The sequence below is a fragment of the Pseudopipra pipra genome, chromosome 3 (genome assembly GCF_036250125.1).
Source record: "Pseudopipra pipra isolate bDixPip1 chromosome 3, bDixPip1.hap1, whole genome shotgun sequence".
Classification (NCBI taxonomy): Eukaryota; Metazoa; Chordata; class Aves; order Passeriformes; family Pipridae; genus Pseudopipra; species Pseudopipra pipra.
This window is the reverse complement of record NC_087551.1, coordinates 60,566,147-60,838,529: the sequence shown is the minus strand read 5'-3', so window position 1 is coordinate 60,838,529 and position 272,383 is coordinate 60,566,147. Positions and strand designations below refer to the sequence as shown.

Below are 272,383 nucleotides of genomic sequence, written 5' to 3'. Positions count from 1 at the left end.
GCATTTACCTACTCTGACTAAATGGGCAGTCAGTGCAACCCAACAGGAATAGATCTGTGCTTGCTGTCAAGGTCTCATTGTCCATCCTGATTGCATTTTAGAGAGTTTACCTGATTAGCTCACACGTGGGCTGGTTGGCCACTGGAATATGTTATGGGCTCCTGGAGGACATCTCCTCATTTATTTTCCTGTTAAAGGAGTCCAGTGTGTACTGTGAGATTGCTCTTTGGTATGAACTGAAGTGTGGTACGTGAGGCCAACTTGAAGATTTGTTTCAAAGGAACACTGCTGACCTGGAAAAGATATGTTGTTTAGCCACACCCTTAGTCACTTCTGAGAATTGCATCAGCACAAGTGTACATTTTTCTTAAATCTGACAGTAAATGCCATTTGGTGAGATTATTTCGCGTCAGATCCTTTAAAAACTCCACTAATGACCCACCTGAAGGCTTGTACATTCCCTACCAGCCCAACTTGCATATTTTTCCTCTGAATTCTGTTCTCCAGCTTAGGGAATGATTTCAAATGTGCTACTATATGAAATACTTTACTGAAATCAGAGCAGATGAAATCTACTGCATATTTTGTCCCAAAAATCATTATTTCAAAAATAGATATCCGTTTAGTGTGGTATTATCTATCTTTGGCACATCTACTCAGAATCTTACCCTATTTCCCACTTTCATTCTTATCCTTTGTTCCCACGCTCACTGTTCCATTACATACGTTTCCCCACTGTGTTTCCTTGGTTATGGTTTTTTTTATAATATCATTTTGGTGACACTGCCATTAATCCAGCTGTGTCTGGAATTACCTCCAAAGGTTTCCCACATTCAAGGTATACGTTTGTGTGCTGTTGGTTTAAAAAAAAAGTCTGCCTTACCTGAGAGCCAAAACACCAGTCTGGCTGATTTCAATAACTACTTTTCTTCTGAATTTGTCAAAATTTGTTCAAAACCAATCAACACTTTACTTGAAGTCCCATTGTAATTTACTCTTTTTGTATAAAGTTAACTGGATCAGCTTATGAGCACTTGAGTTTCTAGGAGCATTGTGTCTATGGCACATGCCATGTTTAATAAAAGCCAGCTGGTATTTGCTACAGCAATTGTTTGTGGTAGATTTCTGTTGGCTCTTGTAACTAGGGATATCTCTACTCAGTTGTCACAACCACCGTTTGCTCAGTCTTTTTTTTCTGGGAAATTAATTTTTATAGAAAGCAAAGGTAAAAATTCAAGGTAAAGACAATATTTAACTTGGCTAACAATGATCAGTATACTTCTGCTTTTTAACTCAGTTATCACAGGGAAAAATATTCCTATGTCTTCTACCTACTTGTCTTGATTGTCTGGAGGTCTTAAATGTTTGCCCAATATAATTCTGAAAACAGTGAGCTAAAACTGTGCATCCAAGATGAGAGTATAACACTGTTGTGTGAACTTAATGGAATATACTACTTTCAGTAATAACCTCTACAGTTTCCACAGTATAGTATTTTCACTGACCTGCCTTCACGGAGAAGTGGATTGCTTTTCTGTGTAAGTGCAGTTTTGAAATGATCAGCATACAGAAGTACTTCACCTAACTCTTTACAGAGTGCATTTCTTAGCATTTTTGTGAAATAGTTATAAATTTAAGCATGTTCTATTCCACCCTGAAGGAATGTTGCTCCAATTTGTTGTGATTACTGTCTTTACTGTAGTCACTAGTTTTTCAAGGGTCTTGATTGATTCAAATAAAAATATATGAATGAAAAATAGGAAGATCACCTACTATCACACAGAGAGTACAATATAGTTAAACTCATCTGGCACCTGTAGAGAATTCATTATCATTTTAACAGATGGGAAGCACTCTGATATATGATGTGAGCATATTGTATTATCTCCAGCAAACAAGTGTTCTTTATTATTTCTTTATTGAGACTAGGAAGAGGATTAGATTTATAACTTAATTAAATATCAGTACTCTTTGATTCTTGGGTAGAGGAGTCAGGTGATTACAATATATTAGGGGGGTTAGGAATTAATGAAATGGACATTAGATTCTCATTATACTCTCTAAATCTATATGCCTTATAATTAACACTGTAGTGAAGGGCTCTTGCTTACTGTCCTAGAAAACAGTTCTGGTCATTCTGCTAAGGAAGAAAATACACCTGTTTCTTGCCCACTGAATTTTTGAATGAATGCTTTTATTCTTATGACATTGTTATTGTTATAAGAATATTGACCTATCTCACTGTTATATAGACTGACAGTTTTGCAAGGTTTTCATGCCTTATCTTAATACTTCATTTTATGCTTCACTTTCCTTTTGCAGGTAGAACAGGTTAGGGTATTTCTGGAGGTCATTAAGAACTCTCTGATATTTACAGTTGCACCTATATCCCTTTACAGCAATGCTTTAGTCTCTGGTCTCATAATCAGTGTAAGATGACTAAATCTTGCCTACCAACATAAGGGACAGATTCCCTTTCCCTTCTTTCTTCCCACCCTTACTTCCACAGTCCTACTCCCTAAGCAGTGGAAAAAAACCCATCAACAGAACCAGCTACAGCAGCAAACACTTGTAGCAAACAACCAACAGTAGCACAAAACAGGTACTGAATCAGAGACCTGGTCTGCTTCAAGGCTTACCTGTGTAAGGGCAGAGGCAGAGCTAGACTGCCATGGGGACAGATTGATTTCAGCTGACTGTGAACCCCACTATCTCTTCATAATATCACTCTGACTCAGATGAATTGTAGTTTCTGACAGCACTGATAGTCTAATGGGTTTTAGAGAAACATAGTGAACAGGCTGTGACTTCTACCCGTTCTGTCATATCTGCTCTGATAATGAAACCCTGGGAATCTATGGAATACCCGTCTATGATTTTCTGTCTGCATTTACTCTTGTAAATTTCTTTCAAACATCCAGTTTCTTGGTGATTATCTATGAATGAGCGCAACATTTGCAGAAAACCCTTTCCTGAAAGGAGAAGCAAGAAGAAAATTTACTTGATTATTGTAAGTCATTTATTCAGCTTCTGTTGTGTTGCTAAAGGTAGGCCTGGGTGCTTCTTAATGACTGTGTGTTCATAATAGTCAGTTACTTTCTCCTCTGAGATCTGCACATCTTAATTAGTTGATGTTATAAGCAGTTTTCTAGTCCTAAAGCAGATGGAAAAAAATGTACCCCTGAGCCCTTCTGTGTCTTACTGTCTTCCAGAGCACAATGAAAGGTTTATTTTTGAAAATTAAATTATTTAATTTGAATCATGTGCTAGATCATATATCCATATGAATTTACAGACATAGTCATATACATATATACACACAACATTTGTTACTGGATCTGGAAGCTGATCTACTTCAGAGCATTCTGCTTTTGTTGCTCAGCAAAGATAAACAGCATGGTGCAAAGTGAGTGGGGAGAGGAAGATGCCTGTGTCCAAAATGATGGACTGCCTTTATTCGCTCCTGCCTCAGTGGAAGTAAGCACAATATAAATCATTAAAGCAAACACTTAGAAAAGCGTGAAAATTATTGAGATTAAAGGGCCATAAAAAGGACACTAGCATCCCAAGTCTGAGTCTGGGAGGATGAAGCATAATATATCACCAAATCAAGTCTTGAAGAATTCAGGCTATTCAGTATTATCCAATTCTCTGACTTTTAAAAACAAGGTGATATCTCTGATTTTATCATTGTTGGAGAACCCCAGAAAAAATAAAAGGTTAGTGCATTGAATCAGGAAGAGATTTGTTGCTGGCAGTGGACTTGGACGGACCATTACAAACACGTTTCCACTCTTACCACATACTGTCACAGGTGGAATGACACTCTTTCCTCATGAGGGAAATAAGGGGAATATGTAAGTAGAATATGTAGTAGCAATATGTTTATTGATATAAAAAGTGATTTAACAAAGCTTGATAGTGAATGTGACCACGGTCTAACAAAATTCAATGGCAAGGTACACTGGATTATTTACTGCACAGAGGACAGGGTAAGGCAAAACTGTTGAGTCATGAGATTCAGGAAGGACCCTCTTGTGTTCCAGACTCTTTCTCAGAGGGGAGTTTAGGTATAGTTGGATCCAGAATTGGTCAACAATTTATGTCTAAAGGGTTACATGTGCACAACCAATCCTTTATGTCACTTAGCTAATATTTCAAAGAAGTTTAGCATCACTTACCAAGAATCTATTGCGGCACGGAGTCTCTCAACCTCGAGAAGTGAGAGTTATCCCCGCTTACAGGGAGATCCTGGCACACAGCCATGCAGGAAAGCTCAGCAAGCCCTGGGCTGTCCCCTATTTACAGTGTAAGATGATTGACTTACAGTCATATTTGCATACCAGCAAGATGTCTGGGTCACCATTCCAGACAGCCCTTGTCTGCCATCCCCCAAAGTCCAGAGTAAGCTGGATGCAGCCATCACAGCCCCCACTGGTGGTTATGGCATAAGCAGGGGAGGAACGTAGCGCCACAAACACTATTAAGAAAAAGCAAAAAAAAAACTTTAAAAGATGTGAATTGCTTAATATGTGGTATAAATCATTATTAAGATACATGTTTCTGATTTTCCCATCGGAAAAGTAATCATTACTCTTTCCTTTTGACATCCTGGAACTGACACCTCTGTGTTGGCTGGAAAGAGATATGAGCCACTGGACTTCCCAACACACATTTGCAGCCTCCTTGAGTCAAGCTCTGAGAAGATACAGGGCTGAGACTCCTTGCAGAGTGATTATTTATCAACATAAACAGTAAATTCTGTGCAAGTTTATCTTCGTCCCTTCCCTGACATCAGGAATGTGTATCACAGTAAAGAATCTGTATACGTGCAGATATGTTGGTACCAGTCTTTGCCGGTATATTTAGTTGCTGGCAGCTTGAAAGGCATCTAAATGCATCTGTATTGTAATAGAACAGTGATTTGCAACATAAAAATTGGAATTTATATAAAAGTTAGCCATGTAGGCCTCAGGCATAGTCCTTGCTTTTCAAATGCAGATGGAATGTATCTGGTAGGGAAAAAGTATCAGCTTCAGCTGACGCAGGCCAGGTATGTGGCTTGCAAAACTCTATGACACACAATATACTAGTCTGGATCATGGTTATAAACTTGGTTTATGAAAAAAAAGACTGTGCTTTTCACTGAACTCAACAAATAATTAATTAATCCTAGCTAACCTTATTTGCAAGGATATTATTCATATTTGCTTTTGATAATATCAACACTTAAAATTACTTTCACCAGAGGTGCCAGGATAAGCAACGTGATACTCGTGCCAAAAACATACACAGATCATGACCATAGTCCAGCCGACCTTAATTTTCAAATTAGTATCTACAGAAAAGAAAAAATGCCCTTCATTCAATTTAGATTTCTTCATGTTATCTAAGAAAAGCTTTTGTATTTAATAAAATATAGCTTCAGAATAAACAAACACATGCAATGGGAGACAAAAAGGATTTGTGTTATTTAAAATCTGAGCACAGCAAGATGTGAAGAGGATGCTGACTTTCTTGAAAGGGAAAATTCAATTTGCTGGAGTTGACAGATTCTCTGTAGCTACTTAAGATCACCCAGGCTGAGTGCTATGACAAGGATTATGGTTCATTCCTAGGTGTTCAGAAAGCTCAGCTATAACCTGCAAAAATATTTACCTAAGTGTCCTCCTAAGCAGGCCAGGGCCTGGTTTAGTGAAGTGCTTGGCTTTCATTGCCTGTAGATTGCTAGCTTCCTGAATGAGTGTCTGCAAATATAAAAATTTAAGTCAGTTTAAAGCTGCAGATGTTTGGAGGACAAACATGGTCATGTTTTCATTGCCTTTCCTCACTTCTCCCCTTAAGATAGTGTAGCCTTCTGTCTTACACTTTCAAGGGTGTAGAAGCAAATGATGCTCAGAGGAATAAAAATTAACTTTTAAAACCAGCTTCTCTGTGATGAAGCCCTGTCACAGAATTTGTAGATATTGAATAAAAATTGTTTTGGAAGACTCATGCCTCTTGTCAAAAACCACATTCCTTGAATGAATTCTGAACAGGTTGGCTATAGTGGAAAGACATAAATATCACTAGCTGACAGAATTAGACACATGCCATTTTAGAGAGTGGACAAATTATATGGACAAGTTTGAAATAAGGATTTTTCTTCTTTTTCTATTTGTAGAACAGAAGCTTCTGGGAAAATGTGTCCTGGCCCCCTCTTTGCTGCATACAACTGCTTGGAATATATTTATTTTTAAATTTCTGGAGTTAGAGTTAGAATGGCAGTATTATTTTCATAAAAGTGTAGGCTTCTCCATATCTGTTCCTCAATAAGCATCTGCTCTATTTAAAAGAAAGTATCCTCAAAATACAAATCCAACTGTCCTATTTTTTTGATGCCTTTCTAAGGCATCAAGTAAGGAGCAACTTAATAACTAAAGTTAGTGATAACATGAGTATGATAAGAAACAGTCTAAAACAGACTGAAGACCCCTTAATTATTTCATATATGCTGCTAAACTATAAGGGCTAGTAGTGTTTTATTATCTTAGGAACATTAGGTACATTGTGAACTTTAAAAAAGTGAAAGAAGCTTCTATTCAACACCTGTGTTTTGTATAATAAGGTTTACATCATTATTGAGTACAGGTCTTCATATAGTCAGCCATGTCTCCTGCAAATCCAGTAGCTGATACTACAACTGATTCATCTATCTTAAAATGACATTTAGTTTCCAGTAGAATTGTCTAGAATTGTCTAGAAGATGTCAGTTTCTGGACTTTTAGCTAATAACATGGAAAAAGCTGAATGGTGTCAGAAAAGGCAATACCAACAGGACTATCCACACTTTGAAATTATTAGGTTCCACCTTAAGCTTGTCTCTCTCTCTGAATCAGCACAACTCAATTTACATTAAATTCCTTAAGGTTTCTTTTGTTACTCAAGCCTGTGGGCATCATCCTTAAGCTTAGAATGTAGTACATGCCTTTTTCAGTATGAAGGAACCATCTGGTTTTTCTCCTACTCAAGTAATACTGACAAAGAACATATATAACTGCAGCAATGTTATCTAAAAGGAAAACAACATTTGCTTTCTCCAAGGAATATAAATAACAGATTGAAAAGTATATGACCATCCACAGCATGCATGTGGTTGGATATAGCAGAAATGTAACTGGTTACAGTAATAAAATTTCAATGTTCTATTGGTAGGAATTGAGGCTTTATATTTCCTTTTCTCTTAGTCCTGTCACCTTTCTGTGTTTCCTGCCACAGTAAATGTTGACTTTAACAAATAAGAAAATGAGAGGGAATAATTTTATACCACAGACTGTCTAAATCCTTCCTATTTCGGACACTTGCCATTCCAATTTCTACCCTTAAATTAACTTTCTTTTCCTCCTGACTTTGACTGTCCTTCTTAAGCTATGTTTTCAGTAGGAACAGCAGCATCCCTAGTTGCTCATGAGGGAGAAAGGATTTAATAGGTACTTAAGGAAATGCAGCAATGTCAGTGGCATGGCATAAAACTCAGTCAGAGCAGTGTGCCTGGTGCACTCCTTCTTGCAGTGAAGCCTTTCCATTGCAAGAATGGCTAAGTTAATTTTTTCTATGTCATTCTGCCCCTCTTACAGAATTATCCTTCATAGCCTGCATCTTACAACAGTGAGATCACAAGCTTCAGGCTACAGATATCCTTACCACAATGGTGCCACCAAAGACAATGCATGCGGGAAAACACGTTAGAAACTGTTATAGATCTCTTTGTAGAATCTGAAATATAAGTTCGTTTTGCTCTTAAAAGAATGAGCAAAGGAAGAAATCTGGCTTTGTAGCACCTCTAGACGGTTAAACCAAATGGTTTGTGTGGAGTTCACAGAACTGTATTACTATGAGCACTCATAAACCCAAGAACTGATGCTGTTGGCAGTATTTCTAAAACAGCCACAACAAAACCCCAAAACACCTTATACACAAACAACAGGGCATTGCTCACATTTCATATTTAAAAAGGTAGAAGTCCATTCAGTTAATTTTCTCTTGTTTTACTTTAGCTTGTTGTGTGTGGTTTGCTTAGTGTTTAGGTCCTTTGCAGATACTTACCTGGCATTGCCTGATTTCCTGAAAGAAAAACCTTACCCAAAACTCAGTAATAGTCATGAGGGAGGTGGCCACAGAATAGCCTTCTCTTCTCCATGGAGAGTCCTTGCAGTGCAGGACAGGGTCTGCAATCTGACTTCAATTTCATCATCAGGATTGTTTGGAGTCTGATCACAGCTCTGGATATACTGGCATAGGGACACAGAAGGAGGCTGGTCCCTTTAATAGGATGTTTGGTGGAATCGTCCTTGCTCCCCCCACATGCAGTATGTTTATTTTCCTTCACTCCTTTTATGAAAATAAGACAATAGTAAAATATAAAATACTGATTAAGAGTGAAAGTAAGGGAAATAAATGATAAAATATCAAAATGGAGTAACTGAAAAGTAGAAGTTTCTATGAAAATGTTTATTTTGAAAGACAAAAGAATGGAGATGAATGTTTGGGTTTTTTGGTTCCACACAAAACTGTTGAATAAAGGAATACTTAGCATTTTTATTTGTTAGTTTTTCTTTCTATTTTTGAAGAGGCACGGGAGCTTCACTCCTCTGGTCTCTCACATCCTCTTCACGTCAGTCAATTTCAATACACATTTTTCTATAAATGCCACAGCGGGTTACAAATGGAACTGGACATGAAGTTCTGCAGCAGCCACCCAAGGAGTGAGAAGCTTGTTGTATAGGGAGAGTGAAGATGAAGGGAAAATTGCCAGAAAAGATCAGAAGTATATGGAAAAATGAACAGACCAACCAATTGTAGAAAATGTACATTTTTTTTTTCTTAAAAGTAGGTGGCATCCCTCAAGAGGGAATATAGGCAACTGAGACAAAAAAGAAGGTAAGATAGTTCTCCTCCCGGACCTTGTATCCCTGGAGCTCGGTGACAAACATCATTGGGAACTACATCTATGCAGAACTATGTCTCCCCCACCCAGGCAGTAAGCCTGGAGAATCAGCAGAGGTACAACAGATTATTGCAGAAGCTTAGCCTCACAAAAATCAGCACCAGCAGATGATTTCAAACCTAGAGATAGCAGAAGTGCCTGAGGTGTCTGTTGCCCTAGATTATTACCTACACCGGGTAGGAGTCTGGTGACAATAAACTGGACAGCTTGCTGAGCAAGCAAGAAAGCTGTCAGAGGAGGGACTCTCTGTGGAAGGGGTACAAGCTGGCCCAGAACAGACCTAACAGGGCTCTATGAAAGACAGTGACCTAGTAGAGAGTTGGAAGTTATGTACTTTGGGAAGTGGGGGGGTTGAGGGTTGCTGGAAAGAGTCTTGGTAAGCAGTAGGAGCCAAAGAACTGTCTGCTGTAACTGATCTTACCATACTGCCAATTGTCATGGTTTGATTGTAAATCTTGCAATATTTGGAGACTAATTTTCTTGCCCTTTGTGGGAATATATGTTCTTGCTGGAGGGGAAAACAAACCCTTGGAGAATCCCTTTGTTCTTTACCCTTTGTCCTACCAAAACTCCTGGAAATGTTTCTTGAGCATAATCTCTGTACTCACAAGTCAGAAAATGATGAGGGAAAGCTTAAATTTGTAAATTTAAAAGTTATTTGTAAAATATTTGAAATTTTTTAAAGAGAGGCTCTTGATTTTTTTGAACTTCATTTTGATGACCTGGATTTGCAGACAATTGGGGCAAGAGGTAAGAAGAGCTCAGCTTCAGGAGCTTAGCTTCTTGTGGAAACAGGGAACTCCTTGTAGAGCCCGTGCACCCAAAGAAAACATTCATGTTCATCTGATGTGGAAAAGGTAATAGGTGTCCCAGCAGTGAGTCTGAATCTGTCTTGTGGCTGCACATGGAGATGACAAGTGGGATTTGTAATGTCTAGCTGGGTGGATAAGTTTATACCACCTGAATTAACCATGTGACTGTAGGTGTATGTCGAGAGATTCCTACTAAAATACCTTTTTCACCAGTTCTTGCTTTTATTTCTTTAGTGTTCTTACAAGACAACATGGAAGGGAGAGCAGAAAAGAAGAGAAATATAATTTCAAAATGTAGTTCCTGTGCTTTTGTGTAGAGATAGGAAAAGCAGTGATGTTTCTCGTGGCACAATATTTATTTCAGGATTGGATTTCACATCAATCACTTCCTTACTCAGAAGTGACTGATGACAGGATTTGGCAGGAATGAAGACTTGTACTAAGAACCATTTAATTCAGTGGCTGTCAGATCAAAACACAGAGTGGCTGAACACAATCGGGTGAAAGCAGAAATTTCCTAGATGTATAAGGTTTTTTCATTCTTTTTCTCTGTCTTCTTGATCTCTTATTTGTTGAACCTCTTTTTGCAACAAAGCAATGTCAAAAGGGGACATTTGACTAGTGAGATAGGAAAAGGGAAGAGCATTTGCCTCCCGGATGTAGGTTTGCCTGTATAACTCCAGTGATCAGCAGAAACATTTAAGTAGCTACAAACTCTTGACTCACCAGGTTTTCAAACAAGGCATCTCAGTATTTGGTTTAACACTGCCAGGTATGCAGGAACCTGTAGGGACCCTATGGACTCCCATGCCTGTAACATTTTGTGGGGTATTTTCTGCCTGGGTCCAGATGTGTGACCCTCGGAGGCTGCCCTAACACATTCTTGATGCACACACCAGATGTACACAAGCATGCCAGCCTGCAAAGGGGCCCCATCCTGGGAAATAAGGGGCTCTGTTCTGCTTCTCTCCTAGCTCACAAGTTGAACGCCTGCTTTAGCTCGTGCTGGTGGCTGAGGGCTGATATGAATGGAGTAAGCACTCAAATAGATGCATTCACTGCCATTTCTGTCTACACTGCCCTGAAATCTGACCCGCCTTTGCACTTGACGGACAGGGAGGCTCCTAAGCCACTACTGCTTGGTGGCTAAATATACATGTCTACCCACAGAGAGTGCCGTCCTGCCTTGCAGGCTTCATCAGAGCCTTCAGCCTCCCAGTGGACAGAGAAAACAACACCACACAGAAACATCACATAGATTATATAAATAGTTGAGAGACCCTGGGGCAGAGAGGATTATGTATTTGCTGGGTCTTGGGGCAACCATCTTTGGAAAGGATGGTTCTTATGTAAGAGGCATAACTTAGAGTAGAAGTACATTTGTATCTTGATTTCCCCTGCAAATACAGAATGCAAGAAAGCATCTTGTACAGAAGGAGTCTACTGTCACAATATGGGGAGTGTAACAGCAAACACAACCCAAAGTGAGGCACAGAGTGGAGTCTGCTTTCCTGTGTGGTAGGCTTCTGCAGGGCTCATAGGCTCTTGCAGGACCCAGAGAAAACACCCCCACCTCAGGGTGGTACAGTCACCTACTTGAGGCTGATTCTCCTGCAGATTACAGAAGAAAAGTCATTAAAAAGATAGCAAAGCCTAATTATTATTTGTAAGTGAATGGAAGATTAAAAGATGAAGAGGAATAATGCTATAACCAACCAAAAAGGACAGTTGTTTTCTGTTAAACATATGCATACCTTTGACATCTTGTTCTCATGACTAAAGCAAGTGAGAAATTCTGGTGAGATCCTAAATACCTCAAGGGAGAAACGAGCTTCAGCCTGTCAGTCAAGGCAGAAATCTGTTTAAAAGGTCATATTAGAGACTTCGGTAGAGAACAATACAAACACCTGACTTGACAGCATATTGATCAGCCATTCTCATGGTGAATTGCCTTTCTGTCTTTTGGGAATGGAGCCACTGGGTTCCTTTCTTAAAGACTCCCTCTCAGTGCTGTTCTTCAGTGTTTGCATGTGCTTCTCGAACAGTCACCTTATAGCTTAAGTGAATGTACAGCCGATCTGCTGTCTAACTGCTGATCCTGTTTGCCAATTTTCCTAACTTTAGCTAGGCAGCATCCATAGCACTCTAACTGCTAATCTGAAGCAACAAGAAAAAAAGTGTTATTCCTCTCTTTCTCTGTGTTTTCTCAAAAAAATGAATATTCTGTACCCCTTCTGCTATCTCTTTGAACATGAGATTTTAAATGACTCAGACACTAAGATTTATGCTGGTAAGAAAAGACTTGGGGCTATACTTTTGTTATTCACAGCAGAGGCCAGAGATCTGTTCTTAGCCCATGGAGGGATGTTTGATGTGCAAGTGCTACAGCACAACTGCAATGGAATCTTTTCTATTTTATCAGCATTTTTTATTGAGCCCTTTGTACATTACTGAGCCTCTGGGAACACAGCTGGAATTTACAGACATACCACTGGAAATTTGCCTACAGATCTGATGTCATATAAGCACAGGAAGCAAAATTGCCTGTATATGGGTGAAGCTAAATTTACATGGTACACTGTAGTTTTTTAAGGCAGCAGTGAGAGACAGGCACCTACATACCTTAAAGAATTTAGGTCTTGGTCGAATTTTACTGTTTAAACTGTGCTCCAGAATTTGAGCATAAGCTCTGCAAGAGCAGGTGGGAAGATTTCCTCTGATTCTTTAGCAGGGATGCCTGTGCATACTAAAGACAGGATTAATGACGCTTCTGCTCTTGTGCAACAATTTGTTCAATCTATTCCTGACCAATATTACAGACTGGTGTAGTCACCTAGGCAAGAATATGGTCTTATGTCTTTATGCTCACATCAGTGGTAGCATGACCTCGATGCAGCTCACATACATCCAAACATCGTGCACAAAGAGCATAAAGTTATCACACCCCTTTACTAGTTGCTACAGTCTATTGTGCTGGGAAGATGTATTTCTTTCCTGGCCAACTCTATGAAATTTCTTAAAGGCAGAAAGATATTTTTTGCTGAGAAAAGTTTGCTTTTCTCTTCATCTTTTATATGTATGAATTAAAAAATTCTTTTATGTCTGACTAAAGAAACAGAAAAAGTGGAGGAAACCTTGGTTATGATGCTGTATGCCAATACATTTCTGTTCTGTGGGGTACGTTGTTTCTTCAGGTAATCAGAGGAGGCAAAAGCAATGCAGAGAAGAATGCACCATGAGACACCTCCCTTGCTTCCCCTCCTGCCCATACAGCACAATTTATTCCTTTTTTGGGCATCCTAGCCTTGTGTTCTGGGTATTTGTTTAATTTTGTTCCTTTCCTCTTTCTTTCTTCTGGGTGAAAGATTTTACATTGGTGAGTAACACTATATAGTATTTAACTGTGAACAGTATCAGCTGCCAGTGTCATCTCAGACTATAAGATCCACAAATAGTAACAAAGTGATACAGAACTGAGAGAGTTAGTTGCATTGGTCATGTACTTGAGGGCTCGGTGTAGGGGCCAGTCCTTTTTAATGTCTTTATTGACAACCTGGATGAGAGAACTGAGTGCACCCTCAGTTAGTTCTCAGATGCCACCAAGTTGGGTGTGAGTGTTTATCTGCTGGAGAGCAGGAAGGCTGTGCAGAGGGACCTGGACAGGCTGGATTCAGGGGCTGAGGCCAATTGTATGAGGTTCGAAAAAGGCCAAATGTCACATGCTGCACTTGGGTCACAAAATACCCATACAACAGCACAGGCTTGAGGAAGAGTGGCTGGAAAGCTGCTTCGTGGGAAAGGGCCTTGGGGCATCCTGGCAGGTGTCAGCAATAGTGTGGCAAGCAGGACCATGGAAGTGATCATGCCCCTGTGCTCGGCACTGGTGAGGCTGCATCTCAAGTCCTGTGCTCAGTTTTGGGCCTCTCACTACATGAGGTGCTGGAGCATGTCCAGAGAAGAACAGTGATGCTGATGAAAGGTCTAGAGCACAAATCTTATGAGTAGTGGCTGAAGGATCTGGAGTTGTCTAGCCTAGAGAAAAGGAGGCTCAGAGAAGACCTTATTGCTCCAGCTTCCAGCCAGTTGGGACCTCTCCGGATTCCCAAGACCTCTCAAAAAATCATTGAAAGAGGTTTTGCAATGACATCAGTATACTCTTTGAGGATTCTTGGATGAATCCCACCAGACCCCATAGATTTGTAGGGATCCAGCTGGAGAACAATTTCAATTATTCTCACAATTGTGAGACCTCCTTGGTTCATCATCCATGATCAAGACAGAGGCAAAGAAAGCATTAAACATCATCCTATAATGGGCCAATGATGTTTCTATATTGCCTATTGCCATTAATATATTTGAAAAAAGTCTTTTTATTGTCCCCCACATTTCTGGTCAGCGTCAGCTCCAGCTGAGCTTAGGCCACACGAATTTTCTCACTCCAGAGGCAAGTAGCATCTCTAAATTCTTTCCATGTCACTTGAACTTGCTTTCGCTGGGCATACATCTTCCTTTTTGCCTTATCTCCAAGAGAAGATCCCTGTTCAGCCAAGCTGGCCTTCTGCCTTTTGAGAACAAGCTGAGCCAGATGCACCTGTGTTCAGCTGATTAGAACCAAATGGGAGTCTTTCAGCCTTGGAGCTGAGAAAGAATGGTGGGAATTCTACTTAACTGAATGGCAACACCAGGTGCTGTTTACCTGAAGAGGTTAATAAAAGGGGAACACGGAGAGAGATCTGTGGAGAATCCCAAAAATGGGGTGGGGTCCCATTCCTTCATGTTGATGTGCCTCATCTGCTTGACTTTTGACATCTGGGAGTTGTCTGTTTCTGTGCCCTTACAGGGTAATGTTTAAAAAGTGACCAGCACTGATAGACCCCAGCACCTGCAAAAACATTTTTCCAGGGGACCTTACTTACTAATTCTCTGAGCAGCCTGAAGTGTGCTCTCCTCATTTCCAGAGTTGAAATTTTGCTGGCACTTCTCCTTTCAGCAGAGATTTTAAATTCAATCACATTGCTGTGGCCAAAATGGCCACCAATCTCCAATTCACTCACAAGATCCACTCTGTTGACCAGCAGCAGATCAAGGAGGACATCTTTCCAAGTTGGCTCCCTTAGGACCTGTTCCATTCAGTTGTCATCGAGGTGTTTTAGGAATCCTCTGGCTCAAGTTGTACCAGCTGTGTGATGCTCCCAGTTATTTTCTGGTGAGTTGAAATTCCTCATAAGGACAAGGACAGTTGGCTTGGGAGCATCCCTTAGTTCCACAAAGATTAATTTGTTGGTGTCATAGGAGGTCTATAGTAGACTCCCACAATGACATCCACATTATTCGTTTGCCCCTTGATTCTTACCGAGAATCTCTCAACTGTGTCATTGCCAGCTGTGAGCTCCATACATTCTAACCCTTCTATTACATACAGTGCCACCCCTTTGCCTTTTCCGTCCTGCCTATCCCTCCTGAAGAGCCTGTAACTGTCCAACAGGGTGCTCCAGTCACAGGTCTCATCCCACTAGGTTCACTTATGCCAATGATGTCAAATCTTTGGGACTGGGCCAAAGTTTTTTACTCCTTGTTTTTTCCTCATGCGGTGTGCATTGGTTTAGAAACATTTCAGGTGTGGTACATTGTAGCCAATAGCTCTGGAAGTAGATTGAGGGATGCCATTAGTGCTGTTTCTTCAAGTGTTGGCACATCATCCCATCTCTCATCACTGGTGAGCCTAGCTTGGTCCCTTTTCCCCTTTGAAGCTCTATCAAGCCCCACTAGCTCCTGTGCTAGAACTCTTTTTCACCTCTGAGACAGGTGCATCCTGTCAGGTGTGAGTAGGCCAGGTGTTAAGTGGATGGTCCCATGGCCAAATTTTTTTTTCAATTACACCAACCTCAGGGCTGCTCGTTGACCTCATGGATCTGCCTCTCCCTATCAATATTATTCCTTGTTACTGGAAGGATCGAGGAAATCACTACCTATCCTACTGATCTATCTACCAATTGTCCCAGGGCCCTGAAGTCTTTTTTGATTGCCCTCAGACTTCTTGTTATTTTGTTGTTGTCAGTATGAACAACCAATAACAGACAGTAATCAGAGTGCCTCATTAGTCTGGATTGGATATTAAGAAAAATTTCCTCACTGAGAGGCTTATCAAGAATTGGAACAGGCTGCCCAGGGAACTGGTGGAGCCAGTCCAATCCTACAGGTATTTAAAAGACATGTAGATGTGGCCCTTGGGGACATGGTTTAGTGATGGACTTGGCAGTGCTGGATTATGGTTTGATTTGATGATCCTAGAGGCTTTTTCCAACTTATATGATTTTATGAGTCTATGTGACAGTATAAAGAACACCAGAATTCAATGGCTTGTAGCTGAGTTTCCCTATTGCTTCTGATATTAGTTTATTGTTGATAATATACTCATCAAAAAATGAAAAGCACCATGCTGAGGCAGAATTTTAAAGAAAGCTGGAAGGATCATAAAGTGCTGGATGGATTTTGCCACTCAATTTACATGTGGGTAATAGTCAGCAGTGGGTAGTATGCACCAATTGACTTTTTACATAAATGAATACTGTAGCAGAATGTTGATTGGTGGGAGCACTACTCCCATTAAGCAGTAGGAATTGTTTCTTGCTGCTTTGGGAAAAAAAGATTTTAAATAATTAGAGTTCTAATTAGAAATGCCAGATGTAATGTTCTGTTGCCTCCTTTGATTTGAGGGCTACAGGAAAATATGCACTTCTGACAGAAGTTTGCACCCACTAGTTACTTGTGAAAAGATTTGTATAGAAAGTAGAGCCTCAATCTTTCAATAAAAGGAAAAGCAATTAAAAGAAAAAGCAAGCCATTATGTTATTCATTTCTCTGGGTGATCTGTGCCATTACTGTATTGTTATTGCTCTGAAAAATTCCCTTATTAATAGCATTCAGCCTGACTTTTATTTATTCTATCGTCCCTGAACATAGCTCTGTCATAAGAATGCTGAAATGAGGGAATAAGTTATATTAAAATGAAAATAAGACTTGGATCCCAACAGACAAATAATTCTGTCCATCTTTTTGTAAATGATCCACAGGGGCTGGAAGAGATAGAATTGAGGATTCCTTTTCTTAACAAACATTCACAAGTTCATCATTTCCTCTTGTATCAATAGCTTCTAGTGACAGCTAAAGAAGTCAGTTAATAAACAGTGTCATACAAAACTACTGTGACTTAGTATTTGTCAGTGGAGGTTTCTTTCCCTTCCACATAAACATACACACATATATTAGCTATACTTCAAACAAACTTGAAAATGAGGTTATGTTAGAAGTCAGAGCATATGTGATAATCTAAACATTGAGGATGACACTGGGGCAAGAGTTCTGTCCACCTAACACATTGGTTTTATCCACCTGTAAGTGTAGTGACACACTGTATATGGGTCATAGCACTGCATTTTTAACTAGCATTTAGAGTGACCTACACTGTTACAGTGACAGTGGAAACACATTTCTTCAGCTGTGACCTGACGTCATCCATTGTTACATCTGGTTACACCTGTACTGAAAAAATGTACAAAATTAATTAGTTATATATGACTGATTATTAGGATACAGCCTAAAGCTATAAGCTTAATATAAGCTTAATATACATAAGGCAAATATGGGCCTTAAACCTACACACTAAATTCAGTAATGAAATTAATTTTGATAATTTTAGTTGACCAATTCTTTGAGTTCTTTTTTCCAATAGCAGCATACTACTGTTCTAAAAATTAGTCTTGGAAGGTAAGCCTGGCACAAGACTTTCCACAAGAAATGTTGCCCAGCTCTCTTCTCCTTCCAAAAGGTAAGGATGTGGGAGATCGATACAACCTCATGTGTTGCCTAAGTTCAAATAAATCTTTAAACTTGCTGATGTTAAAACATGATCTGTTAACTTGCAGAAGTACTTCACAGGTGGCAATCTTCTGCAAATTCATATTGTTACAGAGGGTGCGAGGCGTCGAGGAGGTTGCATGAAGAGCTGGGGTTCTGTTAGGCACGTCCTAGGGTGAGCAGGTGGTTGAATTCGTTAGACTGTCTTCAGTTTAATTTTTCTCCTTGATGCAATTGACAGTCATTGTAATATAATGCTGGTCTTTGCTGAGAACAGTAAGTGATTCCTATGGAGGAAAGAAATCAAAACAAAATACTGATATCTGAGTGTCTTACTGCACATGCAGACTTTGATGTTTTTATTTTTATTAACAGCATGGTTGCTTAATGATGAATTTAATTTTCCATTTGGTGCTTTTTTGGGACAGTTCCACTTATGGAAGTGAAATGACATCCATCTATCTTTTCAGATCTTGGGTGGTAAAAGTACAATATAAAAGGCAAATCTTATGTTAGTTTTCTGTCATGGACAGCTATGCTAAATCATAACTCCTCCTTCTCCATCCAAAAGCTCCATACTCAAACAAATACTACAGACTTCCTGACAGTTTTTAGGTAATGTTCTGCCTTCTTTTCCCAGTTTTTCACCTTTACTTTTAAGATCTGTTTACTGAAATGAGATATATTATCTGTTTCATAAAATATGATTTTATTATACAACATTGATTTTGAAAAGAAATACACCAAGAAATACTCAAACTTACAGTAGGCAGGTGTTCACCTGGTTAGCCACTACTAATCAAAAAGTAGGCTAATACTAATTAAATTCTGTTTGTACCTTTGTGTTTAGCCATGGAGTGGTTTTTGAAACCTGACTTTCTTTACATCGCTGGTTGTTGTACAATAACTTAGACATTTGAATGCTTGTCCAAGCTGGCATTCTTAATAGAGTTCATGAGAGTTTGCAAACCACCATGTCAGTCGAACAGTCAGCTGCTGAGATGCCTTTAGAAACCCTACAATTCATAATTCCTTTGTTGTCTGCCTAGGTGACAGAAGCTTTTTAAACAGAAGAGCAATAAAAAGCAAATATTGAATAATCTTATTTATACGTGAGCTTTTCTGTATGTGGAGATACTGGCATTTATGAAGAAGAGTAACTCCCAAACATTTATACATTTATGCATCCATGCATCAATAACCTCATTTTTACAAATATTTGCCTGGTATTACTGCATTAGCCATTAGAACAGATTTCAAATGTCTATACTAAATTTCATAGTTATCATGCAATCCTAGTTTGTCTATTGATGTGATACTGGAAGCTGATGTGTCCATTTTGTGAGCTGCAGAAAGGCAAGTTGACTACCTCTGTAGATGGCAGGCACACTGCCAGACCCTTGTGCGGGAGTTTGGCCATACCTATGAATTTGGTAGACAGCTCTGAAGACCCTTTCACCTGATACATTTCACATGTACTGAATTCATTATGAAAGGATTAAGCAGCTTAATCCTTTCACAGCTGATCGCAGCTACTTCTTTCCCTGAAGAAGTTCCAGGAAAAGGTTATTTTTCATGAGGGTACTTTGCGTGAGTGATGTGCAGTGAGTGGTCACACTCTGTGGACAACACTAATTTTAAAACAATTGTAACATAGGATCACCTTTCTTCTGTAAGTCCCTCTAAACTAGTGGAACTGGTGTTCCTGTAAGGAACAAGAGCTAATTTCAGTCTCATTGTTATTCATGTAATATAGTCTTTTATTTTTCATGAGGGAGGATAACCTCTTAAATGAGTTTTGAAACTCGGTGAGTATTTTACTGAACACATGCATAAAATATGGTAGGCTGAGCAGAGAATAACCCAAATTCCTAGTTCATATGGTGTGGCATCCGCCGAGAGAAACTTGAAAATGAGTTTGTTTTTCTTTTTAACATTTGCTTTGATTTGTGGCATGCTCAGTGTTACTAAGGATCACTCGGAGAGTGGCTGCGTGATACTTAGTTGCTGTCTGGGATTAAACAACGGCAGATCTTAATTAATTTTCCTTTGATCATATCTACATGTCTGACTCACATACTGCATCTAAATTTAAAGTATCTGTGACCAGGCTGATGTAGAGAATACATTGGTATAAACCTTTGGCATTTCTTTGGTATATGTAATTATGTGCTGAGCTGTTGGTAGCACAAAGTTCTGTGAATTGTGACTATGAGGATGCCTCGCCTTTTCAAATTAAGAATTTTAAAAGTTCTAATTTATTACATCTAAGTGAGGTGCAGTATCTCGTAACATTAGGTAAGCTATTGGACTAGGTCAGGAACCTTGGATTAGGTGTCTGCCTGCGGGGCTATTGGTTTTTTTTTTTTGTCTTTGGAAAGCTCCTTCTTCAAGGAACAAGGCAAATTAAATCAAACTTGTTTTGATTAAGTCTACTTTAATAGAAAAGAAAAAAAGGAAGATGACAATTGTGACTGTTTCACAATATAAAATAATCTTCCTGATAAATATTTCATGAGAGTAAAGAACAAACTCCATAATATGTGGCACACATAGTTGGAGAAGTGTAAATTACGTACTCCATAACATTGTCTACTCCGTGGTTTTGATGATAATTTCAGTTCTCTGTGATATGTAAAGGAACAATATTCTCAGAACTCTGTGATTATTTATTGGCTTTTATAAATTATGTAAAATTTTCTTGGCAAATATTTTTTGTCAATTATTTAACCAGCCATTTCCCTTGTGCCTCTGAAAAAGTAAATTATTCTGTTTTTTTCTGTGATGCTACAAAGCTGATGTAAACATTTGCAGTGATTCTAAATAAATGTCACTTCACATATTTCAACATTAAAATATTCAGAAAGGTGTGGCAGAATAGAGACTTTTTTTTGCTAAATTTGCAATATCAAATGCTTTGTTAAGAAACTGAAAAGTTCATTCTCAATGAAAAATTATCATTTTTATTTCTGCAGAATAATGATAAAAGTATTTTTAAGTTTACACAAGAATATTTTTATAGTTTCCTTTTAGGGTCTCATTTTTGAATGAAATTCTTTGTCTTCATTTTTATTGAATAAATCCATCTTCATTATGTTACTATAAAGTTTCTACATTGTTGTATTCATAGTGCAATAGTCATACTTTGAAGAGTTTCTAGTATAATGAAAGTCATCCACACTAACACCGTATTTCTTGGATTCCTATGGGTAGGGTTTTTTTCAGGTGATACAGGTCGTTTAGGTTAATTAACCTGCTAGTACAGGTTTTCCAATGTTCAGACTTCAAAATTTTCTTTCAGTTGGCTTGAAACACTGGGCTGAGTCTTGCTTAGAATTGTCACACCTTGTGTTCAGACAACATTTTGGAAGACAGCATTGTTTTAAATGGAGATACAAATTCCTCAGCACAAATGCTGCCAGTGAACTTGTTTGGCTAAAACAAAACATCAGCAACAGAGTTCAGATGAAAATTTCCACTCTGTCTAGAAGTGCCCTCATTTAGAGCATCCCAGACTCTTCCTCCTAGCTTGTCTTTCCCAGCTTCTGTATGTCATCCTTTTATTTCTTTTGGCATCCTGTTAGAGGTCTGGACTACTCTCCAGTATTGTCACTAAGGCCCCAGTTCCTGCAAAAAGTCTTCTTAGTGAGTCCCCTGAGCTTCTGTTCTTGGATCAGATCAAATGAAATGCTAGAGCAAGGTTTAGATGTGAATGTTGAAATAGGCCCTTTAAAGGGAAAAAAAAAGAAATTGGAATAAAAAGGGAAGGGGTATGGTGGCTGCAACTTCTTCAGAATAAGCATGTCTTTGTAGGAAAAAAAAGTGTATCGACACAAGTTACTCTGATATCTCTTTACCTTGCCATGACAATAAAGGTGTCTTTGAGAGCTTATATTGCTTCACAGTGAAATGAGATCAAATTTTCTGTATGAGTCAAGTGGAACTGACTTTATAAGGTCTGTCCACTTCCCTCCTGTCAAAACAAAAAAGGAAGCAAAGCATGGCATCTACACAGAGGAACAATATCCACTGAAGCAGGAAAATATTTCTAAAAGTCATAGGAAAAAAACAAATGGCAAGGAGTTTACACATTTTTTGAAATAAGAGCCTAGCAAGTGAAAAAAAATGATGCTTTTTTTGCTTGACAAAATTGAAAGGGTTTAAAGGGGTTGGTTACAAAAGGGCAGGTTTAGCATAGGCAACCTTTCCCATCTGAACATAGAGTAGGATTTATTAATTAGTAATTATTTCTATAAAGGACAGATTCATACTGACAGCAGTAATGAAAAATTCATGATGGAGACTTAACATTCTAATCTGCTGGATTACTATAAGGAGGCTGCCAAACTTGGGAGACCAGCCAGTGCTAGGAACACAAACAAATATCATAGTTCCCATAGTAACTGTGATCACCTTGGAGATGATTAATACCAGTCTGACTTAAAATGGGTGTTCCAGAGATATCACTCTCTGCTGATTTAATTATGACCCAGTATAATATAGCTTAGCATCTCTGAAGAAAAATATCTCTATATTTCTCAAATTCTTCCTCCTACCCCTTGATGGAAGCCTAAGAAGGATATTATTTTATTTTGGTTCTTTATTATTAAGAGAAAACAGAGAACCATATACTACACATCCCAGAGTCATGCACGTCACATTGGAACGTAAATAGATATACTGAAGACTATTTAGGAATATTTAGAAGTTCCATTAATTTTTTGGGCTTTGTTTGTAGTCTTGTAAAAGCATATATTGCTCATATCTGTGGTACTCTGAGCAATACAAACTATAAATAGTTTTCATACTTAATCAGAGTACATCAGCTGGTGCTAAGAAAATATTTACAATCCATTACAAAAATGGAGCTTTGTGAATAGAATACTATTTCAAGGCTTTACAGTTTTAACCAGAAATAAAATGTTAATTTCACAGGAGTCTGTGGAAAAAAAATCATAAAAAAAGTAGATCTTTTTAGCACTGCCACTAGAGAATTTAGGTATGCTATGAATAAAATACTCTTTGTGCTTCATTCACCACATCTAACACTTGTGGTATCATTCAATTTCTCAGTTTCTTAATGAATAAGAAGTGAATATCAAATCTTGTACATTAACATGTTTTTCCAAAAGACATAAGTTGCCTAAAAGTGCTAGATCTGTACAAAGAACTTCTACCATAAACTAGCAAAAAATTCAGTTTTCCTTTTATGTGTTCTTAAGGATCAATTTTTCATGCACTTTCCTGATGCATGAAAAGTTTAAAATTTAACAGTGACTTGTGAGAGATATGACACATTTACCAAAATGAGCTCTTATATTTACATACAGCATTGTTATTGACACCAGTACTCAATTTGGTTTGAGATACTATAAACGTTTCTTCACTGCTGATGCTTCAATAGTTTTAGGCAAATATTCAGAATTCATTTTATTCTTTTTTAATGTTGAAAATGTTTCTATGCTTATCTGGTTTTAGAAAGTTTAAAAGAATGAAAATATGTGTCCCCATTTGTGAGTACAATTACAGAATATTTCCACATCCAGAGTCAGAAGTAAAATAGCCTTGGTTTTCCTCCACCACTGGAAGTGATCTTATATGTGTCCAGTGAAAAGAGGATGGCGAAGTATTAAAATATCAGAATAACTATGATGACTTTTAGCTTGTATTCTTCATGAGTGAAGCTGGATAGACTAGATTCAGGGAAACTGATTGTTCCAGAAATAGTAACACCAGAAATGTGAACGCTAATTGTCCCAATGAGAGGAGCAATGGAAAAAAACAACAACTGTGGGTCATGGGTAAGCTTGTGAAAGAAGGGAAAAGTCTAGATGTGGTAATCTTTAAAAAAGGAGGAAAATAAGACCCAGAGTTTTGGCTCTGGTCAACTAAATTACTATGTCCTGAAAATTCAGGAATAAATAAGCAGAGCATTCATGAGAACTAGCAGATAACGAGGAAAAAAGATTTTTTGAGAACAAATCACATCAGACTGTTAGGACAAGCAAATACGCTTTGTGAGTGGGAGAAAAGTAGTAGATGTCTTGTATGTTTTGAAATTGTTTTATTACATGCTCAAACAATGCATCCAAGAAAATTTATGCTCACTGAAATTAACATGCAGCTATACAAAAAAACAAGAGCAAGTGCATACTGCCTGTCTATGGTTCAAGAAACATGAAGACCAATTAAAATGAACCCAGCAGTGAGAATGCTCATCAGGAAAGACCAAAAGCATGAATTGAGTAAAAAGCAATAGCTTTAAACTGAAGCAAGTACGATTTGTAATACAATTAAGAGGAAAAGAATGGCTAGAAATTTACATAGAAAATAGATATCCAAAACCAGTGCTCCTTCAAGTTTATGGAGATTTAAGTTCTCTCTGGATCATTTGCTCCCATGTGATGCCTTGCATTGAAAATGTTCATTCCGTCCTGGGAAGAATTACCACATGCCTCTGTTAATGTTAGTTATCAGCTCCCTTCTTCCCATGAGCAGTCACAACCAATGCTCACAACCCATTTTCACTTCTAGGTGAAAAAATGCTGCTGCTCATTTCTTTGGGGTCTTCTTGATGCCTTTTCAAGAATTTCCCACTTTCCTCTCTGCCACTTTATCCAGGGGACACTGCTTGAAAGTTTTCAGCAGATGATCATTTTAAGAAAGAATTACTTAATTTTTGTCATGAATGATATTGGTACGTCTGTTTGTATTACAGAGCAGGGAGATAGATGACACTGACAATGACAATCCATTCCACCTCCACTCACCATGTGAACAAGATGAACTGGAGGATATGATTCTTCATTAAATTGGAAAGCTCACCAATGAATAAATAAACACTTCTCTTAGGAAGGGCTGTAGGTTAAATTTGTCTCTTTCTTCTGCCCATCAATTTTTAAATTTAATTTTACCCAAAATGCTCAAGAATAAGACTGGCTTCTTCCTGTACTAAAAAATTTTCTAAGTTCTTAAATTTAGGCTTTATCACAGGTACGTATGCTTTTGCCAAGATTTTCAACAGTAAAATATGTTATGGCAAGAATTAAGATCAGATTTTTTCAAGAGAATAAATATCTGTCCTGAATTTTTTGGTAAATGTCTTCATGTTATTATGAATCCTAACAGTTTGCATTGACCTAAATGTTTTCCACTAATACAACCGCTGATCTAATTTTGCAGTTGGGCATGGGAGAAGGGATGGTAGATCACTTCTGATTGCCTTCTTATATGCACTGATCTTTTTCATTTATTTCAGTGGAGTTGCTCCAATGGAAGCTAGAATGATATGCCATCTGTGTGTTCCATATCTGGAGCTATATTTAGATTTGATTTTGCTAATTTAAGGTCTCTAAGCATACCTTAAGGCTTGCAATTTATTCCTCAGGTGCCTCACATTTTCTTATCTATGTAATAGATAGGATCCCACACTGAAGCATGCATGCACTGCAGTGGTTTGTTGTAGTCAGAGGACAAGAAATTCTGCACAAGAGCCTGTTCTTCTTTCAGCTTCCACTAGGACAAGATACTCTAGCTTTATGAATGTCAACATATCTTCTCCTCCCCACCAAAATCAAGGAAAGTCTACTGCCAGCACAGAAAATTCTTTAGAAATTCTCCTTCTCTTTCATATGATGGAAAAAACCCTTTCCTTTCCCCACTGTGCTTTTGAAAATCATGTCATTTATCTTCATAACAGCCTTGCTAAATATTTTCCTTGAGGACATACAGAGAACACAAAGGATGTACTCAATGTTGCAAAAACTTTTTTTGAGCTGAAATTCAGAAATGTAATTCCAAAACTATTTCTGACTAGAGAGCATCATACCTTTTGAAACCTGTGTCCTAGTCATCCCAACCCCTCTTCAGTTCTTGTCTGAATCTCACTGCAGTCTGTTACCACTTACATTTTTGTGCATGTTTAGCTTTGCTGATGAGAATAGCTTCACTGACCTCAGCAAGACTACTTGTGGCAGAAAATTAGGCACATACATAAACATTTCTACAAATTACGCTCTTCTCAATAGTGCCTGTACAGCACATTGGCTTGGTTAAGAGTTTAATGGTGGCATGATACACTTTGCTAAAGCAAGAAATAACAAAGTTTCTGTCATACTTTGCATGCTGAGAGTTGAAACACAAATAATTTTAGAGTTTAATCAACAGAGATTAAACCAGGTCAAAACTGAAGATCTCCAAACCTTATATCAACAAAATTCTTATCATGACCCTCTGCCATTGATCTCAGAATAATCAATTTTGGGATGTTGGTGCATGTATATATAGTGTCAATTCTTCAAAAGCTTGTGTTCATAGATCTGCAATTTAATGTATTACATTTTCTTTTTTCTCCCTGCCTCAACTGCCATGAATCTATTTGCTTGTCTTCTGTAGTATTTTTGTGAATAATTATGCTAAATACTGGAAATGCCATAGAAAAATTCAACAATCTGCTCATATGTTCCTGATAGCTCCCTTGCTGAGTAATGGGATGATACTATATTGATGGTAATTCAAATTATATAACAAATGGATACATAGCATATTAAAAATAAATCAAGGCTTTGTGCAATGTTCTGTGTTTCCTAAGGCCATCCTAGAACTTAGATCAATAACAAATATATAACAAGAAGCAATTTGTTGGATTATGTGCATTATTTTGAAAAATAGAAGGAAAGCTGCTTAAAAAAATACAACCATATGTCAACATAAGAATGTATTCTAAAAGCAGATAAACTTTTTCCATGTATGTATGATTTATCAACTGAAAGTTGAATGAAACTTCTCAGTTCCAAGAATACCACCAGCAGATGCTTTCAGTGCTCCAAAGAGCAGACCTCAGCTGCTTTCAAGGGGGTTAAAATGGATTTTCTGCTCCACTCATGAGAAGCCTCACTGACTTTAATAAAGATAAGCTATATTGAGGTAGATGTCAGTGGTCAAACCATGATTTCTACACGATGATGTTTTATTGACAGATCACTTGGATGCAAAAAGAATTTGTTTGTATTTTTCTTGATGAGAATTATTTTCTCACAGTACTTTCCATTCGTTTGTGTCTTGATACTGTCTATAGCAAAGATTGTTTATTCACTCATAGAGCTGATAAGGACTAGGATTAATTAGTTGAGTGTGTGGATTCAACTGATTGAAATTTAAACACTATTTTATTTGCCTAGGGTAACTTTTATCCATGCAAGCACTGAACCTAAAATGTAAATTTAACAAATCTTCATGAAACCACATCTAAGTAAAAAAATACTACCATGCCTATAATACCTACTTGGGTGTAGAATAATAAGCATATGTATGAGGTGTTAAAGACCTTCTTTGCAGAAGAAATGGCTGCATGTGGTTCCAGGCATAGCTGATGGCATTCCACTGTGAATCAGTGCCACAGCAGAAAGCAGAACTCAGTATTCCTCTCTCTGGTTTCCTGATTTGTTCATATTTGACTTCTAGTCTAGGACAGTAAATAAAAATATGTTGGGTATCTTATTGATCCATTTTTATGTACATACAATCTACCTTCAGGCCAGGGTTTTGATCACTCATTCCTTCTTCTGGAAGTACATAGTGGCAACCAACTTTTGGCTTTGCTGCTTAAAACCCAGCAGCACATTCCCAGAACTAGATTTGCAATAATCATCATATGGACTGACAAATAAATACATGAGTGAAAGCACATTTAGAAGGGAGAACATGAAGAATAATGGCCATTTTTTGCAATTACAGAGCAGTTAAGATAGGCATTCTCTTAAGCTGGCAGGACATTCTTTTCCCTCTGTATGTATAGACTTCACTTGCACAAATTTGAGTGATTATTAGTTTTAGCAGGGAAGTGTGTATTTCACATTGCATTGTTACTTTCATCACCCATAAAATCTCATGGAAACTCTTGCTGATAATAAGAAGCACCATTATAGGAGGGCTAATAAGATTTTGGAGATGTTAAAGCTATATGCATTATTCATACACTATGAATGGAAAGCACTGAAGCCCTCAGCTGACTGTGGAAGCTTTGGAGGCTCTAATAGATAGCATGGTTAAATATTTTACACAGCAGTCATAGGGTTAGGAATGTCAAGTGAAATGAATATATTTTCACAAAATTTTGACACCGATGTTATAAGAAAGGCGTATTACGGGAGGTTTCTTAACAATGACTACTTTAGTAGTTAGATTCCTATTCCCTGTACCTGGTTCCCCAGATCAGCAGTGGCAGTTCTGCATGTATTTGTCTTTCCCTTATGCCATCCCCTGCTCCTCATTGACCTTAATGGCCTTTAGAGGGGAAAGTGTCCTGAATTTCTCTGCTGGAAGAAATGATTGATGACTGTGAAAACTAGCAGTGCTCACTACTTCACAGGAGACTCTTAAAGAATTTGAACCTTTAAGGACTGTTTAAGAAAAATACCTAATGAGAATTGGGTTGACTTTACATTTGAAATATTTTCTAGGCAAAAGTTACTTGACACACCTTCACCTAAGGGATTACCTATAGTGTAAAACACATTGGTAATCTAGGTCTAGGTTCACATTCACCATATAGTCCCACCTCAGAACTGCAATGGGTAAAGTGAAAATTCATCTCAACTCACTCCATTGCAACCATTGTTTTTATTTCCAGGGCTTTGACTAAGGAGTGGTTACTCAAGGAGTAAAGAGGCCACTACATTTTTGCTAAAGGAAGGGTGCTGGAATTTGTCGCACTCTTTCCTGAGAGAAATAATGCACATCCCACAACAAATGTGCTTTTTGCTATGATAATAATCCTGGGAGTAGTAATACAATACACTGCCCCATAGGTTAATCTATTCTGCTTCCATACTATGTAAGAGACTTCCAGAACACATTTTAATTCTCTTTTCCTACTCTTTTAAATCAACATATACTCTGATCCTGATTCTGATACAAAGGCACATTTTAAATATCCAAATATAACTTTGAGGATCAATTTAAAATATTTGATAATGATCAATCAGCTGTGTTTTTTGTAGCTAGTGGCATAAGACTTTTGGCTGATAACTAAGCTAGAATGTCTTCAGGGGGTGGAATATTATTTGATGCACTGGGACTAGTTTAGGCTACCATTGCAGGGGGTATCTGGGGCTTTAAACAGACTTATTTCAAGATACTTAGACCATGAAAGCTAGAAGCTGATGGAATTGAGACACCCAACTTCAAATCAGGTCTCTTTGACCTCATAGGCATCAGGAGGATCACTGGGGTGAACCTGCTATATAAGGCAGTGAGTGAGAGATTCAGTCACTGCATTCCTCACTGGAGAGAGTGCAAACTTCAGAAAAATGTGAAGGAGAACAAAATTTAGGAAGTCATTAAGTCCTTCTCACCTCTTACCAGACTGGCAAAAATGAGGTTGTTTAGTGACCAGGTCAGGTGGTCAGGAAGTGGTGGGATGATTCCTGACTGCTATTGCCATGTCTGTCTGACTCCAGTCAGGGAGAGGGGCAGGATGGGGGGCAGCTGGGGGCAGCTTCAGTCACGGCCATTTTTATGACTGGTTTTCTTCTATGTTTGTGACACTTCTATTACTACTATATTTGTGTCACTTCTTTTACATCCTCCTTTTCTCTCTCTCTCTCTTGCTACATGGGATCTTGTAGCTTTCCTCAAAGAGAAAGTTGATAGAATACTTGTCCTTCCCCTTGTATAATCCTTTTGTTGACTTCCCCTCCTACAACTCTCTTCTCTCATTTTCTGACATACGCAGGGATGTAGATTTCTAGGCTGCTTTCCTCTGCTTGGCTTTTCTTCACTTGAACAAGTAATTTTCAGCTTCCCTTTCTTATTCATGATTATTTCTTTTCATGGTTTTTGCTCACGAGTCAAACCTAACCTAAAATTGACCAGTAAGTCTGCTTCTCCCTTCAGACCCTTCTGCCCTTCTCCCATTCGTGTATCAGCTTGTTGGCTGTCCTGTGCACTGCTGTCCTTGTCCTCACACCTCTCCATTTGGCTTCCATGTCCTGGTACTTTCAGTAAATTTATAAAAATCCTCTTGAACAGAGTGAGACAACACAGTTTTCATTCAGTACTCTGGTGGTTACACCAGGGGTTTGACTTATGGTGTATGAAACCACTTTCTTCTGTGGTAAATAATATTTTCTCATATGTTTTATATACTCCTCCATACTTGAAGCCTGTTGTGGTTGTCATGGGTCAAGGATGGTAAATTTTATACATTTTCAAAGAGCAGCCTGTGCTCAGAGTAAGTGATCCATGTTATTGCTTTATGTAACATGGCCTGAGGAGGCAGATTCTGTCCTTGGGATTTCCTCTTACGGTTGTGGGGAGTTACTGCTGCAATGTTTTCCAAAATCTGGATCTGAAGGTAAGCTAATATTTTTATTATTGAAATCCTCAAACCACCATTAACTATGCTACATCCTCAGTAGTCATAGCTGCTTTCTTTCAACTCCTCCAGATTAAACCAAACCTAACTTAAAAACGAGAAACCTTTCAGGTTGTTTGCTCATTAGTGTAGAATAAATTCCCTTTGAAATATTGACAATGAGAATTTAAAGTAACTAAATACTGCTGTGATTTCTGAAACACTGTTTGCACTTGTATTGATCATACAATAGAACAAAGTGTGTCTAAGCCCTTAGTTCCTTATGAAAGTCTATGAAACATTGAAATGTACTACTCCCATGTTGGCTGATTAGTTCATACGTAAAATTTCAGCTTTAACTTCTATCTTCTTAGACACCTAAGCTTGCCTTACCACTACCATACTAAGTGGATTTTATAATGCTTGACTACAAACAGAGCATTTCCTTATTTATGCTTCTGTCTTTAAACAGTTGCCCAGCACTAATTACCACAGTATGATTTTACTTGTACTTTTTTTCTAGAACTTTAGCCAATTCCAGGCCATTTTTGAAGCCATTTGCTTTTTCAGCTGAATGTACTGAAAGCACACAAAGAAAAGAGAAGCAGGGTTCCAGTGAGAACTGTTTCTAAATGGTTTACAAATCTTTGAAGGCAGCTGTCTCCTGTGACCTCCTGTCTGAAGGGCATCTGAGAGGGTGACAGATATATACAGCCTTCCTGTTTCATTTCTGACTCTACCTCTTCTCTAGGTTCCTCCTCCTGTTTATTTACCTTACTGGTTCCATGAAACTCAGAAAACAGTTCTGGCAGACCTAAGTGCTTGCAGCCTCCTGCCAGCTGTAGCAGTTATTTCAACAGGCATGCCAAAATAATTCAGCTACCTGCAGGCTACTTTCTGCGGCATTTGCATTTTCCACACACTATGCCTGATTACTCACATTTCATAATTATTGACCTTGCAGACATTTCATTTTAGAAGTGAAAGGCTTTAATCTGAGCTTTCTAATTACGCTGAGGGTTAGTCAGCAGTGGATGTCAGGATCGAATCTGCTCCATCATCTCATGGCCATCTGGGAAAAGAAACTGTTGTTTTGACAGCAACATCTTTAGGCACGTAGGTATTCCAGCTGCAAGTACCAGCTTCTCCATGCCTGCACTTGCCACTGTGGGTGAGTGAGAACATTCATGCTTGTTGGAACAGAATGGAAAGAAGTATACATTTTTCTTTCTGGTTTAAAGGAATATAAAACTTAGCTGACTCAGGTTCTCTGTTCGTTTTAGGAACAAGCCACAACATTTACTTTCCCAGTGACACTGATGCTTTGGTCTTGCTTTTAAACAAACTTACTAAATAAAACTGTAATGTTCTAACATTTAAGTGGCTATTACTATAGACAGAGTGAAACCAGGGAAAGAATAATGAAAGCTAATTATGGAGTTTGGCTAATAACTCAGCTAATGAAACAACTAAGAAATGTAGTTAGTAAAAATGTTAAGTATAAGCCACTGTAAAGCAATTTCTGGTATTAATCCAGTCTGAAGTAAAGACTCTCATTAGTGGGCTTTATGGTGTGATATAACTGGTCTTGAATAGATATTCACCAGCATTAACATGAGGAAGATTATTACTGACGCATCTTCAGGGGTTCAGCTCTGACCTCCTAAAAAGCAAATGGTTTCTGTCTTGAAGCTGACGTATAGGAAAGTCTGTCTTTCAGTGAGGGGCCACCATCACTGTGTGCATGTTTGTAACATTTGATGTAAGAAAGTCCTGAATAAGAACCTGCAAACACTCAATTGATATAAATATTAACAATAGTTCTATTAATAACAAAACCCATGGTCATCTTTGGAAATTAGCTCTAATTCTGTCATATCAGTACATGTGTAATTTAGAGATTAAAACATGAACTCTTTGCAGTTCAAATGATCCATTGCATTACTTGTGGCAAACCATGTTGTGCCTCATGGGATAATATGACTTAGTGATTTGTTCCCTTTCCTGCTTGATGGCATGATATATATAATGAGTGTAAGGTCTTGCAATATAGTCCTGTCCTACTTTGATTTTTTTTTTTTTTTTTAATCAGGTGAAACCTTTCAGAATTTATGTCACTTTCAGGGAAGAAACTATGCAATTCTTGGTCAAATGTGTTCTTCATGAAGTTAAGTTAGTAAACCAAGACTTGCCAACCAGAGTCATACTAAAAACAATTTCTGATCAGAATCCTTCAGAATTTTACCCAGAATATTTTGCTTCTGCAAAGTGATATGTGTACATTTTATTTACATTAATTGTAATTAGAAAGTGTTATTTTTCATAACTAGTAAAGTTCCACTGGCACTGAGCTAGAAGTTATGCATATTGCATTGTGCCATAAAACCTGTCTTTCTTAATTTACACTGGGTAGTCCGATCTGTTTTGTCCAAAGTTTTGTCTTTGATGAGAGTTTGCAACTTAATTTTCACTATATTTTTCCTCACTACTATAAACTATCCACAAATACATAGCTAATTTCCCAAAGGCCTCTCCCAAGTAGCCAAGTGACATGAAAAAATTATCTTTTACTCCCACAGACAATAGGTGCAACGCACATAAAATTTAAAAGGTGCATATACAATCGCCTAGTAAAACCTGAAACCTTATGGAGCAAGGCTGAGATTTAAGCTGCTTGCTGCAAGTGTCGCTGTTTCATTTCAGGCCTTATTTATTCTGGGCTAATATTTAATTTTATATTTTAGGCATTATTATCATAAGAAGCTACAGGTATGTGTTTTCAGGATGGGGATGGATGCAAGAAGCTTACAATTTTATTTTTTTTCGTTCCCGAATAAGACTGTCAGGACCAGGGAAGTGATTCTTCCCCTGCACTGGTGAGGCTGCACCTTGAATTTTGTGTCCAGTTCTATGCCCTTCAGTTCAGGAAGGATATTGAGGTGCAGGAGAGCATCCAAAGAAGGGCAACGAGGCTGTTGAAGGGCCTGGAGCGCAAGTTCTATAAGGAGTGGCTGAGGGAGCTGGAGCTGTTTAGCCTGGTGAGGAGGAGACTCAGAGGAGACCTCATCACTCTCTGCAATTACCTGAAAGGAGGTTGTAGCCAGGTGAGGGTTGGTCTCTTTTCCCAGGCAACCAGCAGTAGGACAAGAGGACACAGTCTTAAGCTGAGCCAAGGGAGGTTTAGGTTGGACATTAGGAAGAAGTTCTTCACAGACTGATTGGGTATTGGAATGGGCTGCCCAGGGAGGTGGTGGAGTCACTGTCCCTGGAGGTATTTAAGGAAAGACTGGATGTGACACTTAGTGCCACAGTCTAGATGACAAGGTGGTGTTAGGTCATAGCTTGGACTCGATGATCTCAGAAGCTTTTTCCAACCTAATTGATTCTCTGACTGTGATTTTCAGCTTCTCTGGGTTCAGGCTGTTACACACCATAGATACAAGTAAATGTAGAGTATTCATAGAAGTAACAAACACGAAATACCTCAGGAAGAATAAATAAATGGACACCTTCCTAGCCTTTGACACTGTGGAGCCCAGTGTCTAGTAAGTGTCAACAGCTTTCATTCCCACTTACTTATTCAGTTACATGCAAAACCCACTTTAGCTCCCTACAAACCCAGATAGGCTAGGTAAACTGTAGAATCTAGAAGGGCAATTCAGGACACCTCAAAAAGCTTCTCTGTGTACTGATCAGTACAGGGATACTAGGCCTAAACGTAGCGTGGATGCAAGTTCATAGCTTTTTCCTGACATCCTGAACTTGACTCCATCCCATCAAAATCCACAGCAGAGAACAAATAGCATCTCTGGATGCTTATGCTTATTCAAAGAGAGAGATCCCTAGGCCTGAAGATCAGTGAAGTGATCTGGTGGCGACAAGAGCATAAATAACCAGATGAAGTCACTCTAAGATGAGATGGGAAGAAATCTCTTCCTGTTTAGGACTAATAGCTTGAGCATGTCTCTGTGAACATCTAATGTCAGCAGAAGTCCAGGACTGCTGATATGTGACAGAATTTTCCCGCTTTGATGAATGTACCTGGAAGAAAGTAAGATGACCAAAATCTACTTGGTAGTTTGATCCAAAGAGGTTGGTACAATAGAGGAAAAGGACTGAACATATATTTCTCTGCCCAAAAGACCAAATTTATGTTTTGCTCAGGCAAAGACTGAACTGGTTCTTTAATAAGAACTGGTTCTTTGCTAAGAACTGGCCATCCTGGTAGAGCAGAAGTTTGTATGCAATGAATGAAAAAAGAACTTCCAATTTCTAAGCTAATAGTGCATAAATCCAATTACTTGACCCGTTGTTTTAATGGATATGTGGAAATGTCAGTTTTCTTTTCCTCTGGTAGATTTTAGATTTTCTAAAGCAAAGCAAATAATCTAACTTTTTTTCAGAACAGCCTGTGAGGAAAAATAAAACAGATCATTAAACCAACAGAAAGATGCTGAATGAAAATGTTTTAAAAGCAGAAAATATCTGGTATTCCTCAATGCTTAAAAAAAAAGATAATTACAGGTGTCTTTGGATCATCCTTCCACAGTACAGCTATTCCAGAACAAATGTATGCTCTTCTTTCCCTTTCAGCTGCTACTATTTTGACTAGTTGCATAGACAATCTGAATGATCACCCAAGTCAGATTTAGTTCAAATATAGAGGGAGTATGTGGTGTGAATATGAGAAGGCACAATTTCATTAAACTATGTTGTTTCCAGAGCAATTCCTGTTTCAAAAAGTTAATACAGGGACAAAAAGAAATTTTGCATTTCTCCCTCTGCGTTGACATAGCTCCCACCTTCCTCCTGCCGTGACTGGTGTTCCTACTGGTTCAATAAACAGGACATCCTGTTTTCAAGCTGAAGTAGGAAATAGGGAGGCCTTTTGCCTCTGACCTAAACATCCAGGTGATGCCTACTCATACATATCATGTTTGTTACAACTAGGATGATATTAGCATTTTACAAGAACAATTTTGCTATGAGGCTCCTGGATTAAGGGGGCAGGGGAGTTCCAGGGATGAAAAAATTTTTTTGAAGAATGAGCTTTTAAGAAATTTGTACTCTCATAGCTTGTCCAGACATGCCTATCTCGTATTGGCCTTTTTAGCCACCAACGTGCTTGCAACAAACGTGGGTAGAGCCCTTCCCAAATCTTTGTTTGCGAAGCCTAGCCATGAATGACTCTGATAGCTGAGCCTCTTTGATGACTTTCTCAGAACCTCTGGCCAGATGTTGATTAATAATGTGCTGATGATGATTTTGCTGTAATAAAACAACAACAACAACAACAAATCCCTCCTCGTCTGCCAGGAACACCACCTCCCAGTCCACACTTAGAGGTCTGAAACTTCAAGAAGAAGCATCAAAACCACTGAAATTGGTAGCAGCAGCAAACTTACCTCTGTGTGCTCTGACCTGGTCTGTCTCACACGCTGGGGACTGCTGACAGGCCATCCAGGCTTTCTCTGATCTCTGTCTCCACTGCTGCCACTCCTGCTTTCCTGGATGCTCACATTAGCATGCATGTATGCAGGAGTTTTCTTCCAGTCTTTTTCTCTGTTTTTCTTCTATTCAATTTGTATGAGTAAGAATTTGCTAATGATGCCAAGCTGAAAGCTTCTAAACCTTTAAATGTCCTCTGAAGATTCCCAGTCTTCTCTCATTGTTACACTTTCCAATATGCATAATGAATCTTGATGGAGACAAAATTACATTGACCTCAAGTCATTCTGTCTCTATTGAAATGCTCATCATTTACATGCCTTAATTTCAGAAGTAACCCAAGTAATACTGCTCAAAGCCTCTGAAATGCAAAGAGTTCTTTCAACAATATCTTTGGAGAATTGATTTATTTTAATAATAACAGATACTGATATGCACTAAGAGTCAGTTATGGCTGGTCCAAATGATTTTAGAAAATATACAAATAATTTAAGTAATACTTTGTGATAGGAGTGGCTTTGTGTAAAATTATCTCATATTTGCAGCCTGTCACTAATATTAACTGCTCTCTATCACTGATCTCCTCTGTTTTCTGAAAAGTAATTGCTACCGCTATCTTAAAAAACAGAATATATTTTGGTATTGTTGTTTATCACTGTTTTTCTCATAATACGTTTTTTATAATCTCGCTATCTGAAGGATTTTAATAAAATGAAGACATATAACTTAAACTGCATTCAGAGATGCTATTCTTGAAACTCCTAGATTTGCTTTTTCTACTGAGGAATCCTTCTTTCAAAGCTGCAGTGGGACCTCACTCCATTTCCTGGAGGAAAAGCATACACATGGTCAAAAACATCACCACAATTGGCACTAATTGGGAGCCCTTGTGGAAGTTTGAGCAGAGACCATGGTTTTAATAAGCAAGGAGTATGAAACACACACTCAATACCTTGTACTGGGCTTCTCCATGGCAATGTTAGACACATTGTCATGGCAATTGAGATAGTTTGCACTGTGGTGCTTTAGATAATTAGAAGACTTGTTTCCCTGGAATTGCTATTCTGCAACCTTACACTAAACTCTTAGTTTTTCTTAACTCTGTTTCTAAGAGGTAAGAAAGAAAGGCAATGTTCTTTTGTCAGAAATAACTACAATAAAAAATTCAGCAGCTGCAGTTTGAGACCACTAATTAAATAATCTATATCACCACTCAGTATTAATTAGTGAGTTTCAACATCTATAGACTAATGAGACTAATCAAACTTTCAGTCAATTCCTGCTGTGACTCTCTTATGTCCTGAAAATTGTTCAGTGTTTTCCTGCCTATGAATTCTTTACTTTTCAATTACTTCCCAGTAAAAGATTTTAAACGTCAAAGTGCAGCAGATGTTTCAGAAGCATAGTAGACTCCACAAGATGCTCTTTGGCACAAAGCACTCTAAAGGATACAGCCACAGAGGGCTCTACTGCATTGGGTGTGAGAGTGGATTTATACAGGAAACTATTTTACCTGAAACTTTCTTTTCCCCTTCCCTCGGGACTGAGCCTGGCTTCATGTTGCATGAAAGAGGAATGCTGTTGCTCCTGGAGAGAGATCAACTCAGTGACAAGACGGAGCATGGCATTTCTTATATTGCCCGAATAGAGCCAAAAGCAGAGTGCAAGGGCAAGAAACCGCCACCAGCAGCCTGCCACTGTGGTAAGGGAGGGTTGACTGGGGAGAGTAGGGGAGTATTTAGAGTGTATTTTACAAAAAATAGTGAGTGCAACTGACTGGCTGGGAATATTGTTGGCTTTGTTGCCTGTATAAATATGTTTTTTAAGCAGCAATTCAAGCCCAAGCTTTTTAAAAGCATGTGTAACTATTCTTGGTTTGTTTGTGCATGTTCCTATCTTGGCAGATAGGAAAGGAAACAGGAGAGCCACATGAGATAAGTCCTAGAGTTCCCAGCCACCACACAACCTGCTGTTTTCATTTCAGGGATGTGGTAGCTGTAGTCTCACTTTCTGGACAAGGCAAGGGCTTGTTTCTTTTGAACAACAGTGTCTCCAAGCTCCCAGTTTTTCCCCACATCCTATTACACTGCCATTTGCCCACAGATAGCCTGGCTCTTAGTTATTTGTGTACTCACATAGCACAGATACAGGCCTAGCCTCCAAAAGAATCTAATCCAAAAATGCTTCTAGTAATGCTTCCTAGACTGTAAACACAGTCTAGGACAGAAGTTACCAAATCGGTAACAAAACCTGGTCATATAAGTAGAGTTTTGGTTAGGATATTTTTTAAGGTGTTAATAAATTAGGCATTTTTGATTACAGTGATTCTGTCATTTTACCCTCTCTAACCACTGTTTTCATTCTTCCAGCGGTGTGTCTTTGTACTTTAATGAATGTGTTCTAACAAAATACACAATAGAACTTTTCCCCCCTTAACAATATGAAGAACAATATATGGAATAATATCTGATCCTTTTTCTCCCTCCCCTACATTCATACCTCCTACAGAAGTTGGCTAAAGTGGGTGCAGGAGTCTCGGCTATCTTCAGGTACATTAAACTTAGTTAGGACTCTTGCACTGTGCTCAGAGTGAGCCACACTCATTCACTGGTACTACACATCAGCTGGTACTTGCCTTGCCCAGGCTGATCTGTGAGGGATATATGGGGAGGGAAGCATAGGCACAGGCTTTGTATGAAAGAACTGTTTATTCTTGCCATTTCTTTCCAGGGCTTTTGTTTTTTCTCCTTCATCCTATGGCACTGGTGCTGGATCTTAATACAGAGGCAAGAAAACACCAGCACTTTGCATCAAATCCAATCAGTTATGCTTGAGTTCATGACAAAAGTCATGTAGATCAGCAGGAAAGTTGGGGCAGGTATAGAGAAAGTGATTCAAGAGGGAAGAGAGTGGGTTCAGACTAGATATAAGGAAGAAATCTTTTACAATGAGGCACTGGAATAGGTTGTCCAGAGAAGCTGGGCACATCCCTGGAATTGTTCAAGGTCAGGTTGTATGAGGCCCATAGCAACCTGGTCTAGTTGAAGATGTCCTTGCTCATTGCAGTGGGGTTGGACTAGGTCTCTTTAAAGTTCCCTTCTAACCTCAAATATTCTGTGATTCTATGATTTTCATTTTTGCAGTTATTTCTAGTTTCCCTTAGTTACCTGTAATAAGAGTAAGTCTTTTAGCTCTGCTTTGTCTTTAACAACAGTAACCATACATAAAATGCTGTGGTCCTTTTACAGCAATGTAACAAACAAACCAATGAAGTGTAAAATCAACATTATAAAGTCAGATACTGTTCCAAATGAAGTTAATTGCAGAAGTGTTTTCTGCTGATTAAATAAAATGTTATTAGCTCTTGGGCCCTAGACATACACAAATAAAGATAATCTTGGCACAGTACCACTAACAAAGCTTAAGAAGTTAACTTCAAAAATAATTTTTCTATTCCCAAACAGATCCTTGACTTGGTGTCATGAAATCTGATGGAGAAAAACTAGAATTTTTTTAAATCATGCCCTCCTCTTGTTACAGAGATCAGCTAAGAGGCAGAAAGCTGCATCAGGTGGAATTCATCTCTATGGCTGCAGCAGCATGGTCCTACTGAGCCCAAACTTATGTCTCCCATGTGTTGCTGTGTTGCAATTGCCAGGCAACTAGCATAAATGGGAGTGGGTCTGATGCTGTCCTAAGCATATGCCAAAAATATCTATATCTTTTCAGATCATTCTCAAGATCTTCAGGACTATACATATGCCCTATGACCATTTTTGTCCTGCTCAGCTTCTCCAGCTGTAATCTGTTTATTGTCAGGCCCTGCAGCAATTCAGTGGTTAGGAATTGTTTTAGTGCTGTTTCTCCTGGCCAGCTAACTTCAATGGCATGAGCATTTTCAGCTTCTTAGTACCACAATATCCAGTGGGGAAGCCCTGTCCCACTGGAGTTCTCCAGGCTGCCTTCTCTCCTGGCTGTACATATACTGCTGCTCCTAAACAGTTCCACTCTGGGTCTTCTTTTTCTGAAAGCAAGCTATCCCATTGAAGTACAAAAAAAAAAAAAAAAAAAGAGAAGCCTAAACAGAAGAGATTTAATTAAACAGACACCATGCAAACTTTTAGGAAACACAGTGGAACAGATGCTTTTAAGTGAGAGGAAATCAATCCAAAATTCATTGTACTGTGACCACTATTTATAGACGTGTGCCCTAGCCCAGGTACTGAAGATAATGATACATCTAAATTTTGGAAATCAGGCAAACAGCAGGAATACAGTACAATACGATTTGATCTGTACAATATGGAAAGCAGGAAACTTGGATTGTTCTGTAGCCCTATGTTCATCATAACAAAAGGAACTGGATATTATGATTTCACTAATGATGTTTTAAATAACAAAATAACCAAATAACTAAAAAGAAATATATAGTACTGATAGTTATCAATTCATGCTACTCAGGCAGTATATGGTAATAGCTGGAGCACCTGCTGTTCTGGCCATCTCCTGCTCTGTGCTCATGGTTGATGCAAACTCCATTCTCCTTCCTTGTCCTGTGGGATGACTGTTGCAGTTCCCCAACAGATATTTACAAACCCGAATGAAATTGCAAAACCAGAACTGGTGTCATGAGCATGACAATAGGACAGCAGATAAGAAGTGGGTTGTTTCCTGCATATGCAGTTTCTTACCCATATATTAGATACAAGATGAGAAATTCAGGCAGCAGGTAACAGCTGAGTAACTGTGGCCTTCAAAACAGTGGTGTGTGAAATGGATTAATGAAATGTCTGCTTGGCAGACATAACACTTCAAGTGGTTGTTCCTTTCAGGAAAAATCATATTTCTCTGCAGCACTGGAAAAACTGGTAACTTCAAATTATGTTCTTGACCCAGCAAAAGTGGTAGAGAGGGCTTGTGACAGTGCTCGCTGCTGAGCTGCAGTAAAAATGATAACAAACCATGTATGGTCTGTTGATAACAAACTATGTCTGGTCTGAGATGTTTGGGAGTGCTTCGGATTTAGTTGTTCTAAGCAAGAACAACCTGATCTGGCTCTAACTTTCTGTGCTGCCAGGAGTGGTGGTTGTTAGCAGTTCTGTTTTATCATTAAATGCTTATTAAGGTTATGGTCACTTGGTAACTCTTTTCCTCTCCCAGTTATCTTTTCTTATGTCCCTCCAGGAGCAGAGCTAAAATACAAAAAATAACAAGTATGAAGGAACAGTCTCGTAAGAACAAAACTAAACTAATTTATTGAGACTGGATCTGTGAAATTGCTTTCCAAAACGGGTTAGGAGTCTTGAAAATTCCCAGAGATGCAATGACTGACTTAAATTGAAACTGAAAGGCACATCCTATGAGGCACATTCAGCATTAGGATTCATTTCCCTCTGGTTCTTCCCCCAAGAATATCTGTTAAATTTTCCAAGAATAAACACATTGTGTTTCTTGTCTTTTGAAGCAGTAAGTGAAGGAAGGGTTTGAGGATTTAGGATTATGATTTGTTCATCTATTAAAAACTTATTTATTCTTTAAAAAGAAAGCAGAACGTTCCCAAGTCAAATCAGATATTCTTTTATCCTGGAAAATATTCTGCTACTGATGTAATGAGTACTTGAAGATAGCTGGGAAATACACAGTTATTGAAGGTGTTATAAGGACGTAAATTAAACTCCAATCTGCCTTGTGACAAACTTTGTGCTTGGTTTTGCAGTCATGTTTGACTGTGGAAATTTCAGGATAACTGGGACAGATGACTTTTTGTAGTTCTCCACTGAGTACAAAATATAAGAAATATAAACATAAAACAGTAAATCAAATGTTGAAAAAATAAATAAATACAGAACAGATGGGCAAAAGATGTGTCCAGCTGGCTTCTGAACTAATTTTTTCTCATTTGAGCAGTAGCCACGTGCACATTGGGTTGCGTATTGTGCTGAAACCATATTTTCCAGTGTCACACTGCATCCACTTTCTCCCCCAGGCTTTTTAGATAAATCAGAGGATAAGTTTCTCTGATAAGATTTTATGCAAGTAGTCAAATAGGTAGGATCATGTCATCATCAGCATAATTTTTGGGCTGTACAATTCTCTGACCCATATCATGAGCCTATTGACAGTTCATGTGATGTGTTTTCTAAATCTCCATGATCATGTGCACACCCTCAGCTTTCACTATCACATTCACATGGACCTGCCTGATGCAGTAGCAGGCAAACACACTAAGCAGGTGATCACCGGGGCATCTCTTTGACAACAAGTCTCCTTCTGTCTCCTCTACAACTGTTGGTGGTGTGTGCATTTTGAGGGCTAGAGACTTCTGTGTGCAAAGTCTGCGGAAGAACACCATGGGTTTGATGAAGCCTTGAACTAAAACTACAATTTCAAATTCCGAAGTACAAATACCGTGAATCAAAGTATTTACACTTCTTCTGTGGCTGATTTCACAGCACTATGTAGGAGGGCAAAGAACTACTTTAGCAAGACCAGATGTTTCTTGTTTGTGGTTCTGTATAGAACTCTTCATTTTTTCAGCCAATTTTGAAAAAATAAAGTGGTATGAAAGCTAGTTTCTTGTTCCACATGCAGTCAAGGACATATGGTGCAACTGATACAAATGTTGGGCCTAGTAGTGCCAGGAACAAATGGGATGGTCCCAGTAATCATGTAATGTGCTTTATTGACCTCAAGTACAATCTCTAAGAAACAGTTTTTTCTGATGAAAGATTTTGCTGTGTGTAGAGAAAGGGAAACCAAACACTCCAATTATACTCATGACATTTGAAAATATCACTATATTTTTTTTACTCAAGGAGGATACAATATGATATACCTGCAATGAACATTTCCAGCCTAAATTATTCTCTGATATCATGATCTGTACATTCACAAAGATCCTGGGGAATGAATTTAGAAAAACATAAGGACGACAGCAAAGGCACTGAAAATACAGACATAAACAGAGCTCAGGGATGTGTCCAGCTTGGCTTGAAGCCACCACCTACACTAGTGAGGAATCACTGCTAAAATCACTTCCCCCTTGCCATCTCCACCAAGCAGGTGACTCATGGAAAAAACACAGATGCTTTTGACTTCATAAATAGCCATTTTGGCCTCTTTCTTTTAAGTTGAAACTGATCTAGACTTCAGTGGCCTGTGGTGAAATCAAACCAACACTCCAAAATGAGGAACACTCAGCCCACAGTCTATGATTCAAATCCAGCCCTTGAGAAAATTAATCACCAGGCCCATTGACCCTCTTTCCAACTGCCTGCTTAGACATTCAGCTTCAGGCAGCATGAATGAATCTGACAGATGTAGCATCTTGCTCCCAAGTGCCATTTTTCCTCAGCAGCTTTTCCTGTATCTCACTGGGGTGTGTACATGGGGCAGAGTCTACACAGCATGTGCATCCCTCTGCAAAATTCCCAGAGATTCCCCATCTGATCTGTTCCTGCATCTCAACATTTTACTGGGAGGTCTGTCAATACCAGTCATGAGCTGACCAGCTAACAAAGCTATCTTAGTCTGTGCTGAGCTTTCAGCCTTTCTTCAAACATTTGGTGGCATTTAGAGAACAAAAATAGGTAGAGACAATGCTCTAACCCTCTGATGAGAATATACGTAGGGGAGAAAAAAAAACCAACACAAAAACACCAAGATGATGTACAAATTTACAAAGTCAAAATGAGTCATTACCTTTTTTTTCTGATGAAAGTGCTTTTAAGATTTGTGATTGCACATAGAAAGGGATTTCATGCTTATGGGGTTCTGCTTGCTACCTAATACATACTTATTAATAAATCCACAGCTTCAGATACTCCACAAAAGAAGTAGGAAAAAGCAGTGAAGCTTGAAAAACCTATTTCCTGACAATTTCTGGTTCAAAAGAATATGTAAAATTACTTTTCTATTATATTTATGCGCAAAATCATGGAGTTGTATATTCACTTCTAAACTTACAATTCTGCTTCATGGAGTGAAGATTAACTTCCTGATTAGGGAAAAAACCCCTTCTGTTTTGCCTTGAAACATTTGCATCTGTTTGTTTCATTTTTTCTCAATCTGTTTCCACTACATTTTTCAAAACTTCTCTTGCCGAAATATCTGGAAATAGCTTCTTACATTGACATAATCTTCTTTCTCTTCATAGTCTCATCCTTATCAGATATTGGCAAGACAAGTCAAATGATCCAACTGATCCTCTGGAGACCTACTTTTCCTCATGACAGGGTAAGCTCACCTGTGCCTGCAGTTATGCAGCACAGGTTCTGCTATCTCTCTTAGCTATGGCAATGGGGAAGACCACATTCTTCCAGGTTCACTGAGTTGGTTGTTTTTTACCATATGTTCTGTATCAGAAATTTGTGTTATATAGTCTCATATTCCCCAGTGGCATTTCGTTGGCAAAGATTGATGACTCCTGAAGGAGTGCTCCCTGTGAGGGGCTTGTCAGGCAGCTGGGATCCATACAGGAAAGAGCTACAGGCTTTCCTGATATTCTAGGTGAGGAACTTCCTGGTTAATCTGTTCATAGACTCATCAAAAGGAAATGGTGTAACCTTGTTGAGAACAGTAATATCAGTGTAAGCATGGTAATCCAGAGCAGTTTTAGGCACAGAGACAGGTCAGTCTTCTGAAAAACAGCAGATGATGAAGAGAGAGAAAAGAGTGTGAAGAGCAGGACAGCTTTCCTGTGTAGGTGGTCATTTATATCCATTGGCTCCAGTAAATCCACAGGGAAATAAACATTAAACAGGTATCTAATCTGAGATTGAGTTATTGAGTTTCATGGATAGCCTTTTCTATGGATTTCCCAGTCCTTTGAATGATAAGATGCTAGCAGTGCTGCAAGTATGTCCTTTGTATCCCCACATGAAAGTCCCCTGGCTGCAAGGATGTCCAGTTTTTGCATGGATCAAGCAGGGCTCAGCAACAAAAGCTCTTAGATTGTGTTTTGCTGGATTCAGTCCCATTGCCATACCCCAGAACTTGGGAGTACTTGGGGGTGAAAAATGTTACCATCTGAACAGCCACTTGTACTGCTCACTTGTGGAACAGCTGCAATGCAGTGTTTCCTCTTGGTAAGTTTCTTAAGACACAGTCTGCTTTTGGTGAGGTTAGCTTGTCTGATGATAAAAATCACTGATCACTTGCTAGGAACTCTCTTTCCTGCAGAAGAGCCCACCTAGCAGGATGTTCATGCAGTAAAACATCGTGGCACCAGGCTTCAAAAGAGAATTACAGCAATAACATTACATACAATGCTCAAAATGCTTTAGTGTCATGTGATAACAGCATGGAATGGTCAAATAGTTTGATGCTGTAATTCCAGTCATTTTATGAATTGAATGATTTTTGTAATCCATGGACAAATATACAGTACAAGCACATTGCAAACACAATCATTTAATGAAATTGATGTTCCACTCCCTCAGTTCAGGCAAGCCTGATCATTCCCATGGGCTGCAAGCAGACAAATCCTACTGCTGTTCCTGCAGATACTATCCGTGCTGACACTGAGCAAAATGTGGGCCCTCCATAAGAGTCCAGGCTAACTACTGCTTGTTCCAGTTCCAGTAATTTAAAATCAAGGTCTTTTACCAAAGTCTTCATGGGGCCAGTAATCACCAATACTGAGTCACCATCCTTCCTCTTAAAACCACAAAGAAAATATATGTATGCCTACATGCTGTATAGGAAGCAGAGGTTTTTGTGATCAAAACAAGCTGCAGGCACCTGGTCTTTTCGTTGGCCACAGACAGCACTGTCTGTGCACTATATTGTATCAGAACTGCCTATGGAACAGAACTGTTCAATGACTCTACTGGTAGCAGAGTGTGTCAGTAGTGGTGACTCTTAGCTTGAAGATTTCAGGTCATCTGCTCTTTCCAGATGTTAGGAAGAAATTCTTTACTGTGTGGGTGGTGAGGCACTGGAACAGAATGCCTGGAGAAGTTGCGGATGCCCCGTAACTGGATGTGTTCAAAACTAGGTTGGATGGGGCCCTGAGCAACATATTCTAGTTTGTGGCATCCCTGCCCCTGGCAGAGGGGTTGGAACTAGATGATCTTTAAGGTCCCTTTCTACCCAAACCATTACATGATTCTATGATTTTACTGTGGTCAGCTGCAAAAAAATTTAAACAGGGCACAATATAATAAGGTACATGCTGAGTTATTACTTTCTTCCTCATTTTGAGAAATAGATGATAAAAAAACTCAATCTGTCCCAATCGGAACTACTCTAACTGCATTTCCATGGAATGATCAATACAGGAAGAATTCCTCAAAATTGCATCTGTAGTGGTAGTCATCAACAGGACAGTCATTTAGAAGAATTTGGGAACCTAACTGAAGATTTCTAAAGTCTAACTGACATTAGGACCAAGGTAATAGAGAAACTATTATACTGGTGACATATGTTTTCTACCTATGGTGCCATTCCTACAATGTTTAAAGGCAGAAAAAAAGAATGCTTGAAGAATAAAACATTCACTAGTATAACAAACTTAAAGATTTTTTCCCCCAGATTTAAGCAGATCTCATTCTGTGCATAAAGGAAATTTTTCTATACACTAAGCAGTTAATGTATGCCTATACTGGAAAAACCATAACTTGGAACAGTGCCAGCAGATTTAATGTAGTAAAACATTATTTTACAATTGTAAAATGAAGAAGATACAAAAATCCACGTTGCTATTGTACTTTTGAAAAGGTTTTACAGCTCTTCAAAATAAGAAGTACTGAGAGAAAATTATGTTATTTATATTAACCATGATATAAAGCAGTACAAAAACTGTAACATGGATAAACAGTGATTTGTTCACTGTATTAAACACCAACCAGTATGTTTTAAATCACAAGGTAATTCATAATTTTGAGTATTTAAATAAATCAGATCAGATTAAATACACAAAACCCAAGAAATCAAATTTAATGACTGAAAAGTAATCAGCAACTCATTTCCCCATGTTCAAATATTAGAGAGATGCAGCCTAAGAAACTGAATCATGCACTATAGTGTATTTCATATTGCAGAATTGAGCCTGACATACTATTACCATAGACTTTAAATAATTGAACATTTAAAGAATACACAGATGCCTTCTAAAGAATTGTCTGTTGTGACTATGCCTTCAACTAGATGGTGTGCATTAGATGTATACAATTTCCTTCACCTGATAGAAAACTTGACCCCTACAGATTTGCTATTCTACTAAGTACATAAAAAGGCAAAGCCTCCCTGGAAGTCATTCATCTCCTGTGCAGCTCAGTCTTTTCACAATGTATTTGAAGGGAAAATACATTTTCAATTTCTTTAGTTGCAGAATTGTCTCATGCAGCGCCAAGTTTATGCTGCTGTTATGTTTAAGAGAAAGAGGCTATAAGACAAGGTGGTGAAGAAGTGACTAGGCACTGGAGCCCTGGAGACTGTGCCAGACCATGCGGGCGCTGTGGGACCGACAGTGTGTGCATTTCAGAACTTGTACTAGATTGCAGTTTGATGCCTTTTGAATTTACATTTTTTACCCTTTTCAGCTACTTCCTCACCTCAGTCAGAGTATTTCTGACTATGTAAGCAACTGTGGGTCATACTGAGCAGACTCTTGTGTGACATCTTGCCAGCCCTCCTTATTCCTTCCTCTGGAACAAACTTTGCAGCATAAAAACTAAGTCATGAGGACATAGACAGATAAATCTGGCCAAATCTTCTGGTCCACTCTCTATTGTTCTTGTTGCTGATAGATTGTTGTGTATTTATCTAAAGCTTTTCTATTCCACCTCATACTTAACACTTTCACACTTCATACCATGATGCACTCAAACACTTGCTTTCTTCTGCTGAATTACAAATCCTGGAAGCAATCACAAGGGTGGAATCACAGTGTTGGTAAAACCAAGTTGATGAAAGAGCCTGGTGTGTTGAAAGGTTCGAAAGCAAATGTTTGTAGTCAAAGATTAAACTATTGCCTGTTTGAAATTTCAGTCACATCAAAAAAGGAAGAATATTTACACAAAATATTTAAGCCATCTCAAAATAAAATATTTAAGAACACAGAAAGAGATTGCAGGAGTGAAGAAAGAACCAATATGAAAATTAAAACACTGGGCCAAAGGCTGGATGAATAAGGGGAATGGAAATGACCTAGTCTGAGGTGGAAACAAGACTGATTTTAAGTCAGGGAAAAGTTTGCAGCCTACTGGGTCATGAAAGTATATATCCAGTTGCAAATGCTTTTACTTTGTTAGACTAAGAAAGTCTGAGGCTTTAGCCCAAGAACCATTTTGGGAGATTCTCTTAATACACAAAATATCTAAGTGCATCTAGATTTAAGATGGCACATAAACAGTTGTTAAAACTGTATGATGTGATTGTCTGAGACTGCAGACAAAGCAGAGGACTGGCTTTGACGAATCAGGAGAACTGTTCCATATTTGTATTCCCATAGGAAATCTACTCTGAAATAAATCTAAAGTTTTGAAATTATGCATTTAGAGAAAGGTACAAGGTTGAAATCCTCCCTGTAAAAGGAGCACTTTCTGTGGTTCTTTTGGGATGACAAAAGGAGCAGCAGAGCCAACTCTGCAAAGCAGAATTATCTACACCTTGAGGTGCATACATAGGTTCCCATTTATCTCTGGGTTTCACCAGTCTGGTGGTAGAATATGAGTATCCTGTCTTTTTAAAAACAGAGATCCTGGCAATTTATCTTAGCGGTCATGTAACAAGCATAGTCTCAATCCCTCACTGCAAATTCTAGTCTCTGGCAAGTCTGTGATATGTGAAAATAAAAATTCCATCTTACTTTCCCTTATTCTTTTTGAATAAGCTGAGAAAAGAAGATTGATGCAATTATGCTGATGAACACTGGTAAAGAATAATAATTAGGGACCCAACAGAGATCTTGTTGCTAGCATAGGTGAAATGGCTTAAAAGAAAGCCTGAATTTTTTTTTCAGTTTCTCCCCAAGAAGCTGTTCAGATAGAAGTGGCATTCTAGAGTCACTGTACTTTTACAGGTATTTGCACAGATTAGTAGAAAAATAAAATAAATTTTAAAATCTTGTCAGGATGAAAACAGAGATTTGAAAGAGGTAAGCTAGACAAATCAGAAGACAAATATGATTAGTGTCTGTTTGAATAAACAGCAAAATTACGTTTACAATTTTTTGCCTGTGAATTAAGATATAGACTTTGATTCATGGGAAAATGCCAGTGGTTGGATTTCTATATATGAAAATTTAAATCTCTTTGCACAAATATCTATAGTTATGTTTTGCCATCATTCTTCATTTCCATTCTGCCTGTCCTGGAACCTGGAATGCAGAGGATGGAACCTCAAGGTGTCAGAGCCTGTTATATAAAGGTTTAGTACATACACACATGTAGGCACACACAAACCTACTCAAACACATACACTCACATATGCTGCTGTTTACATGGGATTCATAATGCTCATGAAAGCAGTACTGAATTTTCCCTCTATTATTTCACAGACAAAAAAATGTACAGACCTAGGGAAAACACTAAAAGTAAAAAAAAGAGATGAGTTAATGTAATGCACTAACACAGGACCTTTCTCTGTATTATATAAAATGCATAAAAGGTTTTATAGGTTTCTATTAAAAAATAGAAAGAAAGAAAGAAAGAAAGAAAGAAAGAAAGAAAGAAAGAAAGAAAGAAAGAAAGAAAGAAAGAAAGAAAGAGAGAGAAAGAAAGAAAGAAAGAAAGAAAGAAAGAAAGAAAGAAAAAGAAAGAAAAAAGAAAGAAAAAGAAAGAAAGAAAGAAGGAAAGAAAGAAAGAAAAAGAAAGAAAGAAAGAAAGAAAAAATGAAAGAAAGAACGAAAACGAAAGAAAGAAAGAAAGAAAATAAATGTCTGTGAGATTAAACTTGTCAAAGTTCAACTGATTATTCATCTGCTTTAGCTGTAACTGAAGTGCCTCTGGGACTACAGTATATTATCCAAACTGTAAATCATATGGATTAGTATAACAAATTTCAAGAGGAAAGCCTTTCAACTGGCATTTTCACAGTCTCCCCTTTTATATCAGCTGAATCATGCATGGTACTCTAGAAAAAGGAATAAGACCATGTATGATTTTGATTTTTTGTATGGGTCAAGCTGTGGTCTTCCAACCAAGGAAGAACAAAGAAAATAATTACAGTTTTGTTCAGTAAATGGGGACATTCAAGTCAGTTTTTGTGGAGGTCAATAAAGCTAAGACGATCCCAGGGAGGCAAGAAACTGGAATGGTTTATTAGAATTACAAGTTCATATTTAAAGGGTTTAGGGTCTACATATTCAACAGGGGGTTGTAACTATTACAATTTATTACAAACAGGGGGTTTCAGGGGATGACATAAGGGAAAAACCCAGATTAACAAATCTGGGGTCTTAACAATTACCTCATGAGGAAAAACCCACTTTATTTTAGGGGATTTTAGAGGGGGGAACAGGTATTTGGGTCTACAGAATGCAAGAATTCAGGGAACACAAAGGGAGAGATAAGGTACAATAGGCCTTCTACACAGGTTTCATGGGATCAGGGTGCAGACTCTCTGGCTCTGCAGGGCATGTGATAACATCATGCAAAGAGTCTCTTCACATTCTGCTGGAGAAGGCAGGGAGAATCCACAGGGATGAGGTCAATGCAGAGGGTTTTTCCCAGCTTCTGTAGCCCATGGCTCTTTGCAAAGACCACTCAAATCTCTTTCTGCAGATATTGTATTTTGGGATCCAACAAGTTTTATCTCACATTTTTATGCTTCCTTACCATCACTGGTCACTATCACAATTCTGTATTCATTAATTCATTACATTCTGCAAAGGATTCTGTATTATATTTTCCATTTTCTCCCTCTTCAAATCCTAGTGGTTGCTCAGTCACTACCTGTCCCTAGCTAGGTTAAGCATTAAGTAGTGTGAAAAAACTTGCACTGGAAGACTTCGTTTAGTGAAAAAGGGAGCAAAACCAAAAAACAGAAATAGAGGTCTAGTTTTTTGGGTGCATTTGCTGGACATAGGAAGCAGCAGTGACTGTCATGGCTTTTGGCTGGATCTTCTCTTCATCAAGTTCACAGCTTGCTCGCAACACCACCTTGACATTTAGCTTTGGAAGCTGCTACTGAGCTGCATCTGATTGTTCAAATGAAATTCATGACTGGGACTTTTATTCTAAGTTTTCTGAGATAGCAGAAGCCTTCTTGGAATTGTGAACCAGTTTTATGTAGGCCATTCTAAAAAATCAAATGAGGACCAAATGGACCACTGATGTTACAAGATCTATGTGAAAGGGTCTTCAAGACTGTGAAAAATTATCATAACCTGAAAGATTCTAGAAATAGGAGAAGTCCTCTGGCTGAAATCACCAGAGTGTATTTGAAAGTTAATTTTAACCAGATCAACTGTTACTGTTGAATGTCATTTATCTTATGGTCACAGAATAGTAGTAGGGAAGGCTGGAAGGAGCACAGTAAAGTTCTTCCTCATATTCAGGTGGAACTTCCTGTGCATCAGTTTCTGCCCATTGCTTCTTGTCCTATTGCTTGCAACTGTCCAATGTCCTTGTAAATCCTCCCACAGAATATTTCACATGGTTCAAATAAAAGGGAAAAGAGAAAATTATTAATATGGCAAAAATCTGTATCTAAATGTTTCATCAATGTTTTCTCCCATCTCATTCTTCTTATTCTTTCCCTCTTATCCTCAGTGATAATGGTTGTTATAATGGAAGTTGCCCTTTAATGTTGGTGTGTAATGCTGATCATGTTTTAATGGTGCAAGTATTAAAAGACCCTTTTTCCTTATTTTCTTCTGAACATGGATACAGAATATCCTATTCCTTGCCAAACTATGTATTAGAACCACATTTGATCACTGAGGATTCCAGTTTCTAAACTCTCATTACAGGTTCTCAGCTGTGCCACAGCCAGTGGATGGGACGAACATCTATTACTACAATTACTGGTGTAAAAATTAAAAAAAAAACCAACAAACTGAGTATAACCAAACACTGTCATATCATTTCATACACATTGTAGACATTTAAAAAAATAAAGAGGCTATTAAATATGAAAAGAAATCCTTGCACTGCTTGACAGTGAACAAATATTACTGATTTTAATCATGTAAGAAAGATTGAGGAAGTCAAATGAACAGATGATGGGTTTCAGCATGAATTTACATTTAATAGGTTTATCTTAAAAAGAAGATCGACATAATCATAGTTATCTCATGGCATCAAAAGGGATGACTTTGTGAAACTTCAGATGATATTTTTGAACATGTGTCAGAACCCAAATACCAGCCTTTCAAAATTTGCTAAGGGTCAACAAGCTGGAAGAAATAATTTAACAACTACATTCTAGAATAATTCTCCATGACATTTGCAAAACCATATTTACTCTTCTACTTAAAAAAAGTTAATTCAGAGGGTTATATTTTTCAACAACTGGAGCCAAATATTTTCCTCTGACTATTGCTGATGAAAGAAAAGCATTTTTTTACCTGTACTTTCTCCTTTTGCATCCAGTCCTGACTTTTAAAATGAATGTTGAGAGGAAAGAAGAGTGTTTTTTGACAGTCTGGGTACCAGCAGAGAAACCGTCAGTTCACTAAAATTTAGAAACAAGGTTTAGACTGCTGTAGCTGTGCTAGAAACCTTCCCAGCCTTCTATGACAAAAAAGCTGGAAAAAAATGATAGAAAGAGAGCAAGGCATTGGTGGAATGTATTCCCCATTACAGAATTACATACAAATCCCTAAATGAATATAGAAAATTCTTTTATTTGAAGAGAAACTTAAAATTGAGAGATCTAAAAACATTGTTATTGTAGACTAAAGAGTTATTATAGATAAAAATTCTTTCTAGAAATATATTGGATTATGTGGAATTGAGGGTTGAAATAGCTATGAGGAATTGACCAAAAAAGTTTTTTATATCCCTACCCATTTGATCAGTTTCTGCTGTAATAGAGACAGGTCCTGTATGTCTTTAAAAGCTCATATTAAAGAGTTCTTTATAAACAGAAGACCCAGATAAATAATGTAGAACAAGGTAGAGGGAAAGACAATTCACCTCAACAGAAAATTACTGTGTGTCTTGTACAAAACCTTTTCAACTCAAGTGAAAATGTTCTCCTTCAAATGACAGTGCACTGTAATCATCAATGGAGAATTGAAAATGCTACAGTAAAAAGAGACAAAGTACAATTTAGCACAATAGCAGCAGACAGGAAATTGCAGATTTTCACAAGTTGGCTAAGAAGCAGTATTATTTAACTAACAGGCAAGGAATTCCATTGCGATAATGAATTACAGAGAATAACTGTGAGATATATGGGAGTACAGAAGTATCAAAAACTTCCTAACACCGTAAAACTTCTTTTTTCCACAAAGGAAAGACAGAGACATTTAATATTCTATCAGCCATATTTGTATTCTGAATCAAGAGAGTTAATTTATAGATTTAATTTGATCTTGGCAATGCTCTACAGTGAGGTTTTTTCTCTCATCCCAGCCTATATTCACCGCAATGCTGTTTTTTAAGTTCAATATGCAAATTATCCTTTTATACTTGACTCATGAGCATTGAAGAAAGCCTCAGTCAACAAGAGTAGCTTGCTGAGTGAGAAATGTAGGATCAAATCTTTTCCATTCTTCAAGAAGTGGTATTCAGATACCACATGAAGTGGTGTATAAAATATGTCTGATGTATCATTCTTTAAACCTCAAAAAACTTTTCTTTTTATTTTTTAATTTTTAACTTGATTAGACTGGCTTCCTCTGATTTCTTTCGTGACACCATCTTTCTCTCCTAATGGTTTACTGCAAAGGTTGGACTGTGCTTCCCTAGGTGCTTGAAATTACTGCTGATGCTGAAGCGGGGCTGTGTTCATGCCATTTATCAAGAAAATGTCTTTTTGTTATATAATCTGAGAGACAGATGCAAGCCTGAGTTCCATTCTTCTCCCCCCAAACACAATCTGCTTTTAAACTGCAAATCAATCCAACATGCCTCAGATGTCTATCTCCAGCTGACTTCTCCCTTTAAACATAAACAGTGCAGATTCCCTAGGCCTGTTACTCTGACAACCCTATAATGCCATCCTTTTGACTGTCCAAACTCTGCAAATCTTCATTCCATCACAGCTTGAAACAGACCAGTCTATTTTGGCTGCTCAATATATGGAAAGCTATAAAACCAGCTTCCATGGTAAATTCATCAGATTATAGAATTGTTTCAGTACAATCTAAGCACCTATCAATGATGCAGAGAAGTTGCAGCTTTTAACATCTTATTTTATTTGCAATACGATTACCCAGTGCTGTTTCATATTGACAACTGGGGAGGAAAACCCCATTAATTTCTCTAGTGACTCAGGCTGAAAACTGCTGGTCCAGTACAAGCACAGAAAAGTACATGCACTCATATGTGACACATCAGGTATTTGACAGATGGCCTTTTAGTATCTTTAAGTATCTAGCGATATTAAGAGAAAGCACTTTCAAAGTGCAGTGGTGCAAATCACCAAATTCCAACATATGGAAAAGCATGCAGGGGAGTACAGGCTTATTGAAGCCGACCAGTTACCATTTTTAACAGGATAATATTTGTTTTTAGCCACAATTCCAAAATTTTCAATGCCTTGCCTTAAACTGTAAGATATCCACTGTTCATAGTAATGGTTACCGACAAAAAGGCCACTGCTACTCTCAATAATTAGCAGCTACAGGCTATACATCCAATGTCTTTTTTTTCAGTTATTATTTAGAGGGGAAGAAGAAGCACTAATAATTTTGTGTGTTGGAACGATAGTGCTTTTTTCGGTCTTAAAAACAATGTAAAGAGAACACAGTTATTTTAAAAGGGGCTAAACTCATGTCTTGCAAGCAGCAAACACAATGTGCTGTTTCCATAGAAACAGAGGTTGGTATTATTAAAGAAGTGAGACATTCTGTGGCTGGTTCTCCTGAGGGACCCTCATTTACAACTAATATTGGGTAAACTGCGTAAGTGAGTTTTACCACCTGTTGTTAAAGATCTTTAGATACGCCTCTTTAAAGCTTTATTAACTCTCCACTAATTCATGATGAAAGTGTAAGGAAAAACATTACCCCTACCCACAGGTTCTTCTGGGGTATTTTTTCCATTAAAAATCAAACCCAAAGCCATAGCCTCCTTTAGCTGAGTTGGTCTTGAAGGATACTACTTGCTACCATCCTGAAAGAACAGAGCTATCATTTTGTCTCTGTCTCACAACCAAAAATATTTTCCTGCTGTTGAAGACTTCAAAGACTATATGCCCGAATAAAGAGAGCTAGAGGAAACTTATGAAATTGGAATAATCCAGTAGAAACAAAATGACAAGACACTATTTCAGAAAGCTACTGAAGACTTAAAGTTATGCATCTGGCTATCTATTGACTCATATCTCCTGTGGTTAATTGGTTTTTTTTTTATGCCATGAGATACTTTTAGATGTGATAACATTGAAGTCTATTTTTGTCAGTGCTCACTGATTTCTGTACACCAATGTTGTTAAAGTCATTGCTGCTCTTGGCCTTCTCAGGTTTCAGGACTAACAAAGTAAATGGCACGTAAATGGAAAGGTATGAAAAAGAGTTCTTCATCTCCATGCTCTGAACACAGTATGTTAGGCTCTAAAAAGCCAGCTGATCATGTCATTGCATCCTGTTGTACTACATAAAAAGTATAAGCCTGGTTTACTAAGAGGGGGCTGGAGCTGTACATTTTTTCTTATCATTTTTCTTTCAATTTTGAAGCATAATTTATTTGTATCTTTTGCAAATCCAAAACTGAGCTGTCCGTGTTTTCCAGTTCCACCTGAGACTGTAGGAAACAGTGAGCTTGGTAAACTAGACATTTTTACTAACTATGGACTTTTCCACACAAGGAAGATGAGCTACTTTTGCCAAATGCAGGAACCACACAGTCATCATGCTCTGGCTACTGTTTCAGGACTTGTACATAATCCAGATACAAATGATTTGAAAGGCTTGATGTAAAACACGGGTCTGGACTTAGTGATATAAAAAAATCTTAAAGCCAGTGTGGGACACTTCACAAGCTACAATTCTCCTTTGATCCCCTTTTTTTTTTGGTCCAGCTTAAGCAATGCTTTTTTATTAATTCCTCTGAGACAGAGGAGGTTGGCATCACTCTGTCAGCACACTGATTGTGGTGCACAGACTTCATATCTTGATGTTGCTTCTGGAAGCTTTTTTTCAGTGTGTTTCAAGCAAAAAAAAAAAAAAGAGCTGCTTTGAAGTATCTGATACAGAAACCAGATTGTTTTCTGTTTGCTGTCATAGCTTGAAAATGAAATTCATAGAAAGACAAGTTAATTACATGTTTCCAAGCTTCTGCTCTTCATGGCAAACAAAAAGTCAATGTACGCACTGGAAGGACGTTTAAAATAATTTGTCTCTTCTTCTTCTTTTTCTCTCATAGAGCTTCTCTTTTCAATCAGTTTGCCAGGGCAGTTAGCCAGCACTGTTCCTAAAGCTGCCTTTTGCAGCAGGAGTCATCTGTTAAGTCCTCCTACATCAGCATGACAACCTCAAAGAGAACCACACTAAGCTCTTCAAAATTTTAATTAAAGTTGACGAAGGCCAAAGCCTGGGTATGCTGACGCAAAATGGCAAAGCTTTCACTGCAAAAGAATTTGAGTAGACAGTGTAACGATGGAAAGAAACTGAGACCTGTGCTTGCCCTGCATTATGAAGTCTGCCCAGACTGGAGTAAGTTGGTGAGTTTTGCATGGCATCTCTCTGTACCTGATGGTTTCTGCTCTGAGATCGCCAGTTACCGGTCAGAGGGATGACCAACAGAAATGAGGGTCCTTCAGGGAGCAAGAGAGCTAGTTACTAGAAAACACCTACTTGCTTGCTGTAAGGTATGCAAGCTGAGGTCAAAACTATGTTCAGACAAATGCCATCCTGAAAAAACAATATAATATGTTGACAAAAGAGAAAAAGAAAGCGAGCAAACAGAAGTAACTTAGGAAGAGAAAAGCATGTATATATATATGTATGTGTATATATGTATAAATACCTGGTATATATGTAGTGTCTTCAGCAGAAATGGAGAGTAAACTGGGACTTAGCTGTGTGTGCTTGAGACAGCTGGATACTCATCTAAGCTCCAAGAAAGGTAGGCAGGATGCAGATGAGCAGATGTGTGTGTTTAACACTTTTCTGCCTGCTCAGTGCCTGTGGGCAACTGAGCAACACCTCCACCCAGCAAAAGCTTCTCTGATCTGCTTCAACCAACTGCTGGTTGCAGACACACAGAATGCACCCACTAAAGACAGCTGAGCTCTGAACATTCCTGTGTGGAGAGCAATGGAGAAGCCAGCCCACAGGAATAAGTGGGTGTGCCCAGACTACTGGGTGCACATCAGACAATTCATGGACAGGTGTCGGGTAGGGGGCACAGTAGCCTGGTGAAGCAGGTGAGCATAGTGTGAACCACAGAACTCCAGTAGGTACCTGCCTATGCAGGTCTGCCCTGTAGAAAAGTGGCACACAAAGAGAGAAAGAGAATGTAATAAATTACCCCACCCCTTCAACAGGACACCCTTCAGGTTTAATTTTACATAAGAAAGTTTTCTTAGGGCAAGGTGAGGAAAAGCTCACTAGAGAAATACATGACTTCATTTTCAAAGAAAAACACTGCATACAGCAGAACAAAATTTAGAATTTAGAAAAGCAAACATTTGACATTTAGAGGAAGCCTGTACAACTTTAATTATTTCAGTGTGCCTACAAACTATGACACACTTTTATGATGTCCTTTTTTTTAAACTTTCATGCAGCTAGCAACTATTTAATATTTGCTTTCTTGTTGTTTTTCAGCATGTAGCTCACCAAATGTCATTTACTGCACTATATAACCTCTTCTGAAGTTGGAATTGAAGCCCTATAGGCTGCATTTCCCCCCACTATGGTATCTGAGTGCCTCTTAGACCTGAATATATTTCTTCAACATCCATGCAAGGTGGGAGGGAGTAGTATCTTCAAAACTGAGAACCAGGACATGGGAATTAGTTTCCTGGAGGATTTAGGATGTAATTTGTAGCATCTGCTTTTTAAATACCCTGCCATTTAGTTCTTGGCCCATCACAAACAGAGCAAAGAACATCACTAGCTAACCAAGGAAAAGCATTGGCAAAAGGTGAACAGAGTCAGCACTGTTTTTTCAAGAGTGGGAGATTTCCATTCTACTCAAGATTCACTGCCAGGGACCTACCTCAGGGAATAAATGAGAGAGCACCAGGTAATGGAGTCAGCTCCATTCTTCCTGTGCTCTGTAGTCTGCAAGAAATAGTTTTTATCTACACTAGAGAAAATAAATTTAAATCCTTCTTCTGCATAACTAGATTTAATTTCAATCAAACCTAATTGGATATGACACTACTGAAATTGAAAACAAATCTATCATGTCATAACACCACCAGGTATTGCAGTACTTGTAGATTTATGTGAGACATGGTTTTAGAGGGTGTTTTTTACTCCTCACTCCCCAACTGCTCTCCCACTGCTCTCCCACTGCTCCATTCTTGCCATGGAGCTGGGATTTGAATTTGTGGATTTTTTGCTAGGAAACTCTGCCCTTCTCCCCTCAAAGGCAAAGGATTTTCAGACTGAATAGAAATGCTTTCTGGACTCCCCACACTATGGATGCAGAAGGAAAGCCTGTATGGCAGCACTGCCATCAATTACATTGCAAAAAACCAGAGGGTTGAAGCCAGGAGCCAGCAGGTTTGGGCAGCGCAGGACTGGGCTGGGCCCCCAGCACAGGGGATCCAACTGGCATTGCTGACAGTTCAGCATCACAGCAGAATACAATATATTTATTATCAGCAGACATTTCTTCTTATAGTATTGGTATACTGTCTGAGATTAATTTGAACTGTCAGTCTTTCCCTACGACGCCCACTTTATATAACTACTACTTCACCAGATCAGGAACTACAACCTACCTATCCTGTCTCCCTGATGATAACCTCATTGTCCAGAACCTCTTCCTTTTTATTAGAAATTCTGAATCAGAGTTGAGCCTGTTTTGTGAACCCAGCTGAGGCTAACCTGTGGATTTATGCAAATCAGAACTTTCAAGATATAAGTGGTTGTCTGCATAGCAAAAACCAGAAGTTCTATCTATGTACATCATCTGGATGCTAATCTCTGAATGTCTTCCTGAACATTCCCCTTAGGATGTAAGGCAGATATTTTAAGGTCAAGAGCACTTAGTAACCTTGAATGGCCACACTAATACCTATGATCTGATTTTTCAGCATGTTTATCTTTATACATTGAAGGTCATCTCCTATTGAATTTACTTGAGCCTGATGTGTAAACCTGGAGTAATATGGCTAAATAAGCAGAGCTATAGGCAGAGCTGAAAAGAAGAACAAGCAATTGTGAGTCTCATTTCAATTCTTACAAATTATTCCATCTGATGACTTTGGAGACAAAAATAGATGCGTGAAAAATTGCCTTTAATGTAAACTGAAGCTTTGAACTCCACAGAAGTACTTGGTGCAGAGCAAAGATCTTGTTTGGGCATATTCTGAATTTTAGAACTTGCAATGTAAAGACTCTTGAACAAGATACTTGAAAAGGAATGAAGTAATATTAAATGGAAGATAGTAAAGTATGACTATAAGTCTGACACCAGGGATATGACATCGTAATGTACGTCAAGAAAGGAAGAAAATTACCCTGGTTTTCAAAGACAGTAGTTAAAAAGACTTTTTGCAGACTATTAAATTACACTGAGACAGGCTCAACTCTGCAACAGACCTTCCGTAGTGCTGGGGGCTGAAGGTAGAAATCAGGCATTGTAAGAAAAGTCTAAGTGAGAAAAATGCTGCCTACCCTGTGTATTTCCAATTGCCCTATTTTGTCAGTGCTTTTGGAAGGGAACAAAAATGGTTTCACTAGTAGAAACATACTAGAACAAGGGGAGGCAGCCTCAAAGAAAAAAGAAGTGGAAAAACACTGCGTTTGGAAAGTGATGATGTTTTCATGCCAGTTTTATACTGCAAAGAGTGAGATGGAACTAAAGACTCTGTTCCATGGAAAGGCTGAGTAAAAACCCTGATCATAAATAATAGCGTCTTGTTAAAGTGCAAATATAGGGTATATCTGCATCTGAAAACAGCATCTTCTTCCTCACCCAAATTGTTGTATATGCAGTTTCTTCTGATTTCAGTGACATTTTAGAAAGTTTTTGGTCTGTTTCTTTTTTTCAGAGCGTACCAACAGTATGAGCACAAAATGCTCTCTCCCAGCGATAATCAGGCACTGATGCAGACAGGTGAATACTCTATCATTGCCAAGGGGGGCGTTTTTCTATCACCCCTTGGTGCTACACCTGGCTAATCCCAACCACAGGAATTATGGTCTCCTCAGACCTGAGTTTCATGTGAAACTGCACAAACAGGAGTCAGATTAGTAGAGCCTACTCTATAAAATGTTAAAGTAAATTTGTTTTGATTGAAACAAAGTAAGGCACAGTTTACACAAGAGACAGTTCACACAGCAAGAAGAAAACAAGCAGTTCAGCCACCAAGTGTGATGGGCAGTAATTTCCCATAGAGGAACAGTGTGGAGATAGGTGGCCCTTCTGCTTTTCGCACCACCACAGCTGGATTCAGATCACCCACTGTCTCCTACAGAAGAACCTGTGCTTTAAGATGCTGAGTTAGGGGTTTAAATCTACCAATTAGGCAATTTGGGAGAATTATTTTTTTTATGCCGTGATTACACTTGAGTCACTGAATAACAGAAAATCCATATCTTCCTGTGTCATTTTTGTGCCACAAATCTGTGTTTTGCTACCATTAGAAATGTTCAGAGAGCTAATGTAGTGTGACAGCAGTCCAGATGAAATTAATCTGCAAACTGAGATTCTAGCTTGAGGTTGACAAGAATTTCTTCCCAGCTGGAAACCACTTAGGGAGAGCTTCACAGATCACTTGGTCAGCTATATGCCCCATTAAGCATCACTGACTGATATCAGTGAAGGCTTATCAATCACTAGAGTCTCAGAGACTGTGAAGAGATTAGGAACTGTATAGTTTAGTAGGGAAAATAAAATCTTTGGTGGGTTTTCTACATACTCCAGTCTGCTTTGGTTTTAGTGAAATTTTAATAGGAGTTGAAGAAAAAAAGATGGAGAAAGTGTGAGGGTGCATTTCTGCCTTTTCTCACCTAATTCCTTCTCTAGTTATGTAGGAAATTGCTGGTGCAACCAGATTATCAGAGTAACTTTTCCGTAATTGCAACTTGTCATGTAGTAAAGACATTTTACTTGAGTATGACACATATGCTTTCATTACCACAGACAGATGTGGCTGCAACTTCACCCTGATTTCACAAGGTAAGGCAGGAAATGTTGCTGTGATGCTCTAGCTATTTCCCTTGGTCATAATGACTAAAATGAATGTAAACCCCTGCTATCGAATGGTTGAAAATTATGAAGCTTCTCTTTCCTATGTTCTCGTAGATAACTGTCAATTACTTTGATTTATGGGTCAACAACAAGTTAAGACCATTTTATTTCCAAAAGAAGAAGCTTTCATGCTTAAGCACACACTCTAATATTGATCACCTTACTGTTTGCAAAGTATAATTCAGACGGAAAACTAAAATGAAATCAAAACCTGAATGTTTCACAACTAAAAACCAAAATTCCTCCTTTCACTTTTTTAATGTTTGGAGTTCTACTTTCATGTTTCTCAGACATTCGCCTGGAAGTCAAAACTCCCTAAAAAGCTCTATTAAGAGATTCTAAATGTGCAGCAATGAAACACTAATTGCATGTTTAGAAGAGGTCAGAAGTCCTAAAACTCCCTAAGCTATCTAACAGTTTTCTGCTAGGAAAGGAGTTTGAACCTGGGCCTCTCTATTTGCATCACTGCAACACTAATTTCAGAAGATGAATAGAAACATAAATTCCTAAGGTGCAGATGTCAGGTGAATGCCATTCTGTGTCAGTGACAACAGCTTCTTCGGGAAAATACAGCTGTGCTCCATGTCAGCAAGCAGAATGACCACTGACACATTGTCAAGCTAGTTTATATTGTGGACTAAAGCTAGCCAGGATTACTAGCAAGAATCACATTTAATAACAGAGAAAACATGCTGAGTTAAAGGGAGTGAATTCTGATGCCAGTAACTGATTCTGCATATCATAAATATCTCTCCAATGACTGCTTAGGCAACATTTTCTTAACTGCAAAGCGTCTGCTCTGTATACAGGCACAGCTGCACATCTTTCAAGCTCAACAACACATCATTTTATCATTCCAAAACCAAAAAAAGTAGGAATTACTAAAAAACCAAACTTCCATAAATCAAGTCTGATCAAAATGGATAGACCTGAAGTGGTATAATTTTTGTATAGAGATTAAATTTCTAATGCCGTTCCTAGTTTCAGTTTGAACTTTATGCTTTAGAATATTTTCATCAATATCAATGTACTCAAAATTGAAATGACTTCCAGTTTAAGACAGTGGAAGGGAAGAAGTCTTAACGAATGTCAGATCTCTCCAGGGGAAGATGAAGCGTGTTTTAAAGATCAGTCTAGGAAACTTGGATAAATAAGTACCCTGAAGCACCTACCTTTGACTTTACCTTTGCTTCTAAATGTACCTTCTTTCCCTGAAGGAGGTGAACTGTGTGAGCATTAGTGCAAATAGCATAAGAAGATATTTCTTTATCCATATCAAATGTGGAAGTCCATCCGTTTCAAGAACTGACACACAGTCTCACCACTTTTAGCATGTTAATTCTATGCTTGATATCACACAGTGACAGCACCTGACCCAATGGTTTTGATTATAAGGCAAAGACATTTCTCTCTCTCATAGCACACGGAGAATGGAAAAGGAACTGAACCAACTGCCCTCAAGTTTTCACAGCAATAATCACTTCAGAAAGTTTTGACCAGATTTTTTGAAGCAATTTGATGTGATTATACTTCTAACCTCAACTCCAAATGAGCTCACCTCAGAAAACTGTGAATAAGTGAACAATAGAAGTTAAAATTCATGTGACTGCCTGATAAAGTAATGTGTGATGGCCATAAAGAAAGCAGTCAGTGTGAGCATTTATTTGATGTAATTTAGATATACTGTAAAAGTCTCTTTTAAAGGCTCCTTTTTCCCCCCAAAATGTATAACTGAGAAAGACTGAAGCATGTAGCTTCAAGCATTACATTAATTTTGCTCCAGCTATACTTACTACATTCTAAAGGTTCTTGAAATTTCTAAAATGGGCACATACACCTATTGGTATGGAGTGAAGAAGCATGCTTGATATTGAAAAAGTCCCTCCATACAGATAAACTTTGATAAAATACATCTTTAAAGGATAATTAAATTTAAAATATTCTTAGGAGATATTTCCCCATTTTTCAAATTCATCTCCTTAGGCAGTAGAATGTCATTTAACTCTTCATAAAAAATAAAGGCAATATAGCTTTTCTGTGTATAACAGTGCTTTGCAGTTTTTCAGGACTAAATCTTCTGTCATACTGAAGGGATTATTCATCATCATTGAAACACAGTCAAAATCTCACCTGTATTTTGCTTATGATTGATTTAGGAAAAAATAATTGGGCAGCTGAAGGATAACTTCATTAGAAAAATGTAGCAAGCACCTAATTAAAGGATGACTATCTAGAAAGAGGCCTGGAATCAGCAGTCTTTGGTGCCTAGTCAGCTTTAGGTGCACGTAAGAAACAGTAGTGGTGATACTGCATAATTACACCTGGAAAAAGACAAGCATATGTATTCACAAATGGGAAACAGCTGAGCGAACTGACAGCATGCTTGTGCCCACTGGGAACACCCCGAGCCAGACAAGCATGTCTGGAGTGCTCTGCTCAGGTCTCTCGTACAGAGCAAGAGGATTGGTGCATGACTTTTGGCTCTTCCCTGTCAAAACAGTGTAGAAATGCAGTATTTCTACATTCACATATAGGGATCTAAAAATTTTGCCTTCATATAATAAAAATCCCTGTAGAGATGTACTATTCATCTTTGCCTACCATTCCCTGAGTCCCTCTTTAAAACTGTCTGAGCAGAGAGAAAAAGACCAAGAGACTATGCCTTTTGCTTCAAGATGACAATCGAAATTACTGGAAGCATTTGAATTGCAGTCACTTTGGCATTAATCTGGAAAAACTTCTCTGACTTACGGAATTACAGTGGATCTATATCAGCATAATTGAGTGGAATCTAGTCTTGTGCATTATAATGTGGGCTAATTATTTTTTTCCCAAGTTGTAAATTAGAGCTTATCCAATTACACTTTAACAGTATTTTCCTCTTTCTAAAAGGAATTAATGGCAGGTAAACTTGCATACCCTTCAAATAAGTAACAGTTTGTTAAAATTCGCAACCAGAAAGTCATTCAGTATCTCTTCAGCAAATATTTGGAGCCACTTACTAACTCTAATATCAGATGATACATGCTCAAGTACAGTCTGGGTGACAATATTGGGCTATACTGAACAGAATTATTAGACCATCCATCATTAAGCCCACAGATGGGTTTATTACATTTTGCATATGCTGGCTATGTAGCATTTATCTGGAAACTTTCTGTGGCAGTGCTGAGAAGGGGCTTCATATTGCAATAACCACTTAACCCTCACAGTACTATACAGAAGTGAGACAAGGGCAGAGGAGGAGGAAGAGAAAGAACTGGAATTATTGCTGCATGAAGGAATGCCAAATGTTAAAACTATAATTGTTTGAACTTCACCTATTCTATTTCAAGGATATTAAATACTCTGACTGAATCCTTTGCTGTCTTGTATGTCTAAATTATTGAGTGAACTTTAATTATTAAAGATCAACAGCTATGAAGTGCTTAAGATAGTGCACATGAGGCACATATACTAGGAAACATCAGGAATATACAGGCACACAGAAACAATTACTTTCATTGACATTTATGTTGTACAAAAGTACTGGTATATTATTGCGCATGTTCAAATAATTTTGTTAAAAGACTTCTCTGCATCTTTCAGGATAACCACAAATAAAAAGATGTGTTTCAGCTCAGGCTTTGGATTTTCTCTGAAGTTTTTTTATTAAAATGTTAATGATATCTAACTGAAATCATCAATAAGTTATAAAAATTTAATCATTCAGTGGAGTGTGGCCTGAACAGACTGTTATTCACACAGTTGAATAAAACCTTAAGTATGTGCAAATGCAGAGGATCAGAGGTTTAAAGTTATTATTCTGATTAATTCCTTAAAATCAATTTTAAAGATAGGATGTAACAAGGTTCATGAACTATTTCAAGGTTCATGTGCACTGATTTCAAACGAGGGGACAAATCACACCTTGCTGAAAATGAGTCAAGGCATTAGCCAGTCTGCTGCCCAAGAAGACTCTGGAGTTTAGTTGGAAAACAAACCATTAACATGAAAACTCATACTGAGAAGTGTTAACCTTTAAATAATTTTCATCTTCTGGGTTTTTTTCAACACAAAGTTAAAATATGATGCAGAAAGTCCTCTTGTTTTCCATCAGTTCCAGTTAACAGCATGAATAATAGAACTAGTTTTGATTTAACCTGTGCCAAAACATCAGATGATTCCCAAGAGCACAGGAGCAGAAGAGGCAGCATTATGTACCTTGATATAGAGAAAATTCCATGGTTTGCATACTTAACTATACATTTCTTTACGAACAATATAGTATACTTTACCTGCAATGATACTTCTGTAGCCCTCTGCACTGAACTTACAGAAGTATTGTACAGTGCAAACTATAGGCTGAATTAATAGCACTGAACATTTGAATGTGCAACCAGTCACCTGTCGAACTCCAGTCACAAACTACTTAAGCCCTCCCAGAAGGAAACCCTAAATCAGGGTTATTCACACTACCCACAGGCACTGACATCAAAGGCATGGGTATAACCATGCCATGGGTATAACCATATCATCCAGAGACTGCGAGGAAGTCACCTAGGTCAGGAGCAGGTTTGATTGTATGTTGCAGTTCCTGGGAGCCCACACAAAACCTTAAAATTGCAGAACTTGCACCATGTAGCAACTGATGATACTCTTTACTTATTCATAGTAAGACCTTATCTTCTTCCATCTCAGCATGAAAAATCAAATAAAAAGAGGGGAAAAAAAAGACAATGCGTTTTAAAAAGTGTTATGAGACCCCTGTCAAACAAAGTAGATTCCAAGCAAGTGAACCTCCCTCAAGGAACTCCACCTTCAGCCTCTTCTTACAGAAGTACATTGAAAGCCTCTGACTCTGAAACCAGTAAGGTAAAGGTGTGATCAGAGGGTCCTTCCACACATTCATGCACACAATGCACACAGAGTGATTGTTTCAAAACATCATACAGATGGCAGAACATAAATCATTCTATGACAGTTGGAGCTGCATTGAGGATTCTAGTCTGAAAGACAGACAGGAGGAAACTATTTCTCAAAAAATTCTTGACATACATGTTTATCAAAAAACTAACTTCCTAACAATCATTTCTTACACACCAGTGCAATGACCTGTAGTGTTTTATATGTAATTAGTAGAAGAATATCTTCTACTAATATATTTTGACACTTAGGAGTACATTAAAAGACTATTTCCATTTTAGTTGATGATATAACATTTCTGATGTAACTGCTGGAGCTCATGTGTCTCTCCTAGGCTCTTCACTAGTGCTTATTTCTGCAGCTAGCATCACAACTTCATCTATTGTGAATTGAAGTGAATTAATTTTTGAAAATATTGCTCTCTATAACTGGATACTGATGATCCTCTCTGATGATCCTGTTTAATTAGTATCCAAATGTTACAGACACAAAAGAAATTCTAGGAGCTATTCTAAACGTTATGATTCAATGAGGAATTTCACTCCTGAGCAGGAGCTATATCAGCAGGCTGCTAGTAGCTTTGTTAATCTTCTATATCCTCATACGGCTCAGGAATCATCTTGGATTAAGTAAAAGCAAACCAACTGGTTTTGCCTGTGCAACCTCCCCAAGACTAATCTATCTGCTCACCTGCTTTTCTTTAGTCCTTTTTTGCCTTTTCCAGGTTCTTCCCCTGGGTATATCCAGCTTAGCCAGCTGGATGTAGCCAGCACATGGTCTATGAAAGCTATTCCCAACAGCCCGCAAAAGCCTGTATACTTTTTTCCTCAATTTATCAGATTCATAGTAATCCCAAGTGAAATTATATATCAAAGGTCACTTGAAAATTTGAACTATTTGAGCTATAAATTATATTGATTCAGGTAATGGAGATAGAGTGTGGGTAAATCAATAGGAAATAACACAAATTTTCTTATTCTGTATTGCATCAAATTAAATGAAAATGTCTGTCTCTCTAGTTTTGGTGTTTCCTTCTTTCTTATCATTTTACTCTTCTCTTCTTTTTTCTCTTTCCTCCCTCCCTGCTTTTCACTATAACCACTATAGTCTTCTTCATCTTCTTTTCCAATAACTCATTACAGTGCAGTCCTGCTACTTCTTTCCTTACTTCTGTAAAACACTTATTTACACTTTACACATCGCCCCTATTACCCCACTATTAGCTCTTGTCAGACAGTGATTTTACCACTATTGAACACAAAATTTCACTTCCACAAACAAACTGTGGCTCTGCTGAAGGCTGACGGAGACATTTTTGACCCTATATTTACTTTTCTGAGTGTCTGGAATGTGATGTCCACCTTTACTTTGACTGAACAAGACTCCAGCCAGGACTGGAGTGAGTTAAAAGCATTTAGTACAGAAATCTGCTTTCAGAGACCATAGTTTTCATTACTTGCTTCATTCACATAGATAGAACTGTTGTCTTGCTTAGCTGCAAGAATCTCATGATGCTCAAGACCAGCAATGGTGTAGTTTTTCTCCATTCCCTTAGCGGCAGAGTGCAGGTCACAGTTTGCTTTCACCTGGAGGGGCGTTCAGTACACCTGGAATCACTGTCCCAGGAGTGGAAGCACAGTCCAACCATTTGCCATGGACTGATCCCATTAAACAGTTCTGATAACAAATCCATTTATAATGTGAGGTATTTGCCTTTGTCTTGAACTTCATCTGATTAGGCAACATAAATGTTTGAACTACCATAGCGATGAATCACCAAGCAATATAGCTGTGTTCATTCAAAAATTATCTCTAAATGCATATGCTGCTGACTCACCTTCTGGACAGTATTTCATAGCTACACTATAACTGCAAGCCAATTTTGAAAATATTTCTGGGAGCTACAGGAAATATTTAACAGATAAATTTCACTACACAATAGCTATTAAATGGTTTCGAAGCCTGGTATTAACGCTCTGAGAGATTCCCAGGACACATCAGGTCTGACCTCAGGCAATTAAATGAATCAGAAATTGCAGCTGCCTATAATATGGCAAAATAAGCAGCTCATCTTGCATGGTCCTGGCTGTCTGTTCTAGATTTGACCTGATCAGGTCATCAGAACAGAGATCCCTGAGGTGCTTAAAATGCTATTTCTTAGGTCCTGGTCAGCTTCAAACCAGGTTCTTGCGAGATATAATTTTGATGTAAACAGTTTGTGTGAAATTGCAGCTAATATATGCCCACTTCATAACAATTCCAATCCAGCCAATGCCACGGAAAGGTACAGCTATTGTAATTTGTTTAAGAAGAGATGCTATAAGACAAAAGAACCCCTACTGTAATTGACAAGACTTCCATTCATTAATTTCTATTTGGCTGTAATTTTTACTGTTCCTACTGCAAATGGAAATTTGTTTATTAACCAGACCTGCAGTAAAAATCACCATACTTTATTTAATGCCCTCTCTTTCCTGCAAAAGGACCTTTATAACTACTTAGTTTTCCAAGAACTTAATGAGAAACAATTGGGGTTTTTTAATATAAATTAATTTCTTGTACAGTAATTTGAAGTCTTAGATTGGAGCAATACATACAGATTTTTCATGTGGACAAAGATTTCTTTTTCACAGAATCACAGAATCAACTAGTTTGGAAAAGACCTTTGAGATCATCGAGTCCAACCTATGACCTAACACCACTTTGTGTATTAGACCATGGCACTAAGTACCATATGCAGTCTCTTCTTAAATACCTCCAGAAATGGTGACTCCACCATCTCCCTGGGCAACCCATTCCATTGCCCAATCATTTGCTCTGTAAAGAACTTCTTCCTAATTTCTAACCTAAACCTCCCTGGCACAGCTTAAGACTGTACCCTCTTGTTTTTCAAGATTACCAGCAAGGATACACTTTCTTAACTTTATCCATTAGTCCAATTACATAACAGGAGCTGATCTTGCATAAAAGTGAATCCCTGAATATTTTCTTTTTTATTATTCCATTTCTGGTTCCACAGAAAAATCAAAGCCCTTGAATTAGTTTCATCTGTGGCCATCAATAAAAGTACAGGCATATTATGAACCTGGGTCTTTAGACTATTTTTGGCTGCATGTGTATAGCCTATCAGCCATTTTGGAGACTAAGAACATCTAAAAAAGATTGAACAAAGTTGTTGGGTTTTGAGTGATTTTTTTTTTTACTTTGAATTTCTTCCAGATTTACATCAGACGGTGTGCAGAGAAAATTGAAATCAGGCATAAAAATCTATATTTCTACCTAAATAAATTTTAGACAAGTCAAAGAGAATATGTTACTTAAAGAGTCAAGCTTTCTGCCACTCTCAAAATAATAGAATAATTACACTGATCTAAGTGTCAAGAAAGGAAACATTAGCACAAATTTCAGCAGCCACTTTCCTACCTCCTCATTGGAATTGTTAGCTTTCACTTTCTATAGTCCATGCACTTCAGTACTAATGTGTAGTACTTAGTAGGGTGAATTCTATTACCATGAATTCTGTTATCATTCTACTATCTCGTATTGGCCTCATAAGCCACCAGCGTGCCTGTAACAAACGTGGATAGAGCCTTCCTAAATCTCCGTTCGCGAAACCTAGCCATGATGATCTTTCTTCCTGAGGCCAGTGGGGGGATTGAGGGGACCCTGAGCAAGAAATAAGCAAGGAGTTGAATTGGTTTGAAAATTTCTCTTTGCTCTAGAAAGCTGTGGTGTCTAAAGAAATATATGTTTGAGACAATATGTGAGAACAACTATTTTTTGTCTTTCCCTCAGAGCTGTTTCCTTGCTAAGCTAGATAAAACAAGCAACCCTTATCTGAGAAGGTGAAAAAACTCATTCCTTTCTCACAAACAGGGGAGGGAAGAGCTCAGAGGGCAGCACTGTGCATGCCTAGGCTTTTTGATATGTTTTGGCCAAGAAGCCCTATGGTGTGACCTGTCTCTGCCACCCAGCTGTGAGTTCTTGCAACTGTGTAATGTTCCTGAAATAAACCTCCTTATTGCTTGAAAGTCCATGGCTTAGCTCTCTGGTTATCTGTGTGCACATTTTGAAGCTTGCAGCCAAGTCATGGAGCTAACATTAGAGGTGGCTTTAACAAAGATATCTAATATAGCAAAATATCTGCTGACTTAAGTGTAGTGGTCATCACTATGAGTGGCCAATAATCTTTTTCTGAGGAAAAAGGGAACAGAAATTTCTGGTACTGTACAAAGTTGAAAACAAACAATCTGGTACACACTGATGGTGCTGAGAGAACTTCAAGATACCATAAAAGGCTTGTTCGTTTCCTTCTCTTCTTGGACTAGCATGAGATAGAGTAGCCAAAAGAACAGCCTCACAAAAGAAGTTTGATTTCAAGAGCAACACAAACACTGCAGTCACCTTAGCAACAAAAGACTTGGACTTATACTTGAGAGCATCATTCAGAGAACATCTCTGAAAAATGTGAATGGTTTCTGACACTCTGAAATTCTTCACAGATTATAAAATTTAGTTTTCATAATCCCAGACAAGTGTCACAAACACACTTTTTCTTCCAGTATCCCTCTCAGACAGCTACTTTCATCTTCATTAGCTCTTAGTAGGAACTAACTGTGGCAGTGGACTTGACAGACTAGGCAGATGAAGGGGCTTTCTATGCAAATATTCTGCCTCTACAGAGGCACATCCTTTTCTGTCTACTTGAGATGTTGAAGGTTTTGTCTCTTTGCAGCCTCTGCTACTCAATTCTTTGGCCATAAAAATGTTGAATAACCGAAAGCAGCCTGGAAAAACCAAGGGGTCCTAGCCAGAAATAATATCGATATTCAAAGATGGAACAGTATACGAGAAGAAAATTCTGACAAGAATTAGAAAAGTGGTAATAATTATTATTTGCAAATAACAAAAGTTTCAACACATATTACCAACCTAAGAGTAACAGAATTAGCTATCTCAAAAGATTTCTTAGTGCAGGCCTTACAAATAAGTCGTGACATTAATTCCAAGTATTAGTCTTTACAGGAGCATGATCTGAAATAATTCCCACTTTCCTAAACCTGATGCTGCTTACATTTTACCTATCTACAGATTTTTTCCTATTAGTGTGTTTTTGTATCCATGATTAATTGTTAATGTATAGGTCAAGAATTTTTGCATTAACTGCAAACCATCTGACCAAAAATTACACCCAGCATTCTGTTATTATATTGATGATTCCGTTATGTAAATGTTTTTCCTATGGGTCCATAATTTCTTTTTAATTGTTTTCTCTGCAATGTCACTGTCTAATTTGTCATTCTAACAACAAAAGTTACATCCATTAATCAGAACTTAGATTCATCCCACAGTTGTAGTGTTTGTGCATATTCAGTCATTCCAAATATTCTGAGGAAGAATATTCCCTTTGACCACAATGTTTTTAGCACGAATTAAACTCAGTTCATGACATGTTTATGAACTCTAGAAAAAAATTCTAGGAGTGATATAGGTCTAGCCTTGTTTTGAAACAATTGCCTAATAGATTGTAGTTTCATAAAGCAATGCACACCTCAAGTATTTATATAGCAGTACTACAAAGGGGTATGCTCATATTACTCAGTGAGTGGTGTGCCAGTAAGAAATAGCCTACAGGTCCCTTGAAAAGCATAAGTTACAGAGGCATGGAAGAAGAAAAAACCAGCAAAACAGGACTAGTACTGAACATACTGAGAGAGGTAAACATGAGAGCTTTAAAGTACACTGTATAACGCGTACTCAGAAATGTTTTCACAGTGAAGAGGAAAGGCAAGAAATTACTGTGTCTGTTTAGGTGGAATGAAAGGAGGTGTATTAAATCCAAGGAAAAATGAGATAGGAAGAAATTTTGAGAGGTTCAAAGAGGAATTTGGCACTTTTCTCCTATTGTCTTCCAGTAGGAGATAGCTGACTTTTTTTAATGCTCTCTTTTTTGTCATACTGAGCATCATCACCTTGTCAACAGTTTTTGGATAAGTAGCATAAATACATCTGGGTTTCTGCATATGTTCTCTTTCTCACCCCAGAAATCACAGAATGGGTCAAACTGGAAGGGACCACAGTGGGTGATATAGTCCAACCTCCCTGTTTAAGCAGGGTCATCATACAGCACAGTGCACAGAGTTGCATCCAGATGATTTTTTAATATCTCCGGTGATGCACGATCACTTGTTTAGTTCCATCCTATCAGCACTCTGAAAGTTTTGATAAAGTGGTTAATCATACTCGAGACTTTAGGAATTGGTAATTTGGGCTTGATTTTCAGGGTGGTTTCTAAGAGGTGCTACCGGACTGAAAAATTAGGGGTAAAGAGTGGGGAACTCTCCACTTTCCTCATATCCTTCAAAAGAAAGATATGAGCATACAATGCTGTCCACAGAAAAAGTGGGCTTTGGCCACTTGTCTGGAATTTCCAGATGTCCAGTGTGATGAAGTAGCAGCTTTGGCCAGGCTCCAGACATCTGGAAATCCCAAATGGACAGACATCGCATATGCAGAAATGAATAACACAAATGTTTTGGAGTTCAGTGTGTCCTGGATGCACTGACCTCACTGTACGATGTTATCTAGCACTTGCCTGTTCATTTATGTTTAAGACATACAAAGACATATGAAAGGACTATTTATGTATTGATGAAGTAGAGATTTTATGGAGGTAATTTTGGGAGTATATAAGAATTTCAGGGAATATGTGGTCCACTACTAAGTAAGAAAAAGCATATACAGATCTGTCAATGATGTAATTCGCTCCTAGTTATTTCTAAAGCATGGATGAGAAATGAGAGCCTGCTTTTATTAAAGTCAGGGGACTAGATGCAGCCTAAGTACCTCATTGGTATTCATAATAAAGTAAAAAGAAAAGATATTTTTTTCTGTAAGTGCTGGACTGGTTTTCAGTGACAAAGAAGGATGGTAGGTGAGCTGAGGAAGACCATACCTTCACTCATGATTGCCTCAAGCATCTGTATTCACCAATATTAGCACACAGAAACTGCAGCATTTTCAGCCATAAAGTAAAATGTTTTAAAGGTGTTGACTTATTTGGTTGGGGTGAAGAATTAGGAGGACAGAGAAGGTGAGGGCACAAAGAGGGCAATCATCTATCTGCACTTGGCATCTGCAAACCAGGAAGAATATACCTCAAGGAGAGGAAACATGAAGAATCAAATGGTAAGGTCTATCCCCAGGAAACAGATAAAATGAGCAGAGAACAGGTTATTTGCTGATGGCAGAAGAAAGTTGTAGGAAAGCGAAGAAATCACTCAGTGGATAAGACACTCAGCCAAGCAGGGGAGTGGATGTTCTCAAGGCTCCAAAATGTTCTTGGCAAGCCCAGAACAAGCCACCTGTTTCCTTTTTTCTTGCTTGCTCTCTCTTTTTTATTTTTTTTCCTTGTCTTCCTACCTAACGTTCTTGGGTTAGGTCAGCATAGGGACTTATCCACACCATTTAATCTCAGTATACAATTTGCAGAACACGTCATTCCTGACCAGTTCCCTGCAGAAACAGCTACACATACATATGTATATTTTTATTGTAGCCCAGTTTGCTTTTTAAAATACCTGACTTGCTAACCTATGACTAGATATAGGGGAAACCTGAAACTTGTTTTTCAGAATGCAGCTTACCTACCAGGAAAGCTAACTGGACTTTCGTCTTAAGACTGTTTCATGTCAGGGGTAGTCAGGACATGGTGCAGCGGTAAATACAGGCAGAAGATTCCTCATGTGACATTAGATAATTAGAAATGCAAGTGTAATTTTGTTGCTTGGCTCCTTGGAGAAATGTTCAATAAAACCTGATGCAGAAATTCAGGGAAGTTTTAGAAGATTCAATATCCTATGTGAGAATTGCAACAGAGAATAAACTCAAAAATGACAACAAAAGTCAAACTAAAAAAAATATTACTTGATCTTAGAATCATAGAATCATAGAATAGATTGGGTTGGAAAAGACCTCCAAGATCATCAAGTCCAACCCTTGATTCAACTCCAATTACTATATCATGGCACTAAGGGCCACGTCCAATCTCTTTTTAAAAACCTCCAGGGATGGTGAATCCACCACCTCTCTGGGTAGGCCGTTCCAATGCCTGATAACCCTCTCTGTAAAGAATTTCTTCCTAACATCTAACTTAAACCTCCCCTGGCAGAGTTTGAGCCCATGTCCCCTTGTCCTATTGTTGGTTGCCCGGGAGAAGAGACCAACCCCCGCCTGGCTATAACCTCCCTTCAGGTAGTTGAAGAGAGTGATGAGGTCGCCTCTAAGCCTTCTCTTCTCCAGACTAAACAACCCCAGCTCCCTCAGCCTCTCCTCATAGGACTTGTGCTCAAGTCCCTTCACCATAACCTTTTATTTCCTCCAAAGACTTATTTCTTATGTGTATTTTTCTGCACCAGTTCACAACAGGATAGATGATGTCTTTCCAGTTGTCATGCTTTTCATTTAATAAATATGGGGTCCAAGACATGCCTTACAAGCAGAAGGACAAATGAATAGAAAAACAATATGTTTGAGATCGTACCTCATGTCACAAAAAGGCAGAATTGCTACATAAACAGTCGTGTGACCTTGACCAGCAAGAGACCCTGAGTTCAAAACTAATTTTACCTGCTCTGTGGTCTAGGACATTTCCCTGAATCCTTTAATTTGCTCTGGCCTCAGTTGTGGCTTATAAACTATTGTAAGAACTTGGGAGCTCCAGTCTGTGAAGTGTCTATTTAATCACCTGTTATGGGTTGTTTGTGTTCTGACCCAAAGCACAGGCTCCAGACAAGAAAATGTTCATTGCCTTACCAAGAAGACAGGGCAGAACAAGAGGGAAAAACATGAAGAAGCCAGGCCCTGAAAGCCCTGTATGTGGGAAGCTGGAAACCATCTGCCTGGAGAGACACGGCCCTCTGCAGTACCTGATGCTGCCTGCTAGCCCCAGGGGTACCCTAAGAAGTGGGAAATGGTCAGCAGTGCAGCAAGGAGGGAGCAAGGCAGCCTCCCGCTGGGAAGGGGTCTGCCACCTCCCACCCTGGGGATGGCTGTGCCCAAACTCCTTGCCATGTACAGTGGAAGCACAATCCTGACCTTTTCTGCATGCAGATCCAGGAGGAGGCAAACTTCTGCATACAACCCTGCTTGCTGGCCGGGCTCCTGCCTGCTGCAGATGTTTTAATTCTAAGGGAGATATGTACCCATTTCTATCCTCCAGTATATTCAGTCCCTGCATATATTTAAGAACATATTCAATCTTTGCTTTAAACAGTACAATAAATCAGCACAGCTGTTTGATAGAAAACAATCTGTTTACTTGCCCAATGTGACTGTGTAAAGATTATAGGAAATTAAAACATAAAAGTAGAAGGTGTGTCAGAGAAGAAAACAGTTTAAATGTGCCACATGAGCCAGCGCTGTCCATTTACATCACCACCAAACACATAGGGCTGTTCCTGCGTCCATCTTGCTACACTCACTGCTCAGGGGAGGACTTGGTATCAAAATCCAGTGTATCTCCTTTCCTCTCTTTTGGTGAGAGCAACAGAAATAACCCAGCGGTCCTGCCAATCCATGCCTTCCATGCTGTGCCCCTCTATCCCCAGAGCCATTCTGTTTGAAGGCAAAGGGCATGTGTCACCCTACAGACACCTGCTGTGCTTTGGGCTCTCACAGGAAGATTAGCTGAGGCCTGAAGAGTCCTATGATTGCAGGATATTGCAACTCTTCAAGAAACCAAGATTTTGTGAATTCTCGGCAAATCAATACCTTTCCATAATTTTGCATGGTTGGCAAAAGTTGTGCTGGTATGAGCTGGTGCTTGTGGGCCTCGCCTCAGTGAGAGGCGCACGTCTTGATAGACATTCAGGTACTTGGTGCTTCCAGGTTAGATTCAGTGTCTTTAATCCAGAGAGAAACATCTGCAGGGCCCCAGCAGGTGTGGAGAGACTGCTGGGGGACAAATCTTCCAGCATAAAGTACGGAAGATGCAAGACACTCCTACTGTAGCTGGGAGCCAGAAGTTTGGCATGGATGGGGCACCTCTACTGAGAGGACTTCAAACAGTGCTGCTGACCTTAGACAACTAGTGAATATTAGACCATGCTTAATTTCTCAGGCATTATGTAGATCATGTCAACTATTCATGGAGTATCCCCAGATTGGAAGGGTATGAAGGTATTTTAAAGGCTGCTGTAGCTCTTGGGTGGGATCTCAGTTTCATCTCTAGTCGTAGGTTTCTCCTTTCACGTTTAACAAGCCAGGCAGGTGATCTCTGAATTCCATTTTCTTGCTGACTGTAACGTTTTTCTGTGTGAAGTCTGATTCGAAAACATTCATATTTTGGAATGTGAGTGGACTGGAAACAGGAAAAAACATCTTGTAGAAAATATTTTGTAAGCAGTATACTTGGATGCTTTCTTCACCATAAATACCCAGCATATCCACCACCATCCTGAAAAGTAACAAATCCCCAGCATTGCCTTTCACATCCCCAGTTCAGTTCTGATGTACCCTATATAAGTACTTGTAAGAATAATCTGAGAAATCTTTGCAAGGAGAAGCTTGCACCGTTATCACTGCAAGACTAGCAAAACCAGAACGCATTTTTTGATCCATTGATGGAGAGAGACAAAGATGTCAAAAGGGTGATATTTTAGACATTGATTTCATAGATGTATGATCTGCACTGGAATGGTAATTATCTCATCCACTTGAAAGCATCCCAGAAAATAAACAAACTAAGATGTAGGCCTTAGATATAACAAAATCTAGATGAGTAGCATATTGTTTCTTCATTTGCCCTCTTCCCCCTTGACTAAAGTTGAACTACACTGAAATCTGTTTTCTAAATTGCCTTTTTTTCTTCATTTTGTCTTCACCAAGATGTCCTCAAACTGCTTTCTTCTGTTCTCTGCCTTATGGTTTATTTAACCATTCCACTGCTTTGGGAAGTTACCTTAGTACCCCCCTCTGCACAGGCCAGTTGTAATCTTGCAGCCAAGGAAAGGATTTTCAGTTTTAAAATGGGTGGAATCATTGTGAAATTTAGACTGGTGCTTTTCTTATTATAATATCTAATTTTCTACTAAATGTCTAAGATACATGTGACACTATTTAAAGATCCATTGCTTTTATTGGAATTGCATAAACTTCTAATAATACTGCTAAGATAGTACTGAGATGTGGACTGTATAAGATGGACACTGATTTACAAACTAGTAAAATGAGGTATGAGGTGCAGATGAGCAAACTGAGGAGTTAAGTGATATCATAATCCTATAAGACATCATTCTAATAATCTATAAAGAGCCCCAATGCTGTATTACAGTCTTGTGTAATTTAAGCTTTTGCTTCAATAGAACTATTCACATTCTTTTGGTAAGCAACAGGTACAAGAGTACTCAGGCCAAGGACTACAGTGGTGGGCGTGTGAAATGGGCATCCTAATTAACGTAGAACAAAGATAACTTCAGCAAAAAAGAGCAGTCTTTTTTAACTGCATGATACAAGTCACTTTGTATGGAGGACAAATTGAACCTCAGGTAATTTTCATTCAATTAAATAGTGGAAGGATAGTAGCAAAGTCATGTAAATACATGATATAATCAACTATGCTAAACTAGGCTAAGCACAGGGGTAGCACACTGTGCTATGAATATCAGACCCTGCCCTAAGGAAAATATAGGTCACTCCTCATTAACACTTAGGAAAAAAACTGGGTCAGTGGCAATCAGAGTAAGGGCAAGAGGTGGATAAGGACGACTTCTTCTCTGTCTGAGACAGCAGTCCTCCCCCACTGATATCTGAAAGAGATGAATCTATACTGCAGAAGGAAGCAGCAGTGGCAAACCTCAGCAGTGGTATCAGGGGACAACTTCGGCAGCTGACCCAATTTGCATTCAAAGCTAAAGCATCTGAGCTCCTTCATGCAGAAATTGCACTGCCAGAAACAGCAGCACATGGCTCCCTATGAATTCCTGGTCTCTGTTTTTCCACATCTAGGGCAGTGATGTCAACTCTTACCTGTACATCCAAGTGGACCACAAGACTCATGAGGAAAGGGACAAAGGTGCTAATGCAGCACAGGACCATGAAAAAATACTTCACGCACACATTGTCTTTCAGGGTTAAAACTGCACTATTCTAGTTCCGAAAGAATGTTAGAAAGTGATGAGAAAAAACCCAACATTTCTTAAGGTAACCATGTTTAAGTGAACTTCACTTTGGAGTCCTGAAGTTTTTTACAAATACTGATGAATTCATGTCTTACATAGTAGTTCTGTCAAGTCAGTACTATTCTTATTTTATGTATGTGAGAACAGAGATAGAGAGACTTTGGGAATGTAATTTTTTGCCATTCTTAGGGCCATCTTTAATATTTTCAGTTTTTGCTATAAACACAAATGCACCAGCAGTCACCGAATTCCGGCACTTGGAACTTATTTTTAATAAAGCAGGTAACTAAATCAATGAAGGCATATGGAGGACTATTTTTGTTGAAAAGAACATTTTAGTATGAATGTAATTTGCATGTGGTTCCTTATAAATGAAGGTGAAATTTGTTTCGGAAGGGAAATTTTAGAAGATAAAATGTGTTGTTCCTTGTGTTTCCATAACTAGTAATTCCTGCCCCAGACTCTTTAAAACACATATAGAAGACAAGGGTCTGATGGAAACATACATAAAAGCTGGGGAAAAAAATCAAGAAATAATAAAGTAGTGCTGGTCAGCATGTCCAACAGTGACCTGAGCACACTTTTCACCCAAATATTGAATCCCTGACTCTTGTGAACCGTGCACTTGACTTGGTACTCTGTACATAAGAAAGCATGGAAGTGTGGTTGGAAGCACAGGATACTTCTTTTCTCATTTAAAAGAATTAGCAAGTCTATCTTGTCAGTAGAGAATCCAAACAGCAATCATCCCTTGAAAGCTTCAAATGCTAATCTTGTTTTCACTAACAGTACTTCAGTGATATGAGCATTCAACCAAAATTACTGTGATGCTTTCATGTTAATAGGTATTTAAGTGAAAGGTAAGGCATTAATCAAAGATTAGAGAAATGTATGCTAAATTATTGTGATATATGCATGATTTAAAAGATGTGTTAAAAGGGAAAGAGATTTCTTCCTTGGAAGAACAAAAATTAACACCTAGAACAAGACAGAGTCAAGGTAAAATATTTTTTAAGGTGTGCTATAGGACTGCTTTTCTTTTCTTTCTTTGTGTTTTTCTTCTCCCCGTGGGAAATAAGCAATTTGTCTGGAACAAATATTTGGAATTTTTAATTTGATGCTATAAATGGAAGATCCAAAGGAAAGTAAGTCATTCAGGGTAGTCTTGGTAGCTGCTAGGACAATAATTATCATCCAGGTTAGAACTAATTTTAAGTCCTTTATAATAAGGCCCCAAACTTGCAAATATAGCTGTGAGGGACAGTAACATTGAAACCTAACTCGAAGTTCAGTTTATATAAAAGTGGGGTTTTTTAGGAGCTGTGAATAAAGAAATCAGCTGATGGAACATGAAAAAGTAATTTTGGACATGATCTGTAGTGCCTTCGGCTGTTTCTGTACCGGGAGAGATCTGAGTTAAATTATTATTCAGTGGAGTCAAGTTCTTTTGTAGGAAAGGGGATGAGTGACAGCCATGGCTCTGTGTCTCATTAATCCTTGTGGAGCAGTGTGGGCTACTGAGGGCTGCAAAAGAACCCCAAAGCAAAACAGAACAGCTTGAAATTTGTTCTCTCTTGTGTAAGACAAAGATCGCCTTTGGATCACAGAGCTTTAAAAATAGTTTCAACCCACTTTGTTAGCTCTCTGGTTTTATGACACAGGCTGTTGGGGCCAGGGTTAAGACATTCCACAGTGAAAGGACTCTTGCCTGAAAATCTACTGTAGGCTGGAAAGTGCTGGGGCCCAAGGAGGGGGGACGAGCTTGATGGACATGAAGCAAAAGCCCTTTTCTTGCAGCCAGCCCTCATCTCAAAGTACCAGCACTTAGAGAAACAGCCCTTTTCCAAACTGATGTTTTCCATGAAAACCCATGATCCATCCCCAGTTTTCTGTCACATCTCTTTCCTAACAAAGCTGTTACCTCAGCAGAAACCATGTGGAAGCCGTCTGGTTATTTGCTTGTCCCCACGTGGAAATCAGCTGATTCTGAAGCCATTTTAGCAAGCTCATGGCAGGCGGAAAATTAAGGCCCTACTTTCACCTTCAGGAAATACGTCAAAAACCCAAAGATTCAGTGCCACTGCTGAATGCATGGGGCATTTTTCAAGGCTTTCTAAATTCCATTGCTAAATTCATTAATCCACTTCAAGGAAATTAATGGTTTCTATTTTGTTTACCAGGCTTGGGAGGACTGAGAGCCTGCAGTGGCACACTGGGTTATGTTGAACTCATTAGCATTTCATTAGTCCTCTGCTTCTTCTCATGAAAATCTCAACCTCATGTAATTTCTCTTCCTCTCTCCACAGATAAGAAGGAAGGCTTAGACGCAGAGAGTTAACGAAGTCAGTCTTTTCCCCTGTTTCCAAGGTATGCTTGCTACAAGCACTTGCTGAGCCCTGTCTAGCTGATATTTTTTAATAATACAGTATGTTCTTATTAGGCCTCATGCCTGTGAATCATATTGAACTGAAAGAAATTTCCAGCAGTTGTAGGCTCCATGCACAGCTTGGTATAACTTCCCTAGCAACGGGGATCTGATGTGACATGACTGTGCAAAATGTATGCTTCTAGATTCTTCACTGGCCTTTTGAAACTTTTGTGTCTTGTGGGCTGACAATTTTAAGGCTATGACGGCTCTTGAGGGTCCCATCCTGCTCATGCATGTCAAGAGGAGGTCTGCTCTCCAATCCAGCTGGCAGGGAGGTCAGGCATTGCCTACTAGAGGATGAGAGCTGTTCTGAATTCTGGAAGGATATGAGAATCCCCCACTCTCTTGAGGTCCTCCACAACCCATGAGCAAGACATTAATATGTGTAATATCAGTCTCAGAGAGGCAGTACAATTCATCTGTTGTCTGTTGCAAAGTGAGAAATAACTATAGTCCCCCTTAAAAATAGACAAATAAAGAAAAGAATAATATTTCACCAGAGAGAGAAGACGCACCATGAGGAAAGCAATATTTTTGTATTCTGTATGCTGTGTCTGAACATCTGGAAGTTCCACCCAAAATTTGCAAAAGCAAGAATAATGTAGATTCCTTTTGGAGCAATGCACAATGTCTATTAAGACTAGATTTGGGGGGAAAAATTAAAAGGACTTTACTGGGCCTGGTTAGGATATAATTGATTTTCTTCATAGCAGCTCATACTGCACTGCACTTTAGATTTTTGACCAAGGCAGTAGTGATAATGTGTTAATGTTATACCTTTGCTGAACAGTGTTTGCACAGCATCAAAGCCCCCTCTGTTTCTCACTCTACCCCCATGTGAATAGATTGCTGGTGTGCAATAGGTCAGGAGGGGACCCAACCAGGCAGGTGACCCAAACTAATGGGAGATGAAGTAACCAAAGAGATATTCCATACCATATGATGTTGTGCTCAGCAGCAACAGAGAGGAAAAAAGAGGTTTTAGCAGTGTTACTCACCTTTTACTTGGGAACTGGCTGAGCATCCACCTTCCCACAGGAGGTGGTGATTGATTGCCTCTGCATCACTTGTTTTGTTTTTTTCTCTCTTCTTCCACTTATCCTTCACCTGTTGAAGCTCTCAGAGATATATGCTTTTTAACCTTTAAGAAACCAGTTAAAAATGACCAGTGAATGCCTGACTACAGGTTCTTTTTCTTATGTCTTGTTTTGATGACCACATGATTGCAACCTCCGTGGTGGGTATTTCAAGTGGAAATTATGGGAATAGAAACTATTTATGTGTAGCAAGGACAGATTTGTGGTACAAAAAGATACTGATCTCTAATAGGGCTTTAAAGTGCTTCCAGAATAACATTAACAACAACAACAACAACAACAACAAAAGGAAGAAAGCTTCCACAATTATGATTGTAAATAACCATAAAAAGGTAGTTATTTACATTACTCAGTAGGGAGCCATATCATAAACACATACAAGTTTAAAAGATAGGAAGTTGCAAGAGAATAATGACAACATCAAACGATTAAACGTCTATCTCCACTTCTGTTTGTTTTCTTTGTCCTGAAACAAATGAGTTGGAGATCAATGAAAAATACAGAAACATCAGCATTGGTTCAAGATGTTATCATTTAGAAAATGGTAAGTGTAATTTCTCTAAGTTTCTGGTTCTTGTTCCATCAATCTTTATAAGAAGGTCATTTTCCCCCAAGTGAGTAATAATTTAATTCACAAACTGCCACTGATTTCGTATTTCTGTATAAATAAAAGGTACTTTACATTAAAAGGCAGAGATGAAAATACCCACATGGACAGCATCTGACAAAGGAGTATGAAAAAATGCCATAAACATTACAAAATTCTATTGCCGATTGTGGTAATTGAAGGGTAGCTGGAATTTTTTAATATAAATATTTCAATATATGTATATGTACATATATACATTTAAAATATGAGCTCTTTGTGGACTCCTAATTTTACAAAAGCAGTCCTGTCACCTCGTGTTCAACAGTATAGACATTGATAAACTGATATTCTCCGCAGCTAATCATACTGCCATTTCTTTTGTTAAAAATAGTTTATCAAATTAATGTCAGCTGATTTTTAATTACATAACACTTACAACATAAATAATCATTATGGCTCTATTTGTTGCGTGAGACACTCAATTCCATATCTAACAACATGGTAGTCCCTTACATGGAGTTCTCTGATTTGCTGCAATCAATTTATCTCACTGCCTAGTCCCAAACCCACTGAAGCAATTGAAAAGAATTCTTTTAACTTCAGTGGGAATAAAAACAAACCTCGAGCAAGTAATCTTCCACAAATGATTCATCATCTGACCCATAAAATTTGTTAAATATTCAGTTTAATGAAGTATTTAATTAACGAAACACCATTAAGGTGCAAAATAAAGAATATATATTGTTAACTGACTGTATTTCATCTGAAAAAAAATGCAAAATCAAGATTTCAAAAACATTGTCTCTTCTGGTTGATAACTAAGCTTAAAGGTAATTTTCTTCCCAGATTTATGCCAAAAATGTGGTAAGCCTCATCAGACAACCCAGAAATACTCATCAACATAAATCTTTTAATGCAGTATAATTTTCGTGAGAGTCTTTAACGATCTATTATGGTGCATTGCCTAAACATCTTCCATGCTAGAAGAGAAATGAAATATGATATTTGAACATCTTCCATTTTGCTTTGCAAGGTTTATAAATTAGAATTCCTCTCTGTAGCGAGCTCAAGTGCTGTCCCAGGGAGATCCCTTTGGTTTGAGCAAGGCAATAGAGACATAACAGATATATCCCATGCCAACTGGCCAGGATCAACCATCCCTATCAGTATGTCTGAGCAGCCCTGCTATTATCCAAAGAACAACAGAAGCAAGTTGTATCAATGTGGCCATAGACAGAGTTGGAGTTTGCCACCCCAGCAGGGCAGGTAAGGTGAGCTGGTGACACTGGCTCTGCTGCCTCTCCTCAGTTTGCTCTGTGTGGGGGGCACATTAGCCTGTGTGTCCCAGTTCCCTGTGCTTCTAAATGCATTCCAGGCCAGAAGCAGCCGCCATCTGCTTTCTTCTAGACAAAAGTCTGTGATAAATTAAGCGTTTGGTGGAGATATCCTTCTTGTTGGCTTAAAATGTGGGAAATTCTGTGTCCAAAGGCCCTTCTGGGCAGCACTGAACTCTCGAACACTTGCAGGGCTTAGAGGGAGAACCATGAGTTATGGGCACTGTACGCCTATATGTTGGTCTACAGACTCTGCCTACATCCCACTTGTAGCAGTAATACCCAAATCAGTCCCTATAATTGAAGAACGACTCTCAGTTTCAAAGAACAGGGATTTTCTATATTTGATGCTATTTTTTCTCTCTGTGTGCTCTGTTTGATAAATATAATAGTTCTTTAGCGAAGCTGCTACAGATCACAAAAGGCAGAAAGCTGTGTCTAAGCCTGACCATTCATTGATTTCTGCTGGTGCACAGTGTTCCTGAAAGCAATTAATTTTTATGAACAGTACAAAGGATTTTGTTCTTTAATTTTATTCTGTTGTTTTATGGAAGGTTAATGTGATAGAATAGATGAGACTAGTGGTAGCTCAAGGAAGAATGTTTCCATTTCTGAGTATTTTAGGTCATCACTGCAGACATAATACAGGTTTAAATAAATGGAAGAAGCTAGCGTCCATTTAAAATGCTTTGTCTCTTCCTGCATCTGAAATAGTTGCTCAGTTTAGAACTAGATGGTTGTTTCTGCTATGATATAGGATTTAATAATACTCACCAAGGCTCATGTTCCAGGCATATTGAACATGAAAGCTTGTTCATTTAACTGGAGCTTGCATACTGTACTGGGACAGTTCCTAGGACTTGGTTTCTGTTTAATGACAGCAACGTGACAGTGATAAAGGCTTAATTAAGATGTAACATAGATTCCACTTAGAGTATATATTCAGATGACATTAACACCATGACTGATGCTTCAGCGGGTGTGAATGCTAAGCTTCAGTCCATGCTACCAAATGAAGTTTTAGATTTGGCCAGAATAAGGAGTTCGCTAAGCAAAGGCCAATTTAATTAACTTTTTTTCCCCCTGCTTTTTTATTTTTTTAATCCTCCTTTTTTACACATTAAGACTTTTCAGGTTTTGTTTAAACAATCTCCTTCTTAGGAGATTTGGTGCTATAGCAGGTGTTAGGACAGTCAGCCTCTGACTAAGATGAAAACAACACGAAGTGTATATTATTGTAGTAAACTGAGGCACTTAAGTTCATTGTTACGGGCAGGACAGAGAGCTCTAGCTGTAATTCAGGGGGAAAAAAGAGATTTTATGACCTTCAAAACAAGGAGTAGGCAATTCAGAAGGAGTGCAAGGATGAAATGAAGTTATGTAGAAAGAAAATGAAAAGGGTCTAAGCCCAAGTAGAACTTAATCTGGCCTCTGCTGTGTAGATGAGGTGCTTAGGGACATGGTTCAGTGGTGGACTTGGCAGTTCTGGGTTAATGGTTGGAACTCAATGATCCTAAAGGGATCCAACCTAAACAATTCTATGATTCTATGATTTCACTGTGATTGAGGATGAAGGAAACTCACTTGTATGAGATTTGTTTTATTTTGTCGAAGTTCTACGCACCAACGTCTTAATAAACTACAGCAAATACTGCTGTAAGGCATTACACACTTCCACTGCACAGGGAACCCCTCTCAGGTCTGACTATTCCAGCATGCAGGCACAAACAAACATGTTCCCAAATCTGCAGCTTACCTCTTCATTCTTGCTATCAGTATAAGAAGGGATTGTATGAAAAAAATTTGCGCCTGGCACGATGCTTGTTACCACTGCAGAAAATTATTTCTAATTTGATCCTAATTGCTGTGTAGTACTCCCTCCAACCATGCACTGACAGATGTCTCCTTGAAGTGGGAAGGTTTTTTCTGCCACTTTGTTTGGAGATGGACACACAGTCCCTGTAGGCTCTGGGGACTAGATGGAAGCGTTTTTTCCATCCGCTCAGCCAGCAGCTTTGTGCCATCATTGATGGCATGGGATTCTTCCTCCTGCGGGTCCTGCTCCATACTGTACAAGTCCATCTGCTCCCATGGGAGCAGAGCCTGCATGAAAGACACCTCATCAAAAGCAACACCTCTCTAGAAATCTCCTTGGGCTTGAAAAAGAGAGATGAAATAATTTCCCTGTGTCTATTCCCCATGGAGCTCTCCAGCATGATCCCAGGCCAACAGATTTCAGAAAGGCATTGCATCAATTGCAGCTGCCTTCTACTTTCACTCAACAATCATAAATCCCAGGCTGCAAACTCATCTGGACTGCTTTCAGTGCAATAGGTATTTTACTTGGAGAATTCACGTAGACAATTCTTCTTTTCTTCAAGTGTTTCACAATAGACTATAATAATTCCTTAGAAAATTTAAATTTTTTTTCTTTCTTTTGGCATTACTTCAGAGATTTGGAATTTCATAAGCTTCATTTCATTGAGCAATTTTTCAGGTTAGATGTGCAAAAGAGTGGAAAGCAAAGAAAAGGAGAGCTATGCTGACTTATAATGTGTCCACTAGATAACTTCAAATAGAATTTAGAAGGTAACACTGTATCTTCAGTTTTCTGACCAATAAAATGAGAGAACTAACAAGAGAGGCATAGAATAAGTAATAAAAGTCAAAGAGAAAGAGAAGGTGTAATGCTCAAAGAAGGGGACATAAAAATAATGAAAGAAAGAAGAAACAGAACATTGCCCTAACAAAAACTGAGAAAACAAGGGAGGCAAGTCAGGTTTTTCAGGAAAGAATAACCATGGTATCCACAATGAATAAGAAAGGCAATCAGTGAAGGAAAATGGCAGGTTTGTAAAACAGATATGCTAGTGGTTTTCAAAAGTTTTTCTTACTACTAGTGGAATACAAATTTTTCAGAAAATAACATAAAAATTGAGAAACTAAAAAAAAATTACAAAAATAGTACCAGATGTTTATATATAAAATCTGTATATTTTTACTATTGTTAAAGAAGGCAATGGAGTCAAGGCAAAAAGAGATTTAATGGCTTCTCAGGAAATACATTGCAGAATCACAAACGCCTCAACTCCCAATGCTATGTATCTGCTAAAAGTTGTTTATTCTAAAATTTCTTCTTATTTAATCTATTCACATTTACCCATGAGCTTCAACATGAGAAGATGAGACCCTAGGAAGAACATGTGAAAACATAGAGTATATCCCACAAACATATATTTCATCAGGTTAAAGACTCAGGTTAATTGCTATTCAATGGCAGTAAAAACCTATTGGCAATAGGGGATTGCAGTGATATTTTCAAGCACTCTGTGTATCTTTTACCTCCTGTTTCCCTCAGGAGAATTATAGGATTCACATGCCAAGCACTCAAGAGTCCTCTAATTCTCAGTGGGAGGTTACCATTTCAAAAATCAAATCACTAGCATCACATATTCTGAAAGAAACTGTCATCAGTATCTCTACTCAAAATGAACCACTTCAAGACATTTGAGTCCACATTTGGGATTAACTTTGGATTCTAGTGCTTATCAGTGATGAAATAAGTAGTAATTTGAAAATGAAAACAGGAGAGAAGCCTTGGCAGAGGAAAGGGAGTTACAGCACTACATGTACACAGCTCAGACACAGAAGGCAGCATCAGTGTCAGGGGCAGTATGAAGACGGTAGACAGAAGAGATGTAAAACCAGATATGAAGAACTTTACACAGTTTGTTAAAACTTGGATGATAAAAACTTTTGCTTAGTTTCATATGTGTTTGGAAAAAGGGTTATTAGGTATGGGAAATAGTTAGTGAAGCAACTCTAGTTAGAGAGAGAGGGAATCCCTCCTGTCATTCTGCTCAGCCCCAGTGCTTCCCGGGGCCCCAAGGTTTAGCTGTGGGGGCCAGGTCTCCTCTGGTCTCCATGGGATATTTTACCTATATTTTTGCTACTGAGTTTTAACAGTAAATATCATTGGGTAATTATTTTTTTCAGTGACAGCACAATCACACCTTTTGTTGAGCCCTCAGAAAAAATGAGAAATAAAATTTCCGATAACACAGCCACAGTTATTATCTGGTGTTTGCGTCCTTCTTAATTTATAGTGGTTACCATTAAGGGCTTTTTAATAGCCATCATTATCTTTATGTATACAGTTTATTAGTTACAGAGAATCACTTTGCAGGATTAAAAAAAAAGTAATGAATAAATGATGATGTTTTTACAATGATCATTGTATTGTTTTAGAGATTATGAAGTGTGGGTCCTCACAGAATTTTGTTCTAAAATATTTTCATATCTTTTTACCTTTTTCATTCCTGTAAACCGTTCTGTCTGTGTAAGGTTATGTAGGAGCCAGAAGCATCCTGTTAAATACATTGTTTTCCTTACTGAGGAAAAAACCAGGCTTTCTCCTCTTTTGATTTGGTTGTTTGTTTTTTTTTAATGTGTATGTGAGATAAATTGAGAAGAGTTCACATCTGAGCCAGAAGGTGAGGTAAACATATTCAAGAAGGGTAGGCAGCTGCATGATTCCCCCAAAAGTGCCTTCAAGCTACTCCTATAATCTTCTATGGACAGAACTCCCACTCACCTCAAAAGTCAAGGTGACTTAGAAAGCCATGATTGTCACATGTTATGTGGGTCAGAATGTCTAGTATGTAAAACATGTTCCCTGAGCCAAAAAAGCTACTAACTTTTTAATTTTTTAAAGGATTATCACCATATCAGAATTGATGTAGCTGTATTCAATAGTTTTATAAACCATCTGTTAAAAGAAAAAGCACAAAATCCTCACCACTATAATGCGTCTATGACATAATTTTCATCCTGTTATCCGACATAGGGTTTGTATAAAGACAGCTTAGTGCTCTTCTGCTCTGCCAGAGCTCTATGTCATGTTCTCCATGTCAAAGGGAAAAACGGGGAGACAATTCTCCACCTCCCCCTGACACGTGTACACACTCACCAGTGTGATGGTGCAAGCCTGTGGTAAGGAAGTATCGAAGAGGAGCCCAGTAATGACGCCAGTGGCACACGGTGGCATCCTAAAGTAAATATGTGATTTCACATTAGGGCTTTTTCTCCTTATTTTCCTTTGTTGAAACTTATATATAAATTAGACCAAGACATTAACTAAAAAATGAGTGAAATAATAACTCATTTTGTGTAATAAATGCTGGGATTAAACTGAAGTCACGCCTCTAAAGAGTTTAGCATGAGTCTGCAACACCAGCAGTGACACAAGTCACTTGGAAGCAAAGAGAATTACTAAAATGAGTCACTTGGGATAGTCAAGGAAATAGGCTGAGTATACGTTTCACCCTCCTCCTACTCCTTGGCTCAGTCTTCGTTAGAATAGCTGATGCTTGGTTTGGAGAGGCTTGACTAAGTATGATGAAGAATGAAAAATCAATACCAGAATAGCAGACACTATTTATTTCCCAGGGAGCAGTGAACATAAGACTCTTGAAGAACATTACCATTCTGCTGCTCATTGCTCAAACATACTTTTAATTTTATTCTGTAACATTTGCAAGCTTAAAAAAAATGTTTGATATCTTTGTCTCCTGGCATAGATATGAGAAACAGATCACCTACCTGAATGAAGTCAGTTCATTTTTCCAATTAAATATGCAAAATATAGATGAATTATGGATATAGACCAGACAGAACAGCTATATATCAGTATGAACTCACTAATATAAAGAACAGTGCCATCACATCAACTGATAAATATTACCTTAACTCAGCAGATGCCACTCCTTGGTCTGGGGAATGCTCTGCTGATTGTTCTGAGCTCGGGAACATAGACCTACACGCAGGCCAGCACACTGTGTATATTACCTCACACATCTGCTTGATTAAATGGATTACTTAAATAGCTACAATCGCAGACTCTTTGCACTTGTTTAGACTAGACAAGCTTCTTTGCCTTTGCCTCCACACACCGGAGGCCTACAGGAATATCACATGCTTGGCCAGAGGAGCTGTACTGAAATGTAGCTCAAAGAGGCATCCGGTCTCCCTCCCTGGAGTTCTGGTGCCTGTGTATTGCTCCCACGGAGGCTTGCCAAGCTGGTGACCCAGTTTTACCAGAGCCATAAGAAAGAGACTGGACCAGGCACAGTAGGAATCCAGATAAAGGTGGAATAAGACTGTCGAGGACAGTATAGCCTATAAACAAATATTCAGATGGAAAATAGTATTCTGTGTTGTGTGATCCTACTATAGAAGAGGACCAAGATGTGGCAATGACTGTAGTGGGTTAAGGAAACACAATTAGATGTTATGTAGAGTGTGTTGCCATAGGAACCTGGGCTTCAACTCCTGACATCATACTTATGAGGCTAAATGTAGTGATCTGAATTTGATGCCATAATCCTGGTTAAAACTTCACCACAGAAGCTTGTGGTCATCTAGAGCAGTTTAAATACTGAGATTGCTTCAAGGTAAATTTTCTAACTCTAGAGTTCTTGATGTCTCTAGAGTGGCACCTGACAAGGTTGACACCAACAGTGGTGGGAACCACAGTGTTCTCTGTCCTTGGTGATCATTGACACCATGTCTATTACAGATTAGTGTTCTCTGGTAAGTAACATGGCACAGTAACATGCATGCATATAGCTGCGGATATATTTGAAGGAAATCATGATCTTCACTGATATTCCAGTAGCAGACAAGGAGAAAAAATTTTGCAAATTATTTGTCCTGCTCTACTCTGCACTGGTGTGGCCTCACCTTGAATATTTGTGCAGTTTTGGGCACCGCGAAGAAGATGGTGAAGGGCCTTGAGAGAAAGACATATGAGGAAGGACTGAGGTCACTTGGTCTGTTCAGCCTGGAGAAGAGGGGACTGAGGGGAGACCTCATCACAGTCTACAACTTCCTTGTGAGGGGAAGAGGAGGGGCAGACACTGATTTCTTCTCTGTGGTGACCAGTGACAGGACCCAAGGGAATGGCCTGAAGTTGTGTCAGGGGAAGTTTAGGTTGGATATTAGAAAAAGGTTCTTCACCCAGAGGGTGGTTGGGTACTTAAACAGGCTCCCCAGGGAAGTGGTCACAGCTCCAAGCCTGACAGAGTTCAAGAATCATTTGGACTATTCTCTCAGGTACATGGTGTGACTTTTGGGGATGGTTCTGTGAAGGACTAAGGGTTGGTCGATAATCCTTGTGGGTCCCTTCCAACTCAGCATATTCTGTGATTCTGTGATTTGTCCAGCTCTATTGTACAGCGATGAAAACAGCAATGAAATTTTTGCTGACCTAAAACTCTTCTACTTTGTCTCAGCAATTCTCATAGTATTATTAAAGACAAGTAGCTGTTTCCTTTATATCAGGTATATTATATGGGGGTCATATTTTCATTTTTAAGTGCCTCTTTAGACAAACATTTGTGTTATCCCATAAGAAAAATTCTTGATTAGGTGGCCCATAAACTCCACCTACTCTAGCATTTTTCGCAGCATTTTAGCTATGCACCTCTCCTTCTGGGTTAACAGCATGTGTTATCAGCTAAATTGAAAGCTGTGCCAATGTGCTCACTTAAGTCATGAAGACCAGTCCTCTACAGAAAAGGATGTGCAATTCAAAAAGAGTACAAAGTATAGGCAACCTGAAATTACTTCTTCTAAAACATTTTTAAGTATATATAATATATATACTTCTTCTAAAACATTTTTGACATTTTGCAATGTCAAAATCAGAAGCCAGGGCTATGAAAGAAACATACACTCTAAAGTGCTATCATTTTGATGTTGCTCTCAAAAAAATTGCAGACCAAAATAGCTTCTTATAGGTATGCTCATTTTGTGCTCTATTACACTTTCCCTTTCACTCTGATTTGTTTTAATAATTATGCTTTGTTTTGACATTTTGAATCATTTCCATGACATTCAGCATATTATCTGATCTGCGTTACAAGCTGTCACTGAAAATGTGCTGTGCAGTAAAGTTAGATCTGAGGTGACAAGCAAGTGAGCTTTTTTTTTTTTTACCTATAAACTTCAGTTTCATGAAAACCTCATTTCTCACTGCATAAAGCTCTTGACAACAGATTGCTGCAGTGAATGTATGGCAAATTTCCCCAGAGCTTGCAATGATTACATAAAAATGTGTTAGTCAGACCCCGCTTTTACTTTCCACTAAATATCCAAGATCACCACTGGTTTTTCCTAGCAGTTTTCAATTTGGAAATGTAAAGTGCAGAAGTGTTTGCCTATCCTTTGGTATGTAAGGAACACTTAGATGCCTTCCTTGGGTTTTAGCACTAGTAGTGTACACACTTCTTCTCTTGAGACTCAAGGCTAGATAGAAAGCTTGTTCAAATGAATGGAAAGACTCACTTCTTCCAGAGGACTTTAGATTAGACTGTGGGATAGCACTTGGATAGCTGTGAGGCAGCTATCAGTCTTCGATCATGAATCTGTCAATTAAGGTTTTTCTTTCATACTTGGCCATCAGGTGCCTTTTCTCTAAATAGCATACATAATTGCTACAAGATAGTGTATTCACTTTTATTTCTCTTTTTGCATTTCTTGGAGAGATCTACTGTCCATACTGCATTGTGTGGATGTTGTACAGATAGAAATCCTGCAAGCCACCAGTGCATGGGCTTTGTTTCACACCCCTCACCACTTTTATCTCAGGTACTTTCTTGAAAGATCAGTTTAAATTTGCAACAGTGAGGCTTAATACGAAAAGAGTGTGAATGGATAGGAGTTTTCACAGCTGTAAATGCTGCATTTGCAGTTTGTCAATTTGATGATTATCTCTTTTTCATAACTCTCATTGGTTCTGTTAACAATATCCCTCTCTGGAAGTTTTTCATCTTGTTTGCAATATCCCTTTTCAGTTAAAAAAAAAAATTAACCAAAGGTTTCTTTGAATCATTTCAGGAAGTTTATTCATTTGCCTTTATTGTCTATCAAACAAACTGGTTTTCATTTTCTATATATTTCCTCTCAATTTTCCTATCTCTGTTCTAAGGTGAGCCTTTCCCAGTACATCTATCTTTCCTTCAGACTAAGACATTTGATTATCCAATTTTTTTATCACACTTGTCATTCTCCTGTCAACTTGTCAACTTGTCATCCTTCAATCTACCTGTCACTTAAAAAAAGCAGACACTCAGTTTCGGGCAGCTCATAATGAAAGACCTGATTAAAAAGTACTATTACATCAGACAGGAAACTCTTTTTCTGAGGTTTTCAAGATTAAAGCAAAAGAAAAACCTGCTGCAAGGCCAAATAAAATCCAAAGAAGCTGTTTGATATTCAGTGGACTTTGTAGGCATGTAAGGGACCATGTTGATGCATGTCTGTCTCAGATAAAGAGAAGACATTCTTAGGTAATTTCCTGAAATGCAGACCACCAGCCTTCTGTCAGGATTTTACTGATTTTGCAAATAAAATAATCAGATACATTTTTGCAAAATATCATGATCCTTTAGTATTAAAATATGAACAAAACCAACAGATCTAGAATGTCTATAATGCTAATTTTCAGGTTATTTCTATGAAATACCTACAGATCTAATTCTAATAAGGATTATTAAAAGAAAAGAAATGATAACTTGCAATGAAATTCCCTTTTGTAGAGATGTCTTCCAAAATACAACCTTTGCCCTAATTTCTCAACTTGCAAGAGATTTAAGATACTAGAAAAAGAGTCAGCATGCCCTGTTTTGTTGCAGTGCTCCAAACAAGATGTTTAGACTAAAAAACTCAAAGTACCGTTTGGGTACTTTTGGGCTGCTAGAGCTCAACAGCTGGCAGCAGCTGGCGTGAGGGAGCTGGAAAGTTGCAGAGAGGACAGTCCTCCCTCCTCCTTTCCCCCATTTCTGCTGTGAGCAGCATGTGGCAGAAGAACAGATTCAGGGGCTGCTGCTACCGAGGTTTTGACTGCCATAGGGGTGAACACATACCCCTAGATCCGGCTAAAGTTGATGCTGAGCCAGTTGTACCTTAGGCTTTTGTGTGCAGGTTTCTGCAATGAGGTGACTGTCATTTATAGCTCCTGATGAGATTTTTCTTTTCAACATCCAGATCCCTGCATCTGATTAATTTTGATTTGTTCTTTGTTGGATAAGGTGACTTCTTAGTAGAAGTATTTGCAGTCCAAATTGTCCTCCTACTGAAGGCACACAATCTCACAGTGATTTGATGAAAAAAGCTTACTTTAACAGAAGTCTATTGACTGAGTCTTTTATTTAATGACAGTTAAATTACAAATCCAAAGAATAAGTGGGGCAGGGTCACAAAAAGACAGGGAAAAAATATGAGAGAGCCTTATGAAGAGGCTGTGGAGTATAACTGCACTGCCCTGCAGAGCTAACTCATGAAACACAAACAGCGTATTTATCCAAGCTATGGCATAATTCTGGTCTTTCCTAAATGGCAAAAAAGTTTGCCTTTTGTTCATCAGGCACTCTCCAGAAATAAATAAGAGACAGGTATCTCACAAGCAATGTCTACTTGAAATGGAGCAGATGAGTGGTAAAGGAGACCACATCCATCACTCATAGGACAGCTGGAAGTTGAGATGGTTCCTATGTTCTTTTAAATCCCCATTGTCCTCAGTTTTCCTCTCTTCCATGTTGGTTGCTGCCACTCATGACCTTTGACTCCAAGTGTAAGAATATGTGCAAATATAATATGGAACACCTATCATAAAAAGACTTTTTTGAAAAACAGCAAAGCCAGTCTGGCCTGATACTTGGATAAATGTGGTACATGAATGTCACAACTGTGAAATTAATTGGTGCATAAAAAGGAAAAAATAAACTAGTAATTATGCATAAAATATATACTCAAAAGATTATCATGGAAACTGAGCTTATTTTAAGAACCTTGCATTAAATACTTGTGATCTTCCTGAGTTATTATTAGTTCTAGCCACAGAGAGAAAATGCGGTTCATAAGTGGTGTAATTGGGTACATATGAGTAGTTACACAGTCAATAGCTGCAAACCTAAGTCACTTTTCTTAGTAAGTCAAAGTAATTAGGGCAATTAAGTATGAAATTTATTTAGGAAAATGAAATCCAAGATGACTGTTCCTAGCAGATATTGAAGGAGAGGTTGTAAATGAGAAGGAAAAATATCATGTTAGATTAATTCCTAATTGTAATGCAGTATGTTAATTTTTTATTTTTATTTAATTTCTTTTATCTGAGAAAGGATACTTCTGGGAAGAATGACAGAGGTAATGTTTTCTGTAATCAAGAGAAATGTGATGATTCTAAATAATGTATCAATCATTCAGAAGAAATCACAAAATCTGGTGCTATTCTTTCATATGATCTATGTTATATCCTCCAGATTATGTCAAGGCTCGACAAAAAGTGTGCACTGGAAAATTTTCAGTAAGGAAGCTTGGTATTCAATTAGTACAACATATGACACAGCTCTTCCTGGTGCAGAGTACTGACTCATCACAATTTTTCTTCTTTTTTTCCCTTGGATGAAGAGCTTTAATTTTAGTTCAATAACCTCTTTCATTATTGGTGAGATCAGAATTTTTCCTCAATGCATCTGGTTGCCCCACACAAAGAGAACAAACATGATTATGAGAGCAAGCTTGCAAGTAAAAAATATTCGTACGAGCACTGGAGGACAAAGTAAAAATAAATTGAGAATTCCTCTTCTAACACATTGTTGGGATTAGATTACATTGATTAGATTTTGAGAAGTCCAGATATATGTGGTAGACGTGTCAGCCTCTGGGGTTCTTACAGAATCCTTCATTCTAGAATGTAAAATTTATTAAATAATAGGAAATCTAAACAGCATTTGTCTTATTTGTCTTTAGCAATATTATGTAACTTCAGCAATATTCATAGTGGCTGATGGAGAAGTATCAATTATCCCTGGTCAATGGGAATAATTTTTACTGCTGGTGAAACACCCCCTGGTTAATCATTGTTCAGCCTCCCACCTTCCAGGGTTTCCCTGAGCTTTTTGTAGTTTGTCTCTTTGCTCACCAGCAATATAGTCTCTCTGAGAAGGCCTGTAACTTTCTTGATCACATATCCATTGACAGGGCTGCAATCTGTTGAATGAAAAGGAGTGTATTTTTTTGGTTTTGAATCTGCTTCTGGTTTTGAATCTTCTCCATGGCACTCATAATTTAACCTCTGTGACGTCATCCTCAAATTTGTACTCCTTTTCTTCCCAAACAATTTAAACATTTCCACATGGAAATGTTTAGTGCCTGTGGAAAATGTTTAGTGCCTGTGGCCTTTCTCCGAAACTTATCTCATTCTTCTGCCTCTTTTCAGAGAAGAGGTGACCAGAGCTAACAACTTTACCCGTGAAGGAAGAGAACCACTGATTTCTGCAATGACAGAATGACGTTTTCTTTTTTGTTCTCTATTTTCTTTTTTTTTATCGGCTTTAAATACACAACTTTTATTCTCATTCTACTTTTGTCTGCAATTTAAGAAAATGCCAAAAGAGCTAAGGAAATAATTTCTCTTGTATTACTCAGCCATCAGGACATGAGGACCTAACCTCCTTACAAAATGCCGATTTTCCCTCGAAGATACACAAGTTACATTCTCATGAATACATCCTGGAGCAGAATTACCTGAAAGCATCTATATTGCCAGCTGTAGAAAGTGAAGGTACCGCTATACTTGGCAACAAATTTTAGTTTTATCCTGCAAGCTGCTTTAAGGCATTCCTATGTCTTCTCTCTAAAGAAATTTCGTAGTATTTAATGCAAGTAAAAAGTCTATTCCTCATTTGTAATCATTAATAAATATATTGAAACTGATTCAGAGATGGTATTTCTACTTCATAGGTTCTGTAAATTTCCCTTGTAGCACTTCATGTGAACAGTTCCCTTTCAGAAAGATGCAATGATCATTTTTATTCCCTAAAGAATAAACCCCTTCAACTTAAAACATCTATTTTATACTAAAGTAATGTCCTGTCATGCTTCTCAGAACAAGAACAGTAGAATCATCACTAATCTATGTGGATGGTGTTTTCTAAACAGAATGCAATAGCAGTATTTGCAAATTATGCAATGCTAAGGATCTTTAACTCTAATCTTCACTTTTCAAGTAAACTAGTTGATAAACCAAAGGAAGATACACAATATTTCCAAGATCAGCTGTGGCTACTTCAGAATGTCGACCTTCAGCTGAAACATGAAGCAGACTCTGTACTCTACTTGTTTTTGTTTCTGTGATGAGTTCTCCCATTCAAAACAAGTATTACCTGCTGCATCTCTTCATGCCAACAAATTACAGCTATTGGTAAAAAAAAAAGTCAAGCTCTAAGGAGCTTTAGACATCAACAGAAATGCCCTGAAATTGAATTCCTCCTTTCCAATGAAACTCAATGCATTGTTTTGGGCAAACTGGGTTATTTAGTACCAAAGCTCTCACTTCACCTAATCCTTTTAGCCTGTTTGAAGCCTTGTGAGGAGATGAACTGCCAGATTACCAGTTTTGATATTTTCACTGCCAGTGGAGCCCTACAGCTTCATTGCATCAAATATAAAGAGCATGATCTTTCAGATTACTCAAAATTTAGCAATGATTCATGCAAAGGAACAGTACATCGAAGTTAGACTTTAAAAGGGAAAAATAGGAGAAATTCTGATAAGAAGAAAAACGTGCAACAATTTGCCTCTTTCATTATATCCCTTGCTATCAAAATTGTCTGCCTACATGGAAAAACAAGTTTTGAAATTATCAAAATTTATAGCTTAGACCAATTTCTACAAGTTATATAATTAAAAATTTAAAGGAAAATCTCACTGACGTTATTAAAACTTTTGGATTTAGCCTTTTCAGAAACAAACAACTGGTTATCTCAGTTATCTAATTATCTTTGCAAGATAAAAGAAACAAACCAAATTTCTCAACAAGGCATATTAATTTTCAGCAGCGAGATGCTGACATACTACTAGAAGTAGCTAAACAACAGCATGTAGATTTTCACAGCATCTGAGAAAACAGAAGAAACCATTGTGTCATCTACTCTGGCCACCTCAGCATCAAATCTCATTACATTTCACTCTGTCATCATTTTTGCAAACACTCATAATCAGTGTTTGTCTTATCCTCTACCCAAGAGGCACTGAAATGCCATTACAACTTCAGCTTCAGTCAGATACGTGGCTCTTATTAAGCTTCTCAGCACTAAATAATATAAACCTCTGGCACCCACAATACTCTCACGAGAGTAGGCACTACTTTACTTGAATTAGGGGAGTTCTGTGTATTTTACAATTCAGTTCTTTTTCTCAAGGTAGCCTTGCATGCCATTGCAGGATCTTGTGGCATGTTTGCTAGCTGTGTATTGGCAAGTTGTCCTTAAATCTCCTGTCCTATAGCTCATAAAAAGCCAAAAGCTAAAAATACGTACTGCAGGATTAGTAAACCAGTTTATCCTGATTCTTTTCCCGTGCATTATATAACTTTGCCATCTCAGCCAGCAGAAGCTGGGGGACTGATGCATGTGGGTGCTTATCCTGCATCCATAGAGTCAATGGAGCCACTGGTGAAGCTCAGTGAAAGAAATCCCACAGTGTTTTACACAGAAACTTGTAAACCACACAAAGTCATGTTTTCCCATTGCAGTCAACTTGTTATAAAACAGAATGGCAACTTTTCTTTGCAGTGAGGCTCCCTATCTGCCCATGTCACAGACAATGTCACCTTCTAGCAAGATACCTGTCTCCAACAATAAGATTCAGGAAAAAAACAGCTTTCAAGCACATTTCAGAATTAATGTAAGGCAAAAATGTCTCCTACATGAGTTTTCAGAGTGATATGTTGATTAGCTCAGCATGGTTTTCTTTTAAGTGAGAAGCCTGATGTTTCCCTCATTCCCAGAATTTGCATTAAATAGATGTATCCAACAGGAGATTAAAAAAGGGAGAAACAGTCACCTTAAGACATTTTCAAATTATGAAACGCAGATCCATTTGAAGGAAGGAATGGACAAAGAATAGCAACTTTACAGATAAATTTCTTTATGTGTTTTATTTCTGAAACAGTATAGAAGGAAATATTATCATCTGTAATTTATATCATTTCACTATGAAATATTTCTGGGTGCATAATAAGTGTCTGCCATGCCTAAATATCCTCAGGGTGTCACTCCACAGTCCTCCCACACATATCATTTTAATTCAAGGCAAAATTCCTATCAGTTCCATTCGGAAAGTAGCTTGAATAAGAGTACAGGACTGGACTATGTTGTAGAAACCCAAATAGTCTCTTTCATATTCCTGGACACTGAAAGTAGTCCGTAAGGACAATTCCCATTATTTGCACCAAGCCCATTACAAAAGTGAAAAAAATAAATGCTAGACATTATTTTATGCCATGGTTTTTGGTTTTTTTCTTTAGACACAACAAATTTTGGTACAAGAATCAAGATTTGAAGTCCTTCCTCTCTTTTGCAAAAGGGCCTCATATTTTGATGGGATACAGGATTTTTATTTTTGGTCTCCTTCTGTCAACGCATACTGCAGGGATAGGCCTACACACAAATTATTGCATAGAAAATGCACTCCTTAAGCAGCACTGGAGATTGTAAAGGAAAGAGGATGATGGAAAATAGGAGACGGGGAAATGTAAAAATGAGGCTGGTTTATTCTAAAGTGGAGTTGAAAGAAAGTCAATAGAATGACCATGAGATTTTTTTTCCCTTGTTTCTTCATCTTCAAAGACTGGGGAGATCATAGAATCATAGAATCATTAAAGTTGGAAGAGACTGTTGAGATGATCAAGTTCAGCCATCAATCCAGCACCACCCAATGTTCACCATTAAACCATGTCCTCAGGTGCCATATCCACACGTTATTTGAAACTTTTTAAGATGGTGTCCCCACCACTTCCATGGGTAGTCTGTTCCAAAACCTTACAACCCCTTCTGTGAAAAAAAAAGAATTCCTAATGTCTAATCTAAACCTCCCCTGGCACAACTTGAAGCCATTTTCTCTCAGCCTGTCACCTCTTACTTGGGAGAAAAGACCAACCCCCACATGGCTACAACCTTCTTTCAGGTAGCTGTAGAGAGCAATAAGGTCCCCTTGAACCTCCTTTTCTCCTGGCCAAACAGCCCTAGCTCCCTCAGTCACGCCTCGTGAGACTTGTGCTCCAGACCCTTCACTAGCTTTATTGTCCTTCTCTCGACTCGCTCTAGCACCTCAGTGTCTCTCCGGTAGTCAGGGGCCCAAAACTGAACACAGAAATCAAGGTGCAGCCTCACCACTGCTGAGTACAGTGGGACGATCCCTGCCCTGGTCCTGCTGGCCACACTATTTCTGTCACAAGCCAGGATACCTTTGGCCTTCTTGGCCACTTGGGTACACTGCTGGCTCATGTCCAGCTGGCTGTCAATCAGCACCTCCCGGTCCTTTCCTGACAAGCAGCTTTTCAGTCCCTCCTTCCAAAGCCTGTAGCACTGCACTGGGTTGTTTTGACCCAAGTGTCGATTTGGCCTTGTTGAATCCCACACAATTGGCCTCGGCCCATGGATCCAGCCTGTCCAGATTCCTCTGCAGAACCTTCCTACACTCCAGCAGATCAACACTCTCGCCCAAACTGGTGTCATCTGTGAACTGACTGAGGGTGCCCTCGATCCCCTTGTCCAGGTTGTCCATGCAGATATTAAACAGGACTGGCTCCAATACTGAGGCCTGGGGAGCCCCACCTGTGACTGGCCACCAGCTGAATGTAACTAATTCACCACCATTCTCTGGGCTCAGCCATCCACTCAGTTTTTTACTCAGCAAATAGCGCACCAGTCCACATCATAAGCAGCCAGTTTCTCTGGGAGAATGCTCCTGGAAATGGTTGCAAAGGCTTTACTAAAGTCTAGCTAGATAGATGGAGCTCATTTGCCTTTTATCTGAAGACAAAAAATGTGCAGTTAAGTATGGCAGGGAAACTTCTAACATTCAGATAAAAGAAGAAAAAGGAGAATACAGGCTTCAAATCCATTTGCTTAGTTTTGCATAATTTCCCATTATTTGGATTTAATAATTTAATCTGTTTGGCCACGAGGTAAATTGAAAATAACCAGAAGGTCAGCACTCCTTGCACCTGCTGGTTTGGTTTTTGTTCCTACCCAACACAGACAGCTGAAGACTAAAAGTCAAAGAGCTTAATTATTGTTTTTGGCAATGCCCAGAAATAAAGGTTCACATGTCAGCCGTAATGATTCAGCGATATGATACACACATACACACAGATAAGTGTGTCTTATGCTAATAATCACACCCTAACAAGGGATTTAGCATAATGAAAGGTACAAATAAATAGTTGGATTTAAATAGTCTGGAATATAACATACAAATCATGCAGTGTGAACGTTATCTATGTTTAGAGAGAAAACCCTTCCATAAATGGGAAGAAAATACTAAAGTATCCAGTTATCTAAAAACACATGTTCCTACAAGCATTTTAGTCTCAATGCTGAAATCTACAGTGCCCTGTATCTTCAGTGACAAATACACTAGTTACATTATGAGCTACAAAAAGTGGCAAAGAATAAAAATTTGAACAGGTTTAGTCTCTTCCTAAAGCGTATAACTGTCAACTGAAATCTCAAGGTTTTAACAACAAAAAATATTGAAAACCACAGTACTGGAAATGGCAGATACCTAAGGAGTAAAGCAGTAACTATAGAACAGTGTAATTCCCTTTCCTGAAATCCTTGGTGTGTGGTATCCTATTTAACACAGCTTGCGATTACAGGAGATACAAACAAATACAGGTTTCAGTTCTCTCTGGAAAGGTTGTTTCTCTTACCAGCTAGATGCATAAAATTATTTAGAACAACCCAACAAAACAAAAAAACCGCCAACAAACCCACCAAGAAGCACGAACACAAAGTTTGATATCAGCTACTCACCCTGCAGTGAGTGGAAATGACCACAGGGGTCAGGACTCTTGTCTTTTCTCTGTTTTGCAAAAAAAATGGGTATGTTCTTGGCTAAAATATTGATTCGAGGCCCTGTCAGAGTCCACACTGTTTCAGCTAAAGGTTTACCTACAGGCTACTCTCAAAGGGATATTGTCAAAGGATATTAAGGGAAGCAGTCTATGATTAGAGATGACAAGAAAAGGCTGCCTACATAATGTATCCACCACTTCTAGCCCCTTGCTAGCCCCTGTTCAGAGGCTTCTAGAGCTGGAGCATGTATCATGGTTATTAACAGCCTTTGACAAACTTCCTTCCATCAATTTGACTAATGACTTTTCTGAGTCTATTTAACCTCTTGATGTCCAAATCTTCCTGTGCCAATGAAGTAGTTCAACAATTGACTAACAACATATGAAACTATTTTCTTCTCTTTCTTTTAAATTTGCTTCCAAACTATTTCATTTAGTGTCTTTCTTTGAGTTATGACCACATTCTTCATATTAATCTCATTTTAATAAATCTCTGCTCTATTCCCTCTCAGAGAGAATCTGTCTTAGATGAAGAGGTTAAATCTTGGGATCCACAGAAGAAATTCCTTACCTCTAATCACCATTATATTCTTCTCTATGCTTTTTCTCCATCTCCTCAGAAATGCAGGCAACTAGAACTGTATACAACACTGAAGATGTGAAAAATACTTGAGATTTCTATACTGGCATTGAGGTATTTTCTCTTTCTGCCTCTCTTCCTAAAAATCAATCGGACACTGTTTGTCCTTTTGGCTACTGCTAAGTGATGATCTGATGCTTTCAGAAGCTTCTAGAATGATGACAAGATCTCTTTCCTGACTGGTAATAGATAATGAAGTCTGTCATCACAAATGCATCATTTCCTCCTCCATCTGTATCACTTTATGTTTCAGTTAGCTTTTTTTTTTTAATCCATTCATTCAATATTGAGTGACTTTTCTGAGGCAGTTTCAATTAATTCTAGCCTGGGTTACTCTGATTTTTCCATAGTAAAAAGTATCATCATGTTTCTATTTGCTCCCTCTTCAAGAACATTTGGAACACAGGTTGCAGCATATTTCCACAGTGAACTCCTGAAGTTATTATATTTCGATGCCATTGCAAAAATCTAACCTTTCTATTATTATGCTTTGTTCTAGCTTTGCTAGTATGGAAGTCAGACTCAGTGATCTCTGCTTTGAAACAGTGGCTGTTTAAAAGTTTTGTCATACTTTCCACCCTCCATTCCTTTCACATTAAAGCTTCTGGTACCTTGGAACCAGTGACAATGTGATATAGCTTTAGGTATGGGCAGGATCAGGATGTTAAGCTCTTAATTTTTCATTTGTTAATTGGATGTTCTGTACAGAACGATGTGAGGTATAATTAACGTTTGCAAGTTCACAGCAATTACCTATAGCATTTGCTGAGAGTTGATTTTAGCATTAACCTTTACATGGTTGTCAATTAGCTTGAAAAAATGTATCTTATCTTAATGTGTTTCCTATAGTAATTCTGTCTGGAGACCACTCCATCATTTCTGGTGGCCATTATAAAAATGGGCTGCTCCTGTTCCCACTGCTGTTTCAAACAACTGCAATTAAGCAAGAGTGAACATCCTTAGTTTCTGATGATGATACGGTGGTGCTGATACTTGTTGAGGCTAATGATGGATCTGGGTTACAGCAGAGTGAATGTAATCTTGCAGTCTTTTAATTCTTTTAGTTTTTAGGAGGTAGTTTCCATCACCATTAACAAAAAGGAGGAAGGGAGTTTGTAAAGCAAGCATCTTTTTCTAGTGGTCTACTTGCTATTTTAGTATGATCACACAGTGATGTGAACCCTTCCAACATGTAAAACTGTCTGCTTTGAAGTTCACAGAAAGGCAGTTCACACATTTGATTTCCCATGTAAATGAGATGTAAATCGAATGTAAACAAGAAGCAAGTCACTGGAGAAAGTCACAGCCCAAGTATGCCAGATGAAATTTCATGCTCAGTGAACATCAAATGTTAGAAAGTTTTATAATTTTTTTTCTTAAAGATACTGCCAAACAACTATTACTTTGAATAGCTGGCTGCTTTAAAGAGGAATGTGTCATTTTAATGAGAGCCCTCCTGCTGTTTCACTGCTTTTGACTATTAAAGACAGTTTGTGGTATTAATGAGTTGCTTGGCAAAGTGATTGCCTCAGCTTTTGTTTATGACCAAGTAAACCTACTACTGCATCAGTGTTGTATAGGAATACCTTTCAGCAATTTTGGTTTTGCTGAGTGAATAATCCTAATGGACATTTTTGTCTGGCCTTTGTTTTTAAAGTGTGATTTTTACAATATGTTGGTTACTTTTCATAGTGTCAGCAGTACACAGTCAACTTAACCTCTGAAAAGCCTTTTTTTTTAAAGGTCATTTCTTTCTTAGCTGATGTTTGCTGCTGACAGAGATACAGCTCATTGTTGTAAAACTGAAAAACTGAGGTTCTGATAATATTTAGGAGCCAGATATTGACACACCAGGAATGCACTCAGGAGTCATGACTTCATATCCACATTTCGGTGATATGATTGTCTTTCTGACATGACATTTGTAATCAGTATTATCAGTTATGGTGGGCTACGTAAAAGCCACAGATGAATAAATTAATGAAGTGATTAACTACACTACATCTCACCAAACCCGAGGAGCTCTTGCAAGAATGTCTTTAACTCAGTTATTACTTCTTAGAAGAATAACATGGGTCTGATATGACTGTTTTTATTTAGCCTCAAACACTCTTTATGGTAGAAACTATAAGTTGCTGTGGGCAAGGTCCAGGTGAGGTACAAACCCAATGATAACAGCTGTGCCTGCAGAGATTCATTTGGGCTTCTACTCTGAGAGTTTCAATTACTTTTGGATCATTCCTATTTTGAGCTTAAGCAGTTCTGTGCAGATACAGCTTTTCCTGGCCATGCATTTATCTGTCAGGGTAGAAAGCTTTCAAGCTCAGGATGGCAAAAAAACAGATTTCTCTGGTTTAACTTCCCATCCAGCTTCTCAGCCTCTCCTTAACTCTTTCCACCCATCACCACAGCATCTGTTCCTGCCCTTCCTTGAGTCTGTCAACTCTACAGTCTTATCTCTGGCTCTTCCAATTTCCAAATAGTTATCCAGGACATTCTAACCACAAAAATCTGCTTCCTAGCACTGACTGGGTCACTGCCAGCAACGCTTGATATACATTACATGAACACCATTCTCCTGGACTGATTATATTAACCCAGCAAGATACTCAGATGCTGGTAATAACTTCCAGTTATCCATGTTTAAATCACTGATGAAGAATATTTTTTTCTGTAATATACTCGCAGGCCAGCCTATTTCATTACCCTCACTAACATATTGTGATAGCATCCATTTACAATTCCATTACATCACCTACAGCCTGAGAGTTTGGCTCTTGTATCAGAAGACAGAAGCAGTTTTGTTCATCTTGGGAGGCCGCATCTGTAGTAAATGTCCCAAGGATTTTCACTTGCTAGCCTTTGGTTAACACTGGGAGGGCAGGAAGTGGACTCTGCCCAAAACAAAGCTACCTGAGAGGTGTGGTCCTTCCACAGGGCAGTCCCAAGCCTGAGCTCATACCCTCTGAAAGGTACATGGACTGCACATCAAGTTCTCAGCACCAGTTCCTCTGCTCTATAAAAGTAATCCTATTTGATAATACTATTTAATAGTATAGACACAGCTTTAATTCTAGAAATACAGGGAAATTAAATAACAACACTGCTTTTCAGATGTCTATTTCCTTTTTTATCCCTAGAGTCTCTTCACTCTGAAAACCTCTCCCTGTTGAAAAGGCTAAGAATAATTATTATAATTTGGTTTTCTTTAATAGGAGCTTTAATGGGATTCTATTGTCGTTTAACCCCCAGTCACTAACTAAGCACCACACTCACTCACTTCCTATCAGTTGAATGAGCGAGAGAATTGGAAAAGTGAGAAAACTTGTGGGTTGAGATAAAGACAGTTTAATAGGTAAAGCAGAAGCTGTGCACAAAAGCGAAGCAAAATACAGAATTCATTCACCACTGCCCTTGTACAGGCAGGTGTTCAGCCATCCCCAGGAAAGCAGGGCTCCATCATGCGTAACAGTGATTTGGGAAGACAAATGCCATTACTCTGAATTTCCCCCCTTCCTTCCTCCAGCTCTATGTGCTGAGCATGACATCATACAGTGTGGAATATTCTTGTGGTCAGTTGGGGTCAGCTGTCCTGACCCTGTACCCTTCCAACTTCTTGTGCACCCCCAGCCTGCTCACTGGAAGGGTGAGGTGAGAAGCAGAAAAGGCCCTGGCTCTGCATAAGCAGTGCTCAGCAAGAGCTCTGAACTACAGCCCCATACCACCTATTATGAAAAAAATGGACTCTACTTCAGCCAAAACTAGCATGCACTCAAAGACACATACAAGGAACATCTGACAGAAGAAAAAATATCAAACAGAAAAAACAGCTCAGAATTCATAGAATCATAGAATTGTGGAATGAGTTGGGTTGGAAGTGACCTTAAAGATCATCCAGTTCTAACTCCCTCACCATGGGCAGGGACATCTTTCACTATATCAGGTTGCTCAAAGCCCCATCCAACCTGGCCTTGAACTCTTCCAGGAATGGGGCACCCACAACTTCTTTGGGCAACATTTTCCTGTGTCTCACCACCCCCAGAGTAAGGAATTTCTTTCTAGTATCTAATCTAAACCTATCCTCTTTTAGTTTAAAGCCATTCCCTCCTTGTCCCATCCCTGCATGCCCTTGTAAAAAGTTCTGAATAAATAATCCCAGCAAGAAAATCTTTGTGCAGAGGGAAAGAGAAAAACAAATTTTCAGTTCACATCTGAAAGAAAAGCTACACCAGGGAGATGGAATGTAACCACAAATGAAATCAGTTCCTAGAGCACTTGACCTTTACTGGGTATTATCCACCAAGATGAGAAAGAACCTGTCCAGTTCTTTTGTTTTCTCTACTAGTAGTGGTTTTAAGTCATAGTCAAATCATACACACACATATACACACACTCTGGAGTAAGTTTATTCCTTACATGGCTTTGCTGTGTCTCTTCTAATGAAGCAGGCAATAATATTTACATTGGGGGGTTCCCCAGAGAGAATCATGCAAATCTCCTGGTCCAAGAAAAATTCTCTGGCAATGCCTGAACTAAGGCACTGGATACTAAGGCTTTACAAATTCTTCCTCCTCAACTTCCAGCAAAAGCCCCCCTACGTAAGTATAGCTGATTCTTAAGTAACAAATGTACAAGGAGTACAGAACACCTCCCAGCAGGGCCAACAGCAAGGGAATGGACTTGCTGTTCATGCCCAAGTACAGAAGGAGCATCCCAGCAGGAATGCTCTATGCTAAAAACGTACTAACAACTACAACAAGCAAAACGGCTTCGGGATTTCTTCTCGCTTGGTGTCTTCCTTTCTGAGGGCCACTGTGCTCGGTTATCACCTGGCACTTGGCCATGTTTTACAGCATCGCTTCCGAGAACAGTTGTGTTATTTCTTAGTGCCACCAAGTGGCAAAATTGAATAGTACCACTTATGATAGTCACTTCTGACCAAACGAAAACCAGAATAGGCATCTCCAGTGCCAGCGGGAGAGCAAAAAAGCCCTCCAACAGGCTAAGGCACTAAGATCTTGCAAATTAAAATAATAATAAGTGTTATCTGTTTGAAATGTTAAATGATCCAAGTAGGGGACAAGTTCACAACAGAGCAAGAATTTAAATGTATATAAATCTGTAAGGCTCTATTCAGTGTAACATCAAATGCACACTAGAAACACAAAGGAGAAAGATGGCTTAAGAACATATTTTATTTTATGACCATCTACCTGCAATATCTTGCTCAACAGGTGTGACTTGCTGAGCTGGAACCAATGATAACAGTAATTAACTCAGAGAATCAATGGGTGGAAGGTGAAATTTCCAATAGGCTGATGTTACTTTCCAGTATAATTTAATGGGAGCAGAAATATTCATTTCTTCCCAGTACAATGTAATCATGAAATGTTGCAAGTCTTAAATCATATTAAACCATGGCTGCAGTTTCATAAAGCACTCAGTTCTTTTTGTAAGCCTATGAACTTTACCAGATCCAAGGAGGTCACCATGGTTGATTCTGAAAAGCAACAGTATGATGGAACCAAGTGAAACAAGTATTTTCCAAACTTTTTCAGATGTCTTTTGAATTTACCTGTAAATAAAGGGAAAGCATATAGATCCCAATGCTACATCAAATATTTTCTGGGCTGATTTTCCTTATGGTTTCCTTTAGATCTATGGAGAAATAAACATAGATACATTTCTAGAATATTAATTTATATTTCGAATATTCTCCAGATAGAACTACATTGAGTATAAAAATAGCTGTTTTCATTATTTTTTAACAATAAAATTGCTAGTGTGTTAGTGCAAATGCACTGCATCCATCAAGCTGACTGAAAATCTTGTTAGTATCAGAGAAGGAATCTCCTAATATGAATATTGTAGTGAAGTTTTTCTCCATTGGAAGTGCCTAAGCAACCTTTGGTAACAGGAGGGCTTCCATACCATCTATTTTGAGAAAGAGCAATGCAGCTAGGTGATCTGTAGCTGCAGTAAGAACTGGGAATGTGGATGCAAACGGGTAGCCTGTTCTTAGTGGAAGAACGCTATTGCTCATTTCAGAAGAATCTGGGTAACACAGTTTTCTCTCAAAGCTATTATCTATATAAAAGCATTGGAAAACTGCACACTCAGTCCACTTGTTTATTCGGAGAGCCTGGGGGCAGCTCACTTGTTATAAAGAGTGGTATAAAATGAGAGCTAAAAATAGGTTAACTATTTTCCTGTTTACAAACATAACAATAAAAAGTATCACCATATAAACCAGCACTTAAGTACCATGTAAGGAGGGGTCACTGTGCTGAGAGCAGCTTGAGGATTTGCCTGTAGCTTCTGATGCTAGTCAGTATTTCACGCTCCGAGTGGGATGCCTCTGGCTAATGGGTCACCCTGTCCACTTCAAAGGTCAGCAGCAAGTACTTCTTCTGGCTCCCCTTGCCTCTCTAAGCCATTTTTCTTCTCCCATTCCTGAAACACTATGAGAATTTGTTCCCAGTGGATACCGCAGTTGCATTGGCTAGCTAGGGCACTATAGAAGCATCAGCAAAAATAGATTCTTGTGCCAGATACAGCCTGTAAACAGCTGATCGTATTGGAGACCGGTGAGCAGCTGAGACCTCTCAAACTGAAGGTCTGCATCAATGCCACCATTTTTATAAGGCTAGGCTTGAACAGTGTTTAGATATCCACTATTAAAAGAGTAAACTATATGGTTATTATGATAACATGCTAAAGACATGTTTGGGAGGAAAAAAAGAGTTTGAGTTTAATTTAAATAAGGACATATTAGCATTAGAAATAGTTCATTATCTTCTCTAGGAATTTCATTTAGAGTTGCAAGACTAGTCTTGTGTTTATATACTCAGTCTAACACTAGATATTTTGTCAGTAAGTTGATGGTAGAAACAAGCTTCCCCAGCTGTGCAGCCATAGCAGTGAGACGTAACAGATGGAGAATGTATCTGCTTTTGCCTGTTACTTCAGTGGTGACACAAGAAACCAACCAACTCCTCTGTCTAAAGCACAGAGGAGTCGAAATAAGATGAAAAGAAACTATGAAAACCTCAAAAACCTACAAGGAACTCATCTATTTAGTATTTTATTCATTCTAGATTAAAAGACACACTGTAGTTAAATAGCAGCCTTACGCATTTCCCAAACAGGTATCTACCTACTCTCTTCTTCATGCATCCATATGCCTTCATAAATGGTGCAAGCTTATCCTGAGGAAAATTTTTGACTGAAGTGCAAGCTTTCCAGCTAAATCTCTGTTAACCTGACAGCTTCTTCCAATTAGTCCTTCCTATTTAAGCACATGCCCTGTCTGCTACTGCAGACACATTCAATTAAGATGAATAAAAAAGTGCAGTAGACAAGCTTGACATTAATATAAATAAATGAGTGTCTTTTCTTCATGCACAAAGAGATCACAGTTCAGCCTTCAATCGAGCTTTCAGCTCAAGGGGATTTAAACACAGGCAATCTTGCATTGCTACAGTCTCTGTTTGCAATACGCAGAAGAAAAGTGACATTAACAAAAAAAGCAAAAGTGTCTTCAAATATCATATACTTTTACCTGGATCTCTGGATAATAAAATTAAGAGTGATTTCAGTGTCTTCTAATGACAACAATTTTTTTTATACTGACAACACTGTAAAAAGTGACAGCCAATTTGATAACAAGGATGGATTACATTCTTGCTTAGAGAAACACAAATCTATAGTTAGCTTCACCTTCTGCAAGATTAGAGAGGTGTAGCCTGTTATCCTTCCTGCCTGGAAAGCACTATGCACCATATTCTGTGTAAAACAATAAAAACAGTTTCATACATAAAATTCTATTAGGATACATTCTTCTCAGCCATCTACCATAGCCATCTGCTATTTATTTCTCTCTGTGCCAGTCTCTAACTCTGTTCTGCAGTAACAACTAGCTTCTCTCTCAGGTGGTCCAAGAGTCAATATACTCAAGCTGAACCTGCAGCAATATGTCCTTAAATAGTATTTAAGCAACTACCACCTCCATTTCTGATCTGGAAATGGACTTCTCTCACCAGCAACTTTTCTAGTCTTTTGTTTGATGAAATGATGGGATAAAAAATTTGAATTTTCTCTCACAAACTTCAGCTGTGATGACTAAAATATGAGAAACTATTAGAGTAGATTACCTCTGTAAATATTACAGTGATCTGTCTTTTTAAAAGCATGGATTGCCTCAGCTAAAGTAGTGCTTCCCAGTGTGAAGCATTTGCTTCATGTCAAAACCCTTGGTTGAATAGCACAGAGTTCAGCTGAGAGGTCAATCCCTTCAGCAATAGTAATTATAATGATTTTCAAGAAGGCTAATCATGGTCCCTGTTAATTAGGATCTAGTCAGTGAAACATGCTCATAGGTGTTCCTCATGGATAAGACACATAACATGAAATACTCTAATGACTGTAACAAAAATCTACTATATTGTTAGAAGGGTGGTTTTTCAGACCTCAGCTGAGAAAACTATTTTTATCTGAACATTCAGAATATTGAAAGCTGGCCGCATACTTCCATGCTTCACCATATGTGAACAGGAAAATATTTGCTTTACACAAGCAAGAAAGAACCTCCAACTTTCTTTCCATATTACTGTATCATAAACTAATGTACCAAAACCTGGAAAAAATTGAAGGCACATGTAAGAAGCATTACGGGACCTGTAAATACAGAAGCCAAAGTCAAAGTGTCCAAAAAATTCATTTTAATAGTTTCGGAGCACATTGTGTGTGTTCTGATTTAAATCAAGCATTGGCCCACTTTTCATAAACACATCAGTTATGCTTTTTGCCATATGCTTACTTAGCTAATTAGATCAAAATCTACTTCTGCATGTATAAGAAAATGGACTGTGGACTGTTGAATGTCACGATAACACAAAAAGCAAGCATTAAATCCTCTTCTGTTTACCCACACAAACAACAGAAAACATATTGAAAATGGCAAAGCCAGAATAAAATTTAATAGGAGCAAGAAAAAGTCCAGAAAACCAAGGGCACAGAAAGGCTCACAAGCTATCCAAGACTTGAAATACACTAACAAGGAGTTTGGAAGAATTTCCATCACTCTAAAAAGGCAAAAAATATATGAGAATCAACTGCTTGGGTGTTTGGGAGCAGAAATGGAAGAACTGCATTCATGGCTGCAATTCGTGTTTTAAGTCATTTGCCCTGATCTTGGCAAAAATGGGAATTCAGCCAAGGACGTTTGTTTGATCTCATTGCTAAGCATGCGGATAATCTGATTATCACCAGGGTTGTGTCTTAAAAGGTCTCAAGCACACGCTGAGTGTTGATAGTGTCTGCCTGAAACCCTGCTCCCTGTATGAACAGCAGTGGACCCTGCAACAATCAAGCCAGAAGATGGATAGCTAGAGCAAAGAATACTTCCCTGCTTTATCAAACTTTCATTTTCTGGTGCCTTTCTTCTCTATGAGATGTCTCTGGATTTCAGAGATAAACCTGACCAGTTTGAAAGCTGCCTGAAAAACACAAAGTTTCATTCCACCACCACCAACCACCACCTCTTGACATCTCAGTATCTAGTAATCTGGTATTGTTCAGAAGTTAAGTACAGACCAACTATATTTGGACTTCTTAAAAGTAGAGGTCATGTTGAAACCAAGATGTGGCAATGGATTTGCCATATGTAGGATGGAAGAAGTCCTGTCAGAGATGGACTAGTGAAGAAAAAGAAGAAAACCGCTCAAATGTTATAGAAACAGAAGTTTTTAATGTGGTTTAAACATGTTTCAAAATGGTTTTTTGTATTTTCTGCAAGGTCATTGCTTCTTCTTCCCGACACCCCCTGTGAGGGACTTGTCTCTCATACAGGAATGTCCTGGGAAGGTGTTCTGAGGTGTTTCTCATTGGTCCTTGTTAACCCCTTCCTATTGGCTGTTGACCCCTTACCTGACTGGTTTTTTCTGTGTGCCCCTGAACTTGTAATTGGTTCCCTTTTGACCCTCCTAAAAGCCTTATAAACCCCTTCCCCACAATAAACTTCCTCTTTCGTCCTTCTCTCCCTGGTGGTCTGTGAGCTCCTTACGGGGTTGCGGGCCACGTGCCGGGGGGCAGGGGGGAAGGGCATTCACCTCCAGGTGATGGGCTGGCACCCAAGAGCCTGGAGGTCTTCCCAGTCCCACTAATCTGTCGTACCAAGATATTTTGCTAGATTGTCATCACAACATTTTTGCTTTGCTGGCTTGATAAACATAGACTGAAGTGCACTAAGGGAAGTGTGATTTAAAAATAGAATCAATACATTAACACTTTGAATATTTTTCTTGGGAGAAAACTGTTGAGCATCAATTGGTTTGTGCAAAGTTTGCTTTAAAACTTAAGGCTTATTCAAAACTGACACACTGTGCATATAATTTACTTCTTGACAGTAAAGCCACTGCCTTGGATGATTTCAGCTAACCCATTTCATGGCTGAGACATGCACAGTCTGATATCACAGCTCAACTGATATTGAGGAGGCAATTTTAACTCAGACATTTATGACCCTGGAAAGCATTTGCCTCCCACGCTGGCTTAGACACACTGACATCTGGAAAGATGGACTGAAGCACAGTCTGTGGTGCCCAGTCAGAGTAGTGCTGCAGGTCACTTGGGAGCAGAAGGCTACAAATCACTGCAGATCTAATTCAAAGCATAATGCAAATCTGTGTAAAGGAAAATAAGGAGGTTGTCTTCTTGGGAAGCTGCATGATTTCTAGCTGAATTACAGCCTGCACAATTTAACTACCACAAATATCTCCTTGAGGATTTGAGCTTAGGAGGGTTTGGTCTGGGGACATTTACAACCTGGAGTTGTTTTCACGAGTGGATCAGAGCTGAAATGGAGGAAACATGGCAGATTGCCTCACCCCTCATGCAGGATTTTAACTAGGGAAACAATTGGAGGAATCAAACTTTTTTGGGGGGTTCTGCCTGCTTGAACTACCTTCCCACTGTGGCCACCATGTTCATCTGCATATGGACCCAGAACCTGAAGTTGTGCTGTGAGCATTTTAAGAAGTTTTAAAAAAGCTTGGAAAATACAAGCTCTCTTGTTTGTGGTTTTCTTTGGCTGAGCTCCTGTCCAGGCACCTGCACGCACAGAGGTGGCTTAAATTGCATTTTTCCTCAAGTCATTTAAATAATCTAGAAACTCTGAGCAGAGGGAGTGAATATTAAGTATTTTAAAGATCTTTCAAGGGTTGCTGAGAAAGAATTAAAGGATACTGCTTGCAATCAGAGTGGAGGTGGTGCCTTCCTTTCTCAAAACTTGGAGGAGATAGTGCTTGAGGACAAATGCCCCAGTAACAAAATATTTAAAATAACTGCAATCTTTGCTGAAAATATATTTCCTCTTTCCCATAAGCACAAAAAGAAAGAGCATGTTTCTTGGTCTTGTATATTAAAATGTTTTTCTGTACTTCTTCATCTATACCATTCACATATAAGACGTTCCATGCCGTAGAGGTTTCTATAGCAACCGAATAATATCTTCAACAATAGTAGCTGTTCCTTTCCCAGGTAGACTTATCAGCTGGTCATAGTTTAGCCTTTGAAATTCCTGTCTTCATGGAGCTGCACATCTAGAATGAGCAACTATTTTCCACTTAGCTTACATGAGTGAACAGCGATGCCTTAACTACAATTAACTAATGGAGAAATGAACACAGGAATTTTAGCAGCAGAGAACACATTACTGTGTTTGAGTGCTTCAGAAGCTTTGAAGCATGTATCCACATTTCCCTTTCCTATCCTCAGGAATTTATTACCTTCATGTCACAAGAGGCATGGAGAAGGCAGAAGCATGTAGAGAAAGAGAGTGTTTCCAGAATCATACAAAAGTTCTGTGCAGAGCAGACTGTGAGATGAAGGTTTACAACTGCCAGGCTTTTGCCCTGTCTGGCATACCATCTTGTGAAACACCAAGGAGATGAAAAAAATGATTGTTTCTGTTCAGTTTAATTTCCCATCCAAACTATGCTAAAGCTAAAATGAACTTTGTTTCCTTCTTCATTTGTTGGCTTCTTGGCATTTTTTCTGAATGCAAACTTTTCCTTACCACCATTGTAAAGAATGAGTGTAATCCCATCTCCACCTCTGCTTTCACTTTGTACTTCCTCACACTCACTTATTCACCCAGCACACTGCAGGAAGGACAGTACTGACCTTGCTAAGTGTGCTCAGTCTCCATCTTCCAAAGTCTTTTTAAGCAGCTACTTTGGCCTAAGATTTCACTCATCAATAATTTTTTTTTTATCTTTTATCTCAAACTGTTGTTTTGTCATATAGCATCTTTTGAGTATATAGAGCATTTCACATTGTATTTCTTAATTTCAGTGTATATCTATGTTACTGGAACAGTACAAAAGCATAAAGGATAGAGATATCATTCTTGTATGAATGATATCATATCATTTGTATGAATGCAAAAAGACAGAAATCTCACAAGTAAAAAAATAAAAGTGCCCATTATTTGCCCTTCATCAACTTATTCTGAATTCAACCTATTATTTAAACTAAGACTTTTAATCACAGAAGAAGCAATCTTTCTGTTGAATCAGGCCTCAGGAGGCTAGAGGCACAACTCCTGCTTGTTGTATGATGTTTTTTCAGGGCCTGGAAGGCTGAGTACGGACAAACTCCACAATCAGGCATGCAGCAAGCAGAGCTAGTCCAGCAGGAGGGAGATCTTCCTCTCTCCAGAAAGCTGTGGTACTATGGTTCTCTGGTATTCTAAAGAAGGCACACCTCTGCTAGGACCTATCCAGCTTGGCCCAGATAATTTAAATCAACATTTTGTTCCATTTCTAACTGCCTTCTCTGTTTTAAAGTACCCTTTCCAGAGCCGCTGATGTAACACTCAGTGGAGGTGGTTTCAGAGCAACCCACTCTGTAGCATGCAACATATTTGCTCTCTGACCTGTCCAGGTTAAAGCTTCCCAGCCTCAGTCCGGCAGCTGAGTTGCAGTGCACCTTCACTTTCTGGAAAACCACAGCAATATCAACCACAGACCCAGGAGAGACATGATGAATCTGAAAGCATATTGATTTTATTTTATGGGCTATCACACCAGATACTTTCAAGGTAACGTTTTCACCACAAATATTCATTCTAATTTAACTCAGTTGCTTGTCAGTAATTCAACAGATGATCAGTCTGCAGGACAAGACACCAAAGCGGCAAGTAAATAAGACAGGTTCTGCTGCTGCCGTGGTACCTCTGTTCAGTCATGCTGCATGTGTCACCAGGGAGCAAGGATTACTTTAATTACCTACTGCTTTAATGCTGAATAGTTATTATGGATAATTGTGGCTCATGTTCATTTATTTTGGCAGCATGACAATGGGATCACTTTTAGTCCTTGGTGGTGGCTTCGGGAGGCTGATGGAGACAGATGCAAGAATGGAAAGAAGGCACTTCCACAAATTTCAGTTTCAGAAGGGCTATTGTCATTCAACAGAGAATATGCAATGGCTTTCAAACTGCTGTTAAGATGGAAAAATGGTCTGGGTCCCCCCACTTAGTTCTATCAGAATTTCTACACTGATAAAGAGCTGTCCAAAGATGTTCATTATCTTCCATTTCAGCTGCTTATAATTGATGCAGCTGGCATGAAAAGCTTATTCCTTTGACTTCTGCTTTTCCAAACACCACTGTACACTCAAAAATCTCTGATGGGTTAACACAGAAAGCATATGCTGTCCTAGCCCAGGCACATGGGAATACCATGGAGAGGTATAACTAGACATGTTTAGTGATTAAAGTGTTTTTAAAACTTCTGAGTTTGATACTCCTTGTGGATGAGATATTGAGCCTGGATGAGTTTAAAAAGAGGGACTCAATACTGTGGCACTATGTTGCATTGTTTGCCTCCCTTCCCCTTCACCCCAATGTCTCTCTTTAAAGGTCAGGGGAAGGTCTAAATTCAGGCCGTTTTATGTACCTTTGCTTTGGCTGCAAAACTTCCTGCTCCTCTCTGCTCCTTGCTGTCAAAGCTAAACACTAATTGTTCCATTGACTTATTTCTTGGTTTGTTTTGTAGGATTTTTTTGAACTCAGATGATCTCAGCAATCCAATTCCCAGTTCAGTCTCGCAGAAAGCTGAATCAGCTCAAGTGAGGAAACTGTGAATAAATGATTGAGAACAAAAATTTCTTAGCTGTGCTTCTATAACATACAGAGAGTTGTACAATACCCTATAAATTGCAAATTAGTATCTCTTGAGATTACAGAGAATTCAGTGCCTTTTGTGATTGGTACAAGTAGAGCTTTTCCAGACAAAAAAAAAATCTTGAACAAGATACATTGTTAATAAGGACTTTTCTTATCTTTGGACCTTAAAGAAATAAAGTAAGTCCAAATTTCGCCCTCTTTAACTCCTCTGAGTTAATGGTTATTATCAGCTAATTCAAACATACACTGAAACTGCTCGAGACTGGGGTAAAATCAGACACTAGATGCTCTCTCTCTTTTTTTTTTTTATTCCTGACTGGAAATGGGAATACATGAGTGCACATGCTAATAGCTGTTCCAGGACACTGTTGCCACGATAAGACCAGAATACAGACTGTCAGGTCCTTTTTGCCTGAAGCAGCAGAAACACCTTCCCGTTCATTCAGGCAGCGTTCAGAGGTCCAGGCCCACTTGTGCTTAGTGTGCTCCTGAAAAGGAGGTGCAGTGCCTGTGTGCAGCTGCTAGTCAGATCCACAGACCTAGTCCCTGCCAGCTGGCCCTATTTTAGTGTGGGACCTGCTGTGGTTTTACAGCATATTTCAAACTCATCCATATCTCTTGAAGGCCTTCAAAATCTGTCATTTCTTAAGACCTACTATGACAATTACTTCAACTCCACAGTCTCAAACACAGTTTACTGGTTGGCTGGTTTCTTTCTTTCTTAAACTGCCACTGTAAGGGTAATGAACATGTTTGTTTTCTGTAGGTTTTTTGGTTTTGCAAAGAAGAAATAAAAAAAAGATCAAAAGTATTTCAGAAACGATAACAAAATGCATTTCAGAAAACACATTTACATTTTAAGTCACCACTTTGCAGAGAAAATGTTCCCCTGAGATTTCAAAACCAGAGGCAATGTAAATTTGATAATAACAAACGACACAAGTGCAAGCCACAAGTATGCTTAATGTTTTCTGTGTCGTTTCTGAGACAGCTTTAAAGGTTAGCTATTCTTTGATTTGAATTCCTCAAAATAGCTTCAGGCAGCTATAAATGTAAATTGAACCCTGACTTCCAAGAAAACCAGTTGGAATCAGTAACCTAGAATATTGTTCGCTTCAAGAAAGGGTGGATTAAAAGGAAATGTTGTGCCACATACGCAGTCTTCTTTCTCTGCATCTATTGTCTTCTGAAGATTTTTCAAGATTATATTAACCAGCAGTACATTCCTGGAAAGCATTTATCTTTTAGTCAGCACCGCAATATCTGTGCTACATTCATTTTCCCTTTTTTTTTTTTCAGTCCCAAGTATCCAGATGCTTTTGTATATAGAAATAACTTAATTTCAAGAATGCCTTTTTTATGGTCTGACTGCCAGATACCATAGGGGAAACGGGATTGCAAACAGACTAAGCAGCTGTGTGTACTTAATCCAATAGCAGCTTTTTTTTAGCTCTGAGATTTATGCAAATTTAATAATTTATTTTTAAAACTTGTTTAGGAGGTTGACATCTTAGGTTTGTCGAGTAGCTATGGTTGCACTGTGGTATCTTGAAAATAAGTCTTGGAAAGAAGAGAAGCAATTTGAGACACAGAGTTGTACCCTGACTATGCCTGACATTGTTCCACTAAGGATAGGGTAAAGGTGCTGGACTGGCTTAGTGGAGCAGACCTCTTAGACTCTTTAATGGCAACAGGAGCTTCTCTGCCCCTGCATGGGAATATGCCTCAACCCAATCTTTGGGACCACCATTAGGGAATGTATGTTCAAACCATGCATTCAGTCTTTCTTGTTGAAGGCTACAAACATGTCTGGTTCACAATAGCTTTTTTTAATAAAGAGCCTAGCCAGAAAGGCCCTCTCTGGAAAAGCTCTCTTCCAGGTATCAGTGCTATCATTCCCCTAATCCAAAAACAGGTTTTGTATTACTTTGAGACTTCATTTGATCATACACACATGGTAAATTGCCCAAAACACCTCAAAACTAAGATGCAAATGTGCTAATGCTGCTCTGACAATTTATTTCAAGCATAAGAGCAGTTATTACAGCTTTCTAAATTGCTTTTTTGCCCAGAATTACTAAAAGAAAATTTGTAATGTGATTATTGCAAGGAAGCTATAATAGTATGTAATCCTTTTAGTGTTTCCTATACTCCATAATGATGACAAATGACATATTCCCTTGAAGTCACCATACCCAGCAGTATGCTTGAAAGACATACCATGTGCACTTTTACCCACGGCAAAACTTGGCAAGTCAGAGCAAAAATACTGGAAACTCACAGCAGCTCTTTAGAGACAGGGCCCTACATTCTCTATGGAAAAAGTTATTCTCACCAGTTCAAGCATTCATTGCTATTTTTGGCACTCAGTAGTGACAGTAGCAGAATAAATTCCCCTTCCTCAATTTTCAGACCACAGCATGAGACTCATCTCTTCACTAAGACAATATCCTGGTGGATTTATAAGGTCACCCAAACCCCTCTTAGGGTCTGATCCTTCTGAGCAAGAGTTTCTGAAAGAAAGAAGAGAGTTACTGCTTACATATTGCCACACACACACACACACTGTGTCACACAGCATCTCTGGTTCATAGAGACCACAGAGATCGCAGAGATGAGCTGTCCCATTTTTTGTGATAGTAAATATGTCAAGATCTCCTATCCCCACTGTCCGCTGTACAGAAACGTATCTCAAAATTTGAGAAAAACTGGATAAACTAAAGTGAAATATATGGGTAAGTTAAGAGTAGCTTTTCCTCCAGACGATTAAGATAACAAAAGGAGGAGAGCAAAGGAAGGGGGCTCAAGGGAATCTCCAGGACTGCCGCTGCCACTGAAGTGGTGAGGGTTCATTTGTACGGAGCTGTGTTGGATATGTTGACTTTGCTTTCAGTTTTCAGCTTGAACCTAGAAACAGCCAAGGAAAGCACTGTCTCAGAGATTTCCCTGTGAGATGAATAGGTACAAAGTTAGGGCAGGGTGAGAGGAAAATTTTACCATAAGAGCCGTGGATTCAGAGCAGGGTCAAGCACGGGTGGTGGAGGACCAGAGCTCTCTTTGCATGCAGCTTCCAGGTACTGCCTTCTCAGGCTGAAAATATTTCCTGCAGCAGCTCTCAAGGGCTGATTTCCCATACCCTTTGCCATTTTTTCTCTGTACATTGTCATATTGAGATGCAGGCTGGGTGGGCATGGTCACAAAGAGAGTACACAAAGCAAGCAAGTAAGTGGGCAATGCTGAGTAAGGTGACATTAACAGCAAGAATTCATATTTCCTGTGCAACAAAACCTCCTAGCTTCAGTGCTGTATTTCTCAGTACATTTAGCAGGCTAAGTAAGAACGTTCAATGCCACTTTGACTTTTGATAGATACTTGAAACATATTCAGAGAATAACGTGAAAATACTTCACTACTGTGGTCTAAATAGGAAATTTTGTGCTGCATTCCTAGCTTATAAATTGTTAAGGAACCATGATAGTATTTCAATGGTTTGTTAAGATGGAATTGCCTAGATGGAATTATCTAGCCTTCTTGTCAGCGTACCTTCCTATTACTGATGCAAATCTCACAAAAAATAAATAAAGCTGGAGCAATATTTAATAAGAAAATGTTGTTACTGATACAGATATAGTAAACTAAGAGCAATGAATATAATTTGAATATAGTTTCATAGTTCATACAGTCTTGACAAGACTGTAATTTCAAAGACCAACTTTGCAAGTCGTTCAACTGACAACTGTTAGATCAGAGGCCACAGGAAGGAGCTTTCCTCTTGGATAGGACAACACATAGTTGTGGGCAGAGCTCCTCTTAGGAAGCTGATACTCTAGTTGCAGAGCTTTTAGTAGAGCAGATCTCTGCAGGTCTACTATTTATCTATGGCTGATGAGCTTCAGCTTTCACTTCAGTCATGAAAAAATAAAAGGTTCAGAAAACTTCTGCCTAATAGCAACTTATTAAGCAAAAAAAATATTTTATAAGACAAATTCTAGTCCTTGACTACTAAATTGTCTATGAATAATCCTGCTTGCTTGTCAGGACATATGTCAGAAGAATAAGATAGGCTAATAGTGTAATGGCTAACACCTGCCTGAGGCAAAGTATACTATTTAAGCACTGAAAATATTTTTTCTTTACATGTAAAAAATGGAAAGTCGATAGAGGTGAGAAAGGTTCTGCAGCAGTTACATCATTGCTAAAGAGGGTTGTATTTCCCTCTAAGCATTCACCTATAAACAATATTTATACAATGTCAGTAGCATGAATTTATGGTTTTATTAATTTAAAGGTACTTGTATTGCAATAACCATGGGGCCTGGACCATAGACAAAGAGCATTTAACATCCCATAAGTCTGTACCCAAAAATATGACTGTCAAGTAAATAAGATATTTCAGAGATATTCAAAGGAGATCTTGGCATTCAAAGGACAGAAAAGGTAAGGAAGTTGTACAAAGGCATTTTAAGGTTATTTTTAAGGCCAATGCTCAGCAATGATAGTAAAGACAAAGCAATTATTACAGCACATCTCAATTCAAGATCCTCTAAGGAAGGCTGTTCTGCACATACAAAAAAAATACTTGACCAAGGCACTTTCCCCAAGATGGTTTTGCAGACGAAAAATCTCTCAGAGTCCCATCCCTACCCAGGAAAACACACAGCCTTCCACTAGCTATCATATAATATGATGCAAAAGGCAGTTGAAGAGGAAGAGATCTATAAAAACTGTACAGCTGGACTGGGCTAATGTTACCCAAAAATCAGAGTGATATGCAGTCCTATCCTGTAGTTTGGCTGGGAGAGAAGAAATGCAATGCAGTCATGCTACATCCCTTAGGGAGGTCCTTCCAGGAGCAGTTCAAGTGAAAAGGAACAACAGGAATGGCAAATGAATGGCTCATACTGGGCAGTAGCTTTTCTCAGCAAATGTTGCTTTCAAACACACCAACTCATCTCTACATGTGTCACCGTCATAATTGACTTTTTGTCTTGTCCCTTCAGAAAAGTAGTCTGCCTTGGAATTATGAGAACTTGTTATGGCATTTCTGATGTCTAACAAGAGGGGTGAGGGTGTTTTGAGACAAGGTAGGAAAGCTGAGTTGAAACCTGCCAATGAGCAGGATATGAGCTTTTGCTTTGTGCTGGAACAGCACAAAACAGGGTCAGCAAATCATGATCTGTGATTGCCACATCCTGCAGCAGGATCTGATCCATAGGTCACACTGGCTTTGAACTGAGCCTTTATTGAGGTGAAATAACCCCTCCTCCCTCAGACCATCAGGACATCTTAGACAACAGCAGTCAGTACTTCACAATACAAGGAGGGCAACAGCTCACCAAAGAGGTTCTGGGGCAGGGGAAGGGTTCAAGGTTTTGGATGGATGCCATCTCCTTTAGGGAAAAGTATTGGATGAAAGAGTCACACAGAGCACCATTTGACCATACTTAAGGACTGAAAGGTTTCAAGAGGCAGAGCAGAGTCTCAATTTCTCTGATCAGAGTCCTTTTATCTCAGCTTTCTCACTGCTTTGTGGGTACTTGTTACCATAACTCCAGTCCTTGCAGACTAAGGCTCAGAAAGGGGGGAATTGATAGCACAGAAATGCAGAGATGTCTAACATTTTAGTCCTTTCAAAAAATCTCAAAAATATTAAAAAAACTTTAAAAGTACAACATAGAGCAGATTTTCTGCAGAGCTTCCACAAATTTTTCCCCCACTTTTCACAAGGTCTCTGATGTTGCTTTATGACACTGGATTCTTAAATCTAAGTTGTGAACAAATGTTTGTCACCATTTAGAAATCAGCAATCACTAACCACATGGAAGCATCCAAGACTCCCCAGCAACAGCTATTCCTTACAGTATGTAAAGATATGAAAAATATTTAATGCCATTTGACAAATAAGGTTAAGGCCTTTTTTATAGAGGTACATTGATCAATTTATGACCTTAGATAAGTATAAAGGTAATTTTCCTTAAATTTTTAGTCAAGTTTGTAAGTGCAAAGAAATTGCACTTACAGATTTCCAACAAGAGATTGGAAATACTAATAGAAATAGGATCAAACCAACATATATTTAAGTTGCATCACACTAGATGCCAGTACCCAATAGCAGTCCATACACACAAAATATAGTCACATACCTGAGGGAGGTCATCAAAACTGAAGAGAGAAACCAAACAGCTGATATTATTTTATCTGCATTAATTTTCTATGGCAAGAGAAACACTTAAACTCTACTTTATTGCAGGAAATAGAGGGTATGACAGTAAAATATTCTGCAAAAATTAAAAAAAACTCCAAGCAAACAAAAAAAACTCCAGTTGCAAAAACTTTTCTATCAGTAAAAATACTGCTTAAAATCCTGCCATTATCCTCAGCTGAACTAGCAAGGTGCATTTAAATACCGGATTCATTACAGGGAAAAAATTTTGAAACATGTTTAAACAGAGTAAAACTGTTATTCTTAATGTGGAAACAATGCTTGAACTGATTCAGGGTAATAGAAAGATGTCAGAAGCTTTGAAAGCACCTTAAAAGCCTGGCTAATTTAAGTCCATTTGATTCAGAAATTAGATCAGTCTCTTATATGGTCTAATTTACCAGTCAATAACATTTTTTCTCACATTTTATTATTTTTCAATTATTTATTATTTTTAAAATTTTTTAATTATTATTTTCTTTTTTTTCCATGACTTTAAAAAAAGATGCAGATGTGTTTACCTTGGCTGTGATGCAATTAGCATTAAGATGTTATATGCATTAGCTTGGCACATGAACTTACGTTTAAAAACTAATATTGTTTTTGTTTTGAAGTTCTTGACTAGTTTTAAAATATGAACTGAATTGTGGAGCTGCAACCTATCTTCCAAGTGGGCATCACTCTTTCTGCTTCTATAACTAATGGGGGGTCTAATAAGACCAGATGTTAAGCTGATCAGAGGGATACTAAGCCAGGTCATGGCTCAAATAGCTGCGTACTGGGAATCTCAGGTTTCATTGCAGCTGTGGGAGAGGACAGGCAGGTGGACAGAGGTTCTTCCATTTGTTCTTCAGAAGTCCAACTCTTGCTGCTGCCTGATCCTCTCCAGATCTCTTGAAAATTCCTACTCCACTTGAGGCCTAAATCACTGCATGTTCTTTTTCTACCTGAAAGGACACTGTAGCAAGGTGGGGGGTCGGTCTCTTTGCCCAGGCAACTAGTGACAGGATAAGACAAAATGACCTCAAGCTGCACCTGGGGAGCTTGAGGTTCAGCTTAGACATCAGGAAGAAGGCTGGTCAAGCATTAGAGTGGGCTGCCTAGGGAAGTGGTGGAGTCACCATTCCTGGAAGTGTTCAAGAAACATCTGGATGTGGCACTTAGTGCCATGGTCGAGATGTCAAAGTAGTGTTCAGTCAAAGGTTGGGCTTGATGATCTTGGAGGTCTTTTCCAACTTAAACAATTTTTTGATTCAGTGATTCTATTTCTGTGAAGTTTAAGCAAGTGAAAATAGTCTGTGTAATGGGAAGTTCTCAGTGACATTAGCTTTGAATAGCACCACCAGCCTGTTACGACTTATCATGGGGACAGATTGCAAATACCTGCACTGAACCTCTAAGCATATCCAGTATAAAATAAATCTTCCCAGAAGCCACAGCTAAATCAGATTGATAAAACCTCTGTGCTGCTAATGATAGTGCTGCGTCTTTTCTGCTGCCAAACCCAACCTCACTACTAATGAAACATTACACATTATTTACTATTTGTATTACCATAAAAATACCACTTAAAATGTTTTTATAACAAATTTATAAACAAGCAGTTTGGTTGCTTCAGAAATTATGAGGACTGGAGCTCTTTGCCAGCAGTCTTTTAGGCACACAGTCTATGCAAAACATCTCCTTTCTAATTTTTTCAGTTCTAGTGAATGTGGAAGTAAATGAGTTTTTTTTCCAATGCATGGGAGGGAGTAAAAAAGAGGAACCAGAATGACTTTCACGACAATCATACAGACCAAATCATATCGGGATTTGCAAGCCAGTTTATTCACTTCACATTTTCTTTAACTTTCATCCCTGTTAGCACTCACTTCCAACTGGCTTTTAAAATACAGAAACGTATTTTTAAAAAGTTCTTGCAAGACATGCACTTTGCAGGCTCAGAGGAGTCAGAGAGTTTGAGTCAGGCCAAGATAAGCACTCAGAGGAATGAATGCTTATCTGAACCAAACTTTCTGAGGTTTTTTGTGTTACAAACAAGCGTCTTAGCTGCAATCAGGGATGTAAGAGAGTAGGGCTGGTCTAGGGACTAAGTGCTCCAGCCATCATGCTTCTATTTCTGACTGTAACTAAAGTCCATCCATCTGACCTTTGGCCAGTCATTTAGCCTCTCTCCACCAGACCACTGCATGTAAAAAGTAGATAGCAGTACTCCCTTTTCCTTCAAATATTGGTCTCTGCCTTCTGTCCTTAACGCAGCCAGAATGGGGACAGCTGTTAAGTGTTTAATATAGAGAATTCCCCAACTCTGTTGGACCCCAAGACATTGTTGTAACATTAAAACCATAGTTAGTTAATAGTATGGTATATTGCAAATCCTTCCCCTTCCTTGGGAATTTCCTTCATTTCCTTCCCAAGTTTATTTACAAAATGTTTTTAAGTGACAAACTATACTTAATAAAGTCATTCAATAGATACTTCAGAAAGATGTATATAATTAGAAAGAAATCCTTGACAATTTTAAGCATTGGTGTGTTTTAAAGGAAAACATCAAATATGCTAGGAAAAGTGGTACTGGACTGTATAGTACCTTTTGAATTCATCTAATCACTTCCTATATGCAAGTTCATGTCAAAGTGGTGGTTGCCAGAAATTTAGAAAAGTCCAAAGACTGACTTGAATGCCTGACCTGCGAGATCGTCAATTAGAAGAGATGTGTGCTGAATTTCCTTCTCTCATTGAATTTCTACCAAGTTTTACTGAAAATTTCATTGTTCGAAACATTTCTAGTTCTTTGGAAGCCAATGCAAAGTAACTAGCAGTTGAAGCTAAACTGAATTTAACAGCAAGGTTTCATACTGTCTCTTGATTTGACAGATGTTTCATTAGAGGACAGACTGATGCTAAGTTCTTTAAGACTGATATGACAATGATGGGACTAGTTGCTGTTCCAGTACACATGATCAAGATTTTGGCATACGGATACCATGAAGTAAAGTTAACTTTCAGCTTCTAAGATCTGTTTTATACTGTATCCAGGTCAATAATCTGAGACAGGATATTTATCCATTCAAAAATGCATAGCTGAAAATATTAAGTCAATGCAGATCTTCAGACAGGTGTTTATTTTAAAGCCAAGACCACAAAACAGTAAAATAATAATTTAAAAAAAAAGGTTGTTTTTTACCAGTTGTATGCATCAATATGAAATTCTGGATAAACTGTGGTGCATTTTTGACTTAGAGGTAATAAAGTAGGTTGATGTCACTAGGATAAAGAAAAAAAGCAAATTGTCAGAGATCTATAATTTACAGCCAAATTCTTTGCATGGCAATGGAAAGCGCTGTTTGTGGTTGAAATTAATATGCAAATCATGTGGGAGCTAAGAAAATTACTCAAACAAAAACATGAAAATAAGAATTTAAATAGAAGTTCTACTTAACATCAATTTTTCTTTAATTCTGAGGTTTTCGTTTCCAAAGCATTTTGTTTTCACAGACTGGGCAGCTTCAATGAGCAGGCAGAGAGGGAGGGCTCTGTTCCCTCCTGCTGTATTTGCTGCTGTAAGCATGGCAGTAGGTGAATTTTTATGGGACTAGTGCAAGGTGAAATTATTCCTCTCATTCCAGGGGAGCCCAAAACTCATCTTGTCACTAGAACTTCATCCAGATAAATTTCTATCTTCTGGGTAAAACCAAGTCTGTAACACAGAAACCTAGCATAAACTTTGCAATTTTCTTCATAAAACAATGCCAATATTGCACATAATTTAAATTTTTCAAGAGATATTTTCTTTGTGAATCCCTTAAGAGTAAAGTTGAAAATATTCCACTACGAAATCTCAACTTGTTTATGATTTAACACTAAAATGTGAATCTAACATTGTGAGCTCATCTTGCCCTTAATTTTCTCTCCAGTGACAGTGGTTTAATCTGTGAAAGATTACTGCAACAGCTGAAGCTTTAAGCCATGAAAATCTTACAAGGCATCTGTGAGCGTGTGTATAATGACAGTCTTTCATCTGTTTCTGCAACTTCCTCCTCCTGGCAGAACCATGCCCTCTCCCTCATCTGCTTGTCTCCATTCAGAGCACACCTGCAAAGAGTGCTTTCTAGAGCATCAGTCTGGAATCTCATCTTGCAATTTATCCATGCTGCTTCTTTCATATGCTATAGAGCATCTAGTCTTGGCTACTTCTTCACTCTTCCAAGATATCCCGGTTTTTTTCCCACCTATTTGACCTATTTTTCTGAGCAATACCAAGAGATTGATAGGCTCACAGTGTCAGTTTGTATCACATCCCCATGGAGTTTCAAGTTACTACATTTTAATGTAAGGAAGGTGACCCAGAAGATAGCACCTTAAAATTGCCTCCGTAACTGCATTCAGATTAGTTCTTAAAACTTTCCTTGCTGTGACAACTACCAAAAGCCAGGGTCCCTGTGCTAGAGATTGACTACTGTGGTCTACTGGGGTTTTTTTTTCCTCTTGCCCTGTACCTGGGTTATGCAGGCCCTGAGGCCGCTTTTTTTATTTAGCTCTATTTAAAGCTTCCTGAACACGTAGTCCATGATAGGCAGTAGATTAATGCAACACAACAAAATGTTTTCAACCAACACTGCATGCTGTGTTGTTGGTGTTCATGTAAAAACCAGCATGACCCACTCATGAAGTTTTTAAAAAGTAAAGCTTTGCTATTTTTTTGGTAAAAATACTTCTCTTTGCAATACTAGAGAGCAAAACTAAAACCCTTTATCTCCCGCAGCAGGTATTTCAAAAAGAGAAGAAAATAAGAATTGAGAAGTGGATCACTATGAAAGTACAAATTGAGAAGGGAATCACTCCATGCACAGAAAACAATTCAATAATGAAAATAAAACAATAAAAAATTACTACATTACTGCTCACAGTTTTACCAGATATTGGATACCATGACCATGTTTCAGCTCACAACTGTCCCATACCTGGTTTTAGAAGAAGGTGACCATCTGTCTATATGAAATACCTAGTTAATTATTTTTTTTAATTTGCAAGGGAGGGCAGGTTTCCATTCCAAGATTCAAATTCATTGCACTTTGCAAGCCACACCACATAGTTCCATTATTTCACTTTCAGGTTCCGTTTGTTTGTTTGTTTGTTTGTTTTATGCCTAGTGTATTAGGAAAAAAGCCTTCTAGTTTTCTGATGAAGGGATGAATAAAGGGAGCTGTGGGGGATAAGTGTAGGCCTAGAAACTAGAGCACACTCTATACACATTTATGAATATGTACATTTAATTAAAGAGCATCATATGCCATCAAAAGTATTGTTGGCAATGTCCCTCCTAACAGATGTGATTACAGACAAAGGGTAAGTATTGTCCAGGAAGACATAATAGTAGAGCAGCAGAAAGGAGAAAGGAGAAACCTAGTTATACAAAAGCTACTTCTAGGAGCAGTGTGCTATTCAGCAAGAATATAGGCTTGCTCTGGAACTTTTAGCCTTGCATAGAAAAGTTCACAAGCTATCCAAGCTTTACTCCTCAGACTTATCTTGAAAACAGACATTGTTGCCCTCTGAAGTACACAAACACATTGTGGGCTTTATATTTTACCTTAGTGTGAAGCTGGATGGAAGTACAGTTGACTTTTACTGCTAATGACCTGTATCAGATACTTCCAGTTCATCCCTTGAAACACAGCCCCGTGACCAGATGGCATCTGCATCCATGAGCAATGAGAAAATCCCTGAAAAGCTAAGAGCCAGCTCCTGCACCAGAGGGGGCAGAAGAAGTTGCACCAGGCAGTGAACAGCTTCTTCAGAGCAGGCCACATCCCATTACAAGACTATTTGGGCTCTTCTATACTCCACTGGGTGTAATATAAACCCTGCTACACTGATCTCTGATGAGCCATTCCTCTAGCTCCAGGTACTTCCTTCCTTCCACTGTCCCAGACCAGGAATGGACCACACCAAACTATTCAACTGAAAAACAAGGGGATAAGAAGATAGCAGAAGGGAAGAGAAACAAACAAAACCAAACCCCAAACAAACAGAAAAACTCCAAGAACAAAAAGTGAATGGAAAACACATGAGAAAGGAAACATACAGGGAGATTATTTAAAAACTGCCTGAGGTTTTCTAATATTACCTCTTTCCATGCAAACTGGACAGTAAATGTTATTGTGTATGCTAATGGAGAACAGGAAAGGCACTCAAAGATATTTTAGGTCCTTGGTTACTTGTTTTAAAATATACTTTCAGCTCATTTGTATTATTTATATAGTTTAATATCAAGGACAAAATAGCTTTATAACCACCTTAGTTACTGCAAGATAAAATAACTGTTAACTGAACCAATATAGGCTAAAACAGACTTGAGCTACAGGGCTCAGCTGCAACTGCCAGGATGTAATGTTTGCTGAGCACAATTATTCTTTCCTGCTGGCATGCAATCATGGTTTCAGCTGTAGTCAGTTAGGGCCCTGGCCAATTACAGCAATTGAAAATCCCCCATTAATGTCAATGGGCTAGCTAACATATTCAGAAAATGGTTGTAGTTCAGCTAGTATACGTGTTTGACAAGAAATTAAACGGAAAGAGGATGTCAAAACTGCATCTGTCTAAAGATATGAGTGCAGAAAGAAACCACTAACTTTTTATCAAGGAAGATGATGATCCACAATTTTGACTGATGTCATTGCACAGTTTCCAACCCTGAAAGTGGGTCCTTCCTCAATAACACTGCATTTGGCAGGAACAAGCTGTGAGAAACCTTTTCATCTTTTTCTCTGAAAAGATGACTAGTCTCATGTAGGGAAAAAAACTACTGATGCACTATGTCTTGATGTTAGCAAGCCTTTGATACAGTCCCATTTCTGTTCTCAGAAAAGAGCCTATAAGTTAAATGCCTACATGTTTTAAATGAGAGAGTCATTAAAGTCAGGTCACATAGTCTGTCTCAAGGCTAATTTCCTATCAATGACTTGGGTGATGGGTTAGCATGTAGGTCATGCCAAAATGAGAAGATTAGGATTTAAAACGAATGTGAACAATTGGAGGAATAGTCTGAAAATTATAAAATTCAAAGTAGAAAGAAATAAAATGCTAGAAGTAAAATGGAATGACATACATACAACATGGGGAATGGCCAAGACACGTTTCAGCTTTGCGGGGTTTTGTGGCTCCAAACCTGAAAGTGAAGAGATACTGTTGCAGAAGTGGGATGGACTGAGTCACCAGAACCACCTTTCCTTTCCTCCATTAGGGGGTTAGTGACAGTGTCCTCAGCTCTTTTTCCACTCTTTCCTATCTGTTATTTCCTCTCCAAGCCATTCTGTAGGTACAACTCCATGAGTTTTCCCCCAGGCAACAATTATCCAATTGTTCCTCTCCATAGGAACTCTTCTTCAGGAGCACTTTTTCCAAGGGTTGTAGGCCTACTAGACTGACTAATCCCAGAAAGATGGCTCCTAGGAATTTATACAAGTCTGGCTTTCTGTAAGACTCACAACACTTCCTTAGGCTTTCTCCTACTTGACCTCTCCCTAAAGATGTTGTTCATACATATTGTATGGGATGATTCCAGTTACCAAGACATTTCCCCTTCCTGAGCTTTCAAGATCTCCTTTTCTGAAGACAGACCCACTCTCCTTTCTTGCCCCATGACTCACTTTTCAGACAGTCTAAGGCCCTCTAGCATTGCCTCAGTATCCAGGTCACTTTCCTCTTGATCCCCCTTGTAGGATCAACCTACACGTTCTCCTCCTTAGCTGGTTTTCTTCTACTATGCTCATCCTTTTTAGTGGCTCATACTTGCCAGACATGGTAGGCACACCTAAATGGACAGTTCTGGCCAGGATAAAGACTGTATCAGCAACAAATGTTGCTAGATAAATTATTATACTCTGGGGAATACTTGAGGCCTCCAGCTGGAGTTTGAGTGGGTTATTCTCAAAAAGGTATAGAAAGGCTGGGCATAATTCAGAGAACAGCCACAATTATAAAGTTTTCAAAAATAAGGTATACACATGGGGGAGTGGGGTGGGAGGAGGAGGAGGGAAACAGCTTTTTCCAGAACTGGAATGGAAAGACAAATAAACCAGAGTGCAAAATTACAGAGTGTGCCAAAAAAGGATAGCAATCAACTGCTGTTGAAAGATAGAACAATAACTCATTTAATTTGCAGTAAGGGACATTTAGGCTGGATAGTAGGGAAGTTTCAGCATACCACTCATTATATGGTACCCCAGGGAGGAAATATCTCAGGAGGTTACTGGAGCCTCAGTCTCAGAGGTTTTAAAGAATAGGTTATTTTACATGTTCAAGAAATACAGATGTTCCTGACCCTGCCTCAGAGGAGGGGTATTGTCTAGACAGCTTCCTGAAAACTTTTTCTGTACTGTTTTGTTGATTTTTTACAGTACTCTCAAATGCTGGAAAACACCTAGGGTGAGAATTATACCTGTCCAGAGATTGTATCTATGGGATCATCAAAGCAGAGGGACAGTGAATGATAAAGACCATCTGGGGGTGGTGGTGTATGTGTATGTGAAGGAGTTAAAAGAAGAAACACTCTTACGCAGAGAAAAATAATAATTTACCAAGTAAAATAAGCGGATCTCCAAAGGGTTACTAGGGAAACAATGTCTATCTCATCTTCCCTTCAGCAGTTACCTGCAGAAAATAGTTCATGCATTTGAGGGAAGAATCCTTCCTCTTCAGCAGAAACAACAAATTTATAGAGAAGGATACTTCATACTCATCGAGACAACAACAAGTCAACAAGAAGGTCACAGTATCAACTTTTACAAGTGTTTTTAAAATAAGCCTAATTTTTATGAGTAAATTCTTTCTATAAGATACACTTCTACCCTGAAAGCTTCTCAATACTCCGTGAACTTTCATAAAGGTACAGCAAATTACTTCAATTAAGTCTTTTTTTCACCCTGATGATGTAAACTTTGTTTTGTTAAACAAAATCAACAGTGACAGAAGACTTGGCATTTAGGTAAATTTCCCCAAATTGTACTGGAGTACTGCTAATAAATATCTGGGATAGAGTAGTCCATCCATATTATCTTTAACACTACTTCTCCCAGTAACTTCAAATAATGTCTGGAGCAGTAAGATAAGTGATTTGCTTTCACAATCAATTCCTTGTAATTTTAGCTACTAGTATTTAAACTTGGTTTTCTTACTCCCAGTGCAGAGTTGAGCTTAATGGGAGGAGCATATGTGCTCCTCACCCTCTTTTACCACAGTAAGTTTTAGAAGTCATTCTTTTCATCTCTTTCCACTTCAGCTAGTAGTCAGCACATCTAAGCTACATTGTGATTTAGAGAAGTGAAGTAGGGACAGAAATGTCTATTTATTTCTGAGATACATGACTCTGTTTAGTAATCAAAAAATAAGAGGGCTTTGCTTTTCCAAATTCTCAGTAGCCAACAATGCCATTAACACAACTTCTCTCAGGCCTAAGCCACAAAGACTTCTTTTAATTCATCTCCTTGTATAGTCTCCCATCTTCTGCTTTTGCTTCTTCCCCACTCAGACAAACGGACCCCATCAAACTACTGCCATTGCCTTCCCTTGTGTTCGGAGCCCAGAGAAAGTCGCAGTTCTTTTCTGTCAATGTGCCATCCCACCTTTTCCCCATGGATTTGTGACAAAGGAGATGTTCCTTAGTTCTTTGGGTATGACCAAATAAATATACAGTAAGTTACTCTGCCACTCTGATTAAATGAGATTAATCTCTGCCTCCAACCAGCTCCAGGGAAATCTGCCAGCTACAGCTGCCCTGTGTGCCATCCATCAAGGGGATCTCAAGAAACGCTTAGAAGATAAAGAAGTTTCTTTCTTACTAAAAATTTGTTAAGATAGGATAAAATCTTACTTTTGTTACTGTAAAATTAGAATCACTAACTCCAGCATTCCCAGGAGGTGCTGCAGTCCCAGCACATTTAAGAGAGCGAATCTATCAGTGCTTCACACAGCACTTGGGGACCCTCAGATAGAAAGCCCTATTACAACTTAAAATGTCAGTCTTAAGACTCTGCTAAATGCACAAATAAGCACTGCAGAGGGACAGGAGAACAAATCTCTGTAATGTTGATTGTAACCCATTATCCGAGTATCCCTGAGTACACTGTACTTCTGCAATCCACTGATTGAAGAAGAGTGCTAGATAATAAATGCTGTTGGAAATCATTGAAAAATCAGCAGGTTGCTGTCACACAACTAACTATAAGTGAAAATAGATAATGCCACCAAGATAAAGCCAGCAAAAATGGAAGAAACAGTATGTGGGTGATGGGGGAAGAAAATGAATCAGAAAACTTAAAAAATACGTGTTTTCACTATTTTCTCTTGAGCCTTTCAATCTACCAGAGAAGAAGTATGCTGCAACAATAATTACAGATGATTGCAGCTCTGCAGACGGCATGTTGTTTCTGTTTTTGTAAACAATAAAACTGCCCAGACATTCAAGAACTGATAAATCATAGCCTTCTTGGGCATGCACACACACACACACACAAGACAAAACTATGTCACCAAGTAGAGCAGGCTATGAATTTACAGCTGCTCCCTGATTACTGCCCAGGCAGGCATCTGCTCGCCAGTAGAACACCACATGTTGACAGGGCAGGTAAAAATCTGCCTGGGGGCACATACCCACTGAGTAGTCAGAGTGCTGCTCTGCATTCATACACTTTTCAATCCATATGAACTAAAGTTTGCTTGATAGCACACTGTGAGGTAGAGTCCTTGGTGTGTTTAGTGTATTAAGCACACCCACAGCTCTTCCTGCCTATCCTTTTAATTTGATCTTCTTGACACTTGTGACTTCTATTCTTTCAAGAAGTCAAAGTACTTTCATGTTAAAAAGTTAATGTTAAATACTTTTTAAATACTTTTAAATACTTTTTGAATAAAGATCAGACATCTCTACGAGGGCAGCCCATGGCCAAGCCACTGCTGCAGGGAAGCTAAATGAATTCCTTTTGTAAGTATTCACTTTGGAAGAAACCAGGGAGATTCCCATGCTGGAATTCCTGGGTGGAGAATGAGGGGGCAGCAAATATCTGAAATTTTAAGTAGCTGTAGAAGTTACTGAAAAAACTGAAAATTAGCACTAAGGTATTCCCATTGTTCCTGAGGAGTTCTAAGAGAAATCAGGGATGAAACAGATTAGGTACCAACAGTGGTGGGTAACTGGTTAAAACTGTCTTGCTATCTCAGGGCCTGATGGCGTAGTAAGAACACTGAGTTTTACAAGAGACCTTGAGAACTCTAGTGTAAAAGAACAAGTAAAGTTGATGTCTGTAACAGGAAAATTAGTAGAATTACTAACAAACAAATAAAAGGACAGGATTCCTCAATTCTCAGATAAATACAACCTGATTTGGAAAAGCCAGCATGACTCCTGCAAAGGGGCATAGTCTCTTACAAATCTCTGAAGTGGCCAAAAAAATGTCATAAGAACAGTATTTGTGCATTCTGCTTGATCTCTAACTCACTGTCTCTGAGCACCTGGCTAAGAAACAGTGAAGGTTTATGAAAGGTATGAAAATGGACCAAAATAGGGGTGGATTGCAAGTCTTTAGTCAAAAACATTATTTTATGGAGATTTTTCAGTTGCCAACACCAGTTGTAATTCAATGGAAGATTATACAATGGGTTCTGAAGCCTCACAGGTTGAGCTTCTGGTCAACCCAAAATGCCTTACCATGTTATCATAAATGAGTGCTCATATCACCATTAGATTATTGCTTAGTTTTAGTCTAAACTTAACTTCAAAAAGAGAGGAAGAGAGTGCATTTATGAGCTTCAAATTTTACAAGATAAGAAAACTATGTCTTCATCAATCCCCTAGTCCTGAGTCATTAAACATTTTATTGGAATTCTAAGCAAAAGAGATCTCATTTCCCCTCACTCTCATCCTTCAGGATCAACTATGCAACCAGTGTCTTAAGATAGCTGTACAAAACAGATAAAGAGTCTTGGCTCCCATTACAGATATATTTGCCATTATATCAATCAAATCTTATAGAGTCTATCAACATTTTCAATACCAATCTGGCCCAAAATGTGAAAAGTCAGCAAGTTGGGGCAGTAGATCCTCAAAGCAGCCATGCCTTTCTCAAACAGGAAATATTTGTTGCAATTATTTCCCCTTCTTTCTATTTTACCACTTTGCAGCTCCTTTATCCTAGAAGAAGCTCCTTTATGCTAGAGAAGCTGCTGTCTATGGAGTAGTTTTCTGATGACTACGGACTATATTTACCTTATCACTCTTCTGAGTAAAAGACCTTAGAATGCATTCCTCATTCAGGGAAAAAAATGCAGTTGTTGCTCTCTTAAAACAGTATGTGAAGCTCCCTAAGGCAGAACATTCACAACAGCTATTTTAAATCACTGAACAATGTAGTGTTAAAAACTCTTTCCTTGGTCTTACACAGTTGCATGTGTAAATTAGCATTTGTTGTTACCAGTGTCAGTGTTAAGCATAAGGTTTTCTGGATATGTTAGAGTATAAGGAAAAACATGAAGGGCTGTCTGTCTATCTCCTTTCTGGGGAGAGCTAAAAAAAAAAAAAAGATCATTTCATGTCAGCAGATGGCTGCAACTCATTACTGGGTAAATGTACAGTGAGGAAAGTGGAATGACAAATTAATTAGCATTCACCAGAAATACACAACAGAGAATGACATGTCCTCACACCATTTTATTTCATGTCACATTAATTGAGTACTAGATAACTGACAAAATGCATTAAACTAACCATAGCTTTTGCTGGCAGTAGCTGAAAATTTCTCTAACGCAGAGATTTAATTTCCTTACAGATGCTGTGACAGAGGAGGCAGCCGTGCACACACACACCCCCCTCTTCAGGGTTACTAACTTCCTATACTGTTCATTTCACTGTCAATTATTTTCACCCAAGGTTACATTAGGCCTTAGCCCAATAAATTACTCGAGAAGCTGAAGCTTACCCCTATTCAACCAGCAGCTTGTATCCCTGGCATTGGCTGCACGGAGGAGCCCTGTTTCTCCTGGAAAGGAGGCCATGCAGTGGGAGGGAGTCACAGTTCAGCTTGCTACAAGGGAATCTTGCAGGGAAAACCTACATAAAATGTCTGCCAGGCTTGTAACGAATAACTTGAAAAGACAGGTTGCTGGCAACAGTGGCACAGATACTTTTAATGTGGATTCCAAGTTTTCTGCAGCTCTGTCAACTCTATGAAAACCTGGGCTGTTTTTCAAGTATGTCTAATAAGGACCTTGCAACTGAGATACTGCAAAACCCTCAAGATGTCCCGAAAAGCAGCTGAGGCGACATAGCTCGAGTCACTTATGGCACACAAGTAAACCCAAATAAGCTAACGTTTCCTAAAAATCACTCTGATATGGAAGATGCCACTTTTTTACTTTGCAGAGCCATGTCTCAAATTCAACACAGCTACACATTTATTTTGCATGATTACCCACTGAATAAAACTAGTTTTTGCATTAGTACCACCCCATGTAACTTGTTCACAGGGGTTAAAACCAACCTGTGTCATTGGGCAGCCCTCCTCACTACCCACGCTGTGGCTGCCCCATCCTGGTGTCACTGCAGTAGTCCAGCCCCATGCTGGATCACACAATATTCTGAGTTGGAAAAGTTCACAGAGTCCAGCTCCTGGCTCTGCACCGGCCAACTCCAAAAATCAGCCAAGGCTGGGGTCAGGCTGCCCACGGAGAGGCATCTAAGGCATTTCCAGTTAAGCCTCTTGAGCTGGCAGGGCACAACTGTAAATCTTGGCACCATAGCCTGCTCTCCATCATCTTTTACTGTGGGGGAGACTAAAACAGTGCTTTTCTGTATGGTTATATGGTGACTCAAAACTCCCTGAGGTACAGTAAGGTAGCAACACTAGGGCAGCGGTGATGGTGCAAAGTAATGAGTGTTAGCTAACCAAGAGGCAACAAAGGGCATAACACCTTTGAAACCAAGCCAGCTAAAAAAATAAGTCAGCTTAGCTTTTACAATTGCTCTGAATACTTCTATGGACCTTCACATAGTGGTTTCAAGATCAGTTACAAGTCAGGGGACCAGATGAAGGTTGAACCCTGGTTTCTAGAAGCATATCTTGCTTTGTTTGTTGCTATGTGAAAAGTGACCTGTCTTTGAGCAAACTAATACAGCAAAGTGCCATCATAGCTGGGACTGTGACTTATGGGTAAGATAAAAAGACAATTCTGTGTTACCACCACACAACTATTCCCAGTTCAACCTTGCTCTGCCTTTCTGGGGTATCAGAGCAGCACCATTTATCACCCGTCATGCTCTTATCTACAGTGTCTAAAGGTTACATTGATTTCATCTTTACTAATGAAGGAGAAAAGCACACTGGCAGGCAGCTGTTAGCTGTCCATGAGATGAGACAGAAAGAGATTGGGTTTGTTTTGCAGTGTTTAATTAAAAAGATAAAGACACTCTTCAATTTAATAGACTGCTGCTCGAAGTCTCACGCAGAGAGCATTTGTCATACAGCTTCTAATGATCTGACAGAAAGATCTGGAATTCAGCAGTTGGGAGGGATGCTGCAGGACTAGATTATGCCAGGTACAGGTGAGATAATCCCTGCACTGGAACTGGTGAAGAGCAGCTGGTTACAGAGCAGCCATTGGGAATCAGTCGATTAGATACAGATGAACAGTGGGCAACTCTAACAAGAAACAATACAAACACTAAACCAGGCATTAGAAATTAAGCTATTTCCAAAATTTTAGTGAAATTGTTTGATGGAAAGGGTAAATATTTATTAACTTAATAACACATCCAACATACTTTAAAGTTTGTATTTAACAGAAACACAAATAATAATCCTAAAAGAAACATTTATTGGCTATCTGTTGAGTCATATTTCAAGTCAAGGACAAGCATGACTTAGAACACACTTTGAGTAACTATTGGTTAAATAAGAAAGGCAGCAACTAGAAATAATTTCCCCCCACAAACAGCAGCAGCAGGGAAGCCTAGTTTTCTATGAGTTTGTACCCTTTGATACTATATTCCTTACTATTGCAATGACTCCACTGTTGGACCCATATCCCCTGTGATACCCTTAGGGGGTGAGTGGCTACAGATGCTGGCATGGTGTGGCCAATGGGTATGGAGGCAGTGGTTGGTGTCCTGCTCCTACAATGGAGCTGGGGAACACACAGGGGCTGAACTCTGCTCTCCTTCCCCTCCATTTGGGCCCTAACTGCAGCTTTTCTTCTAGAGTCACTGATTTCACAGTACTGTTAAGTAACCTTCTTTGAGTTTTCTATGCCTCTCAACTTTTTTTTTTTTAAATTGGCTGAGTCATTAGAGAGGGCAAACATTGTGATTTCATAACATTATTTTCTCGGGTAAAAGGAAAGACAGAAAAAAACCCAAAGAATAACAGTAAAGGATTAGGAACAATTAGAATTTTTCATTCTTTAAAAATTATTTTGAAAGCAAGAGAGATGTTCACAGCACCTCATAAAGAGGTGGTTTAAGTAATACTGTATAGGACATATTACTCTCAATAAATGTCTTGGTTTGTACTCAAAAAGAAGGCTCATCCACCTGTACCACTGCCAGATGTTTCTGTATAGAAGCTGAAATTTAAATAACCAGCACTTAACTTTGAAAATCAAGAAGCCTGGAAGAGGGCTAGAAGTTGGCCAAGAAGGTGTGGTGGTTTTGTTTTTTTAAACTTATGCTAATTTCTCATAAATTTTAAGCATAATATTGAGAAACATAGAAACTCACTAATTTTCTGCCCACGCTCAAGTGATCTGGCCTAGTTATAGGTAAAAAACCAAAATGCAAGCGAGGAAGAATGCAAAGATTGTTCAAAGAGAATGAGAATCAGAACATAAATAAGCTACTTAGCATAGTTTATGCAAAATAGCTTTGTTAATGAGATTACAGGTTTGTTTGATTAAGTCACTCACAGCTTCAATACACCTAGATGTCCTAAGGCATTTGAATTAGTAACACATGATGTGCTCATTAAAAAGTAACCACTTTTCTATATCAATAAAGCACACAAATAACGAATTAGGAATTGTTGCAGGGATCTTAAAAATCATATCCACAGGGGAACCGCTGCAGTGCTTCTGGTGAGGGGATAGTTAGGCATTTGGCAGCAGAGCCATTTCCATTTTCAAACTCAGTCAGAAAACAGATCCAGTTTCAAAATAATCTCATTAATACTTTCCCTCAAAGCCCAGAAACAGCTTATGCAGCTTTTCGGCTGGATCGATAATGTGAAGTAATTTACCACATGAAGACACAAATGCTTGTATTAGTAAAGCAACAAAGTAGAAAATAGGCAAAGTAGGAGAGGAAAAAGACCCAAAGTAAAAATTGATATAAAATCAGCACTTCTAAAAAGTGCAGGTGATCAAAGACTTGATGCTAAACAATAAGGACAAGTAATAAGCAGTTAGGCTGTATGACCTGAATCACTTGTGAGAGGCTGGGTTTATCACAAGACAAGCTACTGCAACATTTCCAAAGCAGAATTTTCCGTCTAGAAAAAAGATTAACATGCAATTGCAAAAAATTGCCCTAGGAAACCATAATCCTGAAGAAGACTGAGACCCAGAGCAGGTGTGTAATGCAGCAAGTGTCACCAAATGCTCCAGCAATCAGGACTCATAAGCCCTCCTGATGAGTGAAAAACTGAATAGCAAGTGGGAATAAAGATATGAATTTACTTTTAGGAGTGTCCCAGGTGACACTATTATGAGATTGCAACCACATTTCAAAAGATATTTTTAAAAATTAGACAATGCACAGAAAAACAGCACGGATATTTCAAGGATGGGTAAAACCCCCATAATTCCTGCCATAAGAATTTAAAGAACAGCATGTGTATCTTAAGAGGGAAGGGACTGAGAAGTGACATTGCAAGACATAGGTACTTTCACAGGGGAAAAAATAACTGGTCCCCTAAAACTTCCCAACACAGTGAGGAAGGCACAAGCAGAACCAGTGACTGAAAGCAGAAGCATGGCAAGCTCTAAAGCAGGCATGAAGTGAGTGTTTTACATCATAAACAAGGTATGGAAAGGACAGATGACTCTCCATTTCTTGATGTTTTCAAATGAAGGCTAAATGCTTTTTGGAAAAAGAAGCTTTAATCAATATATTGGATTCCGCAAAGGACATGGAAGGAAATGAAATTGCCTGTAATAATAAAGATATCAAACTACCTGATCTAATAGTGTTTATTGAATTTATCTTGAATAGGAGAATAAAGGATTTTGGTGTTCTAGCAGAACATCCGGACAAAGATGAGATCTAAAGGTTCATTTAGCATTTAAATTTAATAAAATTAATACACTTTTCAGGAAGACCTTTATCTTGATAGTCTAAGGAACTGATACTTTTTTTCCATCCAAAATGTGTTTCCTAAGCACTGGACCCAGTTTACCAACACCCATCCTGTGGGAATATCCAGCCCTGTGGGGCCAATCATGACGCTTGGCTCAGAGAGGAACAGGAGTTTCGACCTGCTGATGTACTTCCTTGCCTTTTTATATTCTCTTGTAAAGTCATCTCGAAATTTCAAGAAAAAGCTTTCCTTTGGAAACTGTAATTAAAACAAAATATTCAACAAGAAAACTTGTGGTTAACACACACAAAAAGATGAGCAGTAAAAGTAATTCCTTCCAACAAGGTAGGTGGGATGTTCATAATTTCTAATGTTAGTTGGCAGGTTTGGGAAATAGAAAGTAATTTGACTTTTGAATGAATTCATTTGTGTTCATATTTTATGTAAATAATCAAAATGACACAGCTGAAATAAGAGTTTTAGTGGCCCTAAAATTAATGGTTTTTAAATTCCATTTCACAGGGAATGAAATTTCTGATTCAAGACAGAAGGAAAACTTTGAAATGGCTGAAATCCCTATTAGCCACAAAGCAAACTTTCAGCAGGCCCACCCTGCAATACCAGAGGGGTGACGAGCAATCGGTTCCTTTTTTCCAGCTGGTGAGAAATCAGTGACATGTTTGCAAAGCTTGTGAATCCATCTATTTTCTCAAATACACCCAAACTTCACAGATCAGCCAGAAAACCATATGTTCCTGTGTTACTAATCCATGCCTGGCCCACATTTCCCAGTTTTCATCTGGTTGTGACAGATGAGACTGCACAGCAGAGAAGCACAAGGCACTGCTGCTGCAGACAGGGGCTTGCTGGAGGGCAGAAGCCCCGAGCTGCCAAAGTCTTGTGTGGCACCAGAGCTCCCCTTGGCTTTATACAAACAATCCCAGCTGACTCGGGCAGGAAAGGAATTGCCTTCAAGGTAAAAATGTGTTTAACCTTGTTTCCACCTGCATTTGTCTTGCTTCAGTACAGAAACTTGCACTACATGTTTGTCACATTGAGCAGCCACGAGCCAAGTTTTGCTCCTCATGAAACTGCTGTGACCAGAACTGGCACCTGCCATTTTACAAAGAGGTTGTACAAATGTAGAGGGTTGAGAATTTTCTTATTCTTGCTTGGCAGAAATTAATCACTTCCAATCCATCAGCTGTCTAGTCCCACGACAGGCAGGTGTGACAAGCAAGGCAGCTACGTACTTCATCACTTCTCCCTGACTTGCATTTGACAGAAAGAAATTGTATCACAGCCACACAAAGAAAACCAATTTAAAAATCCAAGTGACTGTTTTGCCCTTGTATGCAGGTATTTAGCTCTCATTAACATCACTGTGAGTGGTAACACATATATCAAAGAGAAATATCCTCCTGGCTCATTTTGTAATGTCACAGGCTTGGAATTCAGTCACAAACTTTCATTCACTCTTGAAGACTGAGCTCTTTGATTACTCAAGATATTTTTATTTAAGAACAATAGTTAGGATGGAATTTAAAAAATAATCCAGAAGAGGGTGCATCAAAACATTGCAACTGTTTTGCAAACCAGAACAATAACATTCATGATAGTCTAAAAAAAAATCTGAATGAACTTTTTATGCACAAAGAAAAAAAAGTCTAAGGAATTTATTGATCACAGCTGACAGGTATCTATTCAAGGAAGGAATTATCTGGCAACAGATGGGCCTATAATAATATTAATATTCTCACCATCTGGCTTTTAATCCATGCTTTTCATCAGTAGATCATAAAGCACTTTACAAATGAGGTCAAACATCTTGTGGGAAAAAGCAGAATTAGACAAAAAGGTTAAAAGCTGAAGCTGAACAAATACAAGCAAGAAATAAGGCACACTCTCTTTGCTCTTTTTTCAATTACAACAGCAAGTGATTAACAAAACAAGGAATTTGCCTGTAAACATTATATTCTCAATCACTTAGAGTCAAAAAGGGAGGATGTCAAATATGTTACAATTCAAAAAAATCGCAAATTCAAATAGTTGTTAGGTGACGTTGTTTGTCTTTTGAGAACAGTAAGTGAAGAAAACAAGGTGAACAGAGAAATACCTCTTTTCCCTGCAAGTCTAAAAATTAACTGCATTTCCTCTTGGCTCCAGCCTACCCACCTACCCAATTAGTCAAGCAAATCTTGTATATCCTTTCTGGATGCTTGGAGAGAACTGCTCACAAAATGCCTGTTTTCACACAGAGCTCATGATCTAGTTTTAGATTTAGTTGATATTGAACAAATAAAACCCTTACTATCTCTCACATGGACATGAAGTGAGACAGATTTTTTCATCCATGTCATAACAAGCTGCTGAAAACCCAAACCCACAACGCTTAATATAACCTTAGGCCTTCATTAGGCATCAGATTTGATAAGCCAGAGACTGAAAGTTCATATTAAAGGTTGAACTTGATCTTAGAGGTCTTTTGCAACCTAAATGATTCTGTGATTCATTAAGACTAAACTGTTCTGACAACCCGAAGTATGTCTCTGCAAGAATTCCAATACACACACACAGAGGCAGGCCAAACATTTTGTTTCTGCGCTGCCCCTCTGTGAAGTCAATGCAATGGCATGCCCATGTAATAGCACTTCCAAGGTGTCAGGTCTACTAAATAGATCTTTTTGCAAAATTTTGCAGGTCTTTTGAATGTGTAGAGAAGGACTATAAAATGACAAATCATCTTTTTAAAGATGATTAAGATGATCAATGCCTCCTAGGCACAGTTCTACTACAGGCTGGTGATCAGATGGGAAAAACTGAACATCTCACAGTCACTTGGACATTTAAAACATTCTTGAATTCTTTGGCACATCTGGTCTCTCAAAATCATGTATTTTCAACTTAACTAAGAAAGAAACCTTCCTGAGTTTCACTGCTCTGCAGCTGCTCCTTGGAAAAGATGCTGTTGGTATGGCACCCCCTCAGTCACTTGCTCCTTGTCGCAATGGTCCAGTCTGAAAACTCTTTAGAGCAGAGACCACATTTATGCCTGTGCAGTATGTGTAACAAGGGCTTCACCCTGAATGAGAATTTGACATCTACCGTAAAATTAATAATATATCTAGAAAGAGAGTGCTTATTATTCAAAATGGTCTGTACAGTGTTTACAGATGACAGAACCCATACTGCTCAAAAGGCAGCAGCCTTACAGATCGAGCTCTGCTCAGCCCAACATATCCAAAGCTTTCAAAGCCCTACATTACTTCAATATGCACTTTCAGACTTTGTTGTTGAGTAACTTTGTGGGTGAACTCCAATCCCAAGGGGATCACAGGCCTACACAAACAAATCAAAGTCCAAAAAGAGATTATGGCCTGAGCAAAGGGCAGAATGCAGATCGGGGGAGGGAGGGGAAAGGAAGAAAGCAGGATAAATAAGGTCCAAACTTGTAGATCTTAAGGATCTTGCTTGGCATGGTTGCCACAGAGGAAAATGAGCATGAGTTACATATTGTCGGTGTTTCTGAGGGAGCTGCCTGGCTACGTTCTCTTTGCTGGGATCTTTATGCCTGTGACTTTACTCCTGCTGCTGCTAATTGCCTACTTCAGGATCAAATTAAGGGAAGGTGAGTCAGGACTTGGGGACAGAGAAAGCTTCTCATCCAACAGGCAACTTTCGCTTGTACCATTAACTAAACTGAAGAGAACTATGATCAGAAACAATTTCATGAAGTTGTACTGCATTTTAGACCATTTTCTATTTGAAAAATACCACAGGTATTTGTTTAGAACCCTCACAAAACTCCACAGTTTTACATACCATCCTATAGAAGATTTTACTGTTCTGCACTATAGGAGGGGCAACCAAAATGGAGAGAAAGAATAGGGCAATTAAAGTATAGATGATTTTCTTCTGTGCTTAAACTGTGCAAGTCTTCAGTAAGACAGGCAGCAGCAGTTACACCCATAAGTAGTTGGTTACTGGGGGCATGTCTGTGTTCTTTCAAAAGTATGTATTTGCTTTTACTTTGTACCTAAATGCACATTGGCCATGATGCCTTTTCTATTTTAAATCAGCTTATACTCACTTCAAAAATCCATCTTCAGAGTAAAACTAAAACAAGAAACACCCACGCCAAAACAAATGTGCAGTGACTGTAACACACCTGTGTACTGCAAATCAAGGCTGCTCACAGAGCACAACTGGGCTTCACTTGTTGTAGGCAAGTTGTTCCAGAAGGGAAAACCCTCTACATCAGACCATCTAGTTTTAATGGGATGATCTTCATGGCCTCTAGGTTTGGGTCTCAGCTGCAGCAGCAGATTCACATATGTTCTGCTTTTGTTTTAGGGTTCCAGCTGCCAAGGCCAGCCTTGGGGCACGTTCAGATTAGAGTCTTCAACCTTTCTTTCCTTCAGCCCTTCCAAAACATCATCTCGCAGACATTGGGCTAAGCTTTTTCCTCAGATTATCTGTCTTCTGAACCTTTTTCCCATAGGGAGTGCCGGGAGAGCTAAGATGGCAGCCTAGATTTTCTTTGTAAACTTCAGATGCTTCAGAAACTTGGTGAGAATCCTGCCTGGGATAATGGTCCACAATGCTCACACTGCATGTTTCAGCTTTAGCAGAGACCTGACTGGGGCAGACAGGTCACTCCTGACCTCAGGGCTCTGCAGATAAGCTGATGCCCTCACACTGAGCTGCCCCGGGGTGCAACAGCCCAACAGGAGATGACTAGATCTGCCCACCAGCGCAAGGCTAGGAAAGAAACCTTACTTAGATACCAGACCAAGCACTGTAACTTGTGCACTTGTTAAGTTTACTCTATCCTGCAGTCCTCTGAAATCCTGAAATTTAGGCCATTTAACAGTTCTAAAACTAAGAAAAGCCACACATACCCAGAAATGTAAAATAAATTAAGTTCCTGTTTTGTATAATATCTCCAGGCATTTAGATCTGAGGCTTTAACAGAGAGGAAGGGTGTTTGTTTTTATATGAGCATACACCACTAGTTACCCTCAGGCTGCAAAAACTCAAACATTTCCTATTCAAGATGTGCTTTCAGATGCTGAATTAATCTACTAGGGAAGACTGTTCTGCATGCCTAACCCAGCCCTGCCTTTAGCTATAGATTATCCTTAAGAGCAAGGTGCTGAGTTTTTCACAACAACCAAAAAACAGTGCAGTGCCAAGACATCATACAATTCCATATCTATGAAGGAATGGGAAGGCTAAGTACTGAGAGCTTGAAAATGGTTGAAATGGAAGCTAATGAAATTATTGCCTTTGACTTTGAATAAAAGCACAGATTCTCCCTTTCAGTAAATTTCATCTGTGTGCTCATATGGGATAGTCAGAAACCAGTTACTATTAAATAATATTGAGCTACTACCGGACTCCTCTTACCTGGTGATGCTCTTGCAGCTCTTCCAGCTAGGATCAAGCAAAAGAGGAAAAGCAGGTGGGTTACAGATTCCATTAGTTCAGTTATTTTGCTGAGGCTCAGACAATACTTTCATTAAGCCAGAAGAGCCCATCTGATAAAAACCCACAGACATTTGATTCATGATGCATGATCAATTGTCCTACCTTCTTTCTCTGCAAATAATCTACAGCACCAGGTGTTAAATCCTGCTTCTCTTAAAGCACAGAAATTTTAGCTTTGTATTTGTAAGGAGTTTAAGCAAGCAACTGTTTCCTAAATTTTCTGAGATTAGCAATCAAGGTTTCTAAGAGAGCGGTGAATGAAGTAGTTGGCAGACTAATTTGCCATAGGAATATTGCTGCTGTGCTTCTCTCACAAATGAGAAGGATGCTTGAAGGGAATCATGTGGCTTTTCAGTGCCTCAGGGAAGGAGACGCTCAGTTTGCCGGTCACAGGTGTTCTGGCTGGGACTCTCAAGAGGATGTGAGATGAATTCCTCGCTATTTAATACTTAGGGCATCACAGTCCCAGCCTTATCTCCAAGACCACCTTTTTCTTGAGCTGAGACTGTCAAGAGTCCAACCTACTGATTTGGCCTACAGCCAACTCACACAAAACATCCTGAGCAGCCCTCCCTGTGCAAGCAAGCAGAACCAGCTTCAGCTTAAGACCATCAGGTGGAGAGAAAAAACTAACCACAGATAACCCTGAGAACAGACTCCTTTAAATACCAACTCCCTCTCTGACAGAACATCAGAAATTCAGCAGGCTCTAGGCACCTATTTCCTTAGCTGTCTTAAAAAAAAAAAAGAGAAATTTGCATTACTAAAAGCAAGGCTGTCTTGCTTTGTTGTTGAATAAACACTTAATTTTTCTCTGTGCAGCAAGAGAGAGGCTTTGCATAAATATATCAATACAGAGATAGTTTATAAATAAAACCAAATCAACAAACAAAACAGCACATACTTCTCCTGAACAACGAGAAATGACAAGTGCTTTATGCTAACTGGGCTTTTTCTCTAATTCTTTTTCTGTTCTTTTTCTCCATCTCTCTTCAAATAATCTCCAAACCTCCAACAGCACCATCCTGTTTTGAAGATGTCCAGTTATGTGGGTTTTTCTCGTCTGTCTGTACCACAGGCAGCATCAGAATGATCAGGCCAATTTGAAGTTCTCACAGCACAGCCACAGTGATGCAGAATATGAATTGCCTGCACAAGCTAACTACACTCCTTGCTGTTGTTTAACCATTTTAGTCTGATTGAAAGATGGAGGCAAATGAAAATAGAGTATTTCTGCTGATGTAAATAGTTTGTGTTGGTATTTCAGTTGGCATAGTAACAGCTCCAATCTCACACTTGGAAGACTTTCTTCTAGGAACACGGGCAAACATATTACTGTGCTACTGGACACCTTCAATTTCAATAAATTTGTTCTTACTAATATTTGCTAGTTCCTTTTCTTTATAAAAATTTGCCATAGGAAATCAGCATATTCTTATGGAATTTTTGTGTTGTTTGGTTTATTTTTCAGTTGATGAGGAACTGGCCATGGCACAAGACCCCAGAAATGCCCTCCTGAATCACCGTGGACAGTGGAAGAAACCCAGGAGATCTGGACAAAAAGACAACAAATACAAGAACTCAAGGACATTTAAGGGAGTCTCACGTCTCAGGAAGCAAGCTTAAACACAGTACTCAGGTCTGCAAGTTTAAAAATAACCAACTGTAGATAAATACCACAGAGGAAAACAAAACAGAGAGAAGAAATTAGTGCTGTGCTGTACAAATGAAATGGCTGCTGCCATTCAAAAAGTTCTTGTAACCATTTTGCTTTCTCAGGGGCCCAAGCAAGTGGTACTTCGTGCACCTCAGCAGAGACCAGACTTCCTGCAACAAGCTGTATCAGTTCCCTTACATGACACAGGATCTGGGGGGAGGGACAGCACCTTGCACATGAGCCCTTCCCTGGCCAACCAAGAAGAAAGCCATGTAATGAGCTCCTAAGAGAGCTGAGCTGGTGCACACAAGGCAGGCAGTCTTAAACTGAAGATGCATAAATAGCAAGGTCATATCAAGCATTGACATCCAGGAAATTGAAAAGAGTGATGAACGGGAACTGATTTTTTTATTAGCTTGTACACTTTGGGAAAGATTGTAAGTTTTATAAAATACGCTTTCTATAAAGTTTGGAAGCAAAATATACAGTAATGGTGTACCTCATATTGGCTGTGGAAGACAACCCACAAAAATGCAACTCAAACTGTTTGAAAGCTCTATTGCCTTTTGGCTTCTCTGATTCTGATTCTCAAGTTTAAACCCAAATTGATGAAGAATGAGTGACTATCATTACTGTCCCTGATGTTTACTGTCCCTGTCTGCTAGTGATTGCTGTCTGTAATTAACTTCCATTAAAGCTGCTTGTCATTTCCAATCCTGCAAGAACAGAGTGGATAATGCCTTGTCTGAGATTTTGTGTGAGTTTGCACAATTTCGGTTCTCACAGACTTTTAAGAACTCCTTGTAATCATTTTATAAAAACACTAATGAGACCATGACCACAGGTTTAAAAAAACACTGTAATTTATCAAAGTTTATGAGAAGTGAAGAGGACTGAAAGAGCAAGTACCTTTACTATACTTAACAGTCCTCTCCCATTTTAATACTACATGAATTATTACATAATTCATAACACTACGCAAATAACATAGAGTACATTGCACTGAACAGGTGAAGAACCAGGTGTTTGCAATTGAAAATACAATCTTTTGCAGGTAAGTTGAGGCAGCCACTGAAAAGAATTTAACTTTCTCCATTTAAGGATGCTGCCTTCTTAAAGCAATGATCTGGGATACTGATCAGATGCTAAAGGAGTTGTAACATACACAATTCCAAACACCCTTTCTCTCACCACCCAAGAACAGATTGGCCAGGATCACATATAAAAATGCAGAATGAAAGTTTTAGCAAGGCTTACAAAAATTGATTTTTTAAATTTCACAAAGTGTCTAAGAATGGAAAGATCTGAAATGTCAAGAAGTGACATCACTCTTTAATACCACTTTATCTTAAAATGGTGGTATGGATACCAAAGATAATGCCACACAGATACAGTGGATGCCTTTGACACAACTGCTTATTGAGCTGTAATTGCTAACATGTAGGAGGATCTGACATTCAAGACTTAGTAACTAATATGTAAAGAAAATTCTCAGGCCATCTTGTTTTCAGTTCCATTACTGAATAACAGCAAGAAATATTTTTGTTTTCATGCTACTGGCATGAAACACATTATTGTATCCTATATAATTCCTTCAAAAAGGAAAAAAAAGTATTTAAATAACACCATAGAACTAAGTATTTCACTAGATAAATTATAAAAGCTTTATCTAAATATATGTATGGAAAGAGTACTTGCAAGGAAATAATTTGTCTTCAATTATTGATTTTACTGAGGAGTTCTCTGTCTTCCTGTCACTAGCAATAATGTGAAGTTAGTATTCCATTCCATCTACAACCAGTAAGCATGTTTAAAACCTTCTTGCCTGTGACTGTTCCTTCTTCACTTCCCAGAATAGAATTTAAAGTCTCAACATTTAAGTTGGAAAGGTACAGAAAAGATGATAAAATGATAAAGAATTGTGGAATAGCTGTTGGCAGGGGAATGACTGGAGAGAATGACTGCTAGGTGTCTATTCTAGTATCTGCAATGATGCTGTCAGATGAAGCTAGCAGGGGCAGGTTCAAAAGACATGAAAGGTGGTTTTGGTTCTTTTCCTTTTGGTTAAGAAACAGAATGGTTAAAATGCCTGCCAGAGAAAATTTTCAAAAAGCAATTAGCTAAAAATCCAGAGGCAGATAAATACAGAAGACTGATAGCCCAGTAAGTCTTCAAAAATTGCTGAAAGCTGGAAGAATATTTGGGCAAGTACTTTGTAGTACAGTATTTATACTTACGTGCAACTACCAGTAGCCTCAGAGTCAGGGACATGGGAGAGTTAGTCACTTAGCCTGGTCCAGTACAGCCATTCATATATACTTACCTCCAAAAACTCTGGTAGGATTTAACAGTACAAGAATTATCCATATTTTTAATGCTTGTAGTCTGTACTAGTATTACTACTCCAAGTAACTTTATTCAAGTGCAGTATAAAAATCCCAAACAACTGAGCAGCCTGAAAATCAAAGTTTCAAACCTTCCACAGATGTAGTCAGTTTGATAGTGTGGGATAACAGCAGTTCCAAGTAACACATTTCCATGGTTAACATGCCTAAAAGCTGAAAAGCTTCCACTGCATCCTGGCCAAAGGTACAGTGAGTTGTCATTCTGATCACCATCAAATCTCACAGACTCTTGACATCTGTCACGGTATTTATTTTATTACATCTATTTGATGTTTTCTGTGGCCAAACTAAGAGTTGTTATTCAGCTTGATTGTCAAATAGAAGAATGTTACAAGAAACAATTTGTACTACAGCTGCTCTTTGCTTTAAGCAATAAATCTTTTGGTTTTTTAAAAGTTTGTCACTGGAGTTGCATGCTTGTCCTTTATGAAACCTTTATCTAGGAAACACTCTGTAGAACAATTCCAACATTCATTACAAACCCTTAGGTGATCATGATTTCAGTACTCTGTGTAGGACCCACATGACTTGCTTTTCTAAGTATTTCAGCAGAATTAATTGCTGAATGGCCCTTTAATTGTATTTGAAATTGCCCGTGTATTATAAAGCTGGCTTGTGAAGTGCCTTGAGAACAATTTCTTTTGTTGCATGTTGCAGTTTTTGCTATAGATATATCATATATTAAAAAAGTAACAATGAAAATTCATCAAAATTGCACAATTAATAATAATTACATACAATCAGAATCTGTAAAACCTGACTATTTTTAGGACTGATCACACTTGGGGCTTATGTTTTGATGCATGACAATCGGTCTTTAATTAGTACATATTTAATCAATGGAAGCAACAACTGCGCACAAGCTATGCTGACCTGAAAACACTATTAATTTTTCCCTGACAAAAGGTTCTCATTAGTATTTGAAGAAAGACATCTCTCAGTGAAACATCTTTATTTCAATAATATTATATTTGCAGTTTTAGGGATTAAATACAATTGCAAAAAAGTATTGCTCTAGTGTCTAACTAATCAGGATGATCCAAATCAATAAGGAATTCAATATGCTTTCCTACTATCAAACAAGATCTACAACTAATACTACACCACATCAAAAATACCTTAAAGATTTTATATAGCTTTTTCTTACATCCTTTTATAGGAATATCTGCTAAGACATCCCTCAAAATGTGTATCTATTTTTACCTACACTTAAATATCCCAAACTTGCCACTTCCTCAACAACTCTCTTACAGTGTTGCAACAATGCCCTTATGTTATGAGGCCCGATGGGTTTCTCTTTCCCCTTTTGAAAGGCAGAACATCTGAGGTTTTGAAGAAAAGCAGGTGAACCTGTTATCTGCTATTTTTCTGGGTAATGTGGGATGTGACTGAGAACACCCATATGCGTATAGAAATCAACATCTCTGTTACTGTTGTCTTATGTTATCCAAATTATACAAAGTCAAAACTAATAAGAACTTCTGTTATGCAAGCATGCTGACAGATGGCAGCCATCTAAACTGAGATTAAGACCAAAAATACATTGCTCAGAAGAGAAAAAGAATGTAGGGAGAAGCTTTAGATGTGTTTTGTTATCTGAAGACCATAGTATGTCCATTTGCAGACTGAGGCTAACTTGTACTGCGATGTCCAAATCTCCTCTGTTTTGGCATCTGAGGATTTCTTCTCTAAACTACAGAAACCAGGATGTTTATTGGAAGATGTCTTAAAAACACTGATACTTTAGTATCTGTATTAGGAGCCAGGCAATTGTGCCACCCTTCTGGCAGCCCTGCAGACCACTTGCACTAATCCCTGCTATTCAAGGTTCTGTGACTTCTAGAACTGCAGTTCTTATAAGTAATCTGCTCACTTTAAATATCCTCCAATCTTACGTCTGAGTGCCAAAAATCATACAGAGAATAAACAACTTTATTTTATAACAGAATTACAGAAAGCAAAATATCACTTAATACAACTTCAAGCTGCTATAAATCTAATTTGGCATTTTAACTATACACAGAGTTGACAGCAAAAAAACCCCAAACAACCAACCCCTCTGCAAGAACAAATTAAAAATAAACCCCAATATAATTAACAGGTTTTCTCAACGGCAGTCTCAACTGATGGTACTCTCTTATTACTTTATGAATGGAGTCCATATTACACTTTTACTCAGTATCCTAAAAACCTGCACTAACCATTAGAGGAAGCATGTGAAATGTATACCTTCTCTGTAACAGAAATGTCAGTTCTAACATGAAGACAGTGAGTTTACTAGCAAGCGAGCATTCTACACATGTATTCAAATAATGGAAGTACTGAAGTTGGGACACAGTAAGAAAAAAAGCACTACGGTTTTAAGCTGCCTAGATCATCTCTTGTTGGAAGAAGAGAAAGATATTTTGTTCGTCCTTCTTTCCTTATCTGGAATGCTGCAGACAGCAAAAAAGTCTGCAAGAAGTTGAGCATTGGCACCAAAGTGCAAAAAGAACACAGTGCTCAGTCGGAAGAAATGTGTCTGCAACTCCTTCTCCTCTATAAACTGCCATACCATCTCTGCTCCACAGAGAGGAGAACCTTAGAACAGAAAGAGTTACAGAGATGCCAGTATAAAATTTATTCAAAGAAATATATTTTTTCAAATTTTAGCAAATGTTGTATTTTTATAAAAAACTTAATTATGTGATATCATTATATTTACCAGAATAGTCTGAAAAAAATTCTGTAAATTACTCCAGTAAGAGATTTCACTTGAAATATCTGAAAAAACCCTATATCTAAATTAGTAAAGATCCTCCTTCCGGCACAAATTACCACCTACTCCAGTGAACAATGCTTTCCAGCTTCTTTTGTTCACTTTCATATACTTAAGAATCAATTTCAAAAACACAAGTATTTGTGCAAAAGAAGATCATACCCTCTATAACTTCATTTAAAAAAAATTTCTAAGATTGTTAAGAATTGGTTATAAAAAATAAACAAGAAAGATTGTAAGTGAATATAGACCAAAGATGTTAAAATGGAGTTTGGTATTGGCATTTAAGTCGTGAATATCTGGTCATCGTTGCTAGCCTCGGTGGATTCGGTAGAGTAATGATGACTTGGAATGATTACAGTCCTTCGTGGTCAGTATCATTTTTACTTCTGGAAGAGAAAATGAGGCAGAAGGTTACATAACCATTCGTCACAGATACTATGTGAATGCCACTTCAGAGTCAAGAAGTAATTTTTTCTATAGAGGAGGTTTGGGGGGGGGAAGAAGGTAATTTCATAAAAAAAATGCTGCATTGACTAAAACCCACTTCAACCATGAGGCAAACAGTACTACTTTTTCTTCAAGTACTAATCTTTGCTCCCCAAAATTCTCACGTTATTTTAATAGTGTCTTCTTGCACAGTTTACTGAAAATTTTAATCCACAACCTAGTGCATAAATAAAAAATAAAGGTACTTGTTCTATTTAGTAATCCCTCAGAATCAGACTGCAGTATCTTTCGCTTTCATTAGAGAAAACAAGTCTACAAAACCAATATTACTGTAGTCACAAGGGCAGAGCTTTCGACACCTTAGAAACAACTATTCAAAATTTGTGGCATGACTCCACTGCCTAAGCACAATTTCTAGAGCTGTTTCTGCAGTCCCACCTGCCCTTTAGTTGCTGCTACAGGAGAGCAAAAGGCTCTTGACAGATACGTAAGGTGCTTCAGGTGGCCTGTGTTTGTTTAGACTACTAAATCTTTTCCGTAATGTTTAACTGAAAGGCATCATCAGTCAAACAAGCCCCCAGGCCTCAGACACCAAAGCAGCATGAAGAAATGTTCTCTTTTATTCTCTCGCAAGCATTTCAGACCACAAGCCTGTAAAGTAACCGGCAAACTCAGACAAGAACATCTGACACACTCCGATACATTGCAAACACAATTCCACAATGTATGTTTCAAAAAAAATGCAAAAACCCCACCCTCAGACAATGGAAGGAACTCTTTGAATGCTGCCTCATTTCTGGTGCTCTTCCCAATCCTTTCTCACAAGTAACTCCCACGTCCTTTGTTATTTCCACAGTTTCTAGAATTATGTAATGTGAAAATAATTTTAAAAAGTATTAATGCTATAACATTAATATCCAAACGAGTGTTGACCTAGCACTTCCAAACTTGATCCATGTTATTTACCTGATTTGTACATTTATGAAAAAAAATTATTCATTTCTTTTCCAAACACACAATAAACTGACCAAATCTATCAGGCAGCTCAAACTTAGTTCCACTGTGATTTACATCCTGGAAAATGATGTAAATTTACACTCTGAGAAGCTCAGAGGAAAACTGGCCAGAAGATACTGTCTAAACACACATGATCAAAACAAACACTGTAGTTCTAGCACAATCTCTATGAGGTCAGGAAAGGCAACTGGAACCACTTTTGACAGAGAAGGTGAATAAACTTTCTGTCCACAGGCAGAGAGCAGGCATCCTACTCTTATCCTCACAGGCTTCTCCATGGCATTCAACACTGCTGCTCTATGCAGTGCTGCACGTAGTAGGAATTCAGGACAAACTCCCAGAAATGAAATGTGCAGTAATGAGACCCAACAATTCTGCCAGCAGATGAGAAAAATTCTCTCCCTAATACCTCACCACTTGCAGTCTCTTAACAGATCATACACATGTCAACAGCTGGCAACATATTCTAGCTCTCCCTTTCCCCAGCCACACATAGGCACCTCCGGATGTTAAGAAAAGAGAGACTTGTAGATAGATGAAATAAACTAAGGCTTTAGTCTATGTCTTTCAGCTGAAAATATGCATCAGACTAGTTCAGGAAGACTCCAATTCCTTGATAATGGTCATCTTTCATGGAACAGCATTCAATAGATGCACTTCATATCCTCTCAAACTTCTGCTCGCTTCTTTTCTCTTCTGGATCCCAGAAGTGACACTCGACAGTGAAATCTTTATCTCTTAGGAAACTCAGGCACAGGAATAAAGCAGACTTTTCAACATAAGGAATTATCAGGATTATGTGAAAGACATCCTCCTCTATAGTAGGTTACATCAAATTTGGAATCAAGTCAGTGTCTCATTTTCCATATATTCCTGGCACTTTGTGACTGTGCTCATGATGTCTAGTAGTCTGCCAAAGCTGCAGGTCGAAATTTTTGACAGTTAGTTTCCTTTGGTAAAAAGCTTTGTTTGATACTAAGGGAATGCATGCCTGCACAGGACCTAGAAGTCTCTTGTTCACGGGTTACAACCACCACTGTATAAAGTGCCAAGCTGAGGAAATAAGAATCATGACTACTCTAATTTCCTTAAAAAAACACAAAATGTATTTCTTTTACCTTGTCTCCTCCTACATTAACATTGATCAGAGCGCATATTAAAGGCTTGCAATTGTACTGAAACAATTATCTCTCTTGAGGTGTGCCAATAACACCTCTGCTCTTCTAGCTAAATACAGAGTCAGCAAAAGTCAGAAGTCTCCCTATGAAGACTTAAACCACTGCTTTTTAAACTTTATTTCTTTATAAATCTCTCCCATTGATATTTAACCATCCCACACAAAACCTTTTTCTTGAATCTGAATCTACAATTAACAAAAACCATCAAGTTTGAAAAAAACTGAAGCTTGAGTCTCATATCAACAGTGTGACAAACAAAGGAAATCTGAAGCTTTACACCCCCAAACGGTTACTGAGCTTTAAGACAATAGCCTATAAAAAGTGCATCAGCAGATTTATTCAGTGTTCATTCTGATCCTTCTATTGAATACATGAAAAAGGGCAGTATTGTTGGTTTTCTCTTTTTTTTTTTTATTTCCAACATTGTAGGAAATGCCATGAGAGTACTGTGACAAGACTGGGAGACATATATAGGAACATTTCCAACTAAAATTAATGTCATATTGGACTTAAAAATTCTTACACTAACAGTCTTCTATTAGGACCTGTTTCAACTCACCCTTTAGTGATAGCATATCTCAAAGATGCCTCATATTTTCAGCTGAAAGACACTAATGCAACAGAAAACTGATGTTAAATTTTCCTATGGTAATTATATATATAAGCTTACCTGAAGTATTTGCTTGAGGACATTTTTTATTTTACTCTTCATCTTCCTCAGCAATTTCAGTTTCTTTGTGCACCACCACTCTTGTCACAGACATGTCAGGGTGCTGTTCTTTGGCTTCTTTGATTGCCTGTGCCAGGGCCTGCAAATGTATTTGAAATATGAAACTCAACAACACCAAAAGGACACTCATGTGGATCCAGAGAAGGGCAGAGTAGCTTTGGAAAATCTGGTCATAATTTTTCAGAAGTGTAAATTCCTAAACTTGAGAAGGGATCAAAGGTAAAAACAAACAAACAAAAAAAAACCCAAACCAAACCAAACAACCCAAACAAAAGGAAAAAACCCCACCCCACTATACTAAAAATTTACCAAGATTTACGGGAAGTAACAAATAACCATAAAATTGTAAGATAACTTTTCTAGTTCATTTCAGGAGAAAAAAAAGTATTCTTATATCTCAGAAGTCTTTGAACTTCTGCAACAGATTCAGCAAACAAAGCCTTAACAAGAATGTAAGACAGGATGGAAAAATAGGAGTTCCCTTTAGTTTCCTGAACAAAATAGAAAGATTCTTTGGAATGTATACTAAGTATGGTACTGAAACTCTAGAAAGAGATCATAACAGAAATTTCTTTCTCAGCATAAGAACTTCATTTTTCTCTTTGTTCTAGTTAAAGAGAAATTTCTCTAGCTTAATTCAGGGAAGCGCAAATAAGTATTACTCACTTTCTTATAATCCTTCCTCCACATTTAAGAAATTTTATCTTCCGAAGAGATGTACCAATATACACAGCTGAACTAGATGACCATTTTAAGTCCCATCTAACTGAAATGTAATAGTCTATTCTACATCATGGTCAACCACATAAGAGCAGCCTCTGAGTCAAAACAGGCAAGAAAGCACCTGGGACCTTTTATTCCTTGCCCTCATCTACATCTTATTTCCGTGAGCTGTATTACTGCTGGAACCTAACACAAGAAAAAAACAGAAGACAATGGAAGGCATTCTGAGGCAACAGTAAGCTCACTATTCACCTTAGTATCAACCACAACTAAAAAAACCCCTCAAAAATACTCTGAGGAGCAAGAAAAATATAATGCAACAAAAAGGTTTATCTTAATTTAGAAAAGTGACAATTTCTTGAGCTATAGGTGTTAAGGAGAGAAGAAATCCTGAAGAGACATTGAAAACACCAACATTAGCCACCCTGTCATATGATAATGAATTTGAAGTCCTATTAAGGAAATACATCCAGAATGCATGTGGTACATACATGGTACATGGGCACTAGTAATGTTTGTTGAATTATTAATCCCAACTATATTTTACTAGTTTCTCTTTTACAATATGCTGAGTGTAAACTCTGTAGAACAAACGAGATTTCTAAAAAAGTGCCTGTTAAGATTTAAGAATCAGTGTTTATCATCAAACCATAAACAATGGAAAAACCCTGTCTCCAGCTGTTAAATTACAACAACTTCATACAAGTATTTGTATTCTGAGACTCCAAATTAGAGTATTATTATCCTATTGAAAACTGTTTTAGTGATGCAGGGAGCTAAAAGACAAAAGAAAAGACATCCAGCATGTAGTCTGGGCATTTAAGGAGCTCCATATTCACTGAAGTGGTAGATATTTCTTAAATCTCTTAAAAGCTGCTCACTGCTGCTTTAAACTTCAGTGATTAAAATTGTAATTTGTACTCCTTTTTTTATAATTTCATTTTTTTTTTACTTCATTACTCAGTTATTTTAAAATAAAGAAGGGCTTAGAAAATTGTCTGGTATACTACAGGTATTTGAGACCTTTCCAGACATCTGTGTCATGGCAAACAAGAGTCATGCCTGATGCTAAACAGTCCTGTCATTTAATTAAGAGTTTCAAGAAGAGATTCAACTTGTCAAGAGCCACTTTCTGGAGGCAAATCGAAATGTGAAAATAAATTCCTTGAGAACTCTCAGTATATTACAATTCTGAAGTTGTTGTGTTATGTTGATTTGTGTAGCCTTCGTAAAGTTAGAAACCGATTCACTGCAACTTTATGCAGAAAGTAGACTTTTCCATTTGTACTATCCAGTGACTGTTGATTGTCTGTTACCATAGTTTCTTAGATGAAACAAAAATTGTGTAATCATCACTACAAAAACTAGATAATTGAATTTTCTCAATTATTTTCCTGTGTACTGCTTAAATTCAGCCTTATTAATTGGGCATGCAGAAGTGATTTTAACCTTAGTTTCTAACACATTGTAAAATACTGCTTCACTATGGATGGATATGAAACGTATTTACACAAGATTCCAGCAGATCAACAATCACTTCTGTTACACATATTGCTACAAATACAGGTCAAAAACTAAGTTTTAAATTCAAGCAGTTTATGCTTTAATGTATTCCAAAGCTTTCAGTCAAAATGAGTGCTGCATTCAGATATTGCTGACACAATGCAGTAAAGACTCCCATCTATCCAGATTAACGTATCAAAATAAGATTATTTCAGTAATGCTCTTCCTCCCAATGGCAAAAGCTGCATTAAATAAACTGAGTCTCTTCCAAAAAAAGCAATCTTTTAAAAATAGTAAAACTCCATTCACGTGATCTGTGACGCAAATTTACAAATGCTGTTTTTTCTTTTCACTTATATTCAAAAGGCTCCTTATCCACAAAACATGACTGCTTAATAACTCGGGCACAATTAACAGTCTTAGGGTCTTTCTATATCCTCTTATTCCTCTTATTCTCTAACTTTCCCTTATTTCAGGTTTCTGAAATATCATCTAGGTCTCATGGACTACAAAAAACACATTGTCAGTGGTAACAGTTTACATACTCACCTCATCATGGTCAATATCTGCATCTCCAGTAATGACTATTCGCTTCTCAATTCTTGTTTCTGATACTCCACCTTTTACCATCTACAGATGGCAGGAAAAAAAATCCTTTTAATTATTCTGTACTTCCACAGAATAATAGCACTCCTTTCTGCTGCACTGAAGCAAATAAATTTCTGTGTCTGAGTTACAATTAGTAATAAATGTTCTTAGTGCTAAATCATCCTTTCCTTTTTCAGTTACACAGTTAGTCACATTCTAGCAATTGCTAAACTTGAGAAAAATCAAACAGTAAAGAATTACTTCTGTTATTGGAGCTCATGTTTGACAAACTGTAATTCCAACTTCTTCCACCATATAAATCTGGCAATACGGAAATTTCAGCAGTCTTCTCTTTTTATGTCAACTGACCTATCATGGGTTTTTCCACAGTCATAATCCTATGCCCTTAAATACAAAGACGATCTGTTTTTCAATTCTGCCATTCAAGGATCTTTGTGAGATATTTTCAACCAATTTCACATTGCTGAATAATTTTGTGCTTTGTTTCTTATATTCTTACTCTATTGATCAGCTTATAAAAAAATTCTCACAGAAATAACATTGTTTGCCTTTCTTTTCACTCAGCCTGTATATGAGGAAAGAATAAACTACTACTTAAATATTCTCATCATACTAGAAAAGATCCAAGATCACTCCGTTAAAAACACCACTAAAATACTGAAATTATTTTAGCAGGTCCCTTCATCAATAATGAACAGTTTGGGATGTAAAACAGGAAGTTAGTTTAGAAAATTCAAAATCTTGTTACCGACCACTTATCATCAATTTAAAACAGACAGGGATCTGCTGCATCATGGTAATCCCAGTAACTTTTTTAGTAGAAGACAAGACTGAAACTATTTTCTTTAATGGTTTCTTCCAAAAAGCAGGATTATTTGACATTTGAACTTGACAAGTAAATATAAACTTCCTCTCAAAAGTGTGGTTAAATTTATTTTTTCCTAAAGTAAAAAGTAACTTTAAGGACTTTTTCCTAAAAAGGTGGTGGCTTAACGATTCCAAGAGAGCAGGAGACCGAAAAGGACCTGTTAACTAGTCTGTATAGCAAAGCATATGCATTTTCAATTCTGAGATTCCTTATTTTACGTGATTCTCTTTCCAACATTATCTTTCCACTAATTTTGTGAATACAACTTTTAATCTTTGAACATCCAGTGCGCAGCGAATTACTGTTCGATTCTGCCATGTTGTGAAACTTCTGTGTTTTGGGGGAGGGAGAGAAATCCTAAATTCACACTTTGTTTCCCTCTTCCCTTTTCTTTACCTTAAACAATGCTTCCTGTAATTTTCTTGGAAAAAGACGTTATGAATTCAAAGACAAGAGTTCATAACTGTGTTGGTTAGGCATGTGTATTGGGTCCAGCTGAGCTGGAGTTCATTTCCCCACAGTAGCTCTCACAGTGCTGTGATTTGCATTGGTAGCTAGAAGGGTGTTGATAACACACCAGTGTTTTGGCTACTGCTGAGCACAGCACCAACACTGTAACATTCCTTCCTTAGTTGAGGGCAAGATCCTGGGAGGGGACCCAAGTAGGCCAGATGACCCAAACTAACCAAAGGGATATTCCAGGCCATATGACGTCAGCTCAGATATAAAAGCTAAGGCATAGAGTAGGAGTGTGGGCATTCATTGTCTCCACTGGCTGCCTACTGAGAAACCATCATGTGTGCTGAAGCCCTGCTTGTCGGGAGTGGCCAACTATCACTGCTCATGGGAAGTAGAGAATAAACCCTGCTATCTTTTGCTTCTGCACGCACAACCTTCACTTTGCTTTTTGCCTTAAATAAACTGTCTTATATCAACCTACAAGTTGTTTTCTTTTTTCCCACCTTACTCTCTTCCGTCCCTCTGGGAAGGAGAGTGATAGAGTGGCTGGGTGGGCACCTGGTATCCAGCCAAGGTCAACCCACCACAGCATGCCTAAAATTTGACAAATATTTACATAAATTAACAATAATCATCATCACACTTTGGTTGTTCTAACATACTCTGGTATGAAACGGTATATGAGACTGAAACAGATGTGATATGTTGTTAACACTTGAGTTTTCCTTTCCTTTCCAAGCATGGAATGCAGAGTAAATAATTCGGCACTCAAATATGCTTGCAAAGTAATCTAATGGAATGATCTGTTTTTAAATAAGCTCTAAACCTAGGAGCACAAGGATCATCAATGCAAAGGCTGAGAAAACTTGTTTCAGTTCTTCCTTCTAAACTGATGCCACTAGCAAGGCTCCTGCAGACCTCAGACAAACCAGTTACATTAGTAAAGATCCTGTAGGGTGTCAGTAAGTGATGACAGGACTGAAACTTAGTTCAGTCCTGAAATTTAGTTACATACTCATTTGTCAAACACTGAAATAAGACCTATATGAAATACTAAAAAAACACTAATGATACTTTTCCCCCTTTCCCTGTCCTGTTCCCAGATATTCCTGCTTCTTATTAAGGCTTCTCTGTTCAAAAATCTGCGTACAGAAAGATTAACTCTCACACATGCCTGGAATGAATCCATTCCATTTTAAGTCACTTTTCTTCGATGAATTAGCAGATAGATGAGAAACTTCATGCAAGACTGTGTTTTGAGGGTTTGATGTCTTTTTTAGTTAAGAAAGGCATTAAATATATTTTACCTTTGTGATGTGTGTAGTTGTGGTAGTAGAAACGGACTCTGACGTAATTGTCTGTGCACTCACCAGCATGCCGGCATCGCCACCAGCGCTGCCATCAAGCTGTAATTAAAAAAAAAAAAAAGGTATTTTTGTATTTTGGCATTTAAAAATTTTGTTTTCACAAGAGAAAAGGCTGGTTTACATACTCTTTAGTTCCATTAGAACTGAAATCTAAAGAGAAACTATCTAAGTTTACAAAATCATGTAAGACTATTATCATGGCTCATTCCTGTGGAAACCTCATGATCACAGTTATGTGTTCCTTTCAGGAGCAATGAGATATTTTAATCAAGTTTCCAAGACTAAAAACGAGTTACACATTCGCAGACAGCAACTAAATCTTTATTTAGAAAAAAAAATTTGAACTTCTGAAGTAATACTGCTTTGTCTACTTACCTAATTCATAGCCAAAGTATAATCTTATCTGCTAGCAAAAAAGTATGTGCTTTTGAAAAGCATTTTTGGACATTATCTATTTTTATCTACATAACTGGAATAAAAATAAGTTCGCAAACAATATAACAAGCCAGTCAGCATACCTGTGAAGATTCATATGTGATAGTTTTAGTTTCTGTTTGCACAATTGGAATTTCTTTAGTGGAGATTTCAGTTCTCTGCGTGGCATCTGAAATGGTTACCATCTCTGTTTTCACTACTGGAGGCTGTGATGCAAGAAATAATCAATCAATTCAAAAAGATAGAAGAAGTTTGTAAAGTGGACCAAGAAAACACAACCAAAAGCTCAAGAAAATCATAATAGTAAGATAAATATTTGGCTGGCTTCCCAATCAAAAAGCATGCAATAAACAAAATGAAATGAAGATTAATACATCAGCCCTTTACATAACATCTATCTATGTAACACTGTAAGAAAATTTAACGTCCTAATAACCTTGCCAAATTCAGTATTTCAGCCAACAGTACATATCATAGAGGGCAACTGCTAAAACAAAGCTGCAACACATGTACCGAAAATGTGTAAAAGCCATCACTAGGGGAAAAAAAAAATCTTAGTTTGCATAAAGAAATAATAGCTAGCTCAGATGGATAAACTTCATATTAGAATGAATCTGGGAAAATACTTATCATTCTTTAGTCCACAAATCAAGACTAGAAATTCCAAGGAAATTACATAAAAGTTTAACTTTATGATATGTATTACTTCTGGAACAGAAGAACACCTTTGACAACTGGATTTTAAGCAGTCTACATTCAATGTAAGAATTCTGTAAGTCAACCACTTCTTTTGACAAAGCCATTTAGAGTTAGCTAGTGGTGTTTTCTGCAACATCACAAAGAAAGCAATTAACCCAGGGTCTCTAAGCTAGTGAACTCATGACTTATCTCATTGGAGCAGATTTTCAATATTTTTATTAACTAAAGCTGTTTGATATTTTTCTAGATGCATCAGCTGCTATCTCCTATTGATTTTGGATACACATGGGGTGAAATCCCAGGAAAAAACAAAAAAACCCCTTTCTTTCCCTCTACACTCTTGCATACACAGCAGCTCTTCTCCCCTTTCCCTAAACTATGCGCTATTAGGAAGCATGGGTGCCTGCAAATTTTAAAGGTCTAATAAACTAATTCTTTCACATCATTAATCATAACAGCTGTGTATGCAAAGAATTTGTTTGGATTTAAAAGTAACGAAAAAAATTTGCCACTGTTACAAGAACAAGCAGGTAGATAACTACCAAAAAAATCATCTAATTGTTGAAAAACTCAGGAGATCATGACAACTTTACAAAGACATACATCTCTGCATTTAATTTTTTCCATTTCTGCTTCTTTATAAAGTTTGCCCAGTAATGAACTTTAGAATCCATGCATTCTTCCTTAAAATCTACAGCACTAGAAGACTTCATAGAAACATTGTTATATGTGTCTCATCACTTAACAGTGCTCTCACCTATGCAATTTCTAGCTATACATATTCTAGCCTATAAATCCATAATATAGAAGGAGAAAAAAGAAAAAGGCAAGAAAAGCAGTGACTAATGGGGGGGGGAGAAGAAGGAACAAAAATTTGTGACGATTGTTTTCTAATTTCAATTGCTAATTTCAATAGCTTTCCAATCACAATTACCTGTCATGGACTTGTCAAAAACAATTGACAAATAGACAAGACAAGACTTAAAACATTTGAAACATGAAAATAATAAATATACATTATGTAAGTGCATATAAAATAAGGAGGAGATAAAAAAAAAGAGATATCAGTCTTCGGAAGGTTTGCCTTACTGGTGATTCTCACTCAGTTCTAGCAAAAAGTCAGAAACCATAACTGAAGGAGACAGAATTTCACTGCTCAAAAATGGTTTCCCCTTCCAAATGATCTGAATCTTGTTGGATGCCAGAAGATGTGGAGGAATAGGAGAAGAAGAAAGGCAGGTATATTTTTCACCCCAAGATATATCTCTGCTTAATCTAGTTGTCATACTGTTCTACCATTTACCTCAGAACAACAAATTAATTGTGGTGCAACATCAATGTCAACATGAGACACATCTCCATTGAGTTTGAGCTGTTCCTCCTCTTTTTCTTGACCTAAATCTTGCTTAACTTGCTCTGACAATTTCTTCTCTTCTGTAGCTACGGTAACTGTATTTTTCTGGACCAAATCTTCAGCTGTAACTTGTGTGTGCTCAACTGGCACATTTAGTTTACTGCCTTCTGGTGTGGCTTCCACATGCTGTATTTTTTCTTCATGTTCTTTCCTTTTCATGTCTTCCTCTTCTTCCTGTTCTTCCCTGATGACTTCCTCAATTGCCCTATGATGTGGCTGGTATTCTCCCACCTCTTCATCCTCACTCTCACTACTACTGCTGCTGCTGCTACTATCTGATGGCAATGATGACGAGTCCTTTTTTGACAGATGCTCCACCTTACATGTTTCCCCAGCATCAGTGGCAACTTGCATTTTCCCTTTGTTGGTTTCGTCTACGACTACTGTTTCTTCTATCCCAAACTCTGCCTGCTTCTTCTCCTCCACTATGTCCAGAGTCTCATGTGAACTCTGCACAAAAAAACATGGATGAGGGGAAAAAAAACAAAAGTAGAGCATATGAATAAATAAAAATGAAATAAACAAAATTAGCTGATGGCTGGTTCATGTCATGTAGAAGACAAAAGATGGTTGTGATGGTTAACTGAAAAAGGAAAGAAGGGAAGAATGAAGATGGATTGGAAGAGTTAAGAGCCAAATTTAGTCATGGAAAAAAAAATCTGTAGAACCTTATCAGCATTGCTGACTCCAGTACAAGGCCCTTCTGCTCTGGAAGCATGTCTCTGTGGAACAAAAAGCAATCAGAGGACAAAAATCAATGCATAACCCTTTTCAACAGTGCAACACCCTCCAAGCAAGCTTTTAAGAATGTATATACATGATACTAGACAGATATTGCACATTCACTGCAACATTCACATAGAACCATGCTCATTTCCTTACACTTCTTTTAAATATTTAATCAAAAGTAGGTAAGAATTGCAGATATTATTAATTGGCATAAGAATTGAATTATGAAAGCCTGAAAATAAAAAGCATGAATGCATTGGCCTGTGATGCTACCAAGGCAGTTACTTCACTCAGTTAAATCAGGAATTAAGAACAAATAATGTTAAGGGAAAATAAAAAGAAAAAATAATTTAACATTCTACTAGCAGTTTATAATAATTTAAAAAAGATATGGAATACATTATTATATGGTTTTAAGAGTTGTTCATCTTTGGTCTGTTACTTTATGAAACTTAATAGATAAGACTGTTTAGAGAGGCAAGCTGTGAGAACAGCAATACATGACTACCAAGAAGATCCCATTAGAATTCAGTTTGGAGGCAAAATGATGATACTAAAGCAGCTATATTAGTATTTGTTCTGTAACAAAATGATCTCTGATGGATATCGCAGAGAACCCACTGTAAATGATAACATTAGGTAGGTAGGGTAGGGTTTTTTTTAATCTAATGTATTTTTAGTTTGCGAAGCCTAGCCATGATATTTTTAGTGAACAGTCTGCAGCAAAATTAAAGAGCTCAAATTATAACAACACAAAAAATCACACATCATCTGTGACTTAATCCTAGCTTTTATTGCTGTTTACCAAGGAATGCACCTAGGGAGCTTAAACAAGCACCGACTCCCTCCTACTTCTGGAGCGCTGCAGATTCAGAATTTTGCTCTCTAGCTGGATCTCTCTCCGCTCTAATGCAAGCAGGCAGCTCAGTGGCTCGGACACACAACCGCAGCCCCATCCCGGCCCGGGAGGGCGGGGCTCCGTGCCCCGGGAGCGGAGGGATGCTGACCCCACGCCCAAGCACCTGGGGCGGCGGCGCGGCCGCGGCGCTGGTCTGTTCCCCCGCAGCGCCCTCTGCTGGCCCCGGGCTGGCGGCGGCGAAGGGCCCTCTGTTGCTGGCGCCAAAGCCCTCCTTACTAAACAAAATGGAGGTTATCTCCTCTTCTAGGCTCTAGACGGGTCAGAGAAAGGAAAGGAAAGAATTAGACAGCGACGAGCGGAGCGGCAGCCACCTACAAAGGAAAGGTCTGGCGAGAGAGAGACGTGACAAAGGCAAGGAAAGGCTCGGCAGGAGCAGCGGGGCACGGGGCGCCCCGGGGCGAGACGAGGACAAGGGGGGGACACAGCACAGCCGCGCCTCCACCATGCACAACACACTACGGGAATTGAAAACATCGACGTCCACACCGATTTCCCAAACAGAGCAGTTTACTTAGGTGGTAACTCCGTATTTACTGCTGGGGGTTTGTCCCCCTTTAAAAATCCATTTTTGACACCACCTAATGCCCAACTGGCACAGAGCCCAGAGCTGTCAGACACGTTTGCTTGGAATGCATACACACAATGCTGAAATGTTAAAATACTTCTTATTTATTTATAATAAATGTTACATATAGGCTTTTCAAGTGCTTAAATAACCTAAGCAAATTCGTGTCTATTAAAAATCTGTTTTCAAAAACCCTTTCCCATTTTACTGGGAAAACTAGTTTTATTTAAACATACATAAAAGTCTATAATTGCTTTAAAGCGTAAGTTATGTTTACAGTCTGGTCTATTTTCTGTAAGACTATAAATCTGTATGGGTAAGCAAACTTTAAAAATTCATGGGGGTACAAGCCCTCTGAAAAGGCTAAATTCTTTATTCCAGATTTCTTTCCACAAGCTCTCATAAGAAGTTAGAAGTAAAAGATGTTAAAATAAAAAGCCAACAATGTACAAATACTGAACAGGGACATAACACATTTTGACAACATTCCGTAAGAGACACTGCAGTCTTAGAAAAGGGCACTACAGAGAATCATGGCAGAAGCACATGCCAGAGGAAAGCCAAGGTGCCAAGCAGACAACTGCAGCCTGTGTGGATTCACTGTGGGAGTAGTGATGTAAAATCAAAACTAACAGAACTTACACCATGCTACTATGCATATCCTGCAACATATATGGCATGCAGAAGAACAGAGAAGGAAAAGAGAAAGAACCCCTATATTGTGCTCCCTACAACAAAATTTAAAGTTTATCTCAAATGTGGCTAAGAAAAGTTATTAAACCTGCCTTAATGAAACACTGAATATCCATCAGGGCAATGCGTTCCTCACCCCCACTTTCTTTCCCTAGTTTACTACACCCAGTAAACATTCATCTATTAACATATTACACTAAAAGGCAAAAATGTTCATGATCCTCCTTTTACCATGCTCTGGTGCCTTGTTTTCTGACCACTCAAAGCAGTTTTAAAAAAAAAAAAAAGACAAGGGAAAACCAAAATCTTTATCTGGTATGTGGTTAGGCTGTGTGCTTCTCTTTCTCACCCTCACCCCTTATATATATATACAATTAAAGAGATACATACTGCCCACTTCTTTGAATTTTATCACCTTCAAATTTTTGGGTCTTCCAGTCTTTTAAAAGGAAAACCCTGGTCACACAATTTGTTTGATAATGTAACCCCTGTTCCCGGAGGAGGCATTTAGTAAAAATGATTAAATGATAGAATTGGCACTTTTCATCAATTTTGTATCAGCCTGCCAAGATGTTTAAATTCCTGGCAAATTCCTTCTGGTACACAGTCATACACTCTGACATGAAATACTGTTTACGAGCTGCAGAAGATGGAGTAAAGAAAAAAAATATTGTAGGTATCCATAAAATAAAAACATTTAATGTATTTATTTGTGACATACATCTCAATGTGGTATGATTTTTGTTTAATTAAGTCACAGATGCTGTGCGCTTTTAAGAGTACAGTGACATAGAAGAATAGTGGCACAAAAGAGGTCTACCCAAAGCAACATTTCTCATACACAGAAAATTACTTGCTTACAAGTATTTTTACTGGAGCAAAAGAAGGATGAAAAGAAAGAATATTAGCAGTGGTATCCCTGCTTTATTCTCGTCTATTGTCCAACTATCCTAAAGGACAGGTAATACGTAAAGTCCAGAGATATGACTGAGTCTACTAATACCAGCAAATTTATAAATTGGGGATAACAAAAGACTTGAACACAGACTTCTTTGTATCCATCAACAAATAATTCAGGATGGAAGTACAGTTTACCAATCATCATATTTTTATGTGTTACTGAAATAGGACTGACAGCTTCACATTAACCTAATAGACCAAAAGTGACATAAAAAAGCAACATCACAATTGCTACTCATCATCACTATCACACTGCTACTAGTCCCACTGGTTATATAGTGCTTTTCATTGCACAGATGTTAAACCAGCTTATCAAGGACAAAACCTCCCTCTTTTCCTGGATGAAAAGAGAGGTACAGAAGTGTGGAGGTACTCAGAACCGGGTTGCCTTTGAAGCAAAGCATTATTGATTTGAATAATGATTCGACAGTGAACACATAAAGCAAAAGGTTCCTATGTGAAGTGTCAAATAACTGCAGGCAATTATTTCCATATAGAATGGAAATACATATTTTGCTGTCATCCTTGTCACATCAAATACAGTAATTTTCCAGTGAAGAACTGTTTTTCTTTTCCAATAGTAGCAATTCAGAACTTCACCGTTAGTTTGATGTTTAAGCAAAATGTTGCTGGCATTCATATGTGTGTATATATATAGATACACACACAGAGATCCTGGTTTACAACCTGACATTATCCTTTCAGTACTGGCTTTAAAAAGGTATTTCCATCAAGAAAAAAAAGGAAAAGAAAGAAGCACCCAAGCTAGCCCGCAGCAGATACAGCAAAAAGGCAGTAGGTTTCAGGGCAGCCACCTTATCGGTTTCCTCAGGTTTTGCTCCACCAATCCATGGCATTGCAATCCATTGTTTCTCCTTCCCAGGAAGCGTTTTCACTTGGAAAATGTGGTCCCCTTTTTTCTATTTAATTTTCATTTTATAAAACCAGTGTAAATCAACAAGCAATGAGACAGACATACATTATAAATAATATAAAACCAAATCATCTGAAAGTGACAGAACATACTAGATGAGGAAAAACAAAACAAACAGATAAAATAACTTGAAGGAGGCCTCAACTTCAATACAAAGAAATCAACACAAAAATACACACATGCACATAATAAAAACTAAGTTACACTTCTACATAAATGTCTATTTTAACCAAAAATATATTTAGCTATATAGCTATTAAATGAACCAATGTGTCATGAATATTTGAAAATATGACCAACATCTGTACCTGTGCAGATAGCACTATGTATAGAAATATTAAGGTACTACTCCGGAATTTGAGGAATTTCTTGGCAGTGACCGTAAATTAACAAAATAGCCATTAAAGAAGTGATCCATAGAGTCAGTAACTGTTATCTGTATGGACATACAGCTCAGATTGCTTACATATCTTACTGAAATAGTGTCCTATTAACAAAAATAATTTGGTAGCATCAAGCCTGCTTAAATGAAAGCATACCTCTCTGAGGACTGAAAAGAATGCTTAAAAATTTAAGGAAATATGACAATACATTTAAGGAGAGAAGGGTGGGAACCATGCTGATAGAAAAGAATAACAATACAACATAAACTGATTGTTTTTGAAGACTGATTTGCTCTGCTACTCTATGAAAGAAGCTGCAAATAACCCAATAAAACTAAAAGTTTCACAACAGCAAGAGAAATTTATTTGGGTAGTTTTCTTGCCACGAGCATTCAGGATGATATTTGTAGAAAACTGTTTTCCATACTGCTGTTTCAATGTTCAGTCAGAAAGAAGGTATAGAGAAAAAGTAGATACATTTGTTTTATAGCCTTTTGAGGATTAAGACAGTAAATTTTAAGAACTGCATTAAATGTGCCCAACAGAAGTCAACACTGTACATTAACTGATCATGTAAAGGTCCTTCTGAAACAACACACAGACTATTTGTGTATTTATCCACAAGCTGTCTATGAAGAGTTAACGAGACAAAAAGGAGGGAAAAGTTCTGTCGCTGAAAAGTTATCTCCATCAATCTGTGTAAATCAGAGTGAAATTTAAGATGTCCTTAATATACCGGAAAATATTGCCATTGCTTCCATTTTCTTCTGATTCAGTTGTTCATGTAGAAAAATAAAATTCCACACACTATTTAAAGTCAGGCCCAATAGTAAGTGGTAAAAAAGTTAATGTACACTTAGTATAAACAACACTACATTAGACAAATAAAGTGTTAATCTAAAGGACAAACTGCATTTACTGTATTACATACAGGGTTGTATGGGAACGCATGCGGAGAGGTGTCTGCAGTGACATACCCCTTGTGTCTGTAGGGACAGAGGTGTGATACGCCGCTTTTCCCACTCATTTGGGCGTGGTTCGGGTGTGGATTCCATGAAATTGCGCTTGAGCTCACTAATGCTAGCCTGGTGTTTCAGTAAGTCGTCCTGGGTCTTATCCAGGTCCTAGCAACCCGCAACATAAAACAAAGTAGGACAAAACACGACAACAAAAGCAAACTTAACTGGAAAAAAAAAAAAAGGAAACAAAAGCAACCAAACCAAGGAAAGTGCCTTGTGTCTGAAGAGGTGACCTTCGGGAGAGTGCCTTAAAATAAAAAAAGTTTAAGGATATAAGGGACCAAGATTTTTTGTTTTGTTTCTTTCATATTTTAAAGCAAAGGAAGAATAATGCCATATATGGTTATTTAACAGAGGGCTACTTTCATCCAAAATATGAAACTATTAGCTCTTTGAAACAATAATAATTTCCAGTAGCTGTTTGCTTTCATCTAAAATTTGCAAGTACAGATGCAAATGTTTCAGAATACTGCACAGCTAACATAACTGAAGGTAGCTGTAAAAATAGTTGAACCCAAGGAGCATAAAAATGCATCTTTCTTGCTATTACAAGCTCCATGAAAAATACTTACTTCTGTGAACACAGTACTACACAGCCAAATATGCAAGCAGCTAACACCTGCTTAGCTTCAGAGGGACTACTCATTGTGCCTCTCATGTAGGCTTAAACTTACTGGAGGAATCAGATTTAAAGACTTAAAACCTGTTATCTGCCAATTCCACATTTAAGAACCTGGCAGCAGACAGACACAAGTAGGAACAGTTTCTGTGCATGGCAATACCAAAGAAATGATCTCTCTGAATTGCACCTCCATAGGCCAATGCCAAAGAAGACACCACAGCGTGAATACCAAATTAGATTTGTGATGACCCATTGAAGCTAAACTGCAGCACCTTGGATTAAATAATTACAAGCTAGTTTTTCACTTTGTACCAGATACAAAGTAGAGGTAAGGTTCAGGAGATATGCAGAAACATAACTGCTCTGGTAATCAGATGAAAATGTATCTGCTTGGCTTTCTTGGAAATTCATTATCCTTTCAATGCAATGGCTGGGCTTTGGTGGGGAGAGCAGATTTCACCCTGCTTTTATAATGTGTCCTCCTTCCAGTATTCTAGGTCTTGAGAAAAGCCTGTGTTGCCTATGCTCACTCTAACACAAGAAGATTTTTTCAGTATTCTGTAGTTAAATTCAAGTTTAAGCCTCCAATTCATTTTCAGTAAAGAATTAAAGGACAGAAGATTAAAATTAAATATTATCACTGCAGACAATTATTAATGAAGTTTTGTCAAAAGAATGTAATCAGAAATAATAATGTAGGTAATGAATCTGGATTTTGTACAAAGATTTTACATACTATTTAGCAGATCATTCTGAAATCTTACTTTAACTCAGTTGGGATTTTTATTATCAGTGATCACAATGCAAAGATGCCTCACATTAGGTCATAAAAAACCCAACCCCCAAATTCATTAGTTCTAATTTCTTTTCATTTGCATATTCAGCACCAGTAAGGGTTTGGTGCTGCACATCTATTTCCTAATTCTGTGAATAATCCCATGTGCAGTTTGAACACTTGAACCTCTCCCCTTCTGGCAGCTCAGTAGGCTTGTATTTTCACAAGACCACTTTTCACCCTGGACTAACAAATAAGACATAAATATGTCCTCCTAAAGTCTGTAGTTCCTGAGTGAAGTAAAATCTTATGCCAAAGGCATTCTATTATACAACAATCATGTCATTATTTTAAAACCTGTCTTGGTTTGACACAAGGCACATTTCTTGGACTTGATCAAAGCACAGTTATGCAATGCGCACTTCCAGTGCTTTAGTAAGTTATATACAAGCAAATTTTCAATAGTGATCAAAAGCTGCAAAAAGCCATAAAACATTAGTTGGGTTACTGCGATCCGTACAACTCCATTTTACTGAACAAAACCACTGACTTTTTAAAAGAGACCGTTTTTGTGACAAAGGGAATTATTTATAGCCCCATCTGGATGAATGAAGACAGCAGTAGAATTTTCTAAAATATCTTCAGTTATTAGCTTAAGTTATTAACTACAAGTTAAATTATACTGATTATAACTACAGACAGTCTCTGATTAAATAATTGAGATTAGCAGTCTATGTGAAAATTCTTATAATAAACATCTCTACTTCAGTGACTAAGCATTACTCATGAACATACTGTTCATAGAGCTTTGCTGTTGTGCATCTTCAGTGAAAGGCAACCTTCAGGAAGCAAAAATTATTTTTTGTTTTTCAAATGGAAGTAAAGCAAAGATTTCAGAAGATATTTAAACATTACTTTTGAATAGCTGATCCTTGCATCATTTCTCAACGCTCCTAAGATCAATGAGTGTCAGAACCAGAACTAGTTTTCTATACTTCTATGCTTGACCCTTACTAACTCCTTTTATTCAGCTAATGTATTTGATAAAGGTTGATTAAACTGGCAAAAGCTAGAAACCCTGCTCACAGAAGATGCATACACTGAGAAGTAATGTACAAAAATCCATTTAGAATTGTGAATTGGACCCATGTGTTTGCTTTATCTAAATAGGGCTATTATTCCCAGTTGCCACCTTGAAGACATCTTGCAAAAATATACAACTATACATTCAAGGTTCAAGATGAGGTTTTGGTGTGGGGTTTTTTGGATTTGTTTGTTTATTTTTTTTTTAATTTAAACTCAGAAACTAGAATGATAACATGCAACATTTCCAAGCTGGTTTTCCCCATGCACTTCATGCACTGTGTCCATAACAGCCTGCAAGTGACCTCCCATCCCATGCAGCCTGGCAGCCCGTGAGAATGGAGAGTATTTTTCACATTACATACAAACCTCCAACATTAAATTGCTATGTCTGACATAAATATTTTCCCCGTCTACTCTCAAGGAATTGATCTGTGAAATTAAACCACATACAAAAAAAAAAGAAACATAAAATAGACCAGCAAATAAATAAAAAAGGACCCTTATAATCAGACAGTTAAAAAAAGGAAAAAAAATGGTTAGGTGAAAAGGCACTATACAGACAGAACCCACGGAAAATTTAGGGTGCTAACAAGGCAGGCAGCTACGGCCAAGTTCAATTGTAAAAAAGCAACCACAAAAAAACCAACCACCTTCTGCTGTGCTTCCTCCTCTTCGTATTCCACCTATGTGAGCACATGACAAATTATCAAGAAAAGGAAGTGTTAACATATGCTTACAGACTAACACAGAGGCTTCATCTCTTTGTAAATGCTGCAAAGCGTGCTGTATTTACAGACCTTTACTGTTTCGGCCCCAGATGTCGAAATTAAGCGACTTTGGTCTTCTTTCACCTACATTGTTGTAGAATGGCTGAAGTAATTTTTGGCACAAGCGACATGAAAAATGGAAGTTTCACCCTGCGGCCCTTTCTTGCTGTACTTTTTAAGTGTTTCTCAGGTGAAAATTTAAGAATGAGTAACAAAGAAAAATGATATGCATAATTTCTATGGTAAGCAACTGAAATTCTGCAACAAGTTGATGGGAAAATGGAATCTAATCCAGGAGTTCTTTTGGGAAAAGTCTAGGGTTCAAGTCAAACATTTGAATACCGTATCTACAAACTGTCTCAATATTTTAGGAATGTTGCTGTTTTGGGATTAGTTATTTATACCCCTCTCCTCCTTTTTAGGTGAGTATATTCCTTCTTAAACTGCAATGCACTCTGTTGGAAATGGTAGCTAACCTTCATATCTTCTCTCCAAGTACTCTGAATGCCTTAAGGAACAGCATCCTTTAAACAGCAAACCACTTCCCAGTCTTTCCACAAATACAAATATCAACTGCTCAGATTAGAAAAGATGCATGTCGAAGTCAACACTCTGCAAGTATGTAAATCTGAAGAGAGGTTTACTTACTGCTCATACTGTTGTATTTTGGATTCTGTGTGAATGCACATTTTTGCATTTTTATTAATTTCTGACTTATCTTGAGTTCTGTTTTCTGTAACTTTATGTCATGAATTATGGATTGAATTAGGTTACAGAAACATTGAGAAAATCTTTACAGTCACGTTTTTCATTATTTTAAAAACTTAGACTGGTGTTATAATGACATCATATCATATTAACTGTGTTTTTAACATGTACATCCGTTTAGCAAACTTTGTTAAATGTATCATTAAACAGGCCCTCCTCCTTTTTCGTTCTATAATATTCGGTTTCACATTTCCTGTGAGGATCAAAATAAAAGACCTTTTCCTAGTGCTGTAACATGCGCAGCAGACGTAAGGAAAGGAGGCATTTTGTCAGCCATTCCAGATGATCAGAGCAACATATCAATGTGACTGAGGCTTCTGTACAGCAATTTTAGCAGTGTATTCCAAAGAATGTTCAGACTTCAGTGATTCAATCTGACACAAACTGCAATCCCAGCTAATGAATGAAATCAGTCTCCACCTTAACTGCTGCTAGAAATTAATCAAAGCATGTACAAAAAGAAAAAGTGCCATGGACAGACTCAACTTTGCACACAGCCTTGCAGGGCTGAAACATCTGAAATCTGGAATAACAAAAAACTGATTTGCTGATTTTAAAGTGTTCACAGTTTTCTGATTTCAGCTTTTAGGAATTTGACTTTTCAGATCTAAATAGAACTTTGGAGATGTGCATTCCAGTCAATGCACGCGGAAGACGTGCATTTTAAAACAAATTGATAGTGCAAGCAGAACTTGCAAATAGTATCAAATAACAACATATCTGTTATTACACAGAGGACTTTCGGTATTCAGATTTATGGACTCGTAAATATTTTGAACTACAAAGCAAGTCCACCTGCAGCTCAGTGTCTGTAGAATTGAATGAAATTATGCATGCTGAAGGAAATCAGGCAGAAAAACCACAAGCAAAAAATTTTTGACTAAAAATCCCATGATGGCAATTTTTCACAAAGAAGATGGTAAAAAGATACAGATATACACATGTGCGTGCATGTGTGTGTGTATTTATATATATATTTACAGGCATGTACATAGACATATCTCTATACTAGGAAGTGTGCAAAACTGAGCAAGCCTTGGGAAAACAAGCCTAAAAGCCATGTGCAAGTGTCAACATTTAAGCAACAAAATTACACACCTCCTCTTCCTCTGCTTTGTCATTCAGGTCACTGCCATTAGAGCCACTAAAGGAGGTCGCCTTTGGCTCCAGGTAGCAGAGGGACAGAGCAAGAGGAAGGGAAAATGTGAGTGAAAAAGGAATAGACTGGAAAGCAGACAGAAGGAGCACAAAGATAAGGAGAAAAGAGGGGATGAAGGAAGGAGAGGTAATAGGAATATAGTGCTGAAGGTCAGGTGGGAGGAAAGAGATGCAAACATCAGGAAGGCTAGGAAAAGTAATATAGCCATCCTCATCAAGCAGCGAACGGAAACTACAAGAAAGGCATCTGAAGAAGCTGAATGAGACACACAGCTCAGTGCTTTTGTAGTCATTTGTATGGATTTTTCCCTCAACAGCAGGGGAGCCTCGACTAGCTAGGGGTCTCATAGATTCAAAGATATTATTTGGTGAAGCTGTTTTAGTTTTATTATGATCTGATGTTTGTTCCACTGAACTGCACTCTGAAATGTCTGGGATGGTAAGGAGGGGCTCTCCAAAGGAATCTTCCTCTGAAATATCTGAAAGCATGTCTATCTCACGGACAGGTGACAAGTATGTAAGATGAGATGACACAGAATGGATGGGTAGTGATGAGGGGTGTATGTGAGTGAGCTGAAGAAAAAAATTCTGTGCACAGTGGAAAATGAAAGCACAACAAAAAATGCAAGTTTGAAGGCACGTGAAGAGGGAAAAAAAAGAAATTATTAGTTAGTGAAAACTTTTACTTAGAAGAAGGGATAGTTCTACTAAAGCAATAGAAATAAAAACAAAAATTTCCTTGTGTTTTATAAGCAGCCAACTTGTTTACTTCTGTGAATTATGAAAGGAACCCATTACGAATCTTTTGTTCTCAGGCTGTAAAGAACTGTGCACTTTTGAACTGTAATAGTCACAAAACAGATGGAAGCAGACAGACATTCAAAGCTTTGGCAGAAAGGTCAGAGGACAGTGCAGTACACAAAAGGCAAACTGGTATTTGATTCTTGGCTTTATAACTATTTTCTCTAAGACTTTAAGAGAGCCAGAAAGAAAAAAGAAAGATCTGCGCGCTAGGGAAAAAAGAAAGCTGTTCACAGAATAGGCATGTGTAACAAACCTTACTGAACAGCTTCCTGGAACAACTTCCTGAAATACTGCCTCTTTTTTTTTTTTCTCCTCTCCTCTGATTAAAATATTGAAAGATACCCAAACAAGGGAGTATCACCATTATCAAGCCCAAAGGCAAAACATAGTCATTTATTTTACCATCTTTCTTGCATGAAGAAACTGTGTGTCTTTTTTCTAGGCTAATTCAAAAGTATTTCAACTTGCCAGCAAACAAAAAAAATGCCACTATGGTATTGTTGTCTTCCTAGAATTGAATGCAGTGGAAACATATGAACTGTACAGAGAAACTCAGCAGTCTCGCTAGGAATAAAATGGGTAGCTAACTTGCAAAAATGTTTGAAGACAAAATTACTCTTTAAATATTAAAATAAGTTCTGGAGAATTGCTGAAAAAGAAATTATCCGTAAGAGAGAAAGAGCAGCAGATTTTAGTTGACACTTTAGGAGAAAATTTTTGCATCAAATCATAGAAAATCTAAATTTAATTTTTTGACCTATTTCCCTTATAGCTCAAACAAACAAGACAAGTAAATGTGTGCAACAAGAACAGATCACAGTACTCAACTTTTCGCAGAAATCTACACCTTAGTCAACATACAAATTTTTAAAGGATGAAATAATTCTGCAAATGGCTACTAAAATAATACTATTACCTATGGTAATTAAATTCAGTCATAATATCTCCAACTTTGTAGTTGGGTGTAGAATGTAGAAAATTCTGTAGTTTGTAGAATGTACACACCTGTGGACATATATTAGCATTTCTTTTTAAAATCTGAACAAACTAAGGAAATGAATAACATTATTTACCCTTTGAAACAGTTATTCAAGAACTCATGCAAGCTTACTAAGAATTCAAATTAGATGTAAAGCAATAAAAGAAACCCTAGCTCAGTGCCATTTAGAAGTTTGTATTCTCTTTTGCTTACATACACTTACATGAAGGTAAACCCACAGAAAGCACTTGACTATTTTACTTGAATATTTTAATATGATGTTCCGTATGATGTTCAGAAGCAATAGACACTAAATAGCCACACATGGACAAACACCACATGAACAAATAATTTTGGTGTGAAAGTCAGCCATACCTTTCCATCCTGAGTCAATTCTAATTGTGGAGTTTTGACTGGGCTTCCATCTTCTTCTCTGCCACCTTCTTTTAAATTGGCCTGACCAGCAGCTTCAGTGTCAATGATTTTATCTCCAGCAGCCTGGCCTCCAGTAGCAGAGAAGTCTCTTAGACTTTGGTCTGAGATACCCATAGGAGCTATAGGAGAACAAAATAATTTTGGTTAATTGGGGTAAGTTGAAACATTTTGGATTTAAGTCTTCTTAACAAAAGTGGTTTATGATGATGTCAGCAATGAGTAATACAAACTACTTACTGAGTGATACAATATTTGTCAGCTTCTTGGCTTTATAAAAAGTCTATGGTTCCCATTGCACTGATACGAACAGCAATGTGCCCTCGTCGTAAAATGTGCACTTACTATGCAAGGGGAAAAACCCCTCACATTATCAAACAGGTATTTATCAACTTCTTGATTAGTCTTGGAAAATAAACTGAAGGTATTGTTCTTTGGACTGTGTAAATCACCATAAAAAAAAAGAAATAAGCAACAGTATTTTGTGGAAATCCACTATTTGAGAGGACTACTTTAATGCAATATAGAAATAGCTATGCATGTAACTGTAACAGTATTTTTCGCTGGAACCTTAGCAAAACCACACAAAGGGCTCGGTGAGAGTAAGAGCTTCCCTCTACATGCTGGCAAAAAATGGAAAGTGGAAATACTAAATATGTACACTTGAATATAGTCAAAGCACAAGGGAGTGAAAAGCCTTAAACTAGGGGTGTTTTCCTCTTATTTGATTCAGAGTAATAGGATGGATGAGAAGGATGGCTCTTTTTTTTAAATCATGATGACTAGCTTAGTCAAAATAGTAGTAATGAAATAGAGGACAATTCAATTAAATTAAGGAGCTTTAATAAACACAACTTTGATATAAACTTAATTTATTTAGTAATGTCCTATAATACCTCCATATGCCTTTGCTTTACAATGCCAAATTGCAAAAAGTTGAGAGGAAGAGGTGTTTCTTGGAGTACCTTTGAGGGATATCCTCTTCTGAAAAGTCTGAGCTCCATACCAGAGATGCCCTTAAGCTGCAGAGAAGTCAAAACCAGCTAATGGAAAATGTGGCATTTGGGATGTTAGGCTTTCAGGGGGCCTCTATAAGTAGTAAGTTCTGCAACTTAAGCTTCTGATCCCTTCTTGGGTGCAAATAGAGCATTTTTTGGGTGTACAACCCTGAAGTTCCAGAAGTAACTTTTGACAAATCACAGAGTAACTTAGGTTGGAAGGAATATCCAGAGGTCAGCTAGTCCAAACTCCTGTTCAGAGAACGTCCAGTTAAACCAGGTTGCTCAGGGACTTGTCCAGTTGAGTTTTGAGCATGTCCAAGGTATTTTTTAAACAAAGAAACAAAAATTTCTTACTTGTAACTAAAATTTGCTGTGTCTTAACTTGCAGGCAGTCCCCCCTGCCTTATCACTGGGCACCTCCAAGAAACACACAACTCTGTCTTTATGTTCCCTGTCAGTAGCTGTAAACAGCAATATGTCACTACAGCCTTCTTCTATTAAAGCTGAAAGATCACAGTTCCCACAGCCTCTCATATATCACAGGCTCCTGGCCAGCTTTGTGGCCCTTACTCGGCTCCTTGTAATACGTCACTGCCCATCTAATACTGTAGAACCCAAAGACAGACACGGTATTTCAGGTATGGTCTTCACGAAGTACTGAATAGAGAGGGATAATAATTTCTTCTAATATGCCAGCTGTGCTCTTGCTAATACAACCCAGGATACAGTCGGCCTTCTTTGCTTTAAGGGCACAGTCGTGTTGACTCATGTTCAACTTGTTCCATGGGAATCCTCAGATCCTTTTGTGCAAAGCTGCTTTCAGAGCAATGTTTCATGACGTTCAAAATTTTGACTGTGATGCTTCTGTAAGAGTGAAAGTTTGGGCCTGAACACACGTGCACACACGCCTGTATTCTGTAGATGATGTACAATGGATCCCAGAAAGTCTTATTATACAACCTCTGAGAGCTGGGAAGAATTTAAATTGTTTCTAACCCAAAGAAGAAGAGGAACTAAACCAGAGTCAGACAGTAACATTGATGTGGTGACAAGACTTTTGGTTGCCACATGGACTCATCACATGCTGTCAGTGCAAGCATGTTTGCCTCTTATTTTTACTTTGGTTCTCAGAAGGTAAGACTTGGTAGGTATCCCAAGCAAGTGTCAGAGTTTGTTCATTTGTCATAGTAGAGAAGAATGAATATTTGCAGAAGCAAAACTCTTGTAAGTAGAAGATTTTTTAAGAAAATAAGGTGCAGTTGACAGCTCAGTTGTAGCTAAACTTACATCATTGTTATGGTTCACTTTTATTCCAGTGAAGCTTCATGTTATTTTGCTGAAGAGTTATTCTATTATATATAATTACAGAAATCATTTAGAGTAAGACATGTGCTTATATATCTCTCACACTTACTGCTGGCATACTTGCCTTTGAAAAGAATTCCTGTTTCCAATAAAGGAAACCAGATGGTATTTCTGCTCAAAGAAACCAAACTCTAGTAATGACAAAAAAACCCCAAACCCTTTAGCTGTTCAAAGTCAACATAAAATTTTTTAACTAAACACTAAGGTATTGAATAAGCTATACAAGAATAGCAATATACTGAACTAAATGATAGAAAACTAGGAAAAAAACTTGTTCATCCTTTTATTTTTATTGTAGAGACACTCAGGCCAACCTAGATCCCAAAAGATGCCACTAACCAAACAATTCTGATTAACAGCCTATAATGCATGCCTATCCCATAAAAAAAGATATGAGTAGTGTACACGGATGCTATGTACCCAGTATAGAATTCTCCATATATTCACAGCATTGCCATACAATTTAAGCAGAGACTTAACTTATTGTTTAGGTCCCCTAACATTGATAAATACACAAAGTGGCTACTCCTCACACATCACCCATTAGAAACTGAAATTCATAAATTTTGTCAGTTGACCTTCTGGCCATCCATATTGTCGATATTTTTCAATGTTGGTCAGATCAGAGTGACAGCACACAATGTAATCATTACACTGAAAAAATATGTCAAATTTCATACCTCCATCAAGGCTTCTGGAAACACGTTTGCTTGACGTGCGTTCGAAGTACGGAGCTGGTCTGTCTATGAGGTTGCTTGCCTGCCGTGTCTGTGCTTGCGTACGTCCACTGTAGCGGAACTTGGAACCCAAGGTTAGAAACTTTGCTTTTGGAGGCTGTTCCGGTGATACAAGTCTAGAAAGAAAGTATGAGGAAAGTCAGTTAAAAGGGCTTTATTTTAGGTATTTAATTAGGTACTTTAAAGCTAGTTATTGTATTCCAGCTTCAGTCCATGTGCATAATTTGTGGTCTCCAAGAAAGGATTCTACTGCAAACTCTTCAAAGACCTTCCAAAACAATGCATGTTATTTACTATTTGCAGTTGGAGTTGAAGTGACACTGATAACCATCACATTTTTCCACAGTATGACTAAGCGTCTGGGATTCTCATGGTGCTATCTTGGTTAAATTGTATTTTTTTGTAGAAAGCCAAGGCCATTATAGGTCCATGCAGAATACCTCTCAGATCTCTCTCCCTAGAATGTTACTTATAGTAAAAACTGTACATTTCACTTCCACTGTCTTTCCTATATTCTGAGGTACCAATACAGCACTTGTTCCTCAAAGTTAGGGAATAGCATCTCAAAGTTGTATAAAATGCTGTATCAAGTGCAAAAAGACTGAGATGGCTGGAGAGTTGTGACCCAACAGTAAGTAGCCTAACAGTTTACAGTCAGACTGGTTTCTTCACAGTCATTTATACATTTACATAGGTTGATGTTTGCTGGATATAAGGAGTGTGGGGGGGAAAACATACTGCGAAAGGGGTGAAAAAGAGCTTCAGTTACTTGTACTGTTAATGCTGGGTATGTATGTTTGTACCTTAAATATTGGAGTCAATGTCAAGAAAGTCCAAGTACCAATGTGGCAGAATTGGCTGTAAGAGATTCTGTTTTGTTCCCCCAGGTTTTGACATCACATGAGTTTGAAGACAAATCCTCTATACCTCCCTGAATTTCCTTTAGTCTGAGGATTTCAAAGTTCATATTCATCTAACCCTCATGGCTTGTACTTTGTTTCTGAAATCTGAGCCATCAACTGCAACACCGAGGATACTGTTTGTACCTGTGCCATCCCTGTTGATAAGATAAACAGTCATCACTGCAAGAACTCTTCCCAGTCCCCACTTCTCTGGCAAGGCCTTTGATGTAATTTCCTGGATCAATGTTATGCTGCAAATACATGGTCACCTAGCAAGGCAGTCTCCATGGCCTATTCTCTCTCTATATAGAACTATCAGATTACTGCAAATAGAGCTTTCTGATTTGAGGATCTGCAAAGAATGAGCAGCTCACTGAACATCAGCTTCTTTCAAGCAGAACCAGCAATTACTGTGGCCTTTGCACTGAGGATGGCACAGATTAGCAAGTGAGACTTCAGAGGATGCTGACTTTGTTCTCTTCTTTTGAAGCATTTGGACAGGAATATCTGTGTCAGTGGAATCTGATCAACATATGTTAAAACAGTACCCAGTAGTGGGTTCTGAAAACTATGACAGTTGTTCTAAAGATATGTCAGTAAAATTGAAGAGTTTTCAGATACCTAGCAAAAAGACAGTGAGCTACTATGGTGAGTTGACCCTGGCTGGATACGAGAGTCCCACCAAAGCCACTCCCCTTTCTCAGCTGGACCAGAGAGAAAAAGATACAACAAGAAGCTCATGGGTCGAGATGTCATCATGAGCTAAACAGACTCGACTTGGGGAAGAATTAATTGAATTTATTATCAATCAAATCAGAGTAGGATAATGAGAAATAAACCCAATCTTAAAAATACCTTCCCCCTCACTTCTCTCCTTTTTCCCAGGCTTAATTTTTACTCCTAATTTGCTCTACCTCCTCCTCACCAGCAGGGCAGGGGGACAGGGAATGGAGGCTGTGGTCAATTCATCACACACATCAGTGTCTCTGACGCTCCCTTCTCATAGGGGGCAGGACTCCTCATGCCCTTCTTCCAGAGTAGGGTTCCTCCAATGGGAGTCAGTCCTCCAGGAAAGTCCCAATATGAGCCCTTCTCACAGGCTGGAGTTCTTCACAAACAACTCCAGCAAGGGTCCCTTCCACAGGGTGCAGTCCTTCAAAGAACAGGCTGTTCCATAATGGGTTCCCCATGCCATCAAAAGTCCTGCCAGCAAACCTTCCTCAGTGCAGGGTCTCAAGCCTCCTTCAGGCATCCCTCTGCTCCAGCATGGAGTCCTCCACCGGCTGCAGGTGCATGTTTGCTCCACCACGGACCTCCATGGGCTGCAGGGTGATAGCCTGCCTCACCGTGGTCTGCACCAAGGGCTGCAGGGGAATCTCTGCTCTGGCACCTGGAGCATCTCTTCCTCCTTCTTCATTGACCTTGGGGTCAGCACAGTTGCTTCCCTCACATATTCTCAGTCCTCTCCCCAGCTGCCACTGCTGTTGCACAGTAGCTTTTTCCCCTTCTTAAATACATCGACACTGTCACCAATGGGCTCAGCCTTGGCCAGCAGCAGGTTCATCTTAGAGCTGTCTTGCATTAGCTCTATCAGACATAAGGGAAGTTTCTGGAGCTTCTCACAGAAGCCACCCTTGTAGCCCCCCCACTACCAAAACCTTGCCATGCAAACAATACAGCTCAGCAGATTACCATTTTCTCTAAGAGAGTATGTTTATGGCTTTGAAATAGCACTAGTCAGAAGGATCCAATCCCCCATGCCTAAGGTGCACAGGCACACACCTGAATCCTTATCTGTTCCAACACATTTTTAAAGGAAACAGTTCAACACAAACTCATCCACTCTTCTGCACTAAGGCCACTTATGTAATAAAATTGCAACTATCTGGAGCTTCACTTTCATTGCTTCTGTAAAACAGTCTTTCTCCCCATTATTTCCAAGAGAGAATGCATTATGCACTAAGAGGAAGAAGGCTAAAAGGGTTTTTCCAAGGTTCCTTCTGTTCCTGATTTTCCAGTTTTGGCAAGGCTACAGCATTAACTGCCATTTTTATCTTCCACCCTGCTGAGATAAACTTTTAATCTTTTAATGTGGAAAAAACAAGAGAACTAATTACTTCCTGATTAAGGGCACTTGAATGGATTTTTTGTATTACAGGCTTAATTACATAAAATAACTGAAAACTATGCTTTTACCACTTTATGGTATTCTGAGGAGACACAAACAATTGTGAAAATTTCAAATAAAATCCCATAAAGTGTAAATATAAGCAGGTTTCTGCAGATGCTGGTTAAGATCCAGAGCTGCCAGCTGAGCTTACCTCAAAAGATTAATGTAGATATATAGTCTGACTATATTTTTGAAGTAGGTTGTTACTCATGGGTACTGGAATCCCATGAGTTTGAGCTGATAATAAGTGAGTACCATGCCTTTTGGTTGTCATTTTCAATATTTCAGTATTTCATTGCAACTTTTTAAAATAACTTCATATATTGGCTGAATTTCCTACACATAAGAAAATCTATCTTAAGGTGGTTATTTGAGAAAAACTGAAACATTACATAAGACAACACAAGGAATCTTACCATGTTATACAGGGCATGCTAAGAAATTTGAAAGCTAAAAATATACATCTAAACTGTATGCAATTTACTGTGGCATCATACACAAGCTTTACACACTGCAGCAATTGCTTTCTGCTTTTTATCTTTGGAGGAAAATAGAGCTGGATTTATTTTACTGTTTTTAAATCGGGATGAGACGTTCTGAGGATTTTCCGTCAGATGACATCAGTGGAGTATATGGATTTTACAGAATGGTTGAAGTATTTATTACATAATTCTTGTTGTAATGTCATTCCTGGTTAGGAAAAGCCACTTCTGATTGGAATAAAATCCACTTATTTTTATTATGTCAGAATTTCTGTAATAAGATCATGTCATACCTATTAATGCTCCTGAAAACTTTCATACTTGCAAATGGTAGTGGTCAGTTTAGGATTTTTGACTTGAATAAGATTTGTTTTTTCTTTACTCGGGTCTATTTTATTACTATAAAACTAGGTTATACAGTTTACAAGCAAAGTAAATCACTGCATGAGTTATTTGAAGAGTATTGATAAAACCTTTTCATTGTGCACAGAACTGCATGCTATTTATAGTAATGGACACCAGCCAAAGCAGACTTAAAATGTTCAAGAAGAATAGAATGCTTGATTATGTTAATTAACATAGCTAATGAATTCTATCAACATGAAAAAAAAAAATCTCTGATCAGGATTTAAAATAGAAGTGCTTCTAAATTAAGCATTTGAAGACTGATTTATGCTGAAATTTGCCAATATCAGAATAAATTCCAACATTGCATTCAAGAAAATCTGAATACTGAAAGCCATCCAATAAGACAGTTCCAGTAATCAACTACTTAGGTCTCCTGGTCTCCAAGTTTTCTGAAGTTCTCAATCTAGCAAGTATATTCAGTAACAGGATTGCGTCTACCTTAAAACACAACTTCTTTTTTAAAACAAACAGGCTACTGATAGAGAAAGCTTACCCTTTACATACCCTAGTTACTGTGCTTTAAAGCAAGAAACTCGGATTTAATGCCTATCCAATCCATAAGAGATTCAACCTACATCCGTGACTCCTAGGCTGCATGGGGCACATGCACTCCCTTATGGAATGTGTGTTATTATAAAATCAAATGAAGATTCTTTAATTTCCTTTTCCCTGGAAGAAGCAGACTGTTGTCAAGTGCTCATTTACAAATAGTTGATAGTTTCAGTGACCAATTCAGAATTTTTTGGTGTTCCTCATTTGCTGGGGAAAAAAAATGCAGACTATAAACAACAGTCTATTTTTAAAGTGATTATCTTCTTCGAGGAATGACTGTGAACTCAGCCCAGCTCATAAATAAGAAAAAACTCAGCTGTAAGCATTTACACTCAGCAGAATATTCAAGTTAATTGAATATTAACATTAAAGCTAATTGAATGAAGATTACTGTCAAGCCCTGAGAGCTTCTTGTGAAGATGTAGAGTAGCTTTCTAGATGGTCATTCTGCAGAGTCAATCTCTCAGGAAATCTTATAACAGAACCATAGAATGAATCCGGTTGGAAGGGACCATGATGGGTCATCCAGAAAACTCTTGAATATCTCCAGTGATGCACAATCACTTGTTTAGTTCCATCCTGTTAGCACTCTGAAAGTTTTGATAAAGCAGTTAATTGTACTTGAGACTTTAAGAATTGGTAATTTGGAGTCAGTGATTGTCAGGGTGTCTTCTAAGAAGTGTTACTGGACTGAAAAATTAGGGGCAAAGATGGGGGAAATCTCTACTTTCCTCATATCCTTTAAAATGGGGGAGCATACCTTGTTAAGTGGGGGAAGCAGAGAATTATCATTTACCTGAAGAAAGTATGGTGCTCCACACAAACCTTCCATAACCTTTTAGCAGCCCGGTGGTTTGGCAGTTTGAACCCAATAGTGCTCTCAAACTGTTCCAGCTAGAAATAATCCACAAATAAATTAACGCATTTCCTTAAGCTGGCTATTAATTAATAGGTAGAGTTCAGATAGTTCCATTACTGTATCAAGCTGTAACATTCTTGTCATGAGACTTTATAAGATTAAAAAACCATAAATCTAAAAAAGATCAGAATTTCCAGCCTTTTAAAAGAATTATACTTGTTGGGCTAAATCATAATGGGTAATAATCACATAATCACTTCCTAATCTGTATTAATGATTCTTGAGAAATCCAATAATACTTCAGTGTTCCTTGCTGATTTTCTGACTAGTTGACCAATGTACTTAAACTGCATGAAGCAATGGTACTGCAGGATGTGCTGCACACTTTCCTTGGATTTAATAAGAGTCTGAAATGCATACTGCAGTGTTAAGATTATATGATCTGTTTCACTGTATAACAGTTTCTTAGCAAAAGTATTTCATCTATGCACACCATCAGGAACTGCAAGAACAATACATCTGTGTTCCAAAACTTACAAAACTACAATGCTAGTATTGTAAAACTGGTATGACTTCTCTTTTGTTTTATTTATTCACACAGTAAAAGCTACCTTAAATATTTTAGAGCGTAATCTGAAAAAAGTATTACAGTGTTTGACATTTTCGGTTTTTGTTAAATTTCCAGTTACAATGTGTTCAAAATGTAGCCTCCTGCCCCGCCCCCAACAACTCTCACAAACTTTTGTCAGTAACTGAAAAGAAAGTTGAATCCACAACTTCCACAGCAGCTAACAGGGTTATAACATCCTACAGGAACTCAAGCCTTTGGTTACAGCCACAAACTAGATTTGCTGACATTTGGTGAACAGTTATACTTGAAGAGGAAGAGAAGCTGTCTCTCTCCCAGGACTGCAGGTTTGTATAGACAGTAAAAACATGGCCAGTGTAACTAGCTTTCTACATTAAAAAACCCATAAAATTACAAGATGACATCTATTAACAAAAGAAAACAGATTTTCTTCTTGGTTTGCATTTACTAATTATGGTGTTTAATACAATCAGTAGAATCTGAAAAGAACACTCCTAAGTTCTGCTCAAATCCCTCATAAGCTTCTGAGGGCAACTGGGGAAAAAATGAGGATGTTTTCTTTTTGCTGGATAGAAATGATCTCACAAAAGAAATAAGACAGAAAGATGCTACTTACTTCTGCTGGCCTGACTTTGATATAGAAATTACTTCTCTTGTAAGAAATCTTCAGGATTTTTGGCCAAGCGAAGCGGTTTATCCGGAGTCTATCTTTGTAAATCAGCAGACCATTAGCACATACACCCAGCATGATATCCACACCTTCAGAATCCTATCATGTATGAGACAATTTCATAAAAATCAGTTTAATAACATTCCATACAATTATTGCTGACGTACCTAGAGGGAAAATAATGTAACTGGGACATGTTTCATATTCCATCCTGGAAGACTCTGACAATGAGATTCTTAAATAAAAAATAGCCAAGTGTATTAATTTTTTAGGAAAGGCTTCCAACTGAACGCTTTTGGCACTCATAGGCCAAAGCATATGCCACAGTTCTGGGAAATTCTTCAGTATTCTGGTAATAGGGACTAATTTAACAACATAAAAGCAAGGAAGGGTATGGCCAGTGTGTGTGCTACCAATAATTTCAACAAATATTAAAAGAAGAAAAATTAAAAATAGGCCTTTCCAACTTAAAGCAGTCAGTGTAAGTCTGAACAAGTTGGTGATCAAGGTGATCTTTTACAGTCACCTACTATTCCAGTAAAGATACAGGAAGTAACAGAAAGGTTTCTGAGCATTCTCTTCCACTGACAGCATCTGATGCAAGTTTTACAGGCCACAAAACTAATCACTTACTGATCATGCTTTGATACCCACACAATACAGCAGAATCTCATGTCCTTCCCAACAACAAAACAACTACATCAAATGCCAACACTGTCATCAAGATCCCTTCACCGGCATAACTAACAAAGCAAAATTAAACAATGTTTCTCCAGTACTTAGAAGTCTTGTTTTTCCTTTTTTAAATGTATGACTTATATGCTTAGCATACCTCAGTTTCCTAATGATTTGAGATTCTGGATTTGACCTACCCAGAGAAGTAGAAAAGCACCAAAATACACTCTCCCCCAAGACCTCCCCCCCATCTGTTTTCAACTCTCATGGTATTATGGAAACAATTATATCTTCTTTCAGGCTTTACTTTATGGCCCAACATGTCCTTGGCATAAAAAAATCTGACATTTTAAATGTATTTATTTGCTCTTATGAATAAAATATTACTTCCAAGCTGCACGTAAGTCTATGTACTAAATAAACTTAGACATAAAACAAGTTCTAAGAATGTTAGAGCTATAAACTGAGTAATTATTGTGACCAAGAGATAAAAGCTTATAACCAAGAATTAAGCATATAATTTTTTTAAAAAATAATCTATATACACACTGTTTTCTTTAATACTAAGCATGTCTATCATAAAACAAAACAAAACCAAACCAATCCCCAATACCTTGGCATGATGTAAATCCACTCCATACATGGAGAGTCTCTTAGCATTTTCTAGGAACTGGGAATCCGCTTGTGCTGGAGTCAAGCCCCTAAAACCATTGAATAAGCCTTGAGTTTACTCACAAAAAACTGAGAGTCAAAACTGAGTGCAATCCTGGAATTCAGACACATAGAAAAACCTCAGTTTATAAGGTATCAAGAGCACTACTGCCCTACAGGTAGTGTTCTTTCAAAGCATATTATTTTCCTTGAGCACAGATTTTCACCTTCACTCTTTCAAAATATTCTAGCTGTATGTTGCTTAAACTAATTGATGTGCTCAGATAAAAATATTTTCTCCCAAAGTTCTCTTCCGAGATCTTAGTGAAGTTACTATTTTTCAAACTGAAATTTTCAAAAACGTAAAACTAAGACCTTTTGGTTACATAACAAACAATTTCCAAAGTAACAATAATTTCAGCTCAGCAGTTTTACACATACTCTTAACAGAACTGACATAAATGTGACAAAGCATGATGACTTCATTTAATCCCACTGTATCTGACACACCTGTGTGTTTTGTGTAGCTCAGCCACTTTCTCTTCCATTTCTTGAGTTTGATTGGGTGCAAATTGGAATTCACTGATATAATCACTGCGGTGTTCCTCTGGGTCATGATCACCCAGCTCAGCCTGCAGGGTATATGAACCAAGGAGGGCATGAGTCACAAAAGAACAGGGCAGTCGACCAGATACAATATCCTGACGAAGCTGTAGGCACAAGAAATACCTGGAAGACAAAGGAAGGGGGAGGGGGTGGGGGAAACAAAGAATAGAGAAAGTGTTACCAATAGCAAATTAATAAGAGATATGACAGAATTCATCAAGATGCATGTAATCATGTAAGAATATTTTAAAGTAAGTCAATGCATTAATAACTTGTTACACCTTACATTATTTGAGCATTATTATCACACAGTAAATTTCACTTTATTTTTAAGAGTCAATATTACTTTCACTAAAAAGTGTGAAAAGCAGGAAAAATTCTGATTTCCAATGTAAATTGTAATTGTAGTTTTAAACAAAAGCTTACTTAGGAACTCCTTCAGTTCACATTGTAGTCTGTGGGTATCTATGGTTTAAAAATAAAAAGCTCTGCATTTCTTTGACATGTCCCTTTGGCTTTAAAACTCTAACTTTTACATCCCTTGCAGTTCACCAGCTAATCAAGTCAGGTAATGTACAAAAGAAATCCAGTTTAGTACTGAAACCATAATTACCTTCCTTAAACCATGTATGTATTAGAATTTAATATTTCAGGAACTACATACAATGTTCTACCAAATTAACAAGTTAGCAATCAGCTTAATATCCTCCATATAGTTTTTAATGTAAATGAAAAAAAAAGTCTTACTAGTGAAACTTAAATTTTAAGGGGTTTAGCTTTAAGATATAACAGAATTGCTTTTATCAATTGAATGCACAATTGAAAAGCCAACCAACTTGCTGAAAATTTTCAAACACAGCTTCTCATAAATATACTCTGTACTGAATGTCTTAGACTATTTGTAGCAATATATCAACTGCATACTATCTTATTTTGTGCAGAAGACTGATCCGATGCAATGTGTAGTAGTAACATACATCCTGCCTCAGCAGTCTCAGCTAACTAAACTAAAACTAAGTATTTAGGTTTTCCATAACTCCTGAAAAAAAATGAGTCAATTCCCTGCACTCAGTCCCCAATTATGTTACTCTTACAATGCTACATTTTAGGTGCCTAGTATCCACTGCATTCTAAGTATTTTCTATCTAAGAAGTTTGGAAGATAATTATTTTCACATTTTATTATGTTTCATGGCTTTATTTAATCCATATGTGTAAAACCACATTTTCACCAATCTAGTCTAGATTATTACTGAAGTGCCTTGGATCCCCTGAGCTTCGCTCAAAACCACCAATGCCCTTGTTTGTTCTATATTAAAGCAGCAGACTGACAATAAACCACTTGCTTCTTTCAAATACCATCACTCACATCTTACCTCCCACCCAAATCATATCCCCGCTTATCATTAAATTCTTCTTGCTCAGGTTTCCTCCAGAAGTTTTCACTTTACCTTTTCAACCTTGTTCCAAAAAGCAGTTGATGTATGTAAGAACATCTACAGTGTACAGCATCCAGAAACCGAAGAAGACATTTTATATGGCTTTTCAATTAGACTTGTAGTAATTTTAAGTCTAAAATTGGGAACTGTGCATACCTAGTGATGTCTTCAGTCAACTGTGAAGGATCAGGGGGATAAAACTTCACATTAAAGGTGAATATCCAAGGTAAACCTAAACATGAGAATATCTGATTGTTAATTTCAAATATGTTGAAGCAAGTAAAGAGAGAACCTTATGGAAAAAAAAAATGTTAGCCAGTCACATAAATCTTAATCACTGAAATCTCGAAGAATGTTTTTTTCTATCTTTTTACAGGACATTAGTAAGAAGAATAGATTATTTTTATTAGCCAGTAGAAACTCAGACACACAGTGAAAGATTAGCATGTTAAAAATTACTTTAAGATAATTTTTTACAGTATCTTATGCAAATATCAGAAGACATTTTTAATTTGAAAACTATCATGATATTTTAACACTTTTAAGCTATTGTGTGTTCAAAGGCACTTGAATTGAATTTGTGTTTATTTCTAACTCCTCCAAGGATAACAGAGTTGTCCTGTCTAAACTGACTTGGTTTGAGAGACTGTACAGTAACTCTGAACAAGATGTCAAAATGAGATCTGTGTTGTATACAACAGAAAGATAATAAATTATTCATTGAGAATGCATGGAAGACAAAAAATATTAGCCATTCCTACTTTAAAATATTCTTCTGGTAAACAACACATCTAGCAACTACAAAAGCAATGGTATTTTAAATTTCAATTCTCGTGTGTTAGAATTGTTAACAACACATGCAATTTTTTAAGCAAAAGTGTGATTAAATTAAAGCAGCAGACTGACAATAAACCACTTGCTTCTTTCAAATACCATCACTCACATCTTACCTCCCACCCAAATCATATCCCCACTTATCATTAAATTCTTCTTGCTCAGGTTTCCTCCATTTTCAATTAAAATTGAAATTTTAATACTAGATTAATAATTTGAAAAAGCATTAAATGCTGCCTTTAATCCTCACTCTATTTTTAAATAAATTTTTAAGATTTGAAAACTAAGTCATACATCAATAATTAAAATACATTTTCAGAATGTTGATCTACCAGTATTGTAATTGGAAAGTACCAATACCTTACAAAACATAGAACATCCCTAATTCTAACAGGTTTTACTAAGTACAAGGCAGATATACAACACAATGCTAGAAAAAAGTGCTAACATTTTTGTTTAAGGTTATTTTCTTTAAAAAAACATGTTCTAAAATTTCATAACTATTAAAGGTAAAGAGGTGCTTTGTGTCAAAACTCCTAATGTCTTCCAACATTTCAAAAACTGTCTTGGTTTTTCAGACAGGACTATTCACTGAAGCACTACAATTTCTGTTTAAGAGTGCACCTCATTCTGCCCCTGGCTGCTAAGCCACTATATCTTTTTGAGAGCTCAGGGTTTTATTGTACCTTAACATTGCCAGTTGTCAAATTTTTGTCAGAAAAATGACAATTTTCTTTACAAAATAAGGCAAGACTCCTTAAATGAGAAGGCCTAATTTATCATTGCATCATCTACTGCAATACAGTGCAAAAGAGAATTAAGACAAAAATACCTTTAAAAAAGAAGTCTAACACTGATCAATGCATACAGCATAATAAACACAGTTAAAGCTGGAATAGATTTACCTACTTCCATTATTTAACTACCAGAGAATTAGCATCATTTAATGAAAAGATGCTGATATTGAGTAAGCCAAACTGATGAATATTAGGAACTGGGCCAAAATATCTATGCAAAAAGCATTAAGGGAGAAATGTAATCTTAACAGGGCTGTGGGATGTGGAGAACTGGATGAAGGATGTGTTCTTCCACACAGATACTAAACCAGTCTTCAAGTTTTCCTGGAATGAAGCAGTGTTTCCTGGCATGAAGCAATTTTTCCTGGTCTAAGACTGCAGTTCAACCAGTCATATTTGAATTCCTATTTAACCCATTGTTGTTCCTGTCAGCATTTCTACAGTTAACTTTCAGAAAGCAGGAGACCTAGATGTGGTCTGAATAAAAAACAAAATTTAAAAACCACATTTTCTATAAAAAGCTAAGAAGTCCATAAATTCTCAGAGTGTGTGGACTTCAAAAAATTCCATGTGTCTACTCATTCCATTGCTAATTTATTGAAAAAATATTGAAGCTGACTTTGTACTAAATATTTTCTGAACAGTTTGTGACCATAAATTTTGTCTCATTATTGAAAGCACATTTATCCCCTAAATATAGACTAGCAAATATAATACAATGTACACAGTCTATATTTATACTTCTCACTAAAGCATACTGTTTTATAGTTGCACAGCCCAGGCATACAAACATAATTGCCTTCACACAATAATGCACATTATTACTGGTTTTTTACTGAGTTGGTAGCAAAGACAAAAAAACACCCCTGTTTTAAAATTATATTTAGCATTCTGTCCCTGATAAGGCTCTCTGTGTTTTGATGTTTAGTAGTATGGGCTACAGAAATGTCAAATTTTTTTCTAGCCAGCTTGTTACATCAAAAATGCTTCTGTGGCAACTTTAGGCACATTCTTAGAGAAAAAGAATACAACAGAACAAACCAGCTAGCAGCATACAATTAACATGATTCATCCCTTTTAAACGGGAAAAGTCACTAAGTTGGTTTTTTTTCCAGTAAAGGCTTTTCCTGGCTTTTACTCATGATCTCTCATGTGTCAGCTTTTGCAGGAAATCTCTTCCCTTGGCACAGGTACTTAGTTCTCTTCAACAATAACAAGCTACACTCTAGTGTAATTAGCTTAGATCAAAATTGGCTACAACTCTTACAAATATATAGTTATATATATAAAATAAATGAATATAAAATAAAGGGGACCTCCATAAAGTGACCACCATATTTTGGTACCTGCGCATAACCATACATTTGTTAGCATTAAAATCAGACTGACAGTCAGAGTTGTACATTTAAAATGCAAGCTCTTTCTTAATTAATTCAAACTTCCCTTAGTATCCCAGTCTATTGTGCCCTCACAACATCTAAACCCTCTCCATTTCATAAGATATACAGAGAATATGTGATATAGAAGTATTTTTTGGAATAGGAATACTAATTGTGCTGCAGACTAGAAAAGTATTTAATTGACATAATATTACCTTTGGTTTAAACTGATAAAAACCCAATTTGAGGTTTTTTATAAGGGTGACCCACCATACCCTCTGTGTCTGAGAGTAGACTGTTCCAAGGTGAGTTGCTACTGCTTGTACCATCACAAGATTCAAGCTGTCACAAGTTCTCAGTTTTGCAAAAGTCTGAGTCCACCTTAGATGTAGCGATTTTCAAGAAGAAGTGACAGAAATGTAATTACCCACCTGTCCCTGAAAGAAGTAATTAGAGGTTTTAACACATGCCAGTGGACAGCCCAGTACATGAGCTAAAAACTCAAGAATTCACTTTCCTGAAGTGATCAGGCTGGCTGAAAGTAAACAAGATTTTTGTCACCTTTGTAGCCCTGAGAACAGAGACAGTAATTTGTGGATCACATTCATTAGCCAAAGTAACATCATTAATTGCTGAGATCCCACATAATTGCCCAGCCAAAGGCCAACCTCTACAAATAAGAGATCACACAAAGGGCCTGAGGACCGTGATGTAGCAAGAGACAGCCTGCAGAAAATGACTTAGGGGAGACTATAGGACTATTATTTCATCTTCCCAAGTCACAGGTGCTGCATACATGCCCAATGTGCAGAGTATTGGTGTTGCTTGCATTTAGAAGAGACAGAGATTGTTATAAATATCATGTTGCAGACTAATGTGCTGAACTACACTTGCAAATTTGTCACCGTTGTGTGCTCAGATTAATGTATTTGTCTAGATGCACTTATCTAGCATGCAAGTGCTTCAGTTTGTGCTACACGAGAGAAAAAGAAATTAGTTTCTTCGAATGGACTAAGGTTTTATGGGTATCTTAAATTTAATGAGTAGTTTTGTACATAAGATTTCCATTCTTGATTCAAAGGCAAATATATTTAGAATTAGGCCTGAAACAAAGAAAAGTCTCACTATTTGATACCCATGTGTCTGGGGGATTTAATGTGTCTGCAGTACATTCCAATATCTGGAAACTTTAACAGACTGATTACAAGGAAAATGACTGACAGCATGCTAATTACCTGCAAATTGGTGTAAGCAAGTTTCATTTTAAAATCCTTAAAATTCTGTTGTTACTTGTCTGTTTGCTTTATTATGCCTATCAACTCTGAAATACTATAGATTGAAGAGAAAAAACCTGGTCATGATTCCTAATTCAAGAAACTGGACTTGCTCTCTAGTATAAAATGTAGGTCTTCACGCTGTATGAAAAATCACATCCCCTTAAAATATTTTTTTTGGTAGTGCATATGATACAGTATTAAAAAAACCACTGTGTAGTGAATTAAAAAATTTTCAGGTCCATTGTTACACTTCAAATTTTTGACACTAATTGTAGGCCAGATAGCATGCAAATCACTATAGAAGACAAATAAGTATCAACAACATTTGTATCAACAAAGTTGATACAGAAAGTATAAACACCCTCAATATTTTGTCATTTATTAAAAACAAAACAAAACAGCCTTTAGTGCACATATTTGGACAACTAACAGATTTTCACTAAAGACCTGCAGAACAAGAAGTTACAACACCAGTAACTTTTCCTTAATTAGAAGTATGGTTACTACTTCCATCTTCACCATTTTAATAGTTCTAGTTTGGTTATACAACATATATATGTTAGATCAAAAAAACAGTTTCCAAGGAAGCTTCTGTAACTTTGATTTCTATACTGAAAATATAAACCACACCTTCCTAGTAAGGGATTTCCTCAATATGCAAAGATCTAAAGAAAACAAAATTATCAACACTATGATTTCTGGAAAAATTGAGTGTTGCCTTAAAACAGTAGAGTCAACAATAGTAAAGAAACCATGTATTTATCATTATATATAACACCCTGCTGTTCTTAATTACAAGTACAGTCAGTTCCTTAACTTAGATTCTCAGTTCCTTAACTTAAATTCTTGTGTTGAAAGTGTAGGCATGTAAATATTGTCATCATCCTCTTCTCCCCAGTTATGTTTCCTAACAGGTATTACCAAAAGGTTTCCATCAAAAACAAAACATCAGTAAAAAGCCCTGGATTGGCCACAAATTAGTAAAGCAATGGGAAGAAGTTCAGTAAGGGCAATGGGCTGTCTAGCATTTTTTAGTGGCCACTTATTTTGTGATATGTAGACTCAGGCAGAGTATCACCTAAATTTACTCTCCATAAAGTCCCCATGAAGAAGGTACCCCAGGCAGTGAAGAGCTTTGACAAATTCTTATGCTAAGGGGGTAAAATAAATTACTCATCATGTATTGAGTATAGGAAGTAGAAAGGCATTTCAGACAGATTCAGTCTGAAAAGCATTGCAGTGAGACATTCAGAGATTATGCTCTCTATTCCATTTCCATTATGGAAATGGACATATCACAAAAGTCAATGCTGGACTGATCAGTATTGAAGAGTATACATTTCCTGTAAGACATATTAATTCTCTTTTTAGAGTTTCATATTTTTCTGGTGAGTCTTTGAAGTTATAAAGTCCTATGGCAACAATCACGACCACCTTTCCAAGACGACATTCTCCATGTAATAACTTTTCAGCACAAAGCTGAAAGCATCTACTGTTTCAGAATGCAAAAATATCAACCATTAGTCACATGCAACAAAGGAAAATTTTGAGGCAATAGCCAGCAAAATAATTAACTTCTACAGCAAAAAGTTGAGTGACTCTTTCTGCCCTTCTTAGACAGCAGACAAATAGAAGATTTGCTTTCTCTTTTAAGGCTGAATACACCATTATCAGATAAAAATTATTTTAAACCTGTAAGTATACAATTTAGTCAACATCCAGGCTACTAAGTTTATCTTCATTTCTGTGAAGAAATAAAAGGAGCATAACATCTGAATACAGAAGTACTTACTTCGAATTTGTCTCTTGATTTCCTTCGAAGGATCTAGCCAGTTCTGAAAAATAAAAAGATAAAACCCCCACAGCCAGCATTTAAAATCCTCAATACCAAAAATACTTTAATATAATCTGTGCAACCTATTAAATAGCATTTTAGTTACTATTGATACATGCAAAGAGATGGCATTGTGACAGATCATCCAAAAATTTAACTTTGGGAAGTGAGACTAAGAAATCAGTCACATATATTCATCAGTAACTCCTGTTTACTAATTTTACCCATACATGTTAGAAAACAATTTGTGTGAGAGACTAGAAACATAAGCCTTTTAACTACAGTTACTGAGAAGCTACTTCATAAAGTGTTTGAACCTTTATTTATCATGGCCAGACGTACATATTCAAGCACATATATGGAAGAAACACGCTTGCATACAGTCAGCCTGACAGCAGGCCTTGCAACATTTCAAAGACAGAATGCGCAAGGTAGGGAAGAATTATAAACTCACTTGTGAGGTCAAGGACAATATCTGCTTTTTCCTAAACCACTGCAGGTATTAGCAGCTTTAAAGACTGAATGGACCCCTCAGTGCCAGCACAAATGTTGAGTAAGGCATACTTCTACCAATTTTTCTTGCCTAACTAGTGGATACTGAGTATAACGTGACTCACCTTTTTCAGTCTATGGTACCAAACAAATTCCAGATGCAAAACTGTTTCCCAATACCATGTCCCTCAGTCTCTATTACAGGCCAATTCACCAAAAGTCCAATTCACTTGAAAGAGACAAATATGCTAGGCTACAGTTTCATAGGTCTGTATGGATTAGGAGAACATGAAACTATGTTTTTGCATAGTTTCTAATGCAAATCTTTAAAATAGATCACCTCTGCTAATAGAAAATGTGGCTCCTATGAATATGACCCAAAATATTGAGTTCCCTGTTGTAAATGACCTTCGTTCAAGTAGATTTCATCACAAGTGCAGCATGTATATATTAGATAAATACTGTTTATAAATCAAATGCAAAAACCCCTTTTTATAATTTTTTACAATTTTAATGTAAAAAAAGAGAATATCACATCTCTTGCTTTAAGAAGTCTGTGACCTCTGCTTTTCATAGCTACTATGATTTTTCCAGAGGTGGCACAGTTCATAACATCGTTACAAAGCTTCTCCAAAATTCTGGATACTATTTATTTTGCTTAAGTCAGAAAAACTGCTATCTGTTGAAAGAACCTTGACATGGAAAGGCCTTGGAAGACAACATAAGTCTTCAAATAATTTTAACCGAGACTCACTTCAGCTACAGTTATCATCCTAGGTTTTCAGTTTTGGCATGAATTCCACTCTGAAATTACACACAGCCATATTCTTGCAATTACAAAGATAACTAGAAGTAGCTTAAATTCTTACATTTTAGATGTAGCATAAAGTAAAAAAAATAAAGACTACAGCATGGCATAGTTACAGCAGAAAACTAGCATTCCTGTGTATGTTGCTTTCAATGCTTTATCTTTTATCACTACAAAGAAGGAGAAAAGAATATAGTGGAGGATGAGAAGAATAATTCTTTCTTTACACAAGTTAAACAGTTAATTTTCTGATTTTTCCAAGTCTGAAATAAGCTTATTGGAAGTAGACTTTGCCACCAACTTTCATTACTGTTCTGTCAAATAAAATCAGATGCTTATATTCCATTTATAGGCATAATTACAGAGGTAGGATTTTTTGCATCTGTGTCTTTTGTGACAGATAAAACAAATACCATGAAAGAATCTACCCTGAATTAGAGCTCTTAATGCAGAATAGACAGGTCTGTCTTTCAAAGCAAAAGACAAAGTGTATACACACTACTTTGCTCCACTAGGCAGAAATCTATTTGTTTAATTTGTGAACGGTAAGGTTATAGATGAGACAAAGTAATGTATTGTCAAAGAACAACAAAATGTTCTCTACAATTACAAAAGTATTTTGTACAAATCCAGAAAGGCAGCATTTCCAGCTGGCACCCAGAGAGTAAGAGCAGAAGCTTTCTAACACTTCTGCACAACAATTACAGTGTGAATGGAGCATTCATGAACTTTCGAGGGTCCAATGCAATGAAATCCCTAACTGAACTTTACACTAATAAATTTAACATTTGTAAAAAAGAAATAAATAATTAATGACTATCTGACTTAAATAGTTTTGAAGTGTGTATTAAAGCTAACAAAAATCAGTCTGATTTGAAGACATAACATCTCTCCCAGCTGCAGAGAACACCCATGGAGAAAAGTTAATGGGACTCCTCCTCCAATGGTACCCCAATGGTGCATTAGGGAGCAGCTCAAAAGAGTGCCTGGCATTCAGTTTCCACACACCACAGCTGCCATGGATTTCAACAGCTGGCTAATAAATGGGTGGCTGTGATGAGTCCACAAGAATGGAAAAACACATCATTCAGCATTTAGTACTGACTGGCCTGGAGGTCAGAGATGTGTGACATTTTAATCTGAAGAGGCAACAGTCATAACAGCAGAAGAAAAAAAAAGGCATCAGAAAGAACTGGTACTGAAGGAATTCAAACTTACTACAGAGATGAAAAAAAAAAAAAACCCAGGGCCCTAAACCCAGAAAAAGTTCTGTGAGAGTAGGAGGTGGGAAATGCAAATTTGCCAGAGAAGACTCTTTTTAAAGTTTCTCCAAATAACACAAAGAACTTATTTGTATGACAAAGACAAAATCCAACAACTGTGGTTGTTCAGTCCTCATAACAGATAGGACCAGATTTCTCTGGAAGGTTTTAAATAAAAGCCTGCTGCTGCCCATTAATTCAGGTGAGATGTGGTCTGCTCTTCCTTTGAATAAGTGCTTGACTTAGACTCCACATACAAAGAAGGACCACATTATCAGATATTTCTCACTTAATTTACGTAAATACCTAATATATAAGTGCTGCTACAGTAACACTTCCACAGTACTGGATGGAAAGCTCAAGGATTCATTCAGGCTAAGGGAGACCTTTAGAGATAACTGGTCTAAGTATAATTTAAGAGCTAGTTTTGAATTACATCAAGTTGCCCAGGTTCACATCCAGTCAAATTTTTAGTATCTCCGTGGATAAAGACATGTGAAAAAAAAGGCTCTTTTTAAAATGTGGAATTCTGGTCTCCTGCATTCACATGACTGAAGAACACCAAGAAAATCTTAGTCCAATTAGAGGTACATTAGGGGAAAAAAAAAAAAAAAAAAAGAGAGAAACACTTAACTCTACGTCAATCCAGACTTTTCTGCTCTACTTTCAAAAACCAAAGGCTCCCTTCCCTATCTACCTCCTAGGATCTACTCAGGTGGGCTATTTCCTGGAATAGTTTGAGGATCCCAGGTCTGCTATTAGACCTTTCCTTTCTTGCCAGAGATCGGACTGCTGTTTTATGTTATTTTGCTGTGCATTTACAGCATAGCTTTTCAATAGTGAGCAGCAGAAATAAAGGGATAACAAGTTAAAGTAACAGATAAAATTAGGTTTATAATATTACTCAGAAGATCAACTGAGATGCTCTTCATTGTTACACCAAAAAAGTTTTTATTTCTAGAAATGGTTTACAAATCAAAAACAAAAATTAAATACCTAAGTAAAAATACAAGTCCGTTTTGTATGTGGGGATCCTTAATACAGGTATTTTGAGTATTTTGCTTAATACTGCAAAGAAAGCTTTGCAACAAAGCAAATAACTCTAGAAAACAGCTTTATCTGAATGGAAGTTGTCAGAAATTCAGATTTATTCAGACCACTTAACTAGACTTACTTTCAAACACGATAGAAAGAAAAAGAAGATGATAGAAAAAAAGCAAAAACTTCTAGACTATGTATAATGTAATGATGGTTCTGCTACAAATACAGATCAAAAAGAAATACAATTTTTTTCCACTTCAATTTGCAGTTATTAGTCTGGGTTTTTTTATGAAGATAAAGTTGATCGCACATATATCTTTATTTCATGGAGAAAGCATCAGCCAGCCCATGCTGGAAAGACAAATTTGGTTTTGATAATTAATGGAACACATGCCATCAATTCATTTAAGACTTTTCTCAGCTGAGCAATCTAGATGTGCTCAACTATCTAGCATATCAGCAAGTACAAAAGAAGACTGAAAATAAGTTACCAAATGGTATTTAAGAGATCTTTTTGAACATAGTCATATCAAACACCACTCATTTGTAAAATTAGCATCCAGTACCAGTCATGGGTCACCTCCAGCCTCTTTACAAATGCCAAAATTTTCTTTAAGCTTAAAATTAATAAGAAAAGAAATCAAAGACCTGATAGTCACAGATTTAGGGGCTAGATTTCCTTCACATTCCTGAATAAAGCATTCTTAGGCATATATGAGCAAAGGCAGCAAAATTCACTCAAGTGTTTGTAATGGTATACATTTAATAGAACATACCTCACTAAGCTATTGAAGTGAATGGCAACAAACAAAAACCTCATATAGGCTTACCTTCTGTTCTGAAGTCTCATAAAACAACAGCCCAAAATAGTCCTTTTCCAGTAAATTGAGATGTTCACATACTTTATCAAACAGCACTTGTCCTTTTGCTCTTTTCTGGGGGTGGGAGGGTATAGAAAGAAAAAAAAAAAATCAAGGAAAAACACAGGGGGGAAAAAAGAGAAAATTGCTATCAGTAAATCAGTAAAGTCCTTAATTACAGGTACTGTTATTTGATTATATTATTCAGGAACACTTAAAATATAAATAAAGCAGTTATAAAAGCTATAAGCTTTCTTACAATACACTGTTCACCGTATTTGAAAGCTATAAATATCCTTGACAAAAACAGAGACATTTCAATTTTTTTTTCAATATATTAAAAAAAAAATTATTTGAATACACAAGGAAAATTCAGTACCTAAATCAATTTAAATATTTTGCCCTATTAAGTACCACTAAATAGTCTCAGTTTCTGTAAATCTTCATTTTTAAAATAATGGAAGACTTCTTTATTTGAGCCAACTTCCTCTGTATTATCTTCTAAAGATTAATGCAGTTTTTACAGTGTTCATTTCTATTAACTTTAGCATCTCTATCATTTTGGTATACATCTCAATGACTTCTGAATCACGTGATATGAGTGCACTGAAAAAATAAAGTGTGGTCTCATCTTCAAGAGACAAAAAGAACAAGCAGACCACTAAAAGTTGATGCTCAGACCAGGAGAAGTAGCATACAGGCGCAAGGTGAACATATGCAGTATGTCTAGCTCTCCATACTGCAGTGGTTTTGAGGGGCAGAAAATGAGGACTGCTTTCCATCTCTATATTTATGAACTCTCTCAGTACCCAACGACTCCATTAGACACTCAAAAAAAAACCCCAAGTCTTCCAGAAGCTTAGTCTTCCTAAAAATACTAATTGTGCAAGTCTGTAACAAAGAAATAAAATTAAGAACACATTTTTATTTGTGGTTAGTTTCAGTATTGTAGTCTGCTACTTTATAATAATAATCAAAGACTACTCATCCTTTTAACACATTCTTAAAAAGTGTCTTAAAAAGGCCACTTGCTGTAGCTCAGTCTTACTAGACTTTAAGCAAATTGCAGTTAGTGTTGAAGTTTTATCTGTTCTTGTGACCTTAGACCAGCCTTCCAGTACCTCAAGGGGGCCTATATGAGAGCAGAGAGGGACTTTTTACAAGAGCATGTAGTGACAGGACAAGGGGTAATAGCTTTAAACTGAAAGAATAGGTGTAAATTAGTTATTAGTAAGAAGTTCTTTTCTGTGAGAGTGGTGAGACAGTTGGAACGGGTTTGCCCAGATAAGCTAGGGTTCTAGAAGCAGAGAAGTTGGAAGTGTTCAAGGCCAGGTTGGATGGGGCTTTGAGCTATCCAGCCTAGTGGAAGGTGTCCCAGCCTAGCAGGGGGCTTGAAACTAGATTTCTGAGGTCCCTTCCAACTCAAACCATTCTATCATTCTATGTTTCTAGAAATGTAAACAAGGGCATTCCATATGTCTGTAGTGTCAGTAATGAAAAGCAGGTCCCAGATCCTGCTTCTATGTGCCAGGTTTTAAGGAAAAGGACTGTTGTGCTAGAGATGGCAGCTAACAGGAGACAAAGATTTAGAGCAAACAGCTCACACCACATACTCAAGGGTGGGAAGTTAAAATCTGAACGTGAACGGCATGCAGCCTCCCAGTTTAAACCAACTCCTTCATGACTGCTCTGCTATTTGTGGCATTTATCAATGAGGCCACAACATGGCCTTTTCAGAGGCCTGTCAGCTTATAGGAATTCTTGTATTTGCTTATCCTACAGATTTCAGTAGATGCCATACACCACTGCAATTCCACAGAAACACCATCCACTGCCCCTGTGTAGGCAGCCCTGGCGACACTGCAGCCCTTGTCTGCGCAGACAGTGGCAGAGTGCTCACAACAGGCCCCAGTTCAGCACGTGTCCTCAGCTCAGCTCCACAGCACAGGGCGTTAAAGGCCAAGAGGGGAGGAAGAGGGGAGAAAAGAAAGCATGTAGTGAACAAAGAGTGATGGCATTGTTGGTTTATTCCCCAAGAATCCAAAGCTTTATTTATTCAAAATCACATTGTCCAGAAGACATTCTACTCACAAAGATCAGAAAGTTTTCAAAGAAACAAAATTATAAAACGAACACATTCAATAGCACAAGTAGCACAACAAGGCAGTGGAACTCAGAAGTCAGAGCTAGGAATCTTAAGTTTTTCCAGCACTTTCAAAAATCTTACTCTTCAGAAAGACAGATGACTACTTCCTGTAAGTGTCTGAAGTAACGACTTAATTTTCTTGACAGCTTCCCCTTTAGAAGAAAAATTGCCAATATAGAAAAGAAATAAATTGAAAGCAGGAAAAGTATAAGCAATAGAAGGTTTGAAGAATCTTAGCCTGCTTAGATGCATGTAATAGATATCGCTTTTTTCCCCCAAGTCAATGTGCAGGTCAGTCATCACACCTCACAAAGGCAAGTTCCAGTTATACATAATTCAGTAAAGGAAATATATTTAGTAATGCAAAAATAATATAAACTATCATTAAGTCCATATCTGGAATTACTTGCCCTTTTTATAAAGTTCATATACTAAATCCCACAGTTAATATAAAGCTTTTGACATATAGAAACATAAAGCAGACAAATTTAGAGGAAATATATTGCAAGTGTAACAGTAAAATATAGCAGTTTCTTCTTACAAAGTCATAGTCAACACTGAACTTGGATACATTAGCAGTGTCCACAGTATCTTTAAACATCTTTTTGTCAGTTTATAGTTCTTCCACATAAGGAAAGACACCACCATGCCACAAAGCCTAAGTTATGTTAGTTGATGTTCTAGACAGCAGCACAAAGCAGCACAAAGACATAGTATCAGAAACTGGTATTTATAGAGCTCTGTTATGGATTCATGAAGCCTCTCAGTACCAGCAATGGTTCTCATTATAAGATCCTACTTGTAAAATTCTAAGACCCCTGGTTATTTAAATTTTATAAATAAATATTGAGATATAGTTTTAAAAATATGAAAAGGTATTTAACTTGCAAAAACAAAGTGCAATTTCTCTGTAATCCATTTGGGGACAGGCATTTACCACATAGTTTTAATTATATGATAACATATGCCTTTTCTAGAAAAGGCCATGCTTCAAGAGACAGTAGAGTGTTTCTAAACAAGAACCGAAAACAACTATTGTGATCCAGAAATTTTTTAATAAAAAAGCAGGGGACTCTTAAGAAGGCAGCATCATGGTTTGCACAGGTTGTTACTTTTTAAACTGGATTCCATTTCTTTTTCTACCATGTGGTTAAGATGTTACGTGATAGTCTCAGCCAATGTGTAAAATTATAATCACTATTCTTAGATATGTATAGAGAGATATACATTCATATATAGGTACATCCACATACCTATGTGTATATAGCACAACAAACATTAGCACTGAAAACAAGGAAATCTTCATATTCCAAATTCTAACACAGAAATGGCAGTAAAATTTTAAGTTCATATTTGGCTCCCACGAGAACAGGAGCGTATTGAACCTAGCTAGCTATACCAAGAGGCTGAGAAATGAGGATATGCTCACAGAGCCAGAAGTTTAAAACACAACAGTACTCAGAACAGCAGTATTCTAAATTGCCCCAAACTTATGTCTTTTTAACTGAGAACATAGAAAGCATGCATGTAACCAAGGTTATACCAATTTCAAGCCTGTATTTAGGCATCACAGATGCCACCTCATAAAGCAACCACTTCATAAAATCAGAGGCAGCATGTTTCTGTCCTTTACCTCCTTCCCACAAAAAGAGCAAACCAGAGCAAAGTAAATGCAGCAGGCATACACAACGGAAATTTCTATGCAGTTGGGAATTAGCATATTATGGATCTATTTGGCTATACAAGAGTTACCAGCTACAAATGCAATATAAACACGGCTACCAGTTCTGTTCAATATATTTATCAATGATCTGGATGCATAAGTTGAATGGTCCATTAGCAAGTTTGCTGATGATACTGAACTAGTAGGTTCTGTTGACTCTCTTGAGGGACAAGAGGCCTTACAGAGGGATGTGGATAGATCGGAGCATCGGGCAATCACTGGCATGAAATAACAAGTGCCAGATTCTGTACCTGGGACAGAATAATGCTGGGCACAAGTACAAATTGTGAGAGGATTGGCTGGAGCTCACCCCTATGGAAAGGGATCTGGGGGTGCTAGTCAGCAGCTGGCTCGGTGTGAGCCAGCAGGGAGCTCAGGCAGCCAGAAGGGCAAACTCCATCCTATGGTGCAGCAAATCCGGTTTAAGCAGCTGAACAAAAGAGGTGATTATTCTGATGTGTTCAGATTGGTTTGTCCCCATCTTGAGTTCTATGAGCAGTTCTGGGGACAACAATTTAAGAAGAATGTGAAAGTCCTTGAATTCCTTGAATGTGTCCAGAGGGCAGCAACAAAGCTGATGAAACGGCTGGAAGAAGTGTCCTATGAGGAGTGGCTGAGGACTTTGGGCTTGTTTAGTTTACAGAGAAAGAGGCTGAGGAGTGGCCTCATTGCTCTCAACAGCTTCCTGAGGAGGGGGAAGAGGAGATGGAGGTGCTGAGCTCTTCTCCCTGAGATCCAGTAATATGACATGTGGGAACAGTTCAAAGCTGCACCAGCGGAGGTTGTGACCTGAGGAAGATGTGACATGAGAAAGACTTCTGTACCAATAGGGTGATCAAACACTGTAATAGGCTTCCTAGAGAGGTGGTTGATGCCCCAAGTCTGCCAGTGTTTAAGAGTCACTTGGACATGCTTTGACCACTGAAGTGGTCAGGCAATTGGACCAGATGATCGTTGTACGTCCCTTCTTCCTGCCTCCTCCTTTCTCTAGCAGTACATGCTGAGGAAGTATGTGGCATTTCTTCCCAGCGCTGCACTAGCAGAAAGGATTGAATGGGTAATCACATCTCAGTGTAGGCATTGGCTCTGTCTCTGTGTGGGAAGAAGGCATATATCTTCTTATGGAGGTGAGAGTTGTGGCTCACCTGAAGACAATTTAACAACCTGAAGAAATTTGGAAAAAACCCCTCAAAAACAAACCCAAAAAAAACCCCAAACACCCAACCCAAAAACAAGTGAAGCACAATTTTTTGAATGTGTTCTGTGTTCACTCCGTTTAGCTGGGTTTCCACAGGATGGTAAAACCCCATATCTCTACTCAGATGCAGGATGTGCTCCCAAACTGAATGACTGCAAACATTTTGAGGTCTGCAATACCTATTATTTCCCCAGGAAGTTTTTTTGCTCCTTGTACTTGTTTTTAGAAATGCCTGAGTTGTTTCCCTCAGAGAAATGTAATAAAACAAGAGTCTGAGAACAACTGTATTACACCAGAGCAATGGTCCATCTAGCCTAATACTTGGTCTCCAAAGAGTCTAGCCACAAATGTCTAAAGGGAAGCACATGAGCACTGCAAGTCTACTTCTGCCAAGATCCTGGGAGTGCTCATAGGCCTCAGTGTCTGGGAGCAGCCTTCCCCCTGGAGACCCACACCATCTCCCTGCCAAGAGCTCCAGGGATGTGTCTTGGCTGAGCCTGGGGCCCTCAGTCCCTGCCTATGTTGTAGGTGTGCCATGTCTGCCCCCATCTCTTGGATGGGCCTGGGCCCTGCATTGCAGAGAGGTGCTCTCCTGGATAGACACAGTTTATCATGCATAGCTATATGTATAACATAGCATAATTATTATATTCCCTGTGTTCACCATGAGTTGAATAATTATCAGACTGGTATTTGCCTGAAATGCCAAGGGTTTTTCAGCTCCAAAAACATTTTCAAAGACACATATCACGAAGGCTACAGGTGGAAAAGGGATTTGATTTCATTTTATTTTTCTCAATCTGTGTAAGAGCCAATGCTCACAACCATTAACACAACCCACATCTGCAGCCAGGTGATTATCCTGATGTATTCAGATTGGTTTGTCCACACGTTGAGTACTGTGAGCAGTTCTGGGGCCCACACTTTAAGAAGAACATGAAGGTCCTTGAATTCCTTGCATTCTTCATTTTTACTTAAAACAAACGAACAAATAAATGTCCCTTGCAGTGTGGCAAAGGCAAGGTCACAGAAAGAAGAAGCAGGAATATGGGCCAGGCACTCTCTCTATCAATCCTTATTCTTCAAGTCTCAGGAAACTGATCATACACAAAAGAGCATGAGAGGTGCAACAGCTTGTGGTGTTTTCAAAAGTATGATACCTATCAATGACAAGCATATTTTTTTGGCTCCAAAAAATTGCTTTGCTGTGCTTCTAGGCCAGTGATGCATGAAAAGTGCTCTCATGCCTGTCCCACACTTCTACCGCCTGCAGGAAGAGCTGAAAAGTGGCAGCTCCTGATGGCGCAGCCAACCTGGAAGCCTTTCAAGCACAGGCTGCTCTGCACAAGCAAGAACCTCTGGGGAAAACAGAACCAAGGGAATAGAGGAGCTCTCTCCTGCTACAAACTAGCAATGGCAAAAAGATGGGGAGAGCCAAGGCTTAAGTGGTGCCTTGGAGGTGCAAGAGCAGCGGGAAAGAACCTAAGTAAAATGGCCCAAACAAGCCCTGGCAAGGGGTCGTGCTCAATGCTGCAGAGGAAGGTAGAATATCCAGGGACTGAGATGACTTCACACATAAACATTACTTCCAGTGATGTCTGTTGAATCTAGACAGATATTTTAAAAAATGTGCCAAATTTAACATCATCCCTATTTTTCTTTTTTCTAAATAAAAGATGTCATAGTTTAAACAGACCACTTAGTGTTTGAATAAACCTAGTCTACACATCTGAGCAGTCAGAAAAAAGATTTGCAAATCAAAACTCAACTATAATTAAACATCTGTTCCGTATCAACTTCATTCAGACTCTTCTTAATTCAGGGTTAAAGACTGATCTTAACTGTACATTGAGCAAATATATTTTTACTTTGTATTAGCAAACTGTAGGCAACCACAGAGTCTATGTCAACTCCAATATATTTCACTTGTTCATACGTGCATAAAATACGGTCAGTGCTGGCATCCTTTAAATGCCTTTTGTCATAAATACTTAATTAGACCACTGACTGAATGCAGTAAACAAACCCAATAGGATCTTCATTTGCTTCTAATTAGTAATCATTATGCACTTAGCACTTCTTTTTGTTTGTTTAAACTGTTACTCTCCACTAAAACACAGTTTATATATGAAGCAGAAAATCTGAACGGGTCTTTGCTGCAGATACCAAATTTAATGACAATTTCCTCATGACTATCTAGAAAACCACAGAATAGGAGAGGAAAAAAAGGAAGTTTACTTCCCCCCATGAAAATAAGAGGCACATGCAGAGCACCATAAAATATTAATAACTTACACCTCCCACAGATGTCAATTATCAGAAAAGGAGTAGGTCAAAAATATGTCACTTGCACTGTGTTAAAAAAATAATTAAAATTGGTTCTAGAAATTAAGTCAAACATTCCAATAGCCTATTCATTCAAGCTATTAAATCTCAACTGCCATTAGATCTCAAACATGACACTATTGAATCATGATCCTAGGTTATTTTATCCTTTAACACAGTTCTGTCATTTCAAACAAGAACAACTGGGTCACAATTTTTGGCAAATACCACTCAATATCTTTCATCCTCCAGTACTTCTACAAGCCTGTGATACACTTACACACTGTTATTCCTGTAAGTAAACTGAACTCTCTTTCAAGTAATGAAGAGTAACAAAGTTTTTTAACAGTTCACAGCCTATGAAAATTAAGTCATGGTGCTCCAGAACCATTCAACAATAGCTTCTTCCTCTTTCCACCTCTCCAGACATTCACACATAACTCTGAAGAGTCTGAGGCTAAATTGAAATTATCTTTAAAAGCTACCATAATTTTAAGCTTAAAATGATTAAATGAATTGCTTATGCCTTATGAATGCACATATTGTGTACATGTAACTCACGTTTAAGTATTTTGCATGCAATACTATTTTGTGATTTCTTTCTAAAGATTCCTTTAAAGCTACAGAACACAGAAAATCAATCTATTTTGTTAATATGCAACCTGTGGACTTAAGGAACTAGAAGATAAAACTTAAAGGAATTAAATATAACACTTTAATGGAGGATATTCTGCTGTTTCATGAATCTTTACAAGTTCCAAAAACCAATATAAAGTAAGTTTGAAGAGTGGCTGGTATCAAAGTTCACAATACTACTCCCACTCAAAGTTTTTAATTCCTCAGAGCAAGTAGCCAAGATGCATAATAATTATTTACACACCACAAGACATTTTATCAACTATCCAAGATTACAATCAGCATCTGAATTACATCTGATTACAGCGCAGCACTGATGAATTGACTGCAGTTCACTTCTGAGAAAGATCAAAAACCACAGAACACTACAGTGAGAATTTCAAACAACAATGAACTGAGGAACAGGTTTCACTTGGTACAAGGTTAAGGACTTCTGGGCAACACCTTAGGCGTTGTATCTGAACTGTCATTCAGACAAGCATACTGAGAGAAGCTATACTCAAGAAAGGCACTAAACTAGGTCCTTCAAATTTGTATCTATGAAAGTAAAATTACAAAGACAGATGGGAAAAAAAATAATCACAAAAGAGACCAAAATATCAATTTGAACAGTTCCATAGATAAACAATTATTGACTTAAAATTCAAAACGGCAAGTTGATACTAGTCAGAAGATCTATTAAGGCAAAATAAAGAGTTCTAGGGGCAAAAGAACAGATCACTTTCAAAAGGTGATAAATTAATTTACAAAGTAACCTTCAAAACAGACAAATATCTGAGATTTGCTTTATGTTGGAAGCCAAACATAACCATGTCAGGCATGCCCTGGACAATGGGAAAGACATGCAGAAACAAGCCAGAAAAAATACCTCCACTGTTAAAGAACACTAGGTGGCTGCAAAAAAAAAGCTTAAAGTAATTAATAATACAAAACATACAAATGGCAAAGAAACAAGAAGGGTACAAATGTACCTGTGCTCCTACAACTACATTTGATGACAAATTCTGAACTATGGAAGAACAGCATCAAATTATAGTCATTTGCAAAGATGTTTCTATATCACCTTGAAAACTAATTCACCATGAACTGTTCTTTTTTCTCCTCACAATTTCATGCATAAGCTTACTATTTCAACATCCTAAAGCTGTGTTGTTTCTAACTGAGCATCTCCCATCCATTTCTATTTTGTACCACTCACCAGCAAATTATACAACATGTCAGAGAGAAGATATACACAGGAATTCACTTTCATAAGGCTTTGTCCCAAAAATCAGTTTTTCTTCAATCTAATGTATCTCTCAATGCATTCTGCATGTCACATATACTTTTTTCCCCAAGAAGTGCTTTGACTCAATATAGATTCTGAGAAAATGCCTCGTTATGCAGAAGTTACACCAATTTTATTTTATCTGGACTTTAAATTGTAATAAATCCCTTTTTATTAACGTAATAGATGGTAAGTTTCCACATTTACTTAATCCATTCCAAATAAATTGAAACTGTTCCAGGTAGAACAAAATGTACATCCATGCAATTTTTTTAGTGCTATAACTAAATTTATAATTGGATTGCAATTTATACTGGTTTATCTTTGCTCCCAAATTTAACTCTCTTCTGAAGAATCCAGGGTAAAAAAAGTGACAGTGACATAATATATGATTTCCTTATGTAAAACCTACTTCCCCTGCCCTTTTCAGCTGACAATAATGTACCATTAACCCTTGCTTACAGGGAATGTCATCTTGCTAAGACAAAAAGACTCTTGAGAACAAGAAGATTATTATTACAAATACCATTCTGTGGTAGCCAGGACATAAAACAAGTATGTCAACAAACACAAACTGGCTTCAGTCATTCTACAATTACAGGACTTCACCTATTCACTTAAATTAATCTCTCTACCTATCTCAGTTTTGTACTGCAGAACTCAAATGTTTCAGAATATAGCTTGTTCTAGTTACAGGGGCCAGGACCAGTTTATCACTATGTGGGTATAACCAAAACTGTGTATTTTATACCCTCTATGTCACTTCTGATGGACTGTTAATAATGGATCATTTGCAGCAGCTGCGCGGGGCACACCTGACACCTTAGACTACAAGTGGGGAGTATTTTTTGTCTTCACACCAATGACTCAGCTGTGATAACTCCCCTCCAGAGAGGCATTACCACCTTCACACCCAGCCTGAGGGGTCATCTCTGCTAACGGGCCATAATGAACTGGCATAATAGGCAGCTGACACGACCTAGACCAAAGATTCCAAAAATATCCCATGACTCAGAGTTAAATCACCCATTGTGAAACTCCCTGCCCTGGGAGAGGTACCACCTGAACCTGAGCATACGTAATCTTGGGGTTTTGGGACTTCTGGTACCACTCCTCGGATCCAGAGGAGGACCAGAACTTCAACAGGACTGTGACTGCCACTCTTGACAAGACTGTGATCATCACTTCAACAGGACCACAACCATCATCCAGACCAATAGGTTTTCCTTTTCATTTACTTTGCACCCAGTGTGGCCACGTGGTGCTCAGCACAGGGGGGTGACAAATACCGTTCTGTTCTTGTCCCAGGGTGCTGGTTATACACCTGTCTTTGTGGGTTAAAACCAGTTTTCTCTGTATCATTGCATTTATTGTAATCTTTTTGTAAATTGTAACTCTGACTTGTAATCTCTCTTGAGTTGGGTTCATTTCTCCCACCGGTTTACTTATAAACCAACACAAGCTGACTCAATTTTCAGCAAGTTAGGATATCCACTTCCCACTTGATAAATACTAAATTTCTAAAACTATTCAGTGAAGCATGGAGAGCCTGGTCCAGGACAACCTCTACAGAGCTTTTGCTGCTTACAGTAAATATCAGCAATAATATACTTTAAAAAAATAATTCCAGGTGAACTCTATTGTCAAACACCAAACTTAAGCAAAAACTATAACCTTTTTTCCAATACAATTGTCTTACGTATTCTTTAAAAGCTTATTAGCACCTTATTGAGTTGAAATATCCATTTTTAAGCTTGAAAAATTCTTTTTACATCCAGTCATCTTCAAGAAATTTAGCTAATTTAATTTGTACTGAACATGTCACCTAGCAAAATAAAGAACAAAATCAGCTTCAGTGTTGAGTGGGGGAAAGTGAGGACAGGGGATGGTTGTACATGTTTTTTTTACAAGACATTATACGAAACAAGGTTTTGTTCTTTCCGTATCCAAAATTAAAAACTCATGCTATAAAAAATTAAGTGAGTGTTTTAAAGCACTGGAGCTGAAGAAATGTAGCCACAAATATATCTAAAACTAAATTAATGTCACCAAGCAAAAGGGAATATAAGCAGGATAGAAATCTATCATGTGGACAGCAGTTTAGCAAGCAGTTTCTGGTCTACTGAAATGGCATTTCTTCCTAAGCACACAGAATATTCTGTTCTTTCAGGAAAAAATACAAACAAGATGAACAGAGAAAAGAACGGAAATTAAAGTAAAACAACTGTTAGAACTGCACAGCTAAAACCTGAATCTATTCTAAGATCACTTTTTAAAATAAGGGAAAATAGAATTAAATAAAAGAGATAGCTGTCAGATTAAACAACTGGCATAGATCATGGAATTCAATGAGCAGTAACAAAAGAGCTGCTATTTTAGAAGCTGTCAATCCAAACTGCTAGGGATATTATGCCTGAAGTCATCTATCCTCCCAGACAGTATGAAGTCTCAAAGTGCAGTCTTCCAATTGTTCTTAATTATTTATGAATTTATTTTCTTACTTCAAATTAAAAAAAAAAAAAAAAAAAAAAAGATAAAAACAGATACTTGGACAACAGTGACAAACAGTTGAGATTTTAGGGAACTCTTTTTTTGCTAAAAGCAGAAAAAGGTGAGAAGTAACCATCTTGCTAAAAGGGCAATATACAAAACTATGAATTTTTAGAACCTAAGATGACATAAACAAAAGTTTCCATTTACACTCTAAACTTTAAAACATGTTGTTTTTCCACTCATTTTTTCAGCAATAGCACCTAATTATTTCAAAGGTATCTGAAATATCTTTCTGAGGTGAAAATTTTAAGTCACAGCTGGCATGAAGATTAATACTTCAAAGTGTTTAACTCAAACATCATTTCACCTCAATAAATTTGCCACACCATAACAGGCAGTAGGTGAGACCCTCCAACATAACAGAGCTTCAAATCACCAAGACCAGGTACGGGAAGAAGAGTTACTAGGCTAGCACATTAGATACTTCCTTGCAGAATGCCAAGATGGTAGTGTTCACCAGGAATCTGTGCAATATTTTTAGGGGCAGTTTGCATACCAGCTCTCCAATTCTTCCATTGCTAGTCAACTTAATGAAGTTACAGGTATGCCACTGGGTTTACTGCTTTAACAGTAATTGCATGTTGATACTATTCATGCTATCATCAGTTTTTAATTGACAGTACATGTGCCATGTGCATTATATAGACTAAATTATTAACACATTTATAATAATTCCTGAGTTATTCTCCTACAACAGTGAAATATAGCTACAATTATGTACATTAGCTGAGGTCTGAAGAGACCTCTGAAGATCATCTATTCTGAAATTCCTGCTCACAGTGAGCTGGTCAAGGCCTTGTCTTAAAAGATTTGGATGATTTCAGAGGGTGCCGACTCCAAAACCTATCTAGGGAAACTGTTCTGGTGTTTGGTCACCCTCAGTTGATATACACTCACATTCATTTTCTCAGTTGATTCCCTGTACTTCAGTTTGTGTTCATTTCTTTTCAATCTGTCCCTTGGCATCACTGAAAAGCCTGGCTCATCCCCCATTTATACACAAGGCTAAAACATCCCAGAGCCTCCTCCTCTCCACGCTGAACAGTTCCACTCCTGTCAGTCCTTCCCCAGATATCAGATGCTTGAGGCCTTTAATCAGTGTTGTAGTCCTTTGCTGGACTGTCTCCAGAATGTCCAAGTCTCTCTCGCACTGGACAGCTAAGAACTGGACCCATCACTCCAGGTACTGAGCAGCGAGTGAGGGACCATCTCTCCCTTGACCTGCTGCCAGCATCCAGCTACTGCAGGCCAGGAAGCTGGTGACTTTTGCTGCAAGGGCCCACTGCTAGCCCACAGTCACCTTTTCTATCAGGACACACACAGAGAGGTCTTTCTGTGCAGAGCTGCTTTCCAGACAGTCAGCCCAGCCTGTGCTGCTACTTGGTCGTATTCCTCCTCAGGTACAGGGTCTTGCATTCCTCTTGGTGGAAATTCATGAGAATCCTACATGCCCATTTCTCCAGCTCATCCAGGTCCCTGTGATATATCACAGCCACTCTTCCCAGATTTATCATCACCTACAAACTTGCTGAGGACACACTTTGTGCCATCATCCAGATCGTTAACTGCCTTGGTATCAATGCCTTTAGTACTGTTAATGCCTCCAGCTACACTTCCAGCTGCTGATCACAACTTAAGCCAGTTTCTGGCAAACCCTTCTGTACACTTACTTAGCCCATACATGTCTAGAACACCTATGCCTAGAACAACCATGGGGAAAATGTCAAGTCTTGCTAAAGCTGAAATTATATTCACAGATCGCCCCACAACCACAGAACCAGTCACCACATTGTAGAAAGTATGATTTCCACTTTGTAAATCCATCCTGACTACTTCCAAACATCTTTTTGTCCTGAAAAAGTTAAAAAAGGTTTTGTACCATAGTCTTCCCAAGGACTGAAGCAGCCTTCTGACACTACATATTTTGGCACAGTAGTACAACATAAAAAAAACTCTACGTGTATTTGAGAACATGAATTCATCTATAAAATTGCAGTCAGCACTGCTCATATCCTACAAATGATTTAAATGAACATACGAACAAATTGTTTCTATACCACATTGTTCTCTTCCTTAATTAATTTTTTCTTCTGTTCTTACAACAAACTCTTGTTGCAAGTAATAAGAAAATATTTCTTATCAAACAACTTAACTGAATCATGACAGACTTAAAATATTGCAGAATAGAATTTTTCATTATAAATGCAAAATGGTATCTTAGCTCTGTGGTAAGCCATAATTTCATTTAAGTCTCATTTTAGGATGGGGAAAAGCCCAGGAAGATAAACCTCATATAGCCTTTAATTAATATACAGAGATACCATGCAGATATAAACATAATTTATGCAGGGGGGGGAAAACCAAACAAAACCAACAATTACTCCAGGGTTACTACTGTATCTATGTCAATTTTTGGTTTATATATAATTTATATATATATATTTCTCCATACATATTGATACTAATACATAAATAAAAACTTTTCAAGAACCTCTCATGACAAAATTCCTGCAATTTTAGACCATAAGTACGTAACTCCCTACACAATGTGTTGCAGAGAGCAATTATTCTGTAGTATATTTTTCATGTTCTACTGGAGCCACAGCATAAAAAATAAGCAAGCCTAACTAACATTAATGAAGGCTTCACTATTGCTTTTATAGTCAACTTAATTTATGGTGCAGTGTTCTGTATTTGACACGATCCAGGAAGATCCATGTAGGATTAAAATACTGTATTTTAAGAAACATACACTGAAATTGTTCAGTTTTAACATCAAGAATAGAAATTTATAAATGGAAGCCTCAGAAAGCCTGTATTAGTATCAACTATAGAACAGAAACTTTAAAAATTCCATCAAACTGCAGCAAAACATTCCCAAGGAGTATTTTACATTGATAAACAACAAATAAGAGTTTTTTTGCTGACAGGAAGAGTTTTATTAGAGAACAGGTTTAAAAAGCAAGCTGTACTAATGCATGAAATAAGATTTAAGTTATTATGAAACTTCTAAAAGGCTTAAAAAACAGGCATCTTTTTTAGTCTTGTCTATTAGTTTTGCAAGATCCGGAGGAACAGTTCAGTAGTACCCATCCAGTACTATATCACAGAACAAAAGGAATTGTACACAGGAAGCAATTAAAATACTAAGGGAGTCTAAAGAAATCCACAATCAAACAGCATTGGGACTGACTGATAGACACTGGAAAAAATGAAACAGCACAAGAGCAGACAAAAAGCTTCAATCAGAAGCCTGCACCACCAAGTGGCTTGTGTTGTGTTTACTACATCAAAAACTGAATAATTTACATTAGACAAAAATCAGAATATTTTCAAGAAATCAGCTCAGTCTAGGAAATGCCATAACATTGGCACTGTTTTGTCCTTAGATCAATATGGAAGATATATCTAGATGACTAGTTTTCGAAAAGGCAGAGATTTTTAACTTTTCTTTCTAACTCAGATATTCAGCTTAGGCACCATAGCAGATCAGTTACTTTCACCATGCAAAATATAACAACTACGTTCAGGAGTGTGGTCCAGAACAACTGCTTTCCCTCCATTTCAAACAAGCAGATATTCCAGTGTAAAACACAGGAGGGAAATGTAAAGGAGGAATTGACCCGAGTAAGGAAATTATCACCTCTTACAAAAAAATATTAATTCTGTACATAACTACCAACATACTGTGGTTCTAACACTCACTTTAAAGTCTACTTGCTGTGAGTGTTGCATCAAGTACCATTTTGCAGAACATGCTGAATCATCATCACATCTTTAGCTTACTGAACCCATAAATGGAAATTATGATATTCTAAACTAGCAGCTTATCTGGCCATGGAAACTTCTCATCACCTTAGAGCCATCTCGTATGACTACCAATGAGACATTTCACAAAGAGAATGACTGACTGGAAGCAACACATGAACCATCAGAAAACCAAACAGACTTCACCAGCTATTTAATTCACTGGATTCCTCATTTCCCCAAAGTTTAAAAATAATTGGACCTAAGAACAGCTTAGAGCTCTGACCTGCAAAAATAACTGCTGAAAAGCAGATAGTCTTTTATGATTAAGATGCAGCTGTGTAAGGGAACCAAGACTCATTATTAGTATCGGCCTTTGGTGCTACTAGCTAGAAGAACTTCTGAAAATATCACCTATACAATCCTTGAGACTCAAGGCTGAAGCCTTCAGGCACTATGAACACAGTTTTCAAGCGTTTGCAAAGGTTAATGGAATTACAAAACAGAGCTATGCAAATTTTACTGTTTCTTACAACTGACTGGCTGAAAGTTTGGTTTCCAAATACCAACTGTCTTATAAGGAGCACTGTCTTCTTTCCAAAGGGACATCATATCCCAGTATTAAATGAATGAGTTTATTTCTAGGGTATCCATCAGTCTAGCATAAAATAGGGAATTTGTTAAAACAATTCCAGATCTTTCAGAAAGTGTGCCTGAAGACGTCCTGCAGTTTACCACAGTTAGTGTTGCATCTCCTACTGGCAAAAGTGATTACAACTGAACTTCATAATAGAAAACAATCTGACACCTTTGTACTGAAGTGACTGACACCTCTTGAGAACAGTACTAGCCTGAAGTAATCTTACTACCTACTCACAGAAAAATTCTCAGAATTCAAACCAAGGCTTATTTCACTAAGATAAGATTGAAATGCAACTTGTTTCCTACTTTCCTTTAGTTACACATTTTGCAATTTCGTCTTGGTCTAAAATATTAAAAAGCTACCATTTGACTTAGAACTTGGACACATATATTCAAAGGGTATGAAGGCCATAAAAGTCAAGTAGCTCTTTTCCATACAGCTCAAAATCCCTATTTCTATTAGTGATTTTAAGTCAGATTTAATAGACATATATATAAAATATCTAACCCAGTGATTTACAGCTGTAAACAAGCAATCCACGCAACTATGAAAATTCAGAACTAGAACATAGCTTTAAAAATGAATACGTTTTATACCTGTAGCAGAATTTCTCTTTGAAGAGAACTTCTTTTAAACTTCAGATCTCCAGCTGAGATAACTTTAAAAAAATTAATGCATTAACTCAAAAAAAACTTCATTAGTACATGAGACCCTACATCTCCAGGAAAATTTTAATGTCTCACAAAAAAAATCTAGTTTGAGCTATCAAGTGATCAGCATTGAAAGGATTTGTTCGTGTACCTCAGAGGGCATTTTTAAGAATAAACTGATATAGTCTTAACGATGGAGCTTTAAACTGAAATGTTAACTGACCTCTAGTGATAGCATTAAACACTTACTACAGAAAACCAAATTTTCCTTTTCTCTGCAGAAAAAAGCTCTTTATATAGAGACTTGATGCCTTACCTCTAGGTCACAGTTGTATTCTGTGCCATCCAGAAGCATCACTTTACACTGCACAGTTTTGATTTTCTTGGGAGATTTCTGGGGAATGTCATCTGTTTTAATTTCAGCTGTCTGCACTTCTTTTGTTTCCCTTTTTTCCTTTTCTTCTTCGTTTTCTTCCTTTTTCTCTGCAACTTTCTCTACTTCCATTTCTTTACCATCTTCTTTGACAAGCTATATAAAACACAATTAAACAATGACTGCAAGTCAGGAAGGTGGATGTTTTTAACTTGTACATTTCTTTTGTAAGCTACTAAGAAATAAGACATTATTTTTTCATTAAAGTTATGCACATACTAGAAGCACAACAACCAGCACAAGTATTAAGGTCTTCCTTGGGGACCAGATATTCTAGCTCTCAAACCACAGAAGGTGCCTTTTTTCCTTTTCTTGAAATTAGATAATTTTTCTATGTTTTATTGCCTTTTTTTTCCTAAGAGAAAGAACTCAAGAAGCTCCAGGAATTATAATTAACTAAAACCTAGCATTCATTAAAGACAAGTGATACAGAATCACAGAGTGGTTGAGGTTGGTAGGGACCTCATGATCATCTAGTCCATTGTGGTTAGCCACTTTGGAGACCAAGTATTGGGCCAGATGGACCCTCACTCTGATGGAATACTGTTGTTCTCCAACTCTTGTTTTATTACGTTTCTCTGAGGGAAATGGCTCATGCATTTCTAAAAATGAGTACAACAAGAAAAAAAACCTCCCCAAGGAAATAACAGGTACTTCACACCTCAAAATGTTTGCACTCATTCAGTTTGGGAGCACATCCTGCATCAGGCTAAGGGTCTGATCTCTGAGTAGAGATGTGGGGGTTTGCCATCCCTCTGGAAATCCAGCTAAACTGGACAAACATAGTTTGTCAAAAACTGTACTTCACTTGTTTTTGGGTTGAGTGTTTGTTGGGTTTTTCTGGTGGTTCTTTTTGTTTGTTTGGGGTTTTTTTGTTGCTTGTTTCAAATTTCTTCAGATGATTCATAGGTCTCACCCTCATAAGAAGGAACATGCTTCCTCCCTACACAGAGATAGAGCCAACGCCTAGGCTGTGGCATTGGTGGTGGTAATCACGAGACATGATTACCCATTCAATCCTTTCTGCTAGTACTGGGAAGAAATGTCAGAAATTTGCTCAGCATGTACTGCTAGAGAAAGGAAGAAGCAAGAAGAAGGGACCTACAATGATCATTTAGTCCAACTGCCTAGGGCCCCTCTAGGGGCACGTAGAGACGTTTACCCAGGACCATATCTAGTTGAGGTTTTATTTTCTTCCCAGGAGAAGACTCCACAACATCCACGACCTAGTTCAATGTTTGACCCATCGCTTTATTACTCCTGGGAGGCCTATCCTCTGCACCATCATCACCTGGGCTACATCCTTTCCTTACCAAGTAAAGGTCCCATCACCATCACAGTAAAAAGAATTTGTTTGAGATTTGAGATGTAATGTCATGGTTTTTATTTGGGTCCATTGTTTTTCGTTATCTAACTGCATACAACATTGGTAAGATTCCCCTTGATCCTTCTCTTCCCCAGGCTGACTAGTACCAACTGTTCAGCCCCTCCTCATATAAAACATTCTCTATGTACCTTATCTTTGGCAACCTAGAATATGAAGTTTGAATGTTAAGAACTGACATACAACTTCACAAGAATCAATACTGAAGCCTAGCTACTGGAGTAGCTATAATTTTTTCCCCCAGTATGATACTAACAAAGCCTTGCATGAATTACATAAGTCATGAATTGGGTTTCATTAAAATTACTCTAAAGTATCTATGAGATTTCCCCACATGTACCTGTGGTGTTTCAGCACTGCTGACAGACTGTTTTTCCTTGTCATCTGCTTTAGCATTATGGTGATTTTCAGCTGCTTCTTCCAAGCTCTTTCTTGGCTGAGCCACCCCCTCTGGTGTCTGGCTTTCGCTTTCTTCAATTACTTGTTCTTCCCCTGTGGCCTTTTTCTTGGGCTCTGCCAAGGTGTATGATTTTTGTTTCTTAAGCCAGGGGGGAAGGAAACGAGAAATACCCTTGCTTTCAGGTGAAGCTTTTTGCTTCTTCTGGCTACTTGGACTACTTTGGCTAGTTGGTTCTGGGAGAGAAGAATCTTGAGCTTCTTCAGAGGATGCTTCCTTGGACTTTTGATTTTCTGGAGTCTCTGATGCTTCTTCAGGCTTGTCCTTGGCTTTGTCTGGTCCCAGCTGCTCAGAATCTTTCTTTACTTCAGTCTCTGAGCCAACTTCAGTTGTCATTGTCACAACCGACACTAAAAAAAGCAACAACAAAAACAGTTTTGTTACACAGCATCACTACTTTTACTGACTAATTATTTGCAGTATTTTGGAAACTCTTGTAGATTATTAAACTTATTAGGCTTAAAGAAATACTTCTTTTCAAATTCTCAGTTCACAAGTAAAACCAGTCCACTAAAACTTAGTGCTCTGCAGGTACAGACTTGTAAAAGACCAAGCTAGACAGATACATCTACAAATAGTTTCCTTCTCCTTGATAAAAATTTAAGTGTGCTCACTGAAATGCATTTGTCCTTTATGTAACTTCAGTTCTCTTTCTACTTGGTGCCTCGGCTGACCCAGAAACTGAAAATTTCAAAGAGTATCCACCTTCTCCAGTAAAACTAGCAGATACAACCCCTTACTATTCAGGGATGCTTACCAATTTGAAAGAAATTATTGGAAGAAAATGAAAGAGCAAGATTACCAAAGAACAGGACAAAAGGATGGTGAGCACTAGACTGAATATAAAAAAAATTGAAAGTTATAAGTCAGTGATACTATTGAAGTTAATAATAATGCTGGCAAGCATACTTTTTTACATTAACATTGCGTTCTTAATCAGGAGTTCATATCAAGCAACAAAAAATCATACATAATGCTTATACTCTGATCACTTTTAACTACTCTTCCTTCAGTGAAATTAAAGACAGATCATAATACTGTAACAACAGGATATGCAATAATAATAATTAATCTTAACATTAGTAATATGTATTGAAAAAACATTAACTAAAATGAACAAATTTTGTTATCTGCACGGCACTGGATTTTGCTGCATTGCTTTGAAAATGTAATATAACTATTTTTTATCCAATGTATTGAAGTGAGTCAACAAAAATAAGCATGTGAGGGTCCAACACAAGTTTAAAATAGTTAGATTCCATTAGATGTTACTGGCATTTTTTTTTACACCCTTCTGAAAACAATTTTAAACTGATGGTCTGTTTGTCTGGCCTGAAGTTTAGCAGGTTACTTACAACATAACATTTTTATCTTTACAACACTGGACCCTCTTCATTACAACTGATGATGATCACTGCATGCTTGTAGAGTCAAGAGGCTATTAGTTCAGGACTCCTGCTAAACTCAACAGCTGTTGCCTCACCCCTGCCCAAAAAAGAGTCAAGTAGGTTATCTAGTTCAGGCTGGATGCAATTAACTCGCTCAACACTTTTAACTGCACTTGAAGTCAACTGGGAACTAGTTTAGGTCATAAGGCAGCAGCAATACTTTGCCTCCAGCTTTCCAAATCACATTCACAGGCAGTCAGAAATAGTTAAACTAAGCTATTCCCAAGGAGGGGGGAAAAAATTAAGGAAGTTAATAGATGCCAAAATATACAAGAGAAGCCATTCTGACAAAAGAGATGAACAATACTAAGCCAAAGGAAAAAATCTTGACAGTTACCTTATAAAGAAGCTTAGACACAGGAGCCTTGAACTATTACAAATTCATATTAAGTAATTTGTTCAGCACTTAGCATTTCACCATCTAAAACCAAAACATTCCCCTATGGGGAAATGTAAATGAAAAGTGAGTATCTTTACTAGTACACTAGAGACTTCTAAATATATTTCAAGCTTAAGTATTACAGTTATGTAATTTCTATCACTTTTAATAAAATACTTGAAGTTTTATTAATATTAATGAAGCTCGTTGTGATAGAGTAGTAAACATCATATAAGTATTATTTATCTCAGAGGTAACAGGCCTCTGAAAGGCAGCTTTCCATTTGATGGTTGAGATTCAAGAATTTGCTGTTTAAAGCCATGTACTAGTATGTTACTTTTAAAGTTACTACTAGTCAAATTACATTTTGCTATCACCTTGGAATTTTACACAGAAATGCTGTTGTTCTTTCCTAATGGTAGGTTATCTATCTTAATATTATAATGTAAAATTTTGTTATCAAACCAAAAAATAAATATATATAGAAAATCAAAATCAACTTTTCCTGAGAGAAAAATCAAAATTTCTGCTGATTAGTGAATAACAATCCAGGTTGCTTAATAAATTCAGGTTTCATTATTAACAGAGATGGTGGTGATTTTTTTCTCATATAGCTCTAAAATAGAACTAATTCCTTCTCATAAAGTAGCTAAAACAATTCCAGAAAAATTGATAAGCAAATCTTCAAAGAAGTACAGGAAAACCACTATACTTCCTGCATGCTTTTTTACTTTTCAAAATATGAAGAAATGCATAAAATAAATGTACAAACTAATAAAAATTCATTATCTACCACTCTCAAAATTAAGATCACATTTTGGTTATATGGTCAAAAGAAGACATCTCCAGAAAATTCCTTTGAACTGAGCAAAGTAAACACATTGCTATGATATTGTTCTAACAATAAAAGAAACTGAGGACATCAAGTTTACACATCTTAACTGATTAAATTTAGACAGGAAAGCAGTGGGTGGTACAAACTTGCTCAGTGTGAAATAAAGGCTCTGCATCTCAATGTGTCCAGGTTTTCATAAAGTTATAGTTAAAAGGAGAACTTGGGTTTATACTGCAGAAACAAGGGAACCTTGTTACAGCCCATGTGCTGTCTGAATAGGTCTGTCCATGTCCACTTAAAGCCTTCATTCGATGCCCACAGCAGAAGGCAGTTTCTTTCAGGAGCTCAGTTTCATATAAACTCATTTCCAAGGAGAAAAAAATTAGGAATAGAGAGGAAATACCTACAAAACAAAACACACCTGTTTCCTAAGCCTATATATTTCTTTATACTCCCAGTAGTCTGAATGAACTGTGAAGAAGTAGATGAATTTACTGAATAAGGGCACTGACCAAGAGTACAAGGCATAGTTTTCCCAAAATGCCTACCTTCTCTACTACATAACCTTTTTTCTAGAGTTGCATTTTAGCATGGATTAGTCACCCTTCGAGGAACAGAAAATTGTGGCTACCTACCCTCCCCATACTCCCTATCTCAATGCTCTGTCTGATCCTCCAGTGTTGTACTTCACCGAAAAACAGAGATAGGAGAGACAAAACACTGGAGTTCTGCCATCAGTCTACTACTGCAGTTTGTAAAGCCTCTGATGTTACTTTCACTGTAGTCAAGCAGATCACGTAATCACCGTTTTCCGGAACGGGCTTTTTCCTGATCCCCTCCTGCACTGATAGCAAAGATCTCACAAGATCCCACCCAGCCAATAATGCGCCAGAAAGAAAATGGAAATAAGAAGCAGACAGCATTTGTCTCAGATTGAGAAGAAATAAATCAAATTAGATTGAGAATTCAGAGTTCTAAATTTCAATCGTGTTCTCTTCCTCTCCTGTCTCCAAGTAAACTCTCATTTGCTCTTACTACATAGTATTAAGCACAATATATATTTTTGCCCCTATAATTTTCTTAAGCTCTATAACAGCTGCAGCAGGATAGGGTTCTCCTCATCTCACCTTTTTTGTATTGCAAGGTAACTTAAATCCATATTTCACTTTCCATTGAGAAAAGAGAATAAGAATATTGCAGCAAGAGTAGACAACAGAGAAGGAATCTTAAGGGAGATGCTCAAATAGAAGTATTACCAATATCTGAACAGAGAGGGAAAAATCTTGATAGATTTTGCAATTGACATTAAACCCATGCACATTAAAACAAGTGATAACACCTGTATCTTTTGTAATCCTCCAGAAGACTTGGCTCATGCAGATTGAATGTCTACCCAAACTGCAAGGACCAAGGTGGGGGTGGGATGGCAAAAAGTACTAGAAACAATGTGGCAATTGCTGAAGAGAAAATGACTTTGTTAAAACAGGTCACACTTTATCAGGGAGCAGATAATCTGCCCTAATCTTAACTCTACAACTTCCCCAAGCAAGGGTGCTGATCAGGAAGCAACTAAGGACAACAGATATTCTCTCTCCTCTCCATTCATCCCTTCCTCTCCATTTTTTATTCCACTGAGAAGATACTAATGCTGGCCAGAGTTGAGGCCTGAAGGCTGAACAGAATGCTAAATTCTCTCCTTACCACTCTCTCCTCTCAAATATACAGATTGGTCAGTTGGTTGATACCTTTCTTCCAGTTCCTAGCAGCAATTCTTGAAATGCAGTTTTCTGACCAGAAGGATTCCTAACACTATAGGTAAGATATAAAAAGAAGACATACCAAGTATAATATGAAAGAAAAAAAAAAGGCGAGAGAAAGGGAAAGAAAAAAAAAAATAATAGTTCCAAGATCACAGACAACGTTGAGCTAAAACCAACTGCCATGAAATGAAGCTTTCTGTGATGATCCAAGTTTTAATTCACTGCTTCTATTATGGCATTTCTTATTTATCAGCGTAGATGAACAAACCAAATCCTTTTTCCATACGTTTCTGGATCTCATTTTACTTATTTTCTGAGTACATAAAAGTAGAAAAAAGTAGAAAGAGGTAGTCGTAAACTTTTCTTTTTTCAGTTTGCCACTGAAATTTATAGCAAACTCAAGAAATAAAAACTGCTTTCATAGTTATACCTCCACTAGTCTACTAGGATTCACAGATAAACCATCATGTCATAGAAGAAAAAAAAAAAAGAAATTATCAACCTACTTCTTCTGAAATAAAGTATAGCTCAGTGCACCTAAAAGCCATGTAATTTCCTGGAGCACCATATTTATTTTTAAAATCGTTACCTTCATAAATATTCCAAATACTCCGAAGCACAGCAGAAGACTGCTCCGCATTTCGCAGTTTGTTAGGACACATCATTTATATCAACAATATGCTTGCTGCTTTCAACACATAAGATTTGTTGATGTAAAAACCATAAAAAAGTAAAATCCTGGCTGGAATAGTCATTCAAATTTTAGAGCATAAAAGAGTCTAGTTTAACCAGTAGGTAATACCTGAGGAAACCAGGTACTATACCTAGAAGATATTTTCAAAAGCATAAATTATTTTCTGATGAGTACAATAATTTATATTTCAAATCAGGCTGAATGTACTAACTAAATAACTTTATTTTAGATTTTTTAAATTTTAAAACTTGTATTTTATCACCAGTATATAAACAAGAAAACTCATGGCATCCCATAGTTCTGTGTAGCACTGTTTTGCTGAAGGTACCAATATAACCAGCACACATTCTATTAGCAGAAAAAGCAAAAGGTTAATCTAATTTCTCCATTTAGTTATTGTTTAGATGGATTACTACAATTGCAAAGACATGGAGTGTTGGGAACACAAAGGAATAAATTAACAACTCAAGAAAGCAGTTTTCAGTTTTGAGATCCTTAAGAAAGCAAAAACATCCCTGAAATCAGCTTAGTTATATCAACCTGACATTTACATCACATGGTTCCCAATTAAATATTGTTCTCTGGTCAAATATCAATCCAAGAGAGCCCCAGTTCTCCCATGGGAACTTGCATCCTTATCTGTATTTATAAAGACACAGAACCATATATACATACAAATATACTTTGAAAATTGAATTTAATAATTTGGATTACATTCATTTTTAAGCACATTCCTAAAAAAAAAAAATAGATGAGACTAAAGTCAAAGATCAACACTTTAGCAAACTAGTTAACACGATAAAAAAATTTTACAACAGAAAACCCACAGGAAACGGGTATGTCTTACATGCACAAAATCTAATCACCTATTTTTGAATGATTATTCAAAGATGATCTCTAGCAATTAAACTCAATTCTAGGTATTTACACACCAAATGTGACACTGTTTCAGTTTGCTCCTTCCCTGATGACCACTGTGCATAAAAAAAAAATCAAGGTTAACTGTAGAAACTAAAGAGACAGACGGTAGAGTCGGCTTTTTTATGAATCTCTGCAGTAGCCACAGGGCAGAAGGCTGTCAAAGCCCATTGGTTTCCCAGGCTGCAACGAGACCACTGGAGCTGGGGCCTGAACTCATCTTATGCTGTTATGGCTCCACTTCGTAGGCTTAGAAGGTAACATTTTGATAAACAAGAACAATCCTATATGCCACATATAGCAAAAAACCCCTCAAATTCCTTCTTTTAAAGCTTTACAGTTCACGGAGAAGCCTTAAGCAATAATCCAGGTACCTAGACAACTAAACCTGTGTTATGATTCAGACTTCTGCCTTTGTAATAATATCTCCTACTAAAAATAATTTTTCCCAAATGTAAGCCAACTAAAAGAATCACCCTTTCTCCTCATGATTCTGCTTCCTAAACTGGAAGCTCATTCACAAAGAGGTAACCAGGTGACATTGCCAGTCTGTATATTGGTCAGCAGATGGTGCCATAATAGTTCTAAAAATCAGTAGCATGTTTCAAAAGGTCAAACTTTAAACAGCAACAATATTCCAATTTCAAATGTAATTCCCGAATTATGACAAGTAATGGAATGCTTTCATAGATGTGTTAACATAATGAGTATTAACATATTTTAATAAATATAACTTCAGAGCCAGACAGTGAATTACAAGTCCATGACAATACAAATTAGTTACACTAGTAACTAATTAATACAGCAACATGTGTTTCTAAATATATACACATATTCACATGATATCTAAGCTGATCTCCAAGAGCAGAAATGGCACAAAATTGTGTCTTCCCAAAAGATCCTATACCTATCAAATCTAGTTTCCAGGGAATTACAGGCATATCACAGTGGCTAGCAGCCTCAGAGTTAATAGCAACTATACTCATAAGCATCCTTTTATGTAGATAGTGAGATCACTATTCAAAGTAACACGTATTTCATTAGCCTTCATGCCATCATACATTCATGCCATCACACACCTAATTATTTGCAAACATGTAATGTTTCTCTCCCAGATACATTCTTGTCTTTATATGAATATTGAAATATCATTAAGTACCTAGAACTAATTTTGTACTGCAAGAAAATTGTAGATGTCACCACAGAATACACAGAACTTACCAGAAAAACACTGACAACTTCCTATATAGGATGATGAGAACTTAAAAGGTAGTTCTGAAACAACAATGTAAGACAGGTAATTCTGAAAATTGCTATGAAGACAAAAAAAAAAAAAAATCAAGGCTTTAGATAGCAGATGAAATGTGACAGAGAAAGCTACTTCTGTCTAAAATTGCAAAGTGAGTATTTGCAATTTTGATAGAATATTTTCACAATAAAACTATTATGCTGACAAATTTCTGTAAAGCAACCCTAGGGAAGTCACCTAAACTTTGTAAACTCAAATCAGCATCCAGGAGCATTACTATTTCTCAGTATTCTTATTCCCATTAACGCAGCACAACACATATCTGTTACTCATCACTCAAGCACCTCATCATTTCATAAAACACCTGCTGCAGGCTGTCTCCATTTTGCCTAGTGAATAACTTGGTTATTGCAATCCAGACACAACTTCAAAGGTTTAGTTTTAATGGATAAGTCAGTTGAAGGGATACTTCTGATCTTTCCAGAAATATAATATTATGCAACATGAAAATAAGTGAGAATTCTTGAAACATTATTTTGTTAAAATTTCTCTCCTGACACTAGGTAGCAATGTAAAAATGTATAATAAAACATAGAAAATGTTAGAAAGTGCTGTTTCCCAGATTAAATAAAATGCATTGAAAACTGCATCATCTGTGTAACAGACCCACAGAACATACAAAGCTCAACCCCAAAGCTTTCAACAAAATCAGAACATAAATACCTTTTAAGTGTTACAGAGCCAAGCTGTGATGTCCCTATTGGAATCTGAGATTACATTTAAGCAAATATACATGCTGCAGCTCTTAGTGCTACCTATACTATATCCAAACATAACAGAAATCTATTCCTTCTGTATTTTCAATCTACAAATACACTGTTATATCAAGGCAAAAAAATAAGTCTCAAAGAGCAACTTCATTTAAATCAAGAAATCTGTCTTTGCCAGAGTACATATGCAAATATACAATCTGTTTACGAAGCTAGCTTTGTGCTGTTCTCCAGCACTGAAAGAAATGTTGTAAGCTGATGAGAATCCAACAGTCATTTTGAAAAGCTGTACTGAACAAGTGACCCCACCCAGGCCGTGACACTGCTAGAGAAGGACATGCTCAAGTGGAAAAATGGGATTTAGTTCCAAATTCATTCCAGCAGCCAGAAAATGAACATGGATCAAGCGACAGCTCTGTTTTCCTGTTATCTGTCCAACAAACTAAGAACAACACAGGCTTTGAGAAAAATCTCTCTATTTTTAAAATCAACTTTGCAAGTTTACGGTGGATTTTGAGTGTTCGCATTAAACGCTCAAGACAACCATAATTTTAGAGATTAAAACCAGCAGTGAGCATTCATTTGTTCTAAGGAATGCTGTACCTCCAATCTCCATTCCTATCCTTCTTTATCCCACCTCACCAAACCAGTACCACAGTTTCATTGAAGCACAGATGAACATACATTTTTTTTCCAATTCTTATTAAAGAAACCGGGGGGATGGACGACAACAATCCTGTTTGGGTTCTGTAAATTATTTACCGTGTTCTGATTTGGAGGTGATTGATTTTTAGATGCCACAATAAAAAAAAAAAAATTCCATTTTCGACTTTCATCCTTTCTGTTTATAATGTATTGGCAAAACTAAAAACAGTTTCTTTTTATACTGACAATATTAAGTTCACTCTCACATACAGTGTGTTTCCAAGGCACTTACAATAACATGGTAAATCAAAGCACCTCCCAACTCAGCGAAAAATAACGTACTAGTATTTTTTGTACCGCAAACTGAGAGGCCTCAGCGTAACAAAGTTCCCGGATGCTGGAATTCCAGATGTGCATTATTGTTTTGACAAGTATCTATTTCCTCTTTGGTGGAAGTCATATAGAGAATTATTACCCTCTCACACGTTTAGGAAGTGTACAACAGCATGCAAAAAGAGGAATCTCTGCAATACCAGGATTCAATGTCAGGAAGCAACTAGCCTGTGCTTTTGGTAGTGACAGACCTGAACAAGCACATTTAAAAGTCATTTCCATAAGCAGAGATAACCAGTAACTTTATTTCACTAGTACATTGAGGCTGAATATCATACAGATGTGGACACTACTGAGATCACATCCAAAACGCCTGTTAGCTTTTTATTTCATCTAATCCAACTTAGGAACATCGGCTAGAAACCAACTAAAAAATGTATTAAGAAAGTTTACTCTGTCATGTGCAAGACTAGAGTTCAATAAACAAATGCTGTTTACAAAGGCTTTAGGATGTAAACATAGCCACAAAAAGTATCTTTTTTAGTAGCAACATCAATTTTGTATTTCCACTTTAAAGGCAGCTTTATTTTTGCATCATAGAGGGCACAGTTCTCTTCAGCAAGCCACTTTAACAATACTGATTGATGTTTGCCATTATCAAGGGAAACAAAGTTGGAAAAAGTGACAATAAAATTATAAAGTCTTTTATACAGAGGACATGTATAGAATCTTCTCCTGCCACTAATTTTTTAATGTCCATTTTCCTGAATCAGGATGCAAGTTTAAACACAAAAATTGGTACTGCTACCACTTTCCACCAATAACAAAGTCAAATACTTGATTAAATGGCGTACCTGGCAATTAATCTTAAAAAGCTTAGTCCAAATTCAAAATAAGTGCAAAGTTTCAGGCTATATGGTGAAGTATTTTTGGACTTCTGCAGGTACGTTGTAGCTGTCTCTTTGCTGGGTATGTTCCTACCAGTATATGAATCAACTGTGAAGGACCTGCAGAGATTTTAATGCACATGCAAGTAAGTAAACCCAGGCTACTAACTGTATACCACATTTAAAAAAAAAAAACAAAACAAAACCAAAAACAAACCACCAAACCAAAAACAAAAAACCAAACAAACCCAAACACAACCAAAAAGAAAACCCAGACACGACAAATTAAAAATAATTAAAATAGGATAATTCTCAGCTCCTGCTGCAATGAATAAATGCTATTCCATATTCCCTGACTACTATCCCACATTCCTCAAAACTCAGAGGTTAGCCACCTTAAGATGTCTTGTGTCAGTACTTCAATTTTCATGTTTGCAGCTAGCATAAGTTAACTGAGTCTTCTTTCAGGTGCTACCGGAACAGAAGTATTTCCTTGAAAAAGCAGAAGCAATTTTGCTCAGTGTTTCCCATCTACTCCAAATAATTATAATGCACCTCAAATGATATATGTAAAGCACAACACTGCAAACTATTTCCTACACACTTAGGTTTACTGGAACACATAAAGTACTGAAACTACAGATAATACTGCTCTTCGAAAAAGTATGCATCTACTGCTCCTGTGGGAATTAACCCTGCCAATCCCAAGCAACAAAAAGCAGTGGAGATGCCTCTTTGCTGAGCAAATAAAATTGGCAGCCAAAACTTCATCACTCCCATGGGCTCTTCTGAATGCTGGTATTTGATCAGAAGAGTGAAAACACGAGCAACTTTGTAAAAGTTTCCTGCTTTTCACGGCAGTGGCTTCACAACTAACACTGCAACCACTGCCACATCTCTGGGCTAGACAAAGTGAAAGAAGTCTAATTAATTTCTGAATCTAGAGGTCAGAAACAAGTGTAACGGAGGAAAAAAAAGGCAAAAGATAGTGTTAATAATGCTGGGTTTGTCCCTAGACTTCAGCACTTAACATGTTTATTAATCATGTAAGTGCTTTAGCTGTTTTGAGCTTTTTGGAAGGACATTCCCAGCATGAAAGACTGTAATATAAAACAGATAACAGGATATGCATGGAAGTCCCAAGGGAGTAACTATTTAAACAAAGTTTTCTTTGGAGAGTTAGGGAATGACAACAGATAAGAAACATTTAAAAGAATAATTCATTTCTGAACACCAAGAACTCCAGGGAGGAGTATTTAGAACTGTCCTGTAGACAAGGAAGAAAGAATCTTGACCACAACTGCAATGACATTCCCATATAAATATAAGAATACATATCACAAACTGCAGTTTACCAAAGCAGCCTCACCCACTGCTGAAAAGCCTTTTAATGACCACATAAAAATGGGGATGGTGAATTATTACAGTAAGCTATCAGGCCAAATCAAGTAGAGGCTTTATGCTGCCTTCTTTGGCTACATTTTCAGTTCTCATTCTGTATATCCAGATAAGTTTCAAAGCTTGGAAACAGTCTTATGCAAACACCAATCCAAGTTGACAACAACTTATCATCTTACAATTAATTTTATTACACAAACACAAAGCATGACATTATGAACTCCATGCCAAAGACTTGTTTGAATGAAATTTCCAGTCCCCATTGGCTTGGGGGTTTCTCTGCCTCATTTTGGCCTCACCAGTTTAGGTGCTGACTGAAGAAATGTTTGAAAGCATATTTACGCTGGTGTTCTCTATGGGTATGCTTCTCTTGCACTAAATGTGAAATCCAAGATCATGCTGGAGCTCACAGTCATGGATTTTCCCCATCCTATCTAAATTTTTTTAACTCCTAAGTACTTTGAAATATAAAGCAATGAGAAAGGGAAAATTGGTACAAGCACACAAATAGACCAAACTAACACCTTTTTTTTTTTACCACGATATACTGGTTAACAACCAGTATAACCTATTCCTGTGTAGAAGCAATAGAAAGCACATATTAACAAAAAAGACAAGAGATTTGGCCCTGTTTAAAATGACGTCATGTTATTTCAGAAATCAAGATTATTTCATTAGTTCCCAAAGTGAGATGTCACAGACCAAGGACTGGAGGTCTGGTCCAGATGAAGTCTCAGGTGTGCTAGTCTCAAAAGTCTGCCTAAACATACAAACCTCAACAAATAAAAGCATGAAAACTTCTAGCACTTAGAAAATGAATGTGTCTGGCTCTGTGTTAAGATGGGAGAAATAAATCCATGTGACATACTTGAATTTTGGGAAACAGTATGAATACCGTGCAAATTAACATTCAATAAATAACAAGAGGATACAGAAACTCACTAAAAGGGAAAGACTGATGCTATAGCTCTCAACTCTTACTTCCTCTTTTATTATGAAGAAAAAACTTGTGAAAAAAACAAGCTAGTAGTGAAAGAAAGTAAAGACACCACTGGAAAGAAAGTCAGGAGTCAAAAAAAATGAGGTGGGGGAGGGAAGGAAAAAACAGGAAATAGACACTGAAGACAAAACAGGAAAGAAGGTCATGATTTGTCTAACAGCCAAAAAACTGCAGTGAAGCCAGAGGGGGGGCAGGGCGGGAAGACACCAGAATCCCAGTACAGGTTAAGTTATACCATAGAGGCTATTGGTCAGCCCACAGGGCCTCCTGGTCCTTCAAGTGCTAGGTCGCATGACATCCAGCAACTATATGCCCCTCACTTTTAAAACTCTTCACAGTAGCTTCTTCATTTTTGTACATTTATTTCCTGACAAGTTTCAAGACTTGTTTCTCTATTGTACAATTTAAACAGTGTGCTCCTTCCTTTGCACTTGCAATTATTTGCTGTGTTTATTTTTAAGTAGCAATTGGATTGTTTAATGAACTAAGTGAAAAGTTGTATTTCCTGGAAAAACTGGGTTACTGTATCTCCAAATCCATAAAATGACAATTCTAATTAGTTCACTTTTGGTTCTTTGACTTATTTACATATCCTTCAGTGTTTCAGTTCCATTCAACACCAAGATTAGAGGCAAAATATACGTCTTTGGCTCACCAGTTCCTACACAGCAGGCTTCTTTCTGGTATTAAAACACATTGTGAATTATATCCCTTTTACTTTTTGTCGAAGACCAAACACCTCTGTAAAAATATCTATCTGAAGATGAGCTAAGTGTTTTGTGGTAGTTATAAAACTGACCGATCTATAAAAATATTCTGATTTTAGCAAAAAATTTTACAGACAGAGAAACTTGAACACTATGAGGAGAAAGCAACACACAAGACACGCTCACTAAGACAGCAGTAAAACCAAAAATAGTTCTCAAGGCCTCTATGCTTAAATATTGACATCAAGTACTTCTAGATGTTCCATGTAAGAAGATAACACTGTAGTCTTTCCCTTATTTTCAGTTGAAACCCAGAGGTCTCTTTTCTCCAAAAATACAAGGCTGATGGTCCCACAGGGGAAGTTTAGTTTTCCTTAGACAATAACAATACTTCTCAAATCCATATAGAAAAGAAAAAGCAGAGACAAGTCTTTTTGACGTGTTTACATTATGAGATCCTCTAGACATGCACAAGAATTGTATTACATGCACAGAGTGTCAGAATTGGTTTACATGGGAGTTATGAAACCTACAAAGAGTTATGAAATGAGCTTTTTTACTTTTAAAGTTCTAAAACAGAAGTATTCCCAGCTCAATTTCTACTGAAAACTATTACACAAGCTAAAAGTTTGTGTGCATCAAGTGATATACCATTTTTGTGTTGAACATCCACGCTAATTCATGCTTTGTGACATCACTAATAATCTGAGGTCCAATTCAAGTCTGGAGGAGACAGCCAACACTAACTATACATTCCAATTCAGCAGAATGAGATCTCACTACAACTGTGCACATATGAACTAAATCCTCATCAGGTAAAGAATTTTGTGGTGGCAGATATCTTCTATGAGGTACTGCTGTCATGGCAACTTCATTAATCATCATGACCACATTTGCACAGAAACAATTCAACACTTGAAGCAAAATGAATATGCAGTCTTTTTTCCGCAAAGAAAACTGCAGCATTTCTCATGCCAATTAAAACAATGTTTCATTGTCTTCAACAAAGGAGAATGAATTTTAGACTGCACATCTACAGAATACAGTGCAACACTCGAGATAAAAATTTTAAATATTAAACTTACTGGAAAAGGGAAACAGAATGAAACTGAAGGCATTCCTTTTAAGATATACAGATAAGTAATACAGCACACTTGGTGTGACATCCAAATAAGAGTTTTAAACTGATGAAGAGACAATTTTTTGTCTCTCAAAGGTTATATGAACCAAAATATCATACCATACACTTCACATAAAATGGAAAGTAAGCTAAGCTATCCAAAACAACTTCAAAAAGCTGCTAAGTGATCTATATAACTCTTATTCTGAAAATTACCAGCTTGTGTTACTCTATGCTAAGATGCACATTTAAGCCTTTTAAATATATACAGTCACATAATCATGAGACATTTAAGTGGAAATGGTGAAGAAAGAACTCTGTTGGAGCAGAAGATTCCATAATCATATAGTGGGAAACAGATTCCCTAAAACTCCCAAGACATCGCAACAAGGCTCTTTTAAGGTAAGATGTGGGGGCTTTGCCACTTGCAACACGATGAAACTCTTCTTACTTCATATTAGTTTCAGGTATAAGCATCTCTTTCATCCTCTTTTCTTCTCCCTCCCCTCTTGTACCTTCACTTAATCGTACTTGCTTTTTTTAGAATCTTCCTGATTATCAAGTAAGTACTATGCCTTATTCTTAATTCCATCACCATTGCTAGAAAGCCAGGGTGCCAAACTGTGTCAAAAGCCTGGCTTACATCCAGACAGTTTAGACTTACCTGAACAAAAAGATTCAATATTGAACAAACAATTCAATATGCAAGTTGGATTTTTCTTTAAAATCATATCCACAGAAGAACAAGCAAAATAAGATGTCCACAAAATTATGTTTTGATCAGTTGGCCTTTATTTGGCAACTGATCAAAACAAAGATTTTTCAAATGTAGTACTTAAAAGCTGTTCAACTAATAACAAGTGAAGCCAGAGGCAAATACATAATATGAATGAAACAGCTTCAGAAATAAGTGCTTTTCTACACCTAATTTAAGGAGAACTCTACTACTACCTAGTATTGGAAATTTCTTTCTGCCTAAAGCAACTGGAAACCAGTATAGCCAACATATCACAAAGATGTCCTGGGAGGCTGAAACAGAGATTCAGTTTTTCCTCTTATGTGCATCACAATATATGTTCCAGTTAGTGTTCTCAACATCCCCAATAATTGGGCAAGTTACAGATATATTCTTAAAACAGAGATCGTCAAATCTGAGAATAATAAAATCACCAGATTTTTCTGCTCTAATCTCCCAAAGCATCTTGTTCTGAAAAGCACAGATTGATTATGTTCTTGATCCATAGCCTAACAAAGACCCCCACATTCCCTAACCAAAGGGATTACAGATATCAAAAACTAACATTAGACTTCCTTTCATAAGGAACCTCTTCCAGAACAGCCCCTGATTAATGGAGATGAAAGTGGAAGGCCTAAATAGTTCTGATTCTGCCTGACAAAAAACCCAAGGCAAAGCCTATGCAGAAGAAAAGGATTGTACGCTCTGCTGACGTTTTCAGTGACCTCCTTTAAACTGTCATGGCTGGGATGAATAGCCTAAGTCACCAATCCATTTTATGACTGCTCAATCTGAGCCAGGGTTTAAGCAGCATGCTGTGCTGCACAGGCTACGTTAATCTCAGTACATGTTAAGATACACAGAGAGCTGCAATCTGCTCATGCCCACTAGACAAAGAATATCCCTCATCTTCACTCCAGCTGAGGACTGTGTTTATTTAATGAGTAAATTTTCCAGTTTGAAGAATAAATATAGTTTCAGCAAGAATATATAGTCTTCATTACTCAATTCAGAACAGGTTCTACTGTTTGCAGACCTCATGCAGAGGTGGTAGAAATGCCACATTCTTCTCTCAATTTTGACCATGACACTACTTTAAGAATTGGCTCTAACTAATCCGTAGTAATCCTTTAGTATATGAAAATAAATATATCCTTCAGTAAATGAAAATAAACCCAGCAGGAACAAAAATAAATTATCAAAAGAAAAACTGTAAGAGGGAAAGATGCCATTTGTCTTTTCACTAATTCCTAGCATTACAAGCCTGCAGAAAAAGGAAGAATACTGAAGTCTCTTGGAAGATGTGGAATATTTCTACTTAGTGTTTAATCCCTTCAGGAAACACAGCAAGAATAAAAGGAATGCAAACAAATTTTAAGAAGCTCTCTTAGAGCAAGTTTTCCTTCTTCTGGTTCCTCTGAGCATTTTGAGAATGATCCAAGAAAAGTCTTTAACATTTAAACATTAGGTTCATGGAAAAAAGCTAATATTTATAAAATGCTTTTTAGAGAAAAAAATAAGTTATTTTGTTAAGCAGTTTGTACTGCTGTGTTTTGGAAATTCTTCTAGGCTGCTTTATACAGATAATCAAACAGATCTGATACCTAGTTTTAAAATGTTAAAATGTTCAAGTTGATTAATGAAGTGACTATAACACTCCATAAAGCCATTTTCTAAAAGTGTTCCAAGCTGACATTTGAGACATTTATGAAGCCCTTCTGAAGTATTCAGTCTAATCTTTCAGGAATAAAGTGAGGTTTTTCTCTGAAAAGAATAACCAAGAACCATAAGTTCTATGTATGGCAAAGCAACAAAAAACCTCAAGGTTAGATGCCAACTTTTAGGTATATTCTAAATATAGAAATTACTATGGATTAAAACAGAAAAGTTGTATTTCTCAAACAACTAGAACAAGTATTCCAATATGTTACACATCCTACTCTTAAATTAGTTGCCCTGCAGTCAGTATTCATTGATCAAGTTACCAAAAAGAGGGTGAAAAAACTTGTTATCTCTTAAGGTCAGCAGAGCCTGTGGAAGGGCATAATTTCTCAGCATTGTCTAAACACACAGGCTGTACTAATTTGATGATAAAGCTACATTAAAGAATATGTCCTCTGATTTCAGTTGGTTGGCAGTAATGCTCTATCCTGCCTGCTCTATATGCCTGCACATAGACTTTTTCATGATTTTTCTCAAAAAACATCAATTTCTTTTTGTTCAACAATTGTTAAAATGGATTTATTTCAACAATAATGTAATATTTCATTTGGCATTGCTGTTGTGATACTCAGTTACCCACACGGTGGACCCACAGGGTCACTTACAGTACACAAAGCAGCAAGGTCTTTTCCCAGCGCCTACTCCCTAATCTCTTGCATACATATGAGATAATTCCATTGGTCCTTTACAGCTCTGCCACAGCACTAGCAGTCTATCACCCTTTTTTGAACAGTAAGAAGATGTACTATAGGTTCTACTAGGCTTGGTAGAAGCTTGACAATGGGTTAGTTTATTAACATAGACATATCCAACCAAAGTTTGAGCTATCCGTCTTCTGAATATAACTTTTGTGTCCAAATACCTATATTCATATCAATACTTCACAGGCAGCATTTAGGTCCCAAACTACATACAGCTGAAGACAGAACATGCTATATCCCAACTTGTCTTTAGATTGGTAAATAATAAAAAGCATCAGTACTTAACACACTATTTTGCTGATCTATCCATATCACAAAATATGGTACTGCTGAAAAATGAATTTCTTATCCAACATTTATATTATAGTCAATAGGGTAACATCAGGATGGCATCCATTCACTAGTGGGGTTCTGCAGGGCTCCATCCTCAGCCCAGTGCCCTTCAACATCTTCATTAACAACTTAGACACAGCACTGTAAGGAATACTAAGCAAGTTCCTTGACAACACTAAATTGGGAGGAGCTGTCAATTCCTTCAAGGGCACAGAGGCCCTGCAGAGAGACCTCAACAAATAAGAGATGGGCAATCACCAACCATATGAAGTTTAACAGGGGCAAGTGATGGATTCTGCACCTGGGATGAGGCAATCCTGGTTGTTTGTATAGACTGGGGAATGAGAAGCTGGAATGAGAAGCTGGAGAGCAGCACTGCAGAAAGGGACCTGGGGGTCCTGGTTGATGGCAAGTTGAAGATGAGTCATCAGTGCCTTGACAACCAGGAGGGCCAACCATGTCCTGGAGGGCACCAGGCAAAGCATCACCAGCCAGTCGAGGGAGATGATTGTCCCTCTCTGCTCTGCACTGGGGTGACCTCACCTTGAATATTGTGTGCAGTTTTGGGCACCACAATATAAAAAGACATTAAGCTATTGGAGAGCATATCCAAAGAATGGCAATGAAGATGGTGAAGGGTCTGGATGGGAAGCCTTATGAGGAGTGGCTGAGGCCACTTGGGCTGTTCAGCCTGGAGGAGACTGAGGGGAGACCTCATTGCAGTCTACAACTTCCTCACAAGGGCAAGCAGAGGTGCAAGTACCAATCTCTTCACTCTGGTGACCAGTGACAGGACTTGAGGAAACGGCATGGAGCTGAGTCACAGGAGGTTTATGTTAGATATCAGGAAAAGGTTTTTCACCCAGAGGGCAGTTGAGCACTGGAACAGGCTCCCAAGGGAAGTGGTCATAACACCAAGACTCTGTGAGTTCAAGAGGCATTTGGACAACACTCTCAGGCACATGGTGTGACTTTTGCAATGTCCTGTGTAGGGCCAGGAGTTGGACATGATGATCCTGATGGGTCCTTTCCAACTCCACATATTCTACGATTCTATGACTTCCCTTTTTAAAATCACAAATCTCTAGAAAATATAAGTTCTCACAGCTGCTTTTCTCCAGTATCTCAAAGCGGGAAGTATGTATCTGTATACACCCAAACTAATTCAGAAACTAACAGTAGTTTAAAAGGAAGAACGGTAAAACTCAGATATAATCACTACATTTTGGGGCTGGTACCCCAAATTCCAGCATTTTTCATAATCCTTCCAAATTCCTTAGCTATATCAACAGCAGCTGCAGTCACATTTTTGACTGTAGAGCAAACACATACCCTAAAAGCATCCAAACATAGTGTACACTTGGCCACTGGAAAGAAAGTTTGTCAAACTTCATTTCCCTTACCTTCACAAAATTACAGAAATGTAATCAGCAAGCAGGCAATGAGACTAACTCTAGGCAGAAATAAGAGTATTTTGACTGAAATACTGAGTCAAAGATGATCTTAGTGAACCAACAGATTTACTTCCAGTATGAACAAGACACATGACTACTATATAAATAACACACCCTCCCCTAGCTTTAACCTAGATATCACCAGTGCCAAAAAAGATACAGCAAGTTCTGATCCTTACATGATATGTTACCAAATCTCCATATTTTTCTAACCCAAACTTCAGCAGAACAAGGCATTATCCTATTCATATCTTATTTATGTTTAATAAATTGAGCAGCACAGCAGACCTTCCCTTAAATACAGGGATTTCTTGTCATGCTTGAAATCATGTGTACTCTTAGTGGGTGAAATGTGAAAGAAAAAATAATGACTAAACTATTACTGAACCAGATTCTCCATTCTGAAACTGTCTAAAGGAACAGGGTGGAGTTTTAAAAGAACTATTAGCTCTGATTTCCCACTTAGTGCTGCTCACGCAGATCTCATGTCAATATCCAATGTATTTTGCTACTTCAGGATCATGAGTCCTCCAAGGAATTTTTTCATAAAAATCCTGAATAGCATGGAAGTAAAATGAACAACTTTGCCCACAAGCAAGTGCATGTGGAAGTTCCACCTTGCAAAAGACTTCAAACAAGTTCCCTTTGCACTGGAGCTGTGTAACTGCACAATGAATTTAAGACTGAACACCAACAACCCTTTTTTTTAAAACCTTTTATTTTCTTGACCTCTCACCAGCCGTTAAGATTTCTTGCTGGTTTTTGCAGATCAAATAGTTACAGCTAAGTGTATCAAGAACCTATCCGGTTTAGTGCTTTGCACAGTGCAGGAGACCACACAGATTAATTCCTCTTTATTGGCAATGTGCAATACAATTTAAATATTTCCTGACACTAATGTCAAAATATATTTTTAAACTATCAAATCTATCAATAACATTAAACATTTTGGACAAAAAAAGTTAGGTGAGTATTCCCCTCCGTACCATACTCTCTTCCTTTATTTGTGACACCTCAGGACCTTAAGATACTGACTCCAAAACAGTACTCCACAAGGCTGGCAGACCCTCTGCTCCAGCACTTTGACAGAGTGCCACACAACCCCCACTTCTCAGGAAAGTAAGAAAGGCAAGATGCTTTTCATCAGAACAGATGATAATAGCTCAAGAAGTTTAAGGTGATTAATGGTAATTCTTAATGAACTCTAAATATGTTTGACTTACTGAATATTCAGTATCACATTACTTCAATAAAAGCAACATTACTGTAAGAGTAAGGAAAGAATGTTGTAAACAAACATACACCCCCCCACACACCCACCCACCCACCCACACACACCCCCCTCATTTGTTTGATATAATGCAAAAGCTACAACAGTTTTCAGAGTTCCCCTATTACTATTTAGTAATGCTACAGTGGAAAGAAATTGTAAACAACTTAATTGAGAAAATCTGATATAAAAATGAATAGTTATAAGTTTCTGGACTAGCTACACAAAATACAAATGAAGTGGATTTTTTCTTCATACAACAAATGAATGAGATTTTGGGGTCACTTTCCCTAAAAGGCAACAGGATTAACAAACCAAAGCAACCTTTCAATGGCACTTGCAAAGGTCTTGAAATAGGTGATGTTTATTTTCAATTCTTGATGGCCCAGGAGACTTATTCCAAGTCTTTAATATATAAATTCAAACATCCTAACTCTCACCAAAACTGAAACTAGGACTTTGTCAACTTACATTGATGTCATAGTGCTCAGCATCTCCTTTATGCACCACTTTAATCTTTCAGAATAGGAACACAGAAACCCAATGTACTTTTTCTGCTGCTTTGAAGAGACAACTCTCTTTTTACCCACTCAAAGAATGTGTTCTGCACTCTCTCATAATTTAATCACTGTCAGTCATAACAGCCTATTGTGAAAAATAATCCACTCATTTATTTTATCATCAGTGCACTCAAGCATGGTCAATTTACGAGCAACATAGTCACATGCATCAGCCACGAGAGATCCATTACAGAGCTGCTGGAAAGTTTGTGAACAAACAAGTTGCTTTCCTCTGATTATCCATAGGCTAAATCTAGAAGTCTCAGTCTTTTCATCCTATTTTCAAAGAAGAAACAAAGGAAAGCCTTCAAGTAACAGTTCTAGTGTTTACTTCAACACATGCTCACACAGATAGTAGGCTAATTAAAACTTCAAATTTTAATATTAAACTACAGTAATAATATTCAAATCAAGTGCTGATGGAAGAAAGTGTCATTTTAATATCATTGTAGCTCACAGGACATCTCACATAAGCAGCACAGCTGTTTGTGCTGAGAGAACAAAAGCACAGCTGCCACTGGAAGTATAGGAGCTATAGAAAGTACACTAAGGCTTGGGAGCTAGTGGGCTGCACAACAACCAGGAGTTGCCAAATAGCAGTCAGACCAATACACATGCATGCATTTTATCAAGCCCTGCTCACAGTGCCAGGTTAACAAAGTCATGCAAGTAATATAAGTAATAGCTATGAGCTCTAAGAGATCCAGATGTTTCTAACTCAAGAACTGTTGCTATGTTTTAGCAGTTACAAAACAGACTGAGGAGTTACATGTGAGTACACACATTTTTTAGATGTTTGTACACACATGTATGTCTGCCATTCAGCAAGACCTGGACAGGCTAGAGAGTTGGGCAGAGAGGAATCTAATGAAGTTCAACAAAGACTAGAGTCCTACACCTAGCAAGGAATAACCCCAGTGCATCAGTATAAGTTACGAACTGACCTGTGGCAGCTCCATGGAGAAGGATCTGGGGGTCCTGGTGGACAACAAGCTGTTCATGAGTCAGCAGTGCCCTTGTGGCCAAGAAGGCCAATGGTATCCTGGGCTGCATGAGGAAGAGCATTGCCAGGAGGTGATTCTGCCCCTCTACTTAGCCCTACTGAGGCCATATCTGGAGTTCTGTGTCCAGTTCTGGGTTTCCCAGTTCAAAAAATACAAGTAACTACTAGAGAGGGTCAAATTGAGGGCTACAAAGATGATTAAAGGACAGGAGCATGTCTCTCAGAGCCATGACTGTTCCATCTACAGACAATCAAGGGAATCTTATCAATGTGTACAAATATCTTAAGGACAGGTGTCAAGAGGATGGGGCTAAACTCTTTCAGTGGTGCCCCACAACAGGACAAGGAACAATGGACAAACTCAAACATACGAAGTTCCATCTGAATATGAGGAAAAACTTCTTTACTGTGAGGGTGACAGAACTCTGGAACATGCTGTCCAGAGAGGTTGTGGAGTCTCCTTTTCTGGAGATACTCAAAACATGCCTGATCACGATCCCGTACAACCTGCTGCAGGTGAATCTGCTTTGGCAGGGAGGTTGGACTAGGTGATCACCAGAGGTCCCTTCCAACCCCAGCCATTCCGTAATTCTGCATACTATACTCTTATCTCTCTCATACAGCCAAAGATTCACCAGGGAATACCTTCCTATAAGCAACATCATAGAAATTTCCATTATAATGCAGATTGTCAGGAAATCATTCAGATTATAATAAATCCTAAAGCATTTTAAGAATTTTTAACTGATAACTGCCGAAACTGAATGTGTAAAATTTTTTCTTAACCAGAGCAACTCACTGAATCCTGCCTTTTTATGTGCCGTATGCAGAACACTTGCACAATATCCAGCCTTAAAAGTTCTGTCATCTCTCCCATTTTAAAAATAGGATATAATTAAGAACATAGTGGTTTAAAAAGCACAGATTTCCAGTATTAGCATTTTTAGTCAGGATATGCAGATAAACCTAAGAATGGTCTACCACTAAGTTTAGAAAGAAACCCAACTAAAGCAGCATCACTTGGAGCACTCAGCCATTAAGTTCCTTGGCAAGCTACACTGAGGGAGATGCCTCACCTACCCAACCTTTTGGCAGTAGTATGATGCTACAGAGCAACCTATGTGGGAGACATGGCAGACATCACTGTACATCCTGCCAAAGCCTCACACGTTTATCTGGAGAAAAATCAAGAAGTACAACACATGCTGAGAAATTGGAGCACTGATTTGTATTACGCTGTGCTCCATAATGTACCTGACCAAACTAGCATTGCAATTCTCACAGCATACAGAAATTAGCTATTTCTCTAACTTTGCCAGAAAATATTTCCAGAAAAACCACAAATAAATTTTTATTATTGCAGTAAGACTTGCCTACCAGTTAGAGTATAATTAATCCTCCACATGGACACTCAATCATGTAATACAATGCATTTCAGTTAATTAATAAAGTCAATGTATTAGGCAGCTGCTAAGGTATTCCCTGTCCTGAAGTGAATTTTGGCTGCTAAAAGAAAGCCTGCTTTGAATGTAACTGCTTTTACAATGAAAATTAATAAAGTGACTTCCATAAGAAACCCACAGCATATCACAGCTGTCCAAGAAAGTATCTATATATAAATGTATACACATACAGACTAGTATGAAGAACATAATGTCTATTCCCCCTTTTACAGAAACTTAGTTTAGCCTCTAGAAGCATTTGGTATCACAAAATATGACTTTCCAATTAAAGGAAAATTACATACTTGGAGTTATTTCTTTATAAGCACAAAGACATTAATACAGCAAAACTCCTGCTTACTTTTCCACTACGCTACATACCACTATAGCATTCAACTTTTAGGTGTCAAAACAGTAAAGCAATAGAGCAGCACCACAACTAGCCAAAAGAACTGATGTAACTTTAAATGAAGCCAATACTTCACAGGAAACCTTTTCAGGTTCCAAAGGTTAGTACTGTTAAATATTCCAAAGTAGTCAGTGAGAAGCAATTTTTCATGCAGTGGTCAGTATTACAGTCTGACGAGCACTCAGAAAGAGGCTGAGAACAAAAGTTGGAATTTGCTACTCAATTAGGTCAGACACACTAGTGCCTCAATAAGCAAACACTAGCTAATACACTCAGTCTTTGCCATGGCTAGAACCTCTAACTCAACAACACTGATGTTTGGGAGTCATGCCCTGAAAGTGTAATTCTGCCACTAGAATATTAATAGATGTACATTCTGAACAAGATAAAATAGCACAAAAATCCACCCCATCAATCTCACCTGCTAAGTTAGGCTATCAGGCTTCTCTTCAAAAAAAAGGTGGGGTTTGATCAATGGTTTTTTGTTAACTTTTTTACTTTGTGTCCTTGCTACCTCCCCAACGTACAAGCTGTTTCCTATCAGAAAGCACTGATGGCAATGTCCCTCACTATATACACCTTATAGAGATATTTAATATAAATTATTACCTATAAATTCCAAAAAACTGCCAGTTGTCCCTCTCACAGAAGTCCTCAGTTTCATAATTAAGTCTAACATGTAGTGCTTGTTTTCAAAAACAGTTCTGTGGACTTATTTTTATAGATATATTTGTCTCATGCTTAAGACTTTAAAAAGTCTGACTCCACTTTACTCCTTGAGTAACAATGTGATCCCAGATGGTCTTGCAACTACAGCAGCCTAAAAGTGGGTTCCCTTCCAAATTAATATCAGGATATCACAGGAACAAACATGGTCACTTGAATCCTCACACGCCATAGGGACATCACAGCATCATCCTGAGATGACAGTGAATCCATGTGGATCCACTGCACTCAGCATTCCCACTCAGGAACTACTGCTGATGCTTCAGTCTAAGAAAGTGTGCAACTCCTGGATTCTCAGCCAAACAAACATTTTGGTGTGAAATCACAGAGCAACAAAGTTTAGCATCATTTAATAGCAGTGCTACTTTAGGATGGCCCTAGACAACTATGAACAATTTGTTTTGCTACTGACAGATCCTTGTCAATGTCTATTTAAAATTATGGGTATTTCTGAAAATTTCAAGATAATTAAAGGAATACCTGCTGTAAAGAAAAAAAGAAATTACTAAATCTGTACTCAAGACAAATTCTAATCGTTGTTTCAAAATACTAATAGACTGACATAATGCAACTGTTTGCATAAGACTCTACAAAACAGTGAATAAGTTATTCCACAGAAATAAATTTTTTAAAGAAAAAATGTTTTCTCCTGAGACACACAGCACCTTACTTTGCAGTGACTGACTTGTCAGTATCTCTAACCTTAGGTTGCCTTTAGAACATAAATATATAATCAATTCCAGTTTGAAGTAACCTGTATGGCAGAAACTGAAAAATATCCTTCTATGACACTACATGCATTAAAAATTAAAGAAGATGTACTGGCCATCTCATAACTCACTGTCAGGGCAACCCCAAAACCGTCATCCAAGTAATATGTCAGGTACAACAAATACTAACAATCAGTTCGCTTCAAATGATTGTACTACAGAATAAGTAGAAAACAGTCTAGAAAGTGAACATTTTCTATCTCCAGAAATATTAGAAGGAAACAAATTTAACAAGTGAAATCTTCCGTAGTAAGAAGTTTTGTATTGCCATGACACAACCATCTTTATTCCAGTATTAGATTGATTACTCTGCGTTGACTTTTTTGAAAAACAGAAGACTTTAATGGTAGTTAACTTACAGAGGATGTGTTGAAGGTTTTTTTCCAGAATACCGTTTTCTACACAGTGGATTTACTGGTTTGGCTAGTTCCTCCAATTCCAACAGCAAGCTAGAGCAATATCATAGGTCAAACACCACATTTCTCAAATTACCTCAGCTTTAAGTTTTGCACACATTATTGAAACACTAAGATTTCAAGGTTTCTTCAACCCTTTACCCTACTATTAGCATCCTGATAAGCTGAAAAATCAAAAGGAAATTTATTTTAAAGAAAATAAAAGCTATCAGAGGAGATTCATATAAATTATGAATGCATTTTCAAAACTGAATCAAAGACACTTTGAGTAAGACATTAGTCATTTAATTAATTTGACAGTTTAGAGACAGAGCAGCACGAATTAAAGACTTCCCAGCAGTACTGACAAAATTAGCTCTTTCCCATCAAATTTATTTTTGCTGCAGCAACGGTACTAGCTCCAACTTCCATCGTTTCTTCCACAGCTTAGGAGTCCCAGTGACATCCCCAGCATCACTGCCACGACCGCAAGTGAGCAGATTTCTGGGAAGCTGTCAAAGCTCAGGAATTTGGATGGAAAGAAATCAAGAGCACAATATGCAGACAGTAGGACTGCAACCAGAACAGAAACAGAGCTAAGGATACTGCAGGAATTAAGCTTTGCTCTAGCTTGCCTCTACCTTTTGCAACAGAGAGCTATTGCAACGACATGCTGTTATCTTACCCTCCCTTCTCATAACAAATGCTAGTACAGGATGGGGCAGGATTCAGAGGCAGAGGAGGAGGCTGCAGACCACACTCAGTGTCAGCATCCTGAGCCATTCATGCAGCCTTTGTGACAGAGCAGACAAAACAGACCCTTCACCCAGAGAGTCTCATTGGTTTTAGACTGAGTTTTTCTGCCCTTATCAGCCCCCATGCTACAGATCAATTCAGTAACAAAAACTGTTACATGGCAATCTTTGTTCACACCTTTTCCTTCTGAAAACATTAAAACTATTACTTTGTCCCCAACATTAACTTTTGACTAAAAAAAAATCTCAGTTGTTTGGCAAATTTTTGTATAATCATTCCAATTAGCCCTTACAAGAGTTTAAACTAAGCACTTCGGTTAAACTCATTCTTCGGGGGGGAGGGGGAGGTAAGGGTGGGTAGAGAAAGGAAACAGGCTACTACTATTACCGCAACAAAAAGAAATTAGTATGTTTCTAGCTACTGCTGAATTGTCTGAATTATTTCACTTGAACCTCCTGAAGTGCCTCAGGAGACATTCTTCTGCATTAAGTTTGCAATTTCACTACAAAGCTATAATATAAATTCTTCCTCCCTTTACAGCTGTCCCTCTGTTTGCAGCTTCACTTAACTGAACTGTTGCCATCAGCTACATGTATTTTACACAGACTCTGGCTATACATATATTTTAAAAACTATTGTATGCCATCTGCATTTTCGCTTCAACACTCTTCTTGATATCTGCAACATCTTCAACTTGCCAGTACTTCTCAACCATAGGCTCATTCTTTTAAGTGTTTAAAAACTGTTCTCCACCATTCTCCACAATGTCAGTCATTAAGAGCTTTGCATTTTAGCCAGAATTATGTCATAGGCATAAAGTACTTTCAATAATAATTTTGAAGAGTTATTTTTGTGTCTTATTAAAGCAAAAAGTATTGTTACTTTCATTCAGGAATACCAAAGACGTGCATGATTGAACCGGTAGGTAAGATAGCAGCATTTTTAAAATCATTCTTTCTATCCAGTTAAATCTGGATACCCTTAAAATAAAAATTATTTACAATGCTCTTTCATTCAACTTTTCACTGCAGTGCACATCAAGTGTGCCCACTCCTAACCAAGTATGAACAGCAGTTTCATGCCTGGAAGAAGGATGTTAGATACCATCTAGTAAGGCTACAATTGCTCATTACAATTTTGGTTTAATATGTGTCTCCCCAGCTGATATGCAAAATGAACTACTACATATACGTAGCTTAGGGAGAACAGCTAATGGAAATAAACAAAGAACAATCTCTCTGTAGGATTTGTGAAGAAAGCAGTCACTTAACATGGTAAGGGAAAGCAGGAATACAGAAGTGTGTACAGTAGCAGAAGCTTCCTAAATGGAGAACTGCTGCCAAAGGAATTACAAGTAATCAAGCCTGTTTGTTTTTTATGCTATAAAGACAATAGAGACTTAATCTGTGAAATCAACAATAATCTTTTTCTGCTAATTAATACCAACTCAATGAATGACCTATATGATACAATTATGGCAAACAGTAACAGTAATGTAATTGTTTTGTCTTGCCTGCAGTTAAAATCTCTTGTCAAATTCCAAGTTCTCAGAAATGAGATTCAGGATCCTGGACTCAGGATAGGTATCTAGAGATAAAGACCAATCTTTACAATCTGTTACTGCTTTGGGAATTCACTTTTTGAATCTCTGTACAGAGAAATCTAGCCTTGTAAAATATCTTCAGGAAATGCCATAGACACATTTGTGATGTTATGAACCCAATTTCAGATTTCATGCTAGATAAGAAAACCAACCCTCCTTTATCTTCACGACAAAGTCTCATTCAACACCTTGGTTCTACAACGATACGAAACACTTTGTATGTGGCAGATACAAATGAAACTGTGGAAGACTCCGCATTTATTTCAATAGTTCTTTCATTTGCAGCAGTTTGGTTTGCCCTCAAAGAAAAACAAATAATTTATTGTACTAAGCCAATTCCTTTGCATTACAGAGAGCAGCTTCTATATGCACAGTAACTGAAGTTTGTACTCTTTGTAGCTTCAGCTTTCCTTGCTGCAGACTTAAAAAGCTACTTTTGAGATCAAACCACAGACCAACAGACACGTCATAAAACTGAGCTAAGAGCACAAACAATTTGTCAGTCAGAAACTTCACACAACCAAACAGGTAGACAGGAAATTTACATGCCATAAAAATAGACCACAATATATAGCTTACATGAAGTTTAAAAGAATGTCAGTAGATAAGCTTCCATTCCATGTTAAGATGCTAACTTAACACATCTCCTTGGTATTAGAAAAAAATGAGTGGCTTTAAAAAAAAAAAAATCTTTCCAAAGAAGATCACCATATTTTAAGAACAAAACAGAATATCTATCTTAACTGCTCTATAAAAGCAGTTAACAGTCAAAAAACTATTCAAAATAGTACTAATACATTTGTCCCCCATCCTCTAAAACATTGACTTTAATATTAAAGGGAATATTCTAGATTTTAAGATGTAAGCTTTACACTTTTTAAAGCAAGTTTTAATTATCTTAAAATGTGCTTGAAGGCCTAATTTGGAAAGACATGCAATTCTGTGATTTGCCACTCTCTATATTCAATTGACAGAATTATGATAAAATGTATTTATAGAGGGAATAAAATTTCAGAACTGTGTTCTATTCAAGTGATTTAGATGAACAAGAAGTTGACATAAAACATTTGACGTGCATTAATGTAATACTTTAGCTACCTTATTAAGCATGTTTATATTAACAATTTGGGTATCTGGAAAAAAAAAAAAAAGACAACAACAAACCAAGCACTGAAAGTACTAAACTCTTCTTAAAAATCAAAGGATAGCTAGGCATCCAGTCTTTCCCTCAGAATCTTGCTCACGCAAGGGCATCTACTCTCTAAGTTATTTGAGTAGCATGGTCATCACACTCACAAAAAGTCTTAACAGAAAACAAATATGCTCAACTATTTTTCCCCCTGTTCTAGTGTAAATGAGGAAACCACTGTCATCTCAAATGGCACAGTTAGTAATACAGGTCTGATTACTGACTAAGGACTAAAATTCATGACACTTTGGCCCCAGCAGAACTTAGATATTTAGCTATCAACTCTACACTTGATAAGCAAGAAAAGACAGAGTCCAAAATTTCTGGAATGCCTGTGTGGGCAACACTGTTTGTAATTCTGGGGGTTGGTGCACTCAAACAATGGTTTATAGGAGATCTTTCAGATACAATTAGATTGCAGACCACTGGTTCCATCACAACAAGCCTGAACTGTTCTCAAATTTAGACAATATTCACAGGATATTTAACTAGGATGCATGAACTAGAAGCATGACCATAATCTTTCCTTCTCCAGCTATTCCTTACCTTCTCTTTCCCCAGTACCCTAGGGAAGGAAAAGGAGCCAAAGAGACTAAATAGGACCCATCCCCATAGAGCTTTCTGTCCTGATGCAGAGACTGGGATTTATAATCAAAACTGTCTGGGACACAGACTGCTGCTAGTATTGCCTGCAATGCTGGCAGGCTGTTAAAGTTACAAAGAAAGAAGTATGTGCCAAAATATGTACTCTTGCTTGCCAAGCATATAATCCTGATGCATACTTCCTGATAGGAAAAGGATTTAATAAATGAGACAATTTCCTTTTCCCTTTGCTTAGAAACGATCTTCTTTCCCACGTGTTTAAGGTCAGAGAAAAAGAAACAGCATAGCTTCCACACTGAAAAGACAGGCAGTTAATTCTCTGCCTGAAATACTCAGGTTCATTTGATCAAGATCAAGCATCAAGTATTTTCTTAGCAACTCTGATGACAATCACCAAGACAAGTTTTGGAATCTAACAGTCTCTGTCTCCTGTTACTCATGAAACACTGCAAAACATATTGGAGGATTAGATTTGTGGGAGGATATGGCCCCAGTCATTGCTGGGCTCTCTCTGCAGTATGCTCTACTAGGAGGTTCTCTCCTGGTTGGAAACAGAAAGGGAATACCTGTGAAGGACTACAGGTTTTGCACTTGAGTCATGGCATGTCCTTGTTTAAAATGAGAGAAAGGAAGCTTGTTACAAAACTTTCCATGTAAGACATTTTAATTAGATAACAGGATACATATAGGTTAAGGGATGGCTTCTGAGGCTTAAAAAGGCCACAGCAAGAAGAGCAAAATACATGGGTCAGGGAATCGAGTACAGACAGTGCTACAGAGCTGAGCCCCTCAAGCTTACTTCATTACTGCAGCATGGCAATGTTTAGTAATTAATTTAGTATATTACCACAAGTGATACCAGTAAAATACTGCACAAACCAAAGGTAGAGTTTCAAAAGAGTTAAGGAAAAACTAAGGCTAGCTAACAATACATCCTAAAGATCTTGTTGAAGAACCAACATGAAGGAAGTATTAATAGCTACATTAAAACCTTGTGCCAAAAATAATTTTAATGCAATTAAGGAAACTCTTGCCTTCATAATAAGGCTTTCAAAAAAGAAATCAGTTGTCAATTACATCTAACACATAAGAGTTTCCAAGTACTGCGAGATACCCAGCAAACTACTTAAGTGTAACTAAGGTAACAATCATGACTGTATTTTCCCTGACTTGCAAAATCCTTCTAGTTAACATCTTTTTCCTATTTGTAAAAAAGGAGGAAATAAGACCTTTTACTCATGACAAGCTGTCAGAAATTTCAGTTGTTAAATAAGATATATTCAGCTGAATGGACATAAAAGCTTAGAGAGGACAGAGCAAAATAGTTGACACGGCTTTTGGAGCAAAGGTTGCAAGCGAGGTGTCTGTCTTCTCCCAAGCAACAAGTGAGAGGACAAGAGCAAAACAGCCTCAAGTTGCACCGGGGGAGGTTTAGATTGTATACAAGGAAAACTTTCTTCACTGAAGGGATGGCCAGGCACTGAAACAAGCTGCCCAGTGAAGTAGTTGGAGGTATTTGAAAGACTTGCAGATGTGGTGCCCGGGGACATGGTTTAGTGGTGGACATAGCAGTGTTAATCTAATAGTTGGATTCAATGATCTTAAAGGTCTTCTCCAACCTGAACAACTCTATGACTCTATAAACAGAGTTTATACAGCAGCAAGATTTGCCTGACAGCAAAAGGCAGTCTACAAGTACTCAGTGTTACCAAAAGTATTAACTGTTCTTAAAGTAAAAAACAGGCAAAAGGGTTAAAGATTTCCATCATCAGAAGTATTTCAACATGACTAGATAAGGTTCTGTGACCCTGCATGGTGCAGGAAAAGGTGTTGGACTGAGCCATCTCCACAGGTCCCTTCCAACCTCAACAATTCTATAACTCTGGGAACAAATAAAATAACTAACCATGTTCTCCAAGCCATGCAGGAAGAAAAAGGAAAGTCAACTTAAGACAAGAATGCCCTTGTGTTCTCCTATGACAAATGCCAAGTACTTCACAAAAATAACCCTAGAATTCCTACCTCAAACCAGCTATTAACCTAATCAAACCAAAACCAAGAAATACCAACCATCATCAAATGTGTTAGGAACAGGTTGACAAATATTTTTTGAACTCCAACAAGAATGCTGTTTGAAACATTACACCTGCTAGCCTCGTTTCCTACAGAAATAAGACCTACGCAATCATACTGCCTGTTTATCTGCTTGTTATCCTTCTCTAGTAAGTTAAGTTCAACGGTCAATTTTAACCAAATTTAGTAGCAGTCCATGGGTCTCAGTACTACTCAGTTACTACAGGACAAGCAAAGCCAGTTTGGAGGGAAATAAATCCCGAATAGTGAAGACCGTCTAGTATAAATCCATAAGTAACATGTTCTATTTGCATTACTAGCTTTACAGTCAGCACTTACCAGCCAGACAAAATACACACTTACCTAGTGATATTTGAATGGTTCTGCATCAAGTATATTTAGGGAATAACGCATCCTTGAAAAAATAAAAGTACTTGAGAAAATAAAGAAAAGAGGTAAAGACAAGACAAACATTTACTAGTGATAGGAAAAAAAAGTTGACATTTTGTTATAAAAGAGAGCAAGAAAAAGTCACAGAAGATGACGCCTCATGAGTTCTTCTGCCAGAACTTAGTCTACAATACTGAAAGATTGATGCTTTAAAGTAAATGCATAATCTTCCTCAGAATTCATTTCAAGAAGGTCAACAATGTATTTGTTACCACTAGCTAAGAGAGGCTAGTATTTCAGTATTCACAGAATGATTTGGCTTGGAAGGAACTTTAAAGATCATCTAGTTCCAAAGCTTTGCCATGGGCTAGGGATACCTTTCACTAGACCAGGGCACTCAGGGCATCCAACCTGGCTTTGAACACTTCCAGGGATGGAGCATCCACAATGTCTTTGGGCAAGAGGCACCTCTTCCAGTGCCTCATCACCATTACAGTAAAGGATCTCTTCCTGACATCTAATATAAACCTATCCTCTTTCAGTTTAAAGCCATCATTCCCATATTACTACTTGTAACTATTACTGTATAGTGGAGCATGAAGGGACGAAAAAGGAGAAAGAACATAAGTGGGATGGTATTTCAAATACACGGAACACTGATTATTACCTAAAAATTCTACTCCTCGTGTCTTGCTTTTACCACACTACATTTATTAGAAAGTTTTTGACATAAGTTATCAGAAGAAAATCCAGCAATATAAACCAATTTCAGTTGATATTAGATAAATGGCATCTCTAAATCCAGTTTCTTCAGCTTGCAGGACTCACGAGTTTTGCACTCTGGGTTTGTTCTGTCTCCTCCCCATCCACAACCATAATACTCAGAATGTAAACTAATTTGTGCTTTTAACCCAAGGAATCTGCAACTCAAACATGTGGACAGTCAGCTGACCAAAAAAGCGCAGGGAGAACTGCAAAGCTGCGCCTGCTGCAGGTATATGAACTAATAACACAAAGAGGACGACACAGATTTAAAAAAAAAAAGTGTCTCCTGAATTGCTAGTTTGACAATTTTAGTCAAATATCTACGCTGGTTTTGCAAGTATTCAAACTGAGTCAGCTCACACTGATTATCAATGTACCTCAACTGTTGCCGCTGACAAATCTAAGAACACAATACTTTGGACGGTCATCCTGAAATTTTGGCAGCAGCAATTCTTCAGATTACAATAACTCATTTCTGTAGTCCTGTCACAACAGCAGAGAACTTGTTGCAGTTTACTGGGCATAGTGAACTCTTAAGACTGGAAGCAAAGAACACATCCACTATACATAGAAACAGAAGTGTCACATCCTACATCAAAACCTTCACTCACAGCTGGGTAGTCCATCTACTGCCAATATGAGCACTAATGAACAACTTCAAAGCTGCAATGACAGCTTAGACACATCTTCACAAATAAACAATATATAAAGCACTTCAGTGTAACCCAGGGAACTGACTATATGGAACCAACTTCCATATAATAATCTTTTGAAGAGCATACCAAGTTCAGTAGGCTACGTTAGAAGTCTCTATCACAAAACACATGAGAGAAGTTCATTTCCAGGCTTTGTAGAGCTTACGCTGCTTAATTAAGTTTCTTGACTTGGGAGAAAAAAAAATATAAATCAAACTACGATATTTTTCAGACTCTATGGGGAAGAGAAAAAAGTGAAGGGTCTTTGAGAGTTCTAAATCAGATCTACTGAGTTCTTGGAATAAGACTCCAGAGTTCTGCATCTCAACCTTTTCAGAAAAGTCAGGAGATACCTCACACTTAACAACACTCTAGTCTTCTAATGCTTATATAAGCTACAGAACACAAATAATACAGTCATAAAACCACCAAAAAGAAAATTATAAAACATTCAGAAATCTCAGTGCATCCATCTTTACATTTTTGGGGTAAAAAAAAAAAAAAACAACAACATTATTTTCACTACATTAAATTCTCTCAAAAAGGTATTTTCCACCTGCCTATCAACCACTTTATTTCAGTGCCCTTCCTTATGCAAACTGCTGGTAGTGATTTTAGAAAACCACTACAACTAACCATTTTGATGCAAGAACTTCTTTAACTGAGAACTAGGAGTTTAAAAATATGGTATTACTGTAGGCAATGACAGTATCATAACCAAAAGATATTAGTTCTGCAAAATAAAAAACACGTAAGAAAACCAGGAGTATTAAGTCAACAGCAACAATCAGTAAAGATATTTTAGAAACATTTTAACTTTGTAGACCAAATTAAATGTTTAAGTTAAAATCTTCTGCATTAAGAGGAAATAAAACCATCCACAGGAGACAAAGCTGATTTTACTGATCATACAATGCTATGCTGACTCAAATGTCTTGTGAGCACAAAACCACAATAATGCAATGTCATTGCATTACATCAGACTGCAAGTCTGATTACTTCTCACTTTCTGTACTTTACGCAATTCAGGAACTAGCTCCTAGTCAGACCTTTGAATATCACCATTTGCACTATGATGCTCAAAAAACAGCCACAAAGCCCACCAGCTGTTAGGGAAAAAGACTAGCAGCATTTACCCCTCAGGTGAAATAAGTACAACTTATCTTAACAGGGTACAAAAGACTGCAGAACAAAAAACATAGTTACCTAGGGAAAAAAAGAGGCAACTTCAGATTCCTCCTTTTATCTTACTTCTCACCACAAAAGTTAAGCCCCCTTTACATAGTAATCAGAAATGGAAAGGTCAAAGTTCAGGATCTTGTACCTATGCACTCTACACGAGTTAGTGACTCCTCCCTTGCTATCACTTCTCCACATGCAGCAGCAAGCTAATAGTTTGATCTTTCTGTTCAGTTCTGCCAAACTTCTACACTAAAATTCACAAGTGTGTTTTGAAGAAGAGCAGCAAAACAACAAACCACACAAATGATTCAAAAAAGCAACTACAATCAAATCAGTGGATCAAACTGGAAAACTGAATATAGTGCACTCACTTGGCTGTAAAGCACTGAATTACTAGTAAAACTCTTCCATAGTATTTTAGCCCTCTGCAGAATTACCAGCCCTTCAGGGCACCAGCAATGACAGTGTTGTCATGTGAATGACTGCATCCTCTTGAAAAGTAAGTGTAGCCTATGGCAGTGCTTTTCAAGTACAAAAACAGGTCCGTAAATTAAAAGGTTTTTCATGCAAAGGAAGATATCTCTTAATAGCTAATGAGGCATCTCTCTCAGTCTAGGGGGTGAAAGGAGCAATAGCTGTTTTCAATACAAAGGGTCAGAAGCACTGACTGAATATGGGAGCACATTCAGCTTCAAGTGATTCTACAGAGGAGTCCTTATGCTCCAATCATGTTGATGTAAGGTCTATATTTAGGTTATCTCGTTGCAGCAATAGTTATGTTGCCTATTTTTAAAGAAAGCATTCTGAGGTGACTGCTTTAATTTCAGCAAAAGGCCTCAATGTGATCACTTTCACAGGAAGCAACAAGAAACTCTCCACATTAAGATAGTGGAAGTTTGTACAGAATGCACCATCATCGTATGCCAACTCATTGGCATTGATGTCAATGAAAGAAGGAGAACAAACAGTGCTTCAGGTGATTATCCAACTCCAGCAATATGAAGATCCTCCAAGACTTGCTCACCCTTTAGTGGTCCTATACGGCCAGTATGTAAGTCTAGTGGAAGTGGACATTGACAGTGGACTATCGTGCCTGAACTAAATCACACCAGCACTGAGTACTGCTGTGCTGGACATGCTGGAGATTCAGTAGTGGAGCCCAAAGCAGCCAAGAGGTGCCACCATTGATATTGCCAGTGCATTTTTCTCTATTCTTTTGTTAGCAGAGTACAGGCCACAGTTTGCTTTTACGTGAAGAGGCATCTAGTACATCTGGAACCGACTGCCCCCATGGGCAGAAACACAGTCCCCTGTTTGCCAGGGACTGATCCAGACTGCATAGGAAAAGGACGAGAATCCAGAACACTTGCAGTACATTTATGACATCATCACGTGGGGCAACACAGTGATGATTTTTGATAAAGGGGAAAAGATAATCCACATCCTTCTGAATGTTGGTTTTACCTAAAGCAAAGTAAGGTCAAGGGACCTGCCAGGAAATTCAGTTTTTAGGATTACAGTGGCCAAATGGACATTGTCAGATTCCAATAGATGTGGTGAACAAAATAGCAGCTGTGTCCCCACCAACCAGCAAAAAAGAAACACAGGCTTTCATAGGGGCTGTGGGTTTTTGGAATATGAATATTCCGGATTAGTCGGATTGTAAGCCCTCTCTATCAAGTGATCCAGAAGAACAATTTCAAGTGGGGTCCTGAACAACCACAAGCTTTTGAACAAATTAACAGGATTATTCAGCCTTTGGGCCAGTCAGGACAGGACAAGATGTGAAAAATGTACTGTACACCACAGCCAGGGAGAATGGACCTTCCCAGAGCCTCTGGCAAAAAGTACCTGGGGAGACTCGAGGATGACATCTGGGGTTCTGGAGTCAGGGATACAAAGGATCTGAGGCCTGCTACACTCCAACCGAGAGATCCTGGCAGCTTATGAGGGTCTGGCAGGGACTGGCAGGAGGAGGGACTGGCACCGAAGCACAGCTCCTCCTGGCACCCTGACTGCCAGTGCTGAGTTGGATGTTCAAAGGGAAAGTCCCTTCTACATATCATGCCACTCATGCTCTGGGGAATAAGTGGGTCACACTGATCACACTGCAAGCTCAAATAGCAAATCCTAATTGCCCAGGGATCTCGGAAGTCATCATGAACTGGCCTGAAGGTGAAAATTTCAGATTATCATGATTAGAGGAGGAGAGCGTGACATATAACCAGCTACCAGAACATGAAAAGTGACACACTCTTCACTGATGATTCCTGCCGTATTGTAGGGATACAATGAAAATGGAAAGCTGCCCTATGGAGTCCTATGCGGCAAGTCACAGAAGCTATTGAGGGATAGAGTGGATCAAGTCAGGCTGCAGAACTGAAAACCATCCAGCCGGCTTTAAGTATCACTGAACAAGAGAAATGGCCAGTGTTCTACCTCTACACTGACTCGTGGATGGTAGCCACTGCTCTGTGGGGGTGGCTAGACTAATGGAAGAAGACCAATTGGCAGTGCAGAAGTAGCCCATCTGAGCAGCTGAACTGTGGCAAGACATCGCTGCCCAGGTAGAGAAGTTGGCTGTAAAAGTCTGTCATTGTGCTCGTTTAAAAAAAAAAAACAAACAAAAAAAACCAAACAGCAGGGCAAGTTGAGATTACTAAACCTGTCCCCTTTTGATAGTGGAGGGCAAAACAAAGAAGAGAGAGGTTAAAGTGTTTGAGTCACAACTTTACTGAGACAATTTGTTGCAATAAAACACAAAACAGGAAAGTATTTACCCATAACACCAACAAAGGCAAAGAATTCACCTCCAACATGAACATGTGAAGTAAAAAAGAAACAAACAAACTTTATATTTCATGTATAAGAAGTTTTTACCAACAGCATTTTCATGTCGACCAGCCTACCTTTAAAGTTCTTAAATAAAAGCACTAGTTAATAATCTCTCCTAACAATGACCCACAAAACAGACAATACAAAAGATATACAATACTTCAATCAACTTTCCTTATGTTCTTTTTCACTCCAAACTGCAGGAAGCTCATTTGCCCCACACCTAACTGACAATTTTTTTATTTCACATTTTCTCAAGTCTCCAACAACATCCTGACACTTACTGTTCTTGGGGAATGCTTTTAAATCTTGAGGTATCTCCTAGAAACCTATAGCCAGGAACAACACTACTCATAACTTAACTCTATTGTGCCAACAGATCTATAGCCTTTGTTTTGTTTGGGCTTGGTTTGCTGTTTTGTTTTTTTTTAAGCAATAAATAAAGTTACATTGAATAGGATATCTGATAATATGACCTTTATTTCCTTTGAGTTGCTACCCTCATGATCAGTTTACCAAGACACACATACAGACATACTGCCCCAGTTATCTGAAACAAAGCTTCAGTCAGGAAGGTAAAAAAAAAAAAAAAAAAGGCAAAACCCACCAAACACCCAAAACGAATCAGCCAGAGAAAAACCACACTCTTCCAAACTAAATGCTTATGCTTTTACCTTCTTGACATAACCAAAGGTCTGAAAATAATCATAGAATACAAAAATCATTTGTTGAGTTCTTGTCCTGTTAATTTAATTGCTTATATGCTGAGCCTTCTAGCAAGCATCATATGCGGTTGTTAACCTTGGGAGCAATACAACGTGAAAATCCACTTAGAATTTGAAAACTAACACTTGAAGTAGTTATGTTAACAGATTTTTCTACAAGTCTTAAAACATTTAACAAAACCAATTAAAGGAAAACTGACTTGTTTTTAAAATGAGTAAAACAAGACCATTGTGAGCTTTTGAACAGAAAGAACCTACAGATTTTTTTAGTATGTTACAAGCAAGCCAAGATCATACAGTAGTAGAACAACAAAGCAGGCTGATTTTGACTTCAATCAAATTAACACCTGAGCTATAACATGCTAGCTTTTTTGCCTTTTTTTTTTCTGCAAATAACTTGACCAGGCAAATTAATCTTCCTACATCATTCAACAGTTTATGGATCCAAGATGTCTTAAGTCAGAAAATCAGTAACTAAATAGTTCATCCAATAAAAACAATCTAGTCCCATTCCAAAGTTTTAACACTGCTACATAGAGCACACATCTCACCCTTTTTTCAAGACATGATGTACTCTAAACCAGCACCAACCATAGAATCATAGAATCAGACGGGTTGGAAAGGACCTCTGAGATCATCAAGTCCAACCCTTGATCCACTACCACCACAGTTGCTAGACCATGGCACTAAGTGCCACATCCAGCCTCATCTTAAAAACCTCCAGGGACAGAGAACCCACCACTTCCCTGGGCAGCCCATTCCAATGGCTGATTACCCTCTCTGTAAAGAATTTCTTTCTAATATCTAACCTAAACCTCCCCTGGCACAGCTTAAGACCATGCCCTCTTGTCCTACTGCTGGTTGCCTGGGAGAAGAGACCAACCCCCACCTGGCTACAACCTCCTTTCAGGGAGTTGTAGAGAGTGATGAGGTCTCCCCTGAGCCTCCTCTTCTCCAGGCTGAACAACCCCAGCTCCCTCAGCCTCTCCTCATAGCACTTGTGCTCAAGTCCCTTCACCAGCCTCGTTGCTCTTCTCTGGACCTGCTCCAGCACCTCAACATCTTTCCTGAACTGAGGTGCCCAGAACTGGACACAGTACTCCAGGTGAGGCCTCACCAGCGCTGAGTACAGTGGCAGAATCGCTTCCCTGGTCCTGCTGGCCACACTGTTCCTGATACAGGCCAGGATGCCATTGGCCTTCTTGGCCACCTGGGCACTGCTGGCTCATGTTCAGCCTCCTGTCAATCAGCACTCCCAGGTCCCTTTCTGCCTGGCCACCGGGTAATTTTATGATAAGCCAACCAGTTTCATAGTAGGTGTTGTCTGGAATGCAACTTTAGAAAAAGAAAAAATTAAAAATCAGGGAAAACGGAACAAAAGGTCTGAAAAATGCAAACAAGCTGCATTTTTATCAAAGCAAAAAAATGGTTTTATATATATATAAAACCATTTTATATGTATTATATATATGTATATATATAAAACCATTCCGTTCTGTAGCAAGATTTCATTTTTCCTTAGAACAGGTTTTTAAATATAGATCTCTCTGGAATTTGAGCTCATTTTACTGAGTGTTTTTATGAAAAAGGTACCTTTTCTCCAAGAATTTTCTGACCTACAACATAGGGTTGAAATATTCCCAACCTCACTTATATATAGCTTAATTTCTGCTGCAGTACAAGAATAATGTTCTGGTAACAGTGTAAACTTTCCCCCCCCAATATCTCATCTATTTGGTCTCTACAGTAAGTTATTACTCTGCAGTTATGCGATGAAACTTAAATAGCATTCTTACTTTCTGAAATGTCACTGGGACTAAATTCAACAGTGACAAAAAAAAGTAATGTTTTAATATGCTGTGTATTTTACTTATCTTTTAATTCAATTCAGTAGAAAAAAAACCAGAACAGTGATTTCAGGCTTCAGAAATGTCTTACCCTTCAGAATGAAAATATCTCAACGTACTTGCAAAAAGTTACAATGGTCTCACGTTATAAGGAAGTATCATACTCAAGAGTTGGGGAGGGGTGGGGAAGGAAAAAATAAATCTGTAACTGCACAGATTTCATTAATTGCTTTCTCTAAGACATCCTTGAGCGCATACAGAATCAAGAAAACACTCTGCAAAAGTGAGGCCAAATACTCAACAGCTTAAGTTAGTTAATGAGATAATTACAGGTCCAAAACAGGTTTAATACCAAAATCACTTACAATTGGGATTTATAAAGAAGGAGTAGTAACATTGGTATGTAGCAATCCCAACCTCGATCCAAGCAGCTGCCTGTGACCATTATGTAAGATAACCTCTTGTCAAGGATTACTTCAATACATAAGTGTTGGCTACAGAAGGGACAAGGCATCCTTAAGACCAAACACAGACTGAAGTATGAATTTAATGCTACAATATTCCTTGTTTCTAGTTGTGGGTTCCCCACCCTGCCCTCCCACCACCTCTTTTCCTCCAGACACTGGGTTTGCTTCAGATTTGTGGTCCCATAATGCAATACCCTACCAGACAAAGTACACAAAAAAGCCATACAAGAAAAAGGAGCCAGTCCTCTACGACAAGATCAGTGATATACAGGCCACATTTCTTTAATTGTTTGATGATGAAACAGCAGCATTTACAGTATTATGTAAGTACAGCTTTTAAGTACTACAAAACTTGAAAAGAAGTAAACCAAACAGGATAAAACAGCTTCTCTCAGCTGAGGAAAAAGCAAATAAATCATGTACAAATAGCGTCTACAAAGCACAAATCACTGTATTTGGAAATGTAACAAGAACTTTCAGATCCAAAGCTGAAATGTTCAAAGAAGTTTGCGGGACATACTTAGTATATTCTGAATTATTTTATTGAGGAATCCTTTCTTTTGTGAGCAACGTGAAGCAATAACTTTGTTTCAACAAATGTGAAACCCAAGCACATATTTTTATCATAAGATTTTAATTTTTGTTTGATTTTCAGAAGTAAGAGTACATATGCTGAGTCAATCAGAATTTAAAGGTCTGCCTAGTATGAACTCAAAAACTTGCAGTAAGAATATATACTTTAAATTCCATCTACAGGATAACTGAATATTTCAAATTAGAAAAAGCTGTTCCACTTTTCCATTGTGGTAAGAGAGCACATCATGCATTTTAAATACATACTGAAGTTTTTTGTACTTTTAATAACATTCTATGTTCTTTAAACATTGTAGTCAAATTCTTATCCAGGCCACTAAAAAGAATACCACAGTTGTAGTCTATACTTCTCAAGCCACAGTAATGGGATAGCAGTAATTTACAGTAAAGTCTGGTGTTACATTTAGCTGTACAACACTACTAATTAGAGAGTAATTTCAACAATAAATATTTAGTTAAACTCGACTTTGTCATCAATGTAACAAGCAATTTAAGATGAAACTGATCTTTCAGAGTCCACAGTTCTTTTTTTGAATCTATTTTTATTTTTTTGGCTACTGAACATCTTTTCCTATGGAACACTTCTCTAGAACTACTGCTTTGCAAACAGAAAACCGCATAGATAACGTCAGAAGCAAAAGAGAAGATTCAAACCTAGTGGACCAAAGCAATTCATAGTTCTCTTCAAACTGTCCTTAGCTAACCTTATTTTACTATTCAATGCCAAAATCTTCTAAAAATGACCTTACAGAGAGAGCACACAGGTTGCATCACTTAGTAACAGCAAGGTAAGGTAAAAGACAGGCCATATCACACAGTTCAGAAAGAAGACAGGGAGGAGAAACCAAGACAGATAAATATGAACACAATACCATGGTAGACACAAGATCAAGGAGAACACCCAGTTAACTCCTTAGACACTGCCAAAAAAGTTGTCAGTATTAAAGAGAGGATCTTCCTGCAAAAAGCACTACATTGGTGGTGAACAATAGTAGTACCTTATCTCCCTTAAGAAAAAAAAAATATCCAACCAACCAAAGAAACAAAAAAGCAAGCAAAATACTACTATATGCTTCTGAGAATCTGCAGAGCTAATCAGTTTTTATACTAGAGGCCAACTTAACCAAAGTCAGGCCTTCAAAGCACCTCATACTTGAGTCTGGACATGAAACATTATACCATCGAAGGAGTTGTGTAGTGTAAACGGTTGGCATCTGACATTCTCCTTTGAGACCAACTTGCAGAGCTGCTGTAATGAAGTGTTTGTGTAGTGCCACTAAAACATCAGACACTACTGCAACAGAAACTACTTTTTTCTCCCCAAGTCTGTTAAAATAAACAAGCCTGCATTCTTGCTGAGCTGTCCCAGTTGCAGTACATGCAAGTCTATAGTTTCATACCATATAAGGCACATACTTTCCTCATTTCACTAACCAAACAGAATGGCTATTTTTGGATTATCCAACAGTAATTAATAAATATTCTGCTGATATGGCCTTCACTTCCTCTGTAAATCTTTACAAAGGACTCAAAGACAAGGTGAAATCTATGGAGGAAACAAGTTACTGGTAAAATTACTTTCACAGAAGAGTTTATATCACAAACTTCTTATGTAAAAGTCAAAATATTTACTATATCATCAATATCTTCTTTCCTATATAATATTACAAAACTGACAACTTAAACCATGTAAATTTATCACATCAACAGCAAAAATAAGTGAAACAGAACAAAGAATTTTGCCTATTTAATAAATTCCTATAGTGAAATTTCTGATATATAAAAAATAGTTGACAAATTACCTTCCACTCCAGTGGAAGTCTTGAAGACTTGTAGAATTCAATCAACTATGACACCTGGATAACAGTACAATATCTTCTTTATCTATAAGAGATAAATTCAATAAATTACACCAAAAAATTATCTCACCAACCAAGTTAAAAAAACAGATTAGTGAAATTAACTGTGCTTAAATGATAAACATTTCAAAAATGTGAACATCTGCATAAATAGGAAGAGAAAAAAAACCCATACAATCTTTTAACCTGCACTTTATAATAAACTGCCAGACTTCTATTTTTTTAAGGGACAAAATTAAAGTCTAACACTCTTAAACTCAAGAGGAGTCTTTTCTTTCAAATTAGAAGGCCAGAAATAACCCCTTAAGATGCCGTTTGACTTCTTGTATAATGTAGGCTATAACACAATCACACACTCCCACATTCACTTTTCTTGTTCCCATCCTCTTTCTTGTGTTCAGCCATTGTGTGAGTATACAATGAACAGTTTTTCAACACTGCTTTTTTTTGGGTTAATTTTCCTGCAATGAGGAAGACAGCCCACCTTCCCTCTTCTCACTACCCCTTACTTAAGATCAGTTCCAGAAAGAAACCGCCATTTGAATTAGTACATCTTTCTCAAGAAAGCATTCAACCTTGCTTTAGAAACCTCTAAGGCAAATATGCTATATACTACAACCTTTAGTAAAATTACTTTTAACCTGCTGAAATTTATACATGGTAAACTAAAATGCAGAAAACTTCCTCTTTCAACAGAGTAATGCTACGCATTACAGACGTAACAATTAAAAATGTAAACCACTTAGATTCTTTTCCTGACACTGACTCCTTTCATAGCCACTATTCTTTGCTATTGTCCAGGTTACATGTACATCTATCATAATTTTGTTTTGTTCCCTCCTTTTTTACTCCTTAAATAGATCAATCTTTTGTAGTAAAACATGCTTCCCAGATTAATGCCGAAAGTAAACAGAGAATTCAAAAAGGAATCCCAAAAGCACCAGCTACAGAAAGATTTAAAACATATGACAAGGTAAAAAATGTTGTTTATATACCTAGTTTGATGTTTTTGAACATCACTTTAAAGAGAACTTATGTCCAAATTATTATTCATCACAACCCTCAGTAGCTTCTCTAAATGTCTTTACTTTGCAGAACACTCTCATTCTCCACCTATGGCCCACATTCCTCATCCTTAAACATGTGACTCAGGAGCTGGACTCGTGAAAAAAATGAGTATTTTGCCTAAATCCACACTCACAAAGTGACTCACATCTTATTTAATACAATAAGTAATCCAATTACTCTTCAGGTTACCCTTTCTAAATGAGAGCTCTTCAGTGTTGCCACCAAAACCCCGTTGAGACATCAACAACTCTTCAAGTTATATCAAAAAGTGATAATACAGCTAAAAGTTTTTGATTAATTGACTGCAGCTGTTGGAAAATTATCAAATTAGAAGTGTAACAAAAGGTCTATTTCCCAGTAAATGAAGCCTGGCATTTTAGTCCACATGGCCCTGGATGTTAAGAAGTTTGAACCCTCCTTCTCCACTTTCAACACATGTGCAGACAGAACATGTATATTTTTGAAAGTCTTATCCAGGCCATTTTAAATTATATTTTTACAACACAAGCTCATCTGCCACAGGTACAAATGGTTGACAGAAACTGTGACACCCATAACCTCTGAAAACACAGAAAGGAAGATCATATTCTGAGCCTAAAGGTAATCAAACTCAGCAGAATGTTGCAATTTACGAAAGAGAAAGCAGCTCAGCTTCCCACCACAGAGGTCAACATCAGACAGAAAACAGCATGGCAAGCAGAAACAGAAACTTGTTGGAAGGGAAGAGAGTAGCAGCTGAAGTGGACACTTTTGCTGAATACCCTTCCAGGGCTGCTCCTGCATAACCCAGAGTGCCACAAAAAGTGGTCTGTTCCATAACTGATTGGCTCTGCAACTTAGCGACTGAATTTTTCTGCTGTACAAAAAACGACACCAAAGGATGCAGCTTTTCTTTTAGATAGTCTCTATTAAAGAAGCACTTTCTCATTTCAACCTCTGTAAGACTGGAAAAACAAAGTTTATGAGAATTTGCTGAAGGCTAAGTTTCGTAGAACCATGCTTGTTGCATTTCACTAACACTCTGGAAGCCATGCTAGCAGACAGAAAATGAGGCTGTAAAACTAAGCAAAGCACTACATGTGCTTTTAAAAAAATATAGATTATATGATTTTAATTGAAAATCGGTCTTGGACAGCTTTACAAGAAGTAAAAAACATAATAGTTGAACTCCTTGCTACTTATTATTGGTATCAAAGTATGTTAATCTAAGTTTACTCTAGCTAGCTATTTCTTGTTCTCTGGCAGTGATTTAATTCAGAAGGTGGAAAGCATAATCATTAAGGTGACAAGCCCTCAAACCAACTCCCTTTATGTCAATCAGCAATCATTCACAGAGTAACCTCCTTTCCATTCTAGCCATACACACACATGCACAGTACTATTAATATCAAAAGGGCTGAACTTCAACTCAGTGGGATCTTCACCTGTGGAAATATGCTGCACTGAAATAAGTTACCACAGTGTTAATAGCTCTTTTGAGAGGATTCAGATTTCACAGTACTGTAATCAAAGCCTTACAAAAGAACAAAAGGAAAAGAACTTTGGACCTAAATTTATAAATAACATCTCATTTTTTAAAAAAATATCTCAGTGCATAATGCTCAGAGGCCAGGTTGTCACATCTTGAGAGGCGGTCTACATTACTTTAAAACGGGAGATACAGAACATACAAGAGAAAAATAAGTGTAGAATCATCCTAACCCTGAAGAGAAGGGAAATTAGGAATGTAAAATCTTCCTCGATTTCATCCCCCTACCTAATTAAGGATAAACAGCTTCAGAGCAGGGTCCTATCTAGCTCATTTTTCTGCAGTTGCTCACTTACAGCTGAAAGAGAGGAACAGCCCAAGATGCAAACAGATGAAGTTATCAGAACGAGGAGTGGTGCTCCGGGAGGAAAAAAAGAATAGGAAACCGTCTCTCGTCATGCAGAATTCACACAACGGGTGGGGGAGAGCCATCGATGGCCATTGGGACAGGTTTTCGGGGAAAAACACCCTTTCTTTCTGGCCCCGGGCCAGGATCCAAGAGCGCGACAGAGGCGGTGACGGCCGCGGGATCCTGCGCAGCCCCAGCCGGGTCGCCGCAAGCTGCGGATCCCCGGCGGCGCCGGGCACAGCAACGCCCGCGGCGCCCGCCCCGCGAGGGAGGCTCGGAACCGAGCGGCGAGTAGCGGCCCCGCACGGCTCGCCCCGCTGGAACCCGTGCCCGAGGCTCCGGGGAAGGAGGCAGGGAGGAGCCAACCCCCGCACGACGAGCCCCTGCCCACCCGGGGCGGAGGGGCTGCGGCCGGAGCCGCCCGGAGCCGCTCGCCCCCGGCCGCGCGTCCTCGGGGCCGCTGCCGCCCCCTGCCGGCCCTGGCGCTGACAGCCCCCCACCGCCCGCCCAGCCGCCGCTCGGGGCCGGGAGGGAAGGAAGGAGGGAGGGGGCAGCGCTGCCCGATCACCCGGCCCTGCCTCCCCCCGCGGCCTCCGCATCCCGCAGCAAACGGAGCGGACCAGGGAAAACGCCGACGGATGCGGGGCAGAGCGGCCCCCCGTCACACCGCCGGCCCCCCGCGGCGCTACAGCTGCCCGGCCCCCCACTCCCCGCCGCCCGCGTAAGCCGCACTCCCGCAGGATCCCTCCCGCTCCCCCGGTACCTGCCACCCGTACGCAGCAGCCGCGGCGCCACACACTCCACAAACCCCAGCCACCGCCGTCAGCCCAGCCCGGGAGAAAACCCCGCCGGCCCCGCCCCCCATCCAATCCGCGCCCCGCCCGCCCTCGCGTCCCGCCCCCGCCGCCTGCCCGCCCGGGCCGCGCCGGCCCCGCCCTCGCTCCACGTCCGCCGCCATTGGCTGCCGCAGCCGTCAATCACCGGAGCGAACGCTGCGCCCCCGTCCGCCCTTCCTGGGTCGTGTCCAACGGCCGCTGCCCGTCGGGGGTGCAGTTGGAGCTCGGGGCCGGGATGGGGTCCGGGAGCGTCGCCTGAGCGCGGGCACCGCACTGGGGAGACGCCTGCCCGGGAGCGCCGCTGGCTAGTCACGGCCCCGGGCGACTCCGAGCAGGGCACTGGCCGTGCGCACGTTGCGGTGCCGCTCTCCCTGTCCCGCGGCGCCTGTCCCAGCGGTGACTCCATACGGAACGAGCTCCTGCGGCACCGCGGGCTGTGCGCGCGGGTAGGGGAGGCCGTGAGCCCTCCCGGCTCGCCGCAGCCCTCGGCAGGTGCCGCGTCCAGCCGGGCACCCACGCGCTGTGGGCACAGACACAGCGCAGGGAGCCCTCGGGGTCCCCGGGGCGGCCGGGCCGGAGCGCCCGCCCCGTGCGGCGAGAGGGGACGTCGGGGCTGGGATCAGCGCCCGTGGGGAGGTGGTCGAGGAGTGGCAGCCAGGGGCTTCCCTGTGTTGCTGAGGGACAACGGGGCGTGAGGCGCACTGAGAGGTTGGGGCTGGGTGTAAGGAAAAGGTTTTTCATGCTGAGGACAGCTGGGCTGTGGGAGCGGACTCCTGGGGGATTCCTGCTCCCAGGCAGACACAGTCCTGAGCAACCTGGTCTGACCACGCAGCCGGTCTTGCTGTTGGGACACAGGTTAAGCTAGAGACCTCCTTACAACCTGGATTTCGTGATGATCGTCCACTTACCTAAGGTTTTTGGATGCCTGTGTGGATGCTGACTGCTGAAAGGCCTGGGTATGGAAAACCTGATGGAGGCAAGTGCTGTGCTGCACAGGCTGCAGGCCCTGGGAGTGCTGTGGAAACAGAAAATTATTTATACTACATGCAGTCATACTGATTTTGCAAAATCCAGCACACAGTTTGTGTTGCCTGTACAAGTTCATCCCTTTTCTGCATTTATAACTTAAAATTAACCACAGAGTTGTCACCTAACCCTCACATGCGTACCAGGCCACTCCTTTTTTGTAGTGCACAGAATTGATTTTTCTACTTTGGAGCAGAGCTGTGCAGTAAAATATGAAATTTTATATGTAATCCATGTGTAATTTCTAGGAAAATTAAAAGTAGGGGAGCAGGATCATGACTGAGGCTGCTGACTGTTCTTCACAGAATTCTGAAGAAACTGTAAGATATTACATTTTCTTTATCAAAAATTTCTGCATGATGCCTTGTGCCACATAGCTTTAATCTGATTTTTGTGAAGAGACTGAGGGATGTGTTTTCACAACGCCAATCTTAAAATGCTGAGATTTCATTAAGAGTAGCTTACCAGTGAAAATGAAGTCAACAGGCAATAGACCGTGAATATTCTGGGTATTTCATAATGTGTAAGATCGAGAAATTAAGTCCTGTTTGACACTGATTAATATTTTTTTCTTCAATCTTGGTGCTTCAGAAGTAAAAGCAACCGTGCAGCTCATAGGAGTGCTGTTAAAGGAAATTAATGTAAGCACACAGAGAAGCAATGAGCCGGCAATGAATAGAGAGCAAGCAGTATTAGATATCTGTGCCTAATTCTGCATTGTCCATTCTGTGTCCACTGAAAGAGGGTAGGGACCAGTAATTAAAGAAGGAATTATAATGCATGTGCACAAGCAGTTTTAATTTGTACCAGCTATATTGCTTGATGTTGTAATCTTCATGTTTTATGTATTACATTGCATAATTTAAATAAAGCTGATGAATTATTTTTAGTATCTCTTGCTCCACGTTCAAAAACAGCATTTAAAAAGCCTTTGACTCAAAGAGGAGATGGAGTATCATTTTTCTTTTTCAGGAAAAAGAGTCACTGTGTTTTTCTCTTCAATGTAGCAGATGCTACAATTACCACGGCACTACTGGGTTAGGGTTTTACCTCTAGATGCTCTCTATATGCAGAACGGACTCTAAAACTCTGTGTTCATTCCTCAGATGCTTTAATATCACTAAGCATGAAGGAACGATAGCAGAGCGTGTGCCAGTTTCTCAAGACAATAATACAGCAGCTTCACATGCCTGCCTACAACCAGTAACTATGACCTATAAAAGGCTTAATTTACAGGTGACACAGGACACTTGATCTCTGCTGCTTTCTGAGGCGACCTGAGTTTGCACCATCCAAACTGCTTTTTATTATTGCTAGTACTTGTGTGGCTGCCAGTATTTAATACCGTTGGCCTGAGCAAGTTTAATTGATGCAGTACTAAAAACAGCTGCATCTGCAGCAATCTTGTCTTCAATAAGGTTCCCAATGTTGCTAAAATCAGTGGAAATGCCTGTAATGAAATTTCCCTAGGTAAGGACATTCAGGAAGACCTCAAAGAAACCACTGCTTTTTTCCTCTTTCCTCAACAAGACTTGGACTCCTCTGCTCAGGATCCCAGTTAGAGGTGCTTCCCAGAGAGGTTTATTTACACTGACGTTTCTTCTCACACTGGTTTTAGGCTATTTCTTTATGGAGGAATCTACTGCCTTATGACAAACTTTCCTCCTCCAATGTAGAGTTCTGGAAAAATAAATAGTCTGGCAGTTTCATTGAATTAAAAATCTATGTTGCTTTTCTTTAAACAATATGAAATGTAATGCATTTTTTGGTGTGTGTTTTTTCTTAACTCTTTTTATTGTGAGACAAACATGTCATAAAGAGGAGAAGGATATAGACAATTTCTTAAGCAAAGTAATGAAACATATGGGTGGCCAAATAAAGTCTGTGTCATTTTGTCTGCAGCACATCAGGTGGTGATTTTCACAGTTGCGTAGTTTTCATGGAATCACAGAAAGGGTAAGGTTGGAAGGGACCAGAGTGGGTCATCTGGTCCAACCTCCCTGCTCAAGCAGGGTCATGCTAGAGCACATTGCACAGGACATTTCTTGAATATCTCCACAGTGAGGGAAACTCCACAACCACCCTCATAGTAAAGAGCTTCTTCCTCATATTCAGGTGGAACAAACAACAATATTTTTGGGAGATGTACTGCTGCTGCACTAGCACTAAAGAAAAGCCATTAATGTAGTTTCAAATACTTTTCTCCATCCCCTTTCCACTCTTCTGAGTTTATATGTAAATTTTGTGTAGGCGCCACAGTGATAAGAACTGTTACCAATCTGTTGTTGCACTCAATATGCAAAATTTCTTGTAAGTGCTGATACAACCAACGCACTGTTTAACAGATAGAAAGACTGCAGTATTGGAGCTGTAAGTAAATCTGTAGTCAAAATGGCTCTTTGCACAACTCTTGCACCAGTTGGCTTCTTGGCTTTACCTAAATGACACCTTTATAATGTTCATTCTGCAGTCTCCACATTAACCTGATGGCACAGCCACGAACAGTGTCTGTTACAAAAGAAAATAAGGAAAAAATATCCATTTCTAATTATAAACTATTTGAGGTTAACAGAAAAGGCATAAGGAAAAATATTTATACTGCCTTCTTGTATGTAAGGATGTCTTCATTTTAAAGATTTTGAAGAAAAAATGAACGAAAAAAAGATCCCAGAAATGGCTGAAGTAAACACAATAAAACTGCATAATCTATTACTAGTACAATAATATATCTCCTTTAGTTATACTCAGTTATTTATATTTAGTGGCTTTGACTTTTGTTACGCAGCACCATCATTTTGGGTTTTAATGGGTAAATTCCTGAGAGGGCTGGAAGCTGGTCCTGAAAGAGTCTATCCCTCCTTCTTCCATAAAGTTTTCTTACAGAGGGGAATAAGCTTCTAAAAGGCTGTTTTGTGGAAAGGAAATGTATTTTCTTTTTTGCCCAGAGGTTAGTTTCCTGGTAAGTCTACTGGCATTCAGCAAGGGTCCAAGGTATTGGATTAGTGCCTGAAAATATCTTCCATAATTAATAGAAAATGTGCTAAGCATAAAAATATGCACTAGAAAAAGAAGCTCATTGTACCTGCAATTTTACTGTGATAAAACTGCATAATTGATGAAGACACTCATCACAGACAATATTTTCAATCTGTTGGCATTGAAGATTTCATGTGCCCACGAAGTAATATGATTTGTATGCAGCTTCTGGAGCTCGAGGTTACAGGACTTATGCCCATGAGTGAAGTAATGTGAAAGGTACCCTTTGGCATCGCAGGAGTGGGTGTTGCTACTACATTTGATTGCTGGTCGAGGAATGCCCCTTCCAACTGGGTACTTTTTAATGTGTGATTCTGCTTTTTGCTTCTGGCAGTATAACAGCACAGTGGATTCCCTTTGGCCCCAGGTTTTCACACATCAGACAGTCAAAAACAAGAGGCAAGTTATATTGCTGCAGTGTGAAGGCATGAGTTTTCTCACACCCCAGCTGTGGTGCTGACAGGGAGGACAAATGCAGCAATCCCACTCTGACAGCTCCTATATGGTGATTATAAGCTGATAAATGTTATTGTGGGAGTTTGGAACTACTAAGATTCTGATCTTGCAGACACTACTGGTTAAAGGACTCTTTCCTGTGACTGCATCTTCTTAATTGCTAAGATTCTTCTTCGTTACTGCTACACTGGCTTGAGGGCTGTCCTCAAGTTAGGACATGTCGCCTCTGTAGATGAGCATTGTCACATCATACCATTAAAGAAAAGAACCTTGTTTTTATTTCTGGAAGAAAAGGTACACCTTAAGGGCCTTTGTGCCTTTTATAGCAATAGAAGTTGTAGAGTTTGGAGTGTTAAAGGCAAAACACAAAATAACAAAAAATCCAGAAGATTAGCGGTATGTGATGTAAGGTAAACACAGTGAATTTAAATTCTTTATTCAACCAGAGTTAAGTGGGCAGGAGGAAAAAATCACATGGAAAATACACCATATTCATCATGAAATGGATATCCATAGGTTATACTTGTCTTTTGTCTTCAGATTTCCCATTTGTTTGATTCTGTGTTGTTGTTAAGTATCAAGCCACAACATAAATTCCACCAAACAGCAAAAGACAACTAGTAGTTCAAAGTGATTGCTGATGTAAAAAGCCTGTGTTCTCTTGATATTGCTGCTTGGCACTGCTACCGACTGGGTAGTGAAGCGGATAACAAATATTGGCATGGGTAAGTGGCAAGTGTTGCTGAAGACCTAGATTTTGTTTGTAGAGCAAACATCCACAACAGATGGAAAGATCCAACCTGGCAGGCCAACTAGGGCTCAAAATCAGTTATATCTAAAGAAATGTAGTTGA

General features: G+C 38.1%; 2 protein-coding genes across 23 annotated transcripts; one reads left to right on the top strand and one right to left on the bottom strand.

The window, feature by feature from the left end:
* Nucleotides 1-143,161: 143,161 nt before the first annotated feature.
* SMLR1 (small leucine rich protein 1) lies at nt 143,162-149,902 on the top strand. Its single transcript, XM_064649504.1, has 2 exons — nt 143,162-143,406; nt 146,740-149,902. Exons 1-2 carry the CDS (start codon nt 143,274-143,276, stop codon nt 146,892-146,894), a joined length of 288 nt encoding a protein of 95 aa, XP_064505574.1. The 5' UTR covers nt 143,162-143,273; the 3' UTR covers nt 146,895-149,902.
* A 1,342-nt stretch (nt 149,903-151,244) lies between these two features.
* On the bottom strand, nt 151,245-267,042 carry EPB41L2 (erythrocyte membrane protein band 4.1 like 2). Of its 22 annotated transcripts, XM_064649494.1 has the most exons (27): nt 266,940-267,042; nt 263,175-263,256; nt 221,340-221,469; nt 219,868-220,334; nt 218,027-218,239; nt 200,793-200,897; nt 196,318-196,360; nt 190,395-190,470; nt 188,705-188,923; nt 188,157-188,244; nt 186,815-186,967; nt 185,547-185,644; nt 180,180-180,352; nt 177,077-177,255; nt 174,859-175,506; nt 172,876-172,908; nt 172,592-172,654; nt 169,701-169,847; nt 168,222-168,326; nt 165,292-165,438; nt 164,209-164,262; nt 163,430-163,990; nt 161,511-161,633; nt 160,933-161,031; nt 158,239-158,319; nt 155,404-155,542; nt 151,245-152,477 (listed from the first exon to the last, which is right to left on the bottom strand). In XM_064649494.1, the coding sequence occupies exons 3-26, from the start codon at nt 221,347-221,349 to the stop codon at nt 155,435-155,437; spliced, it is 3,993 nt and encodes a 1,330-aa protein (XP_064505564.1). In that variant the 5' UTR covers nt 221,350-221,469; nt 263,175-263,256; nt 266,940-267,042; the 3' UTR covers nt 151,245-152,477; nt 155,404-155,434. The 22 variants fall into 22 exon arrangements, 21 of the variants coding, with proteins under 21 accessions (XP_064505564.1, XP_064505548.1, XP_064505542.1 ...); XM_064649478.1 differs by lacking the exons at nt 172,876-172,908; nt 174,859-175,506; nt 221,340-221,469 and adding an exon at nt 229,870-230,022; XM_064649472.1 differs by lacking the exons at nt 172,876-172,908; nt 174,859-175,506.
* Nucleotides 267,043-272,383: the final 5,341 nt, after the last annotated feature.

Coding starts and splice junctions, on each gene's coding strand:
- SMLR1 (XM_064649504.1), top strand. CDS start 143,274: ATGAGCATGAGTTACATATTGTCGGTGTTTCTGAGGGAGCTGCCTGGC. Junction 143,407..146,739: donor CAGGATCAAATTAAGGGAAG/GTGAGTCAGGAC, acceptor TTTATTTTTCAG/TTGATGAGGAACTGGCCATG.
- EPB41L2 (XM_064649494.1), bottom strand. Junction 185,645..186,814: donor TCAAAGTCAGGCCAGCAGAA/GTAAGTAGCATC, acceptor GATTATTTCTAG/CTGGAACAGTTTGAGAGCAC. Junction 161,032..161,510: donor TCACATATGAATCTTCACAG/GTATGCTGACTG, acceptor TTTTAATTACAG/CTTGATGGCAGCGCTGGTGG.